This window comes from Cnephaeus nilssonii (genome assembly GCF_951640355.1).
Source record: "Cnephaeus nilssonii genome assembly, chromosome: 2".
NCBI classification, from domain to species: domain Eukaryota; kingdom Metazoa; phylum Chordata; class Mammalia; order Chiroptera; family Vespertilionidae; genus Cnephaeus; species Cnephaeus nilssonii.
The window spans coordinates 110,237,842-110,492,256 of NC_137073.1; the positions used below are offsets into that span (position 1 = coordinate 110,237,842).

Below are 254,415 nucleotides of genomic sequence, written 5' to 3' on the forward strand. Positions count from 1 at the left end.
TTCTATATTTTGCTAGTTCATTTATCACCCATCATTCATTGCCAGAATTTGAATTAGCAAATGTATTTTTTGTTGTTTAATCCTGTCTTTTTTCCCCCTTGTCTTTCTCTGTGCTTAAGTTTGAATAGCAAATGTATCATAGTGCTTTATTCTTTTGGTTCTAATCCATTGACAACATGGCTATAAATTTCCATGTTCATGAAATTCTTGTTCATGCTTGTTTTGGTAATGGTCAATTTTCCATCATTTCATTACATGCCACAGTGTGTTGTGGAAAGGGTGAGGTTTAGAAACCTTGATATTCACCCAGGTTCTACAATTTATCAGTTTAAACTAATCACTCAAACCCTCTGTGCTTTACCGGTAGTTTCATTACCCACCCAATGAGGATAATAATACTATTCTTTTAAGATTATTGTCAAACCAACTGAAACAATAGGCTTGTAATGTCTTCTGGAATGCACAAAGCACTTTATCAATCTAAAGCATATTGCCAGTCGTCCCTTAAGTGAGGTTGCTTGGTCACTGATTTAAGTGTGAGTTTGGGCAAGAAACTTAGTCCTTCTGTGCCTTCGTTTCTTCAACTGAGAAATGAGATAATAAAATTATTCATCTCACAATGTTTTTGTAGGAGTTAAGTGAGATAATACATGTAATGTGCTATCTGGTACAGAATGACCATTCAATCAATATTAGATAGTATTTTTTGACAGGGTAATTAATCTTAGTTTTCCCATAATCTAACAGAGAACCTGGTGGCTCTGAGAGGATTAGTAAAGGATTATTGGGTAGATATGAACTCAGATTAGACCATTATTTTAACAGTGGGGAACTGTATAATAGATGCAATGTTTTGGACCGTGGTACCTGTAACTCTAGGTAACTGAGTTAATTTCTCTGAGGGATCATTTCTTTGCTTAACAATAACACAAAAGGGTTAGCCTACCTTAAAGTTCTAAAAAAAGGTCTGAGAAGAAAGAATTACGTGGGGGGGGGGGGAACTATTCAGAGGCAAAATCCAAGTAAGAATGTAATGGAGAAGATTTGAGTTCAGCAGACAGGAACAACAGAGATGATTAGCTTTTGAGTCACAATAATTGGCATCGCCCAGTGACCTAAACAGGCAACGTAGTTTGAAAGGCTTCTGGGTCATGGGAACCCTGAAGGATAGAAAAATTAGTTCTAAGTGTCAATTTCCTGGACTGTTGAGTGGATGAAATGACAATTAATTTTAAAGTGCTTTGAAAAAGATATAAGTGCTTTAAAAATGTGAGGCCATGTTAATAATGAGCAGATCTGCTCCTTCAATAATAGGTACTTAAAATGGAAAATGGTTGTGCTCATTCCATCAGCATCCTGTTGGTTTTGGTTGATTTAAGGTATGGCATGCATAGTCAGTCCTTCCCCGTTTACGGTAAACTTAGTACCCAAAATAACTTATGTTGCTTAAATAAACATTCTTTGCTTCTTCTTTTAAACAGAATATTTAACCTTTGCTGTGGTTATAAATTTTTTAGAAAAACAACACATTTTTCAATGCAATCTAGTGTATGATTGCTCCTTACTCTCATGTCATTCCAAACGTTAAGGAAAAGTTGTTTTTTTATTTGTGTGTGTGTGTTGTTGTTTTTTTTACTTGATATAAATCTCCATAATGATACAAAGAGGAGTTGGAGAGGGCAATGAGACACATGCCATGGGGCCACTGAAGAGAACAAGGCACTTCACCAGATGAAAAGAATTTGATCGATATTTTGACAGTTGTGCATTTACAAATTATTCTATGACTCCGACTCACTTTCAGGTCTTTTAAAATAATTCAAAACATTGTCAGCAGTGGTATTCAGTGAAGGTTTGGTTGTGACCAAAGAAGATCTAATGGTGCTGCTTTTACAAGGGGGCATTTTTCAGTTCCTAAGACAGCATTTTCCCAGAGGCCCTACACACGGACATTAGCAGTCAATCATGATTTTTCCAGATGTCTAGAATTGGCTCTTGAATATCGTCCCGGTATCGGAGGCCATGACAGGAGATTTCCTCAAGCTATGAGAATAGAAATCTAAAAAATCTTATGATAGCCTGACCAGAGTGGCTCACTTAGTTGAGCATCATCCTGTGCACCAAAAGGTTGCCAGTTGATTCCTGGTCAGAGCACAGACCTAGGTTGTGGGTTTGATCCCCAGTTGGGGAGTGTAGGGAAGGCAAATTGATTGATATTTCTCTTTCACATCGATTTTCTTCTTCTTCTTCTTCTTCTTCTTCTTCTTCTTCTTCTTCTTCTTCTTCTCTCTCTCTCTCTCTCTCTCTCTCTCTCTCTCTCTCTCTCTCTCTCTCACCTTCCTCTCTCTAAGCATGTCCTCAAATGAGGATTTTAAAAAAAAATCTTATTTTGTCAAACTGTCCATTATAGTATTCCTTGACTTTTTTTTTAAGCCTATATTAGCCTTTGGCTTACCCTCTCATGTCCCACATTGTGTCCTGTTTCGGTCTAATACACATGGGATCAGACTTTGCTTTCCCTCTAAATTAAGGTTCTCTAGATATGAAAGGAACCAAGAAAGAATGAAAGTTTCCCAGAAGTTCTAAGTCATGCGGAGGAGGGGGGATAGAAGGATCATATGATTTGGGTCCTGTTCTCAAGGAGTTAACAATCCAAATGAGGGAGGAGATTAGTGCAGAACACTGAGTGTCAAATGGTGTTTGCAGAAGGCAGCCCCCTCCTCCCCGGGATGGCCCCAGTGATGGCCTTCCTGGTCTCACACCCTGAGTTGTCCCCTCCACATCATACCAGAGTCAGTCTGTGTCTCCAAGAGGCTATGACAGGGGTAATGGTACGTTTCTTCGGAAATTAACTTGTCAGAGATCATGTGGCTCGCGTCTTCATTGCTCACTCTCTCGTCCTAGGAGAGAAGGCAGATGCCATGTGGCCAGCCCCTCCACAGACAGGCCCACAGGGACCTGCGACCTCCATCAAGAGCCACATGAGTGAACTGACAACAGGATCCCGCACCAGCCATGCCCGCAGAAGGCTGCAGCCAGCAGCTTGACTGCAACCTCCTGAGAGCCTCGGAGCCAGAGCCACCCCCCCTCAGGAACCCGGAGGTAACTAATGCTCATGGTTTCAAGCCTCTAAGTTTGGAGGCAATTTCTTATGCAGCCACATACATCTACTGCAGATGAAAACTGCTCTCCAAATAAGAAAAGGTAGAAGTCAGCGAGGCGTCAGCTCCTGTGGACAGGCAGCTTGGAGAAAACGTGGCCACAGTGAAGGCCCTTCAGAGGGAATAGATCTTTTGCCTGCCTCTCACCCCAGCCGTGTAGTTCCTCTGTCCGGGAAAGGCCCTGTGGCTAGTTTCCTGGGTATCTCTCCAGCATAGTCTGAGCATTTCTGATGTTGATTTTGAGCATCCTTTAACGACACAAATACAAACCATTTCTCCTTATGGAGGAGGAAGGCATGGCAACTTGTGAAACTTCGCACCATGTTTTAATCCCATCTGCAAAGTGGGTTTGCTTTACAGCCTCAGCATTGAACACCTGTTGCCTGAACTTTCTTCCTTTGGGTTCTGCTTTTCTATTTTGCTCAGATGCCTAAGACAGACCATCGAAAGCTGCGTTTGAACTCGGAACTATTACAAAATCTCCTGAGCAACAAACTTTTCTCAGTTATCGCTTCCATTCATGCCACAGAGTAGTTTTCATTAGTCAATCTTCCCTCCCTTTCTGGAAACATTTTCATTAATAACTCATTGTTTGTTTTAATAGTGCTCATCTGAGTGTCCTGATTATTGAATTAACAGCCGTTTAAAACTGTGAAGCTTCCTTTTCTATGTGAAACTCACACATTAATTACTAGAGTTTTATTCTTGTTGATGAGCCTCCCAGGCTCCTGAGACTTTCCACACACAGTGTGCCCATGAAGTTGAACTTCTCTTCCTGGGAACTGATTTGTATGATATGTCCGTTTTTGGAACCATGTTGCCCACAGTCTGCTTTTGTTAAGCTTAGCTTTTTAAAAACATGAAAGACTATCTGAATTAACATTTGAAGATTTAGTAAGAATGTATTTCCATCTCAAGTACACAAAAGAGTTCTTTATTTTCGCTTGCTAACAATTTTTCTTTCAAATATAACGTTTCCACGGTTCTTGATCACCATTTCCACGGTTGTGCTTTAGGCCTTCGGCGTAACCAAGTTTACTATTTATCATGTGCTTCACTTCATTTTAGTGCTGGCTACCACTTAGTTATTTTTAATCCCAGACCACAAAACAAAACATATTCACATACTTTAAAACACACACACACACACACACACACACACACACACACACACACACACAATGATTAACATATTCTAAAAGTCCTAAAAACCATAGCAGTCATGTGGTTTTGTTTGGTTAACAAACTTGTTTAATTTTTATTTTTTAAAACGTTAGTTTTTTGCCTCTAGCTATGTGTTTCGGGACTTTTCCCTTGTTCTAATTTTTAGCATGGCTTTGTGCAATATGCAATCAGGGTTACAAATTCACATCAATTTCCTCCTCTTGCCCTCGTTCTCTTTGTGATGGTATGACAGTACACATCCGCTCCTGGGTACTCTTCGTTTCCTCCATCCAAAATTAACTAACTTTATTTTTTGTTTCTGGCCCCTGCCTCATAAGGCCCATCATTAACAGTCTATCTCCTATGTATGATTTTCCAGGTTTTCCGATTTTATTTGATGTCTTACCATTTATCATTGCTCAGTTTGGGCCCACCTATCTACTAACACACAATGCAAGCCTACCTTCCTCTATGAAAATTTCCTGGATGGAACACACTTTGGGGCTTGAAAAATTAGTATCATAAAAACAAGAACAAAAACAAAAAGAAAAAACAGTCAACAGAAGAAAAGACTAAAGGCTAATCTTCCACTATGGAACGACTACATCAGTACAAGCCCACAGAACCTGACCCTGGGTCTGGGTTCTCGGAGGTTCTCACAAAGATGGCAGCTCATTGAGAGAAAGTCTACAGACTCATTGTCTTCCGAGTTAGATGTGCTTGAGAAAACACCGCCCGGGATGCTTGTGAGAGTTGCAGATTTCTAGGACCTACTCCTAGAGATACTGAGTCAGTGAGTCTGCGGTGGGGTCCGAGACCCTGCCTGCTCCAGGATTTCTAGGCAATCAGGTGTAGTCGTGTGCTGTGACAAGATTGCAATGAGAGACACAGAAAGCTATTACAGGAGCAATATGTGTGTGTTCATAGCATAGACACATGGAGGAAGATGAATTAAATGTCTATCATGTGTGGAAATAGTGATCCCTCTTTCAGATTTCCTAGCCGGTTCTTTAGAAAAAGTGTCATTAAAGGAACTATTTCAGTAATTCAAGAAATAATATATTTATGGAAAATTGTCTTGTGAAGAGTGTAAGGAAACTATTTGAAGTTGCTTTGAAACATGAAAAGACAAAAATCTAAGTAAGAGTGGGCACTGTTGACAGGATGGGCAATTTGAAATAGCTCAAATGATAGCTAATTTAAACCTGACAAGGTGCATTAATTCTAATGATTCTGTCTGCTTTATTAGAAGTCCATAGACATACAGCCAGCTCCCATTTAATCTAGAAAAAAATTATTTGAATTAGGTGTTTGCCTATATAGCAGCTTGTTATTCCTGGCTGCACAATAGAACTATCTGCAAGCTTTAATAAATAGTCATATCTGAGCCACACCCCCTACATATTGGGTTTGAGTTATTCCAAAGCCTGGTCTGTGCATCTGGTTTGCTAAAACCTTTTCAGATGATTTCGATGTGCAGCCGAGGTTAATCGCCACTGCCGTAGCTAACCTGGCAAGTCCTGCCGCAGCATCAGAGTACACTGATGGATAGATGGACACTACAGTAATTCACACACCGTGAACAGTGCTTTGCAGTTCATCATTAGCTGAAAGCTCCATACTCTGTACTTTCTTCCAAAGTCAAATGTCTTTAGGGAAGGCAGTTAGACACAAGTTGTGTTTCAGTGACAGAATGTAAACATTAGTCTCACCCAGCTGGTGTGGCTCAGCATCAGCCCAGGAACCAAGAAGTCAATGGTTCTGTTTCCGGTCAGGGCACATGCCCAGGTTGCAGGTTTGATCCCCAGTGGGGGCCGTGCAGGAGGCAGCTGATGGATGATTCTCTGTCATCATTGATGTCTCTCTCTCCCTCTCTCTCTCTCTCTCTCCCTTCCTCTCTGATATCAATAAAAATATATTATAAAAAAGATTAGTCTCTTTAGTTTTATTTACACATTATTTATTTGGAAGATTAGTCCATGCTGGGAGTGAGATGAGCCTAAAATCCGATACCAATATCCTCATTGTCACATTACTTTAGACCTTAGATCTGTGTAGAAGGTGGAAATCATGGCCACAAAGACGGGTCTGAATTTCCAGAATCTGAATAGCATGAACATGAACAGGGCAAAGGGAGTATTAGGGTGCCGATGGAATTAAGTTTGATAATCAGCTGATTTTAAGATAGGAAAATTATCTTGGATTATCCATTTGGAACCAATATAATCACAAGAGTTTCTTAAAAGTGAAAGAGGGAGGCAAATGAAGAGAGTCAGAGATATGTGACAGCGGGTGCAGTGTCAAAGGGATGTGCCACAAGGAGAACTTGACCTGCTGGTGCTGGCTTTGAAGAAGAGGGAAGAGGGCCATGAGCCAATGAATGGGGCAGCCTTTACACGCTGGAAAAGTCATGGAAAGGGATTCTCCCCTAGAGCCTTCAGAAAGGAACACAGCTCTCCAGTTCTGCCAATACCTTGATTTTAGCCAAGTGAGATCCATTTTGAAACTTGTGCCAAACTCTAAGATAAGAAATGTGTGTTGCTTTAAGCCACCTAAGTATGTGGTCATTTGTTATAGCAGCAGTGAGACACTAACACAACTTGCCTATTGCACAAGAAGAGAAATCCATGGGAACATGAAAACAGTCTTAGGATGAGCTCTTCGGTGGTCCTGGGGCTCATCTTGCTCATGTCATGTATGATGTCCTGAAGAACCGTAATTCCTACATCCGGGTGTTGGATGACACCTACCTTCCTTAGTGGACACACAGCCTCTCTCTCAGTTGACAAATCCTCAGATAGATGTAGTGCACCCCGTGGGCACAAGGCACCAGGAAGAGGTGCCATCAGAGGGCACCGCGCTGGGAACAGGGAAGCTCTCCCCTGTACTCTTCATCAGTGTTGCCCAGAGCTCTAAATAAGCAAAGCTATCATCTTGAGGACTTATCATCATACTCTGAGACTTCTTCTCTTGTCTTGACTATCTCTTGTGTAATCAGCCCTGTGTACATACCCTGTTCGGCAACCATTGCCTGATCTTTCAAAGAGAGACTATTAGTTCTGTTTCCTCAAACCCCTCCTCAGAAGTCCCTGTTCTGTGGATACAACTCCCCTCCTCACCACAGCGATGAAAATATACAGCATTAGATCAATACAAACAAGGCAGTCATCCTGATTCTTGACTGAAAGTTATCAGTGAAAAGAAAATACTAAAAGTTGTATTTGTGCGGCGCATAAGCTGGACTGCCTGGTAAAAATTTTCAGTTTCCTGATAGTTGGTCTCAGTTTTCATTTCCATTTTTCACTGGTGTATTTATTCAATGATTGTTTGAAAAATTATGCCATGTTGTTATGCTGGGCATTAGGGATACAATGACAAACAACTCAGGCATGTCCAGTCTTTCCTGGAACTTAAAATCCTGTGGGTGTGACAGGAGAGAAAACAGAAAATTCCAATACTGCAGTATTAATTTGTTTATTTACCCACCAATTATTTGTGGGGTTCTTATACTGAGCTAGTGCTGAGAAAGAAAAAGTAAGACCCAAGGCTGTGTTTTATGTACCCAAATGAGGATGGCAGGGAGCCCCTCCCTCACCATTTTAATTTTAATAGAATAGACTAAATATATATATAGATAGATATTTTTTAGAGCTGAATGCTATTATTCTCTGAGGATGGCTGTACAGTAATTTGTACATCTGTGGGGCTAGCCCTTTTTTCCTAAAACCTCAGCATGGCCCACTCAGTACCTTAGTTTTTTATTCTTAGGTTCTTCTAGACCAGTGGTTGGCAAACTCATTAGTCAACAGAGCCAAATATCAATAGTACGACGATTGAAATTTCTTTTGAGAGCTGAAAACCGACTTCTGCGCATGGGCCATGAAGTTTCAATCGCACTGTACGTGCGTGCCCACACGTGGTATTTTGTGGAAGAGCCACACTCAAGGGGCCAAAGAGCCGCATGTGGTTCGCGAGCCGCAGTTTGCCGACCACTGTTCTAGACCATGAATTAAAGCCTTCATTTGGAGGCATTTTTCCCCCCCAAAACTTGGAATTGTTCCCCAAATAAATAAATCAAAATCCAAGCCTACCTTGCAGCTAAGAGACTTTAGAAGAGGGTTCTGTTGGCTGCCCACATTCAAATCATCTGGAACACTTGTAATTCCTACTGAGTGACATTCTCAGTGCATGACGCCCTGGAATCTGCATTTTTAGCATGGACCCCAGGACAAACATATGGTAACTGCTGCCTTAGAGGATCCCCAGACTGTCTCACACTGTCATTGTTCTTTTATCAGTCCTGAACAGCCAGTTCTTTCAAACTTGATCTAAAAGTCAAAGGGTTTCCACAGGGATTCTGAATAAGGCTACCTTCTTAAACTAGTAAACCCCATCTATGAAATGTGAAATGACATCTGAGAAGTAAATGACGAGCTTGCTCATCAATATTTGATCTGAGAAGAGGGATACACTCAAGTGCCATCATCCAAGGCAACTTGGATGCAATTCAGGTTGGCAATACAAACTATTAGTAATCCAAACATTGAAACCTAACCCGTTACATGTAGCACGTCTTAGAAAAGCTTGTCAATAGGTTACTCATTCCTTTGAACTCTCTCTCTGTCTCTCGACTTACTGTTTTTGAAATTAAAAAAGCATCAAAAACACTGACAGTGTTATCCAGCACAATATTTTCTTTTTTGATTTAGAGATAAGTCAACAGACTTTACCATGAACTGGAGGAAGAATTCTCAAGACTATCTCAAGACTCTGGGCTTGGGGTCCATAATCACTCAGTTCTGATTAATTGGGAGTCCTGGGAGATGTCAGTACAGAGAGAGAGAGAGAGAGAGAGAGAGAGAGAGAGAGAGAGAGAGTGTGTGTGTGTGTGTTTACTGACCAGAAACCTGTGTGTCCCAGTGCCCTTAGCATTTATTTTTCTCATTGTAAATTTACATGTAGACTTTTCTATAATTATTTTTCTATTGAGTCTGAAAAAGTATTGGTTGAGCTCCCTGGCCTCAACAGCCCTCTAATTATGGTGTCAAAATAGTTTCTTGACTATCAGCCTACAAGCCAGGACGCTGTGAGACTCAGCTTAACTGAGCAGCTGGGTCCCTTCAATAACATTTCCAGGTTGTTTCTCAACAAGTGTAAAATGTATTATAGACTTTTTAGAGATGTTAGGAGTCAATGTTTTATTTTACAAAGAAGGAAACAGACTAAAAAAAGTGAAGTGACAGGCCAAGGCATGAGGCAAGGGCATGGATGAGTAGCCACATACAACCTTTGAATCTAAAGGCAACACTGCTCAACATTGCTTTCACAGATTACAGCATCTCTCACAAACAACACTTGCCATAATGACTTCGTTTTCATCTGCTCATATGCCCTCTGGGCTTTTAATGATAATATCCCTTTGTTAGGAGGCAAATCTTTCATGGAGCCTCATTGCTTGCAAAACCAGTATGTGTTGCTACATGATGATCCACTTCTTAAGCTTGACATGGATTTCTTTCTCCTCTTTAGTCATCCAGCAGTGCTCCTGCCTAAGCATACTAAAAATCAGATAGAAGAAGATAAACAAAACTCCCTTGCTTGAAAATTTGATCCTCCTCAATTTGAAAATAACTCTCAAGCTTTGACAAACAGTTCATGTTATATTAAAAAAAAAAAGGCGTCATTCATTATACTTGGCTTTATACTTAAGAAACCCACCAATAAGAATTAAAAGGGAAGGTCAGGATGGCCCACGGATGTGGCCTACTTCCCGAAGCATGTTTAGACAAGTCTCTGGCACACATAAATGCCTACCAATGTCATAGCTATATAAAATTCACTTTTATGTTTTGCCTCAAGTTTGTTATGCTGTATTTGCTTAGTGCTTACAGGGCTAAAGAATAACAGAAACCAGACCAGAAATCACTGCATTTTCTCTGGGCTCTAAATGTCATGTGTCAGAACAGTCACTGGACTCTCACCAGACTGTTGATTGGATTCAGATTATGCCCTCCCCCGTCATTTGATTTCAACTACCCTGAAGGTATGAGCTCAGCAGTGCTCCGAGACAGCTGGCACACTGTGTCAACAGCCCATGCGTAGAACTCAGGAATGCCTCACCAGCAGCCTGAGGAAATCTCTAGTACAAAACAGCTTACAGGTTGGAGGTAAACCATGCTTTAGGTCACTTTGGGGAAAGCATTTGCATTATTAATTACAGTTTGTGTGAACTAGACAGAGAAAACATGTCCCAATGGATTATCCAAAACACTTTTAAACCGAGGGTGTCTTGAAACAGTATGTTGGGCTACACAAGTGTTAGAGATTTTAAAATGTAGGCTATTCTTACTCCTTCCTCTCACCTCTGCCTTCCCGTTAGTTTACTTTCATGTAAATATAAAACTATTCTAAAATTTAAAGATCATTAAAATTAGTATTTTTTTAAATCAAAGACTAGAGAAATAAGGTACTTGTCAATAGGTGAGGAAAAGAAAGAAAGGAAGGACATACTCAGGCAACGCAGTTGAGTCTGTTGTGACGTTATGGAAACCTGGAGAATGTTTCTTAGGGACATTCCTGTCCAGGGACGTGTGCTGCACACAGAAGGTCCTCCTGGAGACATTTCAACAGTGAGCAACGGTGCACGTTTGCATGTCAGAAGGTAATGAGGAAGAGCTGGATGCCAGAAATACAATCTCTGCCTCCGCATTCTATGAGTTGTGTTTACTAATATTAAGATTACGGGCCATTCTAGGGCTCTTAGCCTGATTCTGGGAGAAAGCTTCTCAGGGGTTCTTTCATAATCACTGAGCAGCTGTTGAACATCTCCTATGTGTCAGGAATAGAAGATACAGAGAGGAACAGAATGAGGTCTATGGTCCTTGGTGTGAAGAACTTCATTGAAGAGTGGGGTTGGGCCCACAGGGCAACATGAGAATTGCTAAAATAGAAGTAAAATTGCTAAGGGGCCATAAAAAAAGAAGCTTTTAGATTAGACTTAGAGTCAGTGAAGACTTGAGATGAGTGTAGAAAGATGACTGAAAAATAGGCTAGGGGAAGAGCTGGCCTTGAGGCAAGAATAGAAGGGGTAGCTGAGCAAAGCCATGGAGACATGAAACAGTGCACCCCACTTGAGAAGGGCAATGAGACCTCCACAGCTTCTGTGGAGTAGTGGCAAGAAAGACAGCCAAAGAGCTAAAGAGTGAGCAGAGTAATGGCTTGAGGAGTGACCTAAGGACATGAACTCTTTTAGAACATTACATTCAGGCTCCTCACAGCCTCTTATATCCCACTTCTGGTACCCACTGGGGCTCTGTAATAACCCATGGAATAATCAATCCTACAAGACAAATGGAGAAGTAACATAAAGTTGACCAGTGTTATAAGATGACAGACTGCAGACTGATGTTCCACTGTCATTTTTATTATACTGCATATCTCAATTCTAGCGTAAGGAATATATTTTAAAGGAAATAAAAACTCTTGTGATGAATGTACAAAATCTATGCCTCGTGAAGATGATAAGTGTGTGTGTGTGGAGAGGGAGGGGGAGAATTCCTATACCAGACAAATTGTATCATAGAGCATCTTTAGAAATACCTCCTTGACATTCTTGGGATAAAGATCTTGCTATTCATCTGATCATAGGTTTATTTTTTCCGTGGACTATGCATATTCTTTGCATGCCATCAGGGCTCAGAACAGTGTACTTTAACCCCAGCATGCCTTTAGCAAGACTATAAATGTTATAAGAATTGGGACTGTTTCTCTTGAACAAGAGAAGACTGAGGGGCAATGTTTGAAGAAGGGCTTATTTCCCGGGGATTATCATCCGTTGTCAGGGGGAATAGGAGGTTCCTAAGGGCTGAGCAGGAGCTTTGTCCATCTCATTCACCCCCGTATCCTCAGTGCCTAGATGGCCTCCCAAGTAGGGACTCAGGAAGAATGGCTGGGTGGCTGGAAAAATGGACGGATGGAAGAAGGGCGGAAACATTTGGGAGTGCTGCTGCTAACTGCACAGCATTGGCACTCCGGGCAGAAATAGGGGAAGGCAGCTGCTGAATGCCTCCGCGATGCCACAGTGCAGCACAGTTCTGAAATCAGGCCCCGTGGGTCTCCTGGCTCTGTCTTTTCATAGCCTGGCATGGGCATGAATCATCACCTTTTTGTCCTAGGTTTCCTCATCAGTAAATGAGGGATGTTAAGAAATATAAAAATAATGTTTTATGTCACCATTGTGAGCATTGTGATATAAATGTTATCACTTAATATATGTGGTATTTATCACTTAATATATATACACACACATATATAAAATCAGCATACACACATATACACAAAATTAGTTGTAACAGCATCTGGCACATGGAATTCACTAAAATACCAATATCTATTTATGTTATGCTTTTCCTTCTAGGTGCTTAGACTCTTGGATACTAATAACAGGAGAAAAGGTGCGCTAAGACAGGAAAAAATTACACAGTTTTCTGTCCTTTATTAATTTATCTTACTCTGAGTAAGGAGGAATTGAATAGGAACGATGTATTCTTGAAGGAATAAGATAACAAGTCAAAATGAACCTATAAAACTCTGAAAAGTATGACATGTCTACCTAATAAACTAACTTGAACTTTTCAGTTTGGTCAGATGGGTTGATTTGAGGTTGAATTCACATGGACAGAAAATGGAAGCAAGATAAGAGGTGGCAGTTTTTCAACACATACCAGGGCGGGCAATATACTTTCTCATCTAAAAATGAGTCTTTCCCTCCCTTTTCCTCCTTGAAGAGAAAGAGGGAAAGACATGCCGAGGGCCAGAAGGCCCAGGTAGGAGCTGACCTGTGCTTCCCCTCAGGGCTGCATTATTGACGGGCTTACTCATCCTGAAGCAGAAATCGTCCTCACATCACAATGATTCTCGGAATTTCTCACGCTCACTAGGAAGGGGGCACATGATCTGTGGCAGGTGGTGATTGAGTCCACAAGGACATTCAGTGCCTGACTATTACAGGGGACTCTCTCCCCACTCGGGCAGCAATCGCCCAGCTCTCATCACACCCAGCTAACTTCACATCCCGCGGCCTAGGCAGAAAGTAAGAAAACTGTGATTGGGGCTTGCTGACAAATCTCTGATTCTTGGAATTGTTTGGCAGGTGGATTTGCCGAACCACTAATTTCCCCTAAATTAAAAATAAGAGGAAAGAAAAGGAATGGCTGAGAACCCTGATGTTTTCTTCGTTTCAAAGGAAGGCCCTTGCTCCGTGTGGCTGTGCTGTGCCTCTAGGAGTAGACGCTGCCGTGGGCGGTGCTGAGGGACTTCCAAGGCACAGTCGCAGATCCATGTAGGCATTTGCTGTGCACACTGGGGTCGTCTCCCAAATATCCAACCCATTCTCCTCACTGAATGTCTTTGGGAGAATTGGGGAACTGACCTTCATTTTAAAAAGGTGGATTTGGCCCAAGCTGGTTTGGCCCAGTGGATAGAGTGTTGTCCTGTGGACTGAAGGGTCCCAAGTTCAATTCTAGTCAAGAGCACATGCCCGAGTTGTGGGCTCGATCCCCAGGAGTGGGTGAGCAGGAGGCAGCCAATCAATGATTCTCTCTTATCATTGATGTTTCTCTCTCTCCCTCTCCCTTCCTGTCTGAAATCAATAAAAATATATTTAAAAAATAAGTAAATAAAAAGGTGGATTTGTTATAAGGTTCAGTTATAAGATTTTCTCATTCCCTTTACCAGTGACTGGTGTTGGAATGAGCATAGAAGCATTTGCTGGAGGCTGTGGCCTCACCAGACTTAAAATACTCAGCCATCCAATGACTTGGAGGGGAATCAGCTGATGCTGTGAATGGACAGGTGCCAGAGGGAGGCTGAGCCCTCTATGGCCCTGTGGAACTTCTGAAGTAGCCTGGAGTGTATCCTGCCTTATAATCCCCACTTATGAAACCTAATAAATACCTTTGTTATTTCTAACCATTTGAGTTTTCTCACTTACTGATAAAATTCCTTTAAAATACAGAAATCTACTTAGAATATATAACTTGTCTTTGACATTGCTACATTTTTATGTCAACATATAGGATCAGCTTCAAAAGGAACACAGAGTTTCTGAGTGAATGAATGAATGAATGCTGGATGAATCATCAAATTTTATTTATTAACTTCTATAAGTCTTAGTGGAGTGTCCATTTAGGGTCTAGCATTATGATTGCTAGAGAGGGTAAGTGGATAAATAAGACTCTGCCTCAACTTGCTCATGTATGCTAGAAGATACAGATGTAGAAAAAGAATGCCATGTAATAAATGTGATCAAAGAGCTATGCAAATAATTCTGGGCTCCAGAGCATTAATGATGCCAGGGCTGTGTCTTGTAAGATAACTGGGAGCTAAGTCAGGTAGAGAGAAAGCAAAGAAGCATTCCAGGGATTGAAGGCATTATGAACCTTGACATGGCATCCATCCTCAGACTAGAATGTAAATGGTAACCTTTAGAGTTGTCCAACCTCTACTACTGTATGCAGCAACCTTCCATAAAGACAAAGGAAAGCAGAAAACAATGTGAAAATTCACAAAACTATAAACAGCCATTCTTGTAGATGGGTCCTCCCAGGAGATAAGGTTGGAGAGACCTTCAGAAATGTATATTCTTCTTATAGGGTCACGTTCCTTACATAACATGTTAAGGAAAATGAACTTGATCCCATAGCTTACTATTTCTCCTAAAGTATGTGTATCAGCATCGCCCAGGGAACATTGATTTTTCAAATGCAGACTTGCAGATCCAACTCCCAGAGATGATTTCATGAGTGTGGGGTGGGGCCAGGGACCTGCATCTTCAACCTGGTCTCCAATTGATTCTTCTACCTCCTAAAAATGGAAGAAACAGCGGTGACGGCGAAGTGATGTGGAGTCACTGAAGGAGGTCAGCCAGTGGAGTGACACAGTCAAATTGGTTTCAGAAAAAGACTTTTCTGGCTGCTATTTGAGGAGCGGATTGGGAGCTGGCAGAGTGGAGGCACTTAAGAAGATGCGCAGTAATTCAGATGAAACGTGAGGAGACAAGGGCGGCAGGGATGGAGAGGAAGCCAAAGATTTATGTGGCTCCTCCGGCAGGCCAGATGGCCTCAGTGCCAGAGGAGCACTGTGACCCTTGCTTGTTTTCTGGATGGAGGGCCTTATTCAGAAAACTCCCTGCAACTGTCGGAGCATCCCAGAAGCCCGTAAGACATTTCTGAAATTGACTGCACAGTCCCTGCTGAGGACATGTCTGCTCAGGAGGTGAGGCTGAGGGGGTCATTAAGTACTGTGGTCCCAGGCACCCTAAGCACCCCCATGGCTCAAGAACAGACAAATCATGAGTATGACAGAAAATTTTAGCAAAATACCTCTTCAAATGCCAATTGGAGTAGCACAAACTGTGCAGTAAAGTGCTGTGAAAACTAGAGGCACCAAACAAAGAAAGAAGAGAAATGGGGAGATAGGAAGAGTAGTGAAACCCACAATTTTCATCAGACCTCCCCCTACCCCATCCCCAGGAGTCTGGTCAACTAGTTGAGGAGAGGAATGAGCATCCAAAATTAAGTATTTAAACACAACTTTGCCACCCTGTATGACTTCAGGGGAATTATCTAATCCTCCTGCTCAGTTTCCTCACCTGTAAAATGGGAATAGTAATGTACCAGCTCAGAGAATGGTTATGAGTAATAAATGGATTCGCCTCTGTAAAGCTCTTAAAAGAATGTAAGCACATTGTACAACAACAGTGCAACAATTAGCAAGCCCATGGAGGTGCTTTGTGAGTTTAGTTTAAATAAAGTATCCTATCTAATAAAAGAATAATATGCAAATTGACCATACCTCCGCCACGCCCACAAGCCATGCCCAGCAGCCAATCAGGAGTGAATATGCAAATAAACCCAACCAAGATGGCTGCGGCCATGGAGAGCAGGAGGGAGGCTTGGGTTTCCCTGGCAATGGAGGAAGACAAGCTTTCCTCCTGCCCTTGCCGGCCTAGGCCTCCACTCAATGCTACAAAGTTTCAATGATAGAAGATAAATAAATCCCCCCAAAAAATGGTGGCAGCCACGGAGCTGGAGAGAGCAGGAGGCTAGGGTTGCCCCTGGCAATGGAGGAAGCCAAGCTTATGCAGCCCTGGCCAGCCTAGGCCTCCACTCCAGGCTACAAAGTTTCAACTGTAGAAGATAAATAAATCCCAGATACCAGGGCCTCTGCTTGGGTGACCGGGGGGTATGGCCAGCCTGCAAACCACCACAGGCCCCTCACCCAGGCCGCCCCACGCCCTAAGGGAACCCCCACCCTGATCCGGGACACCCTTCAGGGCAAACCAGCTGGCCCCCACCCATGCACCAGGCCTCTATCCTATCTAATAAAAGAGTAATATGCAGATTGACCATCACTCCAACACACAAGATGGCTGCCCGCATGTGGTCAAAGATCCTGCCCCCATGTGGACACAAGATGGCCACCACAAGATGGCCAGCAGGGGAGGGCAGTTGGAAGGGACCAGGCCTGCAAGGGAGGGCAGTTGTGGGCGATCAGGCCAGCAGGGGAGGGCAGTTGGGAGGGACCAGGCCTGCAAGGGAGGGCAGTTGGGGGCGATCAAGCCTGCAGGGGAGGGCAGTTAGGGGTGACCAGACTGGCAGGGGAGCAGTTAGGCATCAATCAGGCTGGCAGGGGAGTAGTTATGGGGTGATCAGGCTGGCAGGCAGAAGCGGTTAGGGGCAATCAGGAAGGCAGGCAGGCGAGCAGTTGGGAGCCAGCAGTCCTGAATTGTGAGAGGGATGTCCGACTGCCCGTTTAAACAGGCAGTCGGACATCCCTCAAGGGGTCCCAGATTGAAGCCCCCCCCCCCTCCGCCATGCACGAATTTCATGCACTGGGCCTCTAGTTGAATAATAAGAACTTTAAGATTGTTAGCTATGTGTATTTCTGGTTAATGAATGTCATTAACTTTTTACTTGCAATTTTTATTTTGGGGAAGTTCCTGGAATGATAAGGGTGTTTGACAGGTTAATTTGCATGATGATGACATACATGCATCCATTTTTCATCACACAGAATTCAAGATCGGGCCTTTTCCCGTGTGTCAAGTAGACTTCCGCAAGGAAAATAATTCATGCGCTACTTGCAAACTTTGGGGGCAGTTTCTTTTTACTTTTTACTTTTTGAAGGATTATATAACACATGCGTCCTCTCATTTGTAACTTTTTCAAATTTTAGGAGTTCTTTGATCATGTGAAGAAACTTTGGGATGATGAAGGTGTGAAGGCGTGCTTCGAGAGGTCAAACGAATACCAACTGATCGACTGCGCACAATAGTAAGTCTGCCTAGTCAGGCCCAGGCTTCTTTGAGGCTTGGATTGCACCACAGGGGTGCTGCCCTCCCAGGGTCACTGACGTCTCTCGAATGCTAGGGACAAATAATTAACGTCTCATTACAGAAATCAGCTTTCAAAATGAGACACATGTAGGAGATGGAAAATTGAAAATCCAGTAGGAATCAGTGTTTGGGGGAAGAATCAGAAGCATGTGGTATTATTTTTATCCTGACCATTGTTTTCAGTTCTATTCATTTTCACTTCTATAGGGTTATAAGCATAGTGTAAATTATAATGTAATGAGATATTCGTTATCATAGTTCAATTTTGTAGCAGGGACCCCAAATTAAAATAATAGCAACACTGAAATCAAGCTCAAGCTCTTACTTAAAGTAAAAAGTGATACACAGAAGTAAATTAGGACCCTGAGAGTAGATGATGATTACTAATAAGTAAATGTTTGGTGAGAAATGTAATGAAGAGAAATAGAAATAAGGAAAAGACTCTGGTGCCGAGGCTGGCTGATTGCTTTTCCCTGAAATTCCTTGGTATTTTAGATTCATTCTATAACTATTAGAGAATAATGATCCCCCAAGAAAATGTTAATCAAGAAGTTCTAGATATATTTGCTAGTATTTAATAAATCATATTTAAGATAAATTCAATTTGAATTTGAATAAATGCGCCCACTATGTTAGCAATCAGTGCCCAGGGCCTGGGTTGAGCCAGTGTCTCTGCATTCTAGCCTTCACTTCCCTACCGGGACTGATGCCGAGGCTCAGAGGTGCTAGTACCACACAACATTTTACTTACTAGACACTGGTTAACTATAAAGGAACTGTCAGGTGGAAGCAATGCATAGGGCAGTGATGGGCAACCTTTTGAGCTTGGTGTGTCAAACTTCGCCAAAAAAACTGAGCATAACTTGGGTAGTATGTCACTTTGAGGAAAAAACTAACTCCAAGACTCTAGTCGCAAATGTTTCATCCTCGGCATGCGGCCACGTGTCATCAGAAATGGCTACGCGTGTCAGTGCTGACACGCGTGTCATAGGTTCACCATCACTGGCATAGGGCATTGTATGTGGGAAGGGGTGCGGAGCTCGCATGCTTTCTGTGTGTGCCACTCTTTCCAAATCACCTCGTGTTCACCAACCCAGACACTCTCCGAGCCCTGTCCTTTGGGTGTTTATGGAGGCTTCATTACGTAATCATGATTAATAAAATCATTGGCCACTTGTGATATATTCAGCCTCCAGGCCCGTTTTCCGGACTCTTAAGGTCAGAGGTAGAAATGAAAATTCCAACTCTCTAGACACATGGTTGGTTCTCCTGGCAACCAGCAGCCTATCCTCGGGTGGGTTCAAAGGTCACTTTATTAACATGAGACACCTTTTTCTCTCTCAACGTTTAGGAAATGTCAAGGGTTTTAGGACTTCTGTGCCAGAAATGGGACTAAAACCAAGTAACTATTTATCATTGTAAATGACAATATCACACCGCCAAACTGCTTTCCACAGCAACTGCATCATTTTGCACGCCCACCAGCAATGCACAAGGGTCCAATTTCTGCACATCCTCCCCCACACTTGTCATTTTCTGTAGTTTTTATTAAAGCCATCCTAGTGCGTAGGACGTAGTCTAAATAACTTTCATTATACCTTTGGAATCACTATGTGTTTGTTCTTGGAGTTCTAATATATAGGATAACTCCCTTGTGCATGACCTAGGGCAGTGGTCGGCAAACTCATTAGTCAACAGAGCCAAATATCAACAGTACAACGACTGAAATTTCTTGTGAGAGCCAAATTTTTTAAACTTAAACTTCTTCTAATGCCACTTCTTCAAAATAGACTCGCCCAGGCCGTGGTATTTTGTGGAAGAGCCACACTCAAGGGGCCAAAGAGCCGCATGTGGCTCGCGAGCCGCAGTTTGCCGACCACGGACCTAGGAGGTTCTGGGGACCTGGATGTGATGCACTTTTTGAGGTGATAACTCAATCATCCTCTGGTGAGATTGTGTTTCAGAAATTATTACAGCCTACGTTGTGGGCAGGGAAACACTCCTTCCCAACTTCTGGTGTTTCCTTCCATTGAGAAACTTCATGTAACTGAGCACTCCTAAGCCTGTCCCCTCTTAGACATAATTGATGATTGAACTTGAATGGAAGGAGGAGGCAAAGGTCACTGAGGTCCTTCCTTTGCTTTTCTGCTCAGGAGCTACCTGCTCTTGGGGAGTCAGTCTCCCCTCTGCTCCTCTGGGAAGGGCCCTGTCCCTGCCGATAGTTCTCCCCCACTCCCATGCTGATTGGTAAGTTTGCCTCATCTTGGGGTTTAGTATGAGAAACCCCACATGCTTACAGATGTAGGCCACATTTTCTAAAAGAATCACTTCAACAAAGGAGTTATTTTGGTCTCTATCTGCTGATCCCTTTGTCTTCTCTCAATTACTTTAGAACTTAGGTTGGGAAATTAGATGCTCCTAATGGCATCCATTACTTGAAGACATCTCTACACATATAATTCATATCATTCTATCAATTTTACTTTATGATTAATTTGATCTTGTAAAAATACAAGAATGCATGTATTTGTTGAATATATTTTATGGATGTGAGTGATCCATCTTATCGTTTCATTCTATTGAATAGAGAATTCATTCCTAGGTGTTTAAGCTGTTTGTTTAATGCATTTAGTAGCACATAATGAAAAGATGGATCGGGTCTGGACTATGTCCAAATATTATAGTTGTTATTGTTCAAGTTTTTAAAACTATTTTTGTAGGATTGCAGAAATGACCTTGGATGAGATTTTTCTTCTCTAAAATATAGATGCTGCTTTTCTGAAATAAAATGAAGACTATGAAAAACATTAAAAAGTGAAAGAGTTCACAAGATTTGTGGGCAAGTAGAGAAAATCTTGAAGGGAGAAGTGTATTTGATTTAATCTTTTGATTATTCAGTTGAAACTGATCCTTCATATTGTTAATGCTCGAAACTATTGTAATTTGATAAGAACTGTTCTTTCATTCATTATTTTTCTATTAGCACTAATTATGCTTTTATGATCCTTCCATATTGATGAATAAGTGTGCATCTTTCCCCTTTGGCAATTTTTATATTGTGACAAGGTTTTTATTTAATGAAGATAACTTATTCTCTAGATCAGTGACTATCAACACTTTCAGAGCCAGCCAGTCTACATATTTGTGTCCCATGTGAATGTGCCTGTCTCACATTCCAGATTCTTCTATTTCAAGGCCCTTATAATTTTCCACCATGAGTATCTGAAGCATAAAATTACAAAAATTTTGTTCCAGGAACACTGTCAGCCTAGGAATTAATTATAGACAAAACAAAAAATACAACAACAAAAAAACCACCTTTATTTAGAGTTGTCCATGCATAGTGAATCCAATCTATCCATATTAAAAAGAGTATCCATGGTTATTAACCATTCTCTATTATTTTATTTTGCAGTTTAAATTTTATTTTTATATAAGGGCTTTTAAATTATTTTATTAGTGTATTATGTTATAATAGAGCCAACTTCTTAAGTTTACAGTAAGGGTTTAATGAGTTAATACATGTGAAGTATTTAGGACATTGTTTAGCTGTTGTTGTTATTATTATTATTATTATTATTATTATTATTATTATTATTAACTAGAGGCCCGGTGCACAAAATTCGTGAATGGGCAGGGGAGTCCCTCAGTCCGGCCTGCACCCTCTCCAATCCAGGACCCCTCAGGGGATGTCCGACTGCCGGTTTAGGGATCGGGCCTAAACTGGCAGTCGGACATCCCTCTGGCAATCCGGGACCACTGGCTCCTAACCACTCACCTGCATGCCTGCCTGATCACCCCTAACCACCTCTGCCTGCCTGCCTGATTGCCCCTAACCGCATCTGCCTCGGCCCCCGCCACCGTGGCTTTGTCTGGAAGGATGTCTGGAAGGATGTCCGGAAGACGTCCAGACTAATTAGCATATTACCCTTTTATTAGTATAGATTATTATTATTTGCCTTAGCTTTGGGGTGTAGATTATATTATTTTTATTTAATTTTGAGGTTATAAGTGTGATGTGAGCCTGAGTTTTAACCTAGACTAACCAGCCACCTGAGTTCATTAGTTCGGCTTGGGCTGCCATAACCAAAACAGGCTGGTGGCTTCAACAAGACTTTATTTTCTCACAGTTATGGTGGCTGCACTCCAAGCTTTGACCTGATGAAGCCTTCAGTGGAACAGATTTTTATTTGGTTGCAAAATACGAAGGGAAAACTCTAACATGATTGGGCCAATCCATTTTTTTTTTCTGTGTGTTTTTTTTTATTATAATTGGCCCTTTGAATTCTTGAGTTCTGAATCTATGGATTCAATCAAGCTTGGATAAAAAATATTTGGAAAAAAGTTACATTATTGCTGATGTGTACTATGTAGTGAGGCCTAAAGTGGTTGTGTCTGTACTAAACATGTACCAACTTTTTGTTTGGTCATTATTCCCGGAACAATAGAGTATAACAACGATTTACATAGTATTTACACTGTATTAGGTATTATAAGTTATCTAGAGATGATTTAAGGTATACAAGAGGATGTGTGTAGGTTATGTGAAAATAAGGTATTTGTCATTCATTTCATATATGGGACCTGAGCACCCTCAGATTTTGGTATCCAAGGGAAGTCCTAGAACCATTCCCCTAAGGGTCCCAAGGCATGACTGTACTTAAATAAACTGCTTTACTGCATTTACCCAGTGTCTTCAATTTATAAAAACACATCATCTCCCTATAAATCCTCTATTTTAAAAAATCTCTGAAGTCCAGCTAAACAGCTTTACTTTTACAAAAACTCTAACATTGCTTCTGTATAACACACATCAGTTAAAAATGAAGTATGATGTACCACATGCTGGTCTGTTTCTTATTAAAATTTAGCAATATTGATCAAAGTGTCTAAATTTCATAGACTTGAAGCATTTCCCAATGGTATAGTTACTAATAATTGGCTTGCTTGGCTCTAGGCTATTGCTTCTCTTTCTTTTTCCTTACAAAGTGTTGTTCAAGGTTTGAAATCAAAATTACTGCTTGTTTAGTGAGTAATACTTTTTATAATTCCCACTGAGTGATGATTTGGGTTATGTTTCTCCAAGGAAAACTCACCAGTATTTAGAATTCTTTTTTAGAACCCGCAGACGCTCCCAATTAAATGCATACAGATGGAACTCATTAGGTGATTTCCTCTGGAAGGGAATGTTTGGCTTATTTATGTTGCGTTGTAGTGAATGCTATGGTAGATTCCACTTCATGTGACTGTTTTTATGAGTATGACCCTCTTTGCTTGGAAAGGCTATGCTGACTTTGTAGACATGCACCGTTGAGTACAAACCACCTCATCCTGGTGGTTAAAAGGCTTGCTCTGTACTTACAAAGCCTTTGTCTTGGCTTCTTGCCATGATGTCAATTATGGCTTGTTTCCCCTGTACCAGTGTCATGTCAGGGTGCCAGTTTATGACCGGGAAAGAAAGTTCTTCAGATTATAAGTGCTACTTCATTTAGATTTTAAGATCATAGCTTTCCATTGAGTTTCCTATGAAGTTGTATCTGGAATACTCTGGAGCCAAAGCTTTTAGAGAGACACAGTCCAAAAAATGGTTTTGCGAAAATAGTGTAATGGTCGTTTAGTGGTGAATGAAAATAGATCTGGCTCAACTTGAGGACATTCTAGATGCTTTGTTGCGGCTGAGCAGTATGACATAGATGATTGAAAACGTAGGTTCCAATGGTGTGGAGAAGTTGGAGTATCTGGGAAACAAAGGTGAAAACATGGAAACAAGGTGCCAGGATGACACTGAGATAAAGAAAATGAATCTCACCTAGCTTCTAATTCTGCAACTACAGGTATCCTTTCCCACTTGTTCATTCCTCCCAAAGACTGTACCTGAACACATATGCTGAAAGCCTGTTACACTTACTGAGTCCTTCCAGTGGAACACTGAAAAGGTCCTTGGCCAGTCGCCCCGCACATCAGCCCTGATCGCTGGCCAGGCTTAGGGACCCTGCCCGTGCACGAATTTCATGCACTGGGCCTCTAGTTGGATAATAAACAGTGTAGTATTTTAGAGAATTTATGCCAAAAATAAATAGAATCCAGCAAATCCAATACTGCTTATTTATTTTTTTCCATTTTGCTTGGCTTAGTACAAAATTAATTGTTAGCATAATGATGCCAATCAGAAATTCTATTATCTGGCCTGTAGGGGGCAGCATAAGGAGCTTTCTTGTCAACAAAAATACCACTTGGGAAGCTTCAAGCCACCTCTGTGCTCAATGAAATCACGTGGTTGATTCAGATGTAGTCACCAAATATTGACTGAAAGTATTGTGATCGCTAAGGAAGAACACCCCCTCCACGCTTCTCTTTGACACCCTTAAAAGTACACAGAACTTTTCCGTTACATTTCCTTTCAAGAGTCTATAGCTGAGCTATAGATATTTGCAGTTATTAACAATTACACATATGTCAATGAAGGAAAAATTCTAGAAGACATTCCCTTTGACATTTAGTAATTGCAAAATGAACATTTTTTTAGCAATGTGATTTCTTTTTTTAAATTCAATTTATTGGGGCTTAATTAAATTATATAGGTTTCAAGTGTACCATTCTATGATACATCATCTGTCTATTGCATTGTGTGTTTACTACCCAAACTCCAATCTCTTTCCGTCACTGTACATTAGACCCCCTTTATCCTTTACTACCTCCCACTCTCCTTACCACTAGCAGCCACCATACTATTGTCTGTGTCTATGAGTTATTGCTTGTTTGTTTGTCTTGTTTGTTCATTTGTTGTTTTCTGTTTTATATCCCACATAAGAGGGAAATCATACAGTTTTTAACATTTTCTGATTTATTTCGCTTAGCATGAAATTCTTAAGATCCATCCACGTTGTCACAAATGGCCATATTTCATCTTTTCTTATGGTTGAGTAGTATGCCACTGTATATATGTACCACATTGTCTTTATCCAGTCATTTACTGAAGGAAACTTTGGTTATTTCCATGTCTTGGCCACAGTGAATAATGCTGCAATGAACATAGGGGTGCATATATCTTTGTGAACAAATGCTTTCAAATTTGGGGGGTAGATACCCAGAAGAGGGGTTACTGGGTCATATGGTGTCTCTGTTCTTAATTTTTGAGGAACCACCATACTGTTTTCCATAGCGGCTGTCCTGGTTCTCATTCACACCAGGGTGAGCAAGGTTTCCTTTTTCTCCACAACCTCTCTAAAACTTACTGTTACTTGTCTTGTTGATGATCTCGACAAAATGAACACTTTCTAGAGAAATGTGAACACCTTCTTCCATGCCTGGTTCACATTAATTGGGGCTTTAGTACACGCAAAACTGTGTTCTAAGCACTTTATAAATCTTAACTTTATTACTCACAACAGCACTGTAAGGTAACTATTGGCATCTAGTTTTGCATAGAAAGAAACTGTGGCTCAAAATCATTGCTACATGCAGCTAATAGAAGGTAGAGCCAGTAGGTGTGACTGTAAATTACCCCCAGGAAACTGCCTCCATGACGTGGAGGACTTTTGGCCTTTACTAATGCTGTACCCAATTTGTCTCAGCCACAAGGCTGCAATCATATATTCACAGCCAGGAAGCCCGCGTTAAAGGTAAGTTACATGTGCTGTTGGTCTCAAAGAGCTCTTTAATTCTTTGTGTTAACACATCAACATGGGATTCCTGGGAGTTGAGTGAATGCAGAGAGAGCCAACCTTTCTGCATGTCCTGTTTATGATAGCAACCTAACCAGGAGCAATGTAAAGGAGAGATAGATGGAGGCTTTTTCTTTCCTTCCTTTATGTAGCCAATAATTTAATAAACACTTATGGAGCCGTACTGTACACTAGGAAATGGTCTAGGTCCTCAAGGCCCAGTGGTGGCTGAGAAACACATCCTGCCTTCAGAACGCTCAAAATCTAGTAAGGAAGCCAGAGAATGTGCAGTAAGCGCTATGCTATGCTCAATGACTACACATAAGAGGAAACTAGATTTTTGGTAGTGTGTATGCAGCAGAGTCCACAGATAGTAAATTATAATGTGACCTGAAATTTATATAATGCTACCTTCTCATATTACCGCTATCAATTTAATAAAAAAATAAATGGTGGGATTTTTTTTTTTAAATTTTAAAAGAATGGGGGGGAAATGCAGGCAGCCTGTGCAGGAATTGCTGAGCTCTTAATCGTCACCCATTAAGACCAATGTGGGACTTCTAATCTGGAAAACAATAGATTTGTGTTGTTTTAAGCCATGAAGTTTGAGACAATTTGTTAAAAGCAGTGTGAGAAAATTAATACAAATGTTATCAGGGTGTTATAGAATATCAAGACTTGGGGGAAAAATAGATTCCAGCCGCAGTGTGGACTGAGGTAACACAGTTAACTTCATGCCACTCACTTTGAATTTTGCGTAAAATATTACAAATCTTTAAAAATGTATATAACTAACTAAATGTTAAGGAAAGGAAAATAACATCTTTTGAGGGAGAAAGAAATAAAGAACTTAAAACCAGAGGAAAATCTCATAATTGGTGGGATTTTGAACGAGATACAAATATTTTACTGGTAGTCGGAATAAAATGTTCCAGAAAAAAAAAGAACAAAAAAAAAGAAGAGAGGGATTAGTTGTACCTAAAAGCTTAATGGGAACATAGATTGGGCCCAGATTATGCAGTCTTGGATGTCTTCCTAAAAAGTTTTGACTCTCTTATAATCAGCCAGAGGTTACAAACTGGATGTGCTTTAGTTGGCTCTCATAGTATTTTGTGTGTGTTAAGGTTTTTGTTTTGTTTGGAATTTGAATTACAACAATGATAATTTAAAGATTAGGAGACTTAACATAAAATGCTAGACTTCCAGCTTCTCTTGGGAAAACAAAACAAACAAACAAACAAAAAATGGTTTGGCCACCTTGGGCCACACTTGACCACAGATGGCTAGAGCTTCATAGTGACTGACCCTTAGTCTAGGCTTGTCCTCTCCAATCCACCACAATCTCCAAACTCCCCATCACTCCCTACCGTATTACCTGCCCACTTCACAACTGTGTGTTCTTCCTGAACTTCCACAGGCATTTGGGTTTGCTGTAAGCAGGTAGTAACCATTAAAGGCATTTAAAATCAATTCTGTGCTTTGGGAAGAAAGCCCTAACAGCAACTTGAAGATACCCTCTGCATTCTGATGGCCTGTTATATGTATTTCTGTCATTACACTTGCCACATGGGGTTAAAGTAATTATTTATGTGTTTGTCTTCCCTGCTAGACAGTGAGACATTATAAAGGGTCAGACATGCTTTGAATTCACCTAGGATGCTATGGCCTAGTGTCATGTGAGACCCAAGAAGCAGAGAGATGGGTAGGGAGACTCAACCACATCCTGAGGAAATATGAGGACCTGAATTAGGATGGGTCAGAGGTCATGGTAAGAAGGATACCATTGCCAAAGATACTTAGAAAGTAGAGTTAATTGGATTTGGCAACCAGTGTGAAGGGTGAAGGAAAAAGAGGAATAAAAAGTGGCTCTGAGATTAATGTCAGACATACCATATGGGATAAATTATCATGATTTACAGTTCACCAATCCAAAAAGAGCAATTCCCACCCAAAGGCTTGAGCCTCTCCTATTGCATTAGGACATGGTAGATGCAGAGTGATCCTACTGAGAAGCTGTGGAAAGGCCTGAGGCTAGAAATTGGCAGGTCAGGACTGATCCAGTCTCAGGTCCTCCTCTTACCGTGTGGCCCTCGGCAAATAACTTCCCTGATGTTCAGCTTCCTCATCTGTAAAATGATGATCGCCTAACACCACAACAAACCTATGTATATGGCTGCTTAAGGCTAAAGCTAGTTTACCTAAAAGCACTTTGTAAACCATGTTATATTATTCAAATCAACATCACCTGCTAAGCCTGTATCTAGTCAGTGGGGATGCAAAAATGAATAAGGCACAAAAGCAAATACTCAGTTTCAAAGAAGCTGTGGCATTTCATTTAAAACGTAGTTAAGTAAAATGGAGCAACATTTAGATACGTGGCTGAATACAAATATATTTACTACATTTTCATTCAACATTTTCTTGGAATTCTTCCTAGAAGAATAATTTTCCAACTAATATTTTACATCTTAGAACCATGCGCGACAGGCTAATTGAGGTTCCTTGGCAGATGTTTGTATTTCCCCAAATTTGGGCTACTGCTTTTGCCAAGTTCACTGAGGTATAAACTGCGGATGATATTACTGGATGGTTGTACAATGACTTCTAAAGAGTTTAAAGCACTAGAGAAATGTTTAATAAACATAAATGCACAAGTCTGTCTTACCCAGATCCTTCTAACCACAACCAGATCCTCATCTGTGGCAGCCACCATGCCATAGACCTGGCTGTTCTGTGACACTGTAAAATTCTGGTACTAAAAAAAGGTTGAAATGAGCCATAACAATGACATCGATTTGTCAGAATAGATGTAGGTACTCAGTTCACTTCCCTGGTCATCTCTCTGCCCTCTCCCATAGATAATACACAAATACATTAAAATCCACTTAGCATGAGAGCTTCTCAGATAATACTGTGTTATATTGCTTCGACAATTATAAAGGGAGTGAGAGTAGCTTGATTTCAAATGGCTGGCCCATTTAAAGCTGCAGATAAAAATGACAGCAAGTGAAAATAGGGCCACAGTACTAACAGATCACCCACTCAGCTAAATGAACCAAACCACTTTATAATTTTAATAGAAAAACAAATTTTAGATCATTTAGCCGCAGAGAAATTCACATTATTTGAGAAGTAAATTGAAAGGACGGCTAGAAAAGTAACCCTACCAGTCTTTGAATTTGCATGCCCAGGGTCGCATAGGAAGAACAAACTGGCCATTTCCCAAATATGAATATGCAGTAAGACTATGTATTTATTAAACATTGATGCATGTCTTTTAATATATATCTATACATTTCTTTCAGGGAGAAAGGGAGAGGGAGGGAGAGATAGAAACATCAATGATGAGAATCATTGATCGACTGCCTCCTACAACGCCCCCTGCCTCAAGCCCGCAACCCAGGTTTGTGCCCTTGACCAGAATCGAACCCAGGACCCTTCAGTCCACAGGCCAACGCTCTATCCACTGAGCCAAACCAGCTTAGGGCTATGCATGTCTTTTAAAAGAAACTTATAAAAATTCTGAGGCACTTAGAAATGGAATCTTTTCTAAAATACTTTTGGTTTGGGAATATAAAAGATTACAAAAAACAAACAAACCCCAAAACCTCAAATACTCATCAATCTGTAACTACACAGTGCAAAAAAAATTATGCAGCCATAAGAAATTGAGGAAGATCGTGATATGGATAGGAAAACATCCCCCAAAATATATTGGTTCTGGGTAGTGTAGAGTAAGTAGGCCTGGAGTGCTCAACCACCTGATTTGCCCAGGGATAAGAAATTTCCCAAGACACAGGACGGTCAGTGCTAAAACGAGAAAGTTCTGGGCTATCAGGCACTGGTGGCCACCCTGAGTCTAGCCCCTTTCTTCCTTAAGAGACGTGGGAATTAGAATGCAAATTAATCTGTGTTTATGAAGCCAGCAGAAAGACACAAAGAAAGAAACAACAATCCTTGTTTGTTTTATCTTTGGTGGGATGGGCTAGGGGGTAGATGGGAGACTAAGACTGAAGATAATTATTTCATTTTACGTATATTCTAAAGTTTTTGACTGATGTGGATTTGATAACTACTCAAAAAATAGCAATAAAATAAAATAAACCACATAAAGAGTCAAAAATGAAAAGGCTTCCTGATTTTTTTTGAGGGGTTGCGGGTAGGGTGAGATGTATTTTTTCCCTAAGTGGAGAGCGAAGTGTATGGATCATTTGTAGAGTTGAATGGTTTGGAAACTTTCTTGCAAAATGTATTTTTTGCTAAGCTCTGCCAGCCAGCTTGGGGTAATGAATGCAATGCCATGCCCGGGTCAAGGAGGGCAAGTCTGAGTTTCCCTTCAGCTTCGGAACTGACCAGACAGTCTGACACAGGCTCATAAAACTACGGCCTGAAAGAAAGTAAATGATATCAAACCAAATCAGCTTGTGAATGCTGCACGTTGCCTTCCGTTTGAAAGCCCAGTCTGTATCACAGATTTTTGCTTTTTAATTTATAAGTTAAATTATGCCATTATGCCATTGATGCTCATTGCCGTATAACTCCATAAAACACTTTGTGACATAAAACGTTCTGTATAGAAGTTAGATTTATTTGAAAATTCATAGTTTTTCCAAAATTGTTTGTTTTTCTACTCTTTGGGGCAGCAGAGAGGGAGGGAGGCAATAGAAATGATAGAAGCAGTGCCTAGGGCCATACGTGGATGAGAGAGAGAGAGAGAGAGAGAGAGAGAGAGAGAGAGAGAGAGGACATTCTTGCTGTTTTGCAAGAGCACTCCTGGAGTAAGTCCCTGTCTCACCAGTCCAGCAGAGAGAGAGTGCATTTTCCCTTGCTTCACCATTTTTGTTCTATTCAGACCCTAAGTCCAATAATTACCTTTTCCTTTGACATGTGTGATACTATAAATATCTGTTTTTTCCTCCCAGTTCTCTGGCTGTTCTGGGTTTATTAGTTATAGTATTCTTTTCCCCACTATTCCTTCAATGATTATATCTCTGGGTTTGGTATTTATATCTCTAGTACTTAACATAGAACCTTTTACCTAAGGGCATTTGATATGCCTATTTTATTAGGAAAATGATTTGCATTTTTAAAAAATGTAAGGAGGTATATAAAATCAGCAGCAAATATAAATGAGTGGCTTAATTCTATGGATAGAATAGAAACAGGCAGGCTAGTATCAAAACAAAACTAGCCCTTTTTTTTTTTTTCCCCAGAGGAAGAAAATGAATAAAGAAGAACAGAATTGGTGCCTGAGGCAGGTTTGTGGCAAGTTAAGAAAATCTGAATGTGAGGGCCGGGCACAAATTAACTGATGAATTTTATTTTTATCTTCTTCAGTGCTCTCCAGTCAACAGGACTGGAAGCTCCAGATGGGCGTTTGAAAGGGTCCATGTTCTTTGCACCAGTGAAGAGCTTTTGCTTGGAGCTTAGAAGTATACAATAGGAAAAGAACCATGCTTAAGTTCATTTCAGAATACTCCAAAACTTTTGATTTAAAAAAAAAATCTCTTCTTTTCATTAACATCTATTCCTTTATCAGACATAGATACATACCATTGCTTTAAGGACCTACATAGAGCTAAAGAGTAAAAGAAGTCAGCTACATTGAAAATACAGACTGATGAGTCTTGGTACCCTGGACAACACCGGACTATACCAATATCAAATACCCTCTGAACATATCCAAACCAAGGGGATGGGCAATGCCCCAAAGTCATACCACAAGAGGACATCCAGTACGAGACTAAAATTATGCCATGGGTAACCCCTCCCCCCAAATGATAATTGAATACATGGTTAATATTCTTAAGGTCATCAATCTCATGGATTATTAACTATAACATCTACTATGTGCTGGCACTGTGGTAAGCATTTTGCATATATTTTTTTCACTTAAATATCAACAATCCTATGAGGTAGGTGTTACTGTAACTGTTTTAGAGAGGAAACTAAGGCTTAGCAGGCGTCCTCAAACTACGGCCCGCGGGCCACATGCGGGTGTTTTTGCCGTTTTGTTTTTTTACTTCAAAATAAGATATGTGCAGTGTGCATAGGAATTTGTTCATAGTTTTTTTAAACTATAGTCTGGCCCTCCAATGGTCTGAGGGACAGAGAACTGGCCCCCTGTTTAAAAAGTTTGAGGACCCCTGGCTTAGAGACTGTAGTGTAGGAGCAAGTTCCAGAAACCAGACTCCTGGAATTAGAATCCTGGCTGTCCCGCTTATTAGCTGTGTGATCTTGGGCAAATTACATAACCTCCCTGCCTCAGTTTCCCTTGTAGAAAAAGAAGATAATAATGGTACATACTTCCGTGTAAAGTAGCTGGCAAATAGTAAGCGCTTACATGTGTATGCCATTGGGTGACTTCATAATAATTTGCACAAGGTCACACAATTAGTAGCTGACAGGGCCAGAATTTCTGCCTGGTATCTTAACTGACATGTCCCTGAGTTACCCCAAATTAGATTGTGGTCTTTCTGGAACATTTAGCTAACAATTAGTTATGTGTTTTATTTGGTTTCACAAAACTCTGTAAAATAGCATTAATCGTTCCCATTACTTACTGTTTATTGAGAGTTTGTGGCACAGAACCAAATACATAAGAGACAATGAAGAGCTGACAAAGCCCAGAAAAGTGTCTGGAGCTATGCTTTGTTGAGCATAAGTAAACAGTCACTGAATCACGGTCCCCCAGGGCCCTAGATTTTATAAGGAAAGATATGTTTAGAGGCCAGACAGCTGCTAATAAACTATTTGCTTCACGGTAGAAAAAACAACAACTACCAAAGTGAAAAATGCAGCCTTCTTTTCTCTGCTTTCACACTTTATTTACATCGTCATCTCTGGTCCTGATGTTCGGAGCCACTGGCATGGGTAGGATAATGTTGATTTTTTTTTTTCTTTACAGGGAAGACAGGGAAGTGATACTGACGTTGATTTAGCTCTGCTTTTGTTTCCCATGCAGAATCAGACCTGTTGCCCAAAGCGGACTGTGTATTTTTAGGGTGTTGCCTAGTTATTTTTAAATAGCCCTTTCTTGTTCCAGGGCAAGCTGGCGGTAAAACCATGACAGTGTCAGGAGAACTGAAAATTTCATCTGTGTTGCCGGGTAACATTGACATAATGTACATCACATTGTGAAGAAATGCTGGCCCCGAATGTTGTGATTGTGGCAGGATGGTAAGTAGCTAGGAAAATCCCTGGGCAAGTGGAATAGGGAAACTGAGACAAGAAAACTAAAGGAGGCCAAACAGTTTGAGCAACTTACAGCCAGCAACTTGTGAATTGCAAGACCTTATCTTCCCTAACCAAGGGCACTTGAGAGCAAATAGTTTATACCTACCGCCCAAACCGGGAGAATACAGAGCTTAAATCACCGTGGTCTGGGAAATAAGAGAACAAAGACCCAATTAATGACATTTGCGTCAGCTAAACCCAAGGACAGATGAAGTCAGGGGCAGAAGTAACAAAAACCCCATTAAAGCCAGACAGGCCTAAGATAAAATTAAAACAATAAAGCAGACCAAAGAATGATCCCAAACTCCCCTCTGTGCTCATTTTGATGCATCAGCACATTAAAAATGCACCCAGGAAGCTGTTGAAGATTCTGCTGAAACCCTCCCCTAAGATGCTCACCCTGAGGAAAAAATGAAAAAAGATAAAAAGCCCTCAGGACAAAGGTTCAGCAAGGGCTCCCTCTAGAGCACACCCATGCCCTTTCTCAAACATAAACTTCTTCATGCAAGGGTGCTTTTGTCTTTATAGGATAATTTCTCAAAAGCAGGATTGCTCAGTCTGTAAAGGTAGCAGTTCATAGGTGTGTACTGAAATATCTGTTGGAGAAGAAATAACCTGGAAATCTAAATGTTAATTAGTAAGTAAATGCTTGAACATATTGTGGTACATCCATACAATGGAATATTCTCTCAACATTAAAAGAATGTTAGATTTACATCTGCTGGTCTGAAAAGAGGTTGGTGAGAAAAACTGCAAAGTAAAAGGTGTAATATAAAACACACACACACACAAACTCCCATGAACTTTTTCCTTCCTCCTAAACTCTAAGGGTCCCCAGGAGACGTGCCGCCAGGAGAGCATGGGGCAGCAGCAGCTAGTCCAGGGCTCACCCCAGGATCCTCTCTCCAAGGCCCCCTTTTCTCTGACTTCCCAGAGAGCTTCAAGCGGACCTGTCTTGTCTCACTTCTGTCACTGTGACCACTTCCCAGTGAGCTAACAGCAGCCCCACCTTGGCTCACTTCTTCCCTATAGTGTTTCCAGGGAGTTAAAGCAGAGCTCCGCCTCGGCTCTTGGTCCTTCTTCTACCCCAAGTCCTTCCTTTGTTTCACTGTCGCCAGCTTTAATAAATATACTCTTTTTAAAAAATATATATTTTATTGATTTTTTTTTTACAGAGAGGAAGGGAGAGGGATAGAGAGTTAGAAACATCGATGAGAGAGAAACATCGATCACCTGCCTCCTGCACACCTCCTACTGGGGATGTGCCCGCAACCAAGGTACATGCCCTTGACCGGAATCAACCTGAGACCTTTCAGTCGACAGGCCGACGCTCTATCCATTGAGCCAAACAGGTTAGGGCAATAAACATACTCTTAAAAGCACCTTACCCGAAGTCAAGAACCCACACACTACAGGCCGGCCTGCGACAGACCCGCTCGGGGCCAGTCCCTGTCCAGTAACATTCTGACCAAGTCTATGTTTATCAGCACCTATGGCCGTGACTCTGGAGAACTGACATTATAAAAGAGGCAAGACAAACAAGCCTGGCTGGTCTGCCCTCATTTCAGGTAGGAAGCAATGTGAATACAGTCTACCTTGACCTCATCACACCCTCGCTCAGAACCCTAGCCTGGCTTCCCTTTCCTCCTGAATGCCTCAGTCTTGCTTGGAAGATTCTGGAAAAAATAACCCCAAACTTATGGTCCACCATCTCATCTCATGAATCCTATGTTTGAGGCACACTAGACAACCTGTCCCTTCCCCAATAGGCTTCTCCTTGTCTTTTAAACCAGTTAGCACACATTTAGGGAGCACTGTTAGAGGCATTGTGTTGGGTGATGGAACTGTAATGGAGTTGCCCTTGTAGAGCCTATAAGGAAAGACTGACATTCATTACAAGTGTGTTGGATTCTAGGAAGTAAGAGCACTCTAGTATGATAAATCTCTGGGAAGCAATCCTTTATGGGTGTCAGGAAAGGTGTCCATGAAGAAATAACTTTCTTTTATAAGATTAATCAATTTTGGAGACTTTGGGTAGAGCATGGTGATGATACTTAATTGTACACTTGAGTTTTGCTAAGAGAGTAGAGCTCACCACACACACACACACACACACACACACACACACACACACACGTAAGTATATAAGCTGATGGTGAGGTAATTACCTTGATTGGCATAGCATTTCACAATGTATAGATATGTCAAAACATTACACTATATACCTTAAATATCTTTGACTTACATATTTGTTGATCAATATTTGACAATGATTATTTGTCAGTCATACCACAATAAAGCTGAAATAATCAAAGAAATAGAAAAGAGTTGATCCTAGCTATCTTAAAGGCAAGATTGTAGGTGAGTTGCCCTTCTGGTTTTCTGATTGGGATTCTGTTTTCTTGCTTTGCAACACTGCTTTTCCTTCTTACCAAACAGTGAGCTGGCTGCCAGGCTTTGTCTATATCGATGACCTACAGATTCATGTGAGGTTATATGACATTTAGAAAATGGTAATAAAGCAGTATTTCTATATTGGCTGTGCACATTTTTCTCCCTTTAACTCTAATTTATTTTTCTGATGGGTTAATTGGGAGAAATGGGTTTAGATCATTTACTCCCACTTTGAAGAAGAGCTTTCTGTCTACATGGGAAAGTATAGGAACCTTGTTTACCTGGAATTATTTTAGTTCTCTACTACTATTCAAAGTCTTCTTGAAAACAACATAAAGTAATAGCTTTTGTGCTGGGCTATCCAGAAGCCTTGACACCAGATGAGTCTGTGGATGCCGTAGCAACTGCAGTTTTGTAGTCATGGTAACAGCCTTGTGGCTCCAGAGGCAAAACCAATGAGCGTTAAGCATCACTACATTCTACCTAAGCTCCTCTGACTTTATCAAGAAGCAACAAGATCTGTATGTTCTCCCAAGTGCACGGGCCCCTCAGCAGGAGGGAAAATTGCATAATGTGCCTGATTTAAATGCCATACTTGAATTATTCAAGCAAGTGAATCCTCATTCTAGTTTGATGGATTAATGGTAGGTGTTTTTGTAAAAAAAAACAACTAGATTATTGATTTCAATTATCCAGGAGTATTGTTATGAAAGCAGAGCACAAAGCATGCCTATTTTGAATATTGGGATTACTACACATTTCAGAGAAGTAAAACATGTAGATTTTCTTTCAATAACACAAATCAGAAACCCCATGGGACCTGGAAAATAATTTTCATCTGTTTTGTTGAATGTTTTCCTCTCAGGGAGGATGATAATAAGGAACAATATCATTTTTCAAATTAATATGTCACACTAAGGTTGCAGTAGCAAGAAACAAATCATAATTCAACCTGCACCTGGTCTGCAATGTCTTAGAAAGGCTTATGACTTCCGCCCAACACTTCCTTCCTAAAACTGGGCTAGTCAACATAGCCCTCATGGTTGCATGTTCAACTTTCTCCAGTTCAAAAGCATGAAATGGAGAGGGCAAGCTAAGCAACCCATTCCCAAAAAGGACATAAATACTCTCCCTTTCAGTTACTCTGTCCTAGCTGTTAATGCATATATTACATATGATCACATAACTTCAGATGCAAATCTATATATTTAAAAGCCTAAGCAACTGGTTGACCAACTGACCAGCCAGCTGGTAGCTATGATGCGTACCGACCACCAGGGGCCAGACGCTCAATGCAGGAATGGAAACCACAGGCGTGGAAACATGGAACAGACTGATAAATCTCAGAGGGAAGGGGGGAGAATGGGAAGAGATTAACCAAAGATCTTGTATGCATACTAGAAATCTGGTGCACGGATTCATGCACCCGTGAGATCCCTCAGCCTGGCCTGTGGGGATCAGGCCAAAACCGGCTCTCCGACATCCCTAAGGGGTCCCAGATTGCGAGAGGGTGCAGGCCAGGCCGGGGGACCCCACCAGTGCACAAATCTGTGCACCGGGCCTCTAGTGTGTAATAACAAACCAAATGGGTGTCCCAACCATGTTTAACTCTAGTTTACTGGAACTGTTTAACACTTCACAGCATATTTCATATAATAAGAGATAGGCCAAAAACTAATATTTCAATGCTATTTGAATTACATTTATCTTTTTTTTCAAGTCCATTTTTAATTCATTCTGTTCTGCTAGTATTTCCAGTCCAGGCCAGTGTAAGACAAAAAAATCCCCAAGGAAAATTGCCCTTCAAAACCAGTTCTACTTAGATAAATTTTTAATGCTTCTAAAAGATCCCAATTTACAAGAGTAACTCTTTATTTCATGTATTCCACTAATGTGTATTAAAAGCCTCTATGGCTTATGTGAAATTCTGTTGAAGACACAAAGATGAACAAGACATGGTTCTCACCCTCAAGAAACTTGCTAGCTATACTTGATTGAAATGGGTCTTCATCTTTGGTGCTAGACAGTCCAAAGCCACCAACAGTCCTATCTTCAATTCCAACAAAACATAAGGAGAACTGAAGGTTTAATCCCCATTGATTTTCATGTTTGTTTTGTTGTTTTTCTTTTGCTGACTTTAAGATCTGAAGCATTTTAAATTACTTTTTAAAGCAAGCTGTTGTGTTTGATATATATTTTGTGACAGTCATTTTTCAATCATGTATGTGCTCTTGCTGAGGATTTCTTTTTATCACCAGTTTATAAAACAGTGTCTTAGATACGTCACTGGAATGGAAAGTTTTTCTACCAGGGGGATCACAGTTGTTTGCTTCGTGGCATCTTGGGTTCCATAGTCTGTACCAGATGCAGAAGGTGTCACTGGTGACTATGTTGGAACTGTCATAAAATGGGCAACAAAGAGAAAGTCTTAAATGAAACTCAGATTCGGTGAACTAAAGTTAAAGGAACTCGTTGTCCAAGAAATGACCTCACACCTCAATTGGGGCTGATCGTATAAAAAATGAAAGCCAAATGGAGGACACTGAACTTGTTATTTGGAAATGATCTGACCTAGCACTGAGTCCTCTTGATAATTTAGAATTATATGCTTCGTCATTTAATGATATCATCATTTGGCCAATCTTTGCTAATACCTGATAAGCAGAAACATTTAAAGAAAGTTACAGAATCACAAAAATAATATGGCTGAAATGAACATTAGATTTGTGCAATCCAACCTCATCATTTTGTAAATAATGAAATTGATGTCTCTAGGTTTCCTTCCAGTTTAAAATGTCAGGTTTTGCTATTTCTTGACAACCCAACCACATGGAATAATTGCTTTAACTGTGTTGACTTGCAGTCAGATAAAAGTTCTCTGCTTTTAAGAACCATTTGATTTACTCACTTTAATTACTTTCTCACTTCATTTTTTTTCTTCAGTTCATTTTATTTTAACTTCCTCTGAGTCAAAGGATAGTTAAAGTTTATGGAGAGTTATTAGAGAAAACCATGGAAAAGTACTCTCCAAGGTGACATAATCTTAACTTGCATTGATTGGGATTTAAGTTAGACCTGGGGAAGAAATGAGTGACAGTGGTATCAGGCTTTTTAAGAAGTAGTTTGAGTTTTCTGAGTCCATGATTTCTTCTGCATGTAGGAATTCCTTTGTCTCTATTACCATGTGGCTAGTCTCCACTGCCTTCCTGTTTTCAATGTATTTCCTCATGAGTCTTAGTAGCCCAGCGAGGTATCATTTAACTTTTCAGTGTCTGAATATGAATATAACTCATGGTGACTGTTCTGATTCTTCAGAGGAAATTTGAGAACACACACACACACACACACACACACACACACACACACTGATACTGTATCTAAGGGACAAGTCTCTTCTACAGCCAAATTATGAGTTGAGAAATTTTGCCTTCAGCATCCCTTTATCAGCACCTTCATATTTTGTTTTGTTTCATTTGGGGGGCGGGAGGGGGGCGGGAGAGGGGCCCTGTTGACCTCAGTGACCACATGGCACCATCTCTTTGTTTCTTTCGAAACACTATGGAGGAGTTTCCTCGTTGGGTACACTATGCTCTTGCACTTCCATACTTCCCTTCTCCCTCTCCCCTTTGAAACCTTATTTCCTCTGGATATTATCCTCTCTAAAGCCTGGTCTCTGAAACTAGCTACAATCTTCTAAATGATTAGTCCAGAGACATTAATGGAGGATAACGGCTTAATGTGCATCTTAAAAGGACTCTTTAGTGCTTTCTCCTAAATGAGCCAGGAATTTCTAATACTGCGGTGTGCTGGCTGGGGATATTTTAAGAATTCATACTTTGCTATGTATGCCTTTTATTTCATTCAGTGAAGAGTTGCTTGCCATCCACTGTGAGCCAGTCTTGTTTACCCAGCTTAGACATTTATTATGGGGTGTCTCAATGGGAAAACTAGCAATAATAACTCGCATCCCTCAGGAGTCTATTATAAGCCTGAATTAGTTTGCTAGACCTGCTATAACAGAATACCACAGGCTGGGTGGCTTAAGCTACAGAAATCTGTTTCTCATAGTCCTGGAGACTAAAAGTCCAAGCTCAAAGTGCCTGCAAGGTTGCTTTCTTCTGAGGCCTCTCTCCTTTGCTTGCACATGGTTATCTTCTTGCTTTGCCTTCACATGACCTTTGCTCTGTGTGGGCCCATGTCTATGTCCCCATCTCCTGTCCTTATATGAAAGAATCTACCAGTCATATTAGATTAGGGCCCACACATATGACCTCATTTTACCTGAATTACATCTTCAAAGGCACTATTTCCAATATAACCAACTGGATGGTCCTAGATCCCAGCAGAAAGGAGAGACTGGACTGGGTGACTGTGAAGAGTTAAACAATTTAAAAGGGTGTTTGCGTCACTCTGTCATTAGAGGTAATTCTTATTTGCATACTTTCAGCATGTACTGTCTTTCTGAAAGTAAACAGGGGTCTGTGACGGGCTGTATCCTTTTTCTCTCCTTCAATATTTGCTTCCTTTTCCTTTTTCCCTCAGATGATGCCGCGGGAATCTTCCCAGCGGAGGCCCACTGTTCGTTCTTCCAGGTTTCTGTGTTCTTTGTGGATAGCATGACACTGGCAGGCAAGAGGGTCAGGCCGCCTCTGGCTGATTCAGTGACTCGGTAATGACTGGGCCTGGTCCCCTCCCCTGTTTCTCTCTTCCGTCTCCTTGAGCTCAGTGCCCACCAGCTGCTCACCTCCTGCCTGTAGCCCCGCTGCTGTCTCTCTCTCTTGAGCCAGTTGACCAGAGTCCTTGCTACCCGATCTACTCCATGTGGCTAGGTTATCTCCTGTCCTTCTCTTCAGATTGTAGGATGTCTTGTTTTTATTTTTGAGATGGGGACAGCATGCTTGATAGTCCATCATGTTGGCAGTGATAGTTGCATGTTGGTAATAAGTAACCTTGGATGCCTTTCGCTGAGGCATCAGTAGTAAATGCCAAGTTATATCCTGTAGGCCACTATGCCACCCGCTTCTACTCTGGAGAGTGTCTAAGAAGGTAGACATTGGAAAGCAGCACCAGGAAATGGCAAAAAATCGTGCTGTTGCTGCTAGAGCGGCTGCGGATACCACAACAGCTTTCCTCTCAACAACTGCCCATTCACTGTCTGATCCAGACGCTTGGCCCTGTGCTGACATTTCCGACAGGGAAACAAGGACTGAAATGAGCAACGGACGACGGGCATCTTGCCAAACGAAGCTTCTTGCTTTGCCAATGTCAAGGCTCTGCCTCTTCATATTTCTTTCCTCCTTGAAAATATTCTGCACCCAAGTGCTCTGGGAAATGACAAAGACGCTGAATTTGATACCCGGGCATGTGAGGCTTGCTGGGTGAGGCGATTCTAAAAAACCTTCAACAGTTTCCTGCATGGTTGTAGTGACTGTCAAAACTATTACAGACCCTCTTAAAAAATAATGTTGGGAGGAAATGCATTCCAAACTTTGCTATTTCTGGTTTATTTGGAAGCCATCAGACGCGACCATGTGGCATTTAGTGATAGCAGTCTAGTGAGGCCTCAGTGGGTTACACTCATCAGCTGAAAGATCATGTAAAGACATCATCAGTTAGAAAGCTGACTGTCCAGCTACATGTAGAATGGTTCGAGAGTCATCTTCCTGCCTGTAACATTTAGAGTGAAAAAGAATGTCCTGGCTGCCAAACACTCAACCGGTAAAACTTGATCGCACGCAGCTTGTTCTAAATGTTTTCAGAGACAATCACTTCTGATGATGAAAAGGGTAAGAAAGACCCCAGTCGAGAAAATAGCCCATATAAAGTTAGTGTTAGGTGATTTCGCTTGTTTGTGTTAAGTGTGTATGTGTGTGTGTGTGTATGTGTGCACTAAATTATTTATGGGGTAAACTATAGTTATGCTTACCAATCATGTTGTCTTATGGCAACCATTGGCTTCAGCCAAAAAAAGTTCTAATGAACTAACTATAAATCAGGTTAATCTGATAAATTCTTTTTTTTTAAAGGGCTAATTACTGGGGCCCCTTTTCTGTTTCCCTTTCTACAAGGGCATTATAGTGAGTAATCCTATTATATCAACAAGGCTGGAAGACTCTGAGTGGATTGGTAGCAAGCAGAGTGGAGATTAGCCTGAATATCTTAAACTCCATAATATCCTTGATATTGAAAATATATCCAAACTCATAACAAAGCCATGATATTGTATAATTCTGATGGGCACCCTGCTATGTTTATTTACCATGTAATACATATAAAAACACAGCTCCACAGAGCTATGGGATGATTTGGTACTTATTCTTGTACTATAATAGTACTTTCAGAGAGAATGCTTCATAATGTTCAAATCAAGTAAGGTAATCAGTTCATTTTTAATTGAGTGTTTTCTTAAGTGAATTACCTAACCATGAACTCAATGTTATAATCTGTATTTTTAAAAGAAAAAGAAGAAGGTAGGAGAGGAGGAGAGAGAGGAGGAGGGTGGTGGTGGGGGGAAATAGAAGGGAAAGGACCACAAATTTCATAGGTTGAAAAAAGGAAAGCCTTTCAAAGGGCAGTCCCTGCAATGTAAAATGTAAGATGAAAACTTGGCAATCAGGGCCTCATGGTAAAGCCCTGGCAGAGCAGAACAGTGGTGTAGCTGAATTCCCGTTGGCTTCTTAAAACCAACTGGTGCCTACAAGGAGGACTCTTACCTCAATACTTAATAACTGGTGGAATAATATTTTTTCTTTAATGAACACTGACCATATACAGATACCATGCTAAACTAAGAACGTATAGGTATCACCTTATTTAATTCTTGTAATAACTGTAATAGATAGGAACTATACTTAACCTCACTTTTCATAGGAAGAAACTAAGTCTGAGATTAGGTAAGTAACATGCTTAAAATCACCCAACTAATCAGAAGTGAAACAGAGTTCAAACCCAGGTATCTCACTCAGGCGCCTGCGTTTTCTAACAGTGGGTTGTAAAGACTCTTGGGATATTCGTCCAAGATGAGTTTGCTGCCACCTATGGCACCACTGTTGGACCCCAGGCTTTGATTTCCAAAGTCTCCTTTGTTTGTCCAATAACCAGTCTTTCTTTCCCTAAGCTTAGGCACAAGGGTACCAGGTCAGCTTAGACCTGTCACGATCCACAGGTTGAGAACTGCTGCTGTAGAGCCTAAGACCATCGGAAAACACAGATGTTTACATTACAATTCATTAGCAGTAGCAAAATTACAGTTATGAAGTAGCAACAAAAATAATTTTATGGTTGGGGGTCACCACAACATGAGGAACTGTATTAAAGGGTCGCGGCATTAGAAAGGTTGAGAATCACTGGCTTAGAGGAACAGGGAAAGAGCAGGAAAATGCCCTTCACCTTGGCATTGGCATAAGTGAAACTTAGAGTCCAAGCACCTTAGAAATTCTTTTAAGGCACAGGCCCACATGCTAGGGAATCAATAAATGTCTATAGATTAGTCAGGAATGCCTAATTTTCCTGATTATTTTATGGTGTGTGTGTGTGTGTGTGTGTGTGTGTGTGTGTGTGTGTGTGTCTATGTATAAACATATATGTGGTGTGCATAATATACCTTATCAGTGTCAGATTACATCTGATGTGTTCAAGCTCATGGACAGTTGGCTATGAGTGAAAAGGAAATTCTAGACCTGGTCAATAAGTCAATTTTTCTAGTATACAAGGAAGCATTCAGGAGTGTTGATTTGTGGGTTGATAGTTGACTGGTGTATGTTCATGAAAAGAGCATCTAGGGTACATTAGCTCTGTGGGCGCATGTGATTTTCACTGTGGATTTGAGATGTGGTCATAGTCCATAAATAATTGAAAACATCTTTAGCAGTCTAGAATGGACTCTCTATCACTGGCCCCATCTCATGAGATGTGTCCATTTTAAGAGAGGGTCAAAACTGAGCAAGTAGCCAAGGCTTTAGCCCCTCTCAGAAACATTTTCTCAGAACAGTATTTAGAATTATAACTCTCAGCATGTCCAGTGGAAAAGTAATATGGAACTAGTGCCCAGTACAAAAACTTAACTAATGTTTATCATTTCAATATATCTGTGACTTACAATGATTTAAAATTTTTCTTTTAACTTAGTCTATAATATACATCTACAATTTTACCTGCATTGGTAGTTCCCATGTACAGCCTGAACAAACATTAATATTTATTTATTCATTGCGTAAACAGCATACCTAAGTCTGTATCAGGCTGATATTCTTTTGTTTGGCTGTACATCGTGATGGAAAAGAAATTGGTCTGTGTAGCTCAGCACTGTCCAATAGAAATGTAATGTGAACCACATATACAGTGTATAATTTTAAAAATGTGGGTAGCCACATTACAAAGTCAGTGAAATTAATTTTAAAGTAATCTAATACTGTATATCCAAAGTCTAATTTCACATGTGGTACCGTCCACTTTTGAGTGGCCACCATGTTGGACAGCACAGTTCTAGATCCACTTTGTCTAATTTTCAAATCCCCAGACTTCTCAGATGACTCTTGGTCAAAGGCTATCAAAGAAAATAATGATGATTTAAAAATATTTTATGAGTGTAATGGAAATTTAATCAATATATATACAAAATCTTCAATCTCTGGAAACAACAGGATGAAACATACAAATGGGAGATGTCTGGGACAAAAGAGAGAAGAAGGAGGAGGAGGAGGAAGAACCCCATTAGAGGTGGCTGTAAGTAAGAGCTAAAGCTTATTTGAACACATAGACTTTTGGCAAGTGGCTTCATGACTAAGCTGCAGAAAAGATTGTTTCTGGGTACACAGAGACAATTGTAAATATATGTAAATGTATTTTTTTAATTAAAATGAATGAAAAGGGAACCTGCGCTTTTACTCAGATGTTATGACTAACACAGTTTGGCCTTGTGCTGAATCTTTAATGAAGCCTGGCTAAAAATACTGTTGTTGATTTAATCGGATGTTGCTATGCTAGTAGGACCTGTTATTCCCCTGCAAGTAAAGATGAAGCCTACATGAGGAGGTGGGGAAGTGAAAGATGACTGATAAGTAATCAGGAGTCCATGAATTTGAGGACAGAGAGGAAAATTGGCCAAAGATGAAACATCTGCAATTTCCATACAGGTCGCAGAGGCTAACAAATGAGGCTTTTATCCCCAAATCCCACACTTCATCTTTTGCTGCTTACCACCTGCACCTCAATTTTTTTACTAGGAAGAAGTTTTGCCACCCTACTTCATGTCTCCATTGTTAGATAGGCCCGGAGTTCCCTAACCTTTTTGAACGTTGAGGAATGGACCATACACTACTCAGGATCATAGCCCCTGGTGTTTTGGTCATTCTCTAGGACTGGGGCTTTGGGCTTGGTTGACTCCAGTCTTCCATTGTATCCCTCAAATAATTTGAAGACCTCACTTGAAGAGGTGCCTCCAGCCCCTACAGTCATTATTACTGAACTATGAGGACCTGGATTAGTTATTGACACTGTTTTCTTATCTATAGGGTAATTAATGCTACCTATAGTATAATTAATTATACTATAGGTAATTAATGCTACCTATAGTATAATTAATGCTACCTATTTCACAAATTTGTCATGAGGATTAAAGGAGATAATCACTTAACAAAATACTTCATAAAGAGTAGGCATTTAGCAAATAACGCATCTTGTAGCCATTTTGTTTAATATCATATCTCCAGTGTCAAGAATAGTTCCCAGCACATAGTGGTGACTCCACCTGTTGAACCAATGAATGAATCATCCTATAAACTTATATCAGGCATAAGTTTTTTTTGCTAAGGTTGAATCCTTTGATCATGATGGGGGAAAAAAGATGAGAAAAGAAGGCTAGCAAGGAATGGAGCCTGAAGGTAGCATATAAACCTATAGAGCAGTAGTTCCTAGTCTTTAGGGCTTGTTGCTTCCTTTGAGAGCTGTACACAGTGTACACATGAAGTTTCAGATAGTTGTATACACAGATCCAAGAATCTGCAGGGCTACCCATGACCCTCATGTTAAGAACTCCTGCTCAGAAATTTAGGAAGGTCAGGAGAATGAAAGGGAAGATAGGCATTAGAAGGACCTCAAGAAACTGGATCTTTTCCCCTCTACTCCCCCTTCACACACACAGTTTAAACCAGACAGTTCTAAAACATGGGCCCTAGAGTGCAATTCCAAAATTTTGAGTTAACAAAAAGACTTTAAAAAGAATAAAGAGATATAAGTCTTTTTAATTAAAAAATAAAAGACACAAAAACTCAGGTTTTGCTAGAGGAAGCTCCAGAATTGGGAAATCAGCTCAACTCGTGCCCAAGATATTAGGATGAGCACCTGGAAGAAAAATTAACCTCAGCCCTCGGGGTACCTGAAGATTTCCAGCCAAAAATGAGGTGCTGTCATTCCCTGTGCTGGTATTTTAAGTGATGGGTTCCAGGTTCCAGGTACAGAAGGACTCATGGGCTGGAGTTACAGATGCTGGACATGTCAGATGTCCTCACTGCAATGCTCATGCCCTGCCCTCACCTTTTCCCTAAGACTCTGTGTTCAGCTAAGAATCAGAAGAGCATGCTCTTTTCTGGAAAGCAGGGCAGAGGAACTGTTCTTATCTGCCTTCCAGACTTGGGGAGGCTCAGGCCCCACCTCAGGTGAGTCAAGAACCCCCAGGGTGTGTTGGCTTGTTTTCCATTGTTGTTTACTAAGGAGATTTAAAAAAAATTAATGTTTATAATTTCCTTTTCAAAGTGAGCTTGAATCTTTACCCTGGTGCATGAAAAATAAACCCAACTATTATTAATAATTTTTCCATGTCTAAAGGTAAGGTTTTATAATTTTTAAAAGTTTTACATTAACAACTATTTGGGGGAATACAAAAAAAAAAAAAAAAGAAAAGAAAAGAAAAAATAAAAACAATGAGAACATGGCCCTTGTCTTTAGATTGACAATAAGTCAAGTAATGTTATTAAAGCACCTACTGTGTGCCAGGCTTTATGGGATACAATGGTCCTCGAGATACAAGGATGCACAGTATGGATGGATTAGATTGCCACCATAAACAGAGTTCATGGCCCAATTGGGAAATGAGCAAGCAAGTGTGGTGAGTGCCACTATGGAAAAGCATAGCATGTGATAGGAGCATGTCATTTGGGGGCCTGATCTAAATTGGAGGTGAAAGGTGTAATTTGGGAAGACTTTCAAGAAGAATTGAAGTTTAAATTCAAGCAACTTCAGTTCACTGGAGGAAAGAAGTGATTGTACCTGATGCAATATAGGGCTCTCAGTTGGAGTACATACAGTGAGAACCAAATTGTGTGCAAAAGGGCAGGGCAAAGGAGAGATGGAAGAGCGAGAAGGATCAGGAAGAAAGGCGAGACTTGAGTTTGTGTTTGAGGAGAGGTAAATGGAGACAGAGAGGGTTGAGTTTTTCTGAAACAAAATGAACTATGATACGGCCTAAGAAATAAATAGAACGTATTACTAGAAATAGAGGGCAATACATAGAATTACTAATATATAGAATTCCAATCTGAGGAGAAGTAGAAAGTGCCACAGAGATATTGTAGATACAATGAAGATTCCTGAAAGCCACACAGAAAAGTAAGACTTAATGGGCTGGGAAACAGGGAGACACTGAAGGTTGTAGGGAATGACATGATGAAATCAAGATTTTTTAAAAAAGCAGGAGGTAGATTTGATGGATAGATGATGAAAGAATCTGTCTGAAGCATCTGTGTATGAGAGGATGAGGTTCTAAATCATGGAAATGGATAAAACTAAGGAAAAAGTGTTTCATGATCAACTTGATTGTGTGTAAACCAAGAAGCTCGTTATGAGACTTCAAGTACCCTGGCCAGTTAGAAGGTTGACTCAGTGTAATAGCCAGATTTAGAAAAGGGGTCGGGGACGCCTGAATAATTTAGCTTAGGACATTGTGAGTTTAAAGTTTACTCTTATTCACTTCTTTGGTTATTCTTTGTTTGAATCTCTAATGACAACTTCTGTGAGGCACACTCTAATTTGGGGAGTAAGGAAAAGATCTCTTTTGTGTACTATAAATTCTCCAAAATGAAGCAAAATTTTATGAATTTTCCTTCGTTCTTGGGGTATAATTGAGTTGATCTCATACTGTATGTGAAATAATTAACCTCTGTGGTTTTTTTCCCTACAACTCAGAGTGCACCTCGTATATATTATAAATATCAGCAAATTTACTTAAATACTAGAGGCCAGATGCATAAAAATTCGTGTAAGAGTAGGCCTTCCTTCCCCCTACTGCCAGCACCGGCTTCCCTCTGGCACCCAGGACCTGGGCTACTTTGCTTCAGCCCCAACTTCGTCCAGAAGGACATCTGGAATGACATCTGGAAGGACGTTTGGTCTAATTAGCATATTACCCTTTTATTATTATAGATGGGGCACATAGATTGGAACTATTTTTGTTTGCTGAAGGGCAGTTCTTTGAATGAAAAAAAGCCAGGGTTTTTCATTTGGTGTTTTAATCACCTTCTAATTTTGTTTTTGTGATGACCATTCATTGAAATGTCTTTGTTCTTAGTGAAAAGACAAACCTGAATTCAGACCTACTCTGAGTAAATTGGTGAAGTTTGGCTGAATAATCCATTTCTTCTTACAAAATAAAAATAAAATAAAATCAACAATAAAAATTTCAAATGTAAAACCGGATTCACATTTAAAACAACAATTAAATAACTAACTTCTTGTACTCTACTCACACTTAAAGGCCATATGGGGTCACTCTAGGACAGCTGGAGGCCCCAGCAGATCCATGTTCCCTGCCTTTTCTCAGCAAATAAGTCTACACTGAAAGTACAATTATTTCATTTTGAATGCTTTTTTTGAGAAATTTGAAGAATTTCTGGTGAGTAAATTTTTATGCTTCATACTTTATTACATGCCCTCATACACTTTATTATTTCTACAAATTAGGTCTCTAAAGACCTCTACTAGTTGAGAGTGTTGGCCTCATTACAATTTTCTCTTCTTAGATAAAAATTTAAAATTTCATGAAAAAATGCATACATATTTAATTGAGGCTCTTTACAAATTCAAAATGAGTCTTCCTAAAGTAATAACAATTAATGAAATGTGTTTTCTTTCTAAAAAGAATATGGTACTGCCCTAGCCGGTTTGGCTCAGTGGATAGAGTGTCGGCCTGTGGACCGAAGGGTCCCCGGTTCAATTCCAGTCAAAGGCATGTATCTTAATTGCACGCTCCTCCCCAGCTCGGGCCCTGGTCAGGGCACATGCAGGAGGCAACCAATCAATGTGTTTCTCTCTATCTTTCTCCCTGTCTTCCACTCTCTCTAAAAATCAATGGAAAAATATCCTTGGGTGAGGATTTTTAAAAAAATAAATAAACAAACAAAAAAAGGATATGGTACTTATGTTCTTATGTATTGGAAAAACTTTTTTTAAGTATGGCATAATTAAGCATATAATCTAAAACATAAAAGTAGTTGGCCTGAAGCAAAAATAAATTATCAGAATTATTAGACATAGAGATGTAAATAATGTAATTTAGTTCAATAATATTACATTACTCTTTGAGATAACCATTGAAAACTTAAGAATTTTAAAATAGTCATTATAGATACTATATACATTTGAAAAATACTGCAATTTCTTGTGAATTGACACTTAAATGAAAGTGTCAAATGGGTTAACATGAAAAAAAAATGGGAAGGACAAAAGTCACTAGGAAAAAGTTAACAGACCAAGAATGGAATAGGATAAAAATGGAACTGAGATACTGCACTGAGGTAGAAAGGAAGACATATACCAAGAGAATTAAAGAGACGCTGGGCAGGAGGGAGATGACTGAGCAATTTCTTATATTTTACTAGTCTTTCACCAGACCATGCTCTTCAGTTGGGTTGTGGTTTTAGAAAACCTCTATGATTTAAAATAAGCAATATAAACATTGTTCTAAGTTCTCTGTCTGCTCTTTAGCCCTAATCCTTTAGATGGACTATTCTTGGTGACTTAACCCTTAGGTTTGGGAAATTGTTTGATATGTCCAAAAACAATGAGCAGAATAATGTTATCCCTTGGATTAGATTTTAGATCAGCTCACTGGATATATCAAGTCCAAGACATATATTCAGTAGGCTGATGATTTTCCACTTCTGCCTTAGTTAAGTATAAGAAAGAACACAGTAGCTGTCATGTGCCTGTGTTGTTAATTGTTATGCAATGTCTCACACACACACACACACACACACACACACCTACATACCCACACAAACCAAAGATGCCTTCCTTCTGGTAGAACTGGTAACATGTATGTGACTGATGCCAAGTTATCATATCCTTCCATAGTTCAGGATGTGCTCTCATACGCATGCCAAGGACAAGGCTGAATTTTTGGAGTGACCCCAAGAGGTTATGAAAAACAAATATACAAATAAACATATACCCGTATTTAGAGACTTAGCTCAAGAGTATAGAGACAGGATTAAGTTTTTTTTATTTAAAAAATATATACTTTTAAATAAATCTTTGTGGGTCTAGCAATATTAATAATACAAAGACTTAACAGATGTTGATGTCTACTGTGCTTGGTAGTTCACAAATATAATTTTCTGTGAGGTAAATAAAGAATACAATTCTTTGCAAATGTAGATTATAGTTTTTAAAATAACTCTTTGTAATATATGTTGCAAGTCTTCAATATTACAGGTTCTGTGAAAAGAGGCAATGCCATAAAATAGAAAGACATGGCATTCTATTGCTACAAAACTCAGTGGCTTAAAACAACCATTTTTTATGACTATGATTTTATGGATGAATTTCAGAAAGAGCTTGACTGTACAATTCTTGTTTGCATCTGAAGTGAATTTAGTAGTGTCCTCCAAAATTCATGTCCACAGAATGCAGTATGTAACCTCATTGGAAATAGTGTCTTTGCAGATATAATTAGTTTAAGAATCTCAAAGAAAAATATCTTCGATTTAGAGTGGGTTCTAAATCTAATGAGTGGTGTCCTTGTGAGGAGAGGAGAGGACACAGGGGGACACAAACACGGAAGAAAGCCTTGTGAAGCAGAGATTGAAGTGATACTGCCACAAGCCAGGGAACACCTGGGGCCACCAGAAGTTGGAGGAGGCAAGAAGGGATTCTTCTCTAGAGCTTTCTAGGGGATCCTCACCCATCTGACAACCTTGATCTTATACTTCCAGCCTCAGGAACTATGAAAGCAAACTGTCTATTGTTTTAAGCCACACGGTTTGTGATACTTTGTTATGACAGTCCTAGGAGATGAAGTGTCTTGTGATACCAGCTAAGCTACCATCAAATATAAGCTAGTACTACAATCATTTGAAGACTCAACTGGCCTAGGAGTCATGGAGGATGAATCAATGACATTACTGATAAGTTGGCATTGGCTGTTGATTGGGAGCTCAACCTGGAGTGTCAGCAGTGGGCCGCAATTCACCTCCATATAAGCCTCTCCGTGGGGTCAGTTGGACTTCCTCAAAGCATGGTGCTGACTTCCAAGAGGGAGTGTCCCGAGAGGAAATTTCCTGAGAGCAAGGTTTCTCAGAGGTCCAAGCAGAAGCTGCAAAGCAGTATTATGACCAAGCCCCTCAGAAATTCCAGAATATAACTTCCACTGCATTCTAAGTCACTAAGGCCAGCCTAAATTCCAGGAAGGGAAATTAGACTCCTCTTATCAATGGAAGGGGTAGAAAAGAGTTTGTGGTTCTCTCTCTCTCTCTCTCTTTTTTCTTTTTTTCTCTCTCTCTCTGTGTGTGTGTGTGTGTGTGTGTGTGTGTGTGTGTGTGTGTTAATCCTCACCCGAGGATATTTTTCCATTGAACTTTTAGAGAGAGTGGAAGAGAGTAGGAAGGACAGAAAGAAACATCGGTGTGAGAGAAGCATATTGATTGGTTGCCTCCTGCATGGGCTGACCAGGGCCAGGCCCGGGGAGGAGCCTGAAGTCATGATATGTGCCCTTGAGCGGAATCAAACCCGGGACCCTTTGGTCCAAAGGCTGACACTCTATCCACTGAGCCAAACAGGCTAGGACTTGTGTTTGTCTTTAACCAGGCCCACAGACCTAGGTTCAAATGGCAACTCTACCATTTGTTAGCTGAGGGCAAGTTACTAAACCTCTCAGCCTCTTTTCTCATTTAGGAAATGATTTTGTGGATTTCAGAAAGAACTCATCTGTACAATATCATGTGAGAAGATAATATCAACAATAAATACTAGGTTATTATAATGAATAAATTAAATTAAACTAAGTCATGCGCTTTTCAGTCCTTAAAAGTTACATGAGGTACATGTAAACATATAGATAATGTATATACATGTAAAGTGTGGCTATAGGGATTACTCTGTGAAGATATTAATGGATAGAAGGAGACTGCTTGTTTCAGAGGTGACATTTTTGGGAATCCCCTACTCATGTATCTGTTGCGGTTTCTGTGTCTACAATTCAAATGAGAATCATGCTTATCAAGAAGAAAGGAAGCTTTGTTTCTTAACACCTGAGCAAATAAATATTAATAGCAGAACAGGATGCAACAAACCTTGACTTTGTGTGTTGTGTTCCTCTACTGTCATGATCTCCTTTCCTAGGTCCACCTCAAACTTCTCCTTGTGCCTTGACCTTGGGTTAGTGGCATAACCTTGGGTAATGGACTTAAAGCAGAAATTCTCCAGCCCTTCCCACTGTAAACTGTAAGCATCAGTCAGTTTGGACTTTCACACCATAGCATGTCTTTTCAGTTGCATACTTCATCTTAGACACTCTGCTTGCAATTAGTTCTCAAGTAGGAACCTGGGCTTTTAGAATCAGGATACTGTCCAAGGATGCCGCGCAATTCCTGAAGTCTGTTTTTTTATTTTTTCACACAATCCAACATTATCCAACATGGAGGCCACTGGTTGTTAAAAGTGCAGACTCTAAAGCCAGACCACCTGAGTTCATAACTCCAACTGTGTCATCGGCCAGCTCTTTGTTCTTGTCCACATTACCAAAACGTTTTGTGCCTCCATTTTCTCATCTGTAAAATGGAGAAAATACAGATACCTACTGACCATGGTTATCTATGAGTAGTGTTTTAAAGGGTACCTGGCAACTAGTAAGTGCTCAATAAATATTTGTTTTTCTATATAATGGTGTTAGGTGGTTTACAGATGAATTTTCATAATTTTGTATTTACTTAACACATACCTAAAATATATAACTCACACATCAAACCTATAATTTCACATTTGTTTTGCTTAGGCTAAATAAAATCGGTAAGCCAACTGAAAAAAGTATATTATGTAAACTAGCCTAAATGATAATATTAACAAGGTAAAAATCACAAAGGTGAATGGCTGAAATTTGGAAAACGCTCCTCTAATTAGAAGAGAACAACTAGCCCGGTAAATAGATCCACCCTTTCTTCAGTTGTTTAAGTCACTCATAGAGTGTGCTGTTAGCTTACACCCAAGGCTATATGCGTATTTTTGTTGTTTGTTGTTTGTAATGGGTCTCTGTAACCAAACCCATGTACAGTTTTCTTGCTCCAGCTTTCAGCAATGAAGTTGCCCTGAACTGGGTTAGGATTGTTCTAAACATTAGACATATGTGAACTCAGAACAAGTGCTGTCTTGCTGTTGGCCACATTCAAGTGGTGTAACACCATGAACAAGGAGCAAGCTGGCTTGGGTTTGCCTTTTTTCAGCTCAGGCAAAGGACTCACTCTTTCTGGCTTCGTGTTTCCTTTGTCTGCGAAACAGGGACTCTGGAAACAGCTCTGCTTCCTCATAGGGATGTTATTTCCAGTAACATATGGCACATGGAAAACTTCTTGGCAGATACTGGAAAGAGCTACACACAGAAGTAAACACTGAGCACACCATAAGGCTGTGGAAAACTGTTGCTAATGGCACCTTTAGGGAAAAGTAGATAACACTCAAGATTGTTAAAAGAGGACATAGAGATGAACCAAAGAATTTGTAGCATATATGCATAACCCTTGGACACAGTAGTGCAGTGAAGGCCTAGGGCTGGGGGCCAGGAGGCTGGGTTGCAGGGGTTTATGGGTAGGAGAGTGACATATGTCATACTTGCAACAATAAAAATATTTTTTAAATAAAATTTTAAAAAAATAGGACATAGCATAGTGGTCTAGCACATAGCCTCTAGAGCAAGCATGTCAAACTCTCGGCCGGCGGGCCGCACGCCCTAAATGAGGCGGGCTGCGAGTTTGATATGTTTGCTCTGGAGCCACACTGTGGGGCTGCATTCCAAGAGGTGATCCCGACTTCCTGCATGAGCTGTGTGCCTGGAGTTCCTCATCTATAAAATGTGGATAATAATACGCCCATGTCATAGGAATTTTATGAATACTTAATATGTTAACACATGTAGAATGCTTGGGACAACGGCTTAGTCCCAGTATATGTTCAATAAGTTAGCTATTAGTATCAAACTGCTGCCTGTAGACACTGCCCGCGAGAATTCTGAGTCCTTCCTCACTGGGGCCATTTTTGTTGAAACACACGTCTGGGTTCTTTCTTGTTTTGCACTGTCCAGTAAGATATAGCCTCTAAATGGATTCAGGAAAGAGATTTATGGGACACTTTCAGTGTTCTTTCTCTTGTGCTTAATGCATGTGATTTATCCCAGTGAGTCTGATTTTGTTAATGTTTAGACTCAGTTTTATAAGTGAGGGTTAAATTTTTCCCCAAGGGTAGTAGAATCAGAGCATGGTGATCAAGCTCTGAGGTCTGGAATTGGGCTACTTGGGTTTGAATGCCAGTTCTATTATTTCCTGAGTGTTATGACTTCCTTGGACAAATTACTTAAGCTCCCAAACATCAGTAACCTCAGGTATAAATTGGAAATGATAAGTGTTTATCTCATGGAATTATTAAGAGATGTATAGGAGAGATGGAAGTATCAAGCAAATGTTTGTTCCTGTTTTTTCTTAGATCATCTTACACTAGAACCTATAGAACTACCTTTCACGTCACTTACCTGGTGAATTACCAGGGTTCAAGTTCAGAGACAGATGGATGTTTAAGTAATGACACTGTGACCCATGTTTCTAGCTCCTGGTCTGCTTACACCCCCACCGACGGGCTGTCTCTATTGTGAAAGGTGCTCTAGAGACAGGAGGGAACTTGAATGGGCATGGCTCACATTCCTTTTTTTTCTGGAAGAGTCTTTTAGTCTCATTACTTCGGTAAGATTCCAGGGACACTGCGTCTTCCCGTCTTTACTTGTTAGTCGATCATCCTGCTACTTTTTCGTGTTCCTACAGAGCACATTGTTTTTAGGTGGCCAACTTGTGAAGAGTCAGATGTTGATCTCAGGAATGTTTCCAGAGTTCTCCCTCCAAAACCCTTGACAGCTGTGGTGTCTGCGTCTGGGTTTACTAACACTGCGAGTGGGGAGTTACTTAATAGGTTGATGGCCCAGGCCTAACACATGCAGAGGGTTACCATCCCAGAAGCCCTGGGGGCTTTGCCATCTGCCTTCCATTGCAGTTTTCAATCCACTCAGTGATTTTAACCAAAAACACAGCATCACATTTCACAACCATGATTTTTAAGAGCAGTGTAGACATTTCAAAACCTTGATCCCAGAAGGTCATTGAGATTAAAAAAATAATAATAACAATAACATTTGTTTTAAGCAGGCCATGTGTTTGAATCCATGCCCTAAAAGTCAGAGTGGACTCTCTCATGACCTGGGACACTGCACTGCGGGCTGGAGGAATTTCACGGAGTAAACTGACCCTAGTAGAGCCTTATAAAACTGATTAACGGCAAGTGTTTCAAAATCTTCCCATTTCTATATGAATCATGTGTTAGTATCGTAGGGTACAACATGTGATACACTTACACGGAGAAAGGACTCATCGGGCACATTTCTGTAAGGAAGGATGTGAAGGAATGTGCTAATAGGGCTAGCCACTATGGTAAGCTTTCACTTAAATAATCTTATTTAATCATCACATGAAGCAGTAGTTAATCAAAACCCTAAAATTATAACTCTTTCAAAAAGGGGCAGCTAAGAAACTAGTCCTGAGCTAGCTCAGTCTGTACTTGCCCACTATGAGCATCTGAATTTTAACCTCAGGGCGGGGGGGGGGGGAGGGAGAAGGTGGGGGGCGGGGGGGGTGGACACGGGTTGGTCCACACAATTCAACTATTTCTTTTTGCCCATCACAGATCCATCCCCATTAGTAATAGGATATCAGTTATTGGCATAAAATCAGGAGAAGCAAAGTACTTGAGAGCTTTGCTATCACCTGTGGGGTAACTTGGAACAGACTTTAAGTTACAAATAAGTTACCAAATCCATGGGGCCTGGTTTGCTCAGAAAGAAGAATGTAATAGGCCGCACCAGAGAGAGCTGCAATGTCCTAGAATTAATAAGAGCTCCGCGGTGGTGCCCTTGTTGTTCAAATGGAGTCCAGTGTCTCAGAACCAAATCCAAACTCCTCCGTCTGGCTCAGCAGGCCTTTCGAAATCTTGGTTTCTTTCCCCGACTCCTCCTTCCTTAGGCATTCCCCTGTCAGTACGTCTACTCGGCTTTCTCTCTTACCATTTTCTCTCCAATTGTTTATTTTAAATGGAGTATTTGGGTAATTTGTATTCCCATAAATTAACACCCTCTCAATACTTATTAAAAGAAACATTGATAAAATAATAGAATGCCTTGCTGCCTCTGACTGAAACCATGGTTTATAATAGAAACTATATCTTTGTTAAAGATATTGAGAAGATAAAATCATAATCCTCATGAGATAGGAAATAAACACATGTCAAAGATTTTGTTTAAACGATTAATTAATAAGGATCGTAAGTCGCAACCTATTTAAAGGATTACCCAAAGAGCAGACACCTATACTGGCAACTGGCAGTGCTGAGATGAATGCCTCAATAGATGCACAACCAGTGTCAGTGGGGTCTTAATCAATTGCACCTTCACTGGCCAAAAATCATTTGCATGTCTATGGACAGGAATGATTTCCATTAATAGCATTTATGAAGTTGTGAAATAGCTCAAAGACAATGAATGTCACAGGTAACCTGGTACATTAGATAGAACATCCAGTAATCTTTCTTTTTCTTCTTTTTTTTTTTCCATTTCAAGATTTTCTGTGATTCTTCTTGACATATAATACACCTTACAAGGTTATATATAATAAAATAATAGTCACAGTGCTAGCCACTGTGATAAATCCATTACTGAAATTATCTTAATTATCACATAACTAGAAAGTAGATGTTACTCAAGACTTTAAAATACATACAAATGTAAAATGTAAAACCTTCAAAAAATGTCTTATCAGTCTTTATTTCCTCCTTGCCAAGGAACAGGTGATGACCTGGGCAGCTAAGGACATGGTTCTTAGGTACATTAGTCCTTCTTGTGAGTGTCTCATGTTGCTCTGGCCTTGGGCAGTCTGGATAACAGGTATGGGATCTTGGCTTCTTCTTCTTTCCATTCTTTTTTTGTTTTGTTTTGTTTTTTAACTGATCGCTGAAAGGTCTTAATGTTTGAGCAACTCCAGAAGTGCCCACGCAATGCTGGGGCCCTGTAGTCCGACCCCTCTCTGTCTAATGTGGATATCCTTGGACTGGCCTCCTTCACTGTATACTGACTAAGGGACAGAATTTAGGCCCTTCTGATGGGCAGAATGTTGCTTTCTTAGAAAGCTAGAAACAGACCTATTTTTATATAGATACTCGTTCTTCAAGTTGCTTCCTATGAAATGCTGTCAATCCCTAAAACCCTGACCCTATTCCATTGTAACTCTTAATATCCAAGTTTGATATTTTAATACATGTTCATTCATTCATTCTCTGGACAAATACTTATGGACTGATGTGAACAAACTAGACAAAAATCCTTGCCCTTACAACTGAAATGGGCAATTTTTTAACAAGAAGTGGAATCTTTATGTTAAGCAATAAGAGTATGTAGAATAAAGAACGTATGAGATGGGTTGAGAAATAAATGGAAATGTGGCATGAGTTGAGGAAGCATGGTAATTTTTCATTGCTCAGTCAGGAATGTCTCACAAAGATAGGGAGGTGGGAGGTGAGCATGTGATCTCCAGGAATAGGATGTGTGTTGTGCAAGTGCAAAGACCCTGGGGTGGGAACATGCCTGGGGTTGTCAGGAACAGCAAGAAAGCCAATGTGAATCATGAGGAAAATGACATTTTTTCTCTTTTTGGTCATTAAAGTCACACCTTATTGGTATACCCCTAGCCTTCTTGAAAACAAAAGTACAAAGATAGGCTGTGATCGAATAAGTAAATGAATGAAATGAGTGGAGTCCCAGGTGCTTTTCTCTGTGAAGGTCACAACATATGAATGTCATAGGCCTATGGAGATGATTTTTGTCCTTTAAAATTTATATGGAGTTAACATTTTTTTTAAATTAAAAAAACACACAACCTTAACTTCATTCTTTTGGCTAACTTGTTCCTTCTTATTTTTTAGATAGCTTATTTTAGAACAAATTAAATCATTTGTTCCCTATTCCTTTATATTTAAATATTAAAATTAATGTAATGATCCCTGACCTAAAGGGTATTGTGCTAAGTGAAATAAGCCAGTCAGAGAATGACAAATACCATGTGATTTCACTTATATGTGGAATCTAAAGAACAAATAACCGAACAAACAATTGAAACAGGCTGATACAGAGAACAGACTGATGGATGACAGAGTGGAGGGAGCTTGGGGGACTGGGTGAAAAAGCTGAAGGAATTAAGAAGTACAAATTGGTAGTTATAAAATAGTCACAGGGTTGTAAAGTACAGGATAGGGAATACAATCAATAACATTGTAATAACTATGTACAGGTCCAGGTGGGTACTAAAAATATTGAGGAGAACACTTTGTAAAATATATGATTATCTAACCACTAGTCTACACACCTGAAACTAATACAAAATAATATTATTGCAAACTGTAATTGAAAAATAAAGTTTTAAACAAAAATTTTAAAAATATTGGTGTGTGTTTTTTTATATGAAACTCAGATTTAACTGGGTGACCTGTATTTTACCTAGCAACCCTAAAATAGACTCTTGTGAGCCTTCTTCTATAGTTTCTAGATTCTTTTCTACCCCATCAAGGTATCAGAGGCAAGGCTATCCTTGTGAACAACACTGTGCTAGACACTCTGAGCCTTGGGTTCCAGGTCCCAATGTTCTATAGTTGTTTGATTGGACCAAGTACATTAGAGCTCTAAGAATCCATTTTTTCATCAACTAAAACAGAAATAAGTCTTTCCTACCTACCTTAAATTATTATTGTAATGCTCAAGCAAGATAAATAAAATGAAAACACTTCCCGAATATTCACATGCTCTCATAGTAGAAAGTTATCATTTACTTGTACAGCTTTCAATGCAGGAGCTTGAAGTTCATTCCTTGCTCTGAAATCCAGATGGAGTGTGGGCACCTTGACCTCTTACCTTTAGTAAATGAATTGCCTCCTTTGAGAACCGTTGCAATGGCCTCGGTGTCTCATAGGAAAGGACTAAAGAACAGGAATGAGAGATGGTGAGCAGGACATTTTTGCTATCAGACCTCTGCCCTGAAATATAGAAAAGTTTTTTCATCAACACTTTCATGCATCTCTTTCTCCAGAGATGGAATTAGTGCTTGTGCAGCAATGGGTGAGAAATTGCTTTTTAAATTCTGAGAAAAGTCTCATAAAAAAGGGGGGGTGAGGGGGTGGTAAGGGAGGAAAGAGAGGCCCAGAAGTGCTGCGTATTGAGATCACAGCCTTTCATGAACAATATACAACCAATTCTGGAGAAAATTCAAATAAGAACTGGAATAATTACCTACACTTGCTAAATAAACATTCAATGTGGTTGCTATCAAAATGAAAATCCATCATTTTGACTCAAAGGGCCCATAATTAAATAGGCATGACAGCTGTTTTAAACCCACACACCTAAGGAGGAAAATTATATGCTTTACCCAGTGAGGAGACTAGGGTTTGTATTTTAAATTTCATCTTTAAGAGATTTTTTTACCAGAAGGTGAAAGATTTTTCTCACTTGTTTGAAACAAAGTGCTCTTGTTGGAGTTTACAAAGAGTTTCATACAGTGAAAATGAATTTTAGTAGATTGCTGTAGCTTATGCAGCATTTCAAGATATTTACCACTTTAATTGTTTTCCTCCAGTGCGCTATAATTAGTATCTAAGTGTAGTATGTAAGTGCGTCATTGTAATGTCATTGCTTCAATTGGACATTTAAGTGGGTTACTGGCAAGTATTAAATCAAATCAATTTTTAATTTTTTAGGAAATGCTTATTTTATTTGACAACTACCTTCCGCTTCCTGTGAGACCACTGTATACTATTAACAATATGCATCATTTATACCTGTACTTGTGGACTGTGTAAAGAATACATTCTGTGAAATTAAACAGCAAGGAGGACAGTGCTAAAATATTTATCTTGTCCAGGAAGGCTAACACTTTTTATTTTAACTGGAACTTTTGTATCTAATTAAGGTTTCCCTTTTTAATTTTGTGTTCCATTTAGAACATGGCCTTAAGATGTTAGTATTTTACAGTAGTCAATAATTTAATAATAACCAGTGATTGCTGTTTCCCTAAGGTATACATCACACAAGAGGAGTATAGCTTAGGAGATGGGGTGTCAGTCTGTCTTGCTGAAGGGAATTGGAGTGGGGAAAAATAGGCCTGCACATTGTGGCTATTCTGCCACGGGCCTAGAGCTTCCCAGGAGGAAAATGACTAGCTGCATCTGACAGATGGACCCATTGTGAGAACACACCACTGGTAGCCTGACCAGTGTCTGTCATCTGAGAAGTCCAAGTATCTTATGCACAAGCCACAGGGTCTTAGACATTGATCAGTGGATGCTATAGATGGTCTTGAGTTGGTCTTTTTTTATTTCTTGTGTATATCTTTATTGATTTCAGAGAGGAAGTGGGCCCCCCCAACACAGCCAAGGGTTCAGGGATCCTGAGTGGGGGCGACGAAGGATGGAGAAATGATAGACAAAGAGAAAAAGCTGGGTCTAGGTGGATCTTCTGTGCCTTGATGAGGCCACAGAACAGATCCAGACTGCAAAGCTGAAGCTTTATTTATAATCAGGGACAAACAAGGTAATCTACAATGTTGTTGTAAGTTTCACTTGTTTTGGCAGCACTTGCTGCCCCTCCCACAGCCCACTAGCTACCCAGGAAAGATCTAGGGAGCATTCACAAGATCAAGCTTAATTATGCTTAGAGGACCGTGCCCTCCAAGCTGGGACTTGTTTGCGACTTTGCCAGCAGGTCAGTCTGAGGCTTAACCCTATAACCGCTTCCTACAAGGAAGGAAGTAGGAGAGAGAGATAGAAACATCAATGATGAAGAGAATCATCCATTGACTGCCTCCTGCATGCCCCAAACTGGGGATAGAGCCTGCAACTCGGGCATGTGCCCTGACCAGGAATCAAACCATGACCTCCTGGTTCATAGGTTGACACTCAACCACTGAACCACACCCGCCAGGCTTGAGTTGGTCTTGAGAGTAATCTGAATGCATTTATCCCCCAATTTGGAAATATCTAGAGATTTTTAAGGTTCGGAAAGCTCGTTTTTGTTTGTTTGGGGTTTTTTTTTTGTTTGTTTTTTTTTTGAGGTTTGCAAGTGTGTTGATGATGTACTGGACCATAACAGGGCTAAGCTTTAGGACTAAGCTGATAATGGTTACTACCTGGAGATTACATCATCTTTGTAGAAGTGAATCATTACCATCTATTTTCACTTTACCAGACTTCCCCTTATCAAGCATCCCCTACCTTTGTAAAAACAGCAACAACACACACACATAAACTTTATAAAGCACTTTCACACTACTTATCTCAACTCTCTTATTCCCATTATAAAACTGAGGCACACGTGTCTCAAAAAGAGGGGATAACTTACCCAGAGCCCTACAATGAGTAAATCCTCTTCCCTAAACTATCATGTATCAATTATTTATTAGAACCTACTACATGCCAAGCAATACCGTAGGTGCTGAGATCAATTGGTAATGAATCAAGAAATAATACAGCCCTAGCAGGTTTGGCTCAATGGATAGAGCATTGACCTGCGTAACAAAGGGTCCCAGGTTCAATTCTGGTCAAGGGCACATACCTTGGTTGCAGGCTCCTCCCCAGCCTAGGCCCTCGTCAGGGCTTGTGCAAGAGGCAACCAATCAATGTTTCTCTCTGTATTTCCCTCTCTCTTCTACTCTTCTTAAAAATCAATCTACACTAATAAAAGAGAAACATGCAAATTAACCATCACTCCACTATGCCCACAAGCCACACCCACCAGCCAATCAGGACGTGAGTATGCAAATTAACCCAACCAAGATGGCGGCCAGCCACGGAGCTGGAGCAAGCAGGAGGCTTGGGTTGCCCCCAGCAATGGAGGAAGCCAAGCTTCCCACCCGCCCTGGACAGCCCTGGCCTCCACTCAAGGCTACAAAGTTTCAATTATAGAAGATAAATAAATCCTAGATACTTGCTTCTAGCCAGCCCTGGCCTCCGCTCAAGGAGGTGCTGAAAAAAAAAAAAAAAGGAGGGGCTGCCGGGGGGTGATCAGACCAGGATGGGATGGCAGGGGCCGTTGGGGATAAGCAGACCAGCAGGGGGGCCAGTTGGGGGTGAGCAGGCCATCAGTGGGGGTCAGTTGGAGGTGATCAGGACACGGAGGGGGCAGTTTGGAGTGAGCAGGCCAGCAGGGGGGCAGTTGGGGGTGAGCAGGCCAGTGGGGAGGGGAGGTGGGGGCGAGCAGGCCAGCAGGGGGGCAGTTGGGGGTGAGCAGGCTGGTCGGGGGGTGGGCAGTTGGGGGCGAGCAGGCTGGCAAGCAGAGTGGTTAGGGGCAATCAGGCAGGCAGGCAGGCAGGCAGGTGAGTGGCTGGAGCCAGCAGTCCCGGATTGTGAGAGGGATGTCTGACTGCCAGTTTAGGCCCGATCCCTGTAAACCAACAGTAGGACATCCTTCAAGGGGGGTCCCAGATTAGAGAGGGTGTAGGTCGGGCCTAGGAAACTCCCGCCCCTCCCCCCCACACACACACACGAATTTCGTGCACCGGGCCACTAGTAGAAAAGTATCCTCGGGTGAGAATTAACAACAACAAAAAGAAATAATAAACACATACATGAGTCCTACCCTCACAGAGTCCATAGTCTGCAAAGGGAAACAGTAGGTGAGCGATTGCAACCCTGCATGCTGAGTGCTTTCGTAAATGAGGCATGGGTTCCCTGGGAGGTTGCTGAAGGCCCTCCATCATCACCATCTCAAGTGACATCTAGGGAGCACTTACTGCATGCCAGGTATCATGTCATTGCTTTGCAATAGCATATTTCTTATTGCTCGCCTGGTGTTAGGCCACCCATCGATGAGGAAAGTGAGACATGGAGATTTAGCTAATCTATCCAAGTCATAAAGAAAGGTGGAGCCCAAATTCAACCAGGCAGTCTGGTTCAAGTCCACACACGAAGACTTCCACCTAGATTAATTATAGCCTTCCCAAAGGTTATAATGTGCAGCGAGGAAGAAAGGGCTAGACTAACAAATGTTTTGAAATAAAATCTATTACAACTTGTTAACAACATTGCTTCCAAAACAGTGTGGTGATGGGCAGATCGGGTGGAGGGCAGCTGGAAGGAGGTGGAGGAGGGTAAAGCGGGAATAAATGGTGTGGAAGGAGACTTGACTTGAGGTGGTGAACACACAGACATTGTACAGATGATGTGTTATGGAATTGTGTACCTGAAACCTGTATGATTTTGTTAACCAGTGTCCCCCCCACTCCATGCAGTAAATTCAATAAAAGGAAAATAAACTGAAATAGATCCCACAAGAAACTTAACTTTGACATACCTAAGCCTCGCCCTGACCGGTTTAGCTCAGTGGATAGAGCATCAGCCTGTGGACTCAAGGGTCCCAGGTTTGATTCCGGTCAAGGGCATGTACCTTGGTTGCGGGCACATACCCAGTAGGCAGCTGATCAATGTTTCTCTCTCATTGATGTTTCTAACTCTCTATCCCTCTCTCTTCCTCTCTGTAAAAAAATTAATAAAATATATTTTTTTAAAAAAGAAATACCTAAGCCTCAACCATATTAGAAACTTTGTTAAGTTCCTGGGTCCAGGACATAGAAATAATTAGATGTTCAACTTGCCCACATTTGAATTAGAAGATTTGGCTGCAGTGTTCTTCTTTGTCATGTTGCTAGCAGGGTGTTTATTTTATGTAAATCCATCAGGAGGGTAGAAATCACTAACTGGTATCATTATGACCACAGAGTACTTAACAGATGCAGCCTTTGAGTCTTGTTGCCAGAAAAAGACTGAAGCTTCAACTATATTAAAATCTCCTCTCTAGAAGCCTGGGCCAGGGTCAAGCTTGTAATGGCACACTGACTGACATTTTTCTTCATTTGTTTCATGCTTTTTTTTTTTGAAACTTTCATCCAGACATAATTAACTTCCCATTCCTACTAATTATAAGGCATTTGTGCTTGATTTACTGGACATGGATTAGGAATCTAAACCATTGGTAGCTATAGAGAGTTAAAGACAGGTGGCATAAATGTTTCAGCAATAGTAGTGCCATCCTGTTTTGTTTTGCTTTGCAGTTTGGAAAAGGAAATTGCGTGGCTTTTGAAAATAAATGTTGTGAAATTGTAAATCATGCTATTTCTATTCTACACCTCAACTGAAACTCTTTGTGGCATACAGTGCACAGAAAGTCCTCTCTTTATTCAGCTTCAGGCACCCTGCCTGGCACATCTAGCCCATTTACAGGGGCATCCAGGCTGGCAAACTAATGGAAAAAAATTAGTTAACGATAACATATTGCTCAGTTAAATATATTCAGCATGTACATTAGCTGTTTGTGTTCTGTTTTTCTCATGTATTCCCCAAATCATAAAAGTCTTCTTTTAATGCCAGTTTTATTTGTTTTTTAAAGACTCACTTAATTTTCATGAAGATTTTTTAAATGTTTGTTACCTCACCAGTTGTTAGAATATTTGACAATCAGCCTATCTTTCTATTATAACAAATATCTGAAGTGACTCTTTATTATTACTTTTTAGGTAAACTTTTAAACTAAAAAATGTCTTTATTCGTTTTTATTATTCCCTTTTTTATCAATTTCACTCTAAATGTCTTTAGTGTTTTTTTCCAGATTTATATTTTTGGTGTTTTTTTAATATTTTCATTTTTAAGTAATTTAGAAAAAATATTCTATAAACACTAATAATTTGAAAAGATGGCTTAAATTGATGTTTATGGTAGCAAGAGTATTGAACCAAGTACATAGTTTCTACAACACAATTATTATAAAATACAGCTTTTGGCCCAGCTAGTGTGGCTCAGTTGTTGAGCATCAACCTATGAACCAGGAGGTCATGGTTCGATTCCCAGTCAGGGCACATGCCCAGGTTGTGGGCTCGATCCCCAGTGCAGGAGGCAGCTGATCAACGATTCTCTCTCATCATTGATCTTTCTCTCTCTCCCTTTCCCTTTCTCTCTGAAATCAATAAAAATATATATATTAAAAAATACAGTTTTGGGGGGATGTGTAATGTGAATTTCTGAAATAATATCTTAAGGTTCACCTAACAGGAGATGAAAAACCCAGTGGAAAAGCATCTTGTGCCCTAACCGGTTTGGCTCAGTGGATAGAGCGTTGGCCTGCAGACTCAAGGGTCCCAGGTTCGATTCTGGTCAAGGGCATGTACCTTGGTTGCGGGCACATACCCAGTGGGGAGTGTGCAGGAGGACACATCGATGTTTCTAACTCTCTATCCCTCTCCCTTTCTCTCTGTAAAAAGTCAATAAAATATATTTTAAAAAAGAAAAGAAAAGCATCTTGTCCCCAATTATGTCAAGAGCGGGTACACACAGAGGGAGCATTCAAGGCAGAATGGAGAGCTGAGTGACAGGAGATAGTAAGAGTTTTTTAAATGAGCATAGTATGAAAATAGAACCGTAGGCAGAAGAAGAGACAGATCCTATAACAAATGGAATAACGATTAGGAAAAGTAGCTACCCTTTAGAGAGTGCTTGTTATACATCCGACATTCTTCTCCAGTATTTACATATTTCTACTTGCTTTGTCATCAGGCCAATCTATGAAGATCAGAAAACTAATTGGTTAAAGCCAACCGTGGAGAAGACATTGAAACACCAAGAAGGAAGTGAGAACTTAAAGAGACACACCGAGAAGCAAAGATAAGTGAGCATGAGGGACTGGACAGAGGGAAGTGGGGAACAGAGGGACAATGACAGGCCATTGGCGACAGGAAATAACTGAAAAGAAGAAAGTCTAAGAGTCCATCCTTGAGGAGATGGAGAGGGAAACTTGGAGAAGATCGAATCCGTTAGAAGCACAATTATCAGGCAAAGGGCAGGTATAATTTCATTGAATTATGCTACAGGTCTTTCACTTTCTCTCCTTCCCTCCCCCCAGGCCCCCCCCCCCCCCCGCCACTCCCCATTCCAGGCCTTGCCCTCTGCCTGCAGCACACCTTCCTGTGGACAGTGGCAAGCCTGGCCCCATCGCCAGTCTTCAGGCCCTGCTCTCACAGGCACTGCCCAAGTGGCAGGAGACAGGCCACCCACAGCACTTGCTGTGAGGGGTTAGGAGGCTGGTCAGGCCAGCCCTTCAGAATGTTCATTCCCACCCGCTGGCTTAAATCCATTCTGACGTCCTGTCCCACGGAGGTGGAGTTAATGGATAAATTTAATACAACTTATTGAGTGGGAAGAGGGCAGAAAGGAGAAACAAGCAGAAGACTCAAAATGAAAAGACCTGAGTTTTAGCCCAAGTTCAAAGTCTACATGGCCTTGGGCAAGTCATTCCTCCTCTCTCTCTGGTGCTTTATTTGTTCAGACCAACTGTGGGCATTGGAAGGTTCTCTGAGGTTCATTTCAGCTGAGATGTGATATGTTTTCTAAGGCATTCTGACACGACAGATGTAAGTGTGCTGTTAACACATAAAAGCTATTATTATTGATTCATTTGATAATAAAGTCCAGGTTTTCAATCCATACCAATTTAGAGTGAACTCTGAAAAGCTAAACTCAGGCAGTGTGATAGGGAGCTTAGTCGCCACAAACAAGCGATTTGGGTGTTTCCAATCCGACATAGACAGCCCTGTCGGGGTCACTCAGCCACCCACAGCAGAATTACGAAGGACAGACACTCACTATAATAGGAGGTTCCCAGATGAGCATATCCTAGCAATTAGCCACAGCAAAGCCATTTGTCTTAAATTAACTTGAAGTCTGTTAGCTGAAGCCTAATTAAATATTGGCAGTTCCTTAGAAAAACAAATTAAAAAGTCATTCCACAGTGCCACCTTGTCATTGCAGAAGGCTTTTATAAGGAAGACATGCAAAGTATGGTGAGTCTTTCCTTCAAGTGCGTGTTGCTTTCAGAAACAGCTGAGGTTCTCCTCTAGAATAACACCTTGCAAGCTGCTCTCTGAGTGCAGTTTTGAGGAATATAAGGTCAGGTTTTCCCCTACAGTTGGAAGTCAGCAAAAAAAAAAAAAAAAAAAAAAAAAAAAAAAAAGAAAACTAAAAGCAAATTTTGTTTTATTCATCACAGCAGGTGGAGGATGTATAGAACACATCGAAACCCCATAATAACAAATATAACCTAAATGTCCCCAATGACTTCTACATCCTTTCTTCAGTCTTCCAGCCCTCCTCTTCTTTATAGGCATTTGGTGGAGTTCTCTGATCTACCATTTCCTGACCCCAGTTATTTCTGATACATTAGTGCTCCTGAAAAATTCAAAAGTGTCTCCCTCATGGTTTGGTGTTTAAGATTCTGAATCTAGCCTGGCCATCATGGCTCAGTGGTTGAGCGTTGACCTATGAATCAGGAGGTCATGGGTTGATTCCCGGCGGGGCACATTCCCAAGTTGCGGGCTCGATCCCTAGTGGGGGGCATGCAGGAGGCAGCTGACCAATGATTCTCTCTCATTATGATGTTTCTATCTCTCTCTCATTCTCCCTTCCTCTCTGAATAATAATAATAATAAAATTTTATTAAAAAAAAACTCTCATAAAAAAAAAAAGGTTTTGAATTTAGAGTGATCTGACCGGCACCAACCTGGGGCTTTCCAAGAATGGCCTAGAGAGACCTGGGTGGATTCTCAGTTCCTCCTGTCAGGTGCTGATGCCTCTCTTGACCTAGCAAGTTTTCTAAAGTACTCACTGTCTTGAGCTGTGGCTATATAAGTTTCAACTTGAAGCTGATTCTGAAGTAAATAAGAAAGTGAAATCACTGCTTTGGGGGCCAAGTAGTGATTGGTGGGTAATTCAGTGCTTTGGCTCACTGTCCTCCTGGTGGTTCCACAGAACGAGGGGTCGATTAGATCTTCCAAGTGCTTTTGCCTCGGTTCCCCACTTGGTCAACTAAATGTAGAAACATCTTTTTGTTCCCCAAACTGAGAGAGGCATTAGATTTGGGTATCGAACATGTCCCCCAAAAACGTCTCCCATTCAGCAGCTGCCACTGTCATGGAAATGGTATTTCCACAGGACATATATGAAGGCTATAGTAGAGGGATCATGCAGATTCTCAGCAAAGATGACCTGAGCACGGGGAACAGGAGGGGGCTCTGACGGCTAGAGTAGTACACAGAGCTGGTGCGACATCCTATAATCACCCATAGATAACATTTAAACTCTGTCCCAAAAAGTCTGTTGTGCTGAGACAGAAAGAGTCTCTGAAGATGAGAAGATGTGAGTCTCGGGGTCCCTTGCTGGATGCATCCATGACAATGTGGAATAAGGTAGAAGATCAGGAAGTATCATCCCATGAACAAGTGATAGGTGAAAATACAGGGTAAACTAATGGCCCTGGGTTAGACTTTGATGTCTACATTTGTATTTGGGTCGTTTCTTACATACAATTGATTGGTTGGAATTTATATTCACCTAATTTTCCAGGATTGAAAATGATGAGAATGGCTCTGGACACTTATAAATCAAATGACATTAAGTCTTCACTTGGAGCCAGACCACATCTTCTTGTCTTTGTGGAGTTCATTGCCATCCTGTAATTGTATGAATTTTTAGAAAGAAATCTAAGGGCTACATAATAAGTCAACCTTCTTAACGCATGATGCTACTGAAGTACTCAAGTATTCAGTCCTCGAAGGATGTGTAAAGAAAAAGTCATTCAAATGGAAGCAATCACCCAAGCTTCTAATTAGGGTTTGCTGATAGCCAGCACTTGCCAAGTCATGAGAGGTCCCTCAACTGTCTTTGCACATAGATTTTAAAAGGAAAATTGTAAAATGTCTCTCTTCTATGTAATACTGATATATACTGGCATAACTATTTCTTATAACATTTTCCCTATGATATAGGTGAACAGAATGATAACATTTCCAAATCTATTAGGTTAGGTACAGAAAAATTTCCAATCCATGAATATGTTCCCTGGGAATATAAAAATTTAACCTCAATTTTTTAAGTCACAGTCCAAACAGCCAAATATTTTTGACCACCCACAACTATTAAAACCAAGTTTGCCACGTCTCTAGATTACTCCCTCTGTTGTGGCCAGCCTCAAACATGGCCCCACACCCCGGTGTTCAGGCACTTGTGTATTTCCCTTCCGTGTTTTACTAGGGTTGGTCTACGAGACAAGAGTGAGAGTATGTTACCTCTGAGATGGCTCATAAAAGGCCTTGTGACTTCTACCTCATGCTATTTCTCTTGGATCACTCACTCTGGGAGCAGCTAGCAAACTTCCGTAAGAGAGGCCCATGTATGAAGATCAATTGAGGCCAATGGTCAGGCAGGAATTGAAGAGTCCAGCCAGCAGCCACAGGAATGAGCCTGGACCCAGATCCTCTTGCTCAGTGTAGCCTTGGTAGGTTGCAGTCTTGGCCAGTATCTCAATCACAATCTCATGAGACACCTTGAACCAGAACCAAGCAACTGAATGTCTTCCTAATGCCTGACTCATAGGAATATAAAATAATAAGTATGTATTGTTTTTAGCAAGTAAGTTTTTGGAAAACTTATTATACAGCAATAGATACACTAATAGACTCCCCTGGTCTTAAATGATTTCAGGTTGATGTTTTATCACTTGTTTTCCTAAATGTATATACTGCAAAGTCGTTTCTATGTCCTTTAAAAGTGTAAGCTCAGGAATTTTTTAATCAATTCAAACAAAATATAAGAGCTTATTCTAATGACATATGCTTATATAAGGAAAATAATTCAGTCTCGTTAGCCCTACAAGGCTTTCCTTTAAGGATTGGGTCACACACAAACACACAAATATATAACTGTGCTTCACTGATTTTGTTGATACAAATCTTATCAAGATGCTAAACTGGGATTGAGAAAAAAAATAAAAGACAGCAGAAGTCCCTTTAAATATATCATCTGCTAAAACAAAATCACCTCACGAAGTTCCCCTTAATGCTTTAATTATGTAAAGAACAAAAGCTTATGTACCTCCCTCTCCACAGATTATTAGCACCTAAACAAACTATCTGCAATATTTTTCAAGGCCAGGTTCTCCTTATCTAAACAGTCAACACTGAGCGTGACTCATTTACTGCCTGTCTCCCTGATAAATCCTTATTGCAGCTAAATTAACTGACTCTAGGGAAAAGTTCTGTTATTGAAAATCTGCTCTTAAATCTTGCAATATTTCCCAACACGCTGGTAACACCAAGTCCGAAATGATTTAAGATTTCCCCAGATGAGAAGCATAGCCCTGGGTCTCTGATTTTTAATCCTCTGAGCTAAGTTTTAGCTGAAAATCATATAGTCAACCAAGTCAAATTTGCTACCTTTATAGTCAAAACAGCTCTTAACCAGAGGTCAATTACCTGGAGGAGTCTGCCAGTGGACTTTTTCTGTGATCCTAGGCTGCTTACTGAAAAGAAAATTGGGTGTATATAAATGATTAATGCTTAACTTCCTTGGGATTTTGTGAAATAATTCTCTAATGAAAATAGATGGCTATATCACTAACAAGAAAATAAAACAAATACAATTTATTCCCATGCTTCTGTTTTTGTTAATTAGAAAAGCCGGTAACCATAAGTTATACAATTTGTACCCAACAACACTTCTTTATTCACAGTTGTCTTCTTGCCAAATGAAATAGTCAGTGATGGAGAAAGGAGAGAAGGCCACAAATCTGAGCTGACCTGTCAGCATCTAGGACTAAAAAAGATGTGTCCAATATGAATTAATAACCTCTATATCCAAACCAGCACATACTGTGACCAAATAAAGAAGAAAAAAAAGCCCTGTCTATGCCTGTCAACAGGCTCTAATTCAAGACAATGCCCATCAATGGGATATTATCCCACAGAGCTTCCATTATTTAAATGGTATGTTGCTTTTTTATCTTAATTATATGCTAAGTACTTTTTACAACTTTTGCCCTAGAACTTATTTACTCATTCTGCATCTACTTTATGAGCACAGGTCATCTTATTCAGGATTTTGATAGCTTATTCCTCAGGTTAATTGCCCTTATGGTTTTATTAATCCAAGCCTAATGAGTCCAATGGGTCTTCAAAAACGCTTGTCTTAGAAATAACAATCCCACCCAAGATCCACATTTTTTAAACTTTTATTTTATTGTTTAAAGTATTACATATGTTTCCTTTTTCCCCCAGTGACCTCCCCCTGGCTATTCCCACCCGCCTGGCACATGCCCTCACTCCCCTAGTGTCTGTGTCTAAGATTTGGAAACAACCTAAGTGCCCATCAGCAGATGAGTGGATTAAAAAGCTGTGGTACATCTACACAATGGAATACTACGCTGTTGTAAAAAAAGAAAGAACTTTTACCATTTGTTTGAAACAGCATGGATGGACCTGGAGAGCATTATGCTAAGCAAAATAAGCCAGAGAAAGATAAATATCACATGATCTCACTTGTTTGTGGAATATAATGAAAAACATAAACTGATGAACAAAAATAGATCCAGAGACAAAGACACATCAAACAGACTGTCAAACTTCAGTGGGAAGGCAGGGGAGGGGTGGAGAGTGAGGGTAAGAGATCAACCAAAGGACTTGTATGCATGCATATAAGCATAACCAATGGACATTTTTTTATGATGAGACTTCAGCTCAAAAATGTGCTCAGATGTCATGTGGCCATAACATCAGACTCACAGCACTGCCCGATAGCATCATCTATGATAGAAATGTTCTCTATCTGCCTTGTCCAATACAGTAGCCACAAACCACATGTGACTTTTGAGCTTTGAAATGTGACTAGTGGGACAGAGAAACTGAATTTCTAATTTTATGTCATTTTAATTAATTTAAATTTGCCTACCATGTTGGACAGCACAAAGGAGTCTCATGAGTTAGCTCACTTGGCCTTTTGACCTAGAGGCATTTCAAAGCTGAAAATGTTGTAAGAGGGCTAAGTGGAATAACATTCCATCTAGCAACGTCTAGTTTTGAGCCCAAAAGCAGTGGGAAGAAGTATGCCAACATCTATGGAAATTGGTCTGGCTTTACCATGTGTTTTGAAGGATGTTTTTCTGTGGGTTATTGAAGACACACTCCCATAGGTTCTGTGGAGAGCTCGAGAGTTCCAGAGATCGGGGTCAGTGTTCACTCATTCTTTGATGTTGCTGGAACTGGCTCTTTTCCAAACCGCCTTCCCCCTAGAATTATGGTCTTGCTTCCCTCATGTTATAGTTGTGAAATAGATGTTCAGAACATCAGTGATCCCTCCATTATGAAAAAAAGCACTCTGACTTTTGGTCCAAGAAAAGTTCCTCTTTCTCAATCATGAGAAAATGCTGGGGCATTTTTTTCACCCTCTGCTGGAGTTGGGGTAATTCCAGAGAACAAGCTTGAAAGCCATCAGTGAAGAACAAACAAACCATTTTGGGGTGTTCCCAAAGGTAAGACATTTCTTGTAAATATCAGTGACATGGGCCTTCACTATTCTGATCTTTTGCACAGTTTAATATTTTAAATGGTGTTCATAGGACTAAATGTTCTGAGTGAGCACCCATTAATAAGTCATATTTCACCAGATATGTGAGTGTACAGATTTATAAACTATCTTAGTGAGCTATCATTCCCTTTACAAAAGGATTTATTGCTTTTGAAGGAATTATATTCACTCTTTTAAATAGCTGTGCAAATAAAATCGTATCTAATAAAGAGGGAATATGCTAATTGACCCTCACACCATCACAAAGATGGTGGCACCCACAGCCAATAAGGAGGGAATATGCTAATTGACTGCCCCGCCCTCAAAGATGGTGGCACTCACAGCCACAAGATGGCGGGGCACAGCAAGGCCTCTGGAGTCCCCCAGTCCCCTCAGCCCCCCAGCTGCCCAGGGCCAGCCCAAGGCTCAGGTAACCAGGGCCGGCCGAGGCTTGCGCTGCTGGCAGTAGCAGCAGCAGAGGTGTGATGGGGACATCGCCTTCCCCTGATCGCTGGGTCTCCTCCCACCCCTGAGGGCTCCCGGCTGTGAGAGGGGGACAGGCCGGGCTGAGGGACCCCACTCCAGTGCATTTTCATGCACCGGGCCTCTAGTGTACATATAAATGCTTACCAAACCTAATTTTCCTGTCCTATACTCTGGCTCTGGGTAACTTAAAGCTTAATTGTCTCACCTGCCTACTAAGCACAACCTAAAGGGGAGACAAAGCACTCCCCAAATTATAATATATGATGAAAAATCTTATTAAAGTTGTAGAAATTCACACATCTTTATAGAAGCAAAAACTTTCGTTAAAATGACAAAATTCTAGATTTTATCAAATATTTGGCTTGGAGGGATATATTTTTTAAATACATTACTTTATTACTTATTTTTATGGGGTTCACCCACTTCTACCTCGCTTTAGAAGTGGTAGTTTCTAAAAAGAGATCATAGCATCTGAAAGGTATTTTTTCTTCCATAGTTGTCAGGAATTGTCTTATGCCCCACCTTCTCTGACCTCTTATCTTCTGTAGGATCAGGTCCCCAAGTGAACCAAGACTCCTGCAAGCAAATCAGGAGCCCAAGTCTTACGATAGCCTGCTTGGCTTCATTCAGGCTGCTGGTGTCTCCTGCCCAGTCCCCGGACCCTTGCCTAGACCTTGACCTTGGTTCCCATATTCTTTGGCTTGGTTTCATTTCTAGCTGCGGTCCTCAGTCTGGATTCCAACACCTTTTTACTTACGTTTCCTGAGTTCTGACACATTGTCTAATGAGATGCAGTCGTTTTCCTGCCTGGATTATTTTTTCTACCTGTTTCTATCTGCCTTAATTGAAGTTCATGGAATGTAACTTGTTTGCCCTCTTGACTAATGTTATCTACACTATTCTCCTGCCTTATTTGTTGTTGTTTTCTAGACTTGGGGTACAAACCTTAAAGGCAAAAACAAACTGAGACTCAGAGAGATGACTTCCCCAAGGTCAACAGAGCAAGTCAAGGGCAGTTCACCACGTGTATGCTCCCATCTACCTCCCACCATGCTTACTGACCCTGAGACCTGGTAAGGCCTTGTGCTGAGGGCCACGCTCTGCACTGACAGTGGGGAGCCCAGTTTCTCCCAACTGGCAGTTCTAAGCTGCATCTTTCTACACTATCCCCATTGAGTAAAGATGCAAAATGTGAAAAAGCAAACAACTATGAACCCAAGAACTACCTAAAAAATTGTAAAACATAATGAAAAAAGTAAGTTTGGATTTATAGGTCCTTGGGCTTAACAAAACCTCTACATTGATTTATTAAGCAATAAGATTGTTATACAAAGTGGTGTTTCCCAACATTGCTAGCAACATAGAATACTTTTATAATTGAGGAAGGAGTTTCATTTCAACTTTGGATGATCTAATGATTTAATTGAGAGAAATGTGGTGAGTGAGTAATTTACTTTTTAACCTGACAATAAATAAGTAACATCATCCAGTTAAGTCATCAGACTTTATTATTAACTTAACCAATACATCTGAGTTTTGACAATCCCAGGACAACTTGTCCTTTAAGAATGGGTCAAACCTGGTGACTTATGTACCTTGGGAAGATGAATAAATTATCTAAACACTCTCTCCCTCTCCTTTTCTTCTCTGGATATTTGAATTTGCCATCTCAAGGACATGTTCCCTTTTACCCAATTTGACAAACCACATACACAAGACAACTGATTCCAGGGCGATGCCTTGAATCTGTAAGCCTCTCTTTTTATGGAACTGTGCTAAATAGAACATAATATTCTATTCATATTGGGATAACACACAGCCTAAACCAAAGAATACTCCAAATGAGCTCACGTATTCATTAGAAATATATAAATGGAATTGACCTAAGCTAATAGCTGGTTTCAATTCACTAAATAATGTCTAAGTAACAGGTGTGGGGGTGTGGGTGGATGTTAGAGAGGTTTTCCAGAGGTTAATACATGTAATGAAATAAGATTCCAAATATCTTTGGGGGAATCTGAAGGTCAAAATATATTTTACAGTAAAATATGTATTGAGACTTTCTAAGTTCCACAGGTGTATCACCCACCAGGGACAGAGGACAATGTGACTGTAGTTTTTGCTTTCTGAGTGGTTAAGTAATATAAAGAAGACAGTCAAATTATGCTGGGCTCCATCCAGTCTGCCATCTACTGCAGTGTACATCAAAAAGCCCATGCTTCGCCCAGCCAGCATGGCTCAGTGGTTGAGCATCAACCTATGAACCAGGAGGTCACGGTTCATTTCCCGGTCAAGGGACATGCCTGGGTTGCGGGCTCGATCCCCAGTGTGGGGTATGCAGGAGGCAGCCGATCCATGATTCTCTCTCATCATTGATGTCTATATGTCTCTCTCTCCCCCTTTCTCTCCGAAATCAATAAAAAAATATATTTTTTAAAAAGCCCATGCTTCCCAACTGCTTTTTTTGGCTTCTCTTATTATCAGAGGCCACATTGGTGTAAGCCACGGTGAGCAGCAGATGGGCAGAACAACATGTCAAAGGCTCCCAAGTCCACTAAATGCAATTTAGGAAAATAAAAAACCACCTAGGGAAGCAGACTTTGGGCATCACGCCAACTCATTGCCTCTAGAAAAGGAGAGGAGCTGCTTGTAAGGGGTCAGCCTTGGCAAGGTGGCCACAGGAGCTGCTCTCGCTGGCAATGTTGTGGAATCAATCTCACTGGAAGTGGAGATAGTCCAGCATTGCCATGGCAACCACAGGCTGCTGCAGGAGAGGAGGGAGAAGAGCTGCTCAGGCAGGCCTAATCGCCAACCGGGAGAGCCCACTCTGGTGAAGGGGGCCCTCAGGACTTGCTTCTGACCCCAATCCCTAGAGAGGTCACTTTTCCTTAGTAGTAATTTCCATTAGGAAAGACACTCATTCCTTCCTTTAGAAAAACAAGTCATAATTGAAGCCAAGAGGTGCAGAGGACCCAGGGTGGGAGGGCAGGGCAGTACCCTCTGTGGTTTCTCCTTCATGAAAGAGTATCTCTCATCTCTGCCCCTTCATGTGACAGTTCACTCTAAGATGTCAGAGATGGAGCAACAAGCGATGTTGCTGTGAGACAGACAGGAACACAATACGGGAGCATTATTCAGGTATGTTCTACTGGAGTCCTGCCCCCTAAGGTATTAGTACTCTTAATTCAACGGAGTCTGTCACAGATTATTTCTTAATATGAAAAGTTTGTATATATTTTCCCTCAAATACTCATACCCACCGGCTTCTTCCCTCCTCTCTTTTCTATCCTCTCTTCTTACCAAGTTTATGGTGGTGACAAGGATATATAAGTACCACTTACACATGTAATAGCATAGAAGATGTAGTTGGATGATACAATAAAAGAGAGTTCAACTCAAGAAGGCCAAAGAAGCAAGGACAAATAGTTGACTCACTCTTTTTTTAAATGTATTTTCATTGATTTCAGAGAGGAAGGGAGAGGGAGAGAGAGAGATAGAAACATCAATGATGAGAGAGAATCATTGTTTGGCTACCTCCTGCACACCTCTTGTCCAAAGTCTAAAACAATTATTTCATATATACTCTACTGCCCTCTACCCCACAATTTACTTCTGTCATCACTCAATAATACTGCTAAAAAGACTGCCTCTTATATGCTTCTAAAATATAGTTACACAGGTGTAGACCTTGCCCTGGAGAGTTGGAAGTCTAATGTGTCCAGATTTGAACAAGCTCCCAGGTTAAGCTGGATAAAATCACTGTGTCTCCAAATTCCTACAAGGAGTTTTTTGTTTGTTTTTAAATTTTTTAAATATATTTTTATTGATTTCAGAAGGGAGAGGGAGAGAGAGAAACATCAATGATGAGAGAGAATCATTGATTGGCTGCCTCCTGCACACCCCACACTGGGGATTGAGCCCACAACCCGTGCATGGGCCCTTGATCAGAACTGAACCTGGGACCTTTCAGTCTGCAAGCCAATGCTCTATCCACTGAGCCAAACTGGCTAGGGCCCTACAAGGAGTTTTTAGAAGTGGAAGTTCATGTAATCTCTGCAGCCAAGTGAAAATAAAATCATGGGTACTCTTGCCCTGTCCTGAAGATAAATGTAACAGAGATAAAATAATGATAGAGTGATTTGCCCAAATACACACAGTCAATGAAAAAAAAAAAAGTGAGGAGTTTAAAATCCAAGTCTCATGATTCTTAATCCATTATTTTTTCTTCTTCACTATTTTTCCTTTTTAGTAAACAGCTGTGTGTGCCTATCTCCCACTTGTAAGTCTGAGGGGTAATAAATGATTGCTCCCTCAACTATAACACCCAGGGGAGGATCATTCAATTGGTGCTAGGAAAATAGTGGTATTGAATTATTGATAACAATTACCATGGCTCTTTGGTAGGATTCAGCCCAGGATACTAGAATGGTTACCTGTACCGTTTGCACAGTCCTCTAGAACTTTCTCTGGGGTGCAGGCAGCATCACTAGTGGTTCAGTGTACAGGCTCGAATGGGCAACTTTCCTTTCCTTCTCCAGATCTTGCCAGCCTGTTTCCTCATATAGGACAGGAGGATAATCAAAGTACCCCCGTATGGACCTGCTGTGAAATTTAAATGATTCTGTTCATTGAGATCCTTAGCATTTATTCTGAATCTCAGTGAGAAATGAATTAATGCTTATTATTATTATTTTATTATGACATTTCCCTAGAATACCTTTAACAATAGAAGCTGTGAATGGTCTTTCTTAGAAAATCAAAATCAGCCACATTGTGTTTATGCCCATTTGCTTTAGCTTAGGCAGGGCTCTGTAGCACATGAATCAAATATGTTTTGTTCCCTTAGAATGATTCAAACCTTCTTGATGCCCAGGCGCCTCTGAATGTGTACCCCATAGGAATGTAATGTTCTGTTAATTAAACACTGTAAAATCTGTAGAAATCTTGGAAGAAATGCCAAAAACGATGTGAACTTCACAGTGAGAAACAACTAACAGGTCGATTATAGGCTGAATAAATTACACTCTTAGTGACGCTGGTGTCGTTCTCTGCCACCTGCTGTACTTTAAATTAAGGAAGCTGGTCAATTTCCTCTTCCAGTTGAAAAACTCACACATCCTCTGTTGCCTCAGTACAAGACAAATGTGTACTTCTATTTACAGTTATTGGCTATTCAGTTATGCACACGTGAAACTGGCTGGTACCTTCCAACTGCTTCAGCATTTACTGCCGCCCATGCCAAATCATTGTGTGTGAATAGCAACTTGGGACTGTTCTTTTGAGTCACCCCCTGGCAACGGCTGCCAGCACCTTTGTAAGCTCTGCATTGCCAGCAGGTCTTTGCGTAAGACAGGTGGACTCTGCTGGGTAGCAGTGCTGTGCCATCAGGGATAGGCCTACTGCCATAACTCAGTGTGCCCCTGAGCACCCCCACTGACCGATTCTCGCTGTTAAAGGGAATGAATAGGGGAAGCAATTTGTTAGGACAAAGCAACCACCACTTACCCCGAACCCTAACCCAACCACTTTGGTGGGGAGCATGTTGACTGCAATTGTTCCTAAATCTCTCATGTAACCCGACTTTACATACGACAGAGAGATAGAAAACATAGATGTCCTCTCAGTGAAACTGATGATGTCAAACAATTATAATTACTATAGAAGCAAAGAAAAGATTTTACCAGCAGGCATCAGTTTAGGTAAAACACACACACACACACACACACACACACACACACACACACACAACTAGGAGACAGATTAATGAATACAAAACATTTCCATTTTAATTTCAAGTCAAATTGCTATCAAGTTTTCTTACGACAAAATTGGCATAGTCTTTTTTTTTTTATCCTCACCTGAGGACATGCTTCAAGAGAAAAAGGGAGAGAGAGAGATTGATGTGAGAGACAAGCATCAGTCGGTTGTTTTCCTGACCAGGGATTGAACCTACAACCCAGGTATGTACCCTGAGTGTAATCTAACTGGCAACCTTTCAGTGCACATGACTATCTATACTCAACCAACTGAGTCACTCCAGTCAGGTGAGCATAGCCTTTTAAAAGTCATGTGTGATGTAACATGTTCTGGATAATGTTTTAGTAAGGCTAACATAACCAGTATCTGAGTCTTAGAGTGGAATTCTCTTACAGGAATGTCTACTAACGCTTTTATGTCATTAGTTTTTCATGGTACAGAATCACTGTAAATAAAAATACACATGTTAGGGGTAGAGATACTTTTATACAAATTAATCAGAGACCATTCAAAGACAGAAATTTTTTCTTAAAAATGGAGAAAATACATAGCCAGTTTGCCATCTTTATATTTATCTTTATGGGTCATTAGAATAAGGCAATGCAGTCTATTATACTGTATGTTGAGAGAAGAAAAATGATCATTTCTTTCAAAACACTGCTCTCACTCTGACCCCTGAATTTCTTTTCCAAAACTGTTGTTTTTAAACAACTGGGTTATAATTTGTGTGCCTTTGCTTAGGAGTGCACATGAACACATATGTGAGGAGTAATGTTCTATGATCATAACAAACATTTATGGAGTGCTCACTATTTGCTAGGCTTTATGTGCATTTTGTTATTTGTCTTCACAATACTCACATAAAGTGAGGATTACTTTCCATATTTATTTTACAGATGGGAAAAGAGAAGAGGAACCTTTCTGAAGCAGGTAGCTCTTTCTGTCATAAGAAAGAGCTACATCAACACAGAATTTCATAAGTGGGTTTTGCCCCCACTGGCCACCATAATCTCCTTTGACTAACTGGGGAGGGACCATCCAGTTCATGGGACCTGGCATTTAAACAGGACCTTAACAGGTTTGTGAGACTGCATACTGTCTATGGAGGTCTTCATATGTAAATGACAATTCAATAAAATTTCTGCTAAGAATCTAGTGATGCCCTTAAAGAGAACCTGTATCTGGCCATTCTTAACTGTCTCGTAGGCTTCCCATGCCATCTCGTGGGGACATCCACTTCTTATTTCAAGGACCTTAAAACCACCCATGGTACGTCAGCTTTATTCAAGAGAACTCATCAGAACTTCCTGCAGAAGGTTTTCTTTTCCTCCAATTCATTCTGGAAAAGGCTGGCTGCTGCCTGTACTAGTGAATGGAAATATTCACGTGACACTGCAGCTCTCTGCCTCTCGCTCTCCTAAATATTTGTACATAGGCCTTCCTTGAAGGCACGTCCTCTTTGGTGGCACATTCTCTTTGGTGGCCTGTTTTCTGTGGTTTTTCCACTGCTCTGCATAAACTCCTCTTAGAAGGAGTCATTTCCTGTTGGGAACCTGAACTGTGGACATCAGCTAACACACATACCTGCCCCGGAAGACATTATTCACAGGCCTCAGGGATTACTGAAAACTCATTTTGTGTCCAAGGAGCAGGTGGGCCACAGTTCCATCCTTGATTCACATCAGAGTCCTACCATTGGCCAGATTGCAAAGTAAAAGGCTGGAAATTTTGGTCATTACGAGACTAAAACTCAAGGTCTACACTAAGATGCCTCAAACTCTTCTGCTTTGTATTCCACTATTAATTATCCCTACATGGAAATCGGAGTGCTTTGGATATGCCTGAGAGTGGTCTGGGCAATGCTTGAATTCCCTCTACAGCTCCAAAGAAGTGTGCTATTGCATCATACAGATGTGAAGGGCAAAGTCAAATCCTGTCCTATGATTGTAGGACAAACCAGTTTAATAAGGAGAGAACATTCTTTAATTGTGTTGAATTCAGGGACTTGTAGAAGAAAAAATCAGCCATCAATAAAGTCTGAAAGAGAAAAATTTAGGATGTGTTCATCATGCTAAGCACTCATCTCCCTTTCTTTGATGTTCAAGTTCCTTCGTATGGAAAGATGCCTTTTTGTGGTTTTTAACCATGGTTAGAGGAAACAATACAAATGCTTTGTTTGGGTAGCATGTCTTTCATCTGGGCCTTTTGCAAGGTTGTAAACACTCATGAATGAACCCTCACAGCATTGTACTGTATGTATATACGTTCTTATCCTTCAGAGGGGAATTCAACAGGCAATGCAATTTAAGTGCAGTCGAGTCCTGGTTTCCTGACCATTTTCTGGTGTGACCAACTTTTTTTCTTTTTCCCCCTCTTTGCTTCTAGTTATCCCCAAAGCGTTATCATGTGCTTTTCCTTTCAATTTCTTTAACTGTGTATCTTCCCGAATACGTATTTTACCAACCTGAATTATATAACTTTGTCCTCGTGCTCACACGATGTTAAAGTCATTTCCCTCAAAACGAATTTCCAAACTCTGGTTTGGACAAAAGTCCCAAGGGAATCATTCTAGACATCACCTGGAATTTGTCTGGAAATGTCATGGAATGTAGATGGCTGATATCAGGTGTGTTTCTAATGGGCCCTGGATCTTCCTTTCAGTCGATTGTGGGTATGCCCAAAAGAGCACATAGGTTTTTCAAGAAATAAAGGTGGGTACTTCTATGTACTATTCGGTAGAAACTGGCTTGGTTTTGTGGTCAACAAGAGCTGTTCCCTTCCTGCCCCTTTCCCTGGACCATCCCTGGTGGGAAACTACTGCTGAGCCCTCAGATCTCAGCTTAGATATCACTGCCCTAACCTCCAAATATGAGTAAGCCTTCTCTTCTTTGTTGTCCCCAGGCTGTATGGGAATTAGCCTGCTTGCTTGTTTATAACCCAGCATACTGTAACCTCCATCAAGCCTGGAATCTGGCCTACCTCGTTCACTATTGTATTGCTAGTTGGGACACAGCTAGTATTCTGTAAACATGAAAACTCACCATCATACACCTACCCATCTGCCACTAGCTTTTTTTCTAGAGCAAACTGATACCCAGTTTAAAACAAAAAGTCTGGCACTCATTACTAATGGCCAGCAGACCACCAGAGAGGAATTTTATGGAAGAGGGATGTAGAGTTCTACATGGGTTGAAGGCAGACATAACTTGACCTTCTCTCTCTCGTTTGATACCTGATACCTAACTGTAACTGACATGATTGTATACAGGGAAAGTGGTAGCTTTTAAAGCAACGTGTATCCAAATAGTTTAACTTTTTCCACAACTGTCTACACCTCTGTGGAACCCAGGAACAAACTGTGGACGAAAGGGGCCACATGCTAACCTGACTAACGCAGAGAAGGCCTGCTTGGGGGCCACGCAAACTCAGAGACCTAAAGTAACCACAAAGGATGGTCTGAAATGAAAACTTTTTAAATTAAAAAGCAGTTTATGGTGGGTAGTCATGTCCCAGGCCTTTATCTTCCCTGACAAAGATCAACTTTGATTTTAACTGAGCCTATTGTCTTTTTGCATCTACGATAATATACCTTATCTTTGGAATGTCAGGGTAACTTGTATCTTCCCTTTTTCCGGACCCCTCAGGGCACAATCAATGTGCCAGGGCACCAGATTCCCTCATTGTTATTGTTATCTGTTAATTGATGACTGTCAGTTATCCTGCACCCACCTAAAAAAAAAGAAGTATGTGTCTACTATTTTACTTTTTATCCAATCCCAGAGGTTTTCCCCTTTGCTTTTTCCCACCTCCCTAGTCTATCACCAATGGACTTCATGTAACCCACTTACCTCTCCTCTTTTGATTTAATGTATAAAACAAGGTTAAAAAAACAAACAACAAAAAAAAAACACGCCATTCTCTGGAGCACTCTCTCAATACATTGAAATTCTGCTTCCCGGCATTGTTGACAGTTGGGCTCAAATAAATTCACAAAAATTCCTTACAGGCTTGAATGTTTCTTACGTTAACAGAACTCAGTGAAGAAATGTGTCACACACTTTTTGGGTGGCTTGAGCTAATCATTAACGGAGCCAGGATTCTGTGTGCACGAAACACCTGGATGATTCTCCAAAACAGCTCCCCCTACAATACACGATAGAAGTCCTCCAGGGAATCATGGCTGGGAATCTCCACAGATGAGAAGAGGCCCCAAGAGTAGAACACTGAGAGCTCACAGTCTACATGGCTATTGATACAGTGATCCTTGAACGTACGGAATGGGCAGGTAGCCAGCCAAATTCTCATCTTACCTTCACATGTGCCTTGGGTGGCCTCACTCTCATAGCTTTAATGATCATTCTTATGCTGATGACCCCAGTTCTGCATCTCCACCAAGATTCCTCTTCCCATTTTCAGAACCATATAGCTGCTATTTAGTCTACTAGTCATTTTTACTCTAATTTCTCACTAAATCGAATTCATAATCTCATTTTATACCTGCTTCTCCTGCATTCTGTATCTGGGGCTTCCTCCTATCGTCACAGTTATCAAAACCAGAAATTCTATAACCATGCTTCAGTTCTCCTTCTTTCTCTTTCTTCACAGCCCCAACACACACACACACACACACACACACACACACACACACTCAATCTTCAAAGTTACCTCTTAATCCTACCTTTCAAATATCTTTGGAAGTCAATTACTATGCTTCATCCCCACTGTCAGCACTGCAGTTCACTCTCCTGTCATCTCTAGTTTGGATAGCTGTGACTAATAGCCTCCTAATCAATTAGTGTCTTGTCTCTATTCTTGCCCTCCCTCTGCTAGTGTCCTCACTGATGTCTCAATCGTACCTAAATTCTTACAATCGCTCAAAGACTGTATTCTTTTCAAAGATGGTGGTCTCACATTCTGTGCCCTCCAGGTGGAAGACTCCTGGGCCATCCCTGGCAGGAAACTGCTGCGGATCCCTCAGATCTCGCCTTCGATATCTCTGCCCTAACCTCCAAATATGAGTAAGGCTTCTCTACTTTGTTGTCCCCAGGCTGTACGGGAATTAGCCTGCTTGCTTGTTTATAACCCAGCATACTGTAACCTCCATCAAGCCTGGAATCTGGCCTACCTTGCTCACTATTGTATTGCTGCCGTGTAGCATGGGGTTGGGACATAGCTAGTGTTCAGTAAATATGTATGAACTCAGAAGAGAAAGAGAAGAAAGAACATATAGTAGATTGAGCATAAACCAATCTACTTAATAAATACGTAAATAAATACATATGCAATGTGAATAAATATATAAGTAAATAAACCCCAGATATCAGTGTTTTGTTCTAGTGATTTACCTCTTTGTTATCAAAGTAGTCTATATATGGAGGGGGTTACTGGGGGGGGGGGGAGGGAAACATCTGTAATACTTTTAACATTAAAGACAAATTTTAAAAATAATAATTAAGAACATTAAAGAACACAAAGTTCAGAGAGAGAGAATACCTGAGCATTAATCATCATAATTCAAAGTATACATAATGTAAATGCCACTAGAAGGACAGACGTGAATGGTACAGGAATTTATTAAAGAGAGCAATTGTTTCAACCTGGAAGGAGACAAGAGAGATTTGTGCTTCTCCTAATATGAATAGTCTTCAATTGTCCCTTGGTAAAACCTGTTATTATAGCCAAGGTTGAAGACACGAGAATTTAAATATTGCATTAAAAAGTGTCCCTGTTTTGAGATGCAATAACGTATTTGAAATAAAGTGAAATCTTTAGTGTTCATTATTTATCTGGGCTGAGAGTAAGCTGAGTTATATAAACGGTATTGTGTATAAATTCATAGTGCAATCCTTAAAGTAGGGTAAAAACTAAAGAAAGAACAAAAAGTACCCTACATGTTAGATAGGACAAGGGTATTGAGGTTGGGGACATTCTTACTAAACGCCGTTCTTGCTGAATGTTAAAATGCAGCACAGTATCTTGCAGAACAATTGTAAACGGGGTAAGTTTGATAGGAACTCTGTGCATAGTTGTGGCCAACTACAAAGAAGAAATCAACATGTAAGTGATGAAATCACGTATGTAAGCAATGGCAGAGCTTTGTATATGAATGTCCTGTCTCCTTTACTCGCTGCAAGTGAATAAAACTACCTTAAGACAACATGTCTCTTGAATAGAGCACCCCAAGCGGCGAATGCCTTGAGTTCAGTAACAGAGAAAGGGAAAAATAAACAGTTTAAAGTCTTAATTAGTTGATTTCTGGTGAATCAATTTTTAAACTATAGATTTAATCGGAAGGTCTAAATATTTTTAACACATGAGAGGAAACTGATGTTTAATAGGATAATATAGTGGAGTCTCTAAAGATATATAATGTTCTGTGTTGTTGTTTTAAAATCCAGATTTCATTAGTAGCATCTGCTGTAAGTGAGGTATATTAGAATAACTACCTCACTACTAAAGTGTTCCTCCCTAAAGGATTCTCTGGAACACTCTTAGAACCATCACCTTAATAGAAAAAATATTATCACAATAGGTAGAGAGTGGGCATCCATGCTAAGACTAAATATTTTTTTGAAGATTAGATTTTGACAAAAGTGTGATCTTTCTTACTTCCCATTTTAAATCCATTTCAATGACAATATCAATGTACTTTTAAGAGTTAAGATCCTTTCAAATCTAAATGATAGATGTTTCTGTGGTCAAAATGCCCTGGGTGCATGCTAGGAATGCTGCCTTCTGCGTGCTTTATGTTCTAACTTCATTAAGCTGAGAAGACGTAAACCAAGACGGAATAGTGTTACATTCATATTTCAAAGTCAAAGTGCCATTTCAGGGCCCAGAGACCTAACCGATCGTTGTCTTTTCTTCATTCCAGGTTATTCCTGAGTCCTGTGGTCACTTGAACCACTTCTCCCTCATCAAGATAAATGAGGGGTGGGCAGACACCAGGAGCCACAGAGCTCCCGGGCACACTTCCAAATATGTATCTCCTGCTCTTGAGAAAGACGGGAATCCTGAGTTGTGGATTTAGGAGGGCAAAATTAGAAGTTGAAATGCGATTTCTCCAGTGCAAAGAAGTAATAAAGTACTTAATTCTGTATCAAAAAGAGTAATTCCATTCCAGCCTGAGAATTAATTGCATAAAGACTTAATTAGCTTTTCCTATTGCTGATGCCAATAAATCTATTGTCAAGACAGAGAGAGGCCCAGAGCCATGAGGTCTGCTGAATCTCGCCGTTCCCTCTGATAGGAGAACAGATTCACAGAGGCGCCGCACCCAAGTCACAGGCAAGACCAGGCCTGTTGGCGGCTGGTGTCAATCTCTGGATGCTCTGAAACAAGACTACAGAAAGCAATTACCTCCTTGAATTGGTTGTTTTTCCCTCTTGATATACAATGTCCGGATTAGATTTTTTTCTAGTATTTAGGTAGGGTCGTGGTAGGATCCAATGGAAGTGGCTCTTTCGTGCAGGGCAGAGTAAGGCGGGAACTGGGGAGCGAGTTTCAAGAGCCACTTCCCACAGGGATTTTCCTGAGTGTATCTCTTGGCTTTCTTTATATCCTACACCTTTACTGAAGATTTAATCATTTAATTGTTTAACAATTATCTAATTGTTCTAAAAGACGGATGTCTATTTGGCTTCATTGTAGGCATTTATCCTATTTGTTGCCATAATAAAAATTGATTTGAATTCTTGTCTCGTTTCAAAAGGATTTGTTAAAATTTACAAGCACTTCCTTTACCTTCTTATTCCTACTGCAGTCCTTTGTTTACTTATTTCGCGGCACATCCAGTAACTATTACCCAGAGCTAGTTTACAGTTCATGAATATTCTAAATAATTCTATCTCTACCAAAGAGCAGATACAACCAAAATTATTGTTTCATAAGCATTATGGGTTTTGCTTTTATTTTCAGTATCTGTGGCCTTGGACATAATTTTTGCATTAGCACCTTTAGAGTTTCATTTCCCTTATCAGCATTCTGTCTGCCTTAAAAAAATTCTGACTTTTTTACACCCTTTTGTTAACATAAGAAACATTCAAACCCGTAAAGAATGTTTGTGAGTTTATTTGAGTCCAACTGTCAACAAGAGAAGCAGAATCTCAACGTATTGAGATAGTGCTCCGGAAAATGGCGTGTTTTTTTTTTCCTTAACCTTGTTTCATACATTACAATCAAAAAAGGAGATGTAAGTGGGTTACATGAACTCTGTTGGTGACAGATTAGGGAGGCAGAAGAAAGCCGGGGGGAAGGTCGGGGGGGACCTCTGGGATTGGAGAAAAAGTAAAAGGATAGACACATACTTCCTTTACTTAGGTGGGTGCAGGGTAGTTAACAGTCAACAATGAACTCAATAACAATGAGGAGAGTGGTGCCTGTGCCATGAGGAGTCACGGAAAAAGGAAGAGGACTTTGACATTCCAACAACATGTTATCATAGATGCAAAAGGACAACAGGCTCAGGCAAGGCAAAGACTGACCTTTGTCAGGGAAGATACCAGCCGGGGACGTGACTACCCACCATCACTGCTTTCAGTTAAAGTTTTCATTTCAGACCAGCCTTTGTGGTTCCTTTACGTCTCTGAGTTTGCAAGACCACCTTGCAGACCTCCCTTGAGCTTGTCAGGTTAGCATGTTGCCCCTTTTCATCCACACTTTCTTCCTGCTAAGATTCCAAGGCATTTTATCTGTATTACTTTTAATATTTGTTATGATAGAGTCAGGACTATGTCTAATCTTTGTATTGCCAGCACCTAGCACAGAAAATAGCTTATAGTAAGAATTCAATAAATGTTTGTAAATAAATACTTGATGGAAAGAATATATGGTATGACATTTATTAGTTGCATATTTTTCCTCTCCTCGGTTCATTTTATGTCCCCCATAGCTCATGGCAAACGCTAAGTTCACTAAATGATGGCCAATGACACAAGAGGTAGTGAAGCGGTCTTGCAAAGAAGCAGAAGTCTGCCCAGTTCAAGGACCTTGGTTTCTGTCTTTCCAACTCTTTTTTTTTCTAGCATTCACCCAAGAAAGTGGTAACTCTGCCTCTTCTTGAATTCATAGACCCATTTACAGGAGAGAACAAGTAAGCCCAGCCAGTGGCAGAATTAATTAATAGTCAAGTGGAAGGGAAGGGCAGAGGAGGTGAAAGAGAAAGGCTTGTTTGGCCCAGCTGTGCAGTAAGATGGGTGGTGTGACAGGCAGCTTCCGGAGAGGAAGTGCAGATGTGCCAGTGGTAGCCAGAGCATCCAGAAGAATAAAAGCACAATATGCTAATTAGACTGGATGTCCTCTGTTATATTGAAATTCAGTGAGTCCAACAGAAGACGCCACAGTCAGAGGGTCGAATTTTGGAGCCTTTATTTCAAAAGCCGGCGGCAGCTAAGGGCTAACGCCTCTCCAAACCTCGAGGTCCTGAAATGAAGTTAAGGGTAAGCGTATAGAGGCAAAAAGAGAAGGAAAAAACTCTGGGATTGGTGCAGTGAGACCCTATCTCAAGGCCTGGCCTGGCGTCAGCCCTGACAACTCCGTCTGGGGGTTGTATGTTTTATGGCCTTTCCAGAATGGGAGCAGTGCTTAAGTAAACAGGTCCTGCAAGACTGACGATGAAGAGGGAGCAGCGACCAGACCATAGACCGATAAGAATGTACACCAGATTTCCGTCACAGGCTCAGATTTCCAGCCCCCTTACCCCCCTTTTCTAAAAGTGTCTTATTTTCCCATTATTCAAGCAAGCTCATTTACAAAAGCTAGAAATAGCATAGTTACTTAACTGGTTTAGTTACATCCTGGAATTAACAGAACAAGGGGACCATCTGTGCTCATAGGGAAACCCTAAAAGGCAGTTCTTACTAAATTTATGGGAATAAAATGGAGTGCCTATGGTTCAGATAGAGGCAAGGGGACAGGATGGAGTCAGTTCTTTCAAGGTCCATTTTTCACTTACAGACGTCTTCCGGACGTCCTTCCAGACAACCTTCCAGATGAAGCCAGGGCTTCAAGGGAAGCCCGGGTCCTGGGTGCCAGAGGGAAGCCAGTGCCGGCAGCCAGGGGAAGGAAGGCCTACTTTTGCATGAATTTCGTGCATCGGGCCTCTAGTGCTAATAATAAGCATGGCTATGAACTCATTCCAATGTGGACATAAGTTAACTCATTATATCTGCTCTTCTGAAGGAAAAATATTTAAAACATGCAACTCTATATTGATAGGACAACTTTTTCTGTTCCTTCCTGTCAAATCACTTAACGTCATCACAGATGCTACCTGTCTTACTTTGCATTGGCATTATTTGCAGCAAAGGAAGGAAAAAAAATTCTCCCTTCCACTTGCCATCTTCCCATTCTTCCCGGTTTAGGCCTGGAAAGGTGGAAGAAAAAGAAGAGTAGAAGAAAATCCCTGAGTCAACTACGATTTGGAGCCCATCTGTGCAGCCACGAAGTCTTAGGCCTCCTAACTAGCTTAGATTGCTCCGAGGAGCTGAACTTCATCACATGTGGCCAAATGTGTGCCTATGTTGAGAAACTGGTGTTTCAGTAAGTGTTAGTCAATATATTTTAAAAGCTAGGAAGAATTTTTAATGATTATTTCACCAGGAATAAAACCTTAACAAGAAACTGAACAAAATGGTAGACGCAGGTTCACCTAGTCAGGCACTGAGAGCATTCATGATTTTTGCCATGAAGTTTTCAGTTCTTGGCATGACAAATTAGTTATTCTAAATATGGGGGGAGGGCACTTTATTTTGTGTACAGCTTGCATTCAGGAAGTATGGAATGATTAACCAGAATGAATGTATGGAACTTCCCAGCAATATTTGCTACACTTCAGTATTATTTCTTAGCTCTTAAAAGGAATAAAAACAAGTATATGATTTATTTGATGGGAGGATAGTCACATTATCTTAGGCAAACCCAATACCCCAGTACTCTGAATAGGGGAGAAGACCAAAGACCAAAGACCTGAGATTCATTTTATTGAGTAAGAAACATGAGCAACTACCCCTCTCTTGGGCAAATCAGAGCAAGAGGGTTATTCCCTTGACGCAGTACCCACACTCATCCCATCTATGTACCTGACCCCTAGTCCATAACAGAGTAGGACCCAAGGGAGGGGGGCACTTTGGATCATGAACATTTGCTCATCAGGTTCTACAACCACCTGGGTCAACTTGGAAATTGCTATGGCTCAGCAATTCTCATCTCTTGTTCAGCATTTTATCTCTCCCCATTAACTGGCATATGCGCTAACATTTATTGAATGAATAAATGATATGATACTAACAATAAAAATTGTTTCTACTTATTGAGAACTTAAGTATGTGATACTATGCTAAGCATTTTTTGTGTATTCCCTTATTTATTCCCTGTATATTCCACAGGGCAAAAGTCCCCTAGGGTTCATTTGATTTTCATTATAGCCTTTCCCAAAAGTGATGGGCAGAATGTTTTATGATAAAATTAAGTGAATTAAAATTTAGTATTGGGAAATTTCTTCATTAAAATTCTATTTTCATAATCATGGAAAACAAAGGCTATATAAAAGTAAAAAAAAAACACAAAACATTTGTGTGAATCTATAAACTCACAAGATTATAGAGAAGGGACTTTTGAGTTCATCTAGTCTAGTTCCCTAATTTTCGGAAGGAGAAAATTGAGGTCCGGATTAAATTAGAATCACTGTCACACAGTTAGCTGGTGACAGAAGTGGGAATAGATCTGCAGACCCCATAGATGTGCATGGCTCACTGGGCTCTTTATGGGACATTCTTTCACTACTCGCTTCAAAATTATTGAAGGTAATTAAGTATCTAATGATACTATAGCCAATGAAGTCACAGAACCCCAGGTCACTGTATCACCCCTATGTCTCTGGAATACATGCAATGACACAAACACTCTCATAAATACTGATGTATTTCTTGATAAGGATTCTCAAGAAAAATGATTATGAGCCCCATCAGTGGGAGGGAGAGGAATGAAGTAATAGCTACACTGCACCTCAAATTTCCCATAAACTTTTATCTGTGCTACTGCCAATTAAAAAAATAACTTACCATGAGTCTTAATGGGAGATTGTCTTGCAGGTGATTGTATCCTCACCCAATTAGTTGGATTTCCCCTGAAAGAGTTTTGAGAACCTCTGTCTTGTGTCCCCAGGGAATATTGCCTCTCTGGCCTGATGTGGGGAGGAGGAAGCAATGGCTGGAACCCAAGATCCCAAGTCAGAGTTTTCTACCCCCGTAGAGGTACTGTGGCCAATGCTCCTCCCAAGAGGCTGAGCTCCTTCCTGTTTCTCCAGCTGTAAAGAGAGGAGTGGCCCAGGATGTCCTGACATCCCCTGTTACAAAATTGCTTATATAACACCTGCAAGTGTGCTCATCATACTACTGTAGCATTGCCTAAGCTTCATTATCTCGTCACAGGGACATCTGGACGACCCAGAACACAACTGGAAGGGGGCACTCAGTTTTTGGAAGAAAGAAAATCGATGGGGATTAGGACATATTCTTATAAATGCATCAACGTGGCCACTTTTCACGTGGCCTTCATCAAGTCACATTCTGACATTCTGAACGAAGTTTATAGTGCTTCCCTTTACCTCCAGGAAGGACCATGTTGGAACATTGACCATTTAATTAGAATCTATCCTGGGGTTTCTTAAAGCCCAACTTTCCATTTTTTTAAACATTTACCTCATACACAATCGTGGTTTACTTCATACCCAACTCCAAACAGCTTAAGCTTGCAAGGACACATTTGAAAACAAAGCAACTCAACTCCACACTGCCTTTATGGAGGCAACATGTTAAGAGAATATCACGTCATTTCTTTCGTGGAGGGTGGATTCTTTAGCAAGATGAATTTTCGTGTGAGCAAAATAGCCACCCAAGAAGACACAGTCGTATTTGGCTCTGGTGGAGACGTTTTCATTTCAGAAGTATCCGTGATTCTGATCTGTGACTTTCTCTCCTTTAGCAATCAGGACTCCCAGGGAGTTAGCCGGCCTGCTAATCTAGTTTGTCAGGCAAGATTTCTTCTGCAGTAGCCTGGAGGATGCAGCCTGGTTCTAGCTTTACTTTTTCCCTTAGGTCAAATAACACAACTTCTCCCATTTACTGATGCTCATCTTAGGTATGGGTTTAAAAAAAAAAATTCAAGCCTACTCGACAGAAAGTCCCTTGTGTTTTGAAAGACCTAACAGAATCAGGCATTTTTTGTTTAGCACCTTGTTTTCTCCCTTAGAAGCGGTTCAGACCTCTGTGGCCAAAGGTGTTCCCGAGTCAGACACATGACCAATTCCCAAGCTTTTTGTGTACATTTATGAAGGCAGAGCTCTGCCTGCTGAACTGTTTCACTGCAAACATTTACTCCTTAGTCTCATTAGTATCGATAAACAGATTTGGAACATTTGTCAACCAATTGCAGGAATGTTCAGGTGGAGGATTGCATGGGTCCCTGGACGCTTTCAGAGGGAGCCTTTGTCCTTAAATACTGACTGTTGTGTGACAATTCAGAATTCATTAAGGAAAAAAAAAAACTAGTTTAAATATAAACAATAGATCGGTTAGGATGACAGTATTATAACTAGATATAAGATTAGAGGGTGAGCTGAAGAAGGTAGCAGAAAACCAATTATCCGTTTGAAACCACTAACTTTTTGCTGTTGTCATTGGATTAACGTTCAAATGTTATAACTCCAGCTTAAGACAAAATACGTTTAATTCTCTCAGTAGTTCAAAATAGCTATCATGTTTTTAAGGGGGGGAGGGGCAAAATACCACTTTTTAGAGAGAAAATTAGCCTTACCTATTGATTTTATAATCTTTATTTGTTCAATCTCTGAATACTTATTGAATACCTGGAATATGCCTAGCACTGGGTTGGGCCCAATAAAGAAGACCCCGAAAGGACCTATCTAAAGAAAAATTAAAAGAAGCAGCTATAGATATCAACTAGGGATACTCCAAACTTAACAACAAGTTCACCTTTGTATCCCCACCTCTCATCACATTACCGGATACTTGAAGGCAGGTGCCCAGTGAAGTGGATAGCTAACAAATGAAAGTGAAGTGAGACACACCGGGGGTGCCTGTAATCTAGAAGACTTGCCACACAGTTTTTGAAAGGATAGCTGAATGAGTGGGCTTTATTCGGGACCTGGAAGATGCTGAAGCAGAGGACATTGGGACTGGGAGGAACAGTGAGGACAAAGGCCTGATGGCCACACCTGAGCATGACCCACATGTGTTTGGGGTTGGTGGTAGGCAGGCCTGGATGCAGAGGATGACAAGGTCCACAGGTATGACGGATTACAGATGGGATGAATAGGACCACAGGGATGTTCTTACTTGTTCTTTTACTCTTTAAAGTTACTTATATTGTCTGATCGGGAAACTAAATCAGCTAAAGCCTTGGTTTAGGAAGCTGAATTTGAAAAAGGCATATATACTGGTAAGGTGGCTTATTGCACATAGAGAAAAGGATGACGCAGTGGTTTTAAAATACGTTTACATTTTGACCCTCTTTTCTTCACAAAGTGGAGCCCAATTCCCCTCCCTTGAATGTGGGCTGAACTAAGGAACTCACTTCTAACACAGAGAATAGGGCCAGCAGAAGAGCGCGCGACCTCTGAGGCTGGGTTAGCAGAGTGTAGTTCTGCCTACAGTCCTTTCTGGACCCCTCACTCTGGGGAAGGCAGTCCCTATGTCATGTGGACACTCAAGCTGCCTTAGGGAGAGGCCCAAGAGGGGAGAAATGAGACCTTTCCCCAACAGCCAGCGTCCCCCTGCCAGCCCCATGAATGAGCCGCTGTGGCACCTCCTCCAGCCCCTCATGCCTTCAGAGGACTGCATCCCTGGGGATATCCTGACGGCAACTTTATGAGAGAGATCCTGAGCCGGAATCCTTCAGTGAACCTAACCCTGAACTCCCCAGACACAAAAACGGTGAAGATAACAAATCCTAGATAGGTTTGATGTACAGCATTACATAACTAATGCAGATGGTAAGGTAAGCTCTAAAAAAAAGTTGTTTTAACAGCCTAGGACCTGCGTGTGGTCTTTGCATGAGAATAGCAAGAAAAAAAAAAACACAAAATATTATAAGGTATAAGACTTAGTGGCTTGTAGAACAAAGAAGTTAAGGAAAAGAAATAAACCAAGATGGCTCTGAGAAAATCTGAGAAGCCATAAAAGAAAAATCAGTAGGGAGTGGGTGAGTGGGTGGGAGAAATGGATTTAGGGGAAATCATCTCTTCATTTGTCATTGTAGAGAACTAGACTATATAAGAAGCTATAGTGAGAATGATCAAAAATGGAATTTAGAAGATTGCTTAAAGATAGGTTAGTTCAATGACTGCATTTTAAGATAAAGCTAAAGTAGTCACACAGGACCTTGGGTTTAGAAGGGCCAGTGCTTCTTGGTTTAATGCTCTGCTCTTTCCCCCTTGAAATTCTTATTAATTGTTTAACAAGAGGCCCTGCATTTTCACTTTTCACTCTGCCAGCAAAGGAAGTTCATTAGTGTTGTGTACACTCCAGCCTTTCCCTATTAGTCCTGAAGGAGTTATTTCATGAGTATGGGATTACTTTTTTCTCATACAATTCAAGAATTTTGGGGTGGGGAGGAATGGTTTGGTTCTCACTATACTGAATCATTTGTCGTTAGCATTAGTGTGTTCCCATTAGTAGCCATTCCAGGTAGTAAATCACCGTGATAGCAATTGGTCTGTGACATAGCTCTCCTTTAAACTGCTAACAAGTGACACCTCTGATTCTCCTTCGGAGGAGATGTGGGGTCTCATTGTGGAGACACTGTCACATTCATGTAGAATGACTCTGCCACCTGTAACTTGGCATGTCAAATCGAATCATGTCATACAGGCTTGCTGAGACTGAAATGACCTTGGACAGACAGTGAAGAAATGACACATCTCCTCAGAGAGTTATAATTCATGATAGCTAAGCTAGACAAATTTTCCCAGAACCAATATTGAGCAAGAAAAAAAAAAACTATTATGTAAAAGAGAACTAGTTCTTCTATTAGGAGGTAAAGAGTAGGAGAAGTAGAATACTGAGTCTTGAAAAACAGGCTCCAACATTAATCTCATCTATAATAATCTATAATAATATATATATATATATATATATATATATATATATATATATATAAGCCTAAGCGACCATTGCAACCGAAACAACCAAACGGACGACCGAACAGGCTGCGTGGGGCAACCAGGCCAGCAGGGGGTTAGTGAGGGACAACCAAATGACTTAGCAGCGGGCTGCATGGGGCGACCAGGCTGGCAGGGTGGTTAGTGAGGGATGGGCAAATGACTGAGCAGCGGGCTGCGTAAGACGACCAGGCTAGCAGGGGGGTTAGTGAGGGCCGACCAAACAACTGAGCAGTGGGCTGCGTGGGGCAACCAGGCTGGCGGGGGGTGGGGGGGCAAAGAGGGGCAACCAGGCCAGCAGGGGGGGGCAGTTAAGGGCGATCCGGCAGGCAGGCAGGCAGGTGAGCAGTTAGGAATTAGTGGTCCCTGATTGTGAGGGGGATGTGGGACTACCGGTTTAGGCCTGAGGGATCAGGCCTAAACCGGCAGTCCCACATCCCCCAAGGGGTCCTAGATTGGAGAGGGTGCAGGCTGGGCTGAGGGAACCCTCCCCATGCACAAATTTTGTGCACCGGGCCTCTAGTAAAAGCATAATATGCTAATTAGACTGGACAGCTGAATGACCTTCCGGACGTCCTTCTGGACGACCTTCCAGACAAAGCCATGGCTGAGAGGGCCAAGCCCCTTGCACAAATTTCGTGCATTGGACCTCTAGTAAGAATAATAGGTTTACATGGAAATGAATCTCAATCTCAGCAACTGACTTACTTCGTTCTTTTATTAATAGTCAATGAGTATTAGCTGGCAGTGTTTGAAACACCATAACTTTATAAACTGCAAAGTACTTACAGCCATATTTTATTTCTAGAATACTGTGGTTTAATTATTAGTGCCTGTAGTTTCATTTGTTGAGGAGCAGGAAGAAAAATGGACACATCTGATAGCAAGAAATAATAGCCTCGTCCACCTCTACCTTCTCCATGTCCATGAATTCTTTCTCTTTTTCTTTTGCTCAATCATCCACTCCGTCCAAACATCACTGCCCCCATCACTGCCTGCTCTCTATCTATGAGTCTATCTCTATTTTGCTTGGTAGTTCAGTTTGTTCATTAAATTCCACATATGAGTAAAATCATATGGTACTTGCCTTTCTCTGACTGGCTTATTTCACTTAGCTTAATGTCTGCCAGGTCCGTCCATGCTGTCCCAAAGCATCAAAGGGTGATGGGGAAAAAATAAAATAATAAAAGAAAAAAAGTAGCAAATGTCCCCACATATATAAATGTTATTTAGCAGTTTATTAAGTTTTTGAACAAGTAAGAAACTTACTGGTGATAAAGCATCAAAATTAGTTCTTTATAAAGGTAACCTTTATTAACAGATAATCAAAGAATTTTAAACAGACCAGTTGTATTGCCTTGGGCAAATTGATCAGTCAAGGGCTCTGCTTTCTTTATTTGTAAAGTAAAGGTAATAATAGAACCTAATTTAAACTTGTCAGAAGAATGCCTGTCATACCATAAACATTCAACAAATGCCTTCTGCTACTGCAGCTATAAACAAAAGAGAGAAATAACAGCAAGCAACCATCTTTCTTCTAAGTGGAACCTCAATTATTGCTCTTAAGCACACAAAATTAAACATTCGGAAGCAAAGAATAGGGAAAGCAAGTGGGGGACATAGACAGGTGTTTTTATAATTACCTTGGGCGGCAGAAGGGTTTTTCTCCTGATTATCAAGCATGGAGGGCTGCTTCCTACTCTACCAGTAAACAAAGGAGTCCTCTTTGGCTCAGGTAGCACACAATACTGCGGTTTCATCAGTGCTAGAGCAGGGCATCTCAGCCTCAGGTCTGTGGACTCCCAGAGGTCCATGGGACTGCAGAGGGTTGATAATCTCCCCTGGAGTTGGATGTAAAACATGGCGTGAGTGTGGGTGCATGGAGAGTATTTCTCTGACTGGTACCCAAGCCTTCTCTCTGCCTGTCTCATCCTGCCTGGTCCTGAAGGCCCAACTCAAATCCCATCTGATCCTAGATGCCTTCTTCCAGCAATGACCTTGTACTAACAGTGAAGAACTGACACATCTCCCCGTCCCCCCATCCCTGAACCTGGGAAAATCTCCTACACGCCTGGGGATTTTCTCATCTAAATCTTTCACCTGTCCTTTGGCACATGTTGGTTTGTTTCCCTAATATATTGGGAGGTCCTAGAGGGTGGGTGCCATTTGTGTCTTGTTGCCTTTGTGTTACCAACACAACACACTATCACAGGAGGGCTTCTGTGAGTATGTGGTGATTCTGTTGCTCTTGGGAATGTCTGAGTCTTCAAGGATCTCTTCTGGCATACTGCACAAGATCTAGAAAACTGCCCCAAATACGTCTCCTGTTCACCTTGCTCCCACCTTCAGGCTGACCTCCTTAGATTCCACTGGTACTTCATGTACAGTTGGGAAACCAGAAACACCAATCAGAAAGGATATAGCAGCACAATTTACAATAGCTAAGGTTTGGAAACAGCCTAAGTGCCATCAGCAGATGAGTGGATTAAAAAAATTGTGGTACATCTACACAATGGAATACTACGCCGCTATAAAAAAGAAGGAACTTTTACCATTTGCAACAGCATGGATGGAACTGGAGAGCATTATGCTAAGTGAAATTAGCCAGTCGGAGAAAGATAAGTATCATGTACCATTGAACATTTCATGTTTGTTCATCCCATTTATATTATGTGTTTATTTTCTCCACATTAACAACATGTTCAGATATGGACTTGTGGAACAGTATTTCTAAATTATCATTAAGATTGTGTGATAAAATTTGTCCGAGATTTTAAGTGCCATTTGTCTAGTTTTGTTATTGCTAGTATTTCTCTACTGATGAATGTAAACTAATCTCCTAAATATAGCTTTAATCTACACTAAAAAAGCAGGTATTTACCCTCAGAAAAATGCACCTCTCCCTTCTTCAGTTAAACTGTGATAAAAGTGGTGGAGATACATAATGTGAGTTAACAAGGCTTCCTTTAGAAATGTGTAGTCCCCTCAGGATGCGTGCGCGGGAGTGTGTATGTTCACCCACTTTGTGAGATATTGTTTATCCACCTCATTGCAACACCCACCAGGAACCCTTTCGCTAAATTAACATTGTTTGCATACTTGATTGTCCTTTACTAAATTGGAGATTTCTGAGGAATGAAGACCAGAGATCTTTTTCTTTTTCTTTTTTTTTTTTTCTTTTTGGAGCCTTCCAATGTGTTGAACATACACAGTGCTTTGCATATGGAAGATTCACAATCCATTTTAGCTTCATCTGAAAGAGGGCATCCATAACGATTTGGAATATTAAGGGGATGCTCATTCGAACACTGCAGGCTTTGGTAAGACAGGCACATGCTTTCTGAAACTGCTCTTTCAGATGGATCGCCAATAGCAGGGGAGTTGCAATTGCTCATCAGCAGAATGTCAGTTCTGGCCACTTGGGAAACATGGCCGATCTCACCAACAGAGACAGTTCTCCTAGTAACGCAGAGAAGACCCCGGGTCCCAGGGCTGGAACTTGCTTTCCTTGATAAATGCACAGGCAAGATCTTCCCAAGTCATTCCTGAAAAGAATGTGTGGCTCTAGTCAGGGGCAGACTTTTCTTTTCGATTAAAAGCCAAGAACTATGCGTTCGGTCCCAGCTCTGCCCTTCGACCAGTTCTAGGGTGTTTAGATCGCATCTCCCCTGCTGGGGGCCAGCTCGGGGCCCTCCACACGTGCTTGCAACGTGTGTGACTGGGTTAAAGCATCAGGTGGGGCGGTTTCATTTTCTGCCAAGCTTCTCAGGAAACCGTGTCCCAGCGCAAAGGGGACCAGAGTGTCTATAGGAAGCGTGGGCTCTGCCTGAAGTCCCTGGAGGTGGGCTCTGAGAACCCTTCTTCTCTTCAAGCCCACCTTCCTCTTCCTGCTGGGAGGCCCCCGGGAAAAGCCTAAATGAAACTGTTTGAGGGAACTTCGGAAAGACTGTTCTGACTGTGTGGCACTTTCCGCCAGATAAAGAGTTAATATCTAATGATAAAAACACTTACCATTAGCTAAGTGTATCTAATGATAAAAACCTATTATTTAGATGGTCTCTGGCACATATAGCAGTGAGGATGACCCAGGAATCGAATATGCAGTATTGTCCTTTTTCTGATTTTAGGGTAACATTGATCCCAAAGCACTTTACAAAACACACAGAACAAAGAAGTCCAGCCACACTCAAAGTAAACACACTAGCCAAGTACAGCAGAATAACTTATTTTTTCTATTCCTATTTCATGCATAAGGCTATATATAAAAGAATATTAAATGTCTTTTATTTTCCTTTTGGAAGAAGAAAGATTACAAAAAACCCTGCAAGATTCAAATATCCCTTCCTCCTTAAACCCCGCCCTTCTGGTTCCACGCACCCCCCCATCCTGTCCCGTTCCTGTACAGTTGCGCGAGATGTCTCCAAGAGTACTCACTGACCCAATACTCCAGGTTAGTGTTCACTTTCTAGGCTCATGCACATAAACTAAGTCTCCTCAACGCATTTTCCCTGACCTCCCACAGGCTTATGTGGGACACTCGATAATTTTGAAATGCTTGGCAAATTGCTGCCCACTTAACATCCACTACATTATATTTAACTAAAGTTTACTGTAAAGATTGAGAAAATAGAACATCTGATTAGAGTAACTAACTCCTTAGGGAATTAAGTTGTGGGTGTCTCTTAACAAATGCTTAGCTTGAGAAGAACAAAACCAGCTACCTAGATGCTCTTAGTAACTACCAGGAGGTACCATTTCCCTTAGATCAGTATAACGTGTACCTTCATTCTGATCCTCTCTTCTGGCAGAACAATCTCAGGTACTGTGCTTTGCAATTATTTATGCATATAGTCACCTACTTTGCTCCCAACGCCACAGCACAAGTTGTAAAGATCATCTATAATAATAAAAGCGTAATATGCTAATTAGACCAGACGTCCTTCTGGACGTCCTTCCGGATGACCTTCCGGACAAAGCTGGGGCTGCGAGGGCCGGCCAGCCGAGGCAGGTGGGGTTGCGAGCGCTGAGGCCCTTTCACAAATTTCGTGCATCCGGCCTCTAGTTAATATATGAAGAGGCTTCTGAAAAGAATGGTCAATCTACTTGGTGAACCTACGGAGAATTCATGGCACACTCATGACCCTGTAAAAATGCAGACAAATAGGTAGTGACTTTCAGTGAAAATGAGATGAAATGTAAGTTTATGTTTCTTCCTCCAAAATCCCTTCCATCAAAATATAATATTTGGTAGAAATTAGGAAGTTTTCCTTTCGCCTCATCTCTGCTAGGTCAGGTTGCTCAGACCGTAATCAGAGTTACCTATCTAATGCACAATCATCCAGGTTCCTGGGCTCCATTGCAGAGATTCTAATTCTCTGGCTCGATGTAGAGCTCAGAACATACAACTGTAGCATCCCCACCCCACGGTGATTCTACTACAAGCGGGACCTCTCTTTAAAGAGACACACTCTAGGCTCTGGGCCAGTTGTTCTTGAACTTTAGCAGGAACCAGAATCTTCACAAAAAGACTTAATAGAGACACCGATTGCTGGGCCCCACCTCGGTTTCTGGTTGAGTAGCACTTGGTGGGGCCTCAGAATTTGCATTGCTACCAGGTTCCAAGGTGATGCTGATGTTGCTGCCCAGGGAACCCTTTGTGAGCCACTGTTCTAGCGTAAATGAATGTGTTTGCCCAACACGACATGGGAAAGCTATGTATTCCCAAAGCCTTCAGCATCCCTTCAACCAACCCTCACCTCCCTTTCCTGTTTCACGGAACCCCTACTGTGAGGCTCCCTATCATCCAGCCAAGGCAGGCCCTCACCATCCCCCCTAAGGGTTCAGATCTTAGTATGGTTTTTACCTAGTAGTGCATATATCTGTCTTCTCCACCGTATTTTTCGCTCCCCAAACTAGGTTTCAGACAATTAATATTCTCCCTTAAAGCCCTACAGAAAGCACGCCAGCAGAATTAAAACTGAATTGACCCAGTGATTCTCTAGATATGGTCCAAGGACCTCTGGGGTTTACCTAAGACCCTTTCATTGCTGGGACAATAGGTTAAACGACTTTTGTAATAATAGTTATTTGCCTTTTTCACTGTGTTGATATTTGCATTGATGAAAGCCAATAAATCAAGACAGCCCACACTGTGTTAATAGACACGCCCACACAAGGAAAAATCAAAATAGCCAGTTTCACCTAAGACCATCCTTAATGAAGCAGTAAAATTTATTCATTTTATAAAATCATAAACCTTGACTACAAGTCCTTTGTACCGGGTGATAAAATGGGAAGTTTACCTAAACATTTTCCTAGTACTCAAATATAATGGTTGTGAGAAGACAAGCACATGTGATTGACAAGCAAGCTAAACCAGCTGCTTTTTTTCCCCCCAGAGAATATCAGTTTTACTTGAAAGAAAAATATGACAAACTCTGGCTATTTCAACTCAGTATTTGACAGACGTTATCTCAGAAATGAACAACGTGAGCCTGTCATGTTAAGAACTGGCAGCCAATGATAAAATGAGAGTTTTCCAGAGAAATTAGAAATTGAGACAATTAATTGCTGTGAGCTGGACAGCTCTCCAATACTTGAAGCCTTAATGATATTAACTAACGTGATTGTTTGATATTGTGTAATGAAGTCTGCCACCATCTGGAAGACCTCGGTCGTTGAGTGAGCCAATACTTTTAAAATGACCTTTGTATGATGTTTCAGAATCACGTGCACATGAGAGTTCCATTCAAAGTACAAGGTACAGCAATGGATTTTATTTATAACTAGAGGCCCAGTGCATGATTGAATCATGCACGTGTAGGGTCCCCTACACGCTTTCGCTTTCGATCGCGGGGGAGCTGGGTGCCTGTCCGCTGGTGCACCAGGCCTTTCAGAAGCCTCCGGCGTGGCGGAGGCTTCCGAAAGGCCTGGTGCCGGAGCGGACAGGCACCCAGCTCCCCCGCTTTTGATGGTCCGTGGCGAGACGTGGGCTCACTGCCCCAGAGGCCCCTGTTCCGCAGCACAGCCATGGCGCAGAGGCTGAGCTCTCGCCGCCGCTGGCGACGCGAGCTCAGCATCCCGCTGGCCCAATCAGCTACCCCGGCCACCCCGAGTCCCGCCCCCTGCGCCTCCCGCTGGCCCAATCATGGGCGTGGCGGAGTGATGGTAATTTACATATTACCATTTTATTAGGTAGGATGCAACAGACTCCCAAAAGTTCAGATTCCATACTGCAACTCATTTTGAAAGAACTACTATTTGTTGAGTTTCAGTGTTGTTTCAAAGAAAAATATCCATAATTATCTGAGTAGGCTTTTAAAATATGAAAATACCTTCCCAACTATATGTGTGTGTACATGGAGCTAGCTTTTCTTTTTAAATATATTTTTATTGATTTCAGAGAGGAAAGGAGAGGGAGAGAGGGATAGAAACATCAATGATAAGAGAGAATCATTGATCAGTTGCCTCCTGCATGCCCCCACTGGGGATCAAGCTCACAACCTGGGCATGTGCCCTGACCAAGAATCAAACTGTGACCTCCTGGTTCATAGGTCAATGCTCAACCACTGAGCCACACAGGCCGAGTGAAGCTAGCTTTTCTGTAGGTACTTCACTCAAAGTAACATATCACAACAGATTGAACACAGAGCCAAATACGAAAATCCAGCTGTTTTCCATTAAAGCAGATTTAAAAGAAACTTCCAAAAATGTAAAATAATGTCATTTCTCACACAATAGTTTGGTTATGGAAAATATAATTTTCTATGAAAACATTATGTTAGTACGTAATAGATTTTTATTGTTATTTTAGATGAATCCATGCATAAACACTTTTATACATTTTCCTTTTAAATTTCTAATATGGTAAATAGCTTCACACATAAAGAAAAGCTTTGGGGAGATTCTCAATCATTTTAAAAGTGTGAAAAGGTTCTGAGACTTCAACGTTTGCCAACTGCCACGTGAACCTGTCCAGACAGCAAAAAATTGCGGAAATACAGACTTGCCTTCTCAGCCTATCTGACAGGGTGGCCCTGGAGGAAATGGTGACAGCAGTGTTGTTGCCTTTATTATGGGTTTGGTGATGTTTGAAGAGGGGGTGGCATCCTCAGCTCTCTGCCTGTTCACAGTTGCTTGCCCACTCAAGGCAATATGTAAGTCATTATTTTCCCAGCACCAAAGGAGTTGACACTGTACGTCTCTGTTTCACCGAGGAACAAAAGGGGACATTTTCTCAAGTTGTGAGGAAGAGAGAGTTCTCTGGAGACATTGCCATGTAGAAAGGTAGATGCTTCTTTTGTGTACATGCGCATAGAGCCCTGCCCCGAGGGCAGAGATGCATGCCCGTGATGGCTGCAGTATTTCTCAGCCATGAGGTGAGGTGGATGGGATCTTTCTTAAAAAGTCTCAAAAGATTTTCCTGAACCTGGTCTTAACTTCCATACCTAGCATCGGCTTATGTATCCTAGAAGGGAGAATAAGAGCAAGGGGGAAAATGTGGAAGATAAGAGGAAAGAAAAAAGCAGGGAGAGAAGGAAGGAAAGAGGATGGGAGGTGGTGGGGGGGAGAGTGGTCAAGCTGGGTAGTAAATCAAGATAATTTCACTCCCAAGCCGGCACGATTAACCTCTATGTATTAGCCAGTGTCATACTTAGCCATATAACTTTAGCATTTTCTTAAATCTGGACCAGTAGATATAATACTTAGAGACTACATAATTTCATCTTGAAAAGAATTCAGTTCTGTGGAAAGGGAAACCGTAGGCAAACTGAATTATATGGACAGAAGTCCCCGGCTCCTGGTCCCTGATTGGTCTGTCCTCATGCAAATGAGGATTCCCAACCTCGAAGTCTGACTGATCCAAAAGGCACTGTCCTAATTGGTCAGAATAGAGCCACTCACTGGTCAAAGCTGATTGGGCAGGAAAAGCCTCAGTTCTATTGGTTGAAATAGGACTCCAGGAACTCCTTTATAAGGGCCGGCTCAGAAGGCAGACACCGTTCAGCAGGGCTTCTCCTCCAAGTGCAGTTTGCCCAAGAAGCCTTGCAGGAATGGCTTCTGGGTTCTGTTTGTTGTTGTTGTTGTTTTAATTTGGCCGCCAGGAGCCCTTCCTAGTAGAGGGCTTCTTTCTCAGGGTTCGCGAAGTACACAGCACAAATCACTTCATCCCCAGCGCCGTGTAGGATGGGTGTCATGGACCGCCACGGGCCGCGCTCACGTCTGCCTTCTCCTGTGGCAGGTGGCCCTGCGCTCCAGCCTGGAAGAGGCCAGCGATGCTGTTTGCCTTTCAGTCTGAGCGCAGTGTGGTGTGTTTGCCTTGGCAGCCACATCCTACCCATGCAAGAAGCCCTGGCACCTATGACTTCTGTGAATTGCCTTCCCTATCCTCGAATTATTAGTCAGCAGGGGCAGCACACAGTGTGGGGAAGGGAGCGGGGGGGCAAAGGGGAAGCCACTGTGCCATTTGCCCAGCTGACCTCTTGCCCCAGTTGTAAACCCTGAGATGGAAGTTCGTCTATACGCGCCCTGCTCCTCCCACGTGGAGCGGAGTTGGTGCCATGGTGTGAGCCAATAGAAGAAGCCCACAGGTGTGGGGGAGTGCCTGCGAGGGGCCGGGCCAGGCTGCTGGCCACGGTTCCTTTGGCAGGAACTGGAGAAGCAGCCGGCCTGCCAAGTGTCCCAGCTGTGATTCATCCCGTGCAGCCTGCTGGTGGCTTTTCTCACTCCACAAGGACGCAGCTTACTCAATGCCCCATGTGTTGGACAGAAAGAATCTGCCTTCCCTTTAAAATTAAAGGGGAAAAGAAAGAACAGCCGGTAAAATGATAATTTCCTGGCCTTGGTCCCTTCTCTTGCTTTCTGCTACGTGGCCAGAGATGCTGATGATTAATTCAGAGTGGGAGTGATACGATGTCAGTGCCTCCAAAACCCTTTGCATCCTTCCTCTGCCTCTGCTCCCACAGCCCCACATCCCCACCCAACCACCTGCCTCGGGACAGGGGAACCTACATGCTTTGGATGGATGGCGGTCACAAAAACAAGTGGGGACTGAGAGCTTGTGCGTGTGGCTGGGTGTTCCCAGCCTGATAAGGGCAGCTGAAAAGGAGCAAGGACATTAAGTGAGAGAAATAAATACATCTGTTTTTCCTTTCCCCCACGTTTCCCCCCACCCCCCGTCTGCTCCTGCCCTCCCTTCTGCTCCTCTCTTCTTTCTTTACTTTTCTTCCTTTCCATTATCTATCTATCTATCTATCTATCTATCTATCTATCTATCTATCACTCTATCTTTGTTTCCCTACTCTTTCTTTCTCTCTTCTCTCCCTAATCATGAAATTGGGGGGAGGAGGGAATAGCATTTGGGGATTGTATTTTCACTTCCCAAATGGCCCATCCTACGCCTTCTGGTTCCTGCGAACTGGTGTGTTTTTTGTTTGTTTGGTTTGGTTTGGTTTGGTTTTTGCCTAAACCAGTCCCTACTGATAGCCACAGCCCACTCTGAGACTGAATGGAGGCCCACAGTGCCTCTGGTCAGAGCTGGGGATGTAATTCTCAAAACTCCAAGCATTGCTTGCTGTCCTACGGTTAAAGAAAGGCCGCAGAGAGCACAGTGTGCCAGCACAGACATTTGTTGTTGTGACTCTCAGGGCCCTAGCAGAGAACTCCCGAGTGTGGAGGACATCTCCATAACACCTCTGGATGACATTAGTTAGAATCTTTGTTCTCTGAGAAACATAGTCCAAAAGCTCTGGGAAGCCAGGAAAATGCCCCAGACTTACTTCTTTCCTTGTAAGAATTACAAAAGAAGAAGAGAATAAATAACACGCAAGCAGAGAGGCAGGGTCAGAGAATGAAATAAAATAATAATAAAGACAACGCGTAAGAAAATCACTTTTGGTCTTCAAAGAAAAGGAAGGGATGTATTTTTTAAAAAAAGAATTTTTGTTGTTGTTGTTAATCCTCACTTGAGGATATTTTTCCATAGATTTTTAGAGAGAGTGAAAGGGAAGGGGAGAGAGAGAGAGAGAGAGAGAGAGAGAGAGAGAGAGAGAGAGAGAAAGAGAGAGAGAGAGAGAAACATCAATGTGAGAGAGACACTTTGATTGGTTGCCTCCCACACAAGCTTCAACCAGGCTGGGGACTGGCCTCAAGCCTTCAACCAATGTATGTGCCCTTCACCAGAATTGAACCTGGGACCCCTCAGTCTGCAGACCAACATTCTATCCACTGAGCAAACCAGCTAGAGCAAGAAAATTACTTTTAACAGGACCCCTGACTGTCAGTTTTTTTGTTTTGGGGGGACAGGTTGGGACTTTTTTTTTTTTTTTTTTGGTATTGAAGGCAGCTAGCAGGCCAGGTTAGCAGTGAAGACTGTTCTTGCTGAGATGCACACGGAAAGGCAAGCCGATGCCGAGGCCCAGAGAGCAGGGAGTCTGGCAGGTAGGTGCTGTTACTGACGCCACTGGTAGCCAGTCTCTCACCACAGTTCGCAACTTGGCTTTTCAGATGTTTCCACAGGATCAGGTTTCCTTTGGCTCAGAGAGGAGACCTGGCTGGAGGCCTCCAGCTCATAAACGATACTGCCAACGTCTAAGAGCTGCTCGGCTCCCAGAGGCACTAGAATGTCATCATGGGCTTGTTTGGCCTGGGCCCAGTGTTGTGACCTCCTTGGAAAAGCCATCACTTCTCTGGCCCTCGATCTCTTAGTCTCTAAAGTGAGAGCATGACTCAGTGATTGTCAAACATCACAATCTAGGACTCAAAATAAATTTGATTTCTATATTTTAGTTTAATATTATAATATCTATATTCAATAACTGAAGTAAATATTTACAAAACAGTATTTATCTTTACTACCTGCAATATACTTCCTCCTTTCTCTCTCTATTGCTTGTCCTGACCCACTAAATTAAGATTTCATGACTCTCTAAAGTCACCAAAACCCACAGTTTAAAATCTCTGCTCTAGATCATACATTCATTCAAGAAATATTGATTAAATGACAACATGTACCAGGTTGCCAGGTACTGTTCTAAGTGCAGCAGAGAACTAAACACACGAAAATGCTTGTCCTCCTAGAACTTACAACTAGAAGGGATATATGATGAGGTATATCATGTATCTCAATGAACTGCATGATATGTCAGATGTTGTAGCAGATACTATCGGTACCCCACCCATATCTCTGGGTATCATATTATATCATCACTTCAGTGTACTCTCTCCTACTCCAGGGACCAAGACCTGCATCTTTTTGCTTTGGGGCTTCTTCCAAAGTCACAGAAGTCTTATTTGCCCACCTTCAGGAGAAGCAGGAAATTAATACCCCATCCTCTAGCGCCCACAACCAATGACTAATCAAAGTTGGTGTAGAAATACCCCCGCTCCTTCTCCACTTGCATGGGGTAGCCATGAGGCATCTCCCTAAGAAACCACTTCCATTTGAGTTCTTGGCACAATGTGTACTTCTGGGGTGACTCAAACTGTGAAACAAGGTGGTAAGTGCTGTGGTATAAAATACATAGCAAAGAGGATAGGAAGGCCATGGCAGAAATTTTAAATGCGGAGATCAGGGAAAGCTGTGCTAATAGGAAATGAGGGATATTTGAGGAAAGTCCTAAAGGGGAGAAAGGTGTGTGGCTATGGGGGCGGGGAAGAAATGTTTCAGGCAAAGGGTAAGACAGAATTAATGGGACAGGAGATCAGAGATATAGCAGGCAGATCTAAGCTGATACTTTCAGCTCCACTGTTGTATTTTATGTCTATATGTTAGTGATGGAGGATAATAATACCTAGAAGCCTGATTCAAAAGCACACCTTGTTATTTAAAGGCAGAAAATGTGCCAATGTCAGGCAGAGAGGCTAACGGAGGCAGCAGAGGCTGCGTGCGTACATGTCAGAACCTCCACCAGCACTCACGGTGCTTTCATTAAACGGAGCTTCCCGGAGTGGCCTGCAAGATTTCCCGCTATTAACCACCTCTGACTGCCAGGTCTCAGGGACGGCCTGAGAGCTTTCCCATTCCTGATCTTTAACTGACCCGAACCTTTCCACTTGTTGATTTTGACCCAATCCGATGGTGTTTCATCTAAAAATGGCCCAACCAGCACTGGCACCGTCATGCATGTTTGGAAAACCCTCAGCCAGTCCCTCGGGTGGGGTGAAGGGAGCAGGATGAAGGCAGTTGAGAAGTAACTTGTGTGTTGTCATGGGGAGAATGGCCTCCTCCTACTTTTCTACAGTCACGTTTAGAGGAAAGGAATCCTTCTATGCTGAGCCAAACAAACAGCCCATCTTTGCTTGAACTCTTTCCGTGACAAAGGCCTCAGTGCTTCGCCAAATGGTGCTTCCAATTCTCAGCTCTGTTGATTCCATAGAAAGTTCTCCATTATTTTGAATTACACTCCGAAGAACTCTCTAAGCAAGCCGGAACCTACATTTCTCTTATGTGACTACCCTTTATATGACTGAAGAAAGCCAACCTGCTTATCTTCTTTCTCCTCAGCCAAACATCATCAGTCTCTTAGGAAATTCCACATATAATGCAACGTCCAGCATGAACTTGAACATAACTTAATGGCTGACAAGCCAACAATAATACTAACCATCAAGGTTACTGCCTACTTGATGCTGTTCTAAGTGCTTTTAATTTAATTATCTTATTTAATACATAAGCATCCTATGCAGTAGTGCAATTATCATTCCCAGTTTATAGACGAGAACAATAGAAAGCAGAAGCTCAGTAATTTGCCCAAGATACATAAGCAGTAAATTGTGGGGCCAGACACTCAAACTGGTTAGTCTAGCTCCAGATCTCATAGTGTTCTGCTCTGCCACCTCTCCATTGACAAACCCATAGCTAGTTAGTGAGGGTCCAGACCAAGACTCAGACTCCGGCTCCCAGTCCCATGCTTTGTCCAACCACGTCCTATTACCCTGAGTGCGGATGGACTGTCCTTGGAGAAAAGTAGGGGTACCTTGGGGAGGGAGAACTAGGGCACAAAATTCCTAAGTCCAAATTCCCAGGGAAATGCACATCTATTGAGTTTTACTCTGATTACCAAACGTAGAAAATAACCTTCTTTATTTTTAAATTTAATCAGGAAAATTGACACTGGCATAGGCAGGAAGGCAGCCTTGCTGTAGAGAAGACACTAAGACTTCCCAAATTCCCACACCTTGGGGGCCCGTGAGGACAAAGTTCAGGGAAGTCTTCAGTTTGAACCAGGAAGAGGCGATTGCCTCCAGCCACAGGGCCTTGTCACCTGAGGCTGTTGAGATGGTGAAAATGCAGTGGTGAAAGCTTCCTTTGTGTAAGATCTTCCTTCTTCCTAAGGAATTGAGAGGAAGAGAAAGAGAGGGCCTCAGCTTACAAAACTGAATCTGAAAGATTTTTATCAAGACAGTGAGCTTTCTGAAAGGGCTTACAAGGCAAAAATCTCAGAGAAAGGAAGCAAGGAGGGAGACAGAGATGACAATTGTCAATTAGTATTTTCATGACAGCAGGAAAGGTGATTCATTTAAAATGAAGGTCAGGTCAGGTCAACTCCAAGGACTTCCCTCCTCTCACCGGAGGAGCCTTATTCCATAACCACACTTCATAGCTCTCATTCAGACTCTGCTCAAGCTACATTATCAAGAGGCCCACTCGACGCTCAGACTTCATTCAAAACCTCCTAGCCCTTGCTCTGTTTTGTTTATACTACTTAGCATATTTCACCATCGATTTGCTTGTTTGCTTTAGGTCTCTTCTCCTTCCAACCATATGTGTAATATAATGAATAATACGATGGAAGAGATCTCAGACTGAATTAATTTTTTTTTTCCTGCTATATCCACCACCTAAAACTGAGCCTGGTATTTGTTAATGTATGAATGAATGTGGGGGGGGGGGTGGGGGGAATCAATGAACAAAACTAAGAGGAAGCAATGAAAGCAGACAGATAAAGATAATAACAAACAAACAAAAGAATGATTCCAAGAGTAAAGAGACCTAAATATGAAATTTGTAACCCAAATACAGATAAGAAGATTGGGCAAAATGAGAGAAACTGGTCTTTAGTGATTTAAAAAAATAGGAACGTTCATTCTGTCTGCAAACCAACGGTGGGCCTTATTTATTAGTTCTTTATCTCTGCGCACACACACACACACACACACACACACACAACATTCATGATAGATTCTATATATTGAACCAGACATATGATCTGAATTAGCTGCAACCTTCACAGTGACCCTGAAAACAATTATCCCACTTTGCAGATGAGGAAAGTGAGGGCTAAAGTTAAGCAATTTATTCACAATAGCCAAAAGGTGAAAACAACTCAAATGGATGAATTGATAAACAAAATGTGGTATATCTATACAATAGAATAGTATCCATCTATGAAAAGAATGAAGTAATGATACATGCTACAACATGGAAAAACTTAAAAAGCAGTGTGCTATGTGAAAGAAGCTAGGCACAAAAAGTCACATATTGTGGGATTTCATTAATATGAAATAACCAGAATAAGTAAACCTATAAAAACATAAAGCAGATTGGTTGTTGCCAGAGGCTGAGAAGAGAGACATGGGCAGTGCTTAATTGGTGTATATGGGGGTGATGAAAATGTTTGGAACTAGACAGAGGTGACAGTTGCACAACATTGGGAAGGTACTAAATGCCGTTTAAAATGGTTGACTTTATATTCATCTTAATAAATTAAACTATTTTAATTTTAAAGTATGAAAAACATGCACAGTGGTAAAGTAAGGTCTTCAAGTTGAAATGAAAGACATTAAACAGCAACAAGAAAGTATATGAAAGTATAAAACTCACTGGTTAAAATAAATTTATAGACAAATACAGAGTACTGTAATACTTATGTAATAATGTAAATCACTTTTGATTTTAATATAAAATTTAGAGATAAAAATATTAATAACTATAACTACAAGTATTTGATAACAGATACACAATATAAAAATATATAAATTGTCACATCAGTAGCATAAAGTGTTGGAGGTGGAGTCAAAGTGTAGAGTTTTTATATGCAATAGAAGTAAAGTTGTTATCAGCTTAAAATAGACTTAAAGTAAGATGTCTTATGAAGCCTCATGGTATCCAAAAAGAAAATACCTACAGGAGACGAAGAAAGACAAAAAAGGAAAGCATACTCCAAAAAAAAATCAACAAAATATGGAAGGCAGTGAGAGAGGCAAAGAGGAACAAAAGAACTACATGACAAAAAATAGTTAAAATGTAAATCCTTCTCTTTTTAGTAAATCCGTTTCAATCAATAATTACTTTAAATGTAAATGAATTAAAGTTCTCAATCAAAGGACATTAGAGTGGCGAATGGATTAAAAAAAAAAACAAGACCCAACTATATGCTACTTGCAACAGATTCACTTCAGATTTAAGGACAAACATGGGCTGAAAATGAAGATATTAAAAAAATATTCCATGTAAATGATAAGAAAAGAAAGCAGAGATAGCTATAGTTATATCATCAATATAGACTTTAAGTCAAAAACTGTGACTCGAGGCAAAAATCAACATTATATAGTAATAAAAATATCAATTCACCAAGAAGATAAAACAATTATAAGTACATATGCAGCCAACAATAGAGTGCCTCTTAAATATATAACGAAAACATTAACTAATCTGAAAGGAGAAGTAGACAATAATACAATAATATTAAAATACATCAATAACCCACTTTCAATAATGGATAGAACAACCAGACAGAAGATCAATAGGGAAACAAAGGACTAGAAAACCCTATAGGCAAACTAGACCTAACAGACATACACAGAACCATCCACCCATCAGCAGAGGCATACACACTCTTTTCACGCACACACATAACATTTCTCAGTAAAGAGCACATTTAGGCCACAAAACTAGTCTTCATAATTTTAAGAAGATTGAAATCATACCAAGTTTCTTTCCAAATGCAATGAAATGAAACTAGAAATCAATAGCAGAAGGATAACTGAAAAATTCACAAATATGTGGAAATTTAAAAAGACATTCCTCAACAACCAGTGGGTCAAAAAAGATATCAAAAGAGAAATCAGAAAATTACTTAAGACAAATAAAAATAAAAGCATACAAATTATGGAATGCAGCAAAAGCAGTAGTAGGAGGGAAACGTATAGTGATGAATACTTACATTAAAAAAGAGTTAGCCCTGGCCTGTGTGGCTCCATTGCTTGAGCATTGTCCCATGTACCAAAAGGTCACCGGTTTGATTCTCAGTCAGGGCATACGCCCTGGTTATGGGTTTGATCCCCAGTAGGAGGTGTGAAGGAGGCAGCTAATCAATGTTTCTCTCTCATATCGATGTTTCCTCTCCCTCTCCCTCCCACTCTAAAATCAATTATAAAAAACATATTAAAAAGATTTTTTTTAAAAAACCTAATCTTAAAGCTCAAGGAACTACATAAAGAAAATAAGCAAAGTCCAAAGTTAACAGAAGAAAGAAAAAATAGATTATAGCAGAAATAAATGAAATAGAAAATAGAAAAATTAAATATTGTTTTTTTAAAGCTAAATGAAATTGACATTCTTTAGTTAGATTAAGAAGAAAGATAGAAGACTCAAATAAATAATACCAGAAATGAATGATGACATATTATATCCAATACCACAGAAATAAAAATGATCATGAGACTGTTATGAACAATGATATGCCAACAAATGGAATAACAGAAGAAATGGATAGATCCCTGGAAAAACAATCTATACAGACTGAATCATAAAAAAATTAAAAATCTGAACGAACCAACAATGAATAAGGAAATTATGTCAAGAATTAAAAACATAGCAACCAAGAAAACTCTAGAATCATATAGCTTCACTAGTGAGTTCTACCAAATATTTGAAGAATGAATACTAATCCTCCTTAAACTCTTTCAAAAATCGAAGAGGAGAAAACCCATCCAAGTTCATTTTATAAGGCCAACATTATCCTGGTGCCAAAGCCAGACAAAGACATTAGAAACTAAAACACAATATCCCTGATGAACAACTGTGCAAAAATCCTCAACGAAATACTATCAAACCAAATTCAACAGCACATTAAAAGAATCATACACTGTGACCAAGTGGGACTTACTAGTATCTGTAGGATGCAAGGATGGTTCAACACATGCAAATCAATTGTATCTTTCTAGAAACAGAGAAATCAGGGCCCCACCCTAAACCTCCTGAATTCGAAGCTTTACAAGTGACAGCTGGACTCGGTACCTTTGGAACACACCTCAGGTGATGGTGGTGCGCAGCCAAGGTTAAGGACCACTGGTACTGATTGAAGTCGTGGAGAGCATGGTGAGTCAGGGAAGCTGAGGAGTGTAGACCATTCTTTCACCGGGTTTTCCAGGTGAAGAAAGGAGTGGATTCCATTGCAAAGCCGCCAAAGGGGTTAGCCGGGTCAAGGAAGGTGTGAGTCTTTTGCAGGCTGAGATGAAGGAGCCTGGGACACAAGAGCTGAAGTATGCCTGGGGAAAAGGGAAGGGAACAAAGCAACTTCCTGTGTCTGGACTTTCTGTTAGTTGTCAGGCATTTTTACCTAGACTATCACCGTTATTACCCCTTTACCGGTGATAAAAAAAAAAAAAATCACCATGATTATTATTTTGAAGCATATATTACCGCATCCAATTTACCGTGAGGCAGGGAAGCTCCGGGAAGCCAAGTGAATAATAGTAAGGACCAAAGCCATGCCAAGGGCTGAGCTCTTTCCTCTGCATCTGGCCGTGGACCAAGGTCTTGGAGGCAGGGGGGCGGGGATGGGGGCCGGGAATCGCTTGGGAAAAGAGGAGGAACACATCCACCCAGACGATGACAAGTCAGAGACATGCAAGGAGCCAAACACAGGCAAAGGGGCCGTGCACATGGAGAAGGAGGCAGTGACAGAGCTATTGCGGGCCAGAGACAAGAGGCTGAGGCTCACCCGCAGGCTTCCTTCATGGTCTCCATAAAGCCGAGGGGTCGCCAGTCACGGAGGGTGAGTGCTGGTGGCTTAGGGACAGGGCCTGGGTCCGATGTGCTCACCACAAAGCGGTGGCCAGGCTAGCCCTTCCCTCCCAGTGAGGTGTGGATCAGCCAGTCCCTCCACAGCCACCCTCTCGCACCCTGGAAGCCAGGAGCACAGATGAACGGAGTTGCCTGCAGCTAACTGGGATTCGAACCCAATGAACCACCAGGAGTCCTTCTTGGTGAGTGTATATGCCTTCTCACCAACAGCAAACTCACTAGCCATTGTTTTCAAACATTTTCTTGGTGCCCCTCTGAGTTATGAACAATCAAGTGCAATATTCATCACATCAGCCGGACACTCGCAACTTACTAACCGAGGGATAACTGTTTGATCCCGGCGGCTACTACTGCTTGTTTCAGTTTTTGGTTTCTGTGGGTTTGGTTTTCTTTTTTTTTTTTTTTTTTCCCCCAAGAGAAAAGGTGGTGGTTGTGCACATACAGAAAAAGGAACTACATACAGCCCCATTAGAGGAGATAAATTCTGTGTCTGCGGAAAACAACCAAAGCCGGGGTTCCTCAGGCACCACCCAGGCCTCTGTGGCCGAGGCAACACACAGCCCCCTGGAAGTGTGGGCCTTGGGGTGTCACAAAGGAAACCAAAACTTCCGTGGGCCACTGACTGTCCACTTCCTTCTGCCCCTTTCCCTCTGAGCCTTCCACCTGGGCCAAGGGGAGCTGCTTGCGCTCCCCGGAGCCCCCTCGAAGGCTGTCCAGCTCCTGTTCCAAGTGATTCAGAAATAAGGGGAGAGATTTGACTCGGAGACACTCCGCATCTGGGCCGCCGGGAGCAATGCCACCGTGGCGGTCCCTGCACTTGTTGAGCCACCGTCATGGTTTCGTCTGTCTAGAGAGGGCCCGGGGCCCTGGGAGGTAGGCGGCCCTGATCAGCAGCGCCCGCCGGGGACGACTGGACTCTCCGTTATTTCTTCTCCGCGTCCTGCTGCCCTGGGGCTCCCCGCCGCCCCGCCTCCCGCACCTCCGAGAGCCGCAGGCTCTGGGCACCGTGCAGGCTGCAGAGCATCGCCGCTTCGCCTCCAGCGAGGAACGGAGATGTTGCAACCCTGGCTCCTCCCCTAACGAAGAGAGAGAGCCCGGACCCGTGCGCCGAGCGGGCGCCCACTCGCACAGCCACCGACCGCGCAGGGCGCCCGGGCGGAGGTCCCCGGGCCGAGGACCCCGGAGGCGTCTGCGGCGGGCGGGGGAGCCCCCTTCCGTCGGTCGCGCTCGCTGCGCCCCCCGTTTCTGGATTTACCGGCTGTTGGAGGAACAGCCGCGGCGGCGGCGGAGCGGGTCGCCCGTCCTTCTGCCGGAAGCGCTCGCGGCCGCGGCGGCGGACTTCGCTCCCCGACAAAAGTGAGTGGCCCCCGCGGGGGGCGGCGCGGCGCCAGGGCTGCGGGTTCGAGGCCCAGCCCGGGAGGGGAGCGGGGGGGGGGGGGCAGCGGGTTGCTGGGCAAAGCGCTCCGAAAGCAGCCCCGCCGCAGCCGGCAGAGCGGCCGGGAGAGCGAGGGCTGTTGGTTCGTTCGTTTGTTTGTTGTTTTAATTGAATTTATTGGGGTGCTGGCTCGGACACCCTGCAGGTTTGGCTTTGACCGCAGTCCACGAGGGAGCTAAGCATGCTGCCCCGTCCCCCAGCTTTTACTACTGCACCCATTCGTCCTTTTAAAGCGCACCTTGAGGCTGAGTTTTGGCGTGACCCTGGAACTCTCAGACTGAATTATTGGCGGCAAATTGGGGGGCGGGGGGGGATGGGGAGGCGAAGGGGCTCCGCTTGGTGATGCGATGGCCGGGGCTCGGGGGTTTCCCGCCGCAGCCGCCGCCCCCCGCGGTCCGGGTGCGTGTCCCGCGGGGAAAGTTAGTTACCGCGCCGCCCCGAAGGCGCGCCTCCCCCACCGGCGGGGGGCGGCGGCAGGTGAGCCGCTCGGGGCTGCGATCCGTACCCCCCCCCGTACCCCCGGGGCTGCGATCCGTACCCCCCTACCCCCGGGGGCTGCGACCCGTACCCCCCTACCCCCGAGCGGAGCCGGAGGCAGCAGGACGGGACGGAGGAATGCCAGCCCGAGGGGGTCGGAGAGCGGAGCCCGGGCAAGAGGAGCCGGGAAGTCGGGCGAACTCCGGGGGCCGGGGGCGCGGGGCCGGGAGCAGGGCTGGATGGAGCTCTCGCCCCTTCCCTAGGAAAACAGCCTTTCAGCGCCTCTGCCTGTGCCCCGGGAGCAGCCCTAATAGGCCATTTAGGGTTTTCTGCGATGGGGCCCGAGAAGGCTGCTGAACGTTAGGATCCGTCTGGAGGGATTTCCTTGGTCTTGGTCCATCAAGTTGGCTGGCCACGGTTTCCCACGGGGTCTCTAGGGGTGCTGCTTGCTAGCCCTGCTCCTGCTCCTGCCTTCAACCCGGGCAAGACCTCTTCTCCTCTCCTCTCCTCTCCTCTCCTCTCCTCTCCTCTCCTCTCCTCTCCTCTCCTCTCCTCTCCTCTCCTCTCCTCTCCTCTCCTCTCCTCTCCTCTCCTCTCCTCTCCTCTCCTCTCCTCTCCTCTCCTCTCCTCTCCTCTCCTCTCCTCTCCTTCCTCTCCTCTCCTCTCCTCTCCTCTCCTCTCCTCTCCTCTCCTCTCCTCTCCTCTCCTCTCCTCTCCTCTCCTCTCCTCTCCTCTCCTCTCCTCTCCTCTCCTCTCCTCTCCTCTCCTCTCCTCTCCTCTCCTCTCCTCTCCTCTCCTCTCCTCTCCTCTCCTCCTCTCCTCTCCTCTCCTCTCCTCTCCTCTCCTCTCCTCTCCTTCCTCTCCTCTCCTCTCCTCTCCTCTCCTCTCCTCTCCTCTCCTCTCCTCTCCTCTCCTCTCCTCTCCTCTCCTCTCCTCTCCTCTCCTCTCCTCTCCTCTCCTCTCCTCTCCTCTCCTCTCCTCTCCTCTCCTCTCCTCTCCTCTCTCCTCTCCTCTCCTCTCCTCTCCTCTCCTCTCCTCTCCTCTCCTCTCCTCTCCTCTCCTCTCCTCTCCTCTCCTCTCCTCTCCTCTCTCCTCTCCTCTCCTCTCCTCTCCTCTCCTCTCCTCTCCTCTCCTCTCCTCTCCTCTCCTCTCCTCTCCTCTCCTCTCCTCTCTCTCCTCTCTCTCCTCTCCTCTCCCTCTTCTCTCTTTGCAATATTTAGGAAATTAATTACTCCATAGAATATATACTATATATCCCATTACAACATTATCTGTGTGCATATATGTGTGTGTGGGGGTGGGTAAAAGTGCTGAATAGTGCAAGGAAGAAGCAGGTGAAAATTTCCATATTTTTGTGGTTCTTTGAAATTGGCAACCTCTTCTGGCTGGGCTGGCTCTGGGAATCACCTGCAGCCTGCCCGGGTCTGGCGTCAGCCAGCTGCTAAGGTGAAAGCCCTCCTTTGGTGAGCTGGGGACCCTGTTTCCCAGGGCTTCCCCAATCTGCCTCCTGGGGACCCCACCTCAGGAACCCTTTCGGTGGCTTTCCTGAGGTGGGTCCTCGCCCTCGGAGTTTCCGGTCCTACAGACGGCATTGGAGCCGCCTGCAGAGGGTCACTGTGGGCGCAGAGAGCGCTTCCTCACCGGGGCACCTGGCTGGATGTCAGACAGGGGGCCCAGGCTTGGCTTGGAAATGAAGTGCCACTTGTTCCCCGGGGAATGGTAAGAACAGGAAATGGTGTTCTTTGGACCTCTGCACTTTGCCTTTAAGGGACTAGAGACTCCCTGGGCCTTCCATTGCCCGTGCCAGCAAGGTTGAGCAGAGGACACAGGGAGCTTTGCAGCCCAACAGACTGGGCTTCAAATCTTGGCTCCCACACGTCTGTAAGTCACTTCTCTGAGCCTCACCTTTTCTGTCTGTAAAATGGGGAACAGGACAGCCTTTCTTGCACTGTTGTCGGGACAATGGAAGTAGTGTTTACATAATGCCTGGTCTCCCCACTCAATGAAAAACGGCTGCTATTCATATGAATGTAAGATTATAAATAAGTGGTAATAATAGTTGCATGCTTTTTTGAGCACTCTCTCTCCTGTAGGGCTTATATCCACAGAAGAAGGAGTAAAATCAGTTCTGGTCTAAAGGTTCCCGAGGATGAGTGGTGGGTTCAGAAGGTAGCCGGGTCTGCTGCTTCACCTTCTGCCAAGTAGAGCACTCTGTGTTGCCAACAAGTGAAATACGGCCAGGCTGGCGGGCGTGGGTTCTTAGTCGATTTCCTCAGTTCTCTTTTGGCCCATAATCTTGAACACACAGCAGCTAGATCTTTGCCTATAGCTACAAACAGCCGGGCATGGAGAATGGAGAGGTCTCCTGGCTGCGTCCATCTCCAGATACACCAGAAACTGTCTCTGTAGAGAGAAATGTCTCCACTCTCATCTTTCAAAGCTTGGCATAGATTTAGCCAATTCAGCGCTCTCTCTCTCTCTCTCTCTCTCTCTCTCTCTCTCTCTCAACCTCCTTCCCCCTCATCCTGGCCCCTCATTTGCAAAAAGTTGGATGACTGACATGGAAATATGGGAAAGAAATATCACAGCCCTAAAAGGAAATGGGGCAGCCTCTCGAAGTACCCATTCCAAAGATTGGTCAGTATGTCCTGGCAGGGCATTCTTGTATGCAAAAATGACAATATTGATACCTACTATCATCGAGCCTTTGAGCTGTACTAAGCACTTTCCTCCATAACCTCAATGATTTTGTATGTCGACATTGCAGGGTATAAATGATCATTTAAAGCTTCACAGATAAAGAAACTGAGGCTTATAGAAATTTGCGTATTTTTCTAAGCCTCAGTTTGCATCGCTGGTAAAAGGCAAAAGCTGGCATCCCGGCCCAGGCCTGTGTGGTTTTGACACTCACTCCTTTTCCCGGAGCTGCCAAGCTCCTTATATCAGAGAGTTGCATCATGCCAATTAGATCCCGGTTCTTCTTCTAAAGAGCAGGAATAACCAAGTCTTCTGGATGGTTTTAAGTGGCGTGAATATACACTTTGCATGTGATGCATACTTCTAGGCAGCAACAATAAAATCACCTGTGGAGAATAATTTTCCTACCCTTCCCGCCCTGCTGGTAGGCTCCAGATACTCAGCAAGCTAGGCTGGCTCTGGGCCATTGGCTTCCTGAACAATCCTTTTAAGGTACAAAGAGCTGTGGAATTTCCTTTTTTTTTTTTTTCCAACCTTCAGAATCGGAGGACCATTTACATTTACCTCCCTGGGTTAAGCATTCATTCATTCAACAGATACTTGTTGAGTTCTGAATAATACAGACAAGGTGCTGGCTCTTGTAAAGCTTCTATGCTAGAGAGAGTGACAGATGAGGGGCAGGGACTAAATATATAAGTAAGATAACCTCAGAATCTGATAAATGCTCTGAAGGAAGTAGAGAGGCTGGGGACTAGAGTGCACCAAGGCTTAGAGGCAACTTGATTAAGGAAGGCAGCTAGAGAAAATTTCCGTAAGAACTTTGTGTTCCCTCTTGAACTTAAACTTGCCTGATAAGAGGGGCCCAGGCCCTGAAGATCTGAGGAAAGGGCTGCCTTAGCAGAAGAAACCTCAAGGGAAAGATCCAGAAGTGTAATACATGAAGCACTAGCGCCTCAAATACAATAAAATGGCCCCTTAGAAATCCAGGTGAGTTTTATAGGGGGGAAATTGTTGTTTCAAGGCCTATTACATTATTCTAAGCTGTGCCGTGTACTTTATACTAATCTTATTTAATCTTCTCAACAATCTGATAAGTTAGCTATTTTTTGTCTTGATTTAATAGTTGAAAAAACCAAGACTCATAGAGGATAAGCAGCTAGCCCACGGTTACAAAGCTAGTATTTTAATCTCAGAGTCTGTTTTGCTCCAAAGCCCAAAACTTTTTGCTCACCTAGCATATGGTCTTTGAGATAATCTCGTCTAGGGGATAGTGAACATATCAAAAGTATGTTAGGTAGCTAAATGTTAACAGTGATTTCTAGCTGATGTCCCAAGTTTTGTTAGTGGATGTTAATGTAAAAAACATTCAAACCTGCAAAGAATTTTTGTGAGTTTATTTGAGCCAAACTGTTGACAATTGCCAGGAAGCAGAATCTCGGCGTGTTGAGATAGTGCTGTGGAGAATGGCGGTTTTTTACCTTGTTTTGTACATTACCATCAAAAGAGAAGATGTAAGTGGGTTACATGAACTCTGTTGGTGATAGATTAGGGAGGCGGGAGAAAACAAAGCGGCGGGGGGGGGGGGGGGGGGGGGGGGGGGGGAGGGGGAACCTCTGGGATTGGATAAAAAGTAAAACGATAGCCCTAGCCAGTTTGGCTCTGTGGATAGAGCGTCAGCCTGTGGACTGAAGGGTCCCAGGTTTGATTCCAGTCAAGGGCACATGCCCAGGTTGCTGGCTCCATCTCCAGATGGGGGCTTGCAGGAGGCAGCCAACCAATGATTCTCTCTCATCATTGACGTTTCTATCTCTCTCTCCCTTCCTCTCTGAAATCAATGAAAATATATATTTTTTTAAAAAAGGAAAATGATAGACACACCACTTCTTTGACTTAGGTGGGTGCAGGATAGTTAACAGTCAACAATTAACTCAATAACAAGGAGGGGATGTGTGGTCTCCGCAGAGCGGTGTCTGTGCTTTGAGAGGTCCAGAAAAAAGGAAAATGACTTTGACATTCCAACAACATGTTATCATAGATGCAAAAGGACAACAGGCTCAGTCAAGGTAAAGACTGACCTTTGTCAGGGAAGATACCAGCCGGGGATGTGACTACCCACCATCACTGCTTTCAGTTAAAGTTTTCATTTCAGACCAGCCTTTGTGGCTCCTTTAGGTCTCTGAGTTTGCAAGACCACCTTGCAGGCCTTCCCTGAGTTAGTCATGTTCGCATGTGGCCTCTTTTCGTCCACATGGGTCTCAATTTGTACTGTGCAATGTGCAGCACTAGCCATGTGTGGCTATTGGGTGCTTGAAATGTGCCTGTCCAGATTGAGCTGTGCTGAAAGAATAAAATACACCCTAAATTTCAAATAACTCGTCCCCCAAAAATCTCATCAATTTTTATATTGATTATATGTTAGAATGATCATATCTTTAATGTATTAGTTTAGATGAAATATATGAAAATTAATTTCATTTTATTTTTAATGCGGTTGATAGAAAATGTTAAACCACACTTGTGGCTCACATTACATTTCCATTGAACAACACTGGTATAGAAGAATAATTTGACAAAGATATGATACATTTTTCTTCCTTCTTCCTAACATAACTGTTCCTCTGTTCTTGACTCAGACTCCAGCTCAAGTCTGTCCCCAAATTCAGTTACTCAGTGAAGCAGTAGACAACAGGAAAGCAGTTCCCTCTACGCCAGTGGTTCTCAACCTTTCTAATGCCGCGACCCTTTAATACAGTTCCTCATGTTGTGGTGACCCACAACCATAAAATTATTTTCGTTGCTACTTCATAACTGTAATTTTGCTACTGTTAATGAATCATAATGTAAATACCTGTATTTCCCCATGGTCTTAGGCTCCACAGGTTGAGAACCGGTAGCAGGGTCGCCTAAGACCATCGGAAAAAACTTACAGTTATGAAGTAACAACGAAAATAATTTTATGGTTGGGGTCACCACAACATGAGGAACTGTATTAAAGGGTCACAGCATTAGAAAGGTTGAGAACCACTGCTCTACGCTCACCCCAACCTCTCTCTTCTGCTTGGGCAGGCGGTGATTTGCTGCCCACTTCATCATGTCACGATCGGATTTGATGGAATAGACCCAGGAGTTATATTCGTCATCCCCCAGCCTCTGACTCAGGCGAATCTCAAGACACTGCCAGATACCCTAGGGCCAAAGGGTCATTTTGAATCTGGGTTTACAGTTTTAACGTTAAATCACTTCCCAGGACAATGTCTCCGTTGTTCGTGGCATTTTGTCAAGTCAGACTAGGAGTCAGCCAGGGCTGCTCGTTTGTGTGCTGAGCTCCTGGAATAAGGCACCTCACTGCGGTGACAGATGTTTCTTCCGCTCTGTTCTCTTGCTTAAAACCATTTGAACAAGATGCAGGGCCAGTTTCCAGGATGCAAGGCTGCTCCGAGGACATCACAGAGGGCCGTTTCGGGTTCTTTCGTCCACCAGCTAACGTGGCCCTGGAGTATGTCAGTGAAGTAAAGATCGGATTGGCTCCTGCACTTTTATTTCTTCCCAAGGGGAAAGCAGTCAGATGCTGCTATTGGTAGAGGGAGCCTCTGGCCTGGGGTATCAGAGGCCTGGATTCTACTTTAGTCTACTGCTGTGTGTGTGTGTGTGTGTGTGTGTGTGTGTGTGTGTGTGTGTGTCCATGTGTCCCGCCCCCACTCCCCACAGTCCTGCGGTGAGTTTGGAATTGATGAGCTATTGGCCCATCAAGTGCTAATGGGGAAATGTGCGAGGAAATCGGCTATCCCTGGCAACCTGAGGACTGGGGGCGTCTACAGATGCTCGCCTAGGAGAGGAGTTTCCTTCCTGTGGCTGCAGCCAGAGCCTGTACAAAATGCTCTGGGAAACACACAAGTAGCACTTGTTCATTGCCACTTGAAATCTAAATCTGGAGGGGAAATGGCAGTAAGAAGCTGACAGGGATGAATTTTCTTGTATCTACATCCATCCACAGTAACACATATTTTTTCAGCATCTTCTACGCCAAGAACTCAGTGCCAGACTTCACGGGGAAAATAAATGACTAATAAAGCCAGGTCTTTGGTCTGGAGAACATGTTAGCTAGTCGGGGAAGGTAGGCATAAATGTAAGCCATCAGGAGCAATGTAGGATGACAGCCAATGTTACGGGGATGATACAGTGAGAGTCTGGAGGTTCCGGAGGGCACCAAAGTACAATGAGAAAGTCAAGGCGAGAGATGGCCATTGAAGGGTGTAAGGCTAAGCCAAAGACAAGTGGAGACATGGAGACAGGAAGAGAGGGCTCTCCAAGTAAGGGTTTCGAAATGTGCAGGTGGCAGGAGGAGGAAATGTGTGTGGGGTGTGCGGTGATGTGGAGAACTGTTGGAATCCCAGGGAAGCTTTGAAAAATGACTGATGCCCCCGCCCTTTAGGAATGGGGCATGGGTGCCAGTGTTAGTGTTGTTTAATTCCCCAGAGTATTCTAATGTGAAGCCAAAGTTGAGAATCACTGAACAAAAACACCAGGTCTCTAGATCATAATCATGGGAAATAAAATCAAAAGGGCGACATTGTAAAGAGAATTCAATGGACAGTCAAGATGTGCGTTCTTTGCTTTGTGGAAATGTTAGGTACACGTATGTTTCTATGTGTTCTTTTTAATTCACAGATAATATTTGTGGCTATTCTATCGACTTGGGTGTCGTAAATGAAAGGTGTAACCAGCTGCCCAATCCCATATGCCGTGTGCTTTTGGGGTGCCCTGGCATGAACCTGAGCTAAGTATGGAGCAAATGGTACCTCCCAGCTGCTGCATTGACCAGGCTTTGTGTAGTCTTGCAAAGGGCTTCATTATCATGCCCATTAGTGCCAACAATAGCTATTTTATTACAATCTGTAATCTCCCCTCTCTTCTCCCACTTTACAAATTAAGAAATGGTGTTTAATTACTTGCCTTGGGCCTTGAGCTTGCTGGCAAGAGAGATGAGAGTAGAATTCTCAGCCACTGAATTCCCCGTATCTACTTTGGCTCCCAAAGAAAGTGTGCCCAGTCTCCTGTTACAGAATACTCTGTCCCTGGCAATGTTATTCCTTCAATGAATGAATTAGTGTTATGGCCCAGTAGGTAAAAGATGACTAGTCTGGCTGAGCTGCCAACCCTGTGCTGAGGGTTAGCGTCCATCTGCAGGCAGCCACAGGGGTCCCAGGAGCTGCGTGGAGCTTCCCCACCTGAGCTTCCATCCAAGGGAAAGCTCAGCCACACACACCCACAGCTCATCCGCTCCTACCTTTGGGAGGTGAAGGCTCCCTAGCCCCAGAGCTTTCTAGCTATTGGGATTTCTCTTTTCTGGAGCTTCGGTTCGCCAAATAGTGACTTTTATTACACACCTGAGACAGACAGAGAGAGAGAGAGAGAGAGAGAGAGAGAGAGAGAGAGAGAGCAGTTTTTACTGCTGCATTTTTAAAGAATTCTTGCCACTATATGTCTTGTGCTGGGTTTATCGCCAATGGTGAGGCTGGGAGTGCTTTGTGAAGGCTAGTGGAGGGAAGCTAGAGTCTTGGCATGCAGCCTCTTCAGGCCAAGGAGATAGGTCAATTTTGTGCCATCCCAAAATGGTTATTCTCTTTTTCTCTGTCTCACAATCTATTACTGATCAAAGAACAATTTCCAGTATCTGCAGCGATACCAAAAAGCAAGCCTCAGCACTGATTGCATGTGAGAATCATCTCAGGAGCTTTAAAAATGCGGCTGCCCAGGCCCCATCCGTAGAGCCCTTGCATCAAGGTACTAAGAATGAGTCCTGGGCATCGCATTAATTTCCAGTTCTTCAGGTAGCTGCATAGCGCTTTGGTCAGAGCTGATCTTCCTGCTCAGCTAAGACCCAAATCTTCATTACTTGTTTCTGTTTCTTGTTTTAGGTGGCATGGGCCCCAGAGAACCATCCAAACCATATTTTTGTTGGGTAGCAACACCATCCTTCTCCTCTTTAGAAAGCAGCATCTCTAACATAATATTAAGCTTTCTATCTATCTAACGCCGCACTCAGAGGGGCCCTGCAGAGCCCCGGGACTAAAATCATGTATGTGCAGTTTGGAAATCCGGTTGCCAGAAACTTGATAATTATGAAACTAAAAGATAAAGATCCAGCTTCCTGCCACCGTGCATTGCATTTCCCAGTTGCTATGTTGATCTTTAGTTCACCAACACTTGCTTTCCTGTCTCAGACATTTTAAAGCCAGTTAACTTCGTTCCTGTTCACACCCTCATTAAAAATACAATTACAGCCGTACCCTCCAGGGACCGTCACTGGGTAGACTTTACAAGGTGAATTGGCCCAGGACTAACTCGGTTGTATAAAACCCTCTCCGTCCCAGGGAATAGGCCGGCATGCAGAGGCTTCCAGCATCAGACTGGGCTTAGGGGAGCCATGAATTTTGGTTTGGAAAGGGCCAATTACAAGTCACCCCCAATATAGAAGAACCTGGGATATGGAAAATCATTCCAGAATCAATCTGAGAATAATGATCCAGGGTCCAGTGAAGTTTAAGCCTCCAATCTTTCTCAGAAAGTTGTATCACCACCAAGAAGCAGCCAAGTGTTTGTACCGACCTGGGAGGGAGGGGATGAGGTACCCCTGTGCTTTTCTGAAGTCCTAAGATGACAGGATTAGAAGATGAGAAATTGCTAAGGGAGATTGCAGGGAGGAGCTGGACCAAGATCTGCTGTGAGCCACGCATGTGTGGGCAGTGGCAATTTTTATTCGCTCCACTATTCTTTATGGGGGATCTGCCCTGTGCCAGGGAGCCTTATAGGAGCTGGAAATGGAGTGATGCAGTTATTGGTCGTCGAGTCTGTATGCCAACGAGAGCAAGCATCCTCATGAAGAAACGAACCAATCAAATGGAATGGCTTCACGCTATAAAATAGTTAAGGGAAGGGAAGGGAACAGAGTCTAAGAAAGGCTGCTGTAAACGGGCTTGCAGGCGGCGCTCTCTCTGAGGAGGTGGCGCTGGAGCTACCGAGAATTAGAAAGAGAAGCCATGCAGAGATCAGGAAGAGAGAAGGCCAGACAGAGGGGTCAGCACGAGCACAAGTCCTGAGCTTGGAAAAGGTGCGGTGTGTTTGGAAAACAGAGAGAACAGTGCAGTGGACCTCAGGGAGAAAGGGTCAGAAGTCAGCCAGGAAAGCAGCCCGGAGGTGGTGGATGGAGTTAGGATTTTAAGGAAATGAATGTTAAGTAGGGGAGTTACGTGTTTTGCATTGCATTTTAGAGATGGCTCGGGGTTCTAGATGGAGAACGGGTGGTAGACTAGAGGCAGAGGGGGGACTGGGAGGCTGAGCAGGACAGACTGCATGAGGACGGAGCCTCGAGGGCGGAGCATGGGGTAGAGTGTTGGAGTCGGAGCCCATGTGAAGGGAGAGCCACCTTGGCATTCAGATGGAGAGGGCCAGTCAGAGCCACAGCGGGCCTAGGCCTGCCTGAGACACGCTCCGGCCCCGTCCTGACTGCACCAAACTTGCCTGCTTGTGAACCAAAATAGAACCACCTCAGGTGTCGTTTGGAAACATGAGGGACTTTGACCTTAATTTGTTCAAACAAAAAGTCCAGATCCCTGTCCAAGACAACATAACGGCTGCCTGCTTTTAACCTCCAACCCGTAAAAAAGGTCATCCTGTCTCATATGACCACCCCTATGGGTTTCCTTGTGTGTGTTTATCGCTGTGCTTTTTATAGGTGCTGAAAATGTCACGTCCCCGCGGCTAGCTCCTCTTTTCTCCGAGTATTTCTACGCTGGCTGTATTTACTGAGTCCTTCCTGGTGCCAGATGTTCGCACCTGGCGTCAGTGTCTCCAGATCAATGCATCTTAGTAGCCAGCTCTCGGTGAGCGCTCACTGTAGTCCAGGCGTTGTCTGAGAACTTCACATTTTCACTCATTTCAGCCTCCCAGCCCCCCTTGGAGTGAGTACTCATTATTATTACTGTTTCAAACATGAAGAGACTGGGGGAAATAAGAGGTCCTGTCATTTGCTCAAGACCCCACCGCTGGCAAGGAGCAAAGCCAGGCTTCAAGCTGCGGGGACGGCGCGTCCAGGCTCTGAGCCGCGTCTCTCCTGCCGCCTCTGCTCTTTTAACCAAAGCTGCTCTCTTCCTCTGTCACCGAAACTTCTCTCTTCCGACTTAGGTTTGTTTCTTCTGAAAACAAAACAAAACGAAAATAACCCAAGGCCCCCCTGGGAGGCCGTCCCCCTGGGCAGGGCTTCCAGACGTGGGCTGGAGGGGCAGTGGCAGACCTCAGAGGCCCGGGGATGCGGCCCTTTGCAGGACGGCCCCACGTCTAAGCCACCGGCCTCTGCCCAGGGAGCAGGGTGAACCCCACCTGGGGAGCCGGCTGCACAAAGCCGCCCACAGCAGAGGGCTCTGGGTGCAATGCCCCCTCTTCTCCTCACCCCTCTTCTGCCCACTACAGAGGGCTCTGGGTGCAATGCCCCCTCTTCTCCTCACCCCTCTTCTGCCCACTACTAAAGGGCCTGTGTGGTGCCCACCAGCCCTCCTCAGAGGGCTGACGAAATCCAAGTTAGTTAATAGCTGTGCAGCGAATTCTAGCTGCTCGCCAGGGTCATTTGAGGCTGGCCCTTAGAAACCAGCAGAAAGAGTCATTAACTCACTTGGTAGCACATTTCTGCTTTAAAAATATTGAAGATTCTCTCCAGAGGTTTGTCACGGGCGGTGAAAAGAGCCTGGAGAACACAACAGCTCAAGTTGTCTCTCTCCCTTTCCCTGCATACCTGCTTCCAGAACATTCTCTCATAGTCAGCACACCAGTCGCAGACCTCCTCCCCTGCCGGATGGGAGTAACAGCAACGAACTGAACAGGATCAGGTTTGGTACAGAGACATTCATTAAGGTTTCTGAAACCCCGTTAATGAATTCTTCAGCAATGATGGGGAAGGCAGGAATTGTGGTGTTTCATCGCCGATGCTATAAGTTTTAACTTGTTTATGTCAATTAAATAGAAGGCATTTTTTTTCTGCGATTGCCATAGGGTAATTTTTTCATAGCAATTAAAACGCCTTCATTGGAAATGTTGAATTCCTCTAATCAACAGTCTGTTCATTCCACTATTTGATTTTCAATAAAAATGCTATTTTTAAATGTCATACAACGCATGCCAGATATTTCCCATTCAAAACGACAAAGGAACCTCCCGATTCAAAAGGACAAAGGGAAAGAAGGACTCCAGTTATGGTTACATGAGGCTCTCATCTTATTTCAGGCAGGAAGGCTGCAGTGCAACATCATTTAACTGAGGAAAGTTTGAAAGCCATTTCACGTCTTCGGATAAACCCAAAGAGCTCAGAATCCTACTAGTAGGTTAATGTAAAAAAAAATGCATCTTCAAACCTTTATTGGACAGTTTTGACTAAATATTCAGCCGAAAGTGAGGGTGAGTAGCTACCAAATGTGGTTATGCCCTAAATCCAAGTCATTCAAAGATCAGTGCAATGTGCTGGCAGCTATGTGATCATAAGGGTGACCCTATCACCCCATTGGGGTTTTGAACTGGCAGAGTTTTATTTTTCTTTTAGCAAGCTTTCCTGATTTTACTTTTCGGAGGACATCCCTGAAACCATAACACTATTCAGATCTGTGACTTCTATATTTTTATTTATTTTTGTATGTGGTTTAAAATTCAAGGTACAAAAGTGTAGTCAATGAAAACATGCCTTCCTGGTGGGGAAGGCTGAGTGGGTGGGAAGAGATCAACCAAAGAACTTATATACCTATTAGAGGCTCAATGCAGGAAATTCATGCAAGGGGCTCTGTCCTCGCAGCCCTGGTTTCATCCGGAAGGCCGTTGGATGGTTGTTCTGCTATTCGGTGTAATTAGCATATTAGCTCTTTATTATATAGGATATGCATAACCCATGGACACAGACAATGGGATGGTGAAGGCATGGGGAGGGGACAAGGGGAGGCTAGAAGGGGTCAATGGGGGCGGGGGGGAGGGAGGGAGGCATATGTACTAGTAATACTTTCAACAATAAAGATTAAAAAAAGAAAGAAAACACATCTTCCCTTTCTTGTTCCACAGCCACTGATTGCCCGAACAGGCAATCACTCATATTAGGTAGCCGGTTTGGCTCAATGGATAGAGCATTGGCCTGTGGACTGAAGTGTCCCAGGTGCGATTTCAGTCAAGGCGCACATGCCCGGGTTTCAGGCTCGATCCTCAGTAGACAGCTTGCAGGAGGCGGCCAATCAATGATTCTCTATCATCATCATTGGTGTTTCCCTCTCCCTTATTCTCTGAAATCAATAAATATATATATATATATATTTTAAAAATGCATCACGTGTATGAATATGGGCTAGATGTCCTTTTTTAATTATTTCACACCCAAGATGTTATGACTCTGTGAAGCCAGAACCTACATTCTAGTGCTGACCTCTTAGTCCTACTAACACTTGATTCTTATCAATCCTGGAGCCTCCTCTCTAAGCTCAAGAGCATTGCTCAGTGTGGCTATTAAAGGATGAGCAGCGGTCTTCAGAGGAGGGTCCATCTGCCAAATATGGAGGAGGAGATGACGTTACAGGAGATGCCCACCTCTGAGTGTCAGTGGCCATGTGCTTTCAGTGGCGAGTTTACAAACAATCCAGGGGGAGTTAAGTATTAGCGTGTAAGTCCTGGGACCTAAGCCCGCTTGGGCTGTCTTCTGCAGGGATTTAGGGGTGTCGGGGTTCACTTTGGCTCCCAGAGCTGCCATGCACAGCCACTTTCAGAAGGCTGGAGACTTAAGCTCCTTCCTGCATTCACCGAGCCTCGCTGCCTTTGCGGGTGTCTGAGTCTCTCAGCAGGAAAGATGGATGTCCTGAAGGATGGGTGGACTTGAAAGCCAGTCAGTGGAGCTGGCTATTTGTTGACATCTGGGAGGAGTATGAGGAAAGGCAAAACCTGGGATCCAAGGAGAATTTTATTTCTTTTTCTTTATTAATTTAATTTAATTACTTTTCAGGGACATCAACAAATTCTATATTTTGGGTTTTTTGTTGTTGTTGACACTAGTAGAGATGTCCCTCATTCCACCACCTTTGTCTCCCTCCATCCAGCCCCCCGAACCCCTGCCTCCACTACATTGTTGTCTGTGTTCATGGGCTCTGCATATTTATTGATATATGTATATGTGTTCTTTGGCTAATCTCTTCCAGTATCCCCAACCCCTCTTCCTTCTTAGATCTGTCATTCTGTTCTTTTTTTTTCTTTAAAAATATTCAGACTCTTGCATTGTGATGAGGATAACAATAGCAACGACTAAAAGTTTTAACTACATCCTGCATGCTAAGCATTACTACTCTAAATTCTTTACATACATTAACCTGTTACCAACATAACAGCTCACTAGAGGCAGACCATTCCCATCTTATGAGGAGAAAATGTGTTAGAGACGCTGTGAAAAACTCACCTCAGCTCTAAATCTAAGATTTGACCCAGTGAACACCAAAACTCAGGTAGTGGACCTTGGAATTGAACCTAAAGAATGAAGCAGTTGTATAACAGACAGAGCCTTCAAAGTACAATGAATTTTAGAATGCACTCATTTGGTCCATGGCGTTACCCCATCATCTTTAGTTATCACCTTGTGTTAGTCATATGCTTACTATTGATCAACACCACTACGTAGTAAACTGCTGGGAGGCAGGCTTATGGCTGACTCACCTTTGTATACCCTACCTCGGAGCCTAATAATGTCATTCAAATTACAATATTCAGTAAGTGGGTTAAACCTATTAGAAAAGAATGCTTTAAATCATCACAGATTACAGTTGGTTGGAAACCAAATCCTTGTCAGCTTATATCATTTCTAACTAAATTACTGTCCATGTTGCTAAAAGAAATGGAATTTTGCCAATCACCTGTAAGGTCTAGACTCCAAGTCTGTAAGGCAGCAAACTGTCTTTGTGTTGACCTATGTCACAGGTTGTCCACGTACTAATGACTGGTTATAATGCAGATCTCCTGCAGGGTATCACATAAAGCCTAAGAAATAAGTTCACTTCATTATTTCACCACTCCTCCACTATCATTCAGAAAGAATTTCCTTTTGCCTCCACTTACCACACTAAGGTGTCCCCACATAAACCCCCAAGTCCCTTTTCTGTTTCCACTCCATTGTCTGCTTTCCTCTGTCAGATTCCTTCTTCTGAACTGAATGTTTATAAGACTGTGTTAAAAAACTTGATAACCATTCAGGCCACCATAGGTCAAGAAATGAACAGTCCCAGCATTTGCATTTTCATAATAATGGTTCGACTTGAAGTCTTTACTGGTGGAACTATCACTAACAGCTAGGTGGGCGGGAGGGGATGAGGGGCAGGCAGGTGAAGTCCAATCACACCTTGCAGTAGCTCCTTCTGCTGCCTCCAAAGCCTTGTTGGTGTCCCACTGAGTTGCAAGTCCTCAATGCCAGAGCACTTACTCCTTAACATCAGTGGGTTAAGGGGTCTTCCAAGAACTCAGAACTTGACCTCAGGTTGTGAGTCTTTTGTGCATCTTGCAAATGAGAATATTCATTGGAATCAGACTAAGCACAAATCTCAGCTCCAACGTTTCAGGGGTGAAACTGGAGCAAGTTAGGCACCTCTCCTGCCTTACCATCTCAGCTGCATGTGGAGGACATTAAAACATACATTCCAGGGCTGCTGGGAGAATGAGACAAGATGAGGTATGTAAAACACTTGGCACTGAGGAGGCACTCAATTCAACTCATGGGAGGCACTGGTATCACCTTCATCAAATAATGCATGACTTAGTGGGGAGACCTACAAATGTACAGTCAACAAGGCAAAATTCCAAAGGAATGGAGCAAATGTTGGGTCTGAGCTTAGCAGGAATGAATGAGCTTGTAAGACCCTAAAACTCCTCATGTGAGCTGCTCAGTTCAACCACTTCCTTTCCTTTTCCCACTTCACCAGCAGACCAACATGGCACGTCTGGTTGGCAGCCCTTATCGTAGACTTCAGCTTCTCTGAATACAAAAGCAGCCTATCCCTTCTTCCTGCCACGTGTGCTTCAAGGCTGTGCCACTGAAAATGTTGCTAAACTTCTCTTGAGTTTCACTCTCCTTTGTAAAAACAGAGATGATAAGCCCTACGCTCAGGGCTGTTTTGAGGATGGAGTAAGGTAACGGATGAGAAGCACCTCAGCCATAGTGGGCCCTCACCGTGGGCTTGCTTGCTTCTCCCTTGACCCCATGCTTTTGGATGGCTTGAGCAGTGTGTCAAATATGGAGGAAAGGCTCTGGAATGATGAATAGTTTGTTGATTTGGTGCTTTGTACACCCAGCCACAAATGGAGGATTTTGAAGGTCATTGCTCTTGCCAAATACTTAACTGGGGAGCTAGGTTATGAGCCTTTGGAACCCAAATCTGGGAAGTATTCAGGAAACCTACTCAAGAGAGATGAAGCCAGTAGATTAGCCCAATAGACCTTCTCCATTTGCCCTACATTTGATGCCAGCAGGCAAATCAGGGCTGGTTGGGCAGTGTGCAATGCTGAGAAATGAGGAGAGGGCAGACACACCCGTTCTTCCTGTAGTAAAGCCAAAGCAAATGGAAGAAACTCCAAAATATATCAGCACCATTGGCAAGCATGATGGGAAAGGCTGGAAATATGCTGCACAACTCCCATTGCTGGTGAGAGTACTGCTCCCACCAGTACCAGGGAGCCTGCCAGCCTGGCCTCAGATTGAAAGGCCTGCATGGCCAGGGCGTGGGCTCTGCAGGAACTGGGCCCCCGGCACCAAGGATTGAAAACCAACCTAACAAAGCATGCTTGTTTATAGGTATTTCTCTCTTTACCACGACCAGCACTGCTAGAGAATGGACATGAGTCCTGAGTAGGGGCAACGGGGGATTGAGAAAATGAAAGATACAGAGACAGTAGGGAAAGCTGGGACCGGGTGGGACAGCTGACCCTCTGATGGAGAGAGTGACCCAGAGCCAGTGCAGCACATTTATTTTATACAGTATGATTTCAGGAAGTTTTACTAGAGTTTAAGACCAAGGAAATTATGTGAAATCATGGTTAAAGATCAAGCTGCAATTCTTCATTCTTATAGCTTCTTTGTAATTGTCACTCCTGGCTGAGCCCAGATCATTGCGTCCATTCCTTGTGCCTGGCTGAACTTAGAATGAAACCCACTCCCTGGCACCTAAGCTAAGGGTCAGGCTGACAACATACCTGCCTCTGTCATGGTATGTTTCCAGGACATGGCTCTACCAACGCCACTGGACTCAGCTGACAATAATCAAATAAATTTTCATGTGCCTTCCCAGGTGCTCTCTACACTTGTTTCCACTTGTAAGAGATGGAATGATATGAGTTTTGTGATGCACTAACCCACCTCCAAGGCCAAACAGTTACAGAGGCAAAATGCCTGCCTTCCTTTGACCGCACAGAAGGGGCCTCAACTTGGGCGGTTGTGCCGCTGGCGCTGGTTACTACACCAGAAGGAACTGTCAGGCTTAGATGCTTGTTATGATTCACACGATTTCAATTTGGTTCTTTCCATTTGTTTCTAATTCCATAAACATAATTGTGATTGGTGGTTTAAAGAGAAAATTTTCGTTTGTGAACAAAGTGTGTAGTAAGAATCCAATAACCAAAATCTACAAGCGACTAAAATTGTAAGAACAACAGTAATATGGGCTCCAAGTATCTTGTGTTGTGTTGTCATGGCGAGAATCAATAGTGTTTGGGGAACACTTTGAAGTCTGAGGCATGGTCAAAGGTAGTAACTTAAAAGGCTGTGGATTTCTTTTAAAATAGAAATCACATGTGGCTTAGGGGACTCTTCAAGTGGAATATAAGCAATAGATAGTTATGGATTCTCACCAAAGTTATCAGGAGACTGATTATGTAAGAGCTTGGCAAATACATGTTCAAACACAAAACAACTTCTCCCCACAGTGGTATTTCATGGAGACCTACTTTACAGAGTGGCCATTGGTTGGGACTTTTCCAAGGATACTCATTTGGAAGCAGACAATGAACTTCAGTTAGGACATGTTTGTTGTACAATGTGGCAGGTAGCTGGGATTATTCCAGCAGCTACTGTTCGGTGGCAAAGCATTAAGCTTCTCTGGGAATCTTTCTTCTGTACAGGGAGATGAATGCTGTGGAAAATTTCCTTTTGTGGGTGAATTTGCCCAGCAAATGGCAAATATTCAATAGGAGTGAAAGAATGAATGACATGGTTATTGCTGATGACAATTAAAAGTGAAACACACCTTAATGAATCTCATACTAAGACTTGGTGCTGAATCAAAGTCCTGTACTGAAAGAGTTTAGTTATGATATCCCAATATTTAGATATATTGATTACTAACTCTGGCTTTCCCCCATCCGTTTTCCACAAAAATTTTTAATTCTCTAGGGGAAATTACTGTTTTCGAAAGTAAGAGATGGTCTTAATAGTGTAACCTCAAAATAGCACTCCCTGCCTTCTAATTGATATCAATTTGTCAACTATGAATGAGACTAAAGTATGAACTTCACGTTTAACCATGGTCTGTATATTTTGAGACAATTATCAGAAAAGAGATTCAGGAGTTTGTCCCTGAGTGAAAATTTGTCCCAGAATATGGGTTTCATTATGCAAAATAGAAAGAAAAAAGCCCAAACAATGGAACAGTCTCCCTACGTTATTCTCTTATATATAGCTAATTAGATGGTATAAGGGTTGTGATTATCAATGTCATGTTATAACACTTGTATACAAATTGATTTCATACCAGGAACTTCATTGGAAAAAAAGAAGTCACTACCACTGAAGACTATGAATTTGGTTTCTTTGTGGGTAAACACTGCTAATATAGTTGGTGTACAGGAAAGTGCAGTATTTTTATCTAGAAATTGGAAGCCCTTAGCTTAGTTCCACTTCATGCTTCTGAATTTTATCTCCCAACAATTCCATGCTTCTTTGTCAATGGGGAGCCAAAATTGAATACATCAGAAACAGCTAAATAAAGTCAGAACTGAAAAGCACCAAAAACAAGTGAATAAAATAAAGATGGTGTTTTCTCACCATTTCCCTAGTATTAAGACAGCATCCTTAACTTGATTACCAAACATCAAAAGATGTGGGAATCAGATGACTGGTAAATATGTGTTTACCAGATTATTCATATGATTATCAGAAATTGCTGCCCTCGACAAAATTCTACACCTTCACCGAGTTGTTGTTTAGGAGAACTTATCTCATCATACTTCATGTGGACCTCAAATATGAATAATACATGCATGTTCCAAATATGTCACTGACAGCAAACTTTTTCTCTAAAGCACCAAATGGTAAATATTTTAGAATTTGCGAGAAATACAGCCTTTTTCACAATTACTCAACTCTGCCCTGTCACACAAAAATAGCCAATGCATAAATATATTTGAGTATGGCTATGTTCCAAAAATTTAATATCAAATATAGTCAATGGGCCAAATTTGGCCAATGGGTTACATTTTGTTGGCTCCTGTTCTAGACTTTTTTTTAATGCCACAGTATCCATCTGTTGTCTTACATAAATTTAATTTACCCTAAATTCTGTTTAGCTTATTAATAGTTTAGTCCATGTTACATAATATATTGTGAATCTGTTGTGACACCATACATTAATTTATCTATACATTGGTTTGACCTATTAATATTTAGACATTATTATTATTATTATTATTATATTATGAGTCTTCTGTCATGCTATATATGGAATTTTTAAAATCTTTGTTTACTCTATCAATATTTGTAGTGAATAGCCAACACACTTTGAGGTAACAAGCATTTTTTAGTTCTCTATGTATTGGCTAATGTAGCCAGTCCTTAACTCTTCCAGTATTCTTTCTAATCAAGGGGGTTTTACATAATATAGTGTAGGGAATAAGTCTATTTATTCTATCCCTATCTTCCTTAATACTAGCCATGTCTTGTGTTAGTTTTTATCTTTGCAAACTGAATAGTTCTGATCTTCATGATTTGTCCTTAAATAACCCTCTGTCCCTCATCTCCTGGATCATTTTATGCCTCCATCACTGAGTCTCTTCAAGCTTTGTGAGTCCTCGAAGTGTAGCAACTAGACTGGAACACATTGTCCCAGGTCGGTCCCATCATCTCTTCCTAATGAGGCCTGGTTGTACTTTTTGAGTGCAGCAAGCAATAAACAACGTAAAAAGTGTGAAAGTAGGGAAGAAACTGAGAAAGCCCAGAGGGTTATGGGAAGAGAAAAATGAACTACATAAAAAAGAAAGAAAATGGCTCTTGCAAAGCACTCTGAACTGACTACTAATGTATTCTATAATTCCTTTAAATCTTAGCTGTGACCACAGGTAAGCTGTCTGGAATGTTGAAAGAGTAAGAACAAAACCAGCATCCTGCATTGGATAGGAGTGGTCCTGTAGTAATTTAGAGTGAGGAGCTCTGGTAAGAGTTCGTCTCTGATGGATGCTAACCATGCAAAGAGAAAATTTAGGACATAGTGTAGCACAATTGGCTAAATAACTCTGGAATGAGCCCTGCTGCTCAGACAGGACTACTCATCTGGGAAGATCTGCCTTTGAACTGAATTCTTTCCTCTGTCCTCTGGATCCGTGGGAAAGGTTCACCTGAATTTAGTGAGATCAGTTACAACGGGACTATGTTGTCATTGAAAGTCCTGTGCACAGGTTCCAATTAATATTGGGAGTGATGCTACAAAATTCATTAATTTATCAAATCCCTTAGATATTGTGCTAGGTCCTAGGGAAATAATAGTGAGCAGATGGTTTCTGCCCATTGGGAACTTACAATATAATGAGGAAGTTGATGTCAGTCAAATTCATGTGCATTTGTACTATGGTTAAGACAACAAAGCAGAGGCATATTATTCTCTAAGAGAGCAACCTTGAGAAAGTGATGATTGACGGAAGATCAAAATGGTAAGGACATTTTCTCAGCGAAAGGAATAGCACATGCAAAGGCACAGAGGCAGAGAGAACATGCTGAATGTGGGGGAATAGAAGAAATGTGATGTGACTGAACCAAGTTGAAACAAAATATGAGAAAAAGCTGGATAATGAGAGAGCGGGGAGGCAGGTCATATAGGATCTCAAGGAGCAATAGGAAACCTCTGGGGTGTTTGAAGAAGAGGGATACCATGCGCCATTTGGTATTTTTTGTTTGTTTTTAAATATTTTTTCAGCATCTTAGATATTTTTTCCTTTTTTTTTAGAATTTATTGGGGGTGACACTGGGTAACAAAATTATACAGGTTTCAGGTGCACAATTTCATAACACATCATCTGTACACCACCCCAAGTCAAGTCTTCATCGCCATTTATCCCCCCCCTACCCTTCCCCAGTTCCCCACCCCCTTATCATGGCAATCACCACACTGTTGTCCATGTCTATGAGTTTTTTTCTCTTTTTTGCTTAATTCCTCCTCACCCTAGCCAACTCCCCAACGCTGCCTTTCCCCCAGCTCTCAATTATTGAGTCTGTCTCTATTTTGCTTGTTAGTTCATTTTGTTCATTAGATTCCACGTATGAGTGAGATCGTATGGTATTTGTCTATCTCTGACTGGCGTATTTCACTTAGCACAAAGGTCTCCAGGTCCATCCATGCATCACCAAGAAAAAAGAACCACTCGAGCTACTCTGTGGAGAATATTGTGGGAGGTGAGTGTAAATGCCTTTGGACTTAGAGGTTAAGACAATTGGTAAGAAATGTGAGCAACGCTGTTGAAGGATCTGCTTCATTGAAGGCTACGAGACTAACAAAAATTTGAGGGGGGCCTTATTAGACATGGAAAAACCTCTAGTGATGATCACAGCCGAAGCAAAGGTTTGTTTGCAATGTTGAAAAAAAAGGCTGGGCCCAACTGCAGTGGTGAATTTACTACTAGCTCCCGGTGGTTTAAATAATTCAAGAGTCATTATTCATTACAGAATGTGAAAGTGAGTGGTGAGTCTGTAAGTGCTGATGTGAAGGCAGCTGAAGAATTTTTGAAACTCTAGATTAGCTGATTGTGGAGGAAAATTACTCGCCAGAGTAAATCATCAATATGGATGAAACCTCCCTATTCTGGAAACAGATGCCTGAAAGGACTTTCATCCATAAGGAGGGAGGCCAAGTCAATGCCAGGTCTCAAGACTTTGGAAGGGCAGGATAACAGTATTGCTTGGGGCAGTGTTGCAGGCTACAGATCTAAACCCTCTGTGATTGGCACCGTGAGAAGCCCGGGCCCTTCAAGCACATGAATAAGCACACGCTGCCAGTGTCCTACAGGGGCAGCGAGAAGTCATGGGATGACCCAGCTCCTCTTCCGACATGCCCTCCTGAATTGCTAGGCCAGCAAAATGGAGAAGTACTGTTTGGAGAATAACATATCTTTCTTTCAAGATTTTGCTTATTGTTGCTAATGCTTTCAGACATCCTCCTGTTATTGATGATTTCCATCTCAGTATCAAAGTGGTGATTCTCCCTCTAAATACCACCTCTTTGATTCAACTAATGGGTCAAAGAATTATAGCAGCAGCTTTTAAGGTCTCCTACCTAAAGCAGGACCTTTTCCTAGGCTATTGCTAACAACTGAGGAAGACACTGATGCTGCTCTGAGGGGGTGACCCCAATGCCTGCATCAGGAACCTTGCTTGGCCTTGTGATGGCATCACCAAGCAGTGTATGGATGGCATATGGAAGAAGACCCCCAAGAGGTTCGTCTATGACTTCAAAGGATCTGCCAAGGATGAAAAAAAGTTGCAAAAATAAGCCAGACTGCAGTTGAGATGGCAAACACCTTGAACCCGGGTGTAAATGAGGATGACATCAAGGAGCTCCTATGGGTGGCTCCTGAGGAATTGATGAATGAGGAGTTGTTGGAACCGGGATAGTAATTCATAGCTGAAGAAGAGGCAAGAGAAAACTGCAGGAGAAGAGTAAGAACCCCAGGAAACTCACAGTGGAGGGTTAGCAGAAGCTTTCGCAGCTCTCAACAAGCTCCTTAAAACTTTAAAACTTTGGACCACAACACCCAACAGCTTCTGTTAATAGAGAGGAATACTCATGGCTCCTTATCTGCTTCCAAGAAAATCTGTGATTTAAAAAAAACACACAAATGGAACAAATAACCATGGACATATTAGAAAAGACTCACGCCTCCTCAAGGAGAGCCTCCGGCAGGTCCTTCAGGAGCTAGTGCAGAACACGTTATAGGAGAGGATGGCTCCCTGCGTGTTGTTGCCCCTGAAGACCCTCCAGAGGGAAAGATGTGGAGGTGGGAGACCCTGTGGAGGCCCAGACTAATATGTGTGTTTGTGTCCTAGTTTATAACGAAGCTTAAATAGTAATATACACTGAGTGGCCAGATTATTATGACCACCCCATCAGTACTTCGTTGGGCCACCTTTTGCCTTCAATACTGCGGCGATTCTTCTTGGCATTGACTCCACGAGATGTTGAAAGGTGATGCGAGGAATCTGACACCATGCCTGATGAATAGCACTGGCCAGTTCTGTGAGATTTGATGGTTTGGAACAAGCTGCCTGATGGCTCTTTTAACTTCGTCCCACAAATGCTCAGATGGATTGAGATCTGGTGATTGTGGGGGCCACCTAAGCAAGGTAAAGTCTCCCTCATGTTCTTGAAACCACTCCTGCACAATACGAGCACCGTGGCATGGCGAATTGTCTTGTTGGAAGAAGCCATCTCCATTGGGATACGCCATCAACATGATAGGATGAACTTGATCAGCAACGATACTTAGGTATGTTGTGCTATTCAGACGTTGTTCCACACGAATTAAAGGGCCCAAATCATGCCAGGAAATCATGCCCCAAACAATAACACTGCCCCCACCAGCTTGAAGGGTTATACTCCTGCATGTGGGGTGCATGCTTTCATGCTGTTTCCGTGAAATTCTCACTCTACCATCTGCATGATACAACTGGAAATGTGATTCATCGGACCACATGACTTTTTTCCAATGCTCGACAGTCCGATCCTTGTGTTCCTGTGCGAATTGGAGACGTTTTATCTTGGTAACTGCAGACAGCAAAGGTGTTCGAACAGGCCTTCGGCTTCCATATCCCATATGATACAGTGTACTAATTTGCCTACAAACGTCAGGTGGTCATAATAATCTGGCCACTCAGTGTATATATATGTATATCCTATATAATAAAGAGCTAATATGCTAATTAGATTGAATGGCAAAACGACCTTCCGGAATGATCAATGGGCAGGGATGGGGGCAGGGGGCAGGGCCACGGGGCCACAAGGCAGCCAGGGCTGTGAGGGCCTACCCTTGCAGGAATTTCATGCATCAGACCTCTAATATATATATATATATATATATATATATATATATATATATATATATATATATAAAAAATGGAAGAAAAGATTAAAAATAAGGATATAATTGAAGTCACAGTCATCTCTCTTTTTGCTACTTTGCATTTTGGTGATCCATAAATTCACTATGTCCTAATAAAGACATGTGGTATGGACTGTAAAATAAGAATAAGGATATAAATAAAGAGAATATCTTTGTACAGCTGTACAATGTGTTTGTAGGTAAGGGTTATTACAAAAGAGTCAAACTTAAGAAAAAATAAAAGTCATCAGGTGACTTTGTCATTGTGCAAATATCACAGAATGTACTTACACAAACCTAGGTGGTATAGCCTACTCCACACCTAGGATATATGGTCTAGACTCTAGACTATTGCTCCTAAACTATAAACCTGTACAGCATGTTACTACACTGAATGCTATCGGCAGTTGTAGCACAATAGTAAATATCTGTGTATCTGAACATATCTAAATATTAATAGGTACATAAAAATACCGTACAAAAGATAAAAAATGGTGCACCTGTGTGTGGCATTTACTGTGAATGGAGCTTGCAGGACTGGAAATTGCTCTGGGTGTCACTGAGTGAGTGGTGAGTGAATGTGGAGGCCTAGGACATGTTGTACACTTCTGAAGACTATATAAACACTGCACACTAAATTTATAAGAAGTATATTTTCTCCAATAATAAGTTAACTTTTTACTTTATAAAAAGTCATAGCCCTAACCGGTTTGGCTCAGTGGATAGAGCATCGGCCTGCAGACTGAAAGGTCCCAGGTTCAATTCCGGTCAAGGGCATGTACCTTGGTTGCGGGCACATCCCCAGTAGGAGGTGTGCAGGAGGCAGCTGAATCGGTGTCTCTCTCATCGATGTTTCTGACTCTCTATCTCTCTCCCTTCTTCTCTGTAAAAAATCAATAAAATATATATATTTTAAAAAGTCATTATACATTTCTCAGAACATATATCTGTTATTAAGCAACTCATGACTGTACACAAACACACACACACACACACACACACACACACACAGTCTCCCATTGGTAATTCGATTGAAAACCTATAGATCCATTGTGGAAAAAAAATGGCATTCTTTTAATATTGAATCAATCCATCAAAAAACACTGGCCATCTCCTCACTTACTCTAATTTTCTTTTACATTTCTTGCTAAAATGTTATAGTTTTATTTATATAGGTCCTGCACATTTCTTGTGAGGGCTATTCTTACGTATTTTATAATTTGAGTTTTTCATTATATCTTTTCTCTGATATTGCTGGAATATAGGAAAGTTACTAATGTATGTGTGTTTTATTTTCTGACTTACTCTTTACAATTAAATACAAGTTTTTAGTTGATTGTAAGAGTTTGTAACTATAAAAATGATGGCTGTAAATAATGTTAATTTTTCTTTTTCCAATAGTGGCATCTGATTTTTATTTATAGCATTGATTATAACTTTATTAAATAGAAATAATGAGCATCCTATCTTAAAACATCAGTCTTAAGAAGAATGCCTCTTTGTCTAACATTTTTCAGAATATATTCTGTGAGAGCTAATAAACTTGGGAGATGCTACAAATGAAATCCTCCCTCCCAGGGATTCATAATTCATATTAATACATTAGGAGTCTGAGCTCTGCAGTAAGAAAACTAATTCAACTGAGTTCAACCCAGAATTTCTAAAATGCATTTGACCACAGAAGTATTCTTCCTCTCATTTGGAAATTTACATCAGTTATGGCAGTCAAAATTACATTAATTTGATCTTAGTTTCTTCAGTATTTTGTGAATTCTTGTATCTACCTTTTATCGTACTGTGGTTTGATTTTGCTATTATTTTCCCAATAATTTAGAAGGCAGTCGACTCCTTTTTTATTTCTACAAGTGATTGTGCATAAGATTTTTCAAAACACTTCTACCTATCCTATATAATAAAAGCATAATATGCAAATTGTCCCCTTGACCAGGAGTTCGATTGCTTGCTATGACATGTGCTGACCACCAGGGGGCAGTGCGGAACATGGCGGGTGTCAGCGAAGCAGCACTGGCATCAGGTGGCAGTGGAGGCGCTGCCGGCCCCAAGGAGAGCAGGACCGCGGTGGGATGGTGGAGCAATTGAGCAGGCAGTGCCAGGCCAAGGCAGGTGCAAGCGGGGCCCAGTCGCCCCGTGGAGGGGGTGTGGGGGGGCCCAGGGGCCCAGGTGCTGCCCGGGACCCAGAGGTCAGCTGGGACCTGCCCTTCCACACCAGACATCGCGCTTCTATAGCCGGCCAGGCGTAGGGACTGCACCTGTGCATGAATTTCATGCACCAGGCCTCTAGTATATTATACTTACCAAAGTCAATGACATGGCCACTCACTTTTCTAATCAAGTTCAGAATGAAATGGCATGTTTGACTAACTCCATTGCAAATGAAAATTTTAATCCATCTTTACTTCCAATTCTTTTCTCCTTGTTTATAAAAATGACATTTTTTTATTCATGTTGCTGTTGGTAACTATTTTATATTCCATAACTTCTCTCTCATAAATTGTTTTATCTATTAAGCAGTGTAATCAGAGCCGCAATACATCCGTAGGCAGTTTTATGATTATCTGTCTTCTGTTCCATAGCTCTTGTCCTTTTATACCATAAATATCTTATTTTTGACTTATTTTCATTCCTTTCTAAGGCATCTAAAGGATAGCTTCAAGAAGTATCATAAGTAAGGCAAGTAGGTCATAGATATTTTTTAATTCCTGGGTTAGATTGAACAAATTTCTTTAGGCTTTCAACATAAAGAATGATTTGTCTGGGTATAAAATGTTTGTCCCACCATCCTTTTTGCCTTCCATATTTAGTCATGTAGTGGAAAAATCTGAGATCATCCATATTTTTGTTTCTTAGTAATCTGTTTTTCTTCCTGGAATTTTGTAGCTTTTACTTAGTAATTCAAATATTTTATCATAACGTATCTAGGTATGAGCTCTTTTTACTCATTTTGCATAGTGCTTGCTGAAGCATTTCCATTTCCAGAATCGGATATTCTATTAGCACTGGGAATATTTTTTTAAATTTATTTTATAATTTTGAGTATTTCTTTGGTTACATGTGTTATGCCTTTTTAGAGATATTAGTTACAACAGAGATTAAGTGTATACTTTGATCAGTTTTGCCAAACGTAGATATCTAAGTAGTTTATTAATATCCCTATTAAGATACAGAACATTTTCATCACTCCAGAAATTTCCTTCCTGCCCCTTCCCCGGCAGTCCCTATACCAGAAGCAACCACTGATCTGACTTCTATCACCTTAGATTAGTTCTGCCTGTGCTGAATAGCATAGAAATGAAATCATACAGTGTTGTGTACAAGACTTCTTTCACTTATATTTTTTTGAGATTTGTCCATGTTATTGCTTGTATCCGTCATTCACTTTACTTATTGTTGACTAGCATTCCATTATATGACCACACTGCAATTTGTTTGTTGATTTCCTATTTTTGGATACCTGAGCTATTTCCAGTTAGGAGCTATTATGAATAAAGCTGCTATTGGCATTCTTGTGAGGTTTGTTACGGACATGTTTTTTATCTTTTGGGTAATTACCTAGGCATGGGATTTTGAGGTCAAATGGTGAGAATACATTTAACTGTTAAGAAACTGCCAACAGTTTTTCAAAGTGGTTGTTCCATTTTCCACCCCTCTGGCAATTGATGAGTTTCAGTTGCTCTGTATCCCCCACCAACCTTTTAGCTGTCCTGGTGGGTGTGTAGTGCTGTCTCATTGTGACCATTAGTCTCTTTTTTATGAGTACACATTAATAGTAATTTTAATCTGTTCCCTATTTTGTGGATCTGCCATGTCTTATCTCATTTATTCCTTTTAGGAAGTACCGGGTAGAGCTTCAATATTTTAGAGTAGGCGTGGGGAACCTTTTTCTGCCACGGACCATTTGGATATTTATAACATCATTCGAGGGCCATACAAAATTATCAACTTAAAAATTAGCCTGCTATATTTGGTCAAACATTTAATTAACTCACCCCTAATGTCTTGGCAGGGCCAGACCAAATGATTTCTCAGGCCTTGTACGGCCTACTGGCCAGATGTTCCCCACCCCTCTTTTAGAGAGTATCTGATTCTGTCTCCTGTAGCATCAGTTTTACTTCTTACTGCCTTTGGAGGACATACCATATGAATCCTTTTCATTGTTGGCTTCCCTATAACCTCTTCATATCTCACTGGCACCTTCTTCATTCCATCCTTTTCTCCCATAATGGTTACCTGTCTTTTTTTTCACAGTCTCTTGTTTCTACATCAGTTGAGGATATGAAACAGTTTTCTAAAACTATCTTTCCGATGGTCTTTTGATCCCCTTGTTATGCATTTTTTCCACTATCTATGCTATTTATTTTTCATGCTTATTCATCCGGGAATGAAAATCAATCTGCTTAGACCCAATGTTTGTGAACACATAGCATGCACAGTGTGTTCCTAGCCCTGTTCAATATGTACTAGGCTATAGGTTCTTTGATCTGCAGCTGGAGGGCAGAATGACATGTCCTAGTGCAATATCAGCTTCTAACAGGAAGGTGGCTGATGCAGCTCTGTGCTCTGAGATGGGCTCCTCTCCTCCCCCACTGCTTGCTCTGCTAACTAGAGAACACAGAGGCTCATCATCTTTGGATGCCCTTCTTTCAGGACTCTCCCTTTCTCCCCGTAGCCTTTTCTGATTGGATGTGTGCCAGGATTTAGTATGCTACTACTCAGTCTTGTAACATCAAACTTTATTGTTTTCCACTAAAGTGGAATTTTATACAAATATAGAAGGGATCGCCCACTGGGTTGAAGATTATTTCATTCAGCAGAGGGATAGCTAAATCGTTTTCAGGAAAGGAATGATTTGTCTCCCTACCTTCTTTGAAGCCAACAGCTTCCTTTTGTTTTCAACAGCAAATCATATTTTGGTTAATAATTATAATTCTCAATTTAGTGTCATGAGTCATGTTAATCGTAACATTTCTTTCAAGTTTCTGGCTGTGGATAACTGTAGGTTTTGGTTTGGGCTATCGTCTAGCATTTTCTTCCTCTCCCCTGTCACCCTATGTCTTTATAAGTAGTCAAAAATGGGGACTTCTTTATAAAAATCTAATAAGTGATTTTTTAAATCCTTTCAAGTTTTAAGATTTTATTATGCTATACATTTCCCCCATGAATCTTAGCTAAACGGCAGTTAATCGAATCCAAGTTTGTATGAACAACTAACATATTTCTCTATTTTACGTACACAAATAAATTCAAGTGCTATCTTGCCAATGAAACCCCTTTACAGATGACTAAATGTCCTGGGGGAAAAGAACATTTCTTTCCTTTTCCTGGGGAAGGAAAAAGATCAGAAACCGAGAAAGGAATCTAGTTAATTACATTTTTGTTACTATCTTAAAAGGTGGTCAATGTATGCCTTGAAAGATGTGGCATTGTTGTTTGTGTGCCACCTGAATTCAAGTAAACTAATCTTTAGAAAGTGGACATTAGAGATGTGTCATTAGACATGGGTTATTTAAGGCCTTCCTCCTATCTCTACCATTGTCATGTGTGGAACTGGTCAGTCCAGTCTTTGGAATTTGTGACATTGCCCATATTGTTTAAAAATCTTTTGAATCTCATACAAATTCACTTTTTCTCTCTTAAAATTATGTCTACCAGGAAAGTATTTGACTCTGACATTATATATTATTGTTCCTCGCGGGTAATAAGATTGGCAAGTTGGGAGTCTTTGAAGAATAACACTATAAAGCCCAGAAAATAAGACTGCACCTTCAGGACCACTTTAAAGGCATCCTTTAGGTACTCTCTGCTTTGCACAGTGAAAATCCCAAACTCCCTTGGGAAATGGACCTACCCTAGTTGTAAGATTCAAAACATAGCTAAACACTCCATCATCATGTATAAGTCTGTATCATATACTCTCAGCCCAGCATACTTTTCTAACCCAAAAGTAAGACTACAAATTTAAATTCCAGTTGTGTTTCACACAGTTATCCTTTGAAATACATATCCCTCAAAGTATCATGAAAACATTGTCCCATGAAACAATGTTTTTAAGAAATACATGAATTTTCTTAAAACCACCAGTAAGCGCTGTGTTGTTCTCTTTATGATCCCCCAAAAAATCAGTCTTGACTTTCTCAATCTTGACATGCAATACCAAGGATATCCAAGACAAAGGCTCAAGGAGAAAAATACCAACCACCTGCCCAAAATATTTAGTATAACAATTCTGAACTTTTGGTAAAGACTCAATTTCCATGTTTGTCTAATAGATGAAAAGAGGAGCTTTGTTATTAGAAATTATATTCATTAAGGAAGTTGGTCCCAGAGCCCCTTCAGATCTGTATTAACAACTACTGTACCGTCATTTGGTAGTTTCCTGCACCCCTCTACTCCTTAAGTAGTGGATGACCACAAATGGGCAGGATGGTATTAGATCCAAAGTTTTGGCATGACAGGATGCTAATAGCTCCTTGTGAGAATGTCAGACACAGCATAAGATTCCTGGCCATGTCAGGAGCTCAAGAAATCTCAGTTCCTTATCTCTTTTCTTCCCTCCAGTGGGTCTTGATACATACTCAGCAAAATATCCTGCTAAGCAAGTCATCTGTAGACACTGTCACCTCTGGCCTAACCACATATTTGATGGTATCTTAAGGATTTTTTAACCGTATTTTGCCAAGAGCCCAATCTCTAGAGCACAGGGACCCATTCAGTTTCCTCCTGCCTGTAGAAAAGGGCAGTTTAGTCTTTCTGAAAAGATCGTTCTCAAACAAGAAAGCATTTGAAGCTTCATGTTCACAAGGTTGCTGGTAATTGATGCTCCTTCCAAAGCCAGATGAAAGATGTGGTTGGTTCAACTTCTCTCTCAAGTGTCCTTTTGGAGCAGGATCAACCAGATCCCAGGATCTCCCATGACAATGAGAACCCATCAGGGATTTATAACATGTTTCTGAACAAGGACAAGAATGGGATCATTATCCAACACCCCCAATTTGATCGTCAGAGGACACAAGCTCCATTAACAGAGGAATGTTCAGTGACTTTTTAGGGACACATGAAATAATTGCTACTTGAATGTTTTTCCAGGCTTTCAGAGGATTATAGGAATGGCCCAAGGCTATGCTGCATTCCTGTCTTCAGTCAGAGCTTCAGAGTTAGCATGCTTTGTATGGTTTACTTTCAGATAACAGATGCCCTCACATATTTTTCTAAGGTAGAAAGGAGCCACATTGTGATCACCATTCTTAAGAGATTTATCTAAAATGTATTCGTTTAATCTCTCAATTGTTTGCAAACAGCTATTGTGCACCCACCATGGGCTGGACACTATGATAGGCATCAATATGAAAAGATGACCATTCTTTACCTTCATGAAACACACAGTCCAATGGAGGATAGGGCTGTAATACAGTCATGGACCTGTGTGGGGATAAGTATTGAGCAAGAAGAGAGTAAGGAGATTATGCTGAGGAAATCGCACAAAAACCTTACAGTGATTCACATGTCCCTTACCTTTTGGGCAATTGCAAGTAGTCTGATGAGCAGAGCACACAATGAAGAAGTGGGAAGTGAGAGCCAGTGTGGTGGAAAAGAGTAGGTTGGGATCAGATTGTGAAGAGCTTTGGATATTGTGCTAAGTGGTTGGAGCTGTAATTTGGGGATTCACAGTTAGTAGGAGACTTGAAGTCAAGTCTCTTGATTCATAGGCATGATTTTCTCTGCTGGATTGCACTGAATTTGACTAAAAATCACTTAATGCAAATATGTAAATTGCCAGTTAGAAGCAATCTGTGAGTTCGCTTATTGTCTCTATCTTTCAGTTGAGGAAACTGAAGCATTAAGAAATTAAGTAGCTTGTTTAAAGTCACATAACTAGTGATCTCAGGTGATCTGGCTTCACAGTTTGTGGTCTTACCTACAACACTTTGCCCTCTCTTGATCTAGAGATCTTTATGCTTTTATCTGTGTTCTACTGTCAGCAAGTAAGCAAGTTTGAAACAGAAAGACTTGATGTCTATGATAACACAGGTCTTAGGGTCAAGGAATGAAGGCTACCCCTTGGTCATGTCTTCAAATATCTTTCTCTTTACCCTTTCCTGGTTATTTCAAAGCAGATACCTGGAACTGGGCAGCCTCGCCCAGTTAAAGACAGAGAAGTGCTAGAAGAATCTTAAAAGGGTATTAACATATTTGATGACCTCTGAGCTGCTACATATATTGCAATTATATTTACTACACAAGACATTAAAAGTGAAAGGCTAAACATCTCAGAGAAATATAATGTTCCTGATAAATACTGGTTATTTGGTTTTGTTTAAATGTTTATGGGGACAATGGAAAAGATACTGGGTGAAGTCAAAGCAGGACAAATAGGTCCTACAAGTGTTTCTCTTTATCCATCGATATTGATAACATCCAACAGTCCTTGATGCTATCTTCTTACTTTGCACTTACCAAAGGAGTAAGATATTTGCCTTGGAAGCCCAAATGTTGAGTATATTTTTACAATGTGACTCAAATACTGTGGATTTACAATTCATCTCCTGTGTTTTGCATATCTATAACTCTTTAATACCTTACTAGGAATCAATATTTGCTGAAAGTTCAACATTAAAGATGTATAATGTGAGAGAAGGAAGAGTTACTACAAAGGCTAGAACCAGCACTGTGAGAATTGTGAGAGCAGGACATATCTAACAATATAAAGGAAAGCTTTCAATCAACTAGTACATGATACACTGCAACTACTGCACAAAGGACTGACCGCCCTTTCCCCACAAGTGTTTGAGCAGAATAACAATTGGAGGGTGAGACTAGGTGAAATAAGAGCTTGATGTCTAAGGCTGGACTCGAATGCCCACTGGAGGTTCCGCTTGCTCCAAAGTATCCTGAAACAATGTACAAACACTGCCCGGCAGCACAAAGAATTTGGTCTTTTGCTTTATCATACTCACTCATTCCATATGGAAAGGGATATTTGGCCCATCTTTTTGGAAGTAGTTGTCATCTTCATGTTCATTTTGATACCTCTTAGATTTTAACATATGTTAAATATAAACATATATAGATTTTTATATATTTGTGTGTATGGCAAACACCTTCAACAGCATTTCTTTAATCCTCTGACCATCTTTACAAGGTAGAACACGGAGAGGTATTTCTGTGAGTATACCATAGATGAAAACACTGGGGCACGGCATCTTCCCACATCCTCCTGTGTCTGGTGCTGTCGGTCATGGCCCTTTGAATGGAGTCTATTTTATATGTGGACATTTTGTTCAATTTTAATTACAATGAAAACTCCTTAATGGGGAGAGGGGGGAATATGACATTTGGATAATTTTCTGTGGAGAAATTGTATCTTTTGTTTTGTTACCCTAAAATGCATTGCTCTTGGCCCTTCCTTACACATGGCAAATATTTAAGAAGCATGCATTAAATTGAGCTGTTATACTAGAACTTTCCCAGTCTCCTGGGCCAGAACAAAAGGAGACTATGCATAACTCACATCTGATGAATCAGGTACAAGTCCAAGTGTCCCAGTCACAGGGCTAATTTCAGATGTTGTGATGCTGCTAGTAGTAACATGACGGAAGTACCAAGATGAATGTACATTGATGACTAAACAGGACTTCCCTCCATTATTCCCCTCTCCTCTGGGTCAAATGATAAATTTCTCAGAATCATTTGTCAAACTGGATCTGGCTCTTGTTGCCTTAGGGAGGCTGTGTAAGCAGAGGTAACCACTTGATTGAAAGGAGAATTGTTTTGTGTGGTTTTTTCCTGTTGTAATGTTGAGCAGGAGTGATAATGAGTTGGCTAAACCTTGCTAGAGAGCCAAAAAACTAAAATAAAATAAAACCCAAAGTCTCTGTTTAGACATGAGCTCTATTGAGGAATCCATTTCTTTCTGCTTTGGCTTTTCTTATATAAGAAATCTCACTCAGGGATTAAGTACATATTTTGGAGGGTCACAGTTTTGCAGGAGACTGGGTCACATTCTCCCAAGTCAATGATTTCCCTAGGAACTAAGTGTCTTCTTTGAACTGCTAAAATTCCTGAGCATCTTGGTAGAGACTAAATCAAGTAGATAAGCCCACTCCTGAGGCCTGTGTGTCCCAAGCTGCACAGACTCTATCTCTCACTACACTCATTTGTAGTACATCAGCATCAGTCTTTCTCCAAGCTGTTAACTTAGGCAAGCACATACCAGTGTCAGCCACCGTCTCTTGCACTGCTGAGCTAAGGCCCCCAAATTGGCCAATGCCAACTCTGGTGACAATTCCACTTCTTTTTTTGTCCAGCTGGTTACCACTTCCTCACTTTCACCTTACTCCCTTGCCCCAGAGCAGTGCGTGGTGTGCTTGTGTCGCTCTCATTGTGGATTCTTGAGATGCACTAGGAAAGTGAGTGACTGAATCTGTATGCGTTTGATGCAGCTTCTGTGCGTCACAGAAGAGGGAGCCAAGATTTAGTCACTCTTATGAGATAGAAGGCTCTTCAGCAACTTTTTTGTCCAAACATGGGAGAAGAAATAGAGAAGGTTTCCCGTAGTGCATTTCTGCCCACGCCTGTATACTGCCTGTCCTTCGTGGAGTACTTGCAGGGATTTATTTTTCATTCCATTGCCACAGCAACTTCAGGAAATACGGATTCTTAGCCTCATTTTTCAGAGGTAAGGAGACTAAGGCAAAACCGTGAAGTGGCATGCCCATGGCCATGTGGCTCATCAGCAGCTGGGACTCTGGTCTTATGGCAGATGCCTTGCGCAGCGCTCTTTCTTCTACCCCATGACTGCCTTCCCAGTTCCATGGAGGAAAGCAAAGCCTGGAAGGATGAATTACAACAATAATAAAATTAATAATTGAGAGTCGACATATGAACCAGAAGGTCAGGTTCGATTCCCAGTCAGGGCACATGTCTGGGTTACCAGCTCAATCCCCAGTATGGGGCGTGCAGGAGGCAGCCGATTAATGATTCTCTCTCATCATTGATTTTTCTATCTCTCTCCCTCTCTCGCTTTCTCTTAGAAATAAGTAAAAATATATTTGGGGCCTGATCTCGTCTGATCTCGGAAGCTAAGCAGGGTCGGGCCTGGTTAGTACTTGGATGGGAGGAAAAAAAATAAAAAATAAAAAAAATAAAATATATATATATATATATATATATATATATATATATATATATATATATATATTTGGGGGAAAAAGATATTTAAAAAATAATAATTGAATGTTTAGCCCTTGCTATGTGCTAGATACCATACTGATAACTTATTATATGCATTATTCCTTCTACTCTTAATAATTTTGGAAGGCTGTCATATCTCCATTTAAAGAAGAAACTGGAATTCATAGAGCATGAGCAACTTGCTCATGGTTACACAGATAGGTAGAGACCGAATCCATCTCTAGACCTGAGTGTTGAGCATGGAATGTGCTAGTGCCATACAGCTAATGGGGAGGAAAAGCAGGGCCTTGTGAACAGAGTCTTAAGCAAGAAGGATAAAAGGTCTGAGTTTGAGTTCTAAGTCTGCTCCTGCTCATCTGTGTGCAGTCAGGGGCAAATCCGTTAACCTTTCATGCTGTTGGTTCCTTATTATAAAATGAGGCTGGTACCATTTGGCCTGATAGCTCACCGAAGAGGACCCAGTCAGACCAGACATGCTTAGGGTCTCCCGAAGCTGGAGAGCTCCATACAGAGGCAAGGCACCGTTCTTCATGTTAGAATTAGAACTCCAGCCCTATGTCATGACACCTCACAGCAGTGCCCAGAAGTTCTGGTCTCTTCCCTTGCTCCCATCCGCCGGCCACAGCTGCCGAAGCAACATGGTGATGAAGATATTTGTTCATGGAGAATGTATCCATACGAGTATCTCCCTTTCCTTACGATGTAAAAACTCATTAGGTGAAAACAAGCTACCCTTTCCAAGGAGTATCTTTCTGAGCACCCGCTCACCGGCTATTGGGCAAAGTGGTGGTCACTCAATAAACGAGAGTAGTGGCTGCCCTGAGAGAGAATGACTAACAAACAACCTTCCCTCACCGTGGAGTAAACAGGACTTTTAGAGGGAAGGTTCTGGGGTAGCTTGTGTCCAAGACAGAATTGATTTGCCCTGTGTCAAAGGTCATCACTATCATGAGTGATGACCATTTACCAACTGCCTCGTATGGGACATGTACGTTAATTATATTATTTCCAACCGTCACAATAGCCCCGTGAAGTAGTTTCATTCCCATTTTACAAAGGGAGAAACTGAGGTTCGTGGAAACCTGCCCAGGACCTCAGAGCTAGTAACTTTCACCCTGGTCTTCCTGCCATGTCATCTGTTCCCTGTCATCAGCCAGCCAGTTTCAAAGTGCCATTGGGACCTCCTGTGCTCCCATCCTTTCTGTCAATCATCCAAACCAGAACCACTTAGAGCATGGAGGACACAGGCAGGACGGGAGTCCTGCAGCTCTAAAGCTCACGCCCACAATTTGGGTGGGATCTGGGCTGGGACTAACCCCCTGTTTCTGCCTTTTTTTTTTTTTTTTTGGACAATTTATTAAAGCCTTATTTTGTTTTCTATTCACTTAGTCCTGGTTTCTGTTTAGTTGTGATGATAGATAATATTTTTTGAACTTTTGACCCCTTGGAGTACAGATTTAGAATTCATGGGGATAAGGAAGCTATAAAATGTAGTGGGAGTTGATACACACAAAATGTGCTTTTTCAGTCTCATTTACAGGCTCTCAGTCAACTTATTTTGGAATACCAAGGTAGGTTATGTAGTCACTGCATTGCTCATGTCATCACCGGATTTTATTTCGAGAACCATAAAGGGCAAAATGGAAAGGGTACAAATATATTATTCTTTTTCACTTCCAATTTTTGAAAGAAAGCTTTTTGGAAAACTCCTTTTAACTTCCCTAAATATAACTTCCTTTAAGATAAATTTATAGCTATAAAAATGATACCTTGCAAACACTTCTTTATCATGACCCTAATTAAAGAGTAAATAAATTATTGTTCCACAGCTCCTCCTTCCAGAAAATAGTTTCCAACCAGACATGTTGTCCGTCTCACCGCCATAACCACCTGCATATCTGGGACCTCTTAACCAGGAAATGTCCACCAACTGCACAGCCTGGCTCAGGGGGAGGAAAGAAAGAAGGTTCGCATGGAATTCTGTCCCTGGGCTGACCCTGTGTTTCTCCTATGGTGTTTCTTTACGTGTAAATAAAGCCTGCTCACTTGCAGTCTCTATGAGGCTGTAACCTTTTGGTGAGTTAAGGAGCAGAGGGGTTAGAGCCACATTGCTGTGCGTTTTCCCTTATCTTTCCTGCTTCTGTGGAAAAGCCACCCTGTCCCAACACTGGCACTTCCTGCCCAGGGGCCCTGCTTTCTCTGTGCCCAGCCCGGTGGGCACACCGTCAGCACAGGCAGGGGACATGTTCAGCTCCAGCTCATTTCATCTCTGCTGCTGCTCTGGTGGTGCTTGCTGCTGGGGAACCAAGACTTCCAGGGGACAGACAGGTCAGCGGGCTGCAGGGAAGCTTCCAGGCTGTGTCCTTAGCCTGTGAGTGTGTCTGCAGTTCACTGAGGACACCGCCTTCAGAGCTGCTGTAAACAAGTCCAAGTGACCCATCTTATAACTCAAACCAGTAGGCGTAACTCACATACTTTCCAGTGGCGAAGAAGGAGCAGGGTGGAAAGAGAGAACAAAGCCCGAGAGGTGGAAGTTAGTTCTAAAAATAAAGCAGGAAACCAATAAATTTCTGAATACATAATAATCTGGCCACTCAGTATATATATTGATTTGCCCTTGTGAGAGGCCCGGTGCATGAATTCATGCATGGGTGGGGTCAGGCCAGCCTGGCCAGGGGGAGGGGACATGGGCAGTTGGCCAGCCTGCCTGCTGGTTGAACTCCTGGTCGAGGGGACAATTTGCATATAGCCTTTTATTATATAGGATATACACTGAGTGGCCAGATTATTATGTGTTCAGAGATCATAATAATCTGGCCACTCAGTGTATTTTTTATCAGCAGCCCAAATAGTTTCCCATTTAGGTATCTGCTACCTAATCACAAATACAATACAATACAATACAAAAAAATAAATAAGTTAAATGGCCAGTTTACTCTATAGAACAGAAAGGAAATTAGAATCAGAATTCACACTCATGTCTTTGAGAAAGGAGACAGGCAAGGTTAAAGACGCCAGTGACCTTTTGCTGAAATAAAGAGACTCCTGTGAGGGAGCTGCCAAAAAAAACACATTTTGTCCAATGCCAAGGAGACTCATTGAACCCATTGAAGGTTATCAGCTTTGCAGCTTCACTGAGGACTGAAGGCATGTTTCAGAGTCAAGGGCATGACATAATAAAGTGTTCTGTTTGTTTACTTGAGCAGGCGTTGACGACTTTACTAAGCAATCCTCTGCTAGGGCCTGGTGCCAGCCCCAGTTGAGCAGGAAAAGAGAATCCGTCTTTGGGACAAGGTTTCCTCAACCTTCCTGCTCTCAGAGATGTCCACAGGAGATAACATTTGTCAAATCCCTGGAGGAGAGCTGGGCTCCCAAGAATACTGCTCTGCCGTTGTGGAATCCAAAGAGAGGCTGAAGGATGGTGTCAGAGGGATGAAGGGCTGGCTAGAGAAGTGGCCCATCAGCATCTACAATGCAGTACCTCCTCCTTCAACAGGGCAGGTATCAGCTTTTCCCTCTCGCCCGTTCAGGCATTGCCCCTTCAGCTTGCCAGTCTCAATCCTCATGCCATTGCATGTCCCAGCAGGGCCCTCGGGGGCTGATGCAGATCCAAGGTGGCAAACAAATCCAAGTGGGAAGGGAACCCGGAACTTGGGCTTCTGAGAGCTTTGCTCCATCCACAAAATGACTAAGGATGCTCGCTCTGTGCAACACTCACACTCTGAGCTGCCCCAAGGTGTCTCAGCCACAGGGCGAGAGCTCTCTCTTGGGAATGGTGCTAACTTAGTTGGCTGGTTTATCTTCAGCCTCCACCCAGACTTAGCCCCTGTCGGTCCTTCTCTCCAGCCTCAAAGACTGATGGGAGTGATGAGAGGACTGGCAGTTGTGGTTGAAAGTGATAGGCCATAGAAATTGAGCCGATGAGTGGTGGTGCCTATGCAAACTCAGCAAGAGTGACATTCGGTTGAGCATTAATCATTTACCTGAGCCCTAATGGAGCCACTCACTCTCAGATCTGAGCAATGAGCCAACCTGCCCACGGGGAAGCCCGGTAGTTGGATAAACCTGGGGAAGCGGCCAGAAGAGGTGGGATTGGCCCTGTGGCTGATTAATGTTCAAAGATAGAATAAACAAAAACAAAAAGTGCCTGTAGCTTCAAACACTTCCAGTGAGCCTGTGAATCTCTCCAGGTCAAGGGTAGAGCTGGCCTTACCCTCTTCCTTTCCCATTTGTCTTTTTCATTTCTTCTCATGGCTAAGGTTCTTAGTAAATTGATTTATCTTAGATTTAAAAAAAAAAAAGTTGGGGTCAGAGGAAAGTAGTTCCAGGGACCTACATGCCCCACCACCGAGACCCATTCTTCAGGGGAAGTCCTGATTGGCCTTCTGAGTCCGTTTGCCACCAGGCCGGCGCACCCTGCCAGTGGCTTAGGGTTGCTGCCCAGGATCCCAGGCAGGAGTCCTCCGGCCCCCTATGCAGAGCTCCTCGCATATGGCGGCCTGGGAAACCTCAGTAGAAACAATTCTCTTGAGAAGGCAAGCCCTGTTAACTAGGGTTTTGGTTCTGCTTTTGCTCCCTGAGGCCCCAAGCTACCCTCTGCCCTATAAAGTAGTCACTCTTGTCCTTATCCCCAGGGGATAAGATATCCAGTGGATGTCTGAAATCGCAGATAATACCAAAACCCTATATGTACTATGTTTTTTCCTATACATACATAACTATAATGAAATTTAATTTATAAATTAGGCACAATAAGAGATTAACAACAAAAACTAATAATAAAAGAGAATTATAAAAATATGCTGTAATCAAAGTTATGTGAATGTGATCTCTCTGTCTCAAAGTATCCTATTATACTGTACTGACCTTCCTTCTTCTGATGAGGTGAGGTGATAAAATACCTATGTGATGAATCGAAGTGAGTTGAATGACCTAGGCGTTGTGACATAGTGTCATGCTGCTTCTGACCTTCTGACCGATGCATCCAAAGAAGGTCATCTGCTTCGAGTGATCCTGGAGCATCAGGCCATGGCCATGTTGACGGTCAGTGTCAGGAGCAGACAGCGTGGATGGGTGGGGATCCTCAGTAGTTGAATTGTTTATTTCTGAAATGTTCTACTTAACATTTTCGGACCGCAGTTGACCTTGAGTAACTGAAACCATGGAAAGTGAACCCGAGGCTGAGGAGGAACACTGTGCTCCGAGGCTGAAGGGGAACACTGTGCTCCGGTCCTTCTAACCCCCTGCGGCTAGTGTTCCTCCCTCCCACACAAGACTCCTGTACCTTTAGGCAGAATGGTCCAGGGCCAAGCCAGTGGCACATCTCAGAGAGTGGTTTTGTAAGAACCCCCAAGGAGGGCAGTCCTCGGCTACCTCCTCAAAGGAACAGGGCGACTTCTCCGGAAGGCCACTGCAGTAGCTTCGCTGGCGGCCAGAGCCGTGGACAGTCAGGCGCAGTGGGCATCTCTGCTCTGATAAACCCATTTGACTGCTTTCCCATTTTCCCCTCCAGGATGATGTTGTATTTATTGGCACACGCCCCTGCCATGTTTCTTGCAGAAAGCTTGGAGTCATTGTCTTTCTCCCAGGGGTGTGACCATTTACTATGTCCTGGGAATGCTCTTATGTGTGTTTTGGTGCGGGGGGTGGGGGAGCGGGGAGGGGAAGGAAGTAGAAGAGAAAGCAGTGCCTTTCAGGCTGCCACTCCCACACCCAGACGGCATAATCCTCAACGAACCAGAGGAGGGGCTGTGATTACCAGGGTGAGAGCGTTGGCACAGGCAGGTTGAGGTTATCCTGAAGCTGTAGCTCGAAGGCCATACGGCCCCTTGTCCACCAAACATTACTGAGTCCCCGCTACATGCCAGGTTCTGGAGCTACGGAGTGGGTGAAACCACCACTGCAAAGCCTGGGAGTTGAGAGTCTAAGGCAAGACCCTCACGGCCAGTGAGGGGTCTGTGCCCCGGGCAGATGTCCCTTGGCCCCTGCTACCCCCTGTGGGGGATTGACAGCCCCCTTTGCTGGTTTCTCCCCGGGGGCGGGGAGAGAAGGTGTAAGGAGGTGCTTCTCCGCAGGCAAGTCAGGCTTGGGAGAATTCCTTCTATCTCCATTGGCCTTACATACCCCCATTGCTTGCTCCTACATAAGCCCCCTTCCCCTATGCATGTTCCGTTTCTGAGCAGACGGACAGCCTGCGGATGAGGTCCTTTAAGACAGCAGGACTATTCCCTTATTGCCTTTGCTGTTCCTCTAAGTTCCTCTCTTCACTGTCTTTCCTTTTATCCTGCCTCACTCTTGTCCCAGAAACCTTAGTGGCTCCTCCCTGCCTGCAGGATGGAGCTCAGCCTTCGCAGCGTGGCCTTCCATGACGCGCAGGCTCGGCACAGGACTGCCGATGTGGCATCAGAGTGAACCGGCTCTTGGTCTTTTCAACGCCTGTCATTCACAGGAGTTGATAGACTGCTTTTTCTGGAAACTTGAGAATTCGTATTGTCTTTCAGAATCAACTTTACTTTTTGCTTAGAGCCTGTTAAAGCCTAAGGTCCCATCCCTACCCCCAACCAAAACCCAATAGACATCTGTGAGCAAGTACATGAGCAAGCCTTCCCCGACCCCCACCTCTGACCCTTGGAACCAGCTGGAAAAATGTGTGCTCTGTGTTTTTCAGCAGGGGATTGTCTTGCCTGCCCTGTTCCCATAACTGAACAGTGATAACAATTCCCCATGCATTAATGTACAGCTCAATTATTAACAGCGGGCTGTACTTTTCCCCCGGTTGTAAAAAGATGAATGGTTAGCGTCCCAACGTTCTCCTGGTCAGTGTAGGAATGTAGAGGAGGATGTGGTCTCAGGCCACTTGCCTCTAAGACTTACAACAAAAAGTTGGCAGGCGCCCCCGGGAGTGTGAGTGGGGTCACAGATGGCAGGAGGACCACAGGTGAGAGATTTTGGTGACTTCCACCTTTCTTTGTCAGCTCTGAAGCTTTCCTTTCATCTTTCTCTTCTGGGACTTGGAATGGACGGGGGGCAGGGAGTGTGATTAGGATATCAGTGGTTGCACAAAGGTCTTAGGGAAAGGTCTGTGCTTAAACAAGAGATGAGCAAGGAGAAGGCAGGTTCATGTATAAAGACCAGCAGGAAGGCCCTCACTGGACCCCGCGTGTTCCAGGGAGAGAGTGTGGGCCTGGTGTGGGAGTGAAGATGGAGAGGCCAGCACGATGAGACACCAGCATCGTCGCATGAAAGATCAGTCCTGGGTGGTGGGAAGTGGGAAGCTGGAGTCAAGGAGGCATTGCATGGATGGGAAATTGGGGGGGGGGGGGTCTCCAGACCTCACTGCAAAGCAGAAAGGCCGAGAGAGAGCCAGACGGTGCACTGGGAAGAGCCCTGGGGCTCATGCCAGGGGAGCTCTGGGTGACCTGGGCTGAGGTTTCCATTTGTTCGTTTGTTTAATTTGAATAAACTTAATTTTTAAAGCAGTCTTAGGTTTACAGAAGAAGTATAAAGGAAGTACAGCGTTCCCATATCCTTTTGCCCTGCACACAGATTCCTCTGATATTAACTCTTGCATTAGTGTGGTGCATTTATTACAATGATGGGCCAATTTGGATATATTCGTATTTACTCAAGTCCATAGTTTACATAGGTTTCACTCTTTGTGTTGTACCATTCAGTGGGTTTTCACAAATGTAGAAAGTCATGTGTCCACCATGACAGTATTATACAGAATAGCTTCACTCCTTTAAACATCCTGGTTCACCTATTCATCACTAACGCCTTTCCCCCAAACCCCTGGCAACCATCGATCTTTTCATGGTCTCTATAATAGTGTTGTCTTTCCGCAATGCCATGTAGTTGGGATCATACAGAGTATAGCCTTTTCAAGTTGGTTTCTTTCACTTAGCAATGTATTTGTAAGTTTCCTCCATATCTTTTCATAGCTTGGTAGCTCATTTCTTTTCAGTACCGAATAACATCCCAGTGTATGCATGTACCACAGTTGGTTAATTTATTGGGCAGACTTTTCAGTTAGATACAATGCAGAAACAATGGGAAGGGTAGATGGAGATAAAGCAGCAAGGGCCACAGGGTGTGATAGAAGCAAGAGGAGGGAGGTTTGGAGAAGTGGAAAGGAGCGTAGGCCTGAACTGACCTAAGGCAGGGTTCTTGGAAGCCGTGCTCAGTGGAAGAGGCCAGCTCCTCTCCAACCTCTCTCTACCAGGCCTTCCCTGCTCTGACAGAAACTTCACCGTGGCGGGAACCGTGTCAGCTTCATTCTGAGAGCCCGACACATGGCAGACATCCAGTAAATGTTTGTTCAACCCAAACATCCAAGACCTTTTCTAAGGAGCAAGTTTGAGGACCTGAAATGGCTGAGGCCGGTGCCCCCTGCTCACTGGGTTGAGACCCTCCGTGCCCTTGGGTTGGGCAGAGCTTGCCTGGGATGTTCTCCTCAACCAAGATCGCGTCTCTCTTGCTGCCATCTGCACCTGCCTTGGGAGACGTGATGTAGACAGAACCGGAGGCAAGCTTTAGGGAGACAGGAAAACCAAGGGGGAGTCCAGCCAACCTACTGTTCCAGGTGCAAAGGCACTCTGACTACAGGAGAGACTCTGGCTCTCCATGCCCTAGATTTTTTTAAAGATTTTTTAATTGATGTTTAGAGAGAGAGGCAGGGCGAGAGAGAAACATCAATGTCAGAGCAAAACCTGGATCGGCTGCCTCCTGCACCCCCTGACCAGGGATTGAAATGGCAGCCCCTCAGTGCACAGGACGATGCCCGCCCACCTGAGCCACACCGCCCGGGGCTCCATGTGCTAATTTTTCAACCCAGTTTCCGAGGCAGCAAAGTTACCCCAAACCATCTCCGAGGAACAGGAAGAGCCAGCAGGGTGCCCCAGGTGCTAAGAGAGAGCCCAGAGGAGGCTGAGGCGGGCGCCCCACATGCTCACATTTGGGAGGAGAAAGTGGGTGCCGCAGCAGTGACAGGCCCGTGTGGGGCTGCGAGCGCCCAGCTGGGCACGGGCAGCTAACAGGGCGGAAGGGGCTAGCTCTCAGGAGAGCTGCAAAGTCAGCTCCAAACAGCAGAGCCGAAGCGACTCACTAGTTAGAATCTATGGCGGGTGGCGCTCCCCCTGGCAAAGAGGTACTGCCCAGACCTGTGCCTTGAGCAGGGTCACTGTTTAAAAGCAGGTCCTCTCCCAGATGCCCCGGCGTTCTCGGTACCCACGTCGCTTGCTCTCGGAGTGATGGAAAGAGTGAGTGAGCCTGCTACGATGCTGAGGATCTGTTCAGATCCTACCCTGGTCCCGTGTTGTGCTGATGGAAGATGAGGGCGGAGAGCTCTTGAGGTCTCATCTGAGGGAAAGAATGTGGCGGCTGTTTTGAGCAGTGGGGCCACCCAGAGACACACATTTCACTCCTTGTCCCGACTCTTACACAGCTAGAGCAGCCAGGCTCACTGTGCGGTCAGTTGGCACAGAGGGTAGCAGCGGGCACTACGCGGGGCAGGGGAAGCTGCCTTCCCCCTGAGGCCCTGCAGGGGCAGCCCCTGCAGCAGGAGGACGTCCATGGGGAGGGGGGTCCCATACTGGCGCTGAGTGTGCCAAGGCGCTGGCCCCAGAGCTCCTCCCGCCACGGGCAGCAGAAGCAGCCCAAACACCGCTGTGTCCGCAGACATGCAAGCAGGGGAGAGGCAGGCTCAAGTCACAGCACAGGCTCAGCCTTGGGGACAGCTGGCCTGTCCTAACGCATCAGCATCTGGCCGCCTCTCCTGTGCCTGGCCGGTCTCCAGGGCATTTCCTACCCACGTGGCCCCATGAGAACTACCACGAAGTTACCTACACCCAGAGACTCCTATGAGAAAAGGGAGTGTTGGTGTCTCACCTCTGTCTGTTCTCTAGGGGCATCTGCTATTTGGGGGCCCCCAGCACAGAATTTTCGTCAGATTGTCTTGCCCATTTGCATTTGCCTTCACGGGGAGGACATTGAGAAATAGTGGAGAGAAAATGAAGAGATGGTGCTAGCTCCATCACTCTGTCCCGGGAATATGAGTCACTCACCACACAAATTGCTCTCTCTTCTTCCCATTCACACTTTTTCTCCCTAGCCTTCCCGAGCTTTCTCCTTCTGTCAGTCTACACCCTTTCTTTCCACCCACCCCATGTTTCTCACAGACATTGGAGCACATTTAAACATCCACCCATAACGTAGGAGGACAGGGCTGAGAAGGGCATGCGCAGTTGATGCTAGCTCCCATAAGGAACTCTGAATTGCTGGGGACCTAACAGCACAGACACACATGACAGAGCCCAGAGCCATGTCCTTACTATTTATAATGTTAAACTATGGCTCGTTCATTCGTCCATGCATTCTCTCCACAAATGTCGATCGAGCACCAATTCTATAACAAGGAGGCTGTGACAACATGCAGATAGATGAGGTATAGTCCTTTCCCCGAGAAGCTTATGGATAACACGGGTGACTATTGGTGGTGATAACTAGTGGGATGAAGTCTCCAGGCCACCGGCTCTGCATGAGAAGGCCTGGAACCCAATTGGCTGATGGGAGAAGAGCTCCTAGGGAGTTGATGCTGGAACTGAGTCCTGACGGCCAAGCTGGGAGGAGCAGGGCCGGCATGGCACGCTCCCAGCAGAAGGGGCCCACGCAGGAGCAAAGGCACTGAGGAAGCAGGTGGTCGCTGGGAAATGAGGGTGCTCAGTGGCTGGGCCAGGGGAGAGGTGAGACCTGAGGCAGGAAGGCAGAGCCAACTCACCATGGACTGTGCGGGCAGTAGCAACACTGAGGCTACAGAAAACCATGGAAGGACCGTGAACAGGAGAGATGTATGATCAGATTTGCATTTATGGAGGAAAGTTTGGGCTGAAATGTGAAAATAGTCTGTATTTTTCAAGGGAACAAGACAGGAGGCAGAGAGAACACTTACAATTACATCGACTAATAGTGATGTCCCTCGGGAGACTGTCCACACCTGTCTACCTGAGGCCTCCTGTCACAGGGAAAGCAAGCTGGTGGCAAAGGGTTTCAATTAACTCATCTGTTAGTTGGGTCATTTTTGTGCTGTCGGTGATTAGAATGGCTGTGTCAGTCCCCATTGTGTAACATCACCAGTGTGTAAACATTTCCTCTTGAGGAAAGCTAGCCTCCAGAACTGTGAGATAATTACTGCTGCTTACCACTCGGTGTTGGCACTTCGTTATGGCCGCCCCCGCAAGCAATATAATGATCCTGCACTACATGTGGAAACTGAGGCACAGAGAGCAAGCACTTCCCCAGCGTACACAGCCAACCAGTGGTGGGCAGTTTGTTCCAAAATCTGTCTTCTTAACTATAGTATTTAAATACAATTCTGTTTTGTCCAGACAATCAAATGCTTCTGCTTTGAAACAAACCTTAATTTTGGCACAGTCCTATAGTGAAGAGAAAGGAATAAATGAACTCTTTCTCTAGGGAGGCCATAGTCTAGCCCAGTGGTCGGCAAACGCATTAGTCAACAGAGCCAAATATCAACAGTACAATGATTGAAATTTCTTTGGAGAGTCAAATTTTTTAAACTTAAACTTCTTCTAATGCCACTTCTTCAAAATAGACTCGCCCAGGCCGTGGTATTTTGTGGAAGAGCCACACTCAAGGGGCCAAAGAGCCGCATGTGGCTCGCGAGCCACAGTTTGCCGACCACGGGTCTAGCACATCTTATTCTGCCACCCGGTGCTAGAAGAGGGGTCTTGACAATTGAGTCTCTGCTTATAATCAAAGAGGAAACTTCCTCCCAACAGAGACTATGAGAATGTGCCAGGCAGCTGGGTCCCTGAGCCTGGAGAAGGGCAAATACTGGGCAAATACGGCTTCTCCTACAGTTAAGAAGACAGAGCCTGGAACAAACGGCCCACCACTTGTTAGCCGTTTGTTGTCATGCAAGCACTTCCTCTCTCCGTGCTTCAGTTTCCACATGTAATGTGGGATAATTACATGGCCCAGCTGTATTCATTTGTTGGGGTTGCCATGGAAAGTACCACAATCGGAGAGGCTTGAGCAGAGGGAGCATGTTGTCTCACCACTCTAGGGCTAGTAGTCAAGATCAAGGTGTTGACAGGGTTGGTCCCCGCTGGGGGGTGTGAGGAAGAAGCTGTTCCATGCCTGTCTTCTAGCTCCTGCAGGTTTGCTGGCAATCTTTGGCGTTCGTTGGCTCATAGGTGCATCACCCTGATCCCGCCTTTCATCTTCTCGTGGCCTTCTCCCTGCACATAGATATGTCCAAATTTCCCTTTTAATAAGGACACCAGCCCTATTGCATTAGGGTCTGCCTGATGACGTCACTCTGACTTGATTACCTCTGTTAAGACCCTATCCCCAAAGGAGGCCCCATTCGGCAGTACTGGGGGTTAGGTCTTCAATATGAATTTTGGATGGACACAATTTAACCTATAAAAACACCTTAGTAGCCGAAACCAGTTTGGCTCAGTGGATAGAGCATCGGCCTGTGGACTGAAAGGTCCCAGGTTCGATTCTGGTCAAGGGCATGTACCTTGGTTGTGGGCACGTCCCCAGTAGGGGGTGGGCAAGAGGCAGCTGATTCATCGATGTTTCTAACTCTCTATCCCTCCCCCTTCCTCTCTGTAAAAAATCAATAAAATATATTTTTAATAAAAACAAAAACACGTTAGTAGAGTTTTCAATGAGAATTAAATGAATTAGCTCCTGTAAACAGTGCTTCGCACTTAGAAGCACTCAGTAATGGTAGATCTTGCTAGATAGAAGTAAAAAGTGCTCAGCTTAGTGGATGTCAGGGTTGAAAATTGAGCTGGTTTGCCCAGGATAGCCTTCCTACTTATCTATGGCTTGTGTAGTGTTTCGTTGGTCAGGACTTTTCCCATAGCAGCTATTTGGGGTAACACTCCTGGCTGACTAAAAGGTGCAAGATGAGAAGGGATAGAACCACTGAGGTCTGTGATTTGTCTCCCCCTTTCTCCAAGCTGTGTATTCTGTACAATGCAACTAGCCCTTTCGTTTAGAGAGGAGCCAGCGAGGGCCCTGTCCTTCTGATGAGCTCACGAAAGCAAGCGTCCCACTGTCAGTGGCTCACCCACCTGGGTCTTAGAAATGAAGCTATTTAAGCTTGTTCGAGATGGGCTGACCCAGGCTGCTGGGGGGAGCAGCTGACGTGCAGAAAAGTGTTTGCTCAGTTCACTTTAGAACCAGCCCTCTAAAAAATAAATAAGGTGTGTTGACCTTCTGTGTGGATGGCTAAACAAAGCAGGTGGCCCAAAATGAATTCCAGGTAAAGAAGAGTAAGAGGAAATATCAGAAAGCAAGCAAGCTGCTGAGAACAGCCTGAGCTGAATCTGGGGGGCCCAGTGGCCTGTTTGTAGAGTGTTCTGGGCACCTTAAGGCTCTTCTTCTTAGCCAGCGCCCTGGCAGCTCTTGGTGGCTGCCCCAGGTGATGGTAGCAGTAGGGGACTGAGGAGGCAGCGTGTGCCTGGGAGAGGGGGTAGCTGACACAGTAGACCAAAGTCAAGCTGAGCGGCAAAGGGGGAAAAAAAATGATTGGAGATATATCGTTTCAGTTAAGGAAGATTCCAGACATATGGTTGTCCACAGACAGGTTGTGAGGAAGTGGACTTCGTCGCTGACTGATGTCCTATAACCCTTATCCCTGGAACATCAACTTCCTGACACCCAAGGCCAAAACAAGGTCGCCCTCTCTCAGGTGAACAAGAAGGCTTCTGTGCTCAGACTTGGAGGCCAGGTGCCTGCTCTGATCCTGCTGCCTCAAGTTGCCACCTTCGACAAGTGGTTGAACCTTTCTGCACTCAGTTTCCTCATCTGTTTTTAGGATGGAGGTGGCGTCTGGGAGGCATGGACTCTTCATGCTGAAGGGAGTGTTAGAAATCCAGTCCCATCTATTTGGTAGTTAAGGAACCTAAGGCTCAGAAGTTAAGTGACTTATTCCCAGTCATCGAGTTAATAAGGGGACCCATTCATTAACGATACTGATCCCTCTGTCCAGAGAGTCAGGGTGCTTACATTTACCCCTCAGAACCTTCTGAAGTAGATATTCTTAAACCCATGTTACAGATAAGGGAACTGGCTCGTCCAAGATCTCCAGCTACTGAGTAGGAGAGCCAGGATTTGGACTGTTAGTTTGATGTTCTTCCTACTGTATGCAAGCTGCCTCAATGACTCTCAGAAAATATCAGCCACACGACACCTTGGGTCCCCCATTTTAACCTGGTATCAACCTCTGCGTGAGCAAGGGGTTAATTCTTGAGAGCAGACAGGTCCTTCACAAGGGTAATAACAGGACAGCCAGAATACTTATTCTAAGTAGCTACAGAAATGTCATCTTCATCTTTACAGTGTAAACAAGTTTTCAATGAGATTTTAATTAAGAAGATTTTGTATATCTGACATTAAAAATAAACTGTTTAATCAAGGGTGGAGCAGAACGAGTTAGCCAGGTACACGCTACAGTAGGTGGGGCGGCGGCTGCCTCTCTGATCCGCAGTGAGGTTTTTACACTGGCTTTCCTGCCCTCTCCCTGCCCTCCCTTACTTAAAGGGCCAGGTGCACGGGAACAACTGGAACACAGGTTTCCCGAGTAGCACCAGCCCCTCTCAGGGTCTTAGGGGAGAGCCTCTTCCTGGGTAAACTGAGACCTCCATTAAGGCATCAATGCCTCGTCTGGGTGAAGAAGAGACAGCCTCTAAGATCTCTCCAGGGTTAGCGCAGATTAAGTCTAGTCTAGATATCCAGCTGCACCAGCCAGCATTGGAGCAAGTCCTAATGAACATCAAGTCAATGTCACGGTGGGGAGAATCACCAGGCGAGGTTCTTTGCAGTAGTTACACCAGCACTACCCAGTAGAAATAGACTGCACTAATGTGGTTGGGGAAAACTTTCATCCTGCTCCTCGTATTCTGAAAAGAAACAGATGGCAGGAAAATATAATCCCGAGTCCCCCTCCTCCCCGACCCAGCCGCCCACACGGGAACCAACAGGCTCGTCTTAGAGCAACAAGGACACCTGCTCCAAGCGGAGACAGTGCTCACTCCTTGCAGGGCCTGCACCGCTAGTTCTCAGCAGCCTGTTTGCAGAGGTAGACCGTCTGCCTCCCTCCAGGGTGACAGCCCCTCCGAGGAGTCCCAGAATGAATTATTAACCACTAAGCAAATCCACAGGGAGCCGGGACTAGGTCTTGCTATAGAGCTCGTGTGTGTTCCAGGGGCATGTTTCCATGTGGACTTCGCCCCGTTTTGTTTGTCCTCTGGGCCCAGGACAGAGAGACAGACACACTGCACATGCAATTTCAGTTAGATGACACCCAAGCCTACACCCTCAGGGGACCCACTGGGGAGATTGTTCTAGGAAAGTGGACTTTCCTATTTGGCTTCTCAACCACACGGGTGTTTGGGGAGAATGAAATCACACTACCTTGCAAGGAACTGGGTAGTCTGGCCTGACTTGGGGAATATTTAAAGGAAACTTCATTCATTGTAAATAAATAAATAAATAAATAAATAAATAAATAAATAACTCTAAATGATAGTAAACTCTTAGGAGATTGGATTTACTGGCTACATATACCCACCATGAAATTAACACACCCTGGAACTTAGGTTGGAAGGGATGTGGGAATTCATCTTGTTCTTTCTCAATGTATGGATGAGGCCTCTGAGGCTAAAAGAAGGTCCTTGAAAAGGGAACCCCCATGCACGGTTGGTGGGAATGCAGATTGATGCACCTCTATGAAAACAGTATGGAAGATCCTTAAAATGTTAAAAATGGACCTGCCTTATGACCCAGTGATTCCACTTCTGGGGATTTATCCAAAGAAACCCAAAACACTAGTTCAAAAGGATATGTGCACCGCTGTGATCATTGCAGCGCTATTTACAATAGCCAAACTATAGAAGCAACCCAAGTGCTCATTTATTGATAAAAAGCTGTGCTACATAGATGTGATGGAATATTACTTGGCCATAAATAGAATGAAATCTCACCATTTGTGACAGCATGGATGGACCTAGAAGGTATTATGCTAAGTGAAGTAAGTCAGTGAGAGAAAAACAAATACCATCTGATTTCATGTATATGCAGTATATAGAGCAAAATAAATAAACAAACAAAATAGAACCAGACTCACAGATACAGAGAACAGTCTCACGGTTGCCAGAGGGGTTGGGGCGCTGGGTGAAAAAGGTGAAGGGATTAAAAAGTACAAATTGTTAGTCACAAAACAGTCAACGGGCTGTAAAATACAGCATGGGAATGTAGCCAATAATGTCATAATAACTATGATGGTGCAGGTGGGCATGATGGGGCTCCAGGAGCCATTCATTGTTCCTTTGATTTTTTGAACTTCCCACGCTCTCACCACTACTATGTGGGCAGCTAATGTGAGGAAGGAGAGAAAGATGCCGAATGTTCCTTTCAGGGCATATTATGCAGCTCTTGAGCCTGTGCCTGCTCCTTCGTCCTCATGAACTAGATCACTAGGGAAATAGCAGAGGTCTCCTGCCGTTTTCCAACCCCGGGAGCTAAACCACTTTGTTCCTAAGTGAAAGAAGGCAGCTCTGTCCTACCACGGAGTGATCAGTTGCCTATGATAGGATGAGCCTATTTTTCAGGATCCTAATAAATAAAATAATGAAACCGCAGACGACCCCAGATGGTCTCTCTGGAAATTGGATGGTGCAAAAGCAAGCACTTAAATTGGTTCTTTTCTCCTTGAATTGTCTATTAAACTAACATCATTAAAAAAAATGTTAAGAACTATTATGCCTCATTAGTGTGCTCCGGGGCATGATTCAGCGCTTCAGTAATATGCGCCAATCACCCATCTCCCAGGACTCACCCAACTGGCATAGTCATGCCTAGCCTCACATTTTGAGTGAAACACGAGCTACCATCAAGGGTGAGCTGCATGTTGTTTCTCCTAATTACCTTGTTTCTCTTTCCTTTGTTGTTTATGACACTAGCAGTAAAATCTATCTGCATGGAAATCTGTCCACTATCTAGAACGTTCCATCATTTACTGAGGGGAAAAATATATCTGGAAACAATAACATTTAACTCGAAGAAGCACCGTTTGGCCAGCTAACTGTGGGGCTTCAACTCAGGCAGAATCAATGCTGCAGTTGGTTAAGGTTAACAACTGTGAGTTGTTCTTTATTCGGACGAGCACATGTATAGATAGTGGTGAAATCCAGCAAGGTTTTCTTCACAAGGGTTTTGTTTATCGCGATGATTCGACAGACTGATCTGTAAAAAATGTCCACAAAAACCCCTTGGAATGAGATCGTGTGCCAGCATTTTAGGTTTTCCCAAGTTAGAAAAGATATTACCAAAAAATTCAGTGGATGATGGCAGAATATGGGTCAGAAGTGGTGTGACTTTTTCAATGTCCCTCAACCACGCATGGTGGCTTATCAGCGCTCCCTAATAACATTATCAACTCTAATAATAGTGGAAGAACTTCAAACAGCTATCGGTCTCCATGGAAAATCTCCAGAAGGAAAAACCTGGGGAAACATCAAATGTGTGTGGATACAGGAAGAGACCAACACAGGCAACTCCTACCTTCTGTCTGCATGCCTGGAGCCGGGGTCATTGCCGCGGCTCTCTTCTCCTACGAGCCTTTCTGCTTACGGGGGCTTTAGCATCTGTCCCCCTGAATTATAAAAAATGAATTTACTGAATTGAATCACTTTACCTTCCGCTCTACTCCTTACTTCACAAAAAAATTGCACTTAATCAGGAAACGAGTTCTGACGTTATGAGAACTGGATACTGCAAATTGGTGTTATTAAACTTATTAAGAGAGGGAAAAGGACCCTTTCAGAAGAATAACGCATTCTGAGTGGCATCTCTCCCTTAATAAGCCTCCGCCAAGAAGTGCTTCTGGACTTGATAATTACATTAAACAATTACAAATGAATATGAGCGCACAACACTTCTCCCCACAACCTTACTGAAACTGATGCTGCCAACCCATTTCTTCTCTTGCTGTTGCTTCACCAGCTGGAAGGTATGGCTCACCCTTCCGTTAGACTAATAGCTGGACTCTAATCCCTGACTAATTAGTGTATAGCAGGGCCAGAATTATTCAGTATGACTTTGACTTTGATAAATTTTAGCCCCCAGTGAGATCACACCTTGTTAAGTAAACGAAATGGCCCGTGGAACACCGCTGTGAAAGTCGTGGGCAGAGGTTGGCTAGCTGTCGGACATTCAATTGCACATCCCACTAAACTGTTAGGACAAATTTTCACTCCTACGGAGCCTCGAAAATTGGCCACTTTAGCACTTAACTGAATGTGCTGCTCATTACTTTTTTCCAAAGACATACTAAGCAATAATGTATTTTAAACACCTACTATATCCCACTGCTCTCAAAAACACTTTCAATTTTGAATCGAAGAGGTAAAAGATACAGACCCTCAGAAAAAAACTAAACAGCTGCACAGAATGATATGCCATCAGTATCAAATCGAGGAGCATGGCGGAGTGTGTATGAGGTCACTGTGGGCCACCCGGGCTAACATGGGCCCTCCCTAAGCACTTACAATGACGTATTGTTATTTATCTGCTCTTCTGCATGTTGTCTCAACACACGGGGCTGGAAGCTCCATAAAAGCAGGGCTCCCATCTCAGCTGTTACCACATCTGTCTCATCCACCTGGCCTGTCACTAGCAATCTGTAAAATACGGTCGCATGGGTGAAGCTGCATACAGAAAGTACACATTGAAAAGGTGGGCACACTTTTCACACACATGGATGTTGAATAGCAGACTGAACAGGTGAGCCAAACACAAGGATGAGCTTGGCAAATATAGCATTTCATTCTCTCGGCAAACATTTGCCAATCCCTCACCGTGTGCTCGCTGCTGTGTGGGCATTCAGGTTACACAGGTGAACAAGCACCATTCCTGTGGGCAGAGGAGACATTTGGAGATGAGCCTGAATGGCAGGAGGTGGGAGGCAGCAGGCTGGGATTAGAAATGTTGGGAGAGGTGAGCTGTGAGGAGCAGAGCTGTGAGGCATAGAGGTCATCAGGTGTGAAGGGCCCTGGGACCTTTGTCCTAAGGACAGTGAAAACTCGCAAGAGAATTTAAATTAGGGAAAGTTGAAAAGTCATTGCCAAGGTCCCAGAAGTTTCTATGACATCATTGTCCGAATATGGTTCATTACTAGTTGCACATACTTTAAAAACTGCTATCTCGAAACTCTTAAGAAAAGTGAGATATGTATTCACAGTCAGACTTTCCAGGGTTGGATTATATTTGTACTTGGATTGTTTAAGTTTTACATAATCACGATATGAATATTATTAACAGTACTTTGTAATTGTTTTATAAATATAACTCAATTCTTTAAACATTTTTAAAAAGGCTTTGGTGTGTTGTTAAAATGTGGCTTTAATATATTCCCAGACAAAAATCTTTTCTAGCAGACCTCATTTCTATTTCATAATATAGTTCAGCAGGATAATGGGACTTAGTCATACCAAAGTCAACGTAGAGGAAACTTAGCTAGAGTTCATCTGCTCCATTAAATTTATGTAGAGTCAGACAGTGTAATAACTAATGTCAGGATCTTCCTCACCTTCTCTTCTATGTTTCCTGTGGAACATATGGGAACTTGTTGCATTTTGTGTAAGCAGCCAGATTTTACCGATGTGCATTCTGGTTGCAAGGTAATTTCTTCCTAGCTCACATAGCTACCTCCAGGCTCCATGGATAATGCAAACCCCAGCTAATGGCACCGATGCTGCCTCCTGATGTGAGAGGGGTGTTTATGACACACAGGAGTCGGGCTTCTAAGGGCAAGTGGGAAAACAGGGAAGATCTCCATGTAGAAATGCTCCTTAATATCCTCTTTCCTGAAGGCCTGATTTGCAACTGAGTGGCAAAGTTTCTGATTCAAAAAGGTCAACCTTGGAACAATATAAAGACAAATAATTCAAATAAAAAGTAGGCAAAGGATTCAAATAAGCATGTCCTTAAAAAAAGATATCCAAATTGCCACTAAACACAGGAAAAGATGCTCAGTATCATTACTCACTAGAGAAATACAAATTAAACCACAATGAGATACCACTTCTCACCCACTGTGATGGCTATAATGAAATGACAGGCAGTAACAAGAGTTGGTGAGGATGTGAAGAATTTAGAGGCCTCGGACTCTGCTGATGGATGTATAAAATGGTGCAAACACTTCAGAAGACAGTGTGTGTTTCTCAAAAAGTTAAATATAAAGTTACCACATGACTTAGCAATTCCAATACTAAGCATATACCCCCAAAATTGAAAAAAAAATTTAAAAAGATACTTAAACAAATACTTGTACATGAATATTCATAGCAGCATTATTCGCACTACCCAAAAAAGAGGAACAACCCAGGGACAGGTAAATGGGTAAATGAAATATAATAACCCACTGGAATGTTATTCAGTCATAGAAAGGAATGAAGTACTGATATATACTGTGCTGTAGCTGAATCTCAAAAATATTAAGCAAAGTGAAAGGATCCAATCACAAAAGACCATGTACTAGTATTGGTGGTTCCATGTATATCAAATGTCCAGAATAGGTAAATCCATAGAGACGAAAAGTGGACTAGTGGTTGCCAGGTTGCTGGAGGAAGGGGAGAATGGGAAGTGACTGTTAATGGTGCAGGGTTTCCTTGGATGGTGATAAAAAGGTTCTGAAATTGACTGTGGTGATGATGTTCAACCTTGAAAACATATTGAAGAAAAACACTGAACTGAATATTTAAAAAGGTGAATTTTATGGTTCGTGAATTATTAGTTGATTTAACAAATTTTAAAGGAAGTTAAAAAAAGATTAAATTTTGAATTGTTGATTATGTAATGAAATTAGTCCTTGGTTTGAGGGAGAGCCATGAAAAAAGTTGCAACTTGATAAGAAAAGATATGGATGAATCAAAGAAGGTTGGGAGAGAATCTATAATAATCTATAATAATAAAAGGCCAGGTGTCACGACCAGAACGACCAATCGACCAGTCGCTATGAGGTGCATTGACCACCTCTCAGTCCCTGCCCCCAGCCTGCAGGCTCCCATCACTGGATGGCCAGCAGGGAACCACGGGAACCGGGCTGGGTGGCAGCGGAGCAGGACTGGGGACAGGACTCATGGGGCAGTGGCAGCGTCGTGGAGGGTCACGGGGGTGGCAGCAGCATTGCGGGGCGTCGGACATGGCTCTGATCGCAGGCTAGGCCTAGGGACCCTACACGTGCACGATTTCATGTGCTGGACCTCTAGTTAGATGATAAGGAGACAGTCACAGAGAGACTATGTTGAGGTTTCTGAAAACAACCTCACAATGGACATGGGGGCCAGGTGTACATGTGTGGACATATGTGTATATTTGTATATATGTTAGACCTTATATATTATAATATATAAATGTACATATATCCAAATGGGAAAATTCTCAAAGACTATACCACCAATTAGTAACAGTAATTGTCTCTGTTTAGTGGGATTTCAGGTGATTTAAATTATTTTCTTCCTTTTGCTCCTCAGCATTCTCTTACATTGTGGACAATGTCCATATAATAGTTGAAGAAAAATAAGAAAGTGAGTATGGAAGGAGTTGCTTGAGAAAGTTTACTCTGATCAGACAAAGAAGGTAGTGGCAATTTCTGAGGTCTCGCTAATAAATGATGTCCTGTTTGGGGAAATTGTGTCCATACTGGGAGAAAATCATATTGGATGTGCATCGCTGGTAGAAAAGGTTGACATGACACAGCCTCTGAAGTGCTGATGCCTAGAAGATGGGTCCTTAGAGACTCTGAAGGCAAAGCACACGAAAGCCTTTTCCCTTCCTTAGCAGGTTCTCCCTCAGGTTGAAGATCCACATGTACAATCTACATAAGTCACTAGGGTGCTGGGCCTATCGCAGCTCTATCTGCTATCTATCATCTATCATCTATCTTAATTGGACTATGTCTACAAGGCACTTGACACCTAAAAGTAATGAAAATGCATTTGCTAAGTCACAAGAAATTCTTAAATCACTTAAGATTATACCACCGCCAGGCCCCGCACCTGAGCAAATATATCACATATCATTGACTAAGTCATGCCCTTCTTGCCTCTCCGAGCTTGCAGTCTAGTCAGACAGGAGCCAGGAAGGGGCTACTCCAGGTAGGACACGTTCCACAGGCTGTGATGCCCTGGGTGTGGCTCTAACCCATAATTTCCAGTCTGAAGCGGGAGGGCAGAGATGAGTTCTCAAGGCTAAAGCCAAGGTGGCTGGTTCCAAAACAGGTCATGGGAACAAGGGCCTGGTCAGACAACTGGAGACAAGGCATGGAGCCCACACACAGTGGCTTGGATGTGGGCAGAGGAAAGGGGCTCCCTGGAAATCGAGGGGGAAGAAAGGGAGGGGTGGTGGATGGGGCAAAATGGCACCATCTCCACATTTGTGATCGTACCAGACTAGACAATGTTCACAGCAGCGGGGTTTGTAAGAGGGAAATGGGGAAAACACCAGTTGCCCATCCACAGAAATAAACAAGTTAATTGTGGGGCTTTCAACTGATCCAATGTTCAGCATAAAAAATTAATAAACCAGAGTGGCATGCTGTCAACATAGAAAGTGAAGAACAACAAAAACTACCCTTAAAGGGAATGCACGTTAACAGTAATTTCTTTCTTTCTCAGTTTGTTTGTTGAAGCATTAATCGGGCTGTCTTTCAATTGAATGTGACATGTCTTTTAAAGGGATAAGAGGCAGAAAGTTTTCAGTTGCCAAAAATAAGAGAGAAACTGGAAGAATTTAACTTCTGAACTGGAAGGCCACTCCTGCCAGAGGCCTTTGAGGAGGGCAAGGTTCTGCCTTTTGTTTCCCAGGTTTTTTTCCTTTAAGTAAAAGACCACAGGGTTCAGGCCAGTCCTGCCACTTTAGCTCATGAATGATTCGGCCAAACCCCTTAGAACTGAGCTGAGCAGGGTCCAGCAGACCTGCTTTGGCTTCTTCTCTTTGCCAGGATGAGTCTCCCTGGAGACAGGATCAGGGCTGAAGAGGGGAAAAGGCAGCTGATGGATGGATCTTGTGCCCCAAATAACTCCATTTTCTCTGTCTGCCATCCCACCATCATGGTGAAGGTTCTCTAGATTGTAAGAGACTCACACAAAAGTGAACCCACCATTGAACGGTATTGAATTTATCCGACAACATCTATATGGAGGCCCCAAGAGAACAAGAGCTTGGTAACTTAGATCACAGGTGGGATGGAGAGAGCTGGAGAAGAGGGATAGTAGAAGGTTAGAATAGGGACAAAAGCGGGGTGGGGTGAGTGAGGAGTCAATGGGTAGAATAAGACATGCTTTGCCAGCCAATTGGGGTTAAGCCTCATTTTTCTGCCTCATTTTTCTGAAAGCCATATTAAGCGCAATCTCAACAACAAACAAACAAAAGAAAAAGAAAGGAGGAAAGAGAGAGAGAGAGAGAGAGAGAGAGAGAGAGAGAGAGAGAGAGAGATTCTAAATCTCACAGCAAAAGTATCAGAAACTTTCTTCTGACCCACAAGGTTAAAGCAAAAGTGAATTTATTACATTTTTCATGGAACCCTTTCCTGAACCAGAACACATTTCTGCTTAAATAAAAATATTAACACTTTCCTCAGAACAAATCAAGTTCTATTTGTCATCTGTCACCAGAGAAAGTACATCTGGTGATAAGAGTGGACTCCAAGGCCCCACTCTTCCCCAGGAGCTGTTAGTGTGAGGAGGGGGACCTCACCTACTCCAGGAACTGTGAGGAGATCGGGGCTGTCTCCCCAGCACAGGAAACGGCAGTGTGAGAAGGGCTTGGCCATGAACTTCTTCCAGAGGTGTGAGGAGAGTACTCAAAACCACAGGAGAATCCAGTATGAGGGCTAGCAACTGCAGGACCACCCTACATCTGAAGGGGTGAAGGGGGAACAGTTATACCTCAACTCCAGAGGGACAGCTATAGAGAAAGGGTCACCTTGAAGGAAACATTGGCCATCAGTCAGCCCAAGGTGACCTCATAGGAAGGCAGCAGGTGCACTCCTGCACTCCCCGCTTCCCTGGCTTACTTTCTCTCTTTCACAGGAGAGGAATGGCACCCATAACTCCTGTGTGAACAGGGGTGATGTTCAAACTCTAGCATCTGGCACCTCAGAGGCGTCTTCAATGATTAAAGCGGGGTACACATGCAGTCTCTGCTACAATGAGTAGTCTCCGCTACTCTTCTAAGATCCTCACACCTTGCTTGCTCTTCCCACTCTCATGGCAACAATCCTATCTAATAAAAGGGTAATATGCAAATTAGCCATCACTCCATCACAAAGATGGCAGCGCCCAGTCCTCTAAGCCCCGCCGGAGTCCCCCAGTCTGGGGGAGGTGGTGGGGAGGTTGGGGGTTGGCCACTGAGAGCAGGCAGCGTGAGCAGCCTGGCGGAATTCTTGCTTCATCACCACGGCGACGAGGCAAGTGTTCCGTGCCTGGCCTCAGATGGGCCTCTGGGCCGTGGAGAGCCTCTGGGCAGCAGGCACGGAGCGGCCAGACCCTGCAGAGAGCTACTGGCACATGGATTCGTGCGCAGGGCTACTAGTTCTTTAAAATAATTAATCATTTCAATTATGAGCTGTCACAATGGAGATGGGGTGGAGGAAACTGCCAAGAGACACAGAGATGAGGCATACGGAGCAGGGCCTGAGTCCTGTGCAGGTCAGCTTGGGCAGAGCCCTGCCTTCCCTGGCCTCCCCGTCTTTATCGGGGATGTGAAACCACAGCCCCGGCTGGTCGCTGAGACCCTCTTGGCTCTGACTCTCTTTGATTCGAGAAGCATTGTATTCTGAAGCTGCAGATCCGAGCTACAGCCCTCAAAGGGCTGTGTATGTATTTACATGCTTAGTGTTCCCACAGAGTCTCACACAATAGGAATCCGGTGTAATTCATTTTCATGCTACTTTCGTATTCCTGCTTATTTTTAAATAGAAACATATTTATATGCGCTTCTTTAAAACCTGGAGGGAAAATACGGAAAATGCACCCTAGAGCCCAGCAAGCTCCCCTTAAAGACGAAGTGGGTCCAATGACTTCAGGCTGCTTGAGCTTTGTGGTTTGTTTTTGGAGCTAATCTTGGAAAGAAGGTCTTTTATGATCGATCAGAAAGGCAAAATAAGATTGAGGCTTACACAATAGTGATGCTCAGCTATATTTTATGCCATGCTCAAGTTGTAACCAGAACTTCTTTCACCACCACCGTTGGCAAGCCTTTTGTGACTGAGCAGGAGAAGGTTGGCAGTTCTGGTGGCACAGGTAAGAAGTGCATGCCCAGCATTTTCCTTTAGGCACAGGACTTGCTGGGTGACGGCCACGTATCGCATCCACAGGAGACTATGATGAGGTGCTAACCACGGCAGCTCAAGTTTTGGAAAATTGGCTTTAAACAGTAGTGCCTGGCGAACTCAAACTTTCCGTTTTCCACGAGACTTTTGGAACAGGACGAGGGACATCAGTGTTTTCAGACTCACAAGGAACGAGCGCATCACTTGCAAAATGATCCTCTGTGCAAGTCTGATTTTCCAACGTGGACCCGGGCTGCAGAATGTGCTGGCTCTGGCCGGACCTTCATTAGCCAAACCAAGAGGACAGTCGAGGCATTTACCTAGATAATCCCATGTCAGCACTGTCCCCTCGGAAAAGGAAAAGAGGCTTGCTTGCCTCATCAAGGTGGGAGCCTCACTGATGGGACAGGATTCATGCGTCCGCTGTGACTTACACCACAATCAGGTATTTTCAGGACAAGGCATTTGGCAAGCTAGATGCCATTCAGCCAGTTCCTTCACTTTGCTTCTGTAGTTATGGCCATGGCTTTAGAAATCAAGTCCTGTGGATATAGAGCTGTGATTTTAGGGATCAGAATGCCTCTTAAGGATGTAGTACTGTATGCTTTTGTAGAACGATGATCCTGTAGAAGTCCCTTCCCTGGCACTAATCTGTGGTCATGATGAATGGACATCCAAACCAGACAGCCCATCCCTTTGTAACCAGCATCAGGCCTTTGTGAGAGCAAATAATCTTAGAACTTGGAATAAGCTCTATAATAGGGACAAGAAGAGGGAAGCCATGCTCGACGGGAGTTAAATCACTTTCCAGGGCCACACAGGTAGCTGGGCATGAAGCCACTGTGCCATTTTGCCTCGTGCTGGCTGTCGAGGAATAGCAATAAATCCATAGCCTCGGAAGCAAGATCTTCGTAGGGGTAAGCAAACAATTTTTGTAATGAACCAGATTGTTTTTGGCTTTGCAGGCCATATGGTCTCTGTCGCAACTACCCAAATCTGTAATTACAGAATGAAAGCAGCCACCAACAGTATGTAATGGAATAGGCATGGCTGCATTCCAATAAAACTGTATTGATGAGCACTGAAATATGAACTGCACGTGCTTTTTACATATCACAAAGTATTATGCCATTTTAGGTGTTTTTCAACTTTTGAACAGTGCGAGGACCATTCTTCGATCACAGTGGGCTGGATTTGGCTCAGTAATTTGCTAAGCCCTGTGTAGAGTAGCACATCACAGCCCAGGAGAGAATTTATTCTGCATCCTGGGCAATGTCCATTCCCCTGGCTCCACACCCAGAGCCTCAGATCTCACTCACTGTTCCCCTGCACAGGCGCTGTCCCATTAGACTGAAATTAGGTCACTTTCGCATTTCATCTCTAAAGTGACTAATTCAATCCAAGTTGTTGAAGGTATAACTAAGGTCACAGGGCTTACTCTAAAAAAGGAAACAAAGGGGAGAATTCTTTCTGACACAGACCCAGCCACAACTGCCGGATATGTCGTTGGTGAGTGTTGGTGGCTTGGGTGGCAGTTAATAACGGGGCAAACAGGAATATAAATGTTGCATGTTGACATGGATTTAGTGGGGAATACAGAAAGTGCCCCAGACTCCTTGCTAAGATCACAGACTGCGTGTTTACAATGAAAGGAAATACTTGGGTTTGTAAATAAATAACGGCCTCAAGAAATTGGCCACATTTCGGGTCAGCGAGACCTCTGCTGGCCCATTCCTTGGACAGGCCTGGATTGTTTGCTCACTTAACAGCCAAACATTCCCTTCAAATTCAAGAGCCTTCTCTCTGGTTGACACTGTTTATCTGTGTCAGTAGGGTGGCCCTCTTGGAACACTCCAGTTTTATCTGGGTTGAGAACAAGCAGATGTAGATCTTTGTTTTTTCTGACTTGGATGAAGGCAATAGGTCTGAGCTAAGGAAAAAATACATTTTATTATTTTTCCTTTCTTGTCTGGCATGCACTTAGAAGAAAAGAGTGGACCATGACAGTTTCTGGAAGCCAAGAGAAGGTTGCATGATGCCGAAGCATTTAGTTGCACAGTAGTGCCTTTTGGCTGCAGCCTCCACAGAATAAAGGGCTATAGATGGGTCACTAAAACTATAATCCAGATGCTTCCATGGGGTGTGAGGCCCTGAGGACCACTAACTCATGTTGCTCTTGCAATGTTGTCAATCATGATACCTCACTAGAATCACTTATACTGGTATCATGTTGCCTGTTCAAATATGTATTGTTATCAAAACCTGTTGGTTGCAAGGGACAGACACTTAACTCAAACTGATCCAAGCAAAATTAAATACATAAAAAAACAAATACCATTATTTCAAAAATCTGAAAAAATGATGGGTTGATCTCCAAACATGATTATATCCAGTATTCAAGCAGCAAACATCATCTCTTCTTCCCTTTCACTCCATTGTCTCTGCTTTCATCTCTGTTGGCTTTGTGCTCTGACAAGAGCACATACAAGAAACAACCAATAAATGCATAAATAAGTGGAACAATCAATCAGTGTTTCTTTTTGTCTCTCTCAAATCAATCAATAAGTAATAACAGAATTAACAACAACAACAACAACAAAATAGAGATGAGACTCAGAGTAGAAGCCTGGCGGTTTGGGAACTGCAGACTCCTATGAGGAAAATGAGGTGTTTGGATGAATGAGAGTCCAAGATCCTGTCCAGTGTGGACATGCTGTGATCCTACTTTTTTGATCTGTATTCTGAGCTTACATTGCAGGTGGCATAAGCAACCCCTAAGAGCCACCAAACTCTACTCTGTTAAGGGGAAAGGGATAAGTCCTCTCCTAGATAAGACATCTCGTCAACCAGGAAGTGGTTAGTCACACTGGAAATGGTGGCATCTGTATTTCAGCCCCTCACCGCCCTCCCCCCACAAATCTGATGCCTTGCATAGCAAGTCAAGAAGATAATTGTGTTGATACAAATTTGGACTGCCAGTGAGTTCTGCCCCCCAACCCGTTAAGATGTACCTATTTCAGATCCACAATATTGCCCTTGCTTCAGTTGCATAAACCTCCATTTACGGAAGAATAAAGGAATTAATGACTTTGACTTTCTGAAGAAAGCTGGGTCAGAGCCATTTTAAATATCATTTCTTTTACACCAAAAATCTCAGCCAATATATCATTGTCCCTGGATAATTGTATTTTTTTCCATATTGTCTATCTGTGAGTGTGGTGACTACATTTTATTTTTAAGTTTTTGTTCCAGGCAGAGGACATAGAAGGCTCTCAATACATATTTGTAGAATTAATAAATTAATGTAATTTCTGGAACTCAGGCAGAGAGGCAAATTTTCTCAAAACTAATAGGGACGATTGCTATTGCTCTATACCATAATAAGTCTGGGGAGGACTTGACAACATCTGAAATAAAATATGTCCTCCTTCAAATCCAGAGATTTATAACTTCCAGAGTTTAGCCCAAAGGCTGTGATTCAAAACAAAAGCTTTAAAGGACCATCCACAACAGAGAAGAGACTGACAGCCATGAGAAGGGAGGGGTTGGGGAGCTAAGTGAAAAAGGTGGAGGGATTAAGCAGAACAGGTTGGTAGTTGCAGAATACCCACAGAAATGTAGATTACCGCATAGGGAATATAGTCAATAATAGTGAGAACAGAAGAGTCATTGTATAACAAGCAAACGGAGGAAGTGATTTGCAAGCCAATTATTCACACACACAGAGCCAGTGTTGCAGAGAAAAAATAAATACATAAATAAAGTGAGTAAAATATAGGAAGGACAGTGTAAGACTAAGTAACTATGACGTTAAAAATATGTTATGAAGTCTTTCCAGGTCAAACAGCAGGTAAACAGAGGAGCTGCGATTTCATTCCAGGTCTTGCCAATACCAAGTCCCATTGTACTTGCCAATACCTTCGCTTACCCCTGTTAAATTGTGTGGCACTTAGCAAATGTGCACATTGCCCTAGCGTGTGGGCCCTTCTAGACTTCTCTCCATCCTGTCTCATTGCTGTGAGTGAGGCAAGAATCCATGAAATGATCAGCTATATAGTTGACTTCGGCATATAGTTGGCTCCTTACTCGGGATTGGTTTGCTCCTTTGTTGGAGTATATACTTTTTCCTCTCTGCAAACTAACAGGATACATTTTATACTTTCTCTAGGACACATATCTCCCAACACATTATGAATAATAAAAATTATCCCCCAAAGTTGAATTAAGAAGCTGTGAAATAGACCTTATTCAGAAAATATACTCATGCAATGCTTGCCCTGGTGTGCATTCATAGTGTCCGTTTGTCCCTAGAGCTGTGGAACCTTAAAATTAAGCTAATTATCAGTACTATTGCTATGCACAATATTGGCAATTTTCTTCTATACTTTTCCATTCTGGTATCCATACCATACTTCTACTAGTAAATACAATGTGATGTGAGCTCCTAAGTTCTATTGGTTTTTGTTAAAATGGTTTCTTGCTAGTAATTTGAAGGGGACGAGCAATATTTACTCAGGAAGTAAATATTTACCCAACTTGCATGGCAATATCTGAAACTCACATCTAACATAGCAATGGCTTAGATGCCAGCTATTTCTGAAATATCAACCAATCATCCGCAATATGAGCTTCCCAGTTTCCCCACAGCATTTTATCATGTGTAAATATGTTTAAATGTGCCATTTGTTTCCTTGAGGCTCAGAAGGATATGGTTATTTTCAGAATAAATCTTGCCTGGAAGAAACAATGAAAATCGCTGTGCACCAGTAAATTCAGTTTAATAACCTTGTGTACGTGAATGAGGTACTGGGGATATGGCTTCTAACTAAGCAGAATGGACCACACGGATGAAGCCTGTATAACTTCCCCAGAATGGTGGTACTATATCCGGCACTATTACCAAAAATCTGAGCTTATTATTTTTCATCTTACTTTGTTATGCTCACAAATTCTGTGGGTCAGGAAATTAGGTGCAATATAGCGGTGATGCCTTGTATCTGCTGTGTAATGTCTGGGGACTCAGCTGGGAACACTCAGATGGCTCAGGGGTTGAAATCATCTGGAAGCTTCCTCCCTCACATGTTTGGTGCCTGCCTGGGATGACTCAGATGAGCTGGGACTCTTGACAAGCGCACTGACATGTGAACTCTCTGTTCAGCTTGCTGGCTAGATTCTGAGAAGGAGCAAGCAGGGAGCAAGCGTTCCAACAGAGCGATGCTCCAAGACAACTTCCTGGCTTTTCCTGATCTTGTACCAGCTGTGACTTCTGCCACCCAGATCCAAGGGGAGAGGAAACAGAGTCCACCTCTTGCTGGGGATGCAGCGAGTTCACACTGAAGAAGAGCACGTTGGGTGGGCGATATATGCACCGTCTTGATCATTGGGGACCGTACCCTCTGCCATGCATTGGCTTTCAACAAGAAGGGTATATTTCTTGCTCAGACAAGTCTGCTTTGCATCCAGGCAATTCTCCAGAGCAGGGTCCTCCTGTTGGCTGAGCAATGCAAGCTGCTGCTTCAACTCATGGTTCCTCAGCTGCTGCGGCAGGGGCAGAGCGGCATCCGTGATCATGCACCAGCCACCACCTGGTCGGCACATAGTCACTTTACTCACATTTCATGGCTCACGTAGCCAGACCTAAACTCAGTGGTGCAAGCCAGTGTGGCCCTTCCATGTGCCCAGAAAGAAAAGAGAGCTAGAAATGTGGCAAATGGCAATAATTCACTGATATTGTCTAAGTGGTGACTCCCTGTAATTCCTTTCAGTGCTGATTTGAACTTTGTCCAATCAGTTCATTCATTCCATCATCCATCTGACAATGTTTTAGATCCCTACTATGGGGGACACATCAGACGTAATTTGTTCCTGGAGCTATTCAACTGCCCCAAAAAGGCATATAATTTTACTCCAGCAAACCAATTGAAACTTGTATTGCTTTGTCGTTGACTCCTGTGAGTGAGTGAGGGAATGTCTTTCTCAGAGTCCACATTATCATATCCCCTCAACGCATATAAAATAAGACTTTTTTCTATCCTTACTTCCCATGGTTATTGATTTTCTCATTTTCATACACTACTGTCCATCAAAACCATTTTTCTTTCACTGTTCATCACCTATCTTCTCCTCTGAAGGCCTTAATTTCAAGACAGACTTTTGAGGATGCAGCTGTATTTCCAGAAAATACAGATGGTGTCTGTTAATCGGACACTGCCATAGCAATAAATCTATGATATACTAGTACTAAACGGCTTTAACCCCATTTCAAGTTATCACGCATCGTAAGTCTGACAGTGTGATTCCATTTGTTGTTGCTCTAAAGGACATTTAGATATCGAGGCTGCAAACACTTGATAGTCTGGCCAGGAGGTTTCTATTTTGCAAAAGCAGAGCTCATAGACACATTTCAACAATGAAAGGAACAAAAACCAGCAGGAGCTCTGGTTGGAGCCAGTTTGTTTTTTGGTCTTCAATTAGAAAATTGTGTTTCTGATGGAAAACTGTAGACCGGTCCTCACTCCCCGCTGAGAAAGAATGAAGAGGGAGAAACGAGCTCTATGATAGACTGAAGCCAGGACATTGTGTTTTTGGCCGGGCAGCTGCTGTCCTGGGTTAGTTTGGGTAGGTCGAAAATCAATCTTACCCTTAGCTTTTCCACGCACCAAATTATACTATGGAACTTTCCACCCAAGTTTCTAAATGATTGAGCACATAGGGGGAGTTCTTATTTCAAGGCAAATATAGGAAATATAAACAATGGCAATCATTAGAGGTATACATGAAAACTTTTTTAGAATCTTCAAATTATATTTAAAATAATGTGTAGATGGCAAAATCATAAATCAGGATTGCTAAAGCTTTTCAGCAGAGACCCCTCACTTGTGAAATGTACCCACAATTGAAACCTTGTCAGAAATTGTGTAAGAAACTTAGTTGTCTGCTAGTCTATTCCTGTATCATATGTGTACACTGGGTGAAAACTGGATATTTATAAGATCATTATTAGAGGTTTCAGTTTGCAAAAACTATAATGCTTCATTGGGTCTTCCAAACTAGGTCAACCAGTTAGCCCTCAGATGTAGCATGTTGTATTTGGCTAAGCCAAACGGAATAAACAGATATTATCAAAACAGATGCAAACAAAACTAACAATAGGTATTCTGATGGTAACTTTACCTTTTAATGAAATCTCAGGTCTTTTAAGGTCAGTCAGATGTAAACTAAAGAGGATGATGGTTAGGCTAAAAGGAAAGGTACTAAACAGCTCAACGCTTTGAATTCCAAGAATTTTAGTTACATCATAGTAGAAAAAGAACACCAACTTCACTTTTAAAGCTGTACTTTTTAAGGTCATCTTCTTGGATTCTTCTTAAACTTTTGAAGGCTTACCAGTCCTCAAAAATTAAAGGAGCTCTGTATATGTGTATATGTCTTGTATCTTTAAAATTCTACATGTATGTATACTTTGAAAATCCCCAAACATGCATGCTAACTACAATTTCTTTTGTTTTTCAACCTTAAATACAAATAATAACATTTTTAAATTTGAAACTAGGAATTCCCTTGTTGGCAATATCAAATTTTTTAAAAGTTAAGTTTAAAAGTTATCTCTTTTAAAATCAAGGCTTAAACTAAATGACTTCTAAGAGCTCTCCCTTCCCTGAGAGAAGGAAGGGAACTAGTATTCACTGGGCATGTGCTGTGTGCCCTGTTGCTCACCTGTAGTATCTTATTTCTCACAATAACCCTCTCTAGTAAATGTTGCTGTTCTTCTCTTGCTAATGAAAAACCCAAACTCCCTAAAGATTGCCCAAGTTCACATGACCAATCATCAGTGAAGCAGGAATTCTACTCCAAATCTGTCCAAAATCAAAGCATTCTCTCTCCCAACCTTGCCCGTCCTCAGCTCACATGGTAATTTTGCAGTAAGCAGTGGCTAGCTACCCCACATAACACTGAGCCTTTTTTGTTTTGTTTTGTTTTGTTTTTTCTCAAGAGAGGCTAGGAGCCAAACCTTCGGCTCCCTTCATTGGAATCACAGAAAGTATCACTGATTCTCAAAACTCATACCCTGGAAGTTCAATGCAAATTGAATGGTTGGAATATTATTAGTATGAATGGGATGGTTGATCCACATCTCAAGATTGATTACACAAAGTGAAGTTGAGATTGAAACCATTTTCTAGATAATTAAGATCAAAAGAACTGTTAAGGAAAAGATAGCTTGAAATACTTACGAAAGTGGGTTGTAAAATTATTCAAAACTAGAGGCCCGGTGCACGAAATTTGTGCACGGGAGGGGTTGTCCCTCAGCCCAGCCTGCACCCTCTCCAGTCTGGGACCCCTCGAGGGATGTCCAACTGCCCATTTAGGGTCGGGACATCCCTCTCACAATCCAGGACTGCTGGCTCCCAACTGCTCGCCTGCCTGCTTCCTGATTGCCCCTAACCACTTCTGCCTGCCAGTCTGATCACCCCCTAACCACTCCTCTGCCAGTCTGATGCCTAACTGCTCCCCTGCCAGCCCGATTGCCCCTAACTTCCCTCCCCTACTGGCCTGGTCACCCCTAATTGCTCTCCCCTGCAGGCCTGGTCCCCCCCAGCTGCCCTCCCCTGCCAACCTGGTCACCCCTAACTGCCCTATCCTGCCAGCCTCATTGCCCCTAACTGCTCTCCCCTGCTGGTCTGGTCCCCCCACAACCGCCCTTCCCTGCAGGCCTGGTCACCCCCAACTTCCCTCCCCTGCAGGCCTGGTCATTTCCAACTGCCCTCCTCTGCTGGCCATCTTGTGGTGGCCATCTTGTGTCCACATAGAGGCAGCCATCTTGTGTGTTGGAGTGACAGTAAATTTGCATATTACTCTTTTATTAGATAGGATAGTGTTATATATACTTAGAAAATTTAAACAACATACCTTTCCAAGTTCATCCTTTTAAAAATGGGTGGAAAATTAAACCTATGATTAATTCTACATTGTTTTCTTATCTGTACTGTAAACAAAAATATATATATTTTACATATGTTCTCCTAAAGTTTTGAAAAGCAGTTTTCTTCTAACTCAACCATAATATAAATTCAGTGACATGTCCCATCTGTGATAATCTTGTTATCCAGTTGGTTTCATTAGAGGCACCATATATATTTGACAAATCTTTGGTTTTTGTTTTTCTTTTATACCACTTTTCATTGCTCTTTTTTGAGCATTAAAAGATATTTGTCCAAGTATAAACCAAGACTCCTTTTCAGGAAGTTCAGTAGTGCTTTGAATTTCTTCTTAATTGTGATTCTTCTGAGTTGCGGTTGTTTTAAATTTACATCTACTAATTTGCAATTAATCCTTTATGTTTGGTCCTGATTTTTACAAAAGCTTATTTCGCAGCTATCCCTGAGTACATCATACAGTCACAGCTCTTAGGTCTCATGAGCCCCATCGCCATTCAGCCTCAATTAAACTCAACCTCCCAAGACATAACTGCTCTGATCATCAACATCTGCTTGGAGTGGAAAATGGTTGAACTGTCTCTGCATTTCATTGCAACATAGGAAAGAAATCTGCTTTTTAAAATTGTGACTTAATGATTCCTGAAATGGGAATGGTAGCCGCCTCCTGTGACCCTGAGAAGGACATTGATGCTTCCAGAAAGGAGGAGCGAAGCGATGCTGTGGCTGAGGCACGGTTGGAAGCAGTGCTGTGGAGCAAAGCCGTCCGTCTCCGAGAAAGCTGAGTGCTACTCTACGGGGCAGAAGAGTAGGTCTCCTGGGAGCAGTCCTTTTCCAGCTGTGACTGTCCTCCGTGAACTCGTTGCTGTACTTTCTAGCTGGGTTCATGTAAGAAATTGTGAAACAGAAAACTGTCTGAGGAATCGGCACAAAAGGACTGGCCTTTAATGGCTTCGCAGATGGAGTAATGTTGGAAGGAGTGGCTGGAGCTCACTTCAGCATCCCACTCTTCTCCCAGCATCCATCCCAGCCTGGGTCCTAGGGAGCTGAGGGATAGGAGTAGGGAGTGTGTGTGTGTGTGTGTGTGTGTGTGTGTGTGTGTGTGTGTGTGTTGAGGTGATTGGAGGTTCTTTTCTGTACCCAGGCCAGTTGGATATCTCCACTTGTCTTCCTTTATTCTTTTCCAACTCCTTTCTAAAAGAGTAGAAGAACTCTTACTTCAGAACGGCTTAGGGAGACTAAATAAGTTCATAACCTGGATTTGCTAAAAGAGAAAAAAGAAAAGAAAAAGAAGCGGTTAATAGACAGTTGCTCTGGCAGAAGCACTGCTCTCAGAGAAACAATGGGGTTGCCTTTCGTCGCTCGCTGAGGCCTCATCCTCTCCTGCAGAGAGGAATTAACTTTCCACATGTTAAACCATTGACAGCATGTGTGTCTGATGTTGCATTCTCAGGAAGAGTTATATTGATGGATCACTAATGGTGAAGACAAACTAGATAATCTAGAAGACATGAATAAATTCCTAAAATCATACAACATACCAATAATAAATCATGCCCGGCTGGCATGGCTCAGTGGTTGAGCATAGACCTATGAACCAGGAGGCCACGGTTTGATTCCCAGTTAGGCACAGGCCCAGGTTTCAGGCTTGATCCCCAGTGTGGGGCGTGCGGGCGGTAGCTGGTCAATAATTCTCTCTCATCATTAATGTTTCTCTCTCTCTCCCCCTCTTCCTTCCTCTCTGAAATCAATAAAAATATATTTTAAAAAATATATAACCCCACACATAGATGGTCAGTTAATTTATGACAAAGGAGCCAAGAATACACAATAAGTAAAAGATGGTCTCTTCAAAAATGACATTAGGAAAAATGGGTATCTACATGCAAAAGGATGAAGTTTGGATCCTCATCTTACAGCATACAAAAAAAAAAAAAACAGTTCAAAATGGTTTAAAGATGAAATGGAAGACCTGAAACTAATGTAGTGTACACTTATAATCTTTAAGAGGTTAGATCTCATGTTGTGTTCTTAGACAATAAAAAAAAATTAAATAATGGGTATGTTGTGGTGAGGGCTTAACTGTTTATTTTCCTATCTCAACTCCAATTGCCTTAGTCACTGATACATAGAAATGAAGGCTATTGTTTTTTTTACATTGACTTTATTGGGGTGACATTGATAACAAAATTATATAGGTTTCAGGTTACAGTTATATAATTTTTTGCACAGTTTCATAAAGAAGAAGTTTCTAAGCAAAGAGAAGGGAATTTTGCTTTGTAGTATTAAAATAATTATAATTTATAAAAAAAATTCAGCTTTTATGTATTGTTTTATTCAGTCAGGAAGCATTTGCTGGGGGCCTGCCATGAGCCAGCACTCAGCAGTTTTGGAGATCCAAGTGTGAATTAAGACCCCTGTCTTCAAGATGCTCATCATGCACAAGGCCAACACACTGTTTTAAGCAGCGACTATGGGGTGTACAAAGTAGAGCAGGTGCATAGAGGAAGCGAGGAAATGCTCAAGGAGGCTCACAAACCCCTCTAATGTATGGGGATCCCAAAACGGCTCATCCAGGGTGCAATGGGTAGGAACAGGCACCCTCCAGATCCAACCAGCCCAAGGCTCTGCAGAGCGGGGACTTCCCTAATCAGGAAGGAAGGTGGTTGATGCAGATTAAGCATCATCCACTTTTTCTTGCCAGTATTCTATCAAACAAAGGAGTAGGCTGCGAAAAGCCACATTTCTCTTCTTCTCTTTGTTTTTTTCATTAAGCCACTCTCAGGGCAACTGCATGCTCCAGCAATAGGTGTCAGAACAAAGCAGGCAGGTGTGTCTAGCCGTCAGAGTCTGTGCTTCATGTTTATGAAATCAATTTTCTGTGCCTGCTGGGTCAGGCTGCTGTGAGGACTAGTTTTCCACAGCTCATTGCATTGCCTCCGGGGTCATTTGACAGGGCTGGCTTTTTATCAGGAACACAAAGGCGAGGAGCACTATATACATTCTCCTGATATATTCATTACTTGTCTCACCATGCTGGTAAATAGTATGCAGTTGGTAACTTGAAAGACATGGCGTTCCCACTACTCTTTTTTCACCCCTGGAACTCTGTCTATGTTGCAAAAATCAAAGGCAGGATTACCTCAAAATTTGATTTTATGTTCCTCCTGTTCCCACTTTCTGGTGCCCACACTACACATACAGCACATTCTTCTCTGTTTTAACCTGTGTTTTCAGATAGCACAGCCCCTTCTGCTCATACTCTTACTGTAGAATGTTGTAGAATTACTCAATGAAGACTCATACATTTGTTGATTCTCAGATATATATATTAATTGCCTGCTGTGTTCCTGGCATGATGCTAAATCTTAAACATAGAACAATGGGAAAGATGGAAGCATCTGATTTAGGGACTGTTGTTATTTTATTTCTTTTCAAACTTTTCCAAAATCTGCGGTATCATCTAAAGACAAAAGAGAACACGAACTGGATGCCTCAAATAGAAATGGATTAATAATGAGTAAGAGACTCGAAAGCTCCCGAGAACGCATGGTTTCAATTAACATGAGTAAACTGATTATCTGGAAAAAGAGCTTGATTGAGCCCCTGGATTTTGGGAAGAAAGCCCTGTTTATAGATTGCATATTGAAAGCAGATGCCTGGAGCACTTTTCCTAGAAATAAGTGACTACATTAGTGTGTTTTACTGAGAGTGGCCCTTAATTTATGTGTACTTAAACTGTCAGAATGTTTTAGTCCTTTACGGCCAGTAATTCTTTCGTTTACTCATTTAATAAACATTTATTGACCTGTTACCCTGGATCAGTCAGTTATCGTTGTCAGGTATTGGGCATTAAGGGTCCTGTCTACCTGGAGCTTACATTTGGGTGAGAGGACAATTAAAACAGATGAACAGACATCCTAAGATCCCCAGTGGATGCCTGAGATCACAGATAGTATTGAACCCTTTATATACCATGTTTTCCCCTGCCGTATACCAGTTATTAGAATTTATGCTATGAAGGAAACAAATGATGTGCTTACAGACATAGGTGTGTGTGTGTGTGTGTGTGTGTGTGTGTGTGTGTGTGTGTGTGTGTAAAAGAGTACTTTACAAAAGTCACAGATTGGAGCCAATCATGCAAATAGGAGAAGAGAAGAATTTCAGGCAGAAAACAGAATATTTGCTTACTGTTTCCAAAAGATAGCTCTTTTGGACAAAAGCAGTATACAATTATCTAAATCAGGGGTTGGCAAATCCCTCCTGTCATCTGTTTATATAAATAAAATGTTGTCCTGCTTTTGTAAAGTGTTTTGGGAACACAGGCGGGCCTGTCCTTTCGCGTATTTTCTGTAGCAGTTTTCACAGGACAATGATAGAGTGTAGTGAGCGGCTATAGGGTCAAGCCTCAGACTGACCTGTGGCAGAGCCACATACAAGTCCCAGCTTGGAGGGCAGAGCCCTCCTAGCACAATTAAGCTTGACCTTATAGTCCTCCCTTGTTCCTAGGTAGCTAATGGGCTGTGGGAGCTGCAGCAAGTGCTGCCAAAACCCTTGAGTAAAACTCGCAAGAACATTGTAAACATGTTGACACTCCCCTGTTTTCTTTGTGTGCTCTGACTATAAAATAAAGCTTCGGTTTACAGGCTGGGTCACTGCTTCCTCATCCAGGCACAGTGATCCTACCTAGCCCCAACTGTATTCTCTTGTCTGTCTGCTTTAATCCTTCACCGCCCCTCCTCAGGTTCACCCCTGGCCGTGCTGGACACGGTTCAGTAGAGCACTGTGGTTGCAACAAAGCTGTTGTGGCCCGCAAAGCTGAAAATATCTACTGTCTGGCTCTTTACAGAAAAAGTTTCCCAGTCCATGATCCAAATCACCAGGCTGAATAATCATTACATCTGTGGGCTTTTTAATTCTGTGTCTTTAACCCTGTGAGGTCAAAATGAACTTTATAGGAACTCTGCTAAAATGTACCTGGTGATGATAGTTGGTCATTGTTGAGTGAAACTATGTTCCCAAACACTCTTTTAAGCACTTTACATGGAACTGTATTGTCCTTAATGCTCACAATAGCCCTATTCAGTGGGTGCTATGATCACTTCAGCGTATAGGTGAAGAAACTGAGACACAGAGAAGTTAAGTAACTTACTTGATGTTACCCAGCAAGTAAGAGGTGGCATCAAGGGTCAAAAGCACACAGCCTGGGTGGGAAACACTATCCTAAACTTCCCTCGTCACTGAACATTCTGCAGCTCCTCCACCCCAACAGACCCGCTGCTTCCAACTGCCTGTCTATTCCCAACTTGCACAAGTAAACAAACATCTTGCCACAAGAATTTAGAACTTGCTTTGGAGCCAAATGTTACAGTTATCCCTTGCTTAGCATTCAGGATGCAAGGCACGCTTCCAAGTCATTTCCTCTCAAGCTTCATTGAGAAGCATTTTGGTAAATATTTTATGCTTTCAGGAATGGCCCTGACCACACTGGAAATCCAAGCTATTTCTATAATTACCCAAATGTGCTCACTATTCGATGTACTACGTTATTCTGCAACCTTCTCCCTTGTTTTGGCTAGAAGATGAGACTCTTGAGCCAATACCACCCTTCCTTTTCTCTCCATGTCCTGAGCATCCAACATACCTTCAGTATCTCCTCCCCGGATTGCTGGACGGCCTCCACTTAAATCCCAGATGTACTGGGGCCGACAAGTTTAAACGCACCTGAAAAGTCTGTTTCAGAAAGTCCAAATTCTCTGATGTTCGCTCCTAGCAGCTCTGTCCAATAAACTAAGTGCTAATCTGTATGAAGTATGTTGGTGTTTCTAGATTTTATTTTATTTTATTTTTTGCAAGCCTATTCACTTCTGAGGTGATTTCCCACAGGTTGGAATAATTTTCCAAAGTCACTTGTACTTCAACATTTACACACCCATGAAAACACTAGAGAATTGCCATTTTTTCCCATGTTTGAGTATAGGGTTTGAATAGTTATTAAATAACGGCACTGTGCTAAACAGTACCTAATCACACAGATGGTCATTGTCCCTGTCATAATGGAATGGCAGGGATAGGGACCAGTAAAGAGAAAATGAATATACACCGTAGTGAGTGTTATAATGAACAAAGTGCATGGCGCCTACCTAGGAGATGGGTGGAGGTCATGGTCAAGAAAAGCTCCCTGAGGGGTAGATTTAGAAGGGAAAATTTATCAGACTTGGAGTATAGGAGGAAGAGAATTGGAAATTAGGGTTGAGATCACATCTGGTTTTATCGTCAGCATTTTGTTGACTTATTAGCCTTTTCTTGATATATGTGTCTACACACATCCAAAATTGATAGTCATCGATTCAAATTAACACACTTCCTGTAATGTTTCATGTATGTTATTGTGTTTCAAGATAGCAAGAGAATCAATCCAGCCTCACTTTGCTAGTAACCAGCTGTGAGATTTTGGACAAATCACTGAAATTTGCTCAACCTCAGTCTTTTCCTCTTCACAAGGATATTGAACAAAATAATTTCTCTGGTTTCTTTCACCTCTGAAATTCTACCCTATTAAACCCTGTCCTTGTCATAATGCTTTCCCAACTTCCATGGCTTCGTGTGGAATTTTCCAACTTTGAACCTGACGATGGCATATCTGTTAGAATTATATTATACTATGTGTCACACCAAATCTTACTGACCAGGAACTGAAGCACGGGGTTTTCTTGTTCTCAGGTCTGAAGGAGACCAGCTTAGGCAATCCATGGGAGCCAGGCAATAACATCGGGGCCCAGGCTCCTTCCATCTTCCTTCTTAGTCACCTATGCTCCCAAGACAGCTGGTCCATCTCCAGCTTCAAGTCTGTCTCCTAGGTCAGAAGAAGGGACAGCAAAAAAAGGGCAAAGGTCAAGGTCTAGCTGGATCAACTTTCTTGGAAAGAGCTTTTCCAGAAGTTCTTAGTGGCATTTGCTTAAATCTCATTGGTCAGAACTGTCACGTGGCCACCCCTAGGTGTAGGGCAGTGCTCTTTTCTTTGGTTGGGTACATGGATGCACTAAACAGAAGGAGACTGCATGTATAAGAAAGGGAGAAGGGACATTGGATAGGAAGGTTGCATCATTTTTGCTACTCAGATGTAATATCAAAATAGTTAAAAACAGGTCTGGCATAACCACTGACCCATCAGTGCAGCTGCTCAGCACACTGTAGCAATACATCCCAGTTGATGGGGTGGTTTTCTGCTTGGAAGGACAGTCATTACACGCAGCTTTCATCCTTCCTCCCTCCATGTAATAAGGCTTAAGTTCATCAAGGGCAAGACCATATTTTGCAGATATTCTTTCCAGTCCCCAGGAAAGCGACATTAATATAGAATAAGTGTTCACTTTTGTTGAAAGGAGTTGAATTATTCATATTATAATCCAAGGATGATAACAACCAGGCAATGAAGTGTTCATGTTATTACCTATTCTGTTTCCTCGGGGCTGAATGACTCCTCTGAATGGTGACTGTATAATCCTCAATGCCACAGTACAATTGATTAGAAAACTGGCAGATGGATATGGACTTTGAAAGTTGTTCACATCTTTTACAATTATTCAAAGGGATTATTATAGACTTTGTAAAAAAAAAAAAAGTATTGCCTGAAGTGAAAAGCTTCAGGCATAATAGAGGTTCAGAAGCCCTTTCTCTTCATTTATGAAATTGAATAGATCTAACAAGAAGCAACCCCCCCCCCTTAGTGTAAAGAATCAAATAAAATCAGTTCCTTAAAGAGTTGCATCTGGTCCTTCCAGCCTATAAGACACCTAATAATGTATTACTTCTTTTCACTAAAATCTCGAGTAACCACAATGCTCAAGATTAACTCAAAAATTCATGTAGCAATCCTGATTCTTTTTTTTAAAGCTATATGTTTAATGTTTATCATTTAATTTTCACTAATTCAATTGTTTTCAAAGTGCTTCTATTTTTCTCTGCTTTGTTCATTTTTAAATGATGTTTCAGTGGTTGTATTTTTTTTTCATTTGCTCTAATTCTCCAGCTTATTCTCCATTCCATATGATTCTGGAAATGCAATAAAAGTGTATCCAAAATTATTCGGAAAATTAACGGGATACCAAGAAAAAAATATATGTAATATCCAATTCCAAGATGGCAAGACCTAACTTTGAATCATCATATCCATTGAAACATCTCTCAAGTGCAAATTATTCTGTGGTGTAATAGAGGTTAGAATATAATGGGTGTTTTATTTCCTTAATTTATCTGGAACCTCTTGCCTTGGTCCTCCAGGGAAATCTCTCTCTTTTTTTGTGTTCTTATTTGGCTAACTTCCTTTATTAATAAAGTATGATGGGGCATACATCTTCAAGTCTAACATGAATTCTTTCTTTACTTATTTTATTATCTTTGAAATTGGGATATGTCTTTAAATTTTGGGCATATCATGATTTAATTGGAAGATTTTGGGGCAGTAAGTAAAATAATGATAGCAAATAAAACAATCAATAGCTTCTCAGATGCATTGAAATGAAGGAACCTCCAACAGTAACAGTGAACTTTTAAGAATTTCTGAATGCATCCTGCTCTGAACTAAACGATTGTTTCTGACTGGACCCATACAATATCCTAAACAGAAGGAGGTTTACGTTTTTGAAAATAGGAGTACACTGGCTTATTTTTGTCAGCCACGGAATTAGTCCATTCCGGATATTTCAGTTTAATAGCTTAAGATGTTCCCATTCCCATCACCACTCACTCATCAAAAGCACTTTCAAATTAACTTTGGAAACAAGCGAGTAAACAGAAGCACAGTCATCATTCTGCCAAGTTCAACTACCCCTAAGAACGCCTGCGTCTGATAGTCAGCAAGCAACCAGATTGCAAACCAGAAGTGTCAGCGTTGACGTGTGCTACTTGCTTGCTATTCTGCAAGGGTCATTAGCTGTGCTGCCCCAAGATGTGAGGGACAGAAACAGTTCAAGGGCCAGAGACAAACAGCATTTAGATGGTCCCCAAGTGGCTGAAGTAACAGGAAAACTAAAACAGATCTTCCTCCTAACATTCCCATCTGAACAGTCTTCAGGATTACGCAGTGTAAAATAGGAACGCTTTTGGCTACTAATCCTTAATAATCCTAAACCTTAGATACTAAAACCAGAAGGTATTTATTCTTTTATATTTCTCGGTATAAAGGTGTTCTTGGTTTTGATGACCACAATCATAACAACCTTCTAGTTTAATTAAAAGAGTATGTTCCTTCCTCACAGTATTAGAGGCTTCAAATGCTTGAAGAACCTTTACATAAGCACCCCCTCGTGGGGACTTACAGATCAGGACAAAGGGAACATTTTAAGAATGTTCTTAATATTGCAATTAACTGGGGATTATTTTTTTTAAACCACTCCTTACGAATTCTGGATAATATCTTTTCATGTCTTAGAGGTTGTTGTTTTGCTGTCCTTTTAATTAAGATTGCAACCTGGCTTGTAAATGCTACAAGCTTGTCGGGGAGGGTGGATTTCACACTGTGGTCTCTGAGCCAAAGGAAGCAGAAAGCCACTTTGTTCAGGTTCACTGCTAGTGGTCATCTTACCCCCACGGTTGCCCCAGTCAGGATGACCGCTGGTCAGTTTGTGCAGACTCACATCCCTGCTGTGGCTGTCCAGTGGACTGGAGCACGCTGCCTTTAAGCGATCCCAATTTGGCACTGTTGTGCTTGCAACATTCAGCTCTAAACTCTCTCCTTCCCTCGTCAGTCAAGGACACCCGGACTTCGGTTCTTGGGAAGTTATAGTAGGACATTTTATTCACTTTGCACTCATTCCCAAGAGGATTTGAAGTAACATGATTTCAATACGACTCTGCTGTGCTGTGACCTCGGGCAAGTTATAACAATAATAGAGCCTCTAACCTTCCCCAGTGTTTCACTGTTACAAAGCACTTCCATGCACCTTCTTTTGTTAAAGTTACTGGCCTCGGAGAATGCCAGTTGCCCCATGTGTTTCTGTGAAAGCCAGCAGATGGAAGAACACTTGGGAAAATAGGGCGCTGGACAAATGCAAGGGTCACCCTGTGAGTCTGTCGACTGGTAGGACTAGAGTGTCAATGTGTTGGTCCAAGTTTGGTTTCAGGGCTGGCCTCCAGAGAAGTTCCCATTCGGGGTATTTGTCAAGAATGAGAGGTCAGAAATGCCAACACCGGGAGGTCAGGCTGGTAGTCTACCAAGAATTCATACAGGAAACTTCTTAGAAAGACAGAAATGGGGGACTTTGGCCTGAATTTGACCTGGAAGGGGGCCTTGAATTCTCCCCGCTGATGACTGCAGGAATATCTAAACTCTGGCGTATAGCTGAATTGTAAGCCTTCAGTCTCCAAGAATCAGAGCAGTTCCGCGTTGAAAGTCCCCTTACTGGTCTTCCCGCCCTGATCCAAGTCGCTAACCCCTCTAGGGTTTCATAGGGTCTCTGCTTGAGCATCCACAGAAACAAGAAGCTTGTTTCCTACCAGAGTTGCCCATTTCATCGTTGGGGCATAATAATCATTAAAAAGGTATTCTTCCTCTTGAGTCTAGGCCTTCTGCCTTATAACATGAGCCATTCATTGTAGCTCTGCCCAGTAATGGGCAAGTGGAATGTACAGCAAGACACTTCTCTACCCTTTTTTGAACTCGAGTTTGCTCCCATGTCATTTCCTCCAGTGAAAGGATTTCTCTACATGCGCCTTTGGATACACTTTCTTAGTGATCATAACAGCTTTGAATGGTTTCAGAGACAACACACTAAGCCCCTGCGAGCTGCATATCTGCCTTTTTACGCTCAACTTCTCCGTGTCTTCTGTATCTCTGATATCTCTTCTTCTTCTGCACCTAACTCTCTTGTAATACTCCTGAAAATTAAGCATGAACCCCTAGGCAGAGGATTCTAGGTGGAAAGAGCAGAGAAACTTGGTTCAAGCCTGGAGAAATTTCCACCTCTAAAGCTTCATAAGTATTAGTATCTACCCAATGGGGGTGGAAGAGAATAATGGGAGAATGTAAGTGAACGGTCATTATAAATTGTAGTGTGCTATAAATCCACTGCGTACTTTACCGTTAAGTTCTACAAGGCCTCGAGCTCCTTGTTTTGTGCTAGAGGACATTAAACAGAGAAGAAAAGTGACATGTCCCAGGACCACAGGATCGGTTAGTGGCAGAGCCAGGAATGGAACCCAGATCTTCCAACTCACAATCCCTTGTTCCCTTTGCTGCCTCTGTGTTGAACAATGAATTCAATAAAATCATCCATGCACAGACCCTAAATAGTACCCAGCAAACATGAGGCGCTCCATAACTAGTGGCTGAAGAAATGTCTGAGCAAACAAATGAATGAATGACTAGTACTTTTTTCCAATGACAGTTTATAGTTTCCCTCTAAATGTCACTTACGTTGTAATCATTTTTAATTAGGTCTCTTAAGGAGTGTGGTTCTCAAGATGTACTGTGAAGATTAAATGAGACAATGCATTAAAGTGCTTAAAAACAGTGTCTGGCAGTCAATAAATGTTAACAATTATCGTTCTCTGTTTTCCAGCCATTTCTAAAAATAAGGCTGTGCTGATGCTGTAAGAACTCACCAATCTGCAAATCACTTTGCAATTTACTAATGAAAGGAATTCTGGGATTGCTAAAGTATTATGACTAGTTGTCAGTGTCTATCCTGTGCCTTTAACTAGGCCATCCATGCCTACCCCTTGTTGTTGGCACCCCAAAAGCTACAAAGTCCTGGATTCTTTCACTTCCTCCTCTGGGCTTGTGTTTACTCAGCCCCTGACCTTGGGGTTCTGTCTCCATTCCCAGCATGTTGGATCTGACAATTTAGTATTTTGCTTTATACTCTTTGAGCCTTAGCATTCTTGTTCCCTCTCTGTCAATCCCAATCTCAACCTCAATCAAGGTTTTGGGATTTCCCTTTGATTCCCTTCATTCCCAGTGCTATATTCCTTTTGAACAAGCCCTATTCCTGTCACCCAATTTGGTGTGTTTGCCTCACACATGTCTGATATGAGGTCAGACATGCTCCATATTATAGCATCCTATATAATAAAGATGAAATATGCAAATGGTCGTTACGCCATGAAGCATAACGACCGACTGTGTAACAACCATATCACGGATCAGCAGGATGGTGGGGCAGCGAGCTTCAAGTGGGTGGCGGAGAGCTACAGGAGGGGGCAGGGCAGCAAGCTATTGGGGAGGGGCGGCGGAGGGGCAGAGGGAGCCACAGGAGGGCGGGGCAACAGACAGAGAGCTACAGGAGGGTGGCAGCGAGCTACTGGCTACAAGGGGGCGGCGGAGAGGTACAGAACAGGACAGGGCAGCAAGCTAATGGGGGGATGGAGGGGAGAGGGGGCGGGAGGGGCTACAGGAGGGTGGGGCAGTGGGCGGAGAGTTACTGGAGGGTGGCAGCAAGTTACTGGCGAGCTACTGGCACACGAATTTGTGCGCAGGGCTACTAGTTTGTTATAAATATTGAATTTTGATACTTGGGGCTCAGAGATAGTCTCTTCATATTTCAGTATTTCAGGCACGGGAAAGGATGATTTTTTTCTTCTTTATTTTTGTGTTAACTAAACTGGTTCTTTACAGTCCTTTCCATCTGTTGGCTCTGGTCTCCCAGTTTGAAGAGTGATTCCTGAGTGCTTTATTGGCTCATTTTTCCTTCTAGAGCTCCACACACATATATACAAATCACCATACATGATCTGTGCCTGTTGCCAAAATGTTTGAAACATCCTTCTGAATCTCTGAATGTGTCTGACAATTTGTAAAGACTAAAGGCTAACCTTGAGCTAATGTCAGTGAACAAGAAAGAACTTTGGTAAATTTACCAGTTAAGATTATGCCTGAAGTTCTGGTGTGGATAAGAAATATTTATTATCTTTTTATTCTCTGTGTCTTCTGATGGATTACCATTTGATATATTCTCAATGTTAGTGGTATATCTACTCTCACTATCCCATCCAAAATGCAAGTTCCTTCAGAGAATTATTGGACTTGAATTATTCATATTCATAGCACCTAAAACAGTATTTGGCAAATAGCAGGCAAGCAATCAGTGTTTGTTGAACACTAAATGAATGAATGCAGGATAGAGTTGAGCCTTTGGCATGAAGAGATCCCAGTTTGAGATTTTGGTTATGCCACTTCCCAGCTATGAGACTTCTCTGAATTTTAATTTCTTCATTAATAAAATGGGGATAATAATAGGACTTAGCTCATAGGTTTTGGGGGAGAATTAAATAAGATAACGCATGTACTAGTAAAGTTCTTAGCACAGTAGCTGGCATATTTTCAGAACTTAATAAAAGTTGACATTTATGTCTATTCTTTTCAATGAATAGCCTCAAATATTGAAGCTTATTAGAAGTAATTGAACTAATCAAATATGACCTGTAGTGGTGACTGTATTAAAGACAAATTAGTTCAATTCAGCTGTCAGCAAGATTTTACTTAAAGAGCCACATTGAAAAAAGAAATGTATTGGTCACACCACCATGCTTAATACACTTTACTAGGCTTCAGGGGTGGGCAGGATAGGACAGACATGACACAGTCCCTTCCCTCTAGGAACATAAGCTCCAGAGGACTTACTACATCTGCAGCACTTGCTGAGTACACATAAAGGGGAGGCCTTGTCGCCTCCACGTCATCTGATTTACTCCCTGTGCTTCGCAGAAATTTATCCTACAACCCTCAGTTTCTCTCTGAACGCCTACCATGACCCACTGCTTCTGAAGCCACTCGCTCTATTTGGGAAAAGTAATCACCATTAGAAAGATCTTCTCTAGAATTAGCACAAATCTACCTCCCTATGATTTCTACACATTGACCCAACTTCTGCCTCCCAAATACACCCAGAATAAATCCATTTCCCCCCCCTGTGTGCCAGAGGTCAGCAAAGTAAGGCCTGCAGACCAAATCTAGCCCACCATTTATTTTTGTAAATAAAGTTTATTGGGACACAGTCACACCCATTCATTTAAATATTGTTTGTGGCTGCAGGGCAGTTGCAGTAGACGCTATTGCATAGAGAACTTATGGACCACAAAGTTGAAAATATTGACTCTTTGACCCTGGAAGAAATGTTTTTTAACTCTGCTCTGCATGACAGACCTTGACACACTTAAAGACAACTGGCATGTCTTCTCTTTAAGTGGGAAGCTCAGAATTGAGCCTAGAACTCTAAATGGGAGCTAGTGGAGGCCGAATGGAGAAGCACTATCACCTCCCTTGTTCTGGACACCATACGTCCATGATGTGGCTGTTACCCAACAAGGGCTCACTGCCTAATATGTATAGAAGCTAATACTATGGCCCCGGCTTTTGAGCAAAGCAACAGCTTTATGGTAAAGTCAACCTGAGAAGACAGGAGACAGTAGTCAAATCTGTCTCTCGGATGGAGGGTTTGGGGCGAGTGTTAAGGGGTTTGGGGGACCAGGCTGGTATGCGACTGCGCTGGCGAAGCAGCTGTCCATTGGAGGGATTTTAGAATTTGACCCTCTATAGTCCGATGTGGCAAGTAGGGCTTCAGCCCAGATCTTCCTGGACCCTTTGCTTCTGGAAGGGTTCCAGCATTCAGGTGGCGGTCCTGTCCCAGCCCTTTGGCGCCTTGACGGGGAGAAAGTTTGGTTCTGGGTGTAATTGGCAACGTTCTACCCTCTGCACATGCTTCGGCTACATAACTTGCAATTTTGTTCTGTTGTCTCTGAAAAACAGCTCAGTATCTTGTAAGAAACAGGATAGGGCCGGTTTCGGTTGCTTCTGCTGTGACAAGGTCAGTGGTCATGTTGATCTTTGATGGATACATAATACTTGGTTGTATAAAGGACTAAGTCTCTGAGATTGTCCTTCCTCCCCCCCACCCCCCCACCCCTGGAGCTTCTGCCAAATCCTCCCTTTCCACCTGCGGTGGTGGTGCCCAGTGTTGGACACTATGTACAAAGCTTGCATCTCCGCAGCCCAGAGCAGTCGGGAGCAATTCCGCGCACAGACAAGGGCCGGGCCGTGTCCTCAGGGTCAGACAGGAATAAGGTGCCAGGCTCAGCTGGGATATATATATATATTAGAGTTGCATCTTTTTTTAATATTTTTTAAATTTCTTTATTGATTAAGGTATTACATATGTGTCCTTATTCCCCCATTACCCCCCACCTCCCATTCATGCCCCCACCCTCCTGTTGTCTGTGTCCATTGATTAGGCTTATATGCATTCATATAAGTCCTTTGGTTGATCTCTCCCTCAGCTGGGATTTTTAAAGGAACATAATAAAGAGGCCATTTACATCCCTGTGGGCAGGGTTGAGATAACTCAGGAGGGAATTTGTCACCACCCTCTCCTCCTTAAGGGGAGTGGGAGAAGGGGAGTTTGCTGGGACTCAGTGGTAGCTGGAGCCTGGAAGAGGGGCTGCCCGACTGCAGCTGTGGATGGAGACACGGCCACTGTGGGAACTAAGCCCCGAGGAAGGCAGGGGGCGAGAGCAGCAGTCACCCTGATGTGCTCTTCTCCTGTCCTCCGCATCCACGGCTGGAACCCAACCCAAAGCTGGAGGGCGAGGGAGCCCAGGAGCCAGCCCCACGGGGCACAGAGCAGGGCCAGGAGCAGGGCCAGGATTTGGGGCACAGGATGACAAGAGCTAAATGGTGTGCCAGGCACATTTTAGATGCTAAAGGACAGATGAATGAATGAAGTGAGCCCAAAGCCTGTTGCCCAAAAGTGCTTGTTGAACTGCAGTGATGAGTGGAAGGCCCATGACCTCCCTTATGTCGTCCTACCCCAGAGCTCTCAGTGCTAGGTTCTGTGTTCCAGACTCCCACCCAGTGCAGCCCCTTCCTGCGGTGCCCGCCACCCCCACCCCCGCCCTTCCCCAGCCTCTGATGACCCCTTGGGTACCCCGCAAGAGCATACAAAGAGCCTGGATGTTACTTAGGAAGGAATGGAGCAGAGCAGGAGTTGTTCTGAATGGAACTAGGACATTATCAAAGAGAGGGCGTTAAGCCCTGAAATGATTCCCAGAATCTAAAATACATTCTAGGATGTTCAGAGTGTTAAAAATGAAACATTCTGCAGCACTCCAGTCTATGGTAAAAAAAAAAAATGAATAAATAAAAATTGGTGGCTTCTGAGAAAGCTGCCCCAGACATTCATGTTATAAGCTTTGGATTCAACAGACACCTCATTACCAAATGCCTCGGGGCTGCCCGCTTTATGCTCAAATGACCCTCATCATCTCGTAGCTGTTATTGCAAAGATATCTGGGCTCTCCATTCATTATGCCAGTGGCAGGACTATTGGGAGCGGGAAGTGTGTGAGAGAGACATCATGTGTAACATGTACAAAAAGCGAGAGAGAGAGAGAGAGAGAGAGAGAGAGAGAGAGAGAGGATGCACACCCTCTCTTTCAGAGGAACTTACAGGCTCATGAAGATATGAAAGTGACTAGGTCATTTCAGTCTAGCCAAAATTGTTCTAGGATTTCCTGAGGCCAGCCTAGGGTATTTTCTAGTCTTCCAACGTTGAAAAAGTGGTAGCCCTTCGGGGGCCCTCGGACACTTCAGTGTCCAGAACTAAGCCTGCGCTTTTCCTCTGGGTCAGAGTTCTCAGCTTTAGCACTGTTGGCATTCTGGGCCAGATCCTTCTTTATCCTAGGGGCTGTCTTGTGCATTGTAGGATGTTTAGCAGTCCCTCTGGTCTCTACCCACTAAATGCCCATAGGACACTAACTACCCAACTTGTAACAACCAACAGTATCTTCAGGCATTGCCTAAGATTCCAGAAAGGACAAGATTCCCCTCCTAGTGGTGACAATAAAATGTTTCCAGACATTACAAATGTCTTCCCCAGCAGGGAAAGTGGGGAGCTCAAAAAGCATTGGCACAACTGGACCGTGTGGCCTAACAGCCCTGCCCAGGAGTACTTAGCAACACTGCAGCCAGTGAATCCATCCAGCTGGCTTCTCGGAGTTTTTCCCTCCTCCTGGGCTTCTGCCCCTGGATGCCAAATGCCTCATGAGATTTACATGAAGGAAAGATAAACAAGAGGGAACAGGGTAACACTGACTCCTTGGGCAGTCCTTCCCTTTGTGAGGTCGAAGAGATCCAGAGAGGCGCTGTGTAGCCTCAACTGTGTTGCAAGGCACCGGAGGGATTTGGCTGCCGTGTTTCCTTTGTATGTGTACTTATTTATAGACCACATTATTGCACAAAAGGTTTGAGACTTGATCTCCAATTTATTTCATAAAATTGGATGGTTTTATAAACAAATAGGCATGTAGCTTAACTGGAAATCCCTTCTTCAGTTCCTCAGAGTAAAGAGCGGGTGAGGTGGTGGTAGCAGATTTTCCCACGGTACCAATAGGCAAACCAAGGCCCGGAGAGTAAATCCCGACCAAAGCTCTTAGGTTGGTATTCACTTTTCCTGCTCATCTCACCTCTTATGCCCCAGTTGACCCCCTTTCCCGGCATCCTCCCCCCCATTATCCTCCACCCTTTACCCAACCTAGTGTTTAGTTTGCAAGGCTGCATCTGATGCCTGTGGGTATCTGTGAAAACACAGGCAAGAACCTGAGGGCAGTTGCATAGGCATCCAAGACAAACAGAAACACAGCTCAGTATTGGGGTAAAAAAAACATCTAGAAAGCAATGTTCATAGAATAATTCAAAAGAAGAAAAAAAATCCCTAAAATTAGGAGAGATTAGAATTAAGAGTGGAAATACAATTCCTGTCTGAGACTCAGCCCAAAGTGCTGCAGTCCATTCTGTGGCCTTCAATCTGGTTTCTGGGCTCTGGGACTGAACTGTTAGCCTTTCAATCTTGTCCTAATGGTAACAATTACTCCCTAATGACCTCTCCCTGGTACCTCCTCCCCAGGGTGGATCAGAATGCCACTCTGACTGGCACGCCAGGTTCTTTTGTAAGAGCTTGGCATCCTTTGAGCTCTTCCCATTCCGATCCTCCCCTTTCCAGCCCCTCCTACCTCCACTTCCCAGGCTCATTTGTAACCTCACCTCTCCCCAGACTGCAAGAGGCTGGGAGGAACCTAAAGCATCCCTGGGCACTGGGAAAGATGTGCTTATCCATAGAGTATGCTTTGGAGTGAGTCTAAAACTCTAGGCCCATAATCTTTTCACCAACCGTGCTTGCCTACCAGAGTCCTTCAGATTCCTATCATTTGAGGCTCTGCTTTGTCTAAAGTCTTGCATTGCTCAAAATCTATGAGCTTATCTAAGAGAGATAAGACAGTAATTAATGGATAGGAATTTGCTATTGGGTAGGCATGTTGGTACATCTCTAAGAAGAGGGTCTTGGAATTGGGACACAGGACAGGTTAATTCTGATTACGGTGGAGAGACTGAATGATTGAGGTGTTGAATTCCAGACCTGTACTGTCCAATATACTAGCCACATGTGGCAATTTTAATATAAATTCATTGAAATTAAATAATATTAAAAATTTAGTTTCTCAATCACACAGGCCACATTTCAAATGTTCAATAGCCACATGTGGTTATGGCTACCATATTGGACAGAGCACATATAGAATGTTTCCATTTTCATAGAAAGTTCTATTGTACAGCACTCCTGAGACTGAGGCTGGTACTGGCTTCGCAGAGTTCTGGAAAGCAGGGGAGCCTAAAATCGCCAGCTCTATAGGGAAGGATAGAGAAGAGAATTCCAAAGAGAAAGTGAAACAAGACCAATAGGCAAACCAAGGTTCTTTGTGTTGAGGATGTAAAATAAAGAGTAAGTGAGGTTGGCTTGGGGCCCTATTTCCTCCATTGTGTGGTCTATGAGACACATGGCTTCTTGGGAAGCAAGAGACCCTATCCTTGACTAGAATGAGTCTGGAGCTGAGAGGGACTCCAAGCCTCACTCACACACAGAGGTCTTCCAGCCAGAGGGAAGCCATCATCCTGATGGCACATGGCCGCCCATTGGTATCGCAGAGTCTAGCCTTGGGAGTTCCCAAATGAGAAGATGTTCAGGAGATAAGAAGCACTTCCTCCCCCTCGAATTGGAGTATCTGAGGGGCGTGGAGAATCTGAGGAGCAATGCTCACGCCTTACTTACAGCACTAGTTCACACTTGCATAGAACTTGCAGTAATGTGGAGCATTTGCACAATGTTTATTCACTTCATCCTCACAATCATTGGCTGGGGAGAGCAGGGCAGATGCAACCCTCTCAACTTTTTCAATTAGGAAAAAAAAATGCATGCTCAGAAAGAGGTGCCAAAGTCACTCTGATTGAGAAATGGCAGAACCACCTCTCTCGGGTGAGGGGGTTACTGTGTACCTGTCCAGATCCTTCAGTCTCTCAGCCCAAGGGTGTGACCTCCCTTTAAATCATGCTGCAACCTCAGTTCACAGCCAACCCAAGCTGACCATGGAGCCTCTAATAGTCTCGAGGACTCTTTATTACCAAGTGACTCATGTGAGCTGCTGAGAAAGAGGGCAAAGTGGGGTCATGACTAGAATGAGAACACTGACTTTCCCACGAATGCTGGTATCTAGAAGATGGGGCAGAGGAAATGGTGCTCATGGCTGCCTGTGTACCAGAGCCACTGACTCTGTGTCTGTGCACAGACACAAGGAGGTACTGCTCTCCTGGGTCTCAAAACTCTGACTCTGCAGAGCGAGGCCCTGGAATGGGCCCGTGGCTTTTGTTTGCTAGAAAGGGATCAAGGATCCAGAAAACCGGATCAGATTAGTCCACTGATAGGACATTCAATCGTTTGTGGCCAAATACAAGGTGGGGCAAAAGTAGTTTTACAGTTGTTTGTATGGGAAATAATATAATAATTAATAAATAACGATACAAGAATAAACTGTGTTTCATGTACTCACAACTGTAAACCTACTTTTGCCCTAAACTATGTCTGACATTTTCAAATTTGAAAGAATTTTTCCCTGTATGGGAGCCATTTGCATACATGGCTAAATAGGACTTCCACTTATAGTGAGCTCTAGCACTAAGTCAGCCATTGTCCAGAGAATAAAAAAGAAAAAAGAAGAAGAAGATAATCAAGTAAATAAAGCAATAGTGAGGCCAGTGACAAAAATGAAATGATTACTTTATATGTACCCCATAAAGCAATACCCCCTAGCAACCACTACTTTGTTCCTTCCCTTTACAGCAACATCCCAACACTTCTCATTCAATATCCACCTTTCTCTACCTCTAAGCCACTGGAGTTGGAAACATACCCCTTTCATCCATTCCACCCCTGAGCCGTCCATGCCAAACTTTGATGAAACCCCCCAAAGCCAGATGTCTGGCTAAAAGTGCGTTCAACCGTGGGCATGTAACACACCCCAAAGTTCCAAGAAAACCAGTTCCCGGCGTTATTGAGCTGCTCACCGTACCACATGGTCCCACTGGAGGAGGCTTCTCCTCCCCACTCTCTCTTTTCACCCGGGAGGAAAGCCTTTCCCAGCGGACCCCAGGAGACTTCTGCTATGGGTCAGTGGCCAGAACCGGAGGGATAACCACTCCTACACCAATCTCACACAGTAAATGAGGTTACCATGGTTACCTAAGACTGATACCTCCTCATCCCCTGGTCTGGACGGGTGATAGCTGACAAACTGGGCTCTGTGCGCAAACACAAATGGGGACATGGTTGTTGGAGAAGCCATCAGCGGTGCCTGCCATATCAGGTATACACAGGGCCACAAATAGAGAAAGGGGGCTTCCCGCTCCTCTTCCTCCAGGCAGCTTCCCAAGGAAGCCCCGCCTCCTTGACCAGGTCAGATCTACCTGCTGTTGGCTCTCATGGTATCTGCAGAGCTCCTTCTTCATACTTATGTCATTTACACTTAAGTGTCTTACTAGCTTCTCCTCCATCAGACTAAACACTAGGAGGGTTGTTTTAGCACAACACCATATACTCAGGCCCTGCCCATACCTCGTGCATCATAGATGCTCAGTGAACCTTTGTTTAAAAATGGATGGATGGATGGATGGATGGATGGATGGATGGATGGATGGGTGGGTGGGTGGATGGATGGATGGATGGATGGATGGATGGATGGGTGGGTGGGTGGGTGGGTGGATGGATGGATGGATGGATGGATGGATGGATGGATGGATGGATGGGTAGGTGGATGCATGGATGGATGGATGGATGGATGGATGGATGGATGGATGGATGGGTAGGTGGATGCATGGATGGAGGGATGGATGGATGGATGGATGGATGGATGGATGGATGGATGGATGGATAGGTGGATGCATGGATGGATGGATGGATGGATGGATGGATGGATGGATGGATGGGTTTTCCAGTCACCAAACTAAACTGACCCTGACTTTTTCTGAAAATGCATTAGAAGGGGGTGAATCCAGGTTTCCCTTCCTCCTCTCCATTGTCACCCAATGAGTCTGCACTGGGAGCATTTCATGTTCCATCCCCAGGCCCAGCCTCACTAAGGACACTGCCTATGACATTTTTATTGGACAGGTGGCTTTTCTGCTAAGGGAGGGCTTCTGAGGGAAGCTGAGTAACGGGGAAAGAAGAAAAAAGAGTGAATTTAAGCCAGTAAGAGAGTCAAGTAATTATCCGGCTGGATATGTAGCCCGGAAGTTTTGAATGAAGAAGCGAGTTTGAAAGAACACATTGTACATGAGTGAGGATGGGTGATGATTAAACCCGGTAGAGACAGTATGTACTAGAACGAGATGCAGCAAAGTGAGGAGAGAGGGGGACTTTGGGACTGGTAGTGGCTTCAAGACGTGGCAGAGATGCTCAGGCTTCCTCGCCCACCTGCTTCCCCTCTCCGCCACCCTCTGAACCTCCAGGTCCTCCCTGCAGACCTCGGGTGAGCAGAGCTGAGGGGCCAGGACCAAACAAGCGCCCAGCTTCCCAGAGAACCCTATGACCTTCCTACGCTCTTTTTTGATAAGATGACCCCACCATTCTCTGAAGTCCTGAAAAAGAGTTTTTCCATGAAATTGCCTTTCACCCTGTCAGAAAGTTAGTGACAAATCATGGCCAGTCGCCCCTCAGTATTTTAAATAGCCCTAAGATGAATACCATAATGGAATTCGGAGAAGTGGAGGGAATTCCTAAAAACAAGGGAGCCGGCTGTGGGGCATCACGGACTGGGAAATCACTCGAGTCTCCCCGAGAGGCGGAGCGCACTCGGCCCCACACGCTAATTGGCACAGGGAAGCTGGCTGTCAGCAGCTGCTGAGAACTGTGCTACACACACACGCATGCATACAACACACACGCAACGCCTGCAGCCCCCTCCAGCGGGGTCCTTCCCGTGTATTTACTCCATGAAATGGCAGGTTGTCCGTAGGAGATTGTTTTTGTAGGGGTAACATTTTTATGGGGATTCCCCCCCCCCCCAATTATAAAAGTAATAACCTTTTTATATTGTTTAGGTATTTTAGTAATATTTTATTTCATGTTATTTAAAAAGTAATAATTTTTATTTTAGAATCACCCCTCCAGAGATAACCACTGCTAACATATTGGCTGATATATTGGTACATGGATTTCCAGTCTTTCTTCTGTGCATGTGTGTGGGGAAACATATGTTAAAGTGGAAGGCAAACACATCTATTTTTTGTACCCAGTTTTCTTTTTCCTTTTCAGATGTTTCCATAGCATTAAAGTTTTATTACATTATTTTAAAGATTAAATAATATTTTCTTGTGTGCCCATACAGTGATTTAGTTCAATAATCCTTTATAATTCTATTTTTAGATTTTTTCCAATTGTCTCTTTTATAAATAGCACTGGGGGTTCCTTTTTGTACAGAATTGGGTTTTGCACATATCTGTTCATTTGGAATAAGTACCTAAAGGTGTGTGTTTTCTTTCAATTCCAAGTGCATCTACGTTTTCCAGACTTTTAATAAATGCTACCTCTAGAAAGATTGTACCAATTTGCACTTAAAAGGTAAGGTGCCAGTCCCATCTCTATACTGAGCAGCCAGAAGTATTTGCAAACTTAGTGCGACCATCGTGAAATCTCACAGGGTTGGAACAAAATAAAATAAAATATTTTCTCTATAAATACTTGAAAAATTGAAAATCCTATTAAAACACACATTTCCATTATTATCAATTTTTAAGTCACCCAAGACAGGCAGGCATGACCTTTCTGAGCCACGTATCCCAATGATTAACACTTTGGAGAATGATATCGTTAACTTCCCTCCAAATGCAATGACACACCCAATTAATTTTATTTGTTCAAAACCATTTATTGAGTACCTTCTATGCCTTGAGCTTTGTATTCAGCATGAGGAATACAGAAGGAAAAATAATCAACACGGTGCTTGACATCAATAAGCCTCTAGCCTGGGAGGGTGTGGGGAGAAAGAGATAAAGCAGGATTTACTACCGGTTCTGAGCTAGGGTCAGGTCCTTGGTTCTGTGTAGGCAGGGCATCCCCGCCTTTTGGGAGACCCAAGGGAGTCTCTGTCTGAAGGAAGGAAAGCTGAAGCTGAGGATGGAGATGCAGCCCGGCGTTTGGTTGGATGGCCATGTGCCAATCTTACTGCTTCTGAAACAATATTGAGAAATCACATTTTTCTAGCAGCTATATTCATGCACAGAAGAGGAGCCATTTCTGAGGGATAAAGACTTCAGCATGCCACATGGTGGGAAAGCTGGATCCCCCATGGAGACAAACTTTGGGGAACACTAGATGGGTATAATTTCTCTAGAAATCAGCCTTTTTCGTCAGTGAGATGTGCAAGCTGAGTCTGAGAGAGGCATTGCTTGGAGTTGTAGAGGGGATTTTAGAGGGTGTGGAAGGAAGATAGAGGGTGAAGATATGGCAACTGGGCAGGGAGGGGATGACAGATGCCTAGCAGGGGTCTGCTGTGAAATGTGCTACCTGTCACCCCACAAGGTCCTTGCCCTTGTTAGCACACAAAGTGACGAAAGGCTGCGTGTAGCCTCCGGGTGGGCAGAGAGTGAGAACGAGGCTGCCTGCTGGAGGCTGTCACACCTGGTTTAGTCAGCCTTCATTCTGTGAGCAGGCAAGTGCTGCGGTGTGCTCAGAAGACTTCTGTTAAGCAAGACATCTCCTGATCTGCACAAGATATTCAAGTCAGCATTACCTGCTGCTCTTCCCTTACTGACCCCCGGGGTCCACTCAAGCTCCATGTGCTTGGCGCATACACAGAGCTTTAAAGAAAAGGTGGGGGTTGTAATGAGGACTTTTAGGCAATCAAGGATGTTCAGAAATGCACTCCAGAAATCCAGCTGTGGATTAGCTCCTCTGCTTAGGCACACCCATGAAAAGCATCCCAAGCCATTTGTCTTTTGACTTGCAAATAAATTGAAAATTAACACAGAACTGCAGGTACCGGCAAAGCAGTAAACTTCTCTTCCAAATCATATTGTCTTGTGGTGATATTAAAATTAATTTCTGTCTCTAAAGCTGAATTGAGAAGCATGGGGATGTGACAAAAGGATGCCTACCAGGCTAACGATGGGAAATTACTATGGACAATCTTTCTAGAAGAGTGTTTACAAAGATACAGAAAAATTAACTAACCTTTTGGATATTGACATCCTAAACTTTGTTTTTCCTTTGGTGGACTCAGAGAAGGTTGCCTGGAGGACATGCCATCAATTGTATGTTGAACAAAGAGGTGATGCTATTATTGTAAAGCAGTGAGTCAACAATGATTTACTAGGTTCTTCCAAGCCAGTGACGTGGTGGCCAAATGAACAGACATTTGCTTAGGCCCACTCCACTTCCATGTGCAAATACATCGGCTCAGGAAGCCTAGCAACTATTGTACATCTTTGTTGAGGTACACTAAGGGGATGGTGGACTTTTGAAGAAATCTAGAGAGAGATCCTTTTATAATTAACAAGTACCCTTCCCTTTTAAGGTGTTAAACATACTATATCGTATTTTTCTAAGGGCGGTTGTCTTACTTTGGGATTCAGAAATACATCACTATTCAAAGTTCACTGATCTAGCAACCACATCTCAATTGGCTTTGTCACCATCTGTCCCTGGGTTTAAATTAATGCACATGAACAGCTTTATTGGGGGAATCAATAAGGTCTGAGAGCATATTCCTCTGTAATATAGAGGACCTATTAATTAATGGGAAGAATAAATTGCAGAGCTCAAGGTCAAGTGCTTTTCCAATAGATTTGTGAGTCAGAATAATGTGTTTTTTATATAGCCTTATAAAAATATTCAGTCAGCCATCTATGGACATGTGTCAATGTGACTGTGTGTAGAGACTGAATATATAGAGGAAACAAGATAGAGACTTTGATGATGGTATTCACGACGGAACACTGGCAGTAGGCCAAGTCACAGGTGGTCTACTTATTCACAGCTCTTTTACTTGGTTAAATATAGTTGTTACCATATAAACGAAGCTGTCTCTGGACTGTCGCTGGATTAGTCAGGCTAAGGCTAGCCATTATACAGCCCAGCCTCTCTATAACTCAGAAACTCACACCCAAAGCTTTATTTCTCAGCTATGTCACAGTCCACGGGGCATCAGCAGGGGTGGAGTGAGCCTTCCATCTATTGTCTGTACTAAGGCCTTAGGACCTAGAAGTCCTCAGTCTCACCTTCCTCTGGCCAATAATGAATCAGAGAGAGGAAATGAGAATGTGTGAGAAGTTTTAAAGACCAGGACTAGACTAGAAGTGTAACATTTCTGCCCACTTTCAGAAGCCACAACTCAATCACCTGATCCCATCTAACTACAGGGGAGTCCAGGAGGTGAATTTTAGTTGTGTGCCCATAAAGAAAAAGAGAACCGAAATCTGATGGGTACCAGAAGTTACTCCTCCTCTTGTGAATGGTCTCCTGGGGTTCTAACTGAGGTGGTAGGGAAAATCAGGAATCTGAGAGGGAAAATGCTTTTAATACATCCTTGGGAATTTCTTCTTGTCACCTTCTCAGATGTGCACTCAGCCCAGTCTCAATGCTCTAAGGATTCTCCCAGCAGGCATTTGGACAAGGCATTTCATCTTCCCAGGCCTCAGTTGACTCATATGTAAAACTGAGGGGTTGGATCAGAATTCTTTCCAATCTTTTGACTCTCTTCATATCCCAAATGGCATGATTCTGGAATGCCAGCTGTTCATGTCCTCCTAAGAGAAATAATCAGGGAGGCAGAGGGGCAATGCCATTAGGCCAATAATTTATTTTATTTTAACTTCCCTTCTCATTTGCCAAGCCCAAGTTTCTAAAAATTAAAATATGCATAGTAGACAAGGTTGCTACCAATACAATAGTGATTTCTTTATGGCAAAGTAAAGTTGTTTAGGGGTTTAGATCAATGACAGCCCATTCACACGCGCATACACACACACACACCAGAGAGAGCCCTCTGTGAAAAAATAATCTTCTTTGAACAGTCTTTGAAAACATATGTTCTCTTTCTACTACTCTTGCCTTGTATTCGTTGTCTGTGCAGTGGTAACAGTGCCATTTCGCTGGCTTACTAACAACATTTACTCTTTGCTCATTTTACATAATGATGGTGTGTCAGCTGCAAGTTGGTCATGGCTCTGCTAACATTGGCTGGGCTCATCTGGGTCCCGCCTGTCTCTCATGTTAGAACCCAAACTGAGGGAGTAGCCACTATCTGGGACATCCTGAGGGCATGTGGATAACAAGAGCAAGAAAGCCTAACCCAGCCCTAACCAGTTTGGCTCGGTGGATAGAGTGTCGGCCTGCGGACTCAAGGGTCCCAGGTTTGATTCCGGTCAAGGGCATGTACCTTGGTTGTGGGCACATCCCCAGTAGGGGGTGTGCAGGAGATAGCTGATTGATGTTTCTCTCTCATCGATGTTTCTAACTCTCCATCCCTCTCCCTTCCTCTCTGTAAAAAATCAATAAAATATATTAAAAAAAAAAAAAAGAAAGCCTAACCCCGACCTTGCAACTGTATTTAAGGCTTCTGGTTGCGCACAGCGAAAACAATCATAACCACTCCCATTCCACTGGCCAAAACTTTTCACAGGGCCAAGTCCAAAGTCATTGAGGTAGGATGTGTTTCCTTCCCAGACGATGCATGGTATGTCCAATGACAATGGGTGGGGCTATACAGTCCTATGACTGGGAGGGAGCAAATAGTTGGGGACAATAATCCAGTCTGCTCACACCCCCCTCCACCGAAATTGTAAATGCAGCATTTCCCATTGAAAGGAAGCCACTTGACCTCTCTCCTGCTGTGGAAAGTCCTTGGGTTGGAGCGCGTTAGGAGGGAAAAACAGTCAACAATGGGGAAACGGAGGGATTTTAGCAAACATTTGTATAGGTCTCGTTATAGGATGGGCACTGTTTTAAGCTCTTGGCAAATACTAACTCATTAAACTCTCATCACAGCTCTGTGAGGTTGGTTCCTGCATCCTTCCCATTTTACAGATGAGGAAACTAAGGCACAGAGAAGTTAAGTAATTTGTCTGTGATTACACATCTAGTGAGTGACAGAAACAGGATTCCAACCAACCCAGGTAACCTGGCTCCAAATGTCTCTCCTTCAACACTCGGAAGGGAAGAGAACTAGAGGGATTCTAGCATCCTTGATTCGCTGGTTGCCGATATGCTGTGATTTTAGGGGAGCAAGGAAAGCAATAGCCTCTGGAAGGGGCAGACATTATGTCATTAAGACCTAACAAGTATGTTTTTCAAAACATACACAAAACTGAACACTGTGGGATCACTGGGACATAGGTGGCTGTCCTAGGCACGGTTCTGCATAATCTCCTCTCGAGGAGTTTACAGTCCAGTGGATGGAGACACACTATCAACAAATAAAGAAGGAAAAGGCACCATCGGTCAGAGGGCGGTACGCTCCATGGAGAGCAGTCAAGTGGGGGAGGGCAATGAGGAGCAGTGCTGGAGGCGGGTCACATTGGAAGACAGTGGTCAGTGAAGGCTGCGGATAAGATGCCATTTGAGCAATGGCCCGAAAGAGGTGAGGGAGATAAATATTTGATGAATGAATAAATGAATGCTCAAGCAGCTTTAGCTCTCCCAGTGAGACCTGCAAATAAACAAATAAAAGATTACTTATTACTTATGCCTGGCTCGGCCACCGTCTCCCCTGACGTCACCCGGGCTGGTCTTGTGGTTGCCCCCTGCTCCTCTTTCTCCTCTCTCCCTTGGCTGCGGTCGCTCCCAATTCCAGCAAAGGGCCTCCTGCGGGACAGGAGGGGGCACAAGCACAACCTTCTTTATAAACGACCAGGCGCTTTTTCTCCAACTGGGAATAGGCAGGGCCGTGTGCGGCAGGTGTTCCCTTTGTTCTGGGTTATGGGGGAGAGGCGCGGGGATGATCTGTGCTGGCGTGATTGACCTCTGCATGCCCACGCACGTGAGACGAGGACACGCATATTTTGTTAGACAGGGAAGTGAGCCAGATGTGAAAGCAGACAGAGCTAATAGAATTACTGGGCAATGAGTAAAGGGCAAAGTGTGAAACCTTATCTTTGAAATGGGAGCAATAATGTAGTAGTAATTATAACAACAATAATAGCTTCCCTGCCCACGGCACAGGATTATTCTATATAATAAAAGGCTAATGTGCAAATCAACCGAATGGCAGAACGACCGGTCGCTATGACACGCACTGACCACCAGGGGCCAGACGCTTAATGCAGGAGCTGCCCCCTAGTGGTCAGTGTGCTCCAACAGGGGGAGCGCAGCTCAGCCAGAAGCCAGGCTCACAACTGGCAAGTGCTGCTGTGGTGGCGGGAGCCTCTCTCCCCTCTACGGCAGCACCACAGAACAGCAGCACCACAGGCGCAGTGGGGCTGGGATGAGCGGGAGCGGCACCCAGCCCTGGCTTGGGCTCCTCCCTGGCCACCTGCCGCTTTGTGCACTGCTACATCCCTCAGGGTATGTTGGGCTGCCAGTTTCACCTGGCCTGCTGGGATCAGGCTGAAACGGGCAGTCCAACATCCCCTGAGGGGTCCCGGATTGCAAGAGGGCGCAGGCCGGCCTGAGGGATTCCCCCCACAAGTGCACAAATTTCGTGCACTGAGCCTCTAGTTATAAGAATAATATGTGATAATGATATGAAGGGGTTTTTCAAACTCTCCATCGCCATGTTATTAGGAAGATTTGCCATTTTATCTTTGATGTTGTTGCTTATTTGAGGCAGGACTCAGAGTCTAAAGACTGGTCTCCCTCTGCTGTGCCGCCTGCACTGTGTGATGGCTACCTCTCTGAGCCTCAGTTTCCCCGCCTATCGAGGTGTTGTCCCTTAGGTGAGGTCATGCCGGCCATCGGTTCCAGTCCTGCCTTCCCACTGGAATCATCTGGAGGCTTTTTTAAATGCCCCTGCGCCCGTGGGCCCAACTCTGAACACCACAGGTGTCTGTGCAGCAGCTTGGTAAACTGCAGAACATAACCTACCATCTACGGGGGTGTTTCAGTTGTTATTGATTGTTATTGATTTGATTGTTATTGATTGATGATCTCACGAGGGACTCATTTCTTTGAAAAACAGACAGACATGCCTTTTCTACCATCTGTCCGAAGTGTACCCTGGCCGGGAGGATTGAAACTCCCCCGGGTCCTATTCTCGCCTTCCAGCCAGGCAGGCTGAGCGAAAATCCGCTGGGTCAGATCAGAGATGCTGCTGGGAGGCCGAGCACGTTAGTGGGGTTGGTGTCATTGGATTTAGAGCGATGCCTCCAGCCATGGGGAGCACTCGGCGTTCTGTTTTATTAAAGTGACTCCGTGCCAGTCGCAGGGTGATGAGTTACCCCAATTCCATTAGGAGCCAGGAGATCTTTCTATTCAAGTCCCCATATGTGGAACGGATCCTGAGTCAGCTCCAGTCTGGACACACACTCTCTCTGCTAGTCCTGGGCCTTCAGCACGCAGCCACCACCACGCACAGCACTCGCCCTCCTCAGGAGTGTCTGCACAGAGCACAGTCTGACAGCTGTTCTTCCTGTGGTGGAATCGCGGGTTCATGGCAGAGGAGGGAGGGAGGGGCAGGAATGCGAGGTGGGCAGTTTGCATCAGCCTCTATACTATTTCTGATCACTTTCACAGAGGCGTGATGTTCTGACTAAACCGCTGGGCTCTAATGTGATGGTCATTTTATGTAGAAGTAATTTCCTTGTGGAAAGTTCCAGAGTGTTTCCCATCAAAGGCTATCTCAAAACAAGGAGCGAGATGAAAACCTTATTGGAGCTAAGATTTGGAAACAGCCTAGGTGCCCGTCAACAGATGACTGGATCAGAAAGCTATGGTACATCTACACGATGGAATACTATGCTGCCATAAAAAAGAAGGAATTCTTACCATTTGCAGCAGCATGGATGGAACTGGAGAGCATTATGCTAAGTGAAATAAGCCAGTCAATGAAAGAAAAATACCTCATTATCTCACTCATCTGTGGATAGTAAAGAACACTATAAACTGTTGAACAAAAAGATAGATACAGAGGCAGTAAAGCATCAAACAGTCTGTCAAATTACAGCAGGAAGGTTAGGGAGAGGTGGGGGAGATAAGAGATCAACCGAAGGACTTGTATGCATGCATATAAGCATAACCAATGAACGCAAAACACTGGGGGGTGAGGGCATGTATGGGAGTGGGGGGGGGGCAATGGTAAGATAAGTACACATATAATACCTTAATAAAAAAATGAAGGGGGGGGGAAAGAAAACCTTATTGGGAAGCAATAATATGTAAACTTGGTCATGGCAGTGATAAACAATAATAATGATGATCACTTGAGCAAGGGCCCTCCTGTGGAAGTTCACAGACAAATAAACGTGTAAATGTGTGGTCTGGTGACGGACAGAGATGCTGCACTGCTGTGGACACATGCGTCGCACACACAGGAAGAGCTAGAGCTGTCGTCTCCCCACCCCGGGCCAGGGTTCTCTTCCAACTGCATCCCCAACTTTCAATGTCTGTCTCCAAGAGCAGCTGCCGCGCTCTCCTGGAATCCTCGCCAGCTCCCCTGCCAAAGACACACTGCTCAGCTGGCTCCACGTCTGGCGTTCGATAATGCGTTCTCCTTGTGCACAGTTCATCCCGGGTCTTAGAATCTTGTTCTGCTTTCTCGCCTTCAGGGCTTCACTGATTCGCATATTCATTCCACAAACAGACCTTGGCCATTGACTTTGGACAGAGCTTGTATAAAGGCCTTAATCTTGTCCCCTGGTGTGAGCTCACTAATCCGTCCTCCTGATCTCCCCACTCTGAGCAGATTTTGGCTTCTGTTTTCCAGACTAAAGGTTGGCATTCTGTATTGGAAAGACAAGCCAGACTCCTGGAAGTCGCAGGGAACATGTGGGGCTCCCTCCCTGTGAGTCCATCCTCAGGCCATCTAACCCGGGAGGAGCAGCAGCTTAAGGGGACCCAGTGAGCTGAGGACCCCAATTCAGCAGACCCCACAGGAAGCACCTAACACAGTTCCTAACATCGAAAACAGTGGGTGAATGTATTTAAAATTCGTCTGCAAGAAATGAGATGTTTTGCATTGTTAGGACAAGAAAGGCATCTGAAATTGAATTCGGATTAATAATCAGGAGCTGTGGCAGACAGTGCCCTAGCTATTCAGTAGAGGACTGAGGGGAGGAGCACAAAGTGGCTGAGGGGGGGAAGGGGAGATGCGGGCCTCCCCACCATCTGAGCCTTGACCAGTCTTAGCAAAATCCAAAAGTCTGCCAGACACTGCCAAATGTCTATCAAGAGTAGAATGAATTAAAAAATCATGGCCTTTCCTTCGATGTAGTATGAATGATGATGAGTGAAATGAAGTGAAAGTGGATTTTGTAAAACGACATGTAACAACAAGGCTGAATCATCCAGAGTGAAATGAAAGGAGCCAGACACACCCACTCAAAAAAATGCATATTGTGTGATTCTATTTATATAAAGTCCCAAAGCAGGCCAAACGAACCTGTGAGGCTCGAAGTCCGAAGAGTGCTTTCTGTGGGAGAGGGGTGGGTAGAGATTGGGAGGAGACACCAGGGGGGTTTCTGGGGTGCTAGTAGTGTTTCTCTTTCTGGACCTAGTTGTAACATGAGCTTATTCACTTTGTGATCATTCGCTGAGCAGAATACTTATGATTTGTACATGTCTTATGTATGATGGTCTTCAAAGAAATCCAAACCTTGGATTGGGCAGCCCTGTCCATGGGATGTGGGCTTGCAATTGCTAGGGAGGTCCTCGGAATTCCTGCCTCGCATGCTAGGCCCATTTCTAGAGTCAGGGTAAATGGTTCAAAAATCTGAGTAGAACATTAGGGCAACCGTGGCAAATGGGGCAGGGCAAGGTAGGGACTGTACTCGCTTTGGGGATCACCTGACACCAGGTCTTAGGAGCAAGTCTCACAAAATGGTAGAGATGAGATGGGTGGGTATTAGGATTTGCTCAATTCTGGGTGCACCAAAGTGTGCGGATTTGTAGACAGTGGGACCTCAAATCTGTTATTTTGAACTCTCAGGAGGCCACACTGCCTCTCTCCTAGGGCACACCCTTCTTGCCATAGAGAGTGGGGTCAGCACAGGCTATGGGACCGTGGCTGTGATTTTCCACCCGGGGTGTGGCTCTTATTTCTCAGAACAGCAAGCTACCAGGGCAAAAATTGCCAGATTTCTTTCTCAACAATTGGCCTGGGTGAAGACACATGGCTCAATGGAGAAGGGCAATGAAGGAAAGCTTTTGGAAAGAGAGGGTCTGAACAGGCTCAGCACTGATAAAGAAGGGGGGTCTGAGGGGTCCTACCACAATGGGACCTAGCAGGTGGGAAGGCATGTTTGAGCAAGATCATGGGAGGAGGCTAGAGATGGGAGAGTCCCTGAGGATTCAGAAGCGAGGAAGCCAGGCAGCTGGTCATGGGCAAGGTGTGGGAGCGGCTGACTTGCTACAAACCTGCTCTTTAATTCCAAACCTTCTATTTCCAAACCATAGTCACACCCAGGGAGCCAGTGAGGAGTGGAGCCAAGATAATTGCCCTGGGGCAGAGGTGTGGGGCCAACTTTTTCCTAATTGGACTTCAAATATTTGGAGCCATTTGCCACTATCGCTATCACTAAAATTTAGGTGTTCCACTCCAACTGGGATGAGTAATCTTGATCAAGGGCCTGTTTGCCATGGGAGGGTGGATTCAGAGAGGCAGACACCAAGTTTCTCCCCAGCCTAGTGCCTGTCAGCCATAAAAAATGGTCAGTGACGGCGGAGGTGGGCCTAGCGCTGGGAGACGCCAGCAGGTGTGATCAGCACTCACACTCGGCACAGGAGTGGGCAGCTGTGATTATCTTTCTCTCTGAAGGCTTACATATCCGACCATGTTTGTCCTGCTGGAGAGCGAGATGTGGAATGAGGGGGGAAATCGTTACTGAAACGCAACAATGACACCACGATGCATACGTCTAATTCCCTGGCACAGGTGTTTCAAGGCATCGGAAAGTGCGCATGGCTAGTAACCAATGTGCAGGATGGTCAGGAAGTCCTGGAGAAAATGGTTTCTTTTTAGCACAGAAAATGCTTTCTGAAAGCATTTTTATATGAAAGCTTTATCGAGGAGAGTGTCTTTGAGCCTGGGTCAGTGCACCAGGAAGTATAAGCAATGACAGCACCTGCTCTTGCTGCCCCCACCCAGTTTCCCCAATCCAGGCGTTTCCTTTGCAAAGCACATGGAGCCCCAATTCTGAGGAGAAGTCTGCATGGCACCTGGCCTCGCCCGAAGGTGTGATTTATAACCTGTCGCTCTCAAGCATGTTGGTGCAATGGCCCGAAGAGCAGGGAACTCTCAATAAACGCATATTATAGGACTTCGTCAGCCCGTGGGAGGAAGTGCCATCCCCAAGCCCAGCGAGGACCACCAGATCGCCAGGACTAAGAGCTTGTCTGGGGTCACCGGGCCCTAAACAAGCTGGGTCAGTGGCAGTCAGTGTTTGAGAGGCCCAGGCACCAGTGGAGCGGGGAACTGAGAGGGCCTCTCTGGGCCCCGGCTCTCCTGACCCCGTGCCGCCCAAGGCGTGGCGGGTCGGCTGCCGTGTCTCCGTTGTCTCTCCCCATCGAAGGGGGAATAATCACACCGGCGATCACAGACTGTCCGCAAATCGGGATGATTCCTCAGATTTGCCAGAGTTCTCTCTCCCGGTGACATGTGACAGTTTACTAACCCGCTCTGTACTTCAGCTTCCTCGTCCTTAAAGGGGGCTACTGGTGGGTCTACTGGGAGGGTTAAATGAAATTTAAGTAATCCGGGTACTTAGCACAGTGTCCAGCCCATAGTAAGTGCTCCACGCATAAACCCATTATGAGTCTTTAACAGCTTGATTTCAGTAGATGATTCTGAGGAGTTAGATGGACCAGGCGGTTTCGAATGTACAGTCTGGGCGTGGGAGAGCGACTAGAAGGTCCCCGAGGAAAGGCAAGCTAGCTACCTCCCAGAGCCCCAATAGAAGAGAGTCACTGATGACACCCATATACCCAAACCTCTATTGCCGCTAAGACTTCATTTCTGAGAATGTTGGGGGATGGGAGCAGGTGGACAAAAGCTTTCAGGAAGCCCATTAGGGAGTGTCCAGCTGGCAAATGGGGAACCGCCCTCTGACCAGGAGAAATGGGCAAAACACTCAGGCATTTCAAATGTCCCAAGGTGAGCGGCCTTGCCCCTGGGTATTCCTCCCTTGGCTTAAAAAAAAAAAAAAAATGTTTTTAAGGAAACTGTATCCTGTGTTTTGCCAAGCATTTGCACTCGGTTCATCAACTCTGTTGTTTTCTGAGAGTTGCGTGGAGTCTAAAGAAAAGAACATTTAGAGGCTTTGAAACTGGTTCCAAGGGTAAAAATAATATTAATAATGAATTTCTTGAAGCTCTCAACCCTACAGGTTCAGTCTTACTTAACACTCGGCACCCAAGGGACTTGAATTATTACTGGGTTTGTCATTTCTTGTTTCTGGGGCTTTTCCAAAGGGGAGAGAGAAACCACCTGGAAGTTCACCCAAGTTCACTGCGTGGTTCACGGCCATGCCTGTAGCCAAGATTTCCAGATCCTTCTCAGCCTGCACCTCCAGAGGAAGCCCCCCGCCCTCCAACTGTGTGGCATCAGCGAGGCCCAGTTGGAGTTGTGCCGAGTGTTCCACTGCTTTGCTTTTGGCTGGCAGAGCGAAGCCCTCCCGGAACAGTTCCCTGGTGGGGCACCGCGTCCCTTGGCGCACACAGGGCGACGTGTTGTTCGGTGGCTGCTGGGTGGGAGAGAGCAGGTTTTCTTGGGGTGTGCAGGAGCTGGCTGCCACGGGCTGCCCTTGAACGTTGTCATCTGATGACCTCTGCTGGTGGAATTTTCCCCCTCGTGTGTGCACAGAGGCCTCCGAGCCAAGCCAAGGACCATGTTCCTCTCCCCACATTCCTTCCCTCCTGCTTGTCCTTCACAGACAGCAGGGAGCAGGGGTCCTTGGCAAACACCCGGAACCCAGTGGTGCCTGGGCCGGCCAGACTGTCCCCTCTAACAGGCGCTGCGGCCCTCTCTTCCAGTGAGCCTCTGACCCCGGTGGACACGGAAGGCAGGCACCATGACGGAGATCGCGCCGTCCACGTGTGTGCGTGTGTTGCTCCTTTTTCTCCACATCCATCTGCTGAGCGGTAAGTAGGGGCGGCCCTGCTCTCTCTCGCTGCGTGGGGCGTGTCCTGGGAGCGGGGAGAGTCCCTCGCGGTGCAGTTCTGAGACGTGAAAATGTGCTGCTGGCAAGTCGGTGGCGTGTGTTTGGCACTGTTCCCGAATGCAAACTGCTAGTGCACAGCCGGTCTCTGGCGGCTTCCACCTTCATCCCGGGGAGCGGCCGCCGGGTGGTGTCAGCCACCAGCTGTGTGACCTCGAGCCCGTGACCGAATCGCTGTGGGTTTCCACATTTTCCACTTGAGGAGTAATGGTGCCTCCACCTCAAATAAAAAACCTTTGAAAACCTGTAAAGAGAAAAGAGGGATTGTTGTTGCCTGGCGGGAAGTGGGGACAGCCAACTCCCACCTGTGCTAATGGGGCAAATGAGTTCCCAGCTGCACCAGATGGCGCACCTGCGTGTCTGCCCTTCGTGTTTCTGGGTGTGTATACCTTGGGGTGTGCCTGTGTGTATATTAACTTCTCCACATGTGCCCGATCGCAACTGCTTCTCCGTGGTACCTGTGTGGGTATCCACCCGCACGTGCACCTCTGTGTGTGGGTACATTGCTGAGCGTGTACCAGTGTGTCCTTCTCTGAGCATGCACTTGCATACACTTCTGTGTGGGGTGTGGCGTGTGTTTCCAATGCGGGCTCCGGGGACCTGTGTGTGGGTCCGTGTGTGAGCCCGTGTGTAGGTGCCTATGTGGCTGTCCCTGGGTCTGTGTGCGCTTTATGGAGACATGGAGACGACAGTCCATTCATTTTAACGGTCCCCTCTCCAGTGGTGAAGGGAGCATTTGGCCACTGCACTGTCCTCTGTTGAGTTTCCAGAGGTGCTGCCGGCAGCCAGGGGGTGGGAAGGAGCCTTCGGAGAGCAGAGGGAGACGGCGGTGGGCAGAACCCACGGGGAAACGCTAAGAGCTCAGATCGGCAGCCGCGGCCTCTCTGCTCATTTCCGAGCCACCGGGCTTGGGTTTTATTTTAATAAACTTTTCTTTCTACTTCGCACACTCCTCCCAGCCATGATACATACTGAACCAAGCAAAACCCAAGCCCGTGCGTCAGCCTGTGAAACTGCCCTAGAGGACGAGCAGTGTGACAGCCATGGGCAGCGGACGCCAGGCGGGCCGAGGGCCCTGTGGTGGGGCTTTGGTGGGGTTTTGGTGGGGCTTTGGGGGGGCTTTGGGGGGGGCTTGGAGCTGCAGTGCGGCTCAGCCGGCTCAGCCAACCATCATCCCGGCGGCCTCGGCCCAGCCTGCGAAATGCCATTCACCAGATCCTGCTTTCTGGCCAGTGTTGCCTGGTGCCCGCTCGCCCCATCTTTTGGATCCGCTGCTCAGCTAGAAGTTCTGGCTCAGGAGCCAGCATGAGGGGAGAGGAGACGAGTGTGAGAGAAAAGAGAGAGAATCCCTGCCCCCATGGCTGAGACCCACACCTGACAGCTCTCCTTCCAGCTCCTGACTCCAAACTAAGTGTGCAGGCTTCCAGCTCAGTGGAAAGGGGACACACGGGGTCATGTGGGGGGCGTGGCTCCCAGTCCAGCATCAGGGCCAACTCTCAGGGCCACACATTCCCTCTGGGACCTGACAGATAAGGAAGAGAGGAGGGGCCAGCTCACCAAGAACTTCGGGGTTTGGGCAACTAAAACGTTCTGTTCCCTTGACATTGTGTTTTCCATGTCCCCTCTTTCACACCTTCCAGCCTCCAGCTGGGACTGGGCAGTCACCTTGGTAGCTCCGAACCAGGAGACCAGCTCCCCACTCCCCAGCTTCTCTCCATGGTTCCTGTCCCCCAGAAGCCCTGGCATTACAAGGAAGCCCTTCGTCCCTCGCCACATAAACACCCAAGGAGAGAAGGGGGGGGGGGTGTAAAAGAAAAAGACACTGGAAACCCAGATTCAGAAATGGGGGTGGGGACAATGGGGAGATATACTGTGAGACTGGGTCACAGGTCAGAGCGGAATGGAATTAAGGAAAAGTGAAAGGGAAAGGAAGGAAAGGAGATGGGAAGGGGGAGGGGAAGGAGGAAGCTGAGGGGGGAGCCCCAGTGACACAATGAATCACAGAAGATCAGACGTTGAGTTCCTTGTGAGGGAATGGCAGAAAGATGTAGATCCATGAGCAGAGTGACAAGTGCCCGAGAGCACCGTGTCAGCAAAGGGGGAGAATTCACTTTAGGACCACCCTCATGCCATGGGCGGGTACCAACTGCATGGACTCCATGGGCTTACAGAAGGGCCGCACACGCCTCAGCCCATCCTACTCCTGATGCGCACTCTCTGTTGGAATTCTACAGTTTGTCACTTGATCCTAGGTTGCTATTATCTCCATCTCTCCATCTCACACAGTACACACACACACACACCACCACCACCACCACCACCAGCACCATCACCATCACCATCTCTCCATTTCCACTGCAAAGCTGTCTCCCTTTCTCACGCTCTCTCTCTTTCTTCCTGTCTCTCTGTTATCCTCTCTCTCTCTCTCTCTCTCTCTCTCTCTCTCTCTCTCTCTTTCTCTCTCTCTCTACGTCCTGCCAACAAGGGGCAGCCCACGGAGGAGGGTTGCTAGATGGCATTTCTGAGCCCCCCACCCCTAGGCCTCTTCACCCCAAGACCTCATCACTGGCAGGGTCCCCTAAACCTGCTTCTGTCACCAGCAGGATGATCGAATGCTTGAAGGGACCTTGAGATTGATTCCAGCAGCTTCTGGCTTTTTCTAGGACAGTCGCCTCCTGGGAAGCCTGAGATCTCGAAATGTCGCTCCACCGAAAAGGAGACCTTCACGTGCTGGTGGGAGCCGGGGCCGGACGGAGGACTTCCCACCAACTACACGCTCTCCTACCGCAGGGAAGGGTGAGTGCCCCCGCTCTCCGGCAGCACAGGGCTGCTTCTGAGGGAGAACTCCCGCACGGCCCGGGGGGACGCTAATAAGGCTCTTTCTTCCCGGGAAGGGACCCAAGCATCCATGTCCACATTCTCCTGTTAATGTCCTTGAAGCGCTCTCTCAATGTGCGTCAGCTCATCCGCCACCTCAGCAGTACCACGTAGTGTCCCCTTATCCGGAGTTTTGCTTTCCGGGGTTTTAGTGACTGGCGATCAGCCACAGTCCAAAAGTATTAGATGGACAATTCCAAAAAATAAACAGTTCCTAAGTTTTAAATTGTGTGCCATTCTGAGCCACCTGATGAAATTGCACACCATCCTGTTTCATCCCACCCGGGACGTGAGTCATCCTTTTGTCCAGCGTATTCAGGCCGTGTAGCTACCCGCCTGTTAGTCACATGGGTTATCAGATCCATCAAGTAGCCCGATAGTAGCCTAACGCTACGTCACATGCCTGTGTTCTCCTCACTCCATCTCATCACATGGGCCTGTGTCACCTCACCTCATCAGGAGAAGGGTGAGCACAGTAGCATAAGGTATTTTGAGAGAGAGAGAACATTCATACAACTTTTATTACAGTACTAGAGGCCCGGTGCACAAAATTCGTGCACGGGAGGGGGGGTGTCCCTCAGCCCGGCCTGCACCCTCTCTAATCCGGGACCCCTTGGGGGATGTCCAACTGCCAGTTTAGAGGAGAATCAATTCCTGCAGGATCGGGCTTAAACTGGCAGTCGGACATCCCTCTCACAATCCAGGACCGCTGGCTCCTAACCGCTTGCCTGCCTGCCATTCTGATCCTCCTAACTGCTCTCCCCCATGGGCCTGATCCCCCTAATTGCTCTCCCCTTCCAGCCTGATCGCCCTAACTGCTCTCCCCTGCCGGCCTGATCCCCTTAACTGCTTTCCCCTGCTGGTCTGATTGCCCTAACTGCTGTCCCCTGCCAGCCTGATCACCCCTAACTGCCTCTGCCTTGGTCCTGCCACCATGGCTTTGTCTGGAAGGATATCCAGTCTAATTAGCATATTACCCTTTTATTAGTATAGATATTGTTACAATTGTTCTACTTTAATACTAGTTATTACTGTTAATCTCTTACTGCACCTAATTTATAAAATTAAACTTTATCATAAGTATGTATGTATAGAAAAAAACAATATATATGTGGTTCGGTACTCCCCAGCATTCCAGGCATCTACTTCAGGTCTTAGAACATATCCCCGTGGGTAAGCAGAGACTACAATAGCAATGTTTCCAATTGCCTGTCCCAGACTTAGGCTGCAGCCCAAGGTCCCATATAAGTGTTGGCTGAGTGTTAGTTCATTTCAAATGCTTATCTGTAAGCCTCGTGCTATTTATAATTTTTTTAGTAATAATTACTTTTGCAACATAAAAAGACAATCATGGTACATTAGCTTTTCAAACTAGTTTTGTGTCCAAGAACGTTAAGAGCCCTATAGGAAGGTGAGGGTTTTCCCTTAGGAAATTGCTAATCCCAGATCCTTGATCTCCCAGAGGGTGTATTTGGAGCCCAGGTTGCAGTGCGGACTGAAAGAGGTCATCTGTGGGTGAGGCTTTCGTTACCCCTCAGCGAGAGCCTCCTGGAAATCCAGGGAGAGCCGTCTCCTTCCCGGGAAGCACCACTTCCTGGTAGCAGCAGCTGGCCCACTGCCCAGTGCCTGCACTCTGTGTACACAGAGCTGCCAGCCCTTCTGGGACCCACAGGGTGTCAAGTAACCCATTCAGGAGCTCCACTGGCAACCCGGATGGGATACTTCTCCACACCTGTGGGGAGCGTCTTGCGTTGAGGCCCCCAAGGCTCAGGAGAACAGACTGATGAGCCGCTTGGGCCTGCAGTATCTTTCTTCACAGTCACATCACTGTTGCTGACTTGGTACAATCTGAAATATGCTGGCATCAGCTTTTATTCTCTTGCACCTTTTTTAAATGAAATGTAATTCAATATACATGTGCAATGAATGCTGCATGTGCATGCCCCCTGCGTGTTATGTGCAGGGGAAGGTCCCTGTTTCCTGAGATGACCCAAGGGGCGGGACCGTGGGCATGGTGATGCCTTGGCTGTTGAAAGTGCCAGCATATATTGGCAGGGGACATATGTCGCAAAGCCCACAAAATACTACAGAAAGGGTTGATGAGAAGCAGAGTCAGCAAGCTCTGAAGTGACACTTCCACCCCCTTCCCCAGCATTCTCTCCCCGGTCTCACTCCCAGGGCACAAAGCTTGGGGGTGCCGTTCTTCAGCACTGATCCCCAAAATCCAGTGGTATTGATCTATTAAGAAAAAAACTAGGCTCTTTTTACTACTTTCTTACTCACTCCTAGTATATAATATGTTACAGAAATCCACTCACCTATGAATGTCCAGACTATGAAACCAGTGGCCCCAACTCCTGTTACTTTAACAAGAAGCACACCTCCATTTGGACAATGTATGTCATCACAGTAAACGCCACGAACCAGATGGGAAGCAGTTCCTCAGATCCGTATTACGTGGATGTGACTTACATCGGTAAGGGGGTGCGTGAGGGATTTCTTACTCCATTACAGACCTACCAACAGTCAAGCTTCATTGGAGTCTTCCTGGCTTATGGATGAATCACCAGAAAGAAAGATGAGAAAATTCACACTATTCTCATCAACTGAGAATTTTTATTGAATCATTCATGACAGTATTTGGGGTCCTTGTGTTTCTCTTCTTCCCTTTGGCCTTTCTTCCCATCCCCTTGCACCCAACAGGAGTGTTCTATTGGTGCTTCTCTTATCGATCCTTCCCTCCAGCCCTCCTCCTGCAATCAATGTCCCCTTCCCCCGCCGCAAGCTGGGACTTCTGTTCCCCCCCGCCCCCGCCGCCCCCGTGGAGGACAGAGCTGCTCACCAGAGTAGCAGCTCTTGGAGTTCATCTGCTTCTACCCCGACAGGACCAGCTCCCGCTGCTTTGCCCAAATGGAATTCTCAGTGTATACATACTTCTTAGCAACTGGAACTCTTCTTTTACAAATAAAGAATTTGGGGCGTAAAGCGTGTTACTTGAACAACAGGCTGAAGGCCACAACCACATGTACAGGGTTTGCGGACCCCATTAGCAAAGCAAAACAAAGTCAGCCCAAGAGCTGTTTCTTGCTTTGCATGATCCACATTGAGCTGCAGGGCAAGTGGGCATCACTGTAGTGGCCTCTGTGGTTTAGCAGGGATGACAAAGGGAATCTTAGGACAAGACATGGGTTAGCCAGGACTCCGGTCAGCCCTCAGCTTTGATAATAATCTAGGGAGAAGTATTCGATTCAAGGTTACCTAAGATTTACCTAACGCCACCCAACAAGGAAAATTAGCCTGGGAATCTCAAATATGTACTTGCACGCCATTGCCTTGTCGTGTTATCAGTGGCTAATACCACCAACTGGCTCACATTTGAATGTTTTCTGCCCCCAGCAAATCATTGCAATGAGCATGGAGGTAGAAAGTGAATTGAATCTTAGTTTAGGAAAATCCAAAAGGTAACCCCACTGACAAGTCAGAATACAATAAATTTCAGTCATATAAATTTACTTGAGATATGAAGTCTTTAAGATGCTAAATGCCAAATAATTTCTTCTTTATGGTTCTTTCTTGAATTGCCTTGCCCTCAAAGATTCAACTAGTATTTGAGAGCAAAACAGTGAAAGCAAGAAAAGTTCTAAAATGAGTAACTGCTATATCACTTGAAAGCAGTGATTCTCAACTGGGGTCTATTTTGCCTCCCACAGATATTTGGCAATGGCAGGAGACATTTTTCATTATCATAGCCCAGGGAGGGGAGACGAGGGTATTACTGACATCTAATAGGCAGAGACCAGAGATGCTGCTAAGCATCCCACAATGCTCAGGATGGCCCCCACAACAAAGAATTACCTTATCCAAAATACAAATGATGCTGCGGGTGAGAAACTGCTTTAAATAATTCACCCTGGACATTTTACTTGGACTTCTGCACAGTATTTTTTGGATCAGAGGCATTTCTCGGAATTGTGTTTAACTTGAAACTTATATTGAATAACTGATGTTTGTTTAGTGAGTGCTATAAAGCAATCTTTCTTAGGTATTTGCTTAGTAACATAGAAGCATTAGGATTAGTGGAAAATTTTCTAACGTTCCTTTTGTAGGTTATAATGTCAAGTACACTATAGCTACACTCACTCTTATGCCACCTGGTGTGGAGAGTGGGCTAAGGAGGTAATAAGTGAAGAGAGAAAGTATTACTAACTAGCAAGACTGAGACTAGGATAAGGCAAGCCAGGGTTCTAGGCATCTCACTCTTAATGAGGCACTCGCAGACTTGTACTTGAAGGAATATGAGGGTAAGTGCCTCCTTAATTTTTTTAATTTGGTAATATACACATAACATAAAATTCACCATTTTAACCATTTTAAAGTATGCCATTTAGTGCTTGGTATTAGTTCATTCTCAACGTTACGCAACCATCACCACTATCTAGTTCCAGAAAACTTTCATGACTCCAAACACCCATTACGTAGTTACTCCAGATTTCCCACCCCCCTTACTCCAGCCCCACTAATCTGCATTCTTTCTCTACAGATTTGCCTATTCTGGATATGTTTTATATATATATATATATATATATATATATATATATATATATATATATATATGGAGTCATATCGTAGGTGGCCTTTGTGTCTGGCTTCTTTCATGTAGTGTAATGTTCTCAAGATTCATCCATGTTGTAGCCTGTATCGATACATACTGCCTTCCTCTTTATGGCTGAATAATGTTTCATTCTATGGATATTGTTTAGCCATTCATCAGTTGATGGACAATTGGGTTGTTTTCACCTATTGGCTATTGTGAATAGTGCTGCTGTGAACATTCATGGATGAGTTTTTGTTTGAACACCTGCCTCCATTTCTTTTGGTATGTTGGCTAGGACATGAAATTCATGGGTGACATGACTTAATATTTAACCTTTTGGGTAAGTTCCAGACTTTTTCACAGCATTGCACCATTTTACATTCCCACCAGCAGTGTATGAGGGAATGTCTCCAGCACTCTCCCTTGTTATTTTTCACTTCTTGAATTTCAACCATCCTAAGTGGGAATGAAATGTTATCTTGTTGTGATTTTGATTTGCGTTTCCCAAATGACCAATGACACTGAGGGTCTTTCATGTGCTTGTTGGCCATTTGTGCCTCCTGAAACTTTGCACCCTACACATCTCCCTTGCTTCAACCTGATCCCAACTCTGCTGACCAGCACCTGACATCAAATACAAGGTGTCTCATAAGCAGGGTGGAGTGAAACAGGAAGTCATATAGTTTTGTGTTCAAATACCACTTTTGCTAAATATGGGATTTCTTTCCTATTTCCAGTTGAACCAGACCCTCCAATGAACCTGACTTTGGAAGTAAAACGTCCAGAAGGCCACAAACCGTACCTGTGGATAAAATGGTGTCCACCCACCCAGGTCGACATAAGATCCGGTTGGCTCACACTACAATACGAAATTCGATTAAAGCCTGAAAAATCAAGTGAGTGGGAGGTGAGTCAACCACGAGCATTTGGACGGAACCATGTCCTTTGACAAAGATGAAACCCTTGCTATGGGGAACAGGTCATTCCTCCTAACTACTGGGCATCATGTTGCCCTCCTGATGCTGATGTGGAAGGGCCTTCTCCCCTCCCTTGGGACTGATGGGGTGCATCTTCACAGCTCTCCCAAGGCTAATCCCTTCTTTGCACTGAACAATCTCTTCCACCAGGTTTCCAAACCACCTCCCACAGGATATCATAGATCTAGACACCTATGAGAGTACCTCAATGGCACTAAGTGGGAGGAAAAACTCTCAGTGTAACCTGTCAATGACCAGTGGCATTTTTATTCACTTCAAATTATTTTAATGTAAAGAAATAATACAGAGGCCCTGGCCGGGTAGCTTGGTTGGTTGGAGTGTCGTCCTGATATGCCAAAGTTGTGGGTTCAATCCCCAGGTAGGACATATACAAAAAGCAACCAATGAATGCATGAATAAGTAGAACAACAAAATCAATGTTCTCTCTCTCTTGTCTCTCAAATAAATGTTTTTAAAATAATAAATAATACAATAAATTATAGGCATTATGATATTCCACTTTAAGTACTTTAGGTCAGCGGTTGGCAACCGGTGGTCCGCAGACCACTGGTGGTCCATGAGGTCTGAAAGGTTGGCAACCACTGCTTTAGATTGTCTCTTTTAGAAAGGAAACATTTTTAAACATAGCCAAAATAAGAAAATCAGATATTGAAAATTAACTAAAATTTTTACATAATTCAAATAGCCTGTCCATATTTTAGTTCCCCCAATTGCTTAAAAAAAATGTCTTTAACAGCTAGTTTGTCCAGACCAGCATCCATCCAAGACAATGCACGTGACTGGTCATTAGTTATGTGCCTTCAGTCTCAGTGTGCTCAGGAGAACAGGCTCTTTGTCCCGTAGAATGCTCTCTCTTTTGCATTAATCTGATTAGTTCTTTGTGAGGTCATTTTGCTAATTTCTCTGCCCCTATATTTCCTGTAACCAGACATTAGATCTAAAGAATTGATTAGATTCGGGTTGGACAATTTGGGGCAAGAGTACTTCAGAGGTGACATTATATTACTTCCTATCACATCATGTCAGGGGACACAAACCATCTGGTTGACCTCATAAATGATGCTAAAACTGACCCCTGGGTTAGGGGTCAACCTGGTGCCTGAATTGTAAAGTCACATTTAATTTGTGCACTATTGCGTCAACATACATCCCAGTTCTCTTCCACCTAGTGGCTTTACTTGAATGATCCTTGAATCAATTACTTCATTGGGGTTCACAAAATAACTCTTTTACAATGTTATTAACTCGTTACCTTCTGTAAAGTAGAATTTTGAAGGCAGTGGGAGGATGCAGAATATTTGTCTTTCTGAAATAGAGTTCCAAATGGAGAGGTAAAAAACCTGTTAATTTTTGTGTGAACAATGTTTCAGAGTGAAAAGGGATGGGCTGAGAGGGTAGAATGATGAGAGCAAGGTATCTACTAAGTCTGATCGTCTGGCCTCACTCCTCCAATAGTTTCTTCTCTAAGGGAAAAGTCTGTTTCTTCAGAACACAAGTCAGAGTGACTTCTGTTTCCCTTGCTCCTCCTTAGGTTCATTTCACTGGGCAGAACACTCAGTTTAAGGTTCTCAGCTTATATCCAGGAAAGAAATACCTTGTCCAGGTTCGCGGCAAGCCAGACCACGGATTGTGGAGTGAGTGGGGCCCAGAAGGCTCCATTCAGGTACCTGAAGGTGAGTGTCTTGGCTACGTTTTGCTTATATCCTTAAATATTTTTAGAATAGAATGGACATAGTAAATTTGAGTGTCATCACTACTAATAGAGAAACTATTTTTAGCCTTAGTAAGAGGAATGAGGAGAGGTATGACTATCGTTTCTCCACCCAACACGCAGACACTTGGAAGTGTAGCCGTGTTGGGGTCACTGTCGGTGAGGACCAGTTTCTAAAGCTGCAGACATGGGCTTGGTGTGTGTCAGAGGGCTTGATGGTCATTCTGCCTTCCCCATCTGCCCATCCCTGTCATTTAGTCAAGGTCATCATCTAGTTCTCCCAGAATTTGTAAGGTGGTATCCCATCATAAGGGCCTGAGCTGAACTGATTTTTAGTCTCTCATGTCGCTTCCATGTTGGTCCTTAGTTAAGGCACAGTATGTGAGAGGCCCGTGATTCTAACAGTGTCATTAAACATGGTGCCTTGTAGTCCACAAGAGAATGATTCATCTTGCATTTCCGAAGTACTTTACGGTTTACCAAGTCTTTCCCTTGTTTGGTCCTCCCAACCCTCTCAGGTATTCAGAGAGAATATAATTGCCATTAAGAATTAAAAGTGAGGAAATTGAAATTCAGTGAGGTTACAAGTCTTGCCCAGAACCAAGTGGCAAAGCCGAGTGCTCGGGACACCTTGCCTGGCCAGAGTATCAGGACTTGCACTGGTTTGTCGTACTGGAAAGAGCTGTGGGTCATAAGACATACATGCATCCTGTCCAGCCCTGGCTCTCACTACATAAAAGCACAGGGTCTACAGGCAGAAGGCCTGGATTCAAACCCCCGACTATGGCCTTACAGTCACATGCTAACGAGTAAATCATGCTTTAGAGCCTCATCTTTGCATGCAAGGCAATGTATGTAAAGAGCTTAACACCATCGATGGCTTTTAGTAAGAACTTAAGTGTTACCTTTTATTATTACTGCAACTGACCAGGTGACCTTGGCTTTCCTCTTTAAGTAGCAAATAAAATAACATGTAAAAGGATTTTAAAAGTATAAATTACTATAAAAATACATGGAACATATTAAAATGTAATAATATTGGAAAAATTAACTCAGCATTAATGTTACTCTGGATTGCTGTCCAAATCAAAAGAGGTGTAGGAAGGAGGGTCGGGGGAGGCCTTACCCTCAAAAGTTTCATTCATTCGCTTTGTTTGTTCGCTCGTATTTAATGATGCTGTATGTGATGAGAGCTTTCTGGCTGTTTCTTTTTAGATGCCACCAATGCAGACATCACCGTGTGGATCTTTGTGGCTGTGCTTTCTGTTGTCGTCTGTCTGATTATGGTCTGGGCAGTGGCTTTGAAGGGCTATAGGTACTTCATTGTCTATCAACCCTCCTCCCAACCATGTTTTATGGGATAGTGGTATTTTTAAAGGCGAAAGCGAGATGATGGAAACTAACAGATAATTCAAGCACCTGATTTTAGCCATTAGCTTCAGTGTGCTACCCATAAGAAAATCTTGTCAGTACCAGCAAAAGTCGCAGAATGAACTCATCTGAAGCTGGTTGGTGCTCTTTCCATCAAACTGAGGCTTGCAATTGGAAAATAGTAAAAAATAAAAATAAAAAATCTGCCAAGAGCAGCTAAAATCAAGAGGAGCAACTAGTGCAAATAATCCACTAATTTGCAAATCAGCCCCTCGGTCAGCCAGAGCTAATTTTGCTGTTGGCCTCTATAATTATTGTCTTCCGCACTGATTGTCAATTTCATGTAGCACCGCCCCCCTGCCCCCAGCTTTAACTCCTCTCTACCATAGTCCATGTAGCAGCTATTTATAGGTAATACTAACCTTTTAGAAATTACAAAGTGATCAAGTGAGTCATTTTTTCTATCTCACGAATTATTTTACAGCATGGTGACCTGCGTCTTTCCACCAGTTCCTGGGCCAAAAATAAAAGGATTTGATATCCATCTGCTGGAGGTAAGTGCCAGAGGTGGAGCATGTATCCTGCCTCACTGATCTGTAATAACGACCTCTACACAAGCACACACAGTCCCATCCGTTCGGCCTGGCTGCCTCAGTCACCCTTGCCCCACTGTCCGTCTTCTTTAGAGAAAGATGCGTGAGGCCTGAGGGTCCTTCCTAGGAGACATTAAATGTCAGAGGGAAGAGAGAGAAAGACAAGAAAATAAGACAACACACAGTCATGCTTTCTAGACTTACCAGATTTATTCATAAGCACAGATGTGAACATTTTGTACAAATAATCAATTTAGAAAAGAGGTGAATATTTTGTTTAATACAAAAGAGGGACCTACCGCCCCCCTGCCCTCCATGACACTTTGGTGCAAGCTTTCACTTGAATGTTCTTTACAGAAGGTCATGGTGACAGAATAGCCTGCTGCGGTGTTCACTCTGTTTGGGCCCACAGTTGAGACTGGGTTAGTGCAGTGGGCTGGTGTCTACCAAGGCCCATTTAGGCTGATTCAAGTGGGAATTAAATGTAAGTGTTTTGAATGAAAACATGGGTTAGAACATTTTAAATTTCTCTGCAGGTTGAAATATGTAGTTTCAATTTGACCTTAAGTTTAACACTGACATATATATACAATAAATTACCTTTGCATTATATCATTTGACCTAGCCACTGTGAGGCTAACAGTACAAGAATGTGAGAAGTGAGTCTCCGAGAATTTGGCTTGACTGCATTCACTTTGATTGCAAATATCACAGCAGGGACTAGGGCCCTAAAATTTGGGTTCCTCATCCAGTGCTTTAACCCCACTATCCTTTAAAAACAAGCATGAACATCTCAACTAACTAAATTAAGAACTATTTGTAGTCACAGGAGCTTAATGAAAAAAAATAACTTCTTTTTGTGTCACAAACACACAAAAAAAATTGTTGTTTTCTCAATCACATGACCTCCAATCCTCAAAAGAACTCTCCCATATGACACTATTATTCCCACTTTACAAATGGAGAAACTGAGAACCATTGAGCAGCTTGTTCAAAGTCAGTACCCATTAGGGAGTGAAAAAGCCAAGATTTAGGCACCAGTACCTGACCTAAGTCAGAGGATCAGGAAGAAGAGTGGAAAGTAAGAGGAGAAGGCAAAAGGAAGAACGAGGGAGAAGGAGAAGGAGGAGGGAAAGGAAGAACAAAGGAAGGAGAAAATATGTACTAGCAAGAAGAGAGGGGGAAGAGAGAGGGGAAATGGAGTAGAGAAGAGAGAAAAGGAGGATCGGAGAGGAAGAGGGCAGAAGGAAGGAATGAAGAAGTAGGAAGAGGAGGAGCTGAAAGGAGGAGATGAGAAGCAACTTACTGCTTCCAGACTCTAGAAAGTGGTGGAGGAGGTTAGGAGACCAACTACCAGATCTTAGAGCCTCTGAGTCCCAGAGTAAACGGTTCTTCTTTAACAGTTATGTTTCTCATCTGTGCATATACTACTTGCCCATTAAACTCATGATCATTATTGCTTAGAGAGAGACTAAGTTAAAATCATGAATTGACTTAAAGAAAAATATTAGATGAATAGAAGTCTAGGAGGTGATTATAGATGGCCTGGTACGCAAATGTCTAAAGTTTGGGAAATGCTGCTAGACTCTTACAGCTTACAGCGGCCGTGGCCATGAGCACAGCTGCGCTTTGATGCTGATTTGGAATGTTCTGAAGCTCACAGCCATTCCTTCTGTGTCTGTGTTTTAACAGAGGGGCAAGTCTGAAGAACTGCTGAGTGCCCTGGGGTGCCAGGACTTCCCCTCTGACTGTGAGGACTTGCTGGTGGAGCTGTTAGAAGTCGTTGACAGCGAGAACCAGCAACTGGTGCCAGTCCATTCAAAAGAACACCCCAATCAAGGTCTGAAGCCCAAATACCTGGATCTCGACAGTGACTCTGGCCAGGGCAGCTGTGACAGCCCTTCCCTTTTATCCAGCAATCGTGAGGAGCCCCAGGAAAGTCCCTCCACATTCCACACTCCTGAGGGCATTGAGAAGCCAGAGAACCCTGAAAGAAATGGTGCCCACACCTGGGACTCTCAGAGCACCAGCGTGGAAGGCAGAGTCCCCTATTTCTGTGCTGATGGACCCAAATCTTCAACATGGCCTTCATCGCAGCCCCCCAACCAGCACAACCCCAGATCTTCTTACCACAACATCGCTGATGTGTGTAAGCTGGCCCTGGACACGGCAGGTTCCTCTGCCACTGTGTTGGACAAAACAGACAAACGTGCTCCAACGTCTTTGGAAACCACCCTGACTGGAGGGGAGGAGGAGGCGGCCGAGCAGAGAGGGGTGGAAAGCTTCCATTCCAAGACTGACGCAGACACCCCATGGCTGCTGCCCCAGGAGGAAACCTCCGATGTCTCTGCTAAACCCTTGGATTACGTGGAGATTCACAAGATCAATAAAGACGGAGCATTGTCATTGTTCCCCAAACAAGACGAGAACAGCAACCAGACAGAGAGGCCCGGGGCTCCTAAGACCAGCAAGGAGTATGCGAAGGTGGCCAGGGTGATGGAGAGCAGCATCCTGGTGCTGGTGCATGACCCGCCCGCCCCCGACCTGGCTTTGTTTGAAGAACCAGCCGAGGAGGCCCCCCCATCCTTGCAGCAGAATCAGGAGGAGAAAGAACTGGCCACCTTCGCCATGACACCGAGCAACTGCAGACTGCAGCTGGGGGGGTTGGATTACCTCGACCCCGCGTGTTTGAAGGACTCCTTCCAGTGACGGCTTGCTCATTGGAATGGTTGGTTAAAATGTGATTTTTCTTCAGGTACTGCTACAGCGCACATGAAATGCACTCTCCTAGAGAATGTTCGAGAATGGGGTTCAAATGACACTACTAAAACTCACAGTCCACTCTTCTTCATGCTCCATTTTCAACCAGTGGCCTCTTTCTCCAACAGCTGATTCCGGATCGGATCATTTTGTTTCCTGTGATTTGTTGATCTAGTTTTTGTTTTCAGTTATAAAATTGCATGTTCAATGCAATAGAAGCGCATTGCTTAGTGTTCCTGAGGGACTGTGCCAATAGGTAAAGCCTCCGGAAAAGGTGCCCATGGTTGGGCATAGGACAGGAGGAAATGAAGGAGTTAGCATAGCTTAGCGCAGGAAGATGATGGGTGTGAGAAGAATGCCATGTAAGCTGCTTTTGAAAACCAATTGCTTATCCTTTGCACTCCTCTCCCATTTTATTAGGATTAACCAAATACAACCCCGTGCAAGAAAGGATGCATTCCGGGACCCGACACGCCATTTACATCACTTCCCATTACCTTAGTGACACGTTGCTGGTATGCACCTAACAATCATGCCTCCATTTCTTTTTCTTAAAATAGTTGGAATCTGGTAAGCATGGATTCCCCTCTCCCAAATCGTATTTCATCCTAAAGCCTCTAGAGAATATAGTTTTGGAGAGTGAGGTTTTCTTACACGGGAGGCAAATGAGTTTGACGTGGTGAATCCTCCTAAAATGGTTTCCTGCTTCATTTCAATACGACAGATAATTTATTATGCACCCTAGTCTTCTCTTAGTGGAAAAAAAATCCCCAAGGACTAACTTTAATTTCAAAAATAACCACAGCAGAATGGTCATGGAGATACTGCCTTACTGTACATACAGATTCTACTTTAATACCAGACCCATATGTTTAACAATGTATTTTTGAAGACTATTTTTCTACCACTTAGGTGAAGTAAAAGAATATTTTCTATCTTCCCAGTACAGCTGTTTACGTAGTCAGAGGGTACAGTCTTTTCTGCCGAGGCTGCAGGGAGCATTTACAGTCCATAACAGTATACGCAGTCCCCATTTGTGGAGCGAATGCCATACCAACCAAAGCCCACTGAGGAATGTGAAGTGGGTGACAATATTCAATTTCCAATACAGCATAGTATAGTTTATCTGGTTCTTTTATCTCCAGATACACTAAACAACAATCACCAATAGCGTGTTAGGACTCTCCATACACAGAATTATTTCTCCTGTAATTTAGGGCTAATCTGGGGCTCCTGCTCTTCTCTGGGTGAATATTCTAGAAGCCATCGTAAAAAAGGAGGGTAGTGACATCCAGCATACTGTTTTGGAGAGAGGGTTTTGTTTTGCTTTGTTTTCCTGAGCAATCTTGGACAGCAGAGATATTTTCAGCAAAGCCGTGAGTTAGTTATCTCTCTGGAGTAGATCCATTTGCAAAATCTTGGCAGAAGCAGAGCCAACACTCGCGTCAGAAGTTTCCAAATAAATGTTTTAAGAAATAGCATCTGTGGAGTGGTGGGCACAGCTACAAAGACCAGGGTCTGGTAGTAAGGATCTCTGAGTTAGTGCCAGGGGCAGGCTCCCCAGGAGGGATCAGAAGCCTGGGTCTCCATCTTAGCGAGAGCATCCATAACTCATGAGCTGCCTCCCTCTCTTGTTTATTTCACCTGATGGCAAATACTTTCTCTGTGTCCACTCACCAGCTGGACTTAGAGAATCTGAGCTCACCTCTGTGAGTTAAGTATTCCACCCAACAAGCCCATGTTGATAGGAACTGGACGCAGAGGTGACCTGATGTTGGAAAGCGAACACACTGTCCTGGCGTCCAGATTGCAGAAATAATAGACCGGAGGCTCTGTTCTCCCAATACATAAACATCGTAAGAGTACGCGGAACTTTTGAAAAATTTGTCCCCAAGTTCATTCAGTCCCCTAGATCCTTGCTACTCAAAGTCTGGTCTGAGGACCAGTTGTGTCATCATCACCTGGGCACTGCATGGAAATGCAGATCTCGGCCTCCCTGGCCCAGAACTAAAGAATCATTACCTGCATTTGACTAAGTTCCCCAGGTGACCCGTGTGGGTAATGAAGTTTGAGGAGTATTGCCCTACATGACCACTTCCCCTAAAAGCTGTTTTAGCACATGGACATGCCTCTCTTGGAAAGTACAAGTCAAGTCTGTTTGACTTACACTGGGCAATACTGTATGGAAGGAGAAGGCATAGATTTTAAAATCTATTTGAGCTTTAAGATTCACATGATGGTACAGCATGACCTGCGAAAGGACACACAACTTCTAAGAAGGCCAAGGGATATAGTCCACCTTGAGTAGCACTGACCAAGACTCTGCCCTTCAAAGCCAATGCAGACTAAAATGTTCCCCAAATAGTCCATTGTTCTCCAAGATGTACTAGTCTATCAATCACTCTGGTAGCTTGCAAATTAAAAGGTAATCTGATTTTGGTATTCATGAAAAAATGTTATGGGTAAAGATTCAAGTTGAACTAAATTCCTATTAAAACACCAATTAGCCACTCACTAAGTCAAGCCAAGACTATATTTATTTGTCAGTTAGGACTCTGTATTTGAATTACATTTTTTTTCCCATGGGTAGAATATTTTCTATCAAGAAAACAGCTAGTCGAATGGAAAGATGCAGGTTGGGGGTCAAGAGTCCCAAGCTCTAGTCCTAACTATCCCACACTGAACAGATCAATTTCCTTCTCTGGACCCCAGTTTCCTCTGAAAGAAATATTGGTCCAAATAAATTCTAATGTCCTTTTTAAACTCCAACTCCCTGATTCCATGACTCACTGGCTATTTTCTAGCCAAGATAATTTAACCAGTAAATGCCTTGTATCTTGCTAACAAATAACTGCCCTTCATCATAGGAATGCAAGTATTCTTCCGTGATGTGCTGATAGTTTCCTTTTAAATCATCAGTTCCCGTTGGTCCTAACACACCGCATGTGCATTTTATAAATTACATAGGCACAGAATCATAGTCTCAGATTGTGCGCAAATATGTGTGTAGAGAGAAGAAGAGGCATGAGATTCTTTAAAAAGACATTTTGAATGTGGCTCTACTTTTTAGAAAAAAATGATCTTTTGCTGAATCAAGCCATGCTTATTGCTTGCTGAGTCCCAAATCTCTTTTCCTACAGCTGGCTGCTGATTCTGGTATTTTTCTCTCTCTCCTAGATTACCAACCAACATTGCACAGTTGGTGTCATTTTCTGAATTATGAAAAGTCATATTTTTATCAACAAAAGCCTAAATATTCATGTCACGAAGCACATGGAAGCGGGATAGCCATTGGGTGTTTTATGGAACTTGTGGCCCAAACTGCAAATGGGCGGTGGTCGGTTTTCACAAATGGGTATTAGGCACCTCAACATGAGCACAAGTTCCTCTCAGCCATGTCATTGCCACTTAGCTGACACTTCTTTCCCCTAAGTGCCTCAGGCCAATCCTGGTAGGCAGTTATGGATTGAAAACTTGCTTTCACTGGGTTAGCCCAAAGTGGGTCCATCCCTTAGCACCTGTGCAGATCAAGGAACTTGGCTGCTTTTCCCATCGTGACCCACTGAATGAGAGTCCTGTGAGTTAAGGAGCGGCCGGAGGCTGTGAAGGAAACCTGGCTCTTTCGCTGGCTGCCCGCTGCTGTTCATCGCCTCCAGAAAGAGGTGGCCCTGCCTGTAGTAACTTCCCTATCTCCTTAGGGTAGGCGAGAAAGAAACAGATTTGTACGCATCCTACAAAGTGCCTTTCTTTACTTTTATATTTTTTTAAGTTTCCTTTTCATAAAAAGAAGAAAAAAAAAGTGTATTGATTGGAAAGTAAACTTTCCCTTTTTTATGTAAATGAATGAAGAAGCCAGAATGGAATGATGAAATGGTCGAAGGTCCAACCAGCAACTGCTCAGAGGCTTTTTAAATGTATTGCTTAACTGAAGGACCACAGAGTCGATGTGAATCATGTGACTTACTTTGACAAGACATTGACTCTGGCTAGGGTTTAGGGAGTCAGCCTGCCACCCGCAGACTTCAACTGACAAGCATATTGATGCACTTATGAATGGCTGTGAATTGCATGCCGGGACCTGAAAAGGCGACGCACACGCAATGGAACTGTGCACAGACAAGAAAATGGAAAGGACTCCGGGTTTCTCCCCGTGCTGGCTCATGCAGATTTGCCATTGATAAAGGCGCTGTGTGTACGTCAGTGAACACACCTGTTCTGCCTTTTCAGCAGCAGCACAATTGTGTTGCTGCTAGGGTAGTGGCTGAGCATTCAGTTTCCAGGTCTAGGGCACATAGGTATTTTTTAAATGCGATAAAGAAATTTTTAAGAGAAAGCTGTGAGACGTTAGTCAAATAAAACAGGCTGTTGACTTGATGCAAATCCTTTAAACTCTAGCCACCATTTTCCTCACCTATTAAATATGTGGGTTGGCCTAAAATGTTTCAAAGACCATGTTACAACTCTAACCATCCCTGATTTCCGTGATCTAAGTGAAATCTAGGGTTTCTGGTGAAAGGCCCAAGTACAGTCAGAGAAGCATGGTTGGTGTGCCCTTGACCTGAAGCAATGAACAGTGTGGCTGGAACAATGCTTGAGAGAAAAACAGAGATCCATCCCTCTGAGGCAGATGGACATGATTTAGCATCCTTGCTTCTCTTCTTAATTGTCCATACTTGTAGGCTCTTTCTTCTCTCACTGCAGGGCCTATAGTGTTCCTAGGAGTTATTCATGGCTGTAGCAACTTTGGGAACTGCAAAAAAAAACACCTGAATTCTTCCTAAACAATGACTATGGCCCTGCCAAAGACTGAGTTAGGTGTTAAATCAGCCACCCAGCCATCAAGGCCCAGGTTGAGGGTCACAAGAAACCTAAGTTGGAGATTTGCACGCTTAGAGATTCTAGCTCTATTCATTAATTACTAAATTAATTCAAAGTTCATTCATAAGTCCAAGCGACATTGACAGCTCGGTCCTGGAGGTCTTCACCAGAAACCTAACGCTATAGAATGACTGCTGAGGGCCGGTGGTCTCGCCAGGAGTTCTATGTCTAAGTATGGGCCTGGATGTGTCCCATGATGTGCGAATCAAGGGGGTTAAGTTGGGAGCTCTCTCCTCAGACTGGTGTTTTTCAGGAAGGTGATTTTTGGCCTGAGATCCTCGTAGTATCTATTTCAAAGAAAGGAAAAAGATCGAAAATAGAACATGTTCAGAAGTTTGGGCATCTCAGGAGTCCATTAAATGCTAAACCCAAATTTTATGAAACCTGGTGAATCAATTACCTATTCAGTGTTCTGAGTTGAGATGTACATAACTCACAACACCATAGGCCCCATGGATTCCTTTGACCAGTGCTCTGATTTCAAGTCAGGATGAGCTGAGACGTGCAGGGTGCTAAAACATATCCCACTTATGTGACTGTGGCCAATGAACAGAGAGAGACCTTGGTTAGTCTTAGTCTGTTAGTTAAGTTCCACCTGCTTCTGATTAAACAGAAAAAACAATTAACTCTCAAAACTTTGGCTACAGAAGTAGTAATATCAGAAATAATGTTTAATAGTTGTGGTCAAATTATGCGTCACCTGGATAAACTTCAAAATATAGTCTGAGTTTTTCCATGCAAATTTCACAAGTCCTGGAGAGAAATAAAGTGTTTTTTGTTATGCTATCTGAAATTGAAAAACTACATGGCAGAGATACTTCTGAGAAATAATTTGTTTTATAAAATTCCTGTTGAAATGATTTTTTTAATTTTTCAAAGTAACTACCTCCCCTTCTTGTCCTTTCTTCGAAGCTGCTTATTATTAGAACGAAGGATGTCATGTCTCATGCTTTGACTCTTTTTCAGTGGTATATTTGTTGTATTTGCCATGTGATATTCCTGACTTTAAAGTAACTATTATATTATTTTACATTATAATGCTTTGTGTGGTACAAAAACTCTATGACACATTGAAATATATAGTCAATCCTCATGTTGTGAAACTCATGTTACACAAATGAAAATAATTATTTAATGACTTACAATCTATTCATATGTAGTTTCAATATGATTGTGTCTGTGTCTGTAAAACAAAACCGAAGGAAATATGTAATCATATAATTCTGTTGAAACCGTGACTACACTAATTTTTTTCTTAATCTTTGTGTAGAAGTAGTATAATATGCCATCTGTACAGCTGAGCTGGGGTATTAAGTGTTTAGAGTACAACCAACAATTGTTTGAAAGTCAGCCAAGCCCTCAGCTTTGCTTCGTGTGGCCTCTGATGCTTCTTGGGTGTTATTTGCATCATGAGGCCTGCTTTTGTGCTTTATCCTTCATTTTTTTTAAATTTCAGAGTCTGCTGTGGAAACCAAAGCAATGTTGAAGCAGCCTGTGTCTTCTGTAAAGCCATATTGAAGTAAAGACTGTGTAATAGCATCAAGTTCCATATTTTCAAAGCTACCACTACCTCTGCTTTGTCTCTTTCCTAGAAAATGCCAAGCAGAATTATTCACCATTAAGTGGGAAATGAGAAGCGATTGTTACAAAAGCTGTTGGATAGGTTTGTTTATTTGTTTGTTTGTTTGTTTTCACTTGAGACTACACCTTCTAATTCACCATTTTGCAGGTTTATGCTAGGTTGTCTCAAGAGCCATTTTTACATCTACTAAAAACTGGATGGTGAATAAGGACCAGAAAGAACACATAGTAAGTCACTGATGAAAAACCAACAAAACCAGAGAGCAGACTTTTTTCCTAACTATAAATCACCTGTTGCCCCAAGTCATGATGATGTTATCTCTCACAATTTGATTTCCCTAATTCCACGTAGAAATAAATCTTTTCCTTATTTGATTTTAGACATCAAATATATTATGGTATGAGAAAAGTCAATCATATATCATAACTAATCTTGTTTTGATTTTTAAAATTTATTTCTACATGTACTTATTATAATGATGATTTTGTTTCTTTTTAGCCTTAAAGAATTATAGATGATAATCATCCAACCTGCATTTTTAATTCTGTAAATCTTTGGTTATTGAACCTTGTGCTTTCTGTTTTCCGTGGATTTACTCCTTTGTCTCTTTCCATTTTGAGGAGACAACGTGGATAGTTACATCTTTGTCAATCGTATGGGAGATTATGCTAACTGCTGTTCTCCTAACATCTTCATCTTTTCTGCACGCCAAAAACAATGCTTGCCAAACAAAATCGTAGATGTCCCAGTACAATACGGTCATTATGTTTCTATTCATGTTATTGAAAATTCCCAGCTCAGTGCCTGGCTCAATAAATGTTTATTTCCCTTGCCTACCCTTCCTCTATTTTTTTTATTTGACGTGGAAATGATCAGAATATCATGTGTGCGGTTGAAACAACTTTCTTGAGGAATGTTTGCTGCAATCGGATCTGTTATCCAGAAATTGTTGGTATAAGTTGAACCAAATCAGTTTTCCTCCTTTATCATCATCCTTCCTCATGACTGCAAACATAATAGCCCCTTTGCCTGCCCTTTCACATGACCAGCTGCTCAAACTAAAGGGAGATGGAACATGAACATGCGGAGCAAATCAGAGAAGCTCATTTAGATATTGTAAAACGGCCCTGGCTGGTCTGGCTCAGTGGATAGAGCATCAGCCTGTGGACCGAAGGGTCCAGGGTTTGATTCTAGTCAAGGGCACATACCTCGGTTGCAGGTTCCTCCCTGGTTCGGACCCTGGTCGGGGCTCATGCAGGAGGCAACCAATTGATGTGTTTCTCTCACATCGATATTTCTGTCTTTCCCTCTCCCTTCCACTCTCTCTAAAAATCAATGGGAAAATATCCTCAGGTGAAGATTTAAAAAAAAATTAAATATTGTAAAGTAAAGGAATGACCAAACCATTAAAAAAATCATAATAAATGAATTTATTTAAAGCAGCATGAATTTTCCATATTACGAACATCTTTTCTGATGAAACCCATCAGATGAAGGACTCTGGACCTAGAAATCTTGGCTGCTGCTCATGCTCGTGGTCCAGAAATAGGCCCTGGTGTGGGTTTTACTTTACAAACTCCTCTGCCTCCTGGTTCTCTCGTGCCATGTTTTCTGGGGCCATGAAGACTTCCCTGCGTATCGCAGTCCAAAACTTGGCCTCCGTCAAAGAAACAGGGACTCTCCCGTGCTTAGGTGGGTGCCATCCGTCTTCAATACTGGGGCGCACTTTCACTTTTAAGCTGCAGAATTGGGAGGGTCAGCCACCAGACACAACATTCGAATAATTTACGAGGAGCTGGAGAAGCAATAGATAGCTAGTTTTCCAAAACCATTGCGTGTGCTTTTCTGAAAGAAAACGGAAATGATGTATTGCCGCATCTTGCCAGGATTGCATTTGCAACTTTAACCCCACTCGACTCCCTGTGACTTGCTAGCCAAGCTTTATACATTCTAAATCTCCTCTAGTGTTTAAGGACTGGGAGATACAACTTCCATTTAGGTAGAAACCTTGAAGGCTTGGGGGTGGGGTGTAGGGTGAAACTGGAGAGGGTCCAGGAAATGAGGCTACTGCACAGCCCCCGACAGGGACCTCACGGGCCACAGAAGCAGATTCTTGCTGGTTGACCCCTGAGAACTTTTCCAGACCACGCAGGGGGAACTGAGCCAGGTACTGCTATTGTAAAAGACATGCGACACCTTAAATCTATCTACAACCTGCCCCCCCACCCCACCCCGCTGTCCGTGTTAAGGCCCCTTTCTCTTGTTATTGATCAGGTTCACATTAAAAGTCAAGCTTACAAACTGACTTGAGGCACAGATACTTTTTATTTTTTTATTTTTTTCACAGATACTTTTTAAATGTGATAAAGAAATTTTTAAGAGAAAGCTGTGGGGCGTTAGTCAAATAAAACACCCTATGGATGTCAGTTGGCGAGCACTAGTATAAGAAAAGGGAGCTCAGGAGTTTTTATTACCGCATGCACAGATGTGTTTGAAAGAATTTGTGTCACAGGTACATGTTTAAGGTGACACCTTCGCTCCGTCAATCACTGAAAATTCCAAGATGAGCTTAAATGGCATCTGCCAGTAGTTTTACTTCACGCGATCAGTATTGATGTTGTTACTGAACCATGTAGCCTCGTGATGCATTTCTCTTTCAGAGCAACTGCTTGCCATGGCCGCAATGCCGAGTTCCAACTGAACCAATAAATTACTGCCTGAGCGATGGCTTTGGGAGTTTCTGTTTATGTACTTATGAAACATGTATTTGGGGGGATCGGGGGAGGAATCTAACTTTGAGGAATTTGTCTTGGCTTCAACAAACTTTATTAGGACCCTAAAAGGAGAAGAAGAAGAAGAAAAGAACAGCATTCGAGTATCTCTGGAAATAAAGTACCCAGACCCATGCTAAAATCGGTGTCTTAGAACACCCACCCCAGGCATTTTTTTCAGACACACATGTTTTGTGCTCGTCTTTCAACACATTCTCTAAGTTTATTTTTCCTGCTAATTCTAAATCAAAACTGACGTCTTGCTTCCAAGCCAGCTAAATTCTCCATCTTCTCTTTTCCCCATCTTTATTTATGTGCCAGACCCAAGCCTTAAACGCGCACACATGCTGGGAAGCACTCAGGAGTTCCTGGGGCATTCTGGGAACAATGGGAACAATCGGGAGGACGCGTTCCAAATCTGATCTACACTCACCTTTCCCAAAGGAGACTTAGGCCATAAGCCTCAGTGCCAAGGAGCCACACTTTCTTTTGTCTGCTTCTTCCTACCTAGAATTATCTTCCCTCTTCACGTGAAACTCTAGTTGTGATGTAATCTTCCATTTATGATCTTTTCTTTATTGCATAAAATATTTTGCACACACTTGAAAACTACAGACCGTGATACAACAACTATCCACTTACCAACACTTACATTTCACAAATTAATATTTCATCACATCTGCCCTCTACCATCCTATATAATAAAGAAGTAATATGCAAATTGACTCTCACACCCTTGCACAAGATGACTGCCCCCATGTGGTCAAAGATGGCCACCACAAGAGGGCCAGCAGGGGAGGGTAGTTGTGGGTGATCAGGCCAGCAGGAGAGGGCAGTTAGGGGCAACTGGGCCAACAGGGGAGGGCAGTTGGGGGTTACCGGGCCAGCAGGGGAGGGCAGTTGGGGGCAATTGGGCCAGCAGGGGAGCAGTTAGGTGTCGATCAGGCTGGCAGGGGAGTGTTTAGGGGGTGATCAGGCAGGCAGGCAGGCGAGCAGTTGGGAGCCAGCAGCCCCGGATTGTGAGAGGGATATCTGACTGTGGTTTAGGCCTGATCCCACAGGGACATCCCCTGAGGGGTCCCAGATCGGAGAGGGTGCAGGCTGGGCTGAGGGCCACCCCCCCCCCCAGTGTACAAATTTCGTGCACCGAGCCTCTAGTTTTTTAAATAAATGAAACATCACAGATGCAGTAATGTACATCTCTCAGTAACCAAATTTTTTATCTTTCTCTCCAGAGGTAATTGCAGTCTTGTAGCTATTGTATATTCTTCCTGGCCATTTAAGAAATGCTTCTTTATGTGTATCTGTAACCGAACAACCAAGGGGTCCAGCTGCCTGTCACTACTTGAGCCAATTCAGCAGAGACAGGGTTGAATGATACATGAGCGTTTATTCTAATACTGCCGGCAGCACGGGAGAGCAGAAGGTCATCTGCCTTCTCTGCCCCCACCATGAGCCAGCTGCTTATATTGGATAGAAGGACAAAGATTACATGGGAAAGCAGGAATTACAGGCATGGGAAAGTGGGCATGGGATAATCATAACAGGTTACAAGTCATGCTGGCTGGGACGGGGGGGGGGGGGGAGGTTCAGGCGGGGTGCGGTCACAGAGGGTGGGTGCCTCCGGACACCCAAGGACCAGATTACAAATGATAGGGGCTGGGGGTTGTAAAAAGCAGGTGCCTCCCGGACTAGATGGTTTTGGCCACAAGATTGTAAATCTTTCCCCAATGACAGGCAGTTCTCAGGAAAGGAGGACGGATGGCATTCCGATGTGAGCTCCCATGTCCCAGGGTGTACAACTACCTGCCAGGTTAGAATGTGCTTTCTCTAATCAGAACAGAACCGTCACGGTTAACAGAGCATGGTGAATATTTCTTATAATTATAATTCGTTTTCAATATTCTATTTCTGCCCCTAACATATCCATAAATAACATCCTATCTAATAAAGAGGGGATATGCTAATTGACCCTCATGCCATCGCAAAGATGGCGGCGCCCACAGCCAATAAGGAGGGAATATGTAATTGACTGCCACACCCTCAAAGTTGGCAGTGCCCACAGCCAAGAAGGAGGGAATATGCTAATTGACTGCCATGCCCTCAAAGATGGCAGCGCCCACAGCCACAAGATGGCAGCACCCAGTCCCCTCAGCCCCGCCAGGGTGGCAGGCACATAGCAAGGCCGGGCTCGTGGCGAGCCTGGCCTTGCCGTGCACCTGCCCCCAGAGTCCCCCAGTCTCCTCAGCCCCCAGCTGCCCAGGGCCGGCCCGAGGTGCAGGCAAGCCTTGAATGGCGGCTGCCCAGCCTCCCAGGGCTGGCCCGAGGCGCAGGCAAGCCTCAGGTGGTGGCTGCCCAGCCACCCAGGGCTGCCTGAGGCTCAGGTAACCAAGGCCGGTCGAGGCTTGTGCTGCCGGCAGTGGCAGCAGCAGAGGTGTGATGGGGGTGTCACCTTCCCCTGATCACCAGGTCATCTCCTGCCCCTGAGGGTTCCCAGACTGTGAGAGGGGGCAGGCGGGGCTGAGGGATCCCCCTCCAGTGCATGAATTTTCATGCACCAGGCCTCTAGTATACATATAAATAGTTTGGATGTTATGAATTTTACATAGATAACAGCATATGTTTTTATGCACCTTGATTTTTTTTCTCTCCGCACTGGGGTTTTGAGATTCCAATGGCTCCAGTATGTTGGTTTTACCTGCTGTATGCAGTTGTATACATGTATACAAATTGTCTGTGAATCCTTGTAGTCATTAACATTCCATTCCCACTGTTATAAGTGACTCTGCAATGCACATTCTTAAGCAAGTCTCACTTTGTATTTGCAAAGCTTCCTCCAGGACATACACAGAGAGGAGGCGGAATTGTTGGACCATATGGAACACCTATGTCAACATTTCCTCATAAGTTGTTTTCTCACGCAGTTGCACCAATGTATTCCCTAGTCAGCAGTGTAAGTTTCCATTCTCTCCTTAATTGTTAGACAGTATTGTCAGATATTATAATTTTTGACAATTTGATGAGCATTAAATGATATATTGTTGCTGTTTGAATTTTCGTTATCATAAGGAATTCATTCTACATCTGAAGAACTCATCCTGTACCTGCTTATCTTTTTATGCCATCTTTGTGATCTTCCAAGTCTCAGCATATGCCTGAGTCCTACACCTGGGCTTCTATTCCATTCCAGCAGTCTGTTTATCTACTGCTGTCCTCATGGCCCCAGTTTTTTTGTTTGTTTGTTTTTCAATCTTTATAGTTGAAAGTATTACATATGTCCTCTTTTTCCCCCCATTGACTCCTTCTAACCTGCCCCAACCCAACCACCCACACGTGCCCCAGGCCTTCACTGCACTATTGTCTGTGTCCATGGCTATGCATGCATATAAGTTCTTTGGTTATTCTCTTCCTACTCCCCCGCCCCTCCACTTCCCTCTGAGAGCTATTCCTTGGGGTTGGAGTTCCAGTACAATGTTGAACAGAGCAGAGTAGTGGACATTCTTTCTTGTTCCTGACTTTAAAGAGAATGCTACTAAAAGTTCACCAGTAAGTAAAATGTTTTCTGTAGGTTTTTACAGATACTCTTTGTGGTATTAGGGAAATTCCTTTCTATTTCTAGTTTGCTAATAGTTTTTTATTTTAAATTGGTCTTAAATTCTCTCAAAGTTGTTTTTTTTAATCTATTGATAAGGTAATATGGCTTTTCTCTCTTATTAATTCAACTAGAGGCCCAGTGCATGAAAATTCATGCACTGGAGTGGGGGGTCCCTCAGCCCAGCCTGCCCCCTCTCACAGTCCGGGAGCCCTCAGGGGCGGGAGGTGACCCAGAGATCAGGGGAAGGCAACACCCCATCACACCTCTGCTGCCACTGCCAGCAGAGCAAGCCTCGGCTGGCCCTGGTTATCTGAGCCTCGGGCAGCCCTGGGTGGCTGGGCAGCCAACATCTGAGGCTTGCCTGCACCTCGGGCATTGGCTGGGCAGCCGCCATCCAAGGCTTGCCTGCGCCTTGGGCTGGCCCTGGGCAACTTGGGGGCTGAGGGGACTCGGGGACTCGGGAGGAAGGTGCCCTGGCGGGGCTGAGGGGACTGGGCGCCACCATCTTGTGGCTGTGGATGCCACCATTTTTGAGGACAGGGCAGTCAATTAGCATATTCCCTCCTTATTAGATAGGATATGTAAATTATTACAGAGAATTAGAGAAAATACTTAAATGTTAAATTACCCTCAAATTCTTGGAATGAATTCTATTTGGTCATGATGTATTTCTGCAAACTTTATTGCCTTAGATTTGCTAAAATTTTATTTAGGATTTTTGCATTTATAACATTTATCTTTCTGCTGAAGTGATCTGTATGTTAAAATCTTCTGGGATTATGGAAAGTCTTCTTTCTTCTTTAATACTATCAATTTTTGCTATATATATTTTGAGGCTATATTATTAGGTGTAATAGATTTAAGTGTTCAATCTTCCTAATGAGTTATCCCTTTCATTGTTAAATCTGATCTCTTCTATCTTACTGATTCTCTTTGTCTTAAAATCTTTTTCTCTGATACTGGTATTGCTACATTAGCTTCCTTTCCAGCGGTAATTCTCTAGTGAGCCTCTTTCCATTCCTTTACTTTCAATTGCTCTATGCAATTATGTTTTAAGTGTGACTCTTATAGACAGCATATACAATAGTCCCCCCTTACCCACGGTTTCTGTTACCTGCAGTCAAATGGAATCTGAAAATGTTAAATGGAAAATTCCAGAAATCAACAATTCATAGGTTTTAAATTGTGCACTGCTCTGAGTAGCATGATAAAATCTTATGCTATTCCTCCCCGGCTAGCCCAGGATGTCAGTCATCCCTTTGTCCAGCAGATCCACACTATCTACACTACCCACTTGTTAATCCCTTAGTAGCCATCAGAGAAAGAGATAGAGACCACATTCACATAACTTATATTACAGTAAATTTTTATAATTGTCCTATTTTATTATTATTTGTTCTTGTCAATCTCTTACTGTATCTAATTTATAAATTAGGCTTTATCATAGGTATGTATTTATAGGGGAAAAACATAATATACATAGGGTTCAATACACAGTTTCAAGCATCCACTGGAGGTCTTGGAACAAACACATCCCCCATGAATAAGGGGAATACTGTAGTTAGATTTTTGTGTTCTCATTCTATTTGAAAACTTCTTCCTTTAGGTGATAAATCAGTTCCATTTTTTTTCAACTGGTGTACCTTTCCTTTATTTTTTTTATTTTTCAATCTAAATGTCTTTGCAATTTGAATCAGCCAATTCTGAAATAATTATTATAAGAACAAGATATAATTAAAGGTAATTTACTGTATCTAAGGGCCCAAGTCCAGGAGCAACTCTTCCTCATTCAAGAGCAACCCCAGACTTAGGGAGGCAAATTCTAAGAAATGCCATCATGCTGTGATTGGGAAAAACAATATGCTTTGATTGTGAAATTCAAGGGATGAAGAACTGGAAAAGTCCAACTGTTATGAGAGGGGCCTGTGCACAAAACTATGTCTGCCATACATTCTACCAAAAGGACATTGACTTGAATGTTCATGCCCCTCCTTTCAAATATGAGTCTGACTCAGTTATCTGTCAGTCATTCAACCACATCCATTTTTGAGCAACACTTGATGAGCTCTGGGGGCCAGGCCCTGGGCCAGTACACAGTAAGCATTAGGGCATGCCTTCTCCCTCCTGGGGATTACAGTCCAGTGGGAAGACAGAGGCAATCCACGTGCCCCCAGGTCTCACCAGACTGACTTTTAAATTATAGAAAGTCCAGCACTCCAGATGAACCTTGTCCAAAGAGTTTGTCCTAATAAATAAACAAGAGGACTTTGTCTCTGCACAATTTTTCAAGAAAATCATGACTGCATGCAGCTGATTGCAGGGTTATAGTATCTGAGCCACATCTCCACGCAGCTATTCTCTCCTGGCACACCTGCCATCTCTGCACCTCCATCCAGGCACCCTGCACACGCCATCCTTCATAGTCAATGCACTCTGCAAGGCAATCCCTGTCCATTAGGGTTCATCTGCAATTCTCCCCAAATTTGTCCATGTCCTTCCATTCTACCGCTTTTGAATGAGTTAGGAAAGGGACAGGATCACTTTGGAAAAACTGTTATTTATCCTCAGTAACTCTTACAAAACTCTGCTCTGTTATTGGCAAAAGGACTGGGGCAAGAGGCAAAGTTCAGTTACACTCAGGACTTAATCACTCAGGACAAATCATTGATTAACCTGTTTAAAAATACCCCCCTATAATCATTAACATGACAACAGACTTTCCATGTTTCCCCATTTTCCAATTATCTTTTTCAAAAAGAAATTCCAGCATTTCCCTAGCTGATGAAATATATTCTGTACCTTCAAAGTCATTCGTTATCTGGGAAATGGAGATGGCAAGAGACAGACATCTTGCTCCTCCTGTTTACCACTCCCGTGAACTGTAGCTTTTCATCTCTGCTTCTATGTAAAGTGGAGAAAATTACCCCTGATCTGCTTGAGGGAGAGAGAAGAAAAATACCCATAGCAGGTGTCTCTTCAAGCCCCTTCTCACTGACAGAAAACGGCTGTTTAAAAGGAGTGTTCTCTGTGAACCCATGGTAAGAGATCTTGGATTGGTATTTCAAGTGACTCCTAGACTTAGGATGATGCTCTGGAGGGAATCTGACTGTTCTTTCTCCCCATCCCAGTTTTCAGATTCAGTGGATACCACAGTAATTCTAAAGAGGTCAAAAGACCCAACATGTTGGAAAACCAGTTCTGTGAAATGTTAGTTACATTATAAATTGAGGACATCTTCTGGCGTACATTTTAAATTATAAATTGAGGACACTTCAACTTAGAGATCTCTCCTTAGGGAATTTACCCAGAGAACAACATAATTAGCACAGTGCACCAAAGTCTACATCCTAGGATGCTGGACAAATAAAGCTTTTCATCAATAGAGATTTATTACATAAAATATACGGAGTCTTCCAACTTTATCTTCAGCACCCAAGGAGCTTGGAAGTTGTCGCTTCCATTTTTAAACAAGAAGCTGGCAAACTGAAAACCAATGACTTTTTAATCCGTCGGAGAAGTGGGGTTGCGAAGTGACTTGACACTCTTAAAATCTAGAGACACAGGCAAATCCTGAGCATTACAGCCAAGACCTGCTTAACCTGGAGCAAAAGCCACCTGAACCTTAACTGGCAGCAACACTTAAACAGTCATTTTGACAAATTGCTGGAGGACTGGTGGGTCCAGTGTGAGAATGAGAAACTCCCTGGTTGCCACAGTCTTAGGAAGACCCCAGACTTGTATGGTGATGATCCCTTCACGGACCTGGCTGGGAAAGGGAAGAGTGATCATTGTGAAATGTGCTCAGAGCCTTCATTGTAACAAAGATCTATTCTCCAAGGGAAATGACTTTGCCAGATCCCATATCAGCTACGTGAGGGACACCCCCACACACACACACAAAGCTCCCTCTAGTCTTCTTGTCTCATCTACAGGATTAAAAGAAGAAGAAGAAGAACAAATTCAATGGGTATAAGGGCTTCAAGGCACTAAACTGGAAAAACTAAAGCCAAAGAAGGGAGTCAAGAGTGGGATTTTTTTTCTTAGGTTAAACTCCTGGAGAAACACTTGTGAAAGTCACAGTCCAGAGACATAGGCGCATGAAAAGACTGAGATCAACCATTAGATTTTAGGGCGCCTGTATAATAAAACGGACGCTCTTTAAGGCGAAATTCTTAGGACAGCCCTAAGGCAATGGAGGACACAAAAACAAGGACACTCAAAGAATTTAAGTCCTCTGGCATCTACAGTTCCAGCGAACATTAAACGCATCCAACTCCCAACCAGATTAATATAAAACATTACGCTATAGCTACTGATCTCAGCTTTTCCAATGCATCGTGTCCAGCTTTCATCAAAAGGAGGCAACGTTAACCAAAGTGATAGGAAAAAGAAACACAGTCTGAAGAGACAAAGTAAGCATCTGAGACAAGCTCAGATATGACACAGGTATTGGAATCCTGACAATTTAAAATAACTATAATTAATGTCAAGGACTCTAATGAGAAAAGTAGACATTATATCATACCAAATGAGTAATGTAAGCAGAGAGATGGAAACTCTAAGAAAGGGTCCAAAGGAACTGCTAGAAATCAAAAACACTATAGCAGCCATGAAGAATGTCTGTGATGGGCACAACAGAGGAAAACGAGTAGGGGAAAAAAAGAACAGACCCTCAAGAGCTGTGGAACAATTTCAAAAGATATAATATATGTGTAATGGTAATACCAGAAGGAGAAGAAATAGGTGAAGTACTAATGGCCAAGAATTTTTCAAACTTAAATACGTAATGGAATATTATGAAAAATAATTAAGAAAGGTGACTCAGGTTTCTATTTTTGCATGAAAAGCTATAGTTTTGCACTAAAAGCTCCATTATTGACTATAGGCAGTGTGTTCCTAGGAAGAAGGCTTCAGGATGCTGGGCCTGGTGGTAGAAGGCACCATGGGGGCCCTGGGGAGCCTGGACGAGCAGAACAGCAGCTGTTCTGGTTTGAAATGGGTGGGTGTGTCCTCAGGAAGATTTAGATTCCATTAGAGAAGTTGATGTATCTGAAATGGTTGTAAGTGAGACGTTTTATTGTCTTGTTGACCTTGGTTTACTCTGGTTGTATGGGTGGCTTTCTTAGTGGCCTGAGAGTGACTAGTTTTCTGTCATCCTTTCTCCATGGGGTTTGGTTCCTAACACATGCATTTGAGTATACTCTTATTATCAGAGAAATTGGGGTGACCCCTTTCCCACTGGGTGTTGGGGGTGGGGTCCTTATGATATCTCGAAAACAAGGATTTTCTGAGACTTGCACGGGAGGGTGAGTGATTTTTATGTACAGGGAAATACATCCCTGATTTTCCAAAGTCCCATTCCAGTCACAGAAGAAGTGTATCTAGGGTTTCAGTAGAGCTAAAAGCAAAGCCAGTGTCCATGACTTCCGTTCCATATCGCAGCCACGTCCAGTTCAGCATCAGGTTGGCTGCAGTCCATTAGTCCATTGAGTGTGGGGTCCGCATGACCCTGGTGAAGCTGTCCAAATGACATGCCTATAAAACTTGGCCTTCCCTTTGTCCTTTCCTGTTATTAATAACTAGGTTGAATACAATGATATCACTTGCACTGTTTAATAATGCCTTCGACAAGGGCAAGACCTGTCCCCTCCCTTTAAAAGTCTGCCTGCCCTTGATGATTATTCTTAAATGAAGCTCTGTGGTTCAGATACATCACCCCAAACGGAGCCCAATTTCTTTAAACCAATCAGGAACTTCCATGAACTTGTAATGTTTATTTAAAAATATTTGCCACTGTTATTTCACATCGAACTCTAAAAGTTTCACTATCTATGTGTTTAACTTCTCCAGAAAAACTCATGGACATTTTCCCTTTGGGGAATTACATCTAAATCCTGGTAAGTATTAAAAGGAAGACCTGATTTATTTCAATGTCGAGTTTCACATTTTTTCTTAAACAGCCAAAACCCATCTTTTAACTTCTTAAGTTGAGGACATTGTCAGGTAGGTACTAGGGAGATCAAA

The 254,415-nt window shown here is 43.1% G+C and overlaps 1 protein-coding gene across 1 annotated transcript; it reads left to right on the top strand.

The window, feature by feature from the left end:
* Nucleotides 1-114,672: 114,672 nt before the first annotated feature.
* On the top strand, nt 114,673-242,861 carry PRLR (prolactin receptor). The gene is made up of 9 exons (XM_079783215.1): nt 114,673-114,811; nt 220,477-220,584; nt 223,325-223,457; nt 225,845-226,014; nt 228,870-229,039; nt 230,662-230,803; nt 232,057-232,156; nt 232,697-232,766; nt 234,498-242,861. The coding sequence occupies exons 2-9, from the start codon at nt 220,515-220,517 to the stop codon at nt 235,512-235,514; spliced, it is 1,872 nt and encodes a 623-aa protein (XP_079639341.1). The 5' UTR covers nt 114,673-114,811; nt 220,477-220,514; the 3' UTR covers nt 235,515-242,861.
* The last annotated feature ends 11,554 nt before the right edge of the window (nt 242,862-254,415 follow it).

Excerpts from the sequence above, each read along its gene's own strand:
- PRLR (XM_079783215.1), top strand. The coding sequence starts at position 220,515 with ATGACGGAGATCGCGCCGTCCACGTGTGTGCGTGTGTTGCTCCTTTTT. Across the intron at positions 220,585-223,324 it reads CCACATCCATCTGCTGAGCG|GACAGTCGCCTCCTGGGAAG; the intron begins GTAAGTAGGGGC and ends GGCTTTTTCTAG. Across the intron at positions 230,804-232,056 it reads CTCCATTCAGGTACCTGAAG|ATGCCACCAATGCAGACATC; the intron begins GTGAGTGTCTTG and ends GTTTCTTTTTAG.